This window comes from Amaranthus tricolor, chromosome 1, assembly GCF_026212465.1.
Source record: "Amaranthus tricolor cultivar Red isolate AtriRed21 chromosome 1, ASM2621246v1, whole genome shotgun sequence".
Classification (NCBI taxonomy): domain Eukaryota; kingdom Viridiplantae; phylum Streptophyta; class Magnoliopsida; order Caryophyllales; family Amaranthaceae; genus Amaranthus; species Amaranthus tricolor.
The window spans coordinates 12,495,636-12,783,993 of NC_080047.1; the positions used below are offsets into that span (position 1 = coordinate 12,495,636).

At 32.5% G+C, this 288,358-nt stretch overlaps 24 protein-coding genes and 1 pseudogene across 39 annotated transcripts; 15 read left to right on the forward strand and 10 right to left on the reverse strand.

Moving 5' to 3' along the window:
- Positions 1–776: 776 nt before the first annotated feature.
- LOC130822548 (GDSL esterase/lipase At5g22810) lies at positions 777–4,572 on the forward strand. Its single transcript, XM_057687668.1, has 5 exons — positions 777–1,045; positions 1,573–1,703; positions 2,302–2,535; positions 3,201–3,456; positions 4,153–4,572. The coding sequence occupies exons 1-5, from the start codon at positions 799–801 to the stop codon at positions 4,344–4,346; spliced, it is 1,062 nt and encodes a 353-aa protein (XP_057543651.1). The 5' UTR covers positions 777–798; the 3' UTR covers positions 4,347–4,572.
- An 834-nt stretch (positions 4,573–5,406) lies between these two features.
- LOC130811663 (uncharacterized) lies at positions 5,407–29,133 on the forward strand. 4 transcript variants are annotated; one of them, XM_057677918.1, is made up of 11 exons: positions 5,407–5,723; positions 6,382–6,744; positions 7,158–7,223; positions 7,328–7,467; positions 9,059–9,185; positions 11,796–11,947; positions 20,967–21,102; positions 21,787–21,871; positions 24,790–25,061; positions 25,472–25,630; positions 25,939–28,028. In XM_057677918.1, exons 1-11 carry the CDS (start codon positions 5,553–5,555, stop codon positions 25,942–25,944), a joined length of 1,677 nt encoding a protein of 558 aa, XP_057533901.1. In that variant the 5' UTR covers positions 5,407–5,552; the 3' UTR covers positions 25,945–28,028. The 4 variants fall into 4 exon arrangements, with proteins under 4 accessions (XP_057533901.1, XP_057533900.1, XP_057533899.1 ...); XM_057677917.1 differs by lacking the exon at positions 25,939–28,028 and adding an exon at positions 28,060–29,133 and having other exon boundaries at positions 5,408–5,723; XM_057677916.1 differs by lacking the exon at positions 25,939–28,028 and adding an exon at positions 28,178–29,133 and having other exon boundaries at positions 5,408–5,723.
- A 280-nt stretch (positions 29,134–29,413) lies between these two features.
- On the reverse strand, positions 29,414–30,881 carry LOC130811709 (uncharacterized). Its single transcript, XM_057677920.1, has 3 exons — positions 30,428–30,881; positions 30,296–30,351; positions 29,414–30,032 (listed from the first exon to the last, which is right to left on the reverse strand). The coding sequence occupies exons 1-3, from the start codon at positions 30,693–30,695 to the stop codon at positions 29,925–29,927; spliced, it is 432 nt and encodes a 143-aa protein (XP_057533903.1). The 5' UTR covers positions 30,696–30,881; the 3' UTR covers positions 29,414–29,924.
- Positions 30,882–32,391: 1,510 nt separating this feature from the next.
- LOC130820104 (magnesium transporter MRS2-11, chloroplastic) lies at positions 32,392–41,816 on the forward strand. 2 transcript variants are annotated; one of them, XM_057685367.1, is made up of 13 exons: positions 32,392–32,925; positions 33,065–33,137; positions 34,952–35,022; positions 36,053–36,138; positions 36,258–36,348; positions 37,009–37,077; positions 37,363–37,443; positions 37,535–37,700; positions 37,776–37,821; positions 39,194–39,274; positions 40,364–40,446; positions 40,540–40,583; positions 41,251–41,816. In XM_057685367.1, exons 1-13 carry the CDS (start codon positions 32,539–32,541, stop codon positions 41,344–41,346), a joined length of 1,374 nt encoding a protein of 457 aa, XP_057541350.1. In that variant the 5' UTR covers positions 32,392–32,538; the 3' UTR covers positions 41,347–41,816. The 2 variants fall into 2 exon arrangements, with proteins under 2 accessions (XP_057541350.1, XP_057541352.1); XM_057685369.1 differs by having other exon boundaries at positions 32,413–32,925; positions 37,779–37,821.
- A 2,426-nt stretch (positions 41,817–44,242) lies between these two features.
- Positions 44,243–51,655, forward strand: LOC130797142 (protein argonaute 5-like; annotated as a pseudogene).
- Positions 51,656–52,570: 915 nt separating this feature from the next.
- On the reverse strand, positions 52,571–58,437 carry LOC130820224 (aspartic proteinase 36). Its single transcript, XM_057685512.1, has 10 exons — positions 57,935–58,437; positions 56,652–56,781; positions 56,076–56,326; positions 55,163–55,390; positions 54,604–54,766; positions 54,162–54,235; positions 53,957–54,053; positions 53,678–53,744; positions 53,508–53,579; positions 52,571–53,123 (listed from the first exon to the last, which is right to left on the reverse strand). Exons 1-10 carry the CDS (start codon positions 58,171–58,173, stop codon positions 52,966–52,968), a joined length of 1,479 nt encoding a protein of 492 aa, XP_057541495.1. The 5' UTR covers positions 58,174–58,437; the 3' UTR covers positions 52,571–52,965.
- Positions 58,438–72,718: 14,281 nt separating this feature from the next.
- LOC130818387 (uncharacterized) lies at positions 72,719–84,149 on the forward strand. Of its 2 annotated transcripts, none has more exons than XM_057684561.1 (7): positions 72,719–73,005; positions 73,104–73,144; positions 73,247–73,315; positions 73,501–73,689; positions 80,791–80,862; positions 83,425–83,603; positions 83,691–84,149. In XM_057684561.1, the coding sequence occupies exons 3-7, from the start codon at positions 73,262–73,264 to the stop codon at positions 83,806–83,808; spliced, it is 612 nt and encodes a 203-aa protein (XP_057540544.1). In that variant the 5' UTR covers positions 72,719–73,005; positions 73,104–73,144; positions 73,247–73,261; the 3' UTR covers positions 83,809–84,149. The 2 variants fall into 2 exon arrangements, with proteins under 2 accessions (XP_057540544.1, XP_057540538.1); XM_057684555.1 differs by having other exon boundaries at positions 73,252–73,315.
- Positions 84,150–95,459: 11,310 nt separating this feature from the next.
- LOC130796839 (probable sugar phosphate/phosphate translocator At1g06470) lies at positions 95,460–111,837 on the reverse strand. 2 transcript variants are annotated; one of them, XM_057659242.1, is made up of 12 exons: positions 110,758–111,837; positions 109,742–109,911; positions 108,162–108,247; positions 107,980–108,029; positions 104,357–104,424; positions 104,004–104,104; positions 103,794–103,806; positions 102,932–103,116; positions 102,736–102,822; positions 99,938–100,032; positions 98,757–98,888; positions 95,468–96,082 (listed from the first exon to the last, which is right to left on the reverse strand). In XM_057659242.1, exons 1-11 carry the CDS (start codon positions 110,967–110,969, stop codon positions 98,777–98,779), a joined length of 1,179 nt encoding a protein of 392 aa, XP_057515225.1. In that variant the 5' UTR covers positions 110,970–111,837; the 3' UTR covers positions 95,468–96,082; positions 98,757–98,776. The 2 variants fall into 2 exon arrangements, with proteins under 2 accessions (XP_057515233.1, XP_057515225.1); XM_057659250.1 differs by lacking the exon at positions 110,758–111,837 and having other exon boundaries at positions 95,460–96,082; positions 108,162–108,267; positions 109,742–109,900.
- Positions 111,838–112,291: 454 nt separating this feature from the next.
- LOC130796852 (uncharacterized) lies at positions 112,292–115,663 on the forward strand. The gene is made up of 6 exons (XM_057659264.1): positions 112,292–112,667; positions 114,222–114,341; positions 114,418–114,688; positions 114,934–115,048; positions 115,146–115,310; positions 115,397–115,663. The coding sequence occupies exons 1-6, from the start codon at positions 112,560–112,562 to the stop codon at positions 115,431–115,433; spliced, it is 816 nt and encodes a 271-aa protein (XP_057515247.1). The 5' UTR covers positions 112,292–112,559; the 3' UTR covers positions 115,434–115,663.
- A 3,127-nt stretch (positions 115,664–118,790) lies between these two features.
- Positions 118,791–125,082, forward strand: LOC130819525 (glutamyl-tRNA(Gln) amidotransferase subunit A, chloroplastic/mitochondrial). Its single transcript, XM_057685326.1, has 10 exons — positions 118,791–119,532; positions 120,584–120,895; positions 121,535–121,714; positions 121,800–121,894; positions 122,108–122,183; positions 122,274–122,351; positions 123,417–123,510; positions 123,607–123,656; positions 124,167–124,280; positions 124,626–125,082. Exons 1-10 carry the CDS (start codon positions 118,954–118,956, stop codon positions 124,716–124,718), a joined length of 1,671 nt encoding a protein of 556 aa, XP_057541309.1. The 5' UTR covers positions 118,791–118,953; the 3' UTR covers positions 124,719–125,082.
- A 926-nt stretch (positions 125,083–126,008) lies between these two features.
- On the forward strand, positions 126,009–126,617 carry LOC130797209 (uncharacterized). Its single transcript, XM_057659742.1, has one exon. It carries the CDS (start codon positions 126,009–126,011, stop codon positions 126,615–126,617), a length of 609 nt encoding a protein of 202 aa, XP_057515725.1.
- A 3,731-nt stretch (positions 126,618–130,348) lies between these two features.
- Positions 130,349–135,664, reverse strand: LOC130823456 (uncharacterized). 2 transcript variants are annotated; one of them, XR_009046586.1, is made up of 10 exons: positions 135,521–135,664; positions 135,291–135,435; positions 134,657–134,875; positions 134,434–134,571; positions 134,003–134,081; positions 133,844–133,915; positions 133,680–133,752; positions 132,136–132,198; positions 131,810–132,055; positions 130,349–131,024 (listed from the first exon to the last, which is right to left on the reverse strand). XR_009046586.1 is itself a non-coding variant. In XM_057688076.1 (9 exons), exons 3-9 carry the CDS (start codon positions 134,858–134,860, stop codon positions 131,992–131,994), a joined length of 693 nt encoding a protein of 230 aa, XP_057544059.1. In that variant the 5' UTR covers positions 134,861–134,875; positions 135,291–135,435; positions 135,521–135,664; the 3' UTR covers positions 131,664–131,991. The 2 variants fall into 2 exon arrangements, 1 of the variants encoding a protein (XP_057544059.1); XM_057688076.1 differs by lacking the exon at positions 130,349–131,024 and having other exon boundaries at positions 131,664–132,055.
- A 1,997-nt stretch (positions 135,665–137,661) lies between these two features.
- Positions 137,662–150,962, forward strand: LOC130820410 (ubiquinone biosynthesis O-methyltransferase, mitochondrial). Of its 2 annotated transcripts, XM_057685774.1 has the most exons (9): positions 137,662–137,974; positions 138,639–138,728; positions 139,002–139,080; positions 141,195–141,272; positions 143,467–143,515; positions 143,894–143,943; positions 145,339–145,488; positions 150,459–150,539; positions 150,635–150,962. In XM_057685774.1, the coding sequence occupies exons 1-9, from the start codon at positions 137,709–137,711 to the stop codon at positions 150,740–150,742; spliced, it is 951 nt and encodes a 316-aa protein (XP_057541757.1). In that variant the 5' UTR covers positions 137,662–137,708; the 3' UTR covers positions 150,743–150,962. The 2 variants fall into 2 exon arrangements, with proteins under 2 accessions (XP_057541757.1, XP_057541763.1); XM_057685780.1 differs by lacking the exons at positions 150,459–150,539; positions 150,635–150,962 and adding an exon at positions 147,358–150,437.
- Positions 150,963–152,253: 1,291 nt separating this feature from the next.
- On the forward strand, positions 152,254–152,878 carry LOC130814243 (egg cell-secreted protein 1.4-like). Its single transcript, XM_057680326.1, has one exon. The coding sequence runs from the start codon at positions 152,333–152,335 to the stop codon at positions 152,750–152,752; it is 420 nt and encodes a 139-aa protein (XP_057536309.1). The 5' UTR covers positions 152,254–152,332; the 3' UTR covers positions 152,753–152,878.
- LOC130814229 (serine/threonine-protein phosphatase 5) lies at positions 152,810–167,310 on the reverse strand. 3 transcript variants are annotated; one of them, XR_009042345.1, is made up of 14 exons: positions 166,934–167,310; positions 165,374–165,519; positions 164,540–164,709; positions 164,214–164,285; positions 163,088–163,238; positions 160,015–160,123; positions 159,732–159,849; positions 158,081–158,228; positions 157,558–157,806; positions 156,696–156,821; positions 156,509–156,609; positions 155,380–155,454; positions 154,736–155,270; positions 152,810–152,840 (listed from the first exon to the last, which is right to left on the reverse strand). XR_009042345.1 is itself a non-coding variant. In XM_057680311.1 (14 exons), the coding sequence occupies exons 2-14, from the start codon at positions 165,450–165,452 to the stop codon at positions 155,211–155,213; spliced, it is 1,614 nt and encodes a 537-aa protein (XP_057536294.1). In that variant the 5' UTR covers positions 165,453–165,519; positions 166,934–167,194; the 3' UTR covers positions 154,286–155,210. The 3 variants fall into 3 exon arrangements, 2 of the variants coding, with proteins under 2 accessions (XP_057536294.1, XP_057536300.1); XM_057680311.1 differs by lacking the exon at positions 152,810–152,840 and adding an exon at positions 162,339–162,494 and having other exon boundaries at positions 154,286–155,270; positions 166,934–167,194; XM_057680317.1 differs by lacking the exon at positions 152,810–152,840 and having other exon boundaries at positions 154,310–155,270; positions 166,934–167,190.
- Positions 167,311–169,656: 2,346 nt separating this feature from the next.
- Positions 169,657–170,364, reverse strand: LOC130797277 (protein ALP1-like). Its single transcript, XM_057659862.1, has 2 exons — positions 170,232–170,364; positions 169,657–170,141 (listed from the first exon to the last, which is right to left on the reverse strand). Exons 1-2 carry the CDS (start codon positions 170,362–170,364, stop codon positions 169,657–169,659), a joined length of 618 nt encoding a protein of 205 aa, XP_057515845.1.
- An 8,740-nt stretch (positions 170,365–179,104) lies between these two features.
- Positions 179,105–180,989, reverse strand: LOC130820662 (cyclin-dependent kinases regulatory subunit 1-like). The gene is made up of 4 exons (XM_057686121.1): positions 180,812–180,989; positions 180,587–180,656; positions 180,441–180,501; positions 179,105–179,513 (listed from the first exon to the last, which is right to left on the reverse strand). The coding sequence occupies exons 2-4, from the start codon at positions 180,637–180,639 to the stop codon at positions 179,361–179,363; spliced, it is 267 nt and encodes an 88-aa protein (XP_057542104.1). The 5' UTR covers positions 180,640–180,656; positions 180,812–180,989; the 3' UTR covers positions 179,105–179,360.
- A 4,712-nt stretch (positions 180,990–185,701) lies between these two features.
- LOC130820839 (uncharacterized protein At1g08160-like) lies at positions 185,702–186,619 on the reverse strand. Its single transcript, XM_057686381.1, has one exon. It carries the CDS (start codon positions 186,535–186,537, stop codon positions 185,941–185,943), a length of 597 nt encoding a protein of 198 aa, XP_057542364.1. The 5' UTR covers positions 186,538–186,619; the 3' UTR covers positions 185,702–185,940.
- An 18,900-nt stretch (positions 186,620–205,519) lies between these two features.
- On the reverse strand, positions 205,520–206,189 carry LOC130823279 (NDR1/HIN1-like protein 6). The gene has a single exon (XM_057687904.1). It carries the CDS (start codon positions 206,149–206,151, stop codon positions 205,561–205,563), a length of 591 nt encoding a protein of 196 aa, XP_057543887.1. The 5' UTR covers positions 206,152–206,189; the 3' UTR covers positions 205,520–205,560.
- Positions 206,190–212,234: 6,045 nt separating this feature from the next.
- LOC130797449 (uncharacterized protein At1g08160-like) lies at positions 212,235–212,807 on the forward strand. Its single transcript, XM_057660062.1, has one exon. It carries the CDS (start codon positions 212,235–212,237, stop codon positions 212,805–212,807), a length of 573 nt encoding a protein of 190 aa, XP_057516045.1.
- An 11,667-nt stretch (positions 212,808–224,474) lies between these two features.
- Positions 224,475–226,174, forward strand: LOC130797526 (uncharacterized). Its single transcript, XM_057660166.1, has 5 exons — positions 224,475–224,818; positions 224,969–225,263; positions 225,384–225,460; positions 225,521–225,932; positions 226,076–226,174. Exons 1-5 carry the CDS (start codon positions 224,475–224,477, stop codon positions 226,172–226,174), a joined length of 1,227 nt encoding a protein of 408 aa, XP_057516149.1.
- A 293-nt stretch (positions 226,175–226,467) lies between these two features.
- Positions 226,468–230,333, reverse strand: LOC130824081 (uncharacterized). 6 transcript variants are annotated; one of them, XR_009046676.1, is made up of 3 exons: positions 229,031–230,325; positions 228,873–228,920; positions 226,951–227,666 (listed from the first exon to the last, which is right to left on the reverse strand). XR_009046676.1 is itself a non-coding variant. In XM_057688966.1 (2 exons), exon 2 carries the CDS (start codon positions 227,662–227,664, stop codon positions 227,227–227,229), a length of 438 nt encoding a protein of 145 aa, XP_057544949.1. In that variant the 5' UTR covers positions 227,665–227,666; positions 229,031–230,320; the 3' UTR covers positions 226,983–227,226. The 6 variants fall into 6 exon arrangements, 1 of the variants encoding a protein (XP_057544949.1); XR_009046677.1 differs by lacking the exon at positions 228,873–228,920 and having other exon boundaries at positions 226,468–227,623; positions 229,031–230,333; XR_009046672.1 differs by having other exon boundaries at positions 226,468–228,920; positions 229,031–230,333.
- Positions 230,334–233,491: 3,158 nt separating this feature from the next.
- Positions 233,492–234,622, forward strand: LOC130821732 (uncharacterized protein At1g08160-like). The gene has a single exon (XM_057687519.1). The coding sequence runs from the start codon at positions 233,903–233,905 to the stop codon at positions 234,461–234,463; it is 561 nt and encodes a 186-aa protein (XP_057543502.1). The 5' UTR covers positions 233,492–233,902; the 3' UTR covers positions 234,464–234,622.
- A 23,709-nt stretch (positions 234,623–258,331) lies between these two features.
- Positions 258,332–267,498, forward strand: LOC130815649 (uncharacterized). The gene is made up of 8 exons (XM_057682141.1): positions 258,332–258,635; positions 259,132–260,116; positions 260,267–260,385; positions 263,807–264,757; positions 265,014–265,317; positions 266,558–266,723; positions 266,832–266,937; positions 267,019–267,498. Exons 2-8 carry the CDS (start codon positions 259,331–259,333, stop codon positions 267,134–267,136), a joined length of 2,550 nt encoding a protein of 849 aa, XP_057538124.1. The 5' UTR covers positions 258,332–258,635; positions 259,132–259,330; the 3' UTR covers positions 267,137–267,498.
- Positions 267,499–273,824: 6,326 nt separating this feature from the next.
- Positions 273,825–285,795, forward strand: LOC130815665 (serine carboxypeptidase-like 51). Its single transcript, XM_057682156.1, has 13 exons — positions 273,825–274,265; positions 274,521–274,615; positions 274,747–274,854; positions 275,317–275,557; positions 277,195–277,238; positions 277,691–277,758; positions 277,852–277,957; positions 278,527–278,744; positions 279,472–279,541; positions 281,098–281,148; positions 281,685–281,737; positions 282,066–282,198; positions 285,456–285,795. Exons 1-13 carry the CDS (start codon positions 274,127–274,129, stop codon positions 285,522–285,524), a joined length of 1,395 nt encoding a protein of 464 aa, XP_057538139.1. The 5' UTR covers positions 273,825–274,126; the 3' UTR covers positions 285,525–285,795.
- Positions 285,796–288,358: the final 2,563 nt, after the last annotated feature.

The window sequence follows — 288,358 nt, forward strand, 5'->3', positions numbered from 1 at the left end:
TTACTCCAAACTTTGCCCCAAATTTGCACCAAAATTAGTGGCATATAATATTGAGTTTTGATTTTCATATTACATGTGGATTATCTAGTTTGGCAACTCAAGCTACAGAAATAATTTACCAAATAAGTATATACAAAAAAAAAAGGACTTTTATATATATATATATATATATATATATATATATATATATATATATATATATATATATATATATATATATATATATATATATATATATATATATATATATATATATCACAATAGTACCTCTTGCCTATCAAATTTGATTTATAAGTAGGTTTTAATGGTATTATAAGTGGAGTTATATCCAAAAATAGTAATAAGACAAACTCGATGAGACAGACTGAATTAGTATAAAAAGCAAAATCAAATAGACGGAGGGGATATTTTTGTACCGCACACGCGATTAGAGGTTTTCAAAATACACCGGTAGTAACCAAATTCGATTTGACCCGACATAAAAAATAAATTAACAATTATGTAAAAATCAACATGAATACAAAATCACCCATTAAAATGACTGAAAATCGACTTTATGACCTGAATGAACACAAAGAAATAACCAAACTTAATTTATTCACGTAAGTTAAAACATCAGGTAGCTTGATCTTCAATACTATTAAAAGCTGGAAATGTGTAGATTTCTTAAACATTATAGTATAATTTCTTAATTTACCAACTAAATTAATTATAATACCATTCCAAATACTATTTAAGTGTCTACATTTTCCCAAAAATACCAAAAAATTAGAAATAAATCAGGTAAAAACGGAGAAAATGAATTGTTCTGTTGCATATTATTATTATTATTTCCTTGTAATAATTTTAGTTATTAGTAAATCAGTAAATGGACAACCAGTTGTACCAGCATTGTTTATATTTGGAGATTCAATAGTTGATGTGGGTAATAACAATAATCTTCATACAATTGTCAAGTCCAATTTCAATCCTTATGGTAGAGATTTTTTATATCATCAGCCTACTGGAAGATTTTGTAATGGCAAACTTGCTACTGACTTCACTGGTATCCGTTTTTCTTTATTTCTCCCTCTTATATTATTTTTATATTATTTCTCCATTATGAATATGAGTTGTCGTCTTTCATTCCTTCCTAGAGCCTGAGTATAATTTTTATGAGCGGAATACACTGGGTATGTGATGATGATATATTCTAACACCCCTCGAGCACGAGAGCCCTTTGGGCTTTGGGCAGCTCTTCTCGTACCCGGTGTTAGATATTTCATTTGAAATGAATGTCCAATGAAGTTTCAACTCATAAACATTTATTCATGCTAGCTACTGAGACTAAAAATTTATGGTTGAAATGAAAATTTTAACGAAATAAACTTTTATTTTCTAAATAAATACATACATATCTTAAAAGTTAAGACTACAACTATAAACTAAAACTTTTGTTTTCTAATCGACTTAATTTTCATAAATCACAATATTAAAAGTAATTTTATATAGATCTATACATATTCAATACATGATGCACATTTATTCTTTCAAATTAATTTTAATATTGTTGGTGGGCCAATGAAAAAACAGCTGAGACAATAGGATTCACTTCATATCAACCAGCATATCTCAACAAGGAAGCCACAGGGAAAAACCTATTAATTGGAGCCAATTTTGCCTCTGCTTCTTCAGGCTATCATGATAGTACTCCTAAGATATATGTAAGTGTGTGCATTCTTTTAAAATAGAATAATTGCGATTTTAAAATTTAAAATTTTTGTGAATTATAGTTTTAATATTTTTACGTAAACTACAGCCACTAAAATAATAATGTCTATAATATTTATGCCAAATTATAAAATTCCAACCACTTAATCCAAATTTCGACCACTTAAATGGTCGAAATTCTGTGATTTAGTCTGAATGTTGTACACGTTGATACTTTAGTAGCTGTAATCGCAAAAACAGAACTTGAACAATGTAATTCCAAAATGCCTAAACTTTAAGTTTATAATTCATATATAATTATTTAAAATAAAATAAAAATTTTCATCATAATTTATATAAAATAAAAGCGAGTTATAACCTTAAAGTTTAGGTGTTTTGCAAATTACAGCATTAACACCAAAGTATAATGCCTATGACGTTCAGGACAAATCACGGGATTCCGACCATTTTTGTTAAATATTGATTCTTCAATGATCGTAATTTTAAAAAAAATGTTATAATTGACAAAAAAGTGTAAACTTTTTATTCAAAATAAAAATACAAAATGTAATTTTGTACTCAATACTTATGTTTGTTGATTGTTGTTTGAAGAACACACTTTCATTAAGTAAGCAGCTGGAGTTCTACATGGAATACCAAAAAAAATTAGAGTTAATTGCAGGAAAAACCAATGCAACATCAATAATTACAGAGGCAGTTTATCTGATTAGCGCTGGAAGCAGTGATTTCCTCCAAAATTATTACATCAATCCTCTTCTTTACAAACTTTACTCTCTTGAAGAATTCTCTAATGTTCTTGTCCAACAATTTGCTGAATTCGTTCGTGTACGTTACTACTTTAGTCTTCACTTTGTTTTTTTCTTTTTGTTTTTTAACTTAGTATTTACGCCACTCTAAACATCAATATCTCTAATAATCTATTTCCTCCATTTCAATTTATTTGTTATACTTTAACCAGAGTTTTTTGGTCAAGATATTAAAGTATATAATATATTTTGAGGCCTCAATCATCAGTTTAAGCTTTTGGTTAATAACGAGCTTATGTATTGACGATATAAATAGGGAATTTAGGCTTGAGTTTTCCTCGGTTGTGGCTTGTGTTAAACTGAAAATCTTATAATTATCGAATCGTATAAAATATAATATAGAAAATAATAGTCAAATTGGTTTTCAAATGCATAAAGTGATAAGTATTCAGCCTATTATATATTAATATTGTAAATTCTCTCCTAACGATATCAGTTGACATTGTTAGAATATATAATTTATTCTGGGGGCCTCAACCATTAACTTAAGTTTTTGAGTGAATTAGTTATTTGATATGGTATCAGAGCCAACGTGATAAGAGGTCACGGGTTTGAATCTCAATTGTCTCTCATTTAAAGTGTAATATTCAGTGCCAAATATATATGAGAAGGGTTTGTGCTGCATGCCTAAAAATTTCCTGTGGGAGGGGATGAATAATGAGATTTTTTTGTTTTTGGGTGTAGAAATTATATTGGCTTGGTGCAAGAAAAGTAGGAGTGACATCTCTACCACCATTGGGTTGCTTACCGGCTGCAATCACTATATTTGGAGAAGACAGCAATGAGTGTGTAGAACACATAAACAAAGATGCAATTACGTTCAATAATATGCTTAATTATACTGCAAATGAGCTGCAGACTCAACTTTCTAATCTTACTCTTGTGGTCTTTGACATCTACCAACCACTATATGATATAGTCACTAAGCCTCAAGATAATGGTATGCAATGCCTAACTCTCTTATACTCAATAATAATATACTAATTCAACAACAAAAAGACATGTTTGATGAAGAGGCTAAAGATTCATAGTTCTTATGTTTCTAATGATGATATATCATATTAAAGTCACTTATTAAATCATGTAGACATTTTATTTATGTAAAGCTGCACTTGATATTTGCTACAGTAATCAATCGAAAACAATTGTTTTGTTATTATTATCAAAGATAAGATTGTTTATATCACACCCTTTTGCCCTCATAAGTGGCAAGTTAGTTCAAATTGTCCATACAAAATAATAAAAGCCTTAATCAAACAATATAAGATCAGCTACCTGACTTCCTTTATGTTGAAAATACTTCACATGTGAAAGATACTACAGTACTAAAATAGTGAGTTTTAGACTTGCATATAATATTTGGTAAATAATCCTCCTAACACCATATGGTTTTGGAAAAGAGTGAACCTCATCAATTGCGTAATCCTTTGAACACCATATGTGTTCTTAAGATAACATTGAAGTGATTACCCGTGAGCTTGTAGGCCCGAGCCCATGAGTTCCCTTAAGTGTCTCTACACGAGTGGGTTACAGAGTAATTATATAACGAATTATCACGGCATAATATGAGACACAAGTTTGCTTTGAAAAGATTTTGTAATATTGGGTTTGGTTTGATGATTTATTTATAAAACAGGGTTTGTAGAGGCAAGGAAGGCATGTTGTGGAACAGGATTGGTAGAGACATCATACTTGTGCAATTCAAAGTCACCAGGAACATGCAATAATGCATCTGAGTATGTATTTTGGGATGGTTTTCACCCATCTGAAGCCACCAACAGAATTTTGTCTGATGATCTCACTGCAGCTGCTATTTCCCTCATCTCTTAGATTGCTACATACTTCTACTATATTACTATTTCATATTTGCCTGAAATTTATTTTTCCATTTAATATTAATTGTAGATAATTAAGTATCTTGTATTTCATTATGCTGCTTGCACAAGTGTAACATTGATGTATTTGATTATTTGTTGGGAGAGGCTTGCACCAATTTATGGTGCAACTATATTGTATTCTAATATTATTTATGCCACATTTGGTTATTACTCTGAAATCATGGTAATAGAAATGAGTTTTAATATTAATTTTATGAATATAATTTGTTATTTTTATGATCATGAATTTCTTTTTCAAATATACTTTTTTTTACAATTTTCCGTTACCATTTAATAACACTTTCAAATTTTGACATACACTAAAGGTATATACTCCTACTTGACATACCCTATCTCTGACTTAACATACCCTAAACACCTATTTGATATACTCTAATTACCTACTTAGCATACCATAAACTCCTAATTAACACACCCTAAGCTCCTACTTAACACACCTTGAATACCTACTTGACATATCCTAACTACACAGTATTACTAGTATTTAACATGCCATAAAATCTACTTTACATATCATAACAATTATGAGAAATTACATAAAATTATACGTGCGATTGCATTTCAATTGTTTTTGGATGTAATTTTGAGATGTAAAATAATATCAAATTCGTGCAAATTTTAGATATAAATATAAAAGCGGTTTAGAGCCGTTTTAAAAAGTAGTTTTGCGTAAGAAAAAAAAAATTATTTTGAAATCTAAAATAGTTTGTTTATAACAAATTTTTCTTTTTTTTAAACAGTAATAATTTTTCTTTTTATTTTTAAAAATAGAAAATAGACTAAATTTTTTGAGAAGTGTCTCTCAAAAAAACTCTTTCTCTCGCCACAAGTCTATGAAAAAACCATCAGAGCTACCTTTTCATTTAGCTTTAAAATCCGCATTTTCAACTGATTGAAAAAATAATTTACTAAACACATTTTTCAATTTTTGACCGATAAAACAAAAAAATAAAATAAAAAAAAATCAACACAAACCCAAAAGTCATTGTTTAGTAAAACAGGTGTCATTTAATTTCCCTCCATTCTTGGTTGACATCTTTTTCCGGTCTGCACTACTCTTCAAAACACAAAATTTAGCGAGTTTCCCATTCTCACAACTCACAAGCTTGCGACTAAGATTCACCTTCAAACTCCATTGATGGAAGAAGATCGAGAAATGGCACCCATGAAGTCATCTCCGGTAATAAATTCCCGTCAATCGCCGCAACAACATCGAGAGGATGAAGTTCAAGTTGATGATGCAGAACAACAAACAGGAGAAGAACTTCTTGCATGCTCAACTCATCATCCTTGTGCTCCTGCTGACGAGGTTTTCTTTTCAGTTCTCTCACTTTTCTCGTATGTTCACTAAACTTTCAGTTAGGGTTTACTTTATCGTAATATGCTGTGAACTTGTTTGCTCTATTTTTTCGCTTCGTTTCACGTATTGGTTGCATTTTCTGTAATTAATGGCTGCCATGCTCTATTTTTAAATGGTTTGGACTTGATCTTCTTATGCTTTTAAGAAATAAACTTATAGTTACTTATTTTATAAACGAAGTTTGAACAATTCAAGTCTTCATGTGTCCATCAATGTAAAATTGGTTGTTTCTCTTGTTCGATTTCTAAGTTGCTCGCTATTGGAAATTGTGTCCACTCTGCAGGCATTGGCGGGGTGGCATGTTGTTATTTTTGTCGGATTTTTCTGTGTTTTGAATGTTGAGATTTAAAATCAAAATGTAAGAATGAGGAGAAGCAAAGACAACTAGTGATGCCTAGAGAAAGCAATTTGTTATGGTGTTCATTCACAAGATACATAGGATTGCTTTTGTTGTTTAGTTAATCAAGAATTTTCATTCTCTTTTTATGCAGCTTCCGCACCTAATTTAGTTAGTAATTGGTTGTATTAGATTTCTTTTTTGGTTGTCTAGTGTTTGTAAACTTGTAAAGCATCTTGTCACTCTAATACCTCTGTGATTTTTCACCAGGTATTTGACATCCAAACAACTATTGATCCTAGTTATATAATTTCCCTGATACGCAAACTTGTCCCTATTGATGAAAGACAATGTGACGACCTTCAAAGACTTTCTGAAGGGAACAACCGTCAAAGTAAAGAAAATGATCAGATGGTAAATGGTACTTTCTCGCCAAAGACAAATGGTAGTCCGAATAAAAATGGCAATAGAGAGACAATGCGGCCTGTTGGTCTTGAACATTCTTCAGTTTCAGCTGGGACAGATTATAAACACTCTGATCCTCCTAAAAAGTTGGCCAGAGAAGAGGCGTGGGAAGATAGTGGTTGTATTTTGTGGGACCTTGCTGCTAATAAGGAACATGCAGAATTAATGGTACAATATTTTGTTCTTCAAATTCGTGTGATACTTTTTGTTCTCTTTGATTTTTTTTGGTTCAATTGAGATTAAATTTGGGCCACGTATGTGCAAGAAATGGTAGTAGACTTGATAAGATAAAGAAGAGGGAAGGGATGCTACTAGATATCCCGTGGAAGATGTAGAGGAAGGTTTTTGAGGGGTATCAAGTGAAAGTGAAATTTGAAATTTGATGGCAACAGATTGTATTTGTACAATTGTGAAAATTGTTTCTCAAGGCAAACTAGTTTATAGCAGTCAATACTGAATCTTCCTTGTAGTGTTGAGTATAGATCCCATATGTCTCACAAACTTCTCTTTTGCAAGCATATCACTTTCAGGAATCATAAATATTTTAATGAATAAAAACAACTATATGATTTTTTTTTCAGGTTCAGAACCTTGTGCTTGAAGTCCTTTTGGCCAATCTTATAACATCTGATTCTGTCCGTATTAGTGTAAGTGTTCTGTTCTTGTTGGCTTATATACTCACAATCATGAAGTGATTGCTAATTTTTGTCACAAGATCAATAAATTTAAGTGGCAAAATATCATACTGCAGGAGATTAGCCTTGGAATTTTAGGCAACCTTGCCTGCCATGAGGCTCTCATGAATCAGTTTACCACCACAAATACACTGCTGGAGACACTTGTAGATCAAGTGTTCTCAAATGATGCCCTTTGCCTTTGTGAAGTCTTCCGGTACGTTGAGATAATCAACTCCTCATCCCCGGTATTACTTTGTTGTAATGTAGCACTTCTGCATCGGAATAACCTTTGTCGATGCCTGTGTAATAGAGCATCGAGTACCATATTCCATCTTCAATTTAAAGCCTACATAATGTATTGTATATTATTGCTCGTGAGTCATGAGATTCGTGACCCTAGTGCAAAAATGTGGTAATACTTGAGATCACGGAAGGCCGGAAGCAACACAACGATGTGGTGGACGGGAGTGATATAGTTAACATAGTGCCAAAAACCGGCCCAAAACATTAGGTATTCTCAATACGGCCGAAATGCTGTTATTTTACACCTTTACAGCACAGTGAATATTTTTTTTGGCAACCTTTAACAATGCACTATGATTGTGACTTTTACTTATAATTTTTTGTTTCTTATATTGTGTTGCTTCTATTTGATCCCATTATGCAAGGTATTGAATAGAAACATGTTGTTTTTGGATTTTGGACTTTGTTAGCGTCGTTGTGTAGCTTCTGGACATCTATCATTAGCAATCCCTCAGGTTTTGAGGGATTGCAAGATTTGAGTCTAGGATCATTGGAATCTCAATCAATGAAAAATGTTTGTCATTTTTGGATATTGAGTAAACAAGATCTTACCTTAGTTTTTAAAAGTGCATCAGAGGTTTGTCTAGACCATGGAAAAAATTGCGGTCGCGGATGCATTTGTGGAAACGGTCGTGGTGTCGCATAAAATGGTTGTAAAGAGTAATGACACGAATCGCGGCCGATGTGGTGTGATTTTTGAAAAAAAAAACACATAAGGGGAGTTTTGAACTTATAATTGCATTTTTGTTGTTGAACTACTATTATTATGCAATAATATGCTCTATTATAATTGCTATATTTGAGGTTCTTTTAGTGTATGATTAATTAACTCATTAGTTATTAGTTAACGGTCATGGTGATAGTTAACGAGGTGATGTGGTCTTCGAAGAGCCAAATATCAGCCGAATGTTGAAATATTCTTTGAAACTCCGTTAATTGCTTTTTTAAACACCTTTAGGATGGAGGTAGTATCAATTTAGATATTTAGTAGATTTGAAAACATATTCAACTCGGTCGAAGCCTTGTTTTCGATGTTAGGTGCCCCACCCTTCTGCGCCTCTCATTGGTGCAGGCATAGGATTTCAATTTGCAATTCCTTAGAAAATTTATCTATAAATTTGAGATACTGAGATCCATTGTAAGCTACTATAGTTCATTTTATGCCATCATGCTTACTATCCCTATTGAAGTCCATGCCTTATATTGTAGGCATTATGGATGTCAAAGGCTTAAAGCTACTAAAACAATTAGTGAAAATTTTTGATTCATCTATTCATGTTATGACCACCATCAAAATGTGCAATGTAGTATTTACAAAATGTCCATCTGCACGTCTTACTTTGTGAACTCACACTACTAATTATCTATGTGATTTCTTGGCTTAGAGGTGTTGTTTCATTCATGTCAATTCTTATTTTGGTGGACTCTAATGTTGTATGAGAGGCTCAAACATCAAAGTGACATTACGCTTGAACACTTAAATTTACTGCTAATTCATGTAGGTTGCTAACTTTGGGTCTTCAAGGATGCCAACGCGCTATGTGGGCTAGAGCATTGCAGTCAGACCAGATCTTAAGTCGTGTGCTTTGGATCACAGAGAATACCTTAAACCCAACTCTTGTTGAGAAGGTGTGCGACGTCTCTTTCCTCGTTTCCTGAATAGAGATTTGTTGGTTGAAAATTTTTATGGTAATCAAGTATGCTCCATTATTTCTCTTAGTTACCATGCTTTGAATTGAATCTTAAAAATAATTGTTATCTGTCAGAATTATTCTTACTTTGCAAAGAAAAACTGTTTTCTAAGTTGAGCAGAATCAGGGAACAAAAAAGAGCAAATATGTGTTTAAGAACCTGTTAAAAGCAAGTTGCCTTTTGCTGCATCATGTGTGTTGACTTTTGACATGCGGTCTATAATCAATAATTTAGGATTATTAGCGTACAATTGATTTGAATTTGAGCTCTTGGATGTTGCGGTTTCATTTCAATTTTCCATGCTCTTTTATTGGGATAGGGGATGGCTGATGAAGAGATAAGTGAATGAGTGGTTGCATTACTGAATGGTACTTATGAAAGAAGAGAAAATAATGGTTTCAAACAAGCTTGCTATTATGTGCTTTGTAAGAAAATTTTCCACGGTAAATAAATTTTTATGAAGGACCTGTGGAATCAATTCTTTTGCAAGTTCCTCAACTATTGTAGGCACATGATTGATGGGGTTGGAATCTGGAAGGGAATCCCTTTCATCCTCCCAATTATTTGCTCCTCTATGAAATATTTTTATCGTTTTGAAGTAGAATGTCTCACAAACGTTTTTTCTCGTAGAGCATTTAAGCATTTTTCTTGGTTTTAATGTAATACTCAACCATTTCCCTGGACTTCCAACATAATGCTCTATAGGATTTGAGCATTATTGAATGGTTTAAGTGTAGTAAACAACACTCATCCCATGTTATTAAGTTTTTAATCAAGACATCATGATAAAAGTTAAGTGCCAAATTTAGATTGCAGGGAGGATCTTGATGGTAGTAGACTAGTATTACGATCCTAAATTTGAATTTACTTTTGAATGGTAGGATCTTAACATGGCTATAAGATTGAACAATCCAAATCAACATTCCATTACTCTAGTGCCATTAAGTGACTCTTACAGTCCTATTTAGGACCCAATTACGGTTTAGAGGGTGAGTAGTCTTATATAATAACAAAGTGATTGTTTTTTATTGAATCTTGATAGGAAACAGCATCAGCAACTTCGCGTTGATAAAAAATGTACTATCACTAATGGTCCATTTTATAAGTCTATTATAATTGAAAACCTACTTATAGTAATTTGAATGGGCGCAACTTAATCTTATATGTTATATTTTAAAAGTAATTATTTCTACTCATATTTTTAATCGAATCATCATTACAACTTAGAAATTTTAATAACTAAAACACTTACGCTGGTTGGTTTTTTGTTTGGTGTATTTTCTTCTCACAACTTGAAAAATGATGTTATAGAAAATTTATTTTACTATTTTAAACATCTAAAATGAACAAATATAAATAATAACCATTATTTCCAACATATTTAAAGCATAAATGTAGGATCTTACAATTCTAATGATTCTATCTTACCTTCCTCATCAATCCTTGGGATCGGACAATTAATAATCTCTAAAGCATCCATTTACATAAAGGAGAACAGTAGAGTGAGACAGGGAATAGATGTAATGGCTGATGGGGAAAAGGGTAATGCCATGCTTTCAATTCTGAATAAATCAAGTAAAAGAGGAAATGAGAAAACTAACCTGCTTATACTTTTTTCAGTTTAAGGAGGTACTGAATTGAGCAAGTAAGTCTTGCCTAATGCAAAGTGTGGATTGTGTTTCTCTGACCATGCCAACGTTGTGGTGTTTATTGTGCTACCTTGCTTTGATTTTCCGGTACACATATGCTGGCAATTAGCCGCCTATTTTGGATTTTTTGCCTTTATCTCCGGTTCTTATGAGCTTCCATTGATCACCTCTATTATATAAATTTTTGTGCTTAATTGAATCAGTGAGCAATCTGTAAATTCTAAAGCTGTTGGTCTATAGGTTTTATAAAGTAAACGAGCATATATTTATTACCTTAAACATCAAAAAATGCTCTCATCTGTACAGAGCTGTTTTCCTCTTCCCAAAAAAGTCCAAAACAAAGGCGAATAGGGGGAATTGCAGAAGCACTTTCCTGCCTATTACACTTTTCTTCATTTGATAATGAAGTATATTCTCTTAATTATTGCCATCATGTGTGCTTTAAGCTGTTAATTTGATGTCATGATGTGCAAGCTTTTCTATAGTGGGAGTTTTAGACTTTTAGTTTTTCTTTTGTCTTGTACAAAAGTTGGACACTGTAAGAAGGGAACATATTCATTATGTTGTCTGAATTCTGAGACAAGAGAAAAATATTGCTAAAGGTTACCGCTTACCACTGGCTAAATGATTTTCCTTTAACTCTATTCTGGCCAAAGTTCCTCGAATGATTCTCTATATAAGAACAAAAGGGACAGGATTTTGTTTTGTTTTTGCTGTTTTGCATGAGTGCATTTCTCTCTTTTAAGTTCACAAAGCAGTAATGCACTTTTTAAGATTATTACTTTGATAAGAGAACCATTGCTGGTATTTGCGTCATTATTTCCTTGAACATAGTACTAAAATCATCCTGATTGAACTAGGAATAATTTCTTCTGCTCTTTGCCACTGCCTTGAACAGATTTCTGGGTTCTTTTTAGCTATTATGGAAAACCAACACGAAGTGGCTCCTATTCTTTTTCCAACTCTCATAAAATTGGGGCTACCAGAGCTTTTGGTTAATCTCCTGGCTTTGGAAATGGGAAAAGTAACAACGGACAGAATGCTTGAAAGGTACTATTTCACGAGTTAGGTCAATCTCTGTAAAGATTCTAGTGAAAGTTCTAACACCCTGAGTGCTAGTAGCATTTTGTTCGTTCTGTTGTGGCTTATTTCTTTGTTTTACCTTAACCTTTACTGTGTTTTTGTAAAGAATCAAGCAGTATAGTTTTTCTGAAATTAACAATACACGAAAGAAAGCAGTATGATTGTTTGATTATGTATTGATGTAAGTATAAAGATAGTATACCCCACTTCGAGAGGAGGCTCTCTCCCAGATGAGCAAGCTCAATAACAACTTTTTTTGGATGCCTAATACAATGCATGCATCAGGTATTTAAACAGAACAAGAGTAACAACCTGTTGACATCACTTAACAAATTAATGACATCATAATACAGCCAAAATATTAATTAATTAATTCTTAGCTGCTCTCTTCCTTGCATATGTGAATAGGACCGGCGGTTTATTGGGCTGGCCCAGTTGAGTCCTTGCATCACCTCCACCCCAAAAAGCCACCTTGTCCTCAAGGTGAAAGTCAAAAAGCGAGTATCTAGTGAAGCATAGTCCTCCCAGGTGGCCTCAAATTCTGGGAGGCCCTTCCATTTGACAAGCACTTCCGCTGTTATAGCTCCTCCAATAGATGCATTACGAATCCCCAAAATCTCCTCTGGTTCAGCTACCATAATCATATCCTCGGTCAGCTGGGCAGGAATAGTAGGGTGTACTGGTGCAGAACCCACGGCTTTCTTGAGCTGGGAGATGTGGAATACCGGGTGTATCTTGGCTTCTGGAGGTAAGGATAACTTATAGGCAACCTTCCCGATTCTCTCCAATACTTCAAAGGGTCCGAAGTAACGAGACGCCAGCTTTTCATGTAGCTTAGTAACTACAGATTTTTGACGGTAGGGTTGCAATTTCAGAAACACCAAGTCCCCTACTGCAAACTCCATATCTCTCCTTTTAACATCAGCCTGGTGTTTCATAATTTGCTGAGCACAAAGTAAATGAGCCTTCAAATCATCGAGTATAGCATCCCGTTCTTGCAACTGCTCTTCGAGGGATGAATTTGCAGTGCTACCCTGTTCAAAACGAACCAAGGTGGGAGGGTCTCGCCCATATAGGGCTTTAAAAGGCGTACATGATATAGAGTTATGATGGGAAGTATTGTACCAGTATTCTGCCCAATCCAACCACTTACTCCAGCTCTTAGGTTTTTCCCCAATGAAACACCTGAGATAAGTTTCAAGCCCCTTGTTCACCACTTCGCTTTGCCCATCCGTTTGTGGGTGGTAAGATGTGCTCCTTTTTAAGTAAGTGCCTTGAAGGCGAAATAACCCCTGCCAAAAGTGACTCATAAAAATTTTATCGCGATCTGAGATGATAGTGGAAGGAAAGCCATGTAATCTGACCACCTCGTGAATGAACGCTGCTGCCACCCCTTGAGCCGTAAACGGATGCTTTAGAGGAATGAAGTGGGCATATTTAGTTAGGCGATCCACCACTACCAATATCGTGTCGTAACCTTGAGATTTTGGCAATTTCTCAATGAAGTCCATAGCCAAGTCTTCCCAAACCTGAGATGGGATGGGTAGTGGTTGCAGTAATCCCGCGGGACTAAGGGTTGAGTGTTTGTTGCGTTGGCAGACAATACAGGAGGACACGTATTTAGATACACCACGCCGCATCCCCGGCCAATACCATTCCCGAGCCAAACGCTGATAAGTTTTAAAATCTCCCGAATGACCACTTATGGCCGAATCATGATGCTCTGCCAATAATCTGGTGACCAAGTTCGAATCACTTGGAATGACCATCCTGCCTTTGTATTTAAGAGTCCCATGTTCCATACTATAGCCTTTAGGCACCAGTTCCCCTTGTTGAATGGTGTGAACCAATTGCTGAATAAATGGATCCGCGTGTATTTGCTGTTGGAATTCTTCCCATTTGATTCCGCCAGCTGAAATTAGAACGTTGCAATCTATATCGGAATATCCCTTACGGGACAACGCATCAGCCACCCTATTATGAGTCCCCGGCTTGTACTGAATTTCGAATTCATATCCCAATAGTTTACTCATCCATCTTTGATACTCCGATCCCACTTCCTTCTGAGCCATGAGAAACCTGAGACTTTGTTGATCCGTTCGTATAATGAATTTCCGTCCCAGAAGATACTGGCGCCATTTCATCACTGACAGGACAATTGCCATCAGCTCCTTTTCATATACTGATTTTTGCCGAGCTCGCTGCCCCAATACCTTGCTGAAGAAGGCTAAAGGATGATCTAATTGCATAAGTACTGCACCTACCCCAAACCCAGATGCATCTGCTTCAATAATGAACATTTGATTGAAATCTGGCATAGCCAGAACAGGAACCTGAGTCATAGCTTGTTTTAATGTTGTAAAGGCTTGGGTGGCCTCTTCACTCCATCCGAACTGGTCTTTCTTGAGTTGTGCAGTTAGAGGAGCTGCTATGGAGGCATAACCTTTCACAAATTTGCGATAATAGCCCGTTAAACCCAAAAATCCACGAAGTTCCCTAATGTTTGTAGGAATAGGCCACGAAGTAACTGCTGAGATTTTTGATTGATCTACCGCCACCCCGGCTTGTGAAATAACATGCCCCAGATACGCCACCTCCTTCTTCCCGATATCACATTTCTTCCAATTTGCGAAGAGCTGATGATTAGAGAGCAGCTCTAATACCTGTTGTAAATGCAGTCTGTGTGCCTCCCATGATTTGCTGTAAACCAATATATCATCGAAAAAAACCAATACAGACTTCCTTAAGTAAGGTCGGAACACTTCATTCATAACCGCTTGAAATGTGGCAGGAGCATTGGTTAAACCGAATGGCATAACCAAGAATTCATAGTGACCCTCGTGTGTACGGAAGGCGGTTTTGTGGATATCCTCGCGTCTCATTCGTATCTGATGATAACCGGATTTTAGATCAAGTTTACTGAACACCGTGGCCCCACTCAACTCATCCAGTAATTCATCTATGACCGGAATTGGGAACTTGTTTGGAACTGTTGCCTTGTTGAGTGCCCGATAATCCACACATAAACGCCACGACCCATCCTTTTTCTTCACCAACAAAACAGGACTGGAAAATGGGCTCTGTGACGGTCGAATTATTCCCGCTGTCAACATGTCTGTAATTAAAGTCTCTATTTCATTTTTTAGTCCCTGGGGATATCTGTAAGGTCGTAGGCTAATAGGATCGGTACCCTCCTTGAGTGCTATGGCATGATCATGGGTTCTCTTAGGAGGTAAACCCGAAGGCATGTTGAAAACGTGCTTAAACTCCTGCAAAACAGTATGTAGCACTGAAGGAATTTGCCCCATATCTAGCTCATCAAGTATCTGTTGATCACTTGACATTTGATTAAATTCTACTAAGTACCCACCACCCTCTTTCTGCAAGGTTCGTATCATGGCTTTTAATGAAATTTTAGTTCTCCCCAGTGAAGGATCTCCCTTAAGTGTTACATGTTCACTCCCCAGCTGAAATTTTAAGGTTTGGGTTTTCCAATTAGTCATTATGGTTCCCAATTTTTCAAGCCATTGAACCCCTAAACCAATATCAGAATTTCCCAAAGGAAGAGGGAGAAAATCCTCAATGACAGTCATACCTGGGAGTTGCAGATTCACTCCTTTACACAGCCCTGTACCCCGCACTGACTCCCCTGTTCCCAAAGAAACACCGAAGGATTTTGTCGGGGAAAGTGGAACGCCCAACGTTTCAACCACCTCTCTCGATATGAAGTTGTGAGTAGCCCCTGGATCAATCATCACTACTACTTCCTTGCCCAGTATATAGCCCAGCAGCTTAAGAGTGCGAGGGCTCGTGAAACCCATCACCGAATTGAAGGATATTTCGGGCTGTAACTCTTCCGCCATTTCTACATGCGCCATGTCCTCTGTTTGCCCCTCTGTATTTAATTCCGTTTCCTCTCCATATTCATCATCCTGCGAAATTAGCACGCTAAGCTCTTTTCGACGACACCTATGGCCAATAAACCATTTTTCGTCGCACCTAAAGCATAAACCCCTCTCTCTTATGTTGGACCTCCCGTTCCGTTAATCTCCTTATTTCTCCAGGTTTTTGGTTTATGTTTGTGGAAGTGAAGGTTTGACTTTGGGGTGTGATTTGATTCTGGGTAGCAGCGGGGAGACTCGTGGAGTATGAAGATGAGGGAAAGGTGTTTAGGGTCTTTGGGTTATATTTTGTAAAAAGGGTCGTATGGTTTTGGGCTGAATATTTGCGAGGAGGCCCAATTCTCAGTTTCTGTTCTACTTTTGCCGCCAAGTCCATTGCGTGGTCCAAAGTAATTGGGCCTAACAATCTTACCTCGGCCCGTATTTCCTCCTTAAGGCCATTTATAAATTGGCCCATGGCAATTTCTTCAGGTACACCTTCTAGAGGAGCCAAGAGTTCAATAAATCTTCTACGATACTCCTCCACTTCTCCTACCTGGCGGTTGTTCAGCCATTGCTCTTGGAGTGTGCCGGTGGAGGTAGATCGGAACTTCCTCAGAATTAATCCCTTCATTTCGCCCCAAGTAGTCATAGGATGACGCTTGTGCTCCCATTGATACCAAAATAGCGCGTCACCCTCCAGCGCCACCACCGCAGCCTCCAGCTTGTCCTCCTCTGAGAGCTTGATAAAACTTAAAGAAACATTCAGCACGGAGGATCCATCCATCTGGATTCTCACCATTAAAGGCGGGCATGTCCAGCCTCTTAAACCTCCAGTTAGCGCTGTTGCCGTGGTTCAAACCCATTCCCCTTTCTTCCTGAATACGAGATGGATTTGGCGAAACCCGATGTCGTGCCCTAGCATCTGATTCCCCTAACTCACCTTCGAGATGCGAGCGAAGGACTTTCAACGAGTCACGCATTTCTCGTTGGAAACGCTCCTGGTCCTCACGATTGTGCGCCACCTTCCCATCCAACTGCAGCGAAAAGACAGCTAGCTCTCGCCGGAGATGTTCAAGTAGCTGTTGTTGTTCGACGTGCGAATTAGCTAGGGCATTTGCGATCTCCTCAGCCGCGATTGAACGCATCTCTGTCATACCCTGTTCCAGTTGTTCGATTCTCTGCGTCACTGTTGATGGCGCCATCGTCACTGTTCCCTGATCGAACGATGCTCTGATACCAGGTTTGTAAAGAATCAAGCAGTATAGTTTTTCTGAAATTAACAATACACGAAAGAAAGCAGTATGATTGTTTGATTATGTATTGATGTAAGTATAAAGATAGTATACCCCACTTCGAGAGGAGGCTCTCTACCAGATGAGCAAGCTCAATAACAACTTTTTTTGGATGCCTAATACAATGCATGCATCAGGTATTTAAACAGAACAAGAGTAACAACCTGCTGACATCACTTAACAAATTAATGACATCACAATACAGCCAAAATATTAATTAATTAATTCTTAGCTGCTCTCTTCCTTGCATATGTGAATAGGACCGGCGGTTTATTGGGCTGGCCCAGTTGAGTCCTTGCAGTTTTCTTTGGTTTTCCATGCAAACTGCCATCTATACAACTATGGCCCTGTTCTCTTCATTTAACTTTTTACTGCACTGAAAATGTTTATGTAAAGAATACGTTTTTTTCCTTGAAGGATACTATATTTTACAGAATAAATCTGATTCAAAACTGATGTTTAGGACTAAAACAGAATTATACATATTGAAACTGATTTTTGATGATCAAAACTGATTTTACTTACTGAACTTGGTTTTAAATAATTGAAACTTAGTTTTGCATTTGCTGATTTTTACTTATTTTTACTCGATAGAACTACAGAAGTTTTAAGTCTTCAAGTGAGTAGAATCGGACCATGGTGATTTGATTATCAATCTATGTTCACTAGCTGTCCAGGATCTCCGGTGCTCAGTGATTACTAAGCAATTCAAACATAGGAGCCTTAAAACATGAAAATTAAAAATAAAAGAGAGAAAACAAGACAACATTGCCAAAGCCTTAATCCTAACAATATGGGGTCGACTACATGAGCTGAAACAAATCAAATGGAACATCTTGCTAACAAATCAACAAGACAACAATGCCAAATCCTTAATCCTTGCCCATTTCCCCGCACCTTTGCTGTGCCTTGGGAAATCATCTTGCCTTGGCTTCTCTGAGGTACTCGCTAGCACCTGCTGCCCCTAGGCACACCTGAGGCATTACCCAGTACTTCCTGATGAGAATTCGAATTTTCTCATCCCAGTTAGGCTTTAGTGTGACCGAAACTATTATTATTTATTATATATCACTCGAGCAGTGAACTCTTTGCTGTTCTAAACTGTTTAAATCCATGGTTGAATGAGGGCCAATATGGCTTGTTTGGTAGAAAAAGGTGATCACACTCATTTTCAGATCCCGGGTAAGAGACATGACATGTCTCTTTTTTTGCTCTCATTAAATTGTTTGGGCACTGGACATCCATATTATTGTTCATGGAGTAGACACTGAACTGAGTGAGTTTTTTTATTTAATTTTTGGTTAATCAATTCAGTCGAAAGCTGACTTGATAACTGATGGAAGTCTGAAGATGGGGCATCTATCTCAATTTTCACCTTTTAGATGTTTATTATCAAAGAGTATGACTGACCACTAGGGGTTTAGCCAAACAATCTCAAAATGTTGACTCACTAACACTATGTTTGTATAGAGAGAAATAGAGGGAAATAAAGGGAAGGGATTTAGAAGGATGGAGGATCTCTTATTTGGATAACAAAAAGGGAGGGGGAAGGATTTGGAGGGGAGAGATTTGGAGGGAAAACATGGACATATGTTGTTAAGAATACATTCTCTTCTAAAGTGGAAAGCGTTGAAGAGAAAACACTCATTTTCTTTCCTTTTACCTTCCCTTCTTTCCTTTTCTCTCCTAATTTGTTATCCAAACATAGTGTAAGTGAATGACCAAGCTTGATAAAACAGATTTAATCATTCAAATTGTAAACATCTGCGAACTTCGTTTTTTAGATGGTAGGATAAGGACACAAGTAATTTGAGTTAATCTCGTCAACATGATTATAGCCAAGAGGTCCTCTAAAATTCTGTTAGCGTATGTACACCTTAAACCCCCCTGCCGTGGCTCCTAACTAAAAAATTCCTTCTAAGAAAGAAAAGGAAAATAGTAAGAAATTAGCATAAAATTGTTGCATGACGATAAGAAAAAAGAATTGTTAATAACCATTTTATAAAATTTCAAATGCTGTCTTGTGGGCCCCATTAATTTATTTTTTTAATTTACAACCAGCTTTTATCTTAATTTCTTTGTAGCAGCATCACCTTGTAACTTTTTCCATCCGATCCTTGAGGTAGGTACCACTCATTATTCAGTGAATCATGACATTCTATGATCATGTGGGGTGAGCAACAGCTCCTCACCGCCTCATACTTGTTACTTATGGGTTGACAAGTCACACTTTGGGGAAGTTTTCTACAATCACTTTTGGCATTATTCACCAATCACTTTTAGTTTGCATTTTATTCTCAATCTATAAGTTAAAACATATTCAAGTGGAATCTTGTTTGATTTGTCTCAATGTAAATTTTATTAATTTTAATTTTTGTAATTAATCATGCACAATTGGAGATGTTAAATCGAATAAGCATTGGCAAGTGTGTAAAACTAAATGGTACATTTGATTAGAATAGGAGGGAATATAAATTAACCATAGAGCAAATGAAGAACAATATAGGGGGAAGGGAATTCACCATATAGAACATCTTTAAGATATTGTCTTCTGTCTCAAGCATACTAAATTATCAATGAGTGGGACACTCCATTTCATCCTCTTTCTGAATAACTCTAGTCTTTCCCTAATCTCCTACACAAGTAAGCGATCAATACCGAACAAATCCTCCAGTCCATCTTCCTACCTCTATCCCTATGGATTAAAAGCCAGTGTTGGAGACCAATCAACACTCTTAATCATGAAACTCATCCCCACCACCTTCGTTCCCATTTTCTATAATTTCCCTTTTATCTCTGGGATAAGTGTCAATTCTTTTGTCATTAACTTTTTCTAATAAATAATTAATTTGTATAATTTTGATATTATCGTTAAAGGTGATAATGTTGTTAAGGAAGCAAGATAAGCTAATTGTAACACTTATATTTTGTTAAGTTTTTGTCCACCTAAAAATAAAGATACTCTTGTATTTGATGTAACATTTTTCAGTCCGTTTCATTGTTGTGGTTTCCTCTTTGTTCTTATCTTCCTAAATTTTCTGATATTAGATGAGCAAGAAATCATTCCTTAATATAGTTTAAAACTCAGTTTTGGTTGCTATTTAAGTAACGTTCAGTAACATGGCTATTGGCTGATACACTTGTCATAACGCTGAATATTAATTCAGAGAATGAATATCCCTTATGACCTTTAAAAAGGTCTTTTTACACTTACATTGTGAGAAGTATCAGTTTGGTGTGTCAAAAAACCTTGAGGACTTGGCTGGTACAATACGATGTGGCCTTGTTTTATCACTATGGTCCTTACCTTCAAAATTAATAAAATGAATTTATAAGTTGATGTTTTTTAAACATATTTTGTGATGATTAACTTAGTATTTATGAGAAGATAGTTATCTAGGAGTGACATTTTTGTCTAGTAATGTACTCCTTTTGTCCTCAATCTGTCTAAATTGGATTTCGTTTCTTTTGAAAACATCAAACATGTAGGTGCATCAAGCTGCCAAAGAAGAGAGAGGTAGAGAAAGTTAAATGGAAAAAATAATGAATCGGAAAAAAGAGCAAAGTCATATGTAGATATAAAAAAGGCAACTGGGGAAAAATGATAAGGGCAGATTGAGTATGGAGTTCCATAAGAAATTTTCTTGGTGTACTCTGAATACACTTCCAAGTTAAAGGTTTTTAAAATGCATGTTATATCAACCCAGGAAGAGTTGACAATTAATTAGTGTGATAGAGGTTTTTATATCTTGTTTGTTGATCATATTAATGAATTGGGTTTTGGTTTTGTATTGTTTTCAATATTATTAGGTATCCAGCTCTTGATTCTGTTCTTCGTGCAATTGAAGCCCTTTCTGTCATGGATGATTATTCGGAAAGAATATGTTCAAATAAGGAAGTTCTTCAGATGGCTATGGAGCTAATCAAAATACCTGAAAAGCAGGAGGTTGTGATTGAAATTTTCTGTAAATATTTAAACAATATTCCTTGTATTCATTTACTATTTGGCACGGAATCTCTTAAGAGGTAGAGGTCCTTCTGTAAAGGTTCAATCAAGTGAACATCAGGAAATTTAACCTCACTTTGATTATGTTAGTGTATTTAAACATCATTTGTATGTTTTCTGATTTTTATCCTTTTTTTGTTTTGCTAGCTGATGTCAGCATTGAGGTTTTTCCTGATTTCAAAATCATGTAGTTGAAGATAGAAGTTGCTTGAAGAAATTCTAAATTCTAAATGGCTGATTCACCGTATTTGTTTAAGTAAATTAAGGCTTGAGCGGAGAGCTACTTGAAATAATTTACAAAGGACGCTGATCTAAATGTGTTTTTCAGCCCAGACAGTAGGCACCCATTACCTTTCAGCTTACATAATGTTGGAAATTATTTAACCCATTTTATGTTTCCCCCTCTTTATATTTTTAATTTCTTGCATACATTTTGGCTCTATGAAACGCCTGGAAACTTCAATTTTAGTTAGGCACAAATTATTGATTTATAGGGGTTGTACATGAATTCATTTATGCATTATAGATGATGGTTAGTGTTGATTTCAGCTTATTAGTCTTTAGAAAGTTGCTAAACCTTGCTCGTGCTTTTATTTTATTATTAACATTTGATGTCTAATGCAGATCTCCAGTTCATGTGTAACAGCAGCAATTTTGATAGCAAACCTTCTTGCTGATTCTCCTGATCTGGCATCCAAGTTGTCTGAAGGTGAATTTTCTTTCTTATTAAACCCTACCTTCCCATGTGGCTGTGTTTAGCCGCTGTACTATCTTGCCTTTTTTCATCCCAGTCCTCCACCTCTTTTGAAATGAAAGAAAGGAAAGTACTTGTCAAATTCCAATTAAAGAACTTATAGCTAGGTGGTTTAATCAAACTTCACAGAATCGAATTCATTATTGAAAGTATTTCTATGCTTAGGTCTGTTCAGAAAGAATTGTTTATGGGAGTAAGAGACTTTGGGGACAGGCGTAGAAATGGTATATGAAGCCTTACTGAATTGCTATCTTACTCAATTGATAGATTGTAACTTATCCTGTTCTGGAATCAAAGAAAAGAAAATTAACGTTTTTTATTTTGATTTGAAATACAATTTTTCTTCTCTCGGGGATGTTATCAACTGTATTTAGTTTAGGTGATGTGCGAGGAAGAAAAGAAAATCCAAAGTTTTTTTATTTTTGGAAAATTATCACTGATATCAAATAATCTCAATTGTCAACTGTTGGTTGTATTAGCTCAACTTTCTCAGAATAGTCCGAGCTACCTATGACCTAAACAACTGGCTACTTATTGAGTCTGTTAACTCCCATTCTGCCTACAGCACGGCAGCAACCATCGCCAAACTACACCTCAACAGCTCTATCCCCTATGCAACCAACATTCCAGAAATCCTTCATCCTCTGATTCTCGCTCCTAAATGACTCCATTATTTCCATTACATTACAAGGATCCCGATACAGCTCTTTAAGGATAAAATCATAAGAGAAATTGTAAAAACATCCATCCCAAATTGAGAAGTATCAGTGAGCAAAAGAGGTGTGTGGAGGATGATCTCAATTGAAGAGTCATTCATGTTGTCAAATATCTGTCATGATTTACAGAATGCAATTGTAACTGGCGAATGGTAACTTCCAGGCCAAAGGATTTGGACTTTAAATAAACTAAGATAAAATCTGATGATGATAAATTAGGATGTTCCATTTGAAATTCTGTTCTCTGGGAAATGTTTCAAATTGGTGGTGAGAACTTGGATGATCAAAGCTAAATGGAGACGTACCACTTCAATTAGTAGTACATAGGGGACTTTAAAACATGTGTTTGTATCTTCATGTTGCTGTGTGGCACTCAATTTACATAATTAGAGAACTGCCTTTGACTAGATAGTTTGTTTTATTATATCAGTATATCGCACATTGAAAACATGAACATCCATTAGTTCTACCCCTCCATAAATCAGGTGCTTTTTCTTTGTTGTTGATGGCCAGAAGAAGAGTAAAGGAATTAAGGAGTGAAGATATGCATGTTGGGTTATGAGCTGAGTTAGGCAAGCTTGGTTTGAGGAAGGGAAGGAGAAAGGTGGAATGAAATAAAGGAAAAAGAAAAAACCTTATATCAGTAAAGTTGGGACATGTCAGTTTAACTGTTTTAACAAGCTAATGAACATGTGAGACTGTTTCTAGAAGGTATACTATTTTGGGCATGCTAGTGGCAAATCTAAGAATTTGAAGGAGGTTTACCATAAAATATCTCAGATTAATATAATACATATATGGTAACATAATTACCAACTTAATAGTTATTAAATCACTCCCTAAAAAAGAAAGAACTATCAAACACATGAACAAAACTGTGACCCATTGGGGAAAAAAATTAAAATTTAAAAAAAAATTGATAAAATAAAATAAATTTGCAGCTCGGAAGATTTGAAACCTTGACCTCTTACAAAATGTGTTGTGAACTTACCAACTAAGCTGCCATCAATTGTAATTTTTTTTACTCGATGTAAATGTATGTATAATTTCCAAAAACACGAGTAGCACTTGCTACTCCTTGCTCCAATATAGACTAGCCAATGGTTATTAGATTAATGATTTAGGGCATAATGAAAGTCAAACTATAGAAATGGGCTGGCTGTAAAGGAGAAGTGGTGATTGAAGGGTGTGCAATGCTTTTAGAGGAGGTCGGTATATGGTGGTGAGATAAAAGTGGGAATGTGGCGCATTTTGGGGTGGTGGGTAAATTTTGCCTCATAATGAGGACAGTAGTTCCTCTCATCTCTTCGTTTTCCGTGTACCACCATTAATTGATCGCCTTCCCCATTTCATCTCATTATAAATAGCTCCATTTCCATTCTTTTCTTCGTTTGAGTTTTTATTACCCTCTGAATCTAATGTATTACCCCCAATCCAAGCCTTCCCTTCAATTGAAATTACATGGAATTATTTGTTGTTTTTTTACATGATATATCTGCTTCACCCTTACTTGAACAAGAAATTCATTAATTTGTTTCGAATACCAAACTATTTAGTAGTATTAGGCTGTGATTGGTAGGGAGGCTAATCATGTTCTAGGAAATCTAATTTTCCCATTTCTTTCATTTCATTCCTAAACAGGTGAAACTAAAATTCTTAGTTTGAGTTTTTTGAGTCTGGAAAATAATAACCTTCGAAGGAGTACCACATATTGCTGTTAACCTTTACCTTTACCTTCCTTTATTTGGGTTTTTTTCCACTTTTGTCCCTTACTTCCATTCCATTTCTTTTTCTCTAATATCTGGCATGAACCAAAACAAAGAAAAATGAAGTTTGAATACTGACTTCAGTTGAAAGATACTCGCATTTCATTGCCATGTAACATCATGTGCAACTTCACATAAATAAAAATTGTCAATGATTTACTGAGCTATGATTAATATAGTTTGTTGTAATCCTAAACCAAAGAACTATAAATTGTTGGCTTCATTGAAAATGGACAGGGTTACAATTGAAAGATAACTTACTGTTGAAAGTTAGAAACTTTAATTCAGTCAGTTTCCTTTGAGTAAACACAGCCTGCCTTAAAAGTGTTTTCAGAAAACAGTTTGTCCATTGTTTCTCCATTCACATGACATATTTGTTCTGCATGTTCAGATTTCCTTTTGTTGCAGTCTCTCCTTGATCTGTTTCCTTTTACTTCGGAAGATTTTGAGGCAAGATATGCATTATGGAGTTTAGTGGGCAGGCTTCTGTTTCATATTCAAGAAGCAGAGATGTTACCTTCAAAACTCAACCAATTTGTATGGATACTTGTAAACCACTCAGATATAATAGAAGATGCTCTCCTTGAGAGTGAGTGGGGTAGATCCCTTGAACATGATACTACAACGATAACGGAAGCAAAGCGTGGCTCCAAAACAGTTGCTGTATCCTTCATATGCATATGCCTTTTCCCGGCATAATAAGGTGATATTTACACATTATGTTTACTTACAAAAGCAGCAATAACAATATACCGTGCCCCAATACTTCTAAAGTGACTCTTGCCTGGGCGGAGTAATGGGGTTTTAATGTATGCAATCTTACCATTGTAAAAACAAGGATGTTATCTTCTATTGACCCTTGATTGCAAACATTAGCCTTGATTGCAAACATTAGCTACGGCTTTGTGCTTATGATGAGCCGTTTTACTCTATACATTATCATCTTAACCGAAGAATTATAAATCTTTGGGTCTATTGTGAAATGGGCATATGTTTACTTATCTGAGTGTAAACAGAAAATTTCTAAGCCAAAATGTTGCTCAAGAAAATTGTTGTCTTCCTTAATGGATTAGATCAAATGTATTGTCAAAATTCTGAATCAGTGGAATTCGGTGAAGGATAAGGTCTTTGAAGAAAGCTGTGATGCTGATAAAGATCCTACAGGGAAACTTATCGTCGATGATAGGGATGTTCAACGACTACTTGACTGCTGTCTTACCCACACAAGCTTTGTAAGCACCTTATCATTCTTTCTTTTGTTCCTTTTCAAATTTCTTTTTTATAGGTCAAACACGTATTCACTTAAATTGGATTTTGTTTTACTTTAGCTTTTCATTTATTAAAGTGGATTTTGTTTAGAATTCCGATTAAGTAGCTTCTTTTCTGTAAAAGAGACTGTTAAATTTCTTGTGTTGATTGCATAGGTTAAATAGTTTTAACTCAAACAACAAATCACATTACAGACAATAGCACTTGTGAGTTGTGACTCACCTGTCTTTTTTCCCAAATTGGATATTGAGAATATTTTTTGTATATACAGGAGTAAAACCTGGCTAAGTATCCTTAACACTTCTTTGGAAGAACTGCTTCTGTTGTTTCTGGGTTTCCACAGTGGTTTAGGAAATTTCTGCAATATTCTATATTGATTTAGTTGTTTACTTTGGACCTACCGGTGCAACTTTGGATGCCAATGTTCCTCTGAAAGGAGGGGTCAACAACAACAACAATGTCGCCTTAATCCGAAATTATTGGGGTCGATTACATGAACCAATTTTTCAGTTCCAATGGTCGTCCACATAGATTATTCTTCTCCATTCAATTCCGATTTTCTACCATCTCAATTTGTAAGTCTAGATCCTTCATATCATTTTCTGCTCATGTCCTCCAAGTCATCTTTGGTCTTTCTTGCCACTTTTAAGTCTTTCGAGAAACAAAAGAAGACTTCCACCTCCAAGTTTAACTCAGACGTCGCTCGCTTCTTTTTGGGTGTGAAGTAGTGTCTAACCAAAATACCCAACAAGCATTAGCTCTCCCTGGAAAGGAGGTGATCCAGCCGCACCTTCCAGTACGGCTACCTTGTTACGACTTCACTCCAGTCACTAGCCCTGCCTTCGGCATCCCCCTCCTTGCGGTTAAGGTAACGACTTCGGGCATGGCCAGCTTACCGATTCCCTATTATCCCGTCTTTACACATGCCCTAACCATTTTAAATGATTTTCTTTCATCTTTTCTTCAAAATTTATTACTCTTTATTCCTAAACCCTTTCTCATATCTTCGTTTCAAATTTTATCCCTCAAGGTATGTGTACTCATCCATCGAAGGAGCATTCGCATTTGCGCTATTACTATCTTTCTACTACCTTCCTTTCTAAAATCCCAACATTTTGATCCATATAGCATTGTTGGTTTAATGGTCGTTCGATAAAACTTACCCTTTAACTTTAATGACACACCTCGATCACATGATATTCCATCTCTATTTTTGCCACTTTCACTTAATTCTATGAGTCACATCTCCTCACTACGAAATATTCCCTCTCTATTTTTGCCACCTTCACATAATATTTTGTTTGTGCTAAAGTTGCACTCCTTGTATTCTTTCTTGCTTCGACTTCACTTGAAACCTCATGAGTCCAACTCTTGTATCTATCATTCTAACTTAGCATTTACCTTCTCCCTTGTCTAATATACCAAGACAATGTCATCAGCAAACAATATGTATCAAAGTATGTCTCGTTCTATTGATCGAGTTATTTCATCTTAATTCGTCGCCTAAAAAAGAGGGTTACTGTCCAGTCTTGATTAAAGCCAATTGTGATTGGAAAATCTTCTTTCCCCCTCCACATATCCTAACATCTGTCTTTACTTCTCAATGTGTATCTTGCACTATATTAATGTATTTTTTTTATAATACCATTCTCATTGGCCACCAAAGTACTTCTCTTGATACCTTGTCATATGTTTTTCCAAATAATTGAAAAGGATGTGCAAGTCTCTTTTTGTAGCACTATAGTACTCCATCATTATAATTTTGGTAATCGGTATTAAATGATAGGAATGTTGATGAAAAGTATAATTTTGGTAGGAATATCTCTTGACAAGTTTAAGTTTAATGGTCATGGTGATACTCTTTCTACAATCTCATTTTCTTCACAAATTCATTCCAACGCATTACCATTTGAATATGTGATATTAGGTGGTAATGGAAAATTGTGAGGAAAAAAAACTTTTTTATGATCAAACTTTCATTAGCATGGGAATGACATCATACATATGAAATTTTACACTACAATTCATTTCATTCCCACCATTTATGACCGATTACCAAACGGGCTGAAAGGTTTTGAGATTTACGAAAATATTCATTCATTGCATCTGTCGTTTTACCTGCATACCCATGCATATGTATATTTTGTTCTATATTATTTTGTTGTAATTCGTTTAACTATCCTCATTATGATAAACTTTTACTTTCAAAATTCTCCCTATTTTCCTCTATTAAGCAATTCTAACCATTAGATTTGAGTAATGGACCTTCCATTACATTTTAAGTAATGAAGAGGATCCTAACTTCTACAATGGTGTGCCTATGTATGCAATGTGATTTAGCATGGGCAAAATTCTATGATGATTAACCGCATCCCGCAATTTGATTTGACAGAGTTGAATTTGAGTTGGAGCTGCCTATGAATTGAATGTTTTATGAAACTACAAACCGTGAAACTGGCCATGTTAGCAGTCTATTTTTTATGTTCGTTAATTATGCCATACTGATGCAGCACGTTAGGTCCTATTGATCCCCATGGGCATCGCCTACATCGTCGTGGAGCACACCGGTGAAACATTTTGCTGAAAAAGCATCTATTTTGGGCATTATGGCATAATACGAGACGGTTCATGCTGATGCATCCCAACTTTCACATTCCCAAGGTGCATGAAACACTGCTTCACTATCATTTTTCAAACTCTCTATTCATTAGAATGTGGGTTGAACCCATCATATTCCCTTGTTGAAACAACGTAGTTGGAGCTTACTTGCATGGAATGACTAGTGCATCAAAAAAATTGATGATGCAGGTTCAATATATATATATATATATATATATATATATATATATATATATATATATATGTTTGCCCCATACCGCCATGCTCCCTTATAAGTACGTACATTAAAAGTTAAATTAAATTTCGGAAAACATAGAGGGACAGAGGTAGTATTTGTTTAGTACCTCTCAATTATACATTTTGTACCTCTCAGCTATCCTTGTTTTATGTGACGAACATTGTTTTAAAACAGCTATGAAATTCTTCTATTTGGCAATTTTAGTAGAAATATACGAGTAAAATGTTATATAGATGCATCTTATATTTTGAGTAAGGTCTCTGATTCTTAGTAAATGAATAAAATCATAGCAAGGTATAATTTAAGTCAAGAGGGTATTGTGTTGCAAATGCTTAAGTACTGATTTTTGTCAAGTGATGTTCTAATTTAAATTATACTAAATTTTCATTAATATTCTCAATATTTTGTTTTAATTACCAAATGAGTTGTATAGGGATCAATTATAATCTTAAAGCGAGTAATTCTAACCTGCAAGTAATAAATTATAAACAATCCGTTATAACATTTTTAAGACATTGAGACCAACATATTGCGAAAAAAATTGAAATTGAGCCTATTGGAATATTCTTGTATGAGTAGTATCACCATAAGGGGATCTTAATTGAAAATGTTTCAACTTTCAAGGCATAAGCATACGGGCAAAATGCATTCACTTGGAGACTCTAATTATAAATGTCATCAATTAGTTTTCATGTATTTTGAGTATATAGTTTTATTTAATATTCTTTTAGAAACAAATTTGTTAAAGAGCATTATTGATGTATTTTTAAAATTTTAATTGTTCTTCAACTGATTTTTTATTAACCTTTAAACAAAATATTGAAAATACTTCATTAGTTTTGCACTTTCGTTTCCATTTTATCTAATACACTATTCAAGTTAAATGGTTCTCTTCGTTGTAACCTCCTCATAATGGAAAATTGATCTGCCTTATTTCCTATCTTTTTCAGACCTTGACTTATACAGGACTAGAGGTGTTCAACGGACCGGGGCGAGGCGGGTTAAAATTTAAAAGGGTGGGTCATGTTAAATGTTAAACGAAGCGGGGCAGGTTAAAACTCGTTTAAATTTGATCCACTTTGACCCTTTTTTAAAAGTTCATAAAATAGTTATTTATATATATTTTATGGCCCGTTGGGTCAACCCACTTATTTATATAATAATATCATTTAAAAATATAAAGTTGAACAGGAGTAATGGGGCAAGATGGATAGGCGGATAAAGTCTCATACTCAATTAATCCTCACCGACTCACTACTTGATAAACAGCTATCAATATTGACATACTTTTTACCAAACATATGCTTAAAAGGTAGCTTAAACAATTAGCATATCACTCAAAACGGCCAACAGTTTAACAGCCATTTTACAAAGGGACTCTTAAACTTCCTCCGGAATGTTCAATCTTCAACGGTAAGCTGGTAGAACATCCTGCAAGCTTCAATAATTTCAAAGTACCACATTGCTTCTCTATTAGGATGTGCTGAAAGATCCACTATCTTATGCACCTGATTGTCAACCATCAAATCTCAATCCACAAACAATTACGAGAACAAGTTATATTGGGTCTGCAAAATAGATGATCCCTTCTCTTTTGTTGTATACAATTAGAAATCAATGGGAATTTGAGCTCTATCTTCCAAGTAGCTAAAAGTCAAATCTAAAAAATTATCCAAAAGAGAATTCTATTGTTGATAAAAATAAAAGAAAAATAATTCAATTTGTCCAATAGTGAGAAATATTTAGAAAATAGAAAGCTGCAATGAAATACCTTAATCAAAGGAATTTCAGCATCAGCGTAAGCTCCAACAACCATCACGTACATTCCTTTGATGTTGAAATAGTTAAATTGATCAAAAAATCGAAAAAAATCAAAACCTAGATCTAAAAAAAAAAGGCGTACCAATAGACCAGTTATTTTGTTGTTGGAAATCTGGAGTGAGGAGCAATTCCACAAGGCCAGTGCCATCATCGAGAAGATATCGAGATCGGTAATCATCGCCGTCTTTATTGTCGTCATGATTGAGATCCGGAACGGAGATGAGAATACCTTGAAGCCAAGCGCGTTGGAAAAGAACGCCTTTGAAAGTGTAAGATGTTTGTGAAGGAGTTTGTATGGCTTCCTTCAATTGTTGGCACATCAGTTTTAATGCTCCTAATTTGTAATCCATTTTTCTCTCTTCCTCTTCTCCCCTCTTCTTTCTCTCTCTTCTTTCTCGGTTATTCAGTCACAGTATACGATGGATTTAGAAGGAAATCGGCGGCCTTTGTCCCCGCCAATTTTGAAACTTTTAAATTTTAATGGCGAAAAATAGGCTCGTGGGTTGGCTATCTTAAGTGCCTTCAATTCACTACTAACTTGTCATTTGTTTTTTTATACTATTTATTACTTAATTTTAATTTGTATTTTATTATTAATCTATAACTTAAAACATAATCAAATAGTATCTTGTTTGATTTGTCTCAATACAGGGATTATTTATATCAACTTTTCATAATTTTTAATTATGCACAATTAGAGATATTAAGGATTGAATAAGTACATTGGATAGAGTATATAAAGCAAATGGAAGGTTAGTAGTGAATTGGACGGAGTATTTTATTTTGAATTAATTGCAAATTACAATCTTTAAGTTGAAGGCTTTTGTGAAATATAATCTTAATGTTTATTTTTTTCGAATTACAGCCTTGGAAGTATTAAAGTGTACACCATTCGAGCCAAGTGATCGTTGACCAGCTCGCATGACCTTTGACCAGCCTAAATGACCATTGACCATTATGAATTACCTTTGACTTTCAAATTACCAATTGTACCCTTGTGTTTTAGAACTTTAACGTCATTTTTACTCATTATGACGATATTTTTTCGAAAAACGGACGTCTCGATTAACTCTTTGGAGTAACTATTTCGAAAATTCGGTCGAAACAAGTACAAATTTTTATTTTCCGATACGTAGATAGAAAAAGATATTTAACGTCGTTTTTACTCATCATAACGATATTTGTTCAAAAAAGTGACATTGCAATTACCCTTATGAATAACTTTATTGAAGTTGATATGCCGGGAGGTCACACAAGTACGGTCGTCGCACAACAGAAATTTTTCCATAGACATTTCAAGTCTTGGAGTAGGTAATTATAACATTTGTTGAAAAAATATTAAGGCTTAATGTAGGGTTTTTGACCTTAAAAGTCAAAAAGAACATTCTATCAGTTAAAATAGTTAAAAAATAAACAAAAGGCTTAAAGAATAAAATATTAGGCATGGAGTATAAGTTTTAAGCCTTAAAATGAGATTTTAAATCTTAAATTGTATTTTTAAAGACTTGAAGTTGATAGGTAAAAAAAAAGTTGATGGAAGTTGCATGGGTGCGGTCGAATTATAGTATTTGTTTTATAGGCATTTAAGTCTTGTGATTGACAACTTTACAATCAAAGAGTAGACATTTTGGCGAAGAAATATCAAGACTTGTAGTAAGGACTTTAAATCTTTGGAGTTTGAGTAAATATTTTAATCTTGAAAATTTGAATAAATATTTTAACTGTTAAAAAGTTATTAAAAAAACAAACTTATGCCTCGAAAAAAATATTAGTTTGAAGTAGAGATTTTATGTTTTAAAATAAACATTTTAAATCTTAAGATAAATATTTAAAAGCTTAAAGTTGATAAGTAAAAAAATTAATCTTATTATAGACCGGGCCGGATGTGGTCGCACAGATGCGCCGTTGAACCGGAGAATTTATGTTATACAAACATATACTTCATTCATACGCAAAGAGTTGTCTTGGCCCGTGGCCCGTGGGTGGCTGAGTGCAATGAAATGACGAAATACAATTGGAGCCACAAAGCAAGAACGTTATACCCCAATATTTGAATTAAATCTTTAAATATTACTCCTATTATCCATCACTACATTTTATCCGCAAAAAATCATCATATTAGATTCTTACTCTTACAACTTAAGCGTAATTTCACTCTTCTGTATATGATCTTTCTCTGATTCCAAAACCTCCATGTCTCCACCACCAACAATTACGCCATCATCAAACCTTTTTCTCCGACCTCCTTCTCTCTCCTCTCTCCTCTTCTCCGACCTTCTCCTACGTCCGCCATGCTCTCCGCCATCTTCGACACTCTCTCTCCACCGGAACTTCTACTTCGCACCTCTTCCTGCGATTGCTGTCAAGGTTGTGTCTAAATCAAGATGTTTTGCTGAATCTACAGCTGAAGATCAGCTTAGTGATTCTGAGGCTCGTGTTGCTGGAGACATTGATGTCGAGGAGAAAGATAAATCAAGTGATGTTAAAATTGATCATTTTTCGGTTAGTAATATTTCTAAGACGAACAATTCACCGTCTTCTGACTTGCTCTCGCTTGGAATTCCTGAACCTGTTTATCAGGTTTGCTCATTTTCCTGTGTTTGTTGCTTATAAAGTATCTAATTTTGGTTTACATGGAGTCCATTTGATGATATGAAACTTGGTATATGTCCGTCTTCGATTTCCATTTTTTTAACGTTTCTTATGTCGGATGATATAGGTGGTAGAGGTAAAGTCGGATGGAATGATATCTACTAAAAACATTAATAGAAGACATTTGCTTAAATCTAGTGGTGAGTTATTTAATATTTTTGTCGGAGTAATTAATTTAGGGTTTAATTTGCGATTATGCTGTTCTTTCACAATCTGTAATGTACGGCAACAATACATATGGATCATTGATGAAGAAATGGCATGCTCATATTGTGTCTGCTAACCATAAAAATTGAGAATTGTGGGATTACAACTTTCCCCAATCTCTTGATTTCTCTCTTTGGGGTAGGATTACCACGTATGGTAGTAGGGAGTTGATCATGTAAATTATGACTTAGTATGGAAACTCGTATCAATACGTATAAAAATATTATTTCTATGATGAGAAATGGTTGTGGAATTGAAGTATCTAAATTGTTTATTAATATTTGGAAATAGTAGAGTTAGCTTTTAGTATTTTTGGTATTAAACCAGTCTAAGAAATTAAATAAACCAATCGATTTTTAGTTAGATAGATTCTAACAAATGTAATTAACTCATTTTATTAAATCATCCTATGCGATAAAAATTTCTAGCTCATTGGTTTTTTTATAAATGGTAAACGTCCCTATAATAGTATCAATAGACCATGAATAAGGAGTACCAAAGGAGTACCAACTTAAATGGGTGTTTTCCTAGAAAATCCCTGATATGTTAAAAATCAAACTATAGGGGATTACAGGACAAAAAAAATTGGTAAATTAGTTAATAAACTAAAGTTGTTATTATTCTAGGAAAATACCCTAAGTTGGTATTATTCATGGTTAATCAATAGTTGGTATTATCGTAGGAAAATTAATAAAAAGTTGTATTATTCACGGTAATTTTTCCAATGGTATATCAACTAGACAATGATCGTCTGATAAATTCTCATTTGTAATGTTAGGCATTAGTCATTGTTACCTAATAAAGTTGTTCTATTAGGGAGACTCTTTTAAGGAAATGACATTTGAAATTTTTCAATGTTTTTATCAAATTGTATGTTTCCATCTGAAAACTACTAAAACCCTAGGAATAATCTCCTTTATTTAGATTATAGCGGGGTGAAGATTTAAAAATGATAAAATCTCACTCTAACTCTCTTACATCGTATCCCATTATTAATATTATCTTTAATAAAATATAACTTTGAATCCATTATTTGTTTAAAATTTTTTGTGTGTACCTATGCCCCTTCGAGACTTGATGTGAAGACTTATGTTGGATGTAATTTGGTCTTGAATTTTAATATAGAATATTAAAGCAAATTTTGGCATGCCCCTTAAATTCTACAATCTTCGAGCCTTAAAGTGCGAAGTTGAAGAGCAAAAATCCTCCCACCTAGCATGCCAATTTCTTAAACATAAAAGTATTTAAACTTGCAAAATATATAAAAACAATCAAGAAATATGGAACAATGATATATTGAGAATTGGTGGGATTACAACTTTGGTCAATCTCTTTAATTCCCTCTTTGGGATAGGATTAACTTACAATATTTGGTAGAAGGGAAGTGATGTTGTCTTTCGTGACTTATTCCTACCAAAATTCTAGAAGTAATCTCCTTTATATAGAGGGGTGAAAATTTAATAAGATAAAATTTCATTTTAACTCACTAAAATTCTGTCCTATTAATTAATAATTAATTCTATTAAAAGATAACTGACGCCATCAATTCTTAAAACTTTTTGTGTCTGCAGTGTCACCGTTTTATGTGGTTTTGAAGCATTGTGCAAAAAATCGCGAGTATAATCATATTTAAACTTTTTGACCTGAAATAAACATATCGTGATTGTGTCCAATACCACATATTTGTATTAGCACTATCAAGCTTTTGTTTCTTGTTTCACTTCCTTACCAATTCTTGTTATATCAGGTCTTCGTCCTCGTGATATTCGTAGTGTTGACCCATCTTTGTGGTTGACGAATTCAATGCCTTCGTTACTGGTACGTAAGATCTCTCTCAAGGTAGTGACATACTATAAAATTTTGTTGCTTGAGATTGATTTGTTTTTGAAATAATCCATCTTCCATTCAAATTATATGTAGACAGTTTACTATGTACAATATACAAAGCTGTAAATAGGACATGATAATCAGTAGTGAATGATCTTTGGCAGTACACCATGCTACATAGGGGTAGTAAAATGGATAAATTGCTGCAAATACCTATGTCATGTAATGACCCTTTGATATGACTTTAGTCAAATCTAATTACCCTGGTAAATCAAAAGTTGGGATTATGTTAAACCTTAAAAAAAATAATAAAAAAAAATAAAAAACTTTTCTATCACTGTAACAACCAAAAAATAAAATATCTTCGCTTCTTGGTTGTAGATGTGCTGCCTTCATTGTTCTTGGTTTACGGATCCTTCATTGTTGGAGCTGTTAAAAGTATAGAGTAGGATGGCTGCAGCTTACATGTTTCTTTTTCAAGCTTATGCTATTAAATTCACCGATTGCTTAAACCTTAAAGGGAACTTGAGTTACACATGTTTCAAATACTATATAAGAATTGTGACTCATTTTTTTTGGTTTAAGGGTTAGGTTGAGGTTTGAATAGTTCAGATGCATTAAGTCATTAAATAGTGTGAATGGAGTAAATTAGGTTAGAATGAGAATCTTATGGTTGACTATTAAAAGCATTCCATAACAGGAAGTGCTGCAGCGAAATTGAGACAGTCAAAAAGAAATATGTAACAACTAAATTGGGAGGGAGAGAGTAAAATCTTGATGTCATCTAGACTAGAGTAAGCAGTTTTTTCTAATATAATGTTATTCAATTGGCCTGTGTTTTCCGCTTTCCAGATTGTAATGCTTCAAGGTGGCTTGTACTTTTTCTTCATTAGTTTAGTTTTACTTCCTTACAATACCAAATTGCTTTTGTTGACTAGTTATACCCTTTTTGGTATTGAGTATCCAGCTTTTTTTCCTATGCCAAGTTTAATCTTCCATTTACATTCCTTGTTTGTCATAGGTTCGGGAGCATGCTATTCTACTGAACTTGGGCTCATTAAGGGCTATAGTGATGCAGGAACGCGTCCTCATATTTAACTACAATAGGTGGAAATTATGTTCTTTCTTTGTTATTTTTACGTTTCCAAGTTCCCTGTGAATTGCTTCCACAGCTCTCATGTTTTCAACTTTTACTTATCATGCTCTTTACTTGTTAATCATCTCAGGAGGGGAGGGAAAGATTTCATTGATTCATTATTGCCTCGTTTGAAGTCTGAAAATTCAAATGGAGTGCTGTCTATGCCGTTTGTGCTAGAGGTGAGTTTTCAAAACCCAGATTTTTGGCGATGTAGCCATACTGATAATAAGGCTTGCAGTTTTTGTATTATAGACTATATGCTGTTTACATAGAGCTGATCTCTAGAACATTATTTCCTTGGCCTCTTTAGCTAGCAATTCTTATTCTAGAACTTTGCTTCAAATTGTGAAATTACTGTGTTTCAGAATAAGTGATACATGGAGCCTGGGGGTAGAGGCACATATTTTTAGGGAGGTTGTTTTATAAAGCAAATGGCGATTCATTATAAGAGATAAATAATTGTGTGTGAAAATGGGCTTTTCTAATAAATTTATGTAAGGGGGATAGCTTTAGTTGTGCTCCCCAAAATTTTCCATTGAAGCAATGCATAGCAATCTTTTTGAAACGTCCCAAAATGGTATGCACATCATTTATTATGGAACAGAGGTAAAACTAGTACGTTGTAGATTTGGCTTCTTTTGTTGGTTATCCTAGGTTTCTAGTTTCTGCCTGGTTGACAACTTGACCTATGCTGCTTGATATTGCATTCTGTATATCTCCAAAATCCACACTGTTGAAAGTTTTAATGATACTCATGAATTCCCACTTTTGATTCCTTTGTCTCGCATCTCTTTCGTGTAACATTTTATCATTACAAACTTTGGATTAAAATTTTTTAGGTTGTTGAAGCTGCTTTGGTTTCAAGAATTCAGCGCTTGGAGCGAAGAATGATGGAAGTAGAACCTCGTGTGAGTATTGCAACATAGTGAGTATAGCTTTTGCATAATTCCATTCAATTTATTATAATAAGGCTTGCAATACCGATCTTTGAAGCAATTTTTGTCTCCTAATTGAATTTCCCCGTTTGGTTTGTCTTCACACTTAACTCCTGTGAGTGTGATGCCAATTAATCGTAAAATTTCTGCAATTAATCGTAAAATTTCTGAAATATTTATGATTTAGCAACCTTTTCTATGTTTCTTTGTTTTCACAAATTATTTGCAATAACAAAAGAAATCTTTGATGCACCCCAGGTTCAATCATTACTTGAGGTTCTCCCTAACCGATTAACGGGTGATATATTGGAACAACTTCGCACTAGCAAGCAAGCATTGGTATGCCTTATCATTATCTTGACAAACAAGCGTAATTTATGGGTCTGATTGACAAAGTTAAGCAACCTAAATCCCATTCTTTTTTGTCAAGGTTGAATTGGGATCTCGAGCTGGGGATCTAAGGCAGATGCTGCTTGATCTTTTGGAAGACACACAGGAAATACGCAGGATATGCATCATGGGAAGAAATTGCACAGTGAACAGAAATAACAACTTTGTAGAATGCTCTGTCCCTTTGGACAAAGAAATTGCAGAGGGTGAGTTAGAGAAGATTATATGCGATTAAAACATGGATCTTTAAGTGTGTTTCTAACACATTGTGTCTAATGTAGAAGAGGAGGAAGAAATTGAAATGCTTTTGGAAAATTATCTTCAGAGGTATCTGAACAAATCACTTGTTTTTCGTTTTTTGCTTCTGCTTAACATGGTAGGGTAGTTTCATCAAGAATTCTTATAGTCTGTGCTGCCAAAACTCATCTGCTTATTAATACAACATCAATAATGCCAAGTCAAAAAGATGTCAACTCCTTTGTATGTCTACAAATATTCTCTTCTACTCATTTCTATCAACTAATATATGCTCTTGCAAATTCGAGTTCTTCATATCTCTTTTCACTTTAATCCAAGTCCTATGTGGCGTCTCTAACGGGGGTCATTGCATTTTTATCTACTACTTATCGTCTTATATCCTCATTTTGAGTTTTCCTTCAAGATATGCCCGCACATGCCTCTTAGCATCTGCATTTCAGTCTTCTGCTACCCTCGTCTTCTGAATTTGATCATTCTTAAATGCCAGAATTCTGACCAAGATTAACAATTAGTCCTGTGAGATACATCGTGATTTATATTTCCATTGCTTTGGAAAATTGATCCAAGGTACTTGAAAATAAACACTTGTTGGAGTTTTTTTTACCTAATGCAATCGCAGCACATGCCTCTTAGCATCTGCATTTCAGTCTTCTGCTACCCTCGTCTTCTGAATTTGATCATTCTTAAATGCCAGAATTCTGACCAAGATTAACAATTAGTCCTGTGAGATACATCGTGATTTATATTTCCATTGCTTTGGCAAATTGATCCAAGATACTTGAAAATAAACACTTGTCGGAGTTTTTTTTACCTAATGCAATCGCAGCTTAATTTGGTTCCAAATCACCAAATCCACGCTCCATGTATTCAATTTTACTTCTGCTGTGTTTATATACGTTTGTGATTTCAGCTCTTTTTCCATAACTATAACTTGCCGTTTACCCTGGCTACAGTTTCATCTACTAGTACATAATCATATACAAACAGCATGAACCAAAATATCTTATCTCTCCTTGAGTAGAACGGGTAGTTTCATCTAGGTTTGACGGAAGTACATATGGACTCAAAGCAGATCTCCATTATAGGCCAATCAGGACAGGAAAAACCTCAAATAGTCTACCACATGTCCTAACATTTGTTTTAACCTTCCAGTACACATCCTGAACTATGTTGATGTACTTCTGAGGACTTTGTGATCAACTTATTGTGGCACTTCTCTCGGAACTTTAGTGGCCTTATGTGTGCATCTCATAGCCGATAGGTCAGTATGCTGGGGCCTTGTGAAATATCTAAAATGTTGTGTTGGCCTCAAGAGCAAAAGTTTTGACAATTTGAGATTTTGTTTGGTAGCTTCTGTATTGTGTTCTTTGTCTGATGAATGCTAATGTATGTGAGCTCAAATCTATTTATTTCCACTCATTCTTATTGCTTTCACTTGCAGGTGTGAATCCCTTCATGGTCAAGCTGAAAGGCTTCTTGATTCCGCCAAAGAGATGGAAGACTCAATTGCTGTAAATTTAAGGTCAGTTTACATATACTGTCAATACTACACCACAATTTGACAGGTTCAATTTGGACATCTGCTTTTTCTGGTTAACCCCATTGCTCTGGGAAGAACCAAATTGTTGAAGGCTTGAACTGTTACTTTTATGATTGCAACCTTTATGTCAAACCTCCTTATTCTATATGTCCTAACTTTGTATTGCCAATTCCCTATGTAGGAAGGGCCCCTATAAATATTCATCACATTGTATATTTGTCCCCTCCCCCAAAACAGACTTATTAGGCTTGTGCAGAATCAATCCTTGATGTTAAGTAGAGGTGTTCAACGGGGTGGGTTGACCCAGTGGGTCAATGATCGGGTCACATTTTAACGGGTCGGGTCATTAACGGCTCTTGGTGTAATGGGTTGGGTCGGATAATTATAGAAATTTGTTGCAAAAAAAATGTTGCCACTTTTTTTATATGATATTATTATATATGTAGGTGGGTCGACCCAAAGGGCTATAAAGTAAAATAAAAACAATATTATATGAACTTTTTTAAAACGGGTCAGTGGGTCGTGTTTAAACGGGCTTTGACCCGCCCTGACTCGTTTAAATTTGACATGATCCGCCCCGACCCAACCCATTTAAATTTTGACCCGATCTGGCCCGTTGAACACCTCTAATGATAAGTTTCAGGGCTACAATCATTCTCAAAATTGGAAATCTCATTAGTAAATCTCCTTATAGTTCCCACAAATTCTTGAGAGAGACGGTCTCTTTGAGAGACCATCTATAATTGAGCCGGCCTATTATATATTTTTTAAAATATTGTAATTAGGCATAAAGAATGATGTAAGTAGACATTTAAGATATTATAAGTAAGCATTAAGGATACGATAAGTAAGCATTAAAGATAATGTAAGTAGGCATTAAGAATACGGCAAGTAGGTATTAATTTTTAATGGGTTGGGCTTGAGATACGTCTCTCAAAGAGACTAACTCTCACCATCAAAACACTTTCTGTGTTTGTATTAATTTATCATGTTTTTATCATTTATTTATTTGCTCCAGATGATTTAGATCTTGTACCGAGCTCATGATCGAAATTTCCTCTCATGTTTTAGTTCCCGGAGACTTGAAGTAAGTAAAGTGGAGCTGCTCCTCCAAGTAGGTACCTTCTGTGTAGCTATTGGCGCTTTGGTTGCAGGTGCGAAAGAATAAAATTCTATTTTTCTTTCTTCGGGTATGTGGCGTTGCTTTGTTAAACTAACGGAAATAATGACATCTTTTTTGGCTCCAGGCATATTTGGCATGAATTTGAGGTCGTATCTTGAAGAGCATGTGGTACGTCTTTTGTTATGTATTGTTGTTTATGGAAAAGCCATCTGAATTTGTATAACTTGGTAGTTGGTACTTCTAAGGTTATCAAATAATTGAATTTTAGTAACTAAACAGTCCTACAAGTTAAGCTTTACCTCCCATTAAATGTGTCAATTGGTTGTTAGTTGTTGGCCTTTTTAGTATGCTTATTTGACCAGGTGAAAAGTGTTGACTAATTCAGTTGGCTAATAAGCCAACTAGAAAAGTCAGCTATTTAGGGAGATATTTGGTAAAATAAAGTATTGAATGTTAGCTATTTATTAGTGAAAAAGTGGGCAAACTAGTCAAAAATCAACAAAAGAAGCTAACTAAGTTGGCTTTTGGCTTTCGGCCCAAAAGCAAAAGCCAACTTTTCAGCTGACTAAAAGGCCAACCAAACACTTTTTTGCCTGATCAGCCAAAAATCAAAAGTCAATAAAAAGCTTCTTTTTCACCAACATTGGCGACAAAAAAGATGACAAAGCTTGTCGCCTAGCTATAGTGCACTTTTGTCGCCGATGTTGGCAGCAATGGCTTTTCTTTTGTCACCTAAGTTTTTTTCTTTTTCAATTGCTAAACACCATCTTATCATGTTGCACTTGTTTGATAAGGAGATAAACTGATAGTCTGCTTCCTTAATCTGTATATGCAGTTTGCATTTTGGTCCACAACCGCTGGAATCTTTGTTGGTATCATAGTCGGGTTTTTCCTTATGTATGCATATCTCAAGAAAAGGAAAATATTGTAGCTTGCTTGAACGGGAAATGTGTTATAGTGGTAACTTGGTGGTCTATACTCTATTGCTCCTCCTCCAGGACCGTGAACTCAAGCTCGATCCTTATCCCCTCCCCCACCCCCGCCCCCGCCCATCCAACTAGGTGCAAGTATTTTTCGACTAAGGAAGGTCAAGTGGATCCCCACTTTACCAATGTTAGACAGGGAAGAGTAAATGTGAAATGTGCATCCAGATTAATAAGCTCAGTGTTCAGCTGCCTCATTAAGATAGCTAACAGTAGCAGAGGTATGCCCGTATGGGGGAGGCTGTAAGTTGTAACAGTAGAGTACCTGTAAATTTGGGCCATATTATTCTTGAGACTGAGGTGAAAGTCTCATATATTTTTCATTTAACAACAATTGTTTCTAAAAGTGTTATGTTGACCTAATTTCTTGTTAGGGACGGTGAAATATTAAGCACTCTAAGGTCTAAAGGTTCAAAAATTTTATCCCTAACAACACCGAAGAACAATGGCAGAGGTGTTCTATGTAATGAAACAAACACTTTAATAAACTAGTAATGAAAAACAATAAGAAACAATGCAATAAACAAAGACACAAAGGATTTATGAGGTTCATCCAATGTGGGTTACGTTCTCGGTGGTAGTTAGCTTGCTTGTATTATGAGAATCTTCAATGGAGTTCTCAAGAACTCATACAATGGAAAATATTACACTTGGAGAAGAAGAGTAGAGAAAGAGAAGGGTTTGTGTTTGGCTTAGGGTTAGAATCAACATGGGAATGTGTGTAGAGACTTCTATTTATACATGTGTACGTATGGGAGTAAATGGGAAGAGCCCAACCCTAATAAAGATGTCGTAGCAGCTTATCGCAAAATGAGACAGAAGTTGCCTGCTCCTCGCTCGATCGGTCGAGCGAAATAGGGTTGGTCGAGCGGCTTGGTTTCTTGTTCGAGCAGAGGGCCTTGAAGCTATTGGATTGGTCGAGCCAAATGGAAGGCTGGTCGAGCAAGAGGTCAGAGACCTTCTGATTTGCGTGAAACCTGCTGCCTTGTATCATATTCATGTGGAGCCTCCTCAAACCCCATTCAAGCATAGCAAGCACATCACACACACATACATACACTATCAACCTCTTTACACTCCATTGGTGCACTCAAAGTCACACCAAACTCCAATAGATGATTTTGCAATTTGTCAATGAATTTATCCTTCGTTTTTTTCTTCTCAACAACTCTTATAGAAAATTCATATAAAAAGAGGAAAATTTGAAACAAATAAGTATTTTTGACAAAAGAAATAAAAAAATAAGTTTCGCTTAAATCTAATTCCAAAAATAAGCGTCTTCATGTACGAACCTAAGATCAGGTATGTTCACAACTGTTTGTTCGCAAGCTATTAATTGCAAATAAAAGAGAGACAATGTCATAATGCTAGATTAGACAAAAAATGAAAATCATGTTTGTTCGTAGTTAGTCATTGCGAACAAACATGGCTTCCATGTTTTTGTCCCATCTAACGTTATGACATTGTTTCCTTTTGTTTGCAGTTAATAATTGCGAACAAATAGTTGACCTTTTTGATCAATTTTTTGTTCGCTGTTAATAACTGAAAACATATCTGATCTTAGGCTCGAACATAGAGACATTTATTTTTCGAATTAAGTTTACCCGAATTTTTTTTTTAAATTACTTATTTATTTCAGATTTTCTAAAAAGAGAAGCAAAACTATTAGAAAAGGGGAAAACCAATCCTAATGGTAACTTTTTCGATCTCCAAAATGAAGTTTAGGATGAAAATTTATATTCTAACTATTCTTTAATATTTTTCACGTTTAGAATATTTGGGATAAATCCTAATAATAAGACCTAAGGGTTAAGATTTTTGAGTAATTATTGATGGAAATAAGTATTAATGTAGCTGTAATCGTTAAAAAGAGTAAAAGGGTTAAGTAAATAGAGGGGTTATAAGGTTATAAGATAGGCTAAGAAAAGAGAAAGAGTTTATAATGAGAGAATGTATATCACTTTTTATGTGGGGAGTAGGCTAAAAAATTCTTATAGCCTACAACAAGGTGGAAAATAGAACTAAATTTTCATGTAGCACATAAGAATCGAACTCTAGTTACAAAGGTAAAAAAGAAAGTTTTCATCCACTAGGCTAACTCAAGATTTTCTAATAATGTCATTAATTTAAAAAAATCTAGTAAATTTAGGAAGAAAAAAGCAATATATGTAATGTCCTTTTAGTAAACTGTATTAGACAAATGAAGTTAATTTTGTCCAACAAACATCTCCAAAAGAAACGATTTATAATGAAAATAAATTTATAAATCTTTATTTGGAAATATGAGAATAATGGGAGTAAAAAGTTAGATTTCTAATGGTGATAAAAAACTATGGGATGATTTATTATTGAGAAATCATCTCATGGTTTTTTCATGATCAAACCACGGGTGGATTCTACATATTTACAAAGTTATAAGTTTACTTTTAAATTAATTAATAAGTTATTATACAACAACTCTTTTGAGAGATCGTCTCTAAGAGACGATCCTTAAGCCCAAAAGCAGCAAAACCCATAATAATATTTTTTTTAAAAAGGAAAAACATAAAATAAGGAAAAAGGACTGGTTTATTGCACATAGTCACCAAGATAACCATTCGTTTTCCCATTCAATACATCACATAAAGTGTAGTTTTTATGATATGAAATATAGGTATTCTTCATATGAAATGTAGGTTTTTTTCATATGAAATGTAGAGTGTATGTATATGTAATGTAGGTATATATTAAATTAAATGTAGGTATATATCAAATTGAATCAATTGTTTATTTTACATGTGTTATTGTTGAATAACAGGATTCAACGATGACATTATGGAGAACAACACAAACTATGATATATCGATGGCAGAGTCTGGGAAAAAAATTACTGACCAAAGAGAAATCGATATTTTTGGTTTACTTGAAGGAGTTATATGTGGAACTATACAAGAGCTTGAACAATTATAGTTATCAACATGCAAGAGCGATAAGATTTAGTATATAAGATTTAGTATATAGACACAAAGAACAAGTAAAATAGGATAATAGAGAAATATGTAGTATGTAGTATGTAGTATTTGATACAACTTATTGAACTAATAATAGATACGATCTCATTTTGTATCAAGATTTTACATCGTTTGATCCAAGGTCAACTACTTTCTCATTACCGTTTCTAAGAAAAATCGTGTGATTTACAGTTTGTGTAAACAAGGTTGTCAACTCCACAAAAAAGATAAACCTACTGGAAGTAGCAGGACGTGGCGGTTACGATGGGAGTGGTAGAGGCAGAAGTGATTACGATTCCGGCGGTGGTAGAAGACGTGGTGTTTATTCCGGAGAATCTAGTAGAAGAGGCGGTGGAGGTGGCGGAGGATTCCGATCACCTAATGTAGGAATTTTGACGAAGGAGACATGGGATTTAGCGGCGGCGAGTGGTGGTACTACTGGTGCTTTAACTTTAACCAAAGAGATGGAGAAGTTGACGGTAACTGCGACTCCGACGTTTTCAAAGGTGTTGTTGCCTCCAAAAAGGCCTGGATTAGGAAACGTTGGTTTACGATGTGCCGTTACAGCGAATCATTTTCTCGTTGAACTTGCGGAGCGAGATTTTCATCATTATGATGTACGAGTGTATACATACATTCGTTTCCCTAGTCTATTTCTTCGTACTCTTTTCTTCTTTCATTTTGGAATTATTTTGGTGGTTTGTTGTCTTGTTGATTATGTACTATGTTTTATTCTTGCTTTTGTTTGTTTGTTTTTGTCAATGTATTTTTCTTTAAAAAGTGGCTCTGTTTGTGGTTGATGATGAATTTTTTCGAGTGTGTTTTCTTGAGATAGGCTACCAGATTTTGATCATCAATGATATATTTTGCTTTTTTTCTTTTAAATTTTTTCAAAAAATATGTTTCTTGAAAAAAATATTAAATGTTGAAATTTTAAAATAGTATCTCAAAGTTGAAATTCAACTACGAGGGTATGGTATATTCTTTGAATATAATTTCTGTAATGGATAACTGGTACCCTATAGTTTTGTGGGTTTTACACTGTTCGTCTGTTCCTACTATCAACATTTGTGTTTTTGCATTTATTATTACATCTGGTCTTTTTACAAATTCTTGACTCTTTTGTGGGTATTGGATCTGCCGTAAAATAATTGTACTACTTAATAAAACTGCATTTATTATATTTTGTTCCCAAGACTGTTACACTGTTAGCATTTCTGTATATTGTTATAAAGTTAATTGTAAAATTTGTTTTATATAAGCATTGTATTGAATATTGTTGATTTTGCTATGTCGGATAATCCCCTACACTACAAGCAATGGGAGAGAAAAATTCTTCCTTGTCCACTGGCCCAAGTTGGTAGTTGGTAAATCATTTTAGAGTGAGATTTAATATGATTGTCATTATTTTTGTTAGTGTGAAAACTTTGCTGTATGGAATTTCAGTGCTTGTGTATGGGTTGCCAATGTTTGCTCTAATTCAAGTCCTGGAGCATTTTGTTTAAAGTCTTTTTTGTAAGGGGGTCCATTTGAGTAGTTACTGTATATGGTTGCCAACATTTGCTCTGATTTAAGTCCCAGGGCATTTATACAAATTTTTTTGTAATGGGAGCCAATTGAGGGGTTACTGCAAAGTTGGTGTCCTGTTCTGGACGAGGATTTGGAAACTATGCTTAGTGTTTGTTGTGTCTTGTTGTGAGAAGAGATTTGATGGTCCAGTGTAGCTTTTTTTTTGCAGGTATTTCAGTTTCTTGCGGATCCAAGTGAATGACCTATTTCAAATCATTTTAAAATTTTTTCTAAACTGCATTTATGTTGGTTGGTTTGTAGTTACTAGTATTTGATTATAGATCATGCTAGACTATAGTAAAATGATTCTTTTAATGTGATCTTCTTATTTGTGTGAGGTTGATAATACGTTTGCTATCATGGGTCAAATTGAAACCATTTCTAGGGAAAAAAGCGGAGGGGAGCGGAAGTGAGGGAAGATTGTTCTGTTATTCTCCATATCTTTTTAATGTTGAAAGGATTTGTTTAGTGCAAAAATGTAGAGGAGCCCTCCCCTCCCCTTTCCTTATATATCGTGGTGAAATTTCACTTTGGAATTCCACTCTACTATCAAGAACACCATCTTTGTAGGCCTAATGTTTGGATTTTATCAGTTTTACATAATTGAAATTGTCCATAAAACCATATTCTGGTGAAATGAGAATTCCTCAAATTTTAAGATAGAAGGTAACTGTAATTTGTACGAGTTTGATTTGTGAAAGCTATTAGGACCCAGTCGTCTCCTTAACTTTGAATTTGATACTTGCTCTTATTGAAATTAGCACCATACTAATGGTGATTTTTTCTGATAGGTGTCAATTGACCCTGAAATTATCTCTAAAAAATTCAGCAGAGAGATCTTGAGTAAGCTTGTACAGGATCACAAGGCACATTTCGGGAAACGGATTCCGGCATATGATGGCAATAAAAGCCTCTATACTGCTGCGCCATTGCCTTTCACATCCAAGGAATTTTCTGTTGAAATTGAACTTGAAAGACGTGGAAAGATGTAATTCATTCTCTTATCTTGATTATCGATTTCTTTGGTGCTGAAATATATCAAGATTGGATAATCTTTGTTGTTGACTGATTATGCATTATGCTGCCAGGGAGGTTCAGAAATTTCAGGTGACCATCAAATTGGCTGCAACAATGGATACACATCATCTTAAAGAGTATCTTCATGGTGGAAACTCAGAGTCCCATTCAAGTGCTTGACATCGTCTTTCGTGCAACTAAGCCTCCAGAGTAATATCCCTGTAGTTCATAGTTACGAAATCCCAATAAATATCTGTAGGTTAATAGTTCTATTGTTGACTTAATTAACGACTTTCATTGCTGTATGTAGCTACTGGTAATCTACATGCAGATGTTATTTGTTTTGGTGCGTCTCAAATTTCTCTCCATGATTTCAGGTCAAGAAGGCATTGAAAGGTGTCACTGTGGAAGTGACTCACTGAGGCTACAGAAAATCCTACAAAGTTATTGGTGTGTCCAACGAACCAGCAAACCAACTGATATACGTTCTCAAGAATCACCTTTATTTTGTTTTTTTTATTTTGGCCTGAAATATTGAACTGCCTTATATTATTTTTCTGCTTTGTTGAATGGTTGTTTTTTCGATACATATTATGCTCTGTGCTCTTGTTGTTCGACATTTTGGTATATCTCCCCTAATCCCCTCCCCAAATCATTTCTTCATATTTTATCTTGGGGTGGAGGGTCAACCAAGAGTGAGTTTGTTTGCACATAAGTTTCATAGAAATTTTAAATTTTCAGGAAGTTGCTATTCAAAGATTTGTTTGTTTATCAAAACTATTAAGAAACATAGGAATTTAAAATTTTGTTTTTGAAATCATATGGTATTGAAATATGTTTTTTTATCAAACAAATAACTTAAAAGGATTTCCAAGATTTTAGTGAAGGAAATAAATTGTTAGGAATTAGAACTTTCCATGGGAATTTACTTTCTACAACCAAACGTCCTCATAGAATTATACAGGCCTCAAATTGAAATATTTTGGGGTGGAAGACCTTGGAGTTTGTCACAAGTTCATGGCTTAACTAATCTTTGGCTTTATGTTTAATCACTGGATATCATCTTTTTCTTGTTTATTGAAGGCACTGTTGATTGATTTGAACTGCTATGTTTGCAGGTTTTCACAAAATGGAACACAAGTATCTGTTTTTCAGTATTTCAAAGACAAGTACAAGATCACACTTCGATATTCTGATTTACCATGTATCCAAATTGGATAGCGCAAGAAGCCGACTTATATGCCTATGGAGGTCTTATTTCCCATGGTTTTATTGCTCCTTCTTTCTATATTTTGCTGTGTTATACAATATACACTGATATACTAAGGCGTTACAATGTTGCTCTTATAGGTCTGCTAAATTTCTCATAGCCAGAAATATTTGAAGAAGTTGAATGAGAAACAGGTGACTCAACTCCTTAGGGCAACATGTCAACGACCTCATGAAAGAGAGGAGAATATCAAGAAGGTAGACTTTACGAGAGTTCATTATAATTGGTCTTATATAATGTTTGTTATGTTTTTTCATGTATTTGCTTATGTTATCCATAAACTTTTTTATTTTGTTGAAAATTGTTTGAAGAAGGTAAAGGACAATAGATTCGGTGAAAATCAGATGGTCAAGCTGGAGTTTGGAATGAATGTGTCTGAAGTGTGTACAACTATTGATGCTAGAGTGTTGCCTCCGCCAATGTTATATAGGTTTTGTTGTTAAATTTGTTTGAACATTTATTATGGCTCAAATTTTTATGCTGACAAATTGATGCTTGTTCTATGAAGCTTAAGCATCACGCCAATGGGAAGGAACAAGAAGTGGCTCCAGGGGTTGGCCAGTGGAATATGATTGACAAGGTAAGTTTTTTACTAGTTTCTGATTTCTTTAGATCACAGTGACCATCAACGTTCTCAGTAGGTTATGTTTGCAGAAAATGTATATTGGTGCCACTGTAAATCGTTGGGCATTAGTAAGCTTTTCAGAGTTGGACCAAAGTCTGGTAATCCACTTCTGCAAAGATTTGGTTGCGATGTGTGGTAGCAAGGGAATGGTACATTTTCTTTATTGAGCAGAGTGTTCTGTTGCTTAGCCCCAAAATTGGATGAGAGCAATGTTCCCTCTTGTTAATTTGTGCATTCTATTGCTCTCAGGGTTTCAGTCCAAACCCGTGTATCCCTATATGCTTTGCTCAACCTGCTCAGATTGAGCAAACTCTCTAAGAAATATTTACCCAGGCTAGGAATTGGCTGCAGTTATTGATAATTATATTGCCAGATTCCACTGGATCGTATGGTGTGTGAATGTGTGATTTTATGGTTACCTTCAAGATTTGATATTGTGGATGTTTCTTTTGTTTTAATTATAATGTGTTTGGGCATGTAGGAACAATCAAAAGAATATGTGAAACAGAGTTGGGAATAGTTTCTCAATGTTGTCGGCCCAAGCAAGCTCTGAAGAACAGCAAGCAATATCTGGAAAATGTAGCTCTGAAAATCAATGTGAAGGTAATTATGGTAGTTATGAGTATAGTATATAATCACACTGATTGACATTCATTTATACACGTTCACGTAAATGTTAAAAATGTGTAGACTGGAGGAACAAATACCATCTTGAGTGATGCTTTGCAGAGTCATATACCTTTATTGACCGATCGCCCAACAATCATTTTTGGTGCTGATGTTACCCATGCCCAACCAGGAGAGGATTCTAGCGCCTCAATTGCAGCGGTATAAAATTTGTCTTATGTCTTCAATGTTTTTTATTTTCGTTTACTCCTTGTTCATTTTGTCCATTCTTGATGGAGCCAAAAATATAGTTCTTTGATTCAGATTATAACGAACTATAGTAAATGACTCATTAAATCATGTGCAAGCACTTTAATTTTTGTGTTGTAGTGGATGTTGTTTGCTACCTAGGGTCAAATAAAAACAACCTCTTTGTTTTTACATGCATAAAGCTTCATGAATTTGACTTCCCAAATCCGACCTAGGTGGGAACTACTAATGGCATTGGGGATAGTGGAATGTTGTTTCTACTCTTGTGACTTGTTGCTCATCAACGCTGAATATTGTTATCCATGAGTGTTGTGCAGGTAGTTGCTTCAATGGACTGGCCGGTTGTGACAAAATATAAGGGACTTGTTTCATCCCAGGGTCATCGGGAAGAAATCATCCAAGATTTATACACAGTTGAACAACCCGAGAAGGGAAGGATACATAGTGGGATGATAAAGTAATTTACAAATTAGTTCTGAGTTTTGCCACATTAGTTATTCAGGATCTGAATTGTATGTTTTTGATTGGTTTCTTCTGCTTTTAGAGAATTGCTGATATCTTTCAAAAGATCAATTAGCAGAAAACCTAAAAGAATTATTTTTTTCATGTATAGTTGTTGCTTGAGATTTTAGCCGTGTCTTGTCATTTTTTATGTCTCCCTCATTCCCTGTTTTGTTGGGCAGAGATGGTGTTAGTGAAGGTCGATTCGCTCAGGTTCTTCTGCATGAGATAGATGCCATACGGAAGGTATGGACTATGGAATTTTATGTTGTAAATAGTTTATATGTGATATTTATGTTCATTTTCATTTTTTTATTTTTAAGGCGTGCATCCCTGGAAGACGGCTATTTACCACCCATAACCTTTGTGGTGGTGCAAAAAAGGCATCACACTCGCCTTTTCCCAGCTGATCAAATTCTAATGGACAAGAGTGGGAACATACTACCAGAGGTTTACTTTCTATTACTCATTGTCCAAATATATGCAAATCTGATAACTTAATATTTTTGTGTAATTATCTAATGTGAATCCTCACTGATTAGTGATGAGATTGGCCACATTTTCCAGGCTTATGTTACTTGATATCCTCGTAGTGACATGTGCTCTATTATGTTCTTTGTCGTAGGTACTGTGGTTGATACTAAAATTTGTCATCCATCAGAATTTGACTTTTATCTGTGCAGTCATGCTGGAATACAGGTAATGTGTTCAGATAGGTATAGTTTCCTTACAGTGCTGCTTCAATTATTCTTGTGCAATGCAATTTAATTGTGTCAATAAGTTTCATTATCAGGTTATCCAATATCCATCTTGTAGCTTCTTAAAATTTGTGAATTGGCGTGTGCAGGGAACAAGCCGTCCAACACACTATCATGTTCTGTTTGATGAAAATAATTTCACAGCAGACTTGCTCCAACTCTTAACTAATAGTTTGTGTTATACGTAAGTAAACACATCTTTACTACTTGTCAAGGATCTTTCTCTGAAATTGCACGGTTTTTGTTTACTGAACTTGGATGTCTGATTCTGTTTCAGGTTTTCAAGATGCACTCGCTCAGTTACCGTCGGTAAGTCTTTGATCAGAGTTGTTTTCCAAGTGTTGCATCCTTGGTTGTTTTATAATGTGCAGTCCCTCCAGCTTATTACGCCCACCTGGCTGCATTCCGTGCTCGATACTATGTAGAAGGATGACAATGTCAGACAGTGGTTCAGCAGCTACTGGTGGAAAGGAACTAACTAAAGACAGTAAAGAACAGGTTGCTACTCACCCACAGATCAAGGAAAATGTAGAGTCTCCACTTAAATTCTTAATCTAATCCTAATGTTTTTGATGAGATATATCGTAGAAGTACTCTTATAACTTGATTATGGAACTATACCTAACCTTTTTCCAATGGTCACTTTGGGTTCTCTATCTTCCTCATTTCCTCTGAAATTATACCTCAAATATTGTTTTTCCAAATAGTTGGGATTATTCACATATAGGATAATTTTTCCTTAAAAATATAGTTAAATGAGTAGATCAAGGTTGTACTCCTAGCTAGACTTATGTAAACAATTGAGCGAACATGTTTCGAGTCGGGTAATTTTAAGTCGAGTTATTTTCTGGTTGGGTCATCTTAGAGTCTAGTTGATTCGGAGTTAATCGAGTTCGAGTCGAACCAATTAATTAATAGTTAAAAAAAGTTCTTATAAAAATAGACTTACAAAAATTAATTAGAAAATATATTATGTTTCCTAAAAAAATGACGTGGAATTAAAAATTGACAAAATTAGAAAATGGGTTAGCACATTAAGCTTAGACCTTTTTTCACTCTTACAGGGCTTACATGTCAAAATTTTTGTGTTGTGATTCGATAATTTTCTATCAAATTTCAAATCAATGTGTATATCGTACTCCTAGCATTTCCTAGCTAGAGATTGTCGACGGAAAGTATCACTCAATTGAAACGAAGAATAAAGATAAGAAACAACATACAATACTTAGTTCGGGTGGGAGAGGTGTCCCTCCTCCCAAACTTTTTTCTTTCATATAATGTTTATATAATAACGCCTTTACAAATTGCATAAAAATAGTAAATAGGTCAACAACTCAAACCTTTTGCCACCTTATTTTTTAACCTAAGTTTATAATTTAAATTTTACCCAATCATTATTTCACTCGATTTTTGCTACTATAGTTGCTTGAATACTGTTCAAAGTACAACCCCTCTATACTTGTTGAATTCAATGCCTACACCATTAATTAAAACAAAAGTAAAAATAATACACTAAAACAAATCTATTAAAATTTAAATCTTAAATACGCAGAAACTGAAAATAAATACTGAGATAAAAAAAATTAGTGCGTTAAATCACAACTGCATTAATATCGACAATCTATTGTTACTTACAAATTCCCTTTACAATATTCATATTACTCCCTTCATCCTCGTAAGTTTGTTATCTGATATTTTCCTCACAATATATCATTATCGATAGCAAATCACAAGGACGGAGGGAAAATCTGCATGTACAAAACTATGAACGTCTCCTCGGTACACTAAAAAAATGTACTACCTACAATCCTTCAATAATTTTATAAATAGATAAAAATAAAAGTAACAAAAAAGGAAATTCTAACTCTCCAATGTATAAGCTAAAACTAAATCAGGCCTGCCATTTGCTACAAATAAAGGCAAACTAGGAAGTATATTGGTATGAACTTGCATCTTGGATGTCACATATATAACAAAGAGGCCAGCATCATCGACACCGCGACGAGTATTTTCATGCACGGAGGATTCGTTGATGAAATGCTGCCACTCAGCTGTCCTGTGTTCACGTACGTATTTGTATTCGAGCCCGTGCTTGTTGATACATTTACAGACTGAGAACCTGACAACACAAACGTATACGTGCCTTAGTAACTACAATTCGAATGCCAAAATGAAAACTATATCAACCCTTTTGTTGAAGTTAATTCGAACCCTGATCCATGAAAGACTACAGGTAAATGCTCATCGTTTTTGATGGGTTTTGAGTAGAAACCCCTGATCTATGTGGACCACGGGTAAACACTAATAGTTTTTTTGGGGAGGATTTTTAGTAGAAAGCCCTGATCTATGCAGACCACAGGTCAAAACTAATTGTTTTTTTGGGATTTAGAGTAGAGAGCCCTGATCTATGTAGACCATGGGCGAATACTCATCGTTTATGTTATAGAGATACATAATACAAGTTTAAGGCCACAAAAGGAGGTGAAATTTAGTATCCACTTACAATCATAGTTGACCCATCCAATCCGTTGATTCGCCAAATCATATACAACTGCTTTATCTTTCAAAACAAGATCTGCAAAAATTTTGTAAAATTCGGAACGAATGAGACACTGCAGGAGTTTTTTAAGCCGATTACAACAACCAAGACTTCTTTTTTTAGTAAAAGCTTACCTCCTAATATCGTCATTCCCTGTCCATCCATTTTCTGGAACCCCATGCACCAAACCGCAGCTCCTGCCTGTCAACGAGTTCAACCACTTCTGTCAAACGTCAAGTGGAAGGAAGCACAAACATACAACTATGTTGAACCAAATATATATTTTCAGCATTTAGAGACAATTCATTAATACTAGACCGTTTTACTCGGCTAAATTATTCTTAAATGTTGAATCACTGCTAATAACTCGGACACTATGTTCTCTGCAGCAGATGGGGTTAGAGAAAACTTACAATGGAGTTCTGCTCGAGTAGATAGTCTTGCGGTCTGAGAACCATAGAAGCGCCCCCAGCAAAATTTAGGCTTACTAGAGGGAATATCTCATCGACACTGGAATTACAAGAAAGTAGATCTATTATAGGGAAATATTGTATTATACTAGAGTATAGTTTTTCCACTAAAAAAAGACAGACAAATAAACAGAAACAGAAATCAAACCTTGACGTTATCAGATAGCACGAGTTTCCCCTAGATAACAAGGGTTGAACAGACCGAGAAACGGCTGCTGAGATCTGTCAAAATAGATGTAAAAAAATTAAATACCTCTCTTTAGTTTTTCATAATATCACGCAAATAAAAATGTTTCATGTTATGTATCGAACACCCAAATAGAACTAACTACACCCGATTAGAGGTGTTCAAAATAGATCTGATGACGCGAAATTTACCCGACTTTGTAAATTTGACTTGACTCCAAAAATGATTTACAAACAGTATGGACACAAAACCCGATTTCAAATCGACCAGAAACACCAAACCCGAAATCGACCCGATGACCCGAATGAACACCTCTACCCCCGATTCATTATAATAAGATAAATTTAGCAGTTGAAAGTCATTAACATGAATCAATTTCGTATCTAAGTAACCCATTACTCACCGCATTAACGAACGGAGTATATGCTTCTTCTGAAAGATATGCCAAGGTTGTTCCAGAATCAATGATTGTTCCAGCATTAGAGGAAGTAGTAAATACGGAAGAATCAATGGGCAGCTTTTGACCATTAACAGATATGCTCTGCAGATTCAAATTGTAGTGTGGCCTGCCAATTTGAATTAAGTAAAGTGATTAAAAAGCTAATCCTATAACAATTTAAATATGAGTTTTATGTGACAACTCAAAATTGAATGACTATGACCATAAAAATGGAGTATGTTTTAACAAAGATTGCTAGTTTAGGTTATTAATTTATAAAATTTGGTGAAATAACAAATGGGTTTCTGACTAATTCTACGTAGAGAGGTGTTTATTCCGGTTATCGGATTAATTTCGAGTCAGGTGTTTTAGGTCGGATTGAAATCGGGTCTCGTTTCTATGTTAGTCTTTACATCAAATTGGGTTCAGTTAAAAAAAAGAAAGGGTCTGTTTTGAACACTAGCGTAGTTAAATAGAAAAAAGAAAGGCGGTTTCTAACACTATAAGGAAGAAAGGAGCATACATTGATGGTACAAGAGGAGTGTACACCATGCCAGGCTCGACGATACTACCAAGAACCAATATTCCACCACCATTATCATCCCCCCTTAAACAATGAGAGAATGCTGCAGGTGCTATTCCTTGCGACGACAACTGCGTCACAACAGACATTGCCTGCTGACCAAAGCCAAAAATCCCATCAACTGCTCGATCAGTTTTGGTCAAGTCCCCAGTTTGAGCCACACTACAACTGTTCCACAGATTTCAAAATGAAAACAAGTTAATTATTGATTCAACATTAACCACAATCAATACTCCCTATGTCCCCAGTAGAGAATCTACACCCGCGCCTACCTAGACCCTGGCCAGTGTCATTTGATTAAAAGTCTTGAAATGTTTAATTTTGCAACACAAAAAAAATGGTAGCCGAATTAGTTCAGCATGCAGGTGATTGTTCGGCCCAACGCCCTCATCCGTCCCAAAGATTTGTTCATATGAGTCATTATTTTAATCAAACAAGAATACAATTTTGGGACATAGGGAAACCTCAATATTGCTATCATAGTCCTATAAGCAGGGGCGAATCTAGGAAACTTCTTTTACCTGGGCCAATATTATATGACCTTTCATTGTGTGAGAGAAAATAAATAAAAATCCATGAATAAATTCTATATTAAAATCTAAAAATTAGATTCATATAAATTAAAATCCAATCTCATTCAATACTTTCATAATATCGACCACTAAACATCAGTTTAACATACTATTTTATTTTTCATGACCTAGGCTGTGGCCCATGCCAGCCCAGGTCTAGATAAGCCCCTGACTATAAGCGATATATTGTATACATAGGCTTGTAATTTTTGTTTGTTTATTAGCTAGCTAGGAAAAGAATTCAAGAAACATAAAACTTTAGAGAAATTCTTGATGCTCACCCAAAGGTAACTTTAGCTGAATTGTTAGATGATTGAGTATTTCCAATAATGGTTTCGAGATGCAACAAATCGGATACATAGTAACCCTGAGTTCCACTCCCATCACCATATTGGAACTGGTAAGCACAATTGTTCGAGTTGTCACATATAGCGTCAGCGTATTGAGCTCCCACACTACACTGTTTATCGTTGCAGCCGATTACTGAAGCCGATGATGAACTTGTTGGGTTGAAAACATTGAGTTGGATGTCCTGTTAAAAGTTATATGTTATACTACGTAAAAAGACAGCTCAATGCACAAAATATCCCACATAGCAGTGTTGTTCTTTGACAATTTTTGGGTCCTAAGCAAAAAAATAAAAAAAGTTCTTAAATGTGTAAATATAATTAAAGAACTATTGTTTAATAATATGGTTTAATTCAATTTGGGCTCATCGTGAGCTAGACACTGAGCAATTGCACCTTAAAACTACCCTAGGAATGACCCTGCCACAGAGCGACGGTTTAGGAAAGCTCAATGGAAAAGAAGGAAGATCACAAATGAAGTAAAATTTTTTTTAAAAAAAGTGAATATACTTGAAGGCCAGTAGTTTCAGGACAACCAGAGCAGCCCTTGCAACCAACCCATAAAACATCACTTCCTGTATCAATCTGTACATTGAATTCTTGGGCAGGAGTTCCTAGTTCCACCTTTGTATAGTATAACCTAAACCAAAAATAAAAAGTTCATAACTACACAAATTAGTAAGTTAATAAGGCCAGTAGTTTCAGTTTAACTATAATTGCTACATTTTGACATTTTACGCTATTCAACGTATTCTTTAGATTATTTGTATACTAAAATATACAAATTTAAAAATTATAAAAAATTAATATTATAAAAGCATAGGAATCCACATGGAATGGGCAAGTTTGCCGCTTATTTTTTCAGTGTGGCCAAGTAGCTTTTTAATTTGATTTGATAGAAATTAGAAAATGGGTCATACCAAACAAAGGGGTCAAATTCAAATTTAATTTTATAAAATAAGGACGTTTTAACATAATTGTATACTAGTATTGTTGTAAGAATACTACAATAAAATTGGTTTAATGGTTTCGAAAATATGATATTGTTATGTTTTTTTAATTTTTATTTTTTGACTTTGACCATAATCATTTTATAAAGTTTGAGAAATATAAAAGTTGGTAAAAATTGATTTCTTAAAATCATAGCATAGTGGAACCTAGTCATACGAGATTACTCCAGAAAATCAAAAGGAACACCAACAAAGAAAAGTTAAATCAATTAAAAAAAACAAAATTTATTCAACAAAATTTTTTTTAAAAAAAATCCTACACTATAGCCACATAATTCATACTCCCCTTAATTTTTATATTCGATTTTTAATATATTGAGTTATACATAATTAAAAATTATAAAAAATTAATATTAATAATCTTTACATAAATAAATCAAATAAATAAATCAAATAAGATTCTTATTTCAAATGTGTCTCAAAAAATAAAATGAAACAATATGAGGGAATAATTTATATCAAAATAAAACAATCATCAAAAGTTGGCAGACACCAATAAAAAATAATAATTGAAAAAAGTTTGATATTTACTGTAGTCTTTAATATCAATGAAATAGAGCAAAAACTTCTACATTAAGCAAAAGTTCCATCTTTTTGAAACCGTCATTAAAAAATTAAAATAAAATTTAAAAACCCAGATTAATTTCCAAAAAACCCACTTCACAAGATCAATCAAATATATAAATTAACAAAAATTCTCAAATAAACCAAAATTTTGAAGCACAAAATTTTTAAAAAAAAAATAAAAATTGCAGAACTGGGAATGGGATCAGTAAAACATACCCAACTCGGTAGGGATTAAAGGTACCAGAAACTGGAAAATCAACAACTCCAATCGACTGTAAATTACGGCCGTGTCGAGCTTTATCATGAGCTCTGAGTTGCCTCAGGTCAACTCGGTCCTTTAAAGGAATGGCTCGGTGAAGAGTCATAGTCTTCGGAAATCCGGTAATACCGACGGAAACTTGTAAAACGACGCCGGAGAAGATTGCCCAGATGAATAAAATTGTATTTAATTTCATTTTATTTAATTATTATTATTTTTTTTTGTAAGTAGAAAAAAGTTCACCAAAAACAGAACAAAAAACAGAGGAAAGAGAAAAATGAGAAGAAAAAGAATTAAGGAATAAAGTAGTTTGGGAATGTAAGAATGAACAAATTGAATATTAAATTATGATGAAAGGTTGGACGAAAGCATGTTCAGTAGAAGTATGGTTTAGAAAGAGAATGTTAGAGAGAGAAAGACAAAGGAAGAAGAAGAAAAGCCACCGACTGGTAATAAAACTGAAACAAAGAAGGTTTGGATTACGTTTCCATTTATATGTTGTTCTCTCTCATACACGGCTTTTACTTTTTATAACTAATTTTAAGAAAAAAAGTTTGAATTGTACTTTCTATATTTTCAATTATTTTGCGTTATTATTTTAAATTGTATTGGAATCTTGTGAGAGATTTTTATATAAATGATGTAAAATAAATAGAATAAATTGTCATATTTTAAAAAAAATTCTGTAAATAATCTAAATTTTTGTTAATTTTTCTATGATAAATTGAATTTTTTATTAATCATAATAAATTATACCAACTTATGAAGATTTTTTATATTACAAATTTTTGTTTTACCATTAATTTACCTTTGTTTTTTGTCACATAATTTGGTAATAGATATAAAAAAACATTCTCTAATCTGATATTATTTATACTTAATTAAAAGTTAATGTGATTATACAGAATTACTAAAAAGTAGTATTAGTCATAGTAATTTAATCTATTTCAAATTAGAGAAACTTATTAGAGTAAAATAAAAGGGAAAAGTCAATTTACATTCCTCCTCATCAAAAAAGAAAAAGTAAAAATAAAAATAAAAATAAAAATGATACTATATCTTGAGTTGTGATTTAATGGAAAATCCAAAATTTAATGTAATAAAATAGTTATATATTTCAAATTTTATAATAATTTATAATTTACTAGTATTTGATATCATTTTATGTATTCCTATTCTTATTTAATTAGGAACGACCTATGTTGTGAAATGTCATAATTTGAGGATGCAGTCCCTTGCAGTTTCCTCTAACTACCGTATAATCAAACCCATGTGCTTAAAATATTTTCTTTGATGATAATAATGTTTATGCAAAAGAAGATGGCTATAGCTAATCCTAAGGAGCAAGGGCTATTACTAGTCCTAATTCTTAAAGTTATATATATTTTGTTCTAGAATTTAATGTGTCTAATTATATTCTAATTATTTATATGTGAAAATTATGCAAAATTATTATTTATAGGAAGTTAATATCTTGAAAATATGCATGATACAATTAAAATCAGAAATTTATTTAATTATATTTTTTTCTTACATATTAAGCCACAATATGTAAAATGAACTTGAACAATGAATAGTACTAATAATCGTAATATAGCAAGTATTTCAGAACAGTGAATACTACTTAAACTTTTTATAACAAAGTTATAAAAAAAAATAGAAAATGACAATAGAATCTAGAAGAATTTAGTTTTATCTCAGATTTAAACATATATCACTTTTTCTAAGTAAAGCCCTAAATTTAATTCTTATTGCCTTCATCTTCGAGCTTTCCCTTTTCCAAGTATAATTTATAGGTAAATATGTGAAATGAATTTTACTAAAGTTAGAGAATGTACCATTTTATCTTAAGAAGAATTTGAATTCAATTCTTGCTGGCTATCCATCTACTCGTCTTTTAATCATATCTTTTTTTCCACCTATAATTTAATTTATGTGTATACTATAGAATTAATGGAGTAGTTCTTAATTTTCTAAGGATTAAATCCTAAAATCCTAAAAAAAAAAAATCGAAATATGAATATTAACTAGTAATTAGTAGAAGTAATTAGTAATTAATAAATAGCAAACATAGCAAAAGATTTTCTACGCAAAATGGCGTTCGTTGACCAAACTCAACGAAGTTTCGAACTTGTTGGGTCATGTGTTGCTGTCAATGAGGTAGCCCACACCTAAGCACATAATTTTCTTCTGCTTATTTAAAATTTTTATTATTATTGTTATTATTCGTGTGAACTATATATAAGATTTATTTTACTTTTTTACGTATTTTAAAGTAAATTTTAAGCTTTAATATCTCATTGTATGTATAATAAAAAATTGTAAAAATTATATATTAAAATTCTTTGCATCAAGATAAATCTAACAAGATCTCATATAAATATATTTTGTCTTGAATATATACTTCAAAAATCAAATTTAAATTTTTTTCTCATAAAATGAAAAAAATTTAAAATGAACAAACAAAAAGTAACGAAGGATAAGAGCATTAGTCCTCTCTTGCTTACCATTCTTTATGGTTATGTTAACTATTACTAATCTTGTGAAACTTATGTTGACTGCTTTAGATTTTTTATAATTCACATGACTAACTTAACTTAAGCTGCTTAATTAACTAAATGAATTGATATATAATTAATTATTTTGAATTCTCAATAATATTGTTTCTATTAAGGCGTCTAGTTCACCCGATGCTTAAAGATTTATTTGATTTTTACTGATTTAAACTGATTTTTATTAATTTTTTCTACCTAATTGTAATAGATTTTTATTTATTGAAATTAATTTTTACTGATTGAAACTAATTTTTACTAATTGTGACTAATTTTTAGTTATAAATTACTACTGAGTTGTATTGATTAAAACTGATTTTTTTATAGTAACTGATTTTTTACTAATTGTAAGTTTATAGCTGATATTTATCGATTGTTACAAAAATTTAATAATGACTATATCACTTTACTAGAAATATTTTATTTGATAATGATAATATGTATTGATATTCCTTTAAAATTTGTGTTTATATGAAATTTTATACCAACATACTTAGCACGATTTTCTATAATAATATTTCATAGATTATATTAAAACTTCCCTTTAAATACTATTTTCCTCGGTACATAAAAATCAAAAATTTTAAAGTGTTGATTTTATTTATATATATATAAATATAATCTTTAATAATAGTGTTTCGAATTGAGGGTCTTGTTGATGGTAAACATAATCTCATATTATATGGATATGATCTCCCATTTTATATTCATATTTAGACATAATCTCATATCATATGGATATGATCACCCATTTTATATTCATATTTAGACATTAATTACATAGTTTTTATGAGTAAAATATACCGACTACAATAATGAATGATGATGAATCTTCACTAAAATACTAACTATTTTACTGGCTTATTAATTTTAAAAATTATTGTATTCCTAATTTAAGTATCAAATTCATAGCAGACAACAGTTATTATTTTTTCAACGTATATTTTTTTTTTCCTAACTTCGAACTTTCCTTTTCTGCGCAACTCTTTTTTTTTTTTTTTGCCAATTTTTTCTCTATTTGTTGGGTGATGATTTGGAATTATAATTAAAAATATTAATTAATGTATTTATGGATATTAGTATGTTTCAGTTCGTATGTTCACGCAATCTTGATTGGTCAATGTTTTAAACACGACAATGTCAAGCACCCTAGAAAATTCTAGAATCATACTTGATACTCTATATGAAATCTTCGACATATTTTAATTATATATATAATATACTGATCAACAAAAATCATTTTTATAAGTAAAAATCAGTTACAATTAATATAAATAAGTTGTAATAATTTGGTTTGTAACTAAAAGTATATTTGAGAAATTCCACTTTGTAATTCAAATTTTAGATTTTTTTACAAATGTTTTTCTAAATTTACGTGGTGACCTTGAGATTTCAATTTTTTTTATATTAGACAAAATATTAAGTTTTTGGTTAAATTAAGTATTTATTTTGACTGAATTTCAAAATATGGGGTTAATTAGAGTGATCACGACGTTTGTTTTTTGAAAAATATGTCATTATGTTAGGTAAAAACAGTGTAAAGGTTTATCTACCACGTGAAAAAAGTCAAAAATTCAGAATTATCACATAAAATTTCCCAATATGTTTTGATCCGTAAAAATCAGTTTTATCCATAAAATCAATAATAAATAGTAAAAATCAGTTTCACTCAAAAAATATTAGTTAAATCGGTAAAAATTATATTAACTAAACAACTTCCTAATACAACATAAAATGGTGATTAGATGCATTTGCACTTCAGAGGAAAACGACCGTGTTCAATTTCAAATGCCAAACACTAGTCAACCACGATCTTCAAACTATTTGTTTCTACCATTACACAAATTATTTTTTTAAAGAAAAAAGAAATGCAACGGAGAGGTGTACTGTAATATGTACAGGTCAACTACCATAATGGAACAATAGTACTTACACGTAGATTATTCTACTTTTCTGAATTCAACACATTTGCGGCCGCCCCGCTGTCCCGACTCCTCCTAACTAAACCTTCTAGATCCTCATCCATTGTTCTAGACAGTAACATCCAAGAATCAAATTCACTGAGAGCACAATTATAACAAATATAATGCGATAAAAAAACATTAAAAAATTATAACTATATATAAAAAATTAATATTTTCAATTCAACTCTAAAAATAATATTCTATATTCTATACTACATTATTAATCTCACTATACTCTAACTAATTTTTAAACAATATGAGTTTGAAGTTGATATTTTTTATCTCATTGGTTAAAATCCCGAGTAACAAATGTTTCACCACCACCTTGTCCCCCTACTTCATTTTTAAACAAATAGCAAGGTAAACAATATACTGCATTATTAATCTCACTATACTCTAACCAATTTGGATATAAATCATACCATTTAGGATTAAACTTTCGTATTTTTCCTCCTACATGTTTGTAGAAAGCTTTCAAGCTTAGGCTGAAAAGGACCTTTCAAAAGGTAGACTCTTCGTATTTTGTTTTTATCATTTGAATGATAGTTTGAAACTTTTTGTCTTTTTACGGGGTCTCTTTTGAGTGTGTTCGGATCAATTTTAATACGCTTAGCACAACTATCAACTATTTCAGAGATATTTGTGTCATTAGCTTCTCCCCCTTCTTGTTGGGAAGAGTAGGGTTCTTGTGTTAACTTTTTTTGAAGTATTTTTCCATGACACTTGAAGTTTGATCTCTACATATTAAATAATTAAAATATCACCAACACAAATTAATTAAACTATCTTTACATATTAAATTGTAATTGGTTAAAAAATCACACATTTTTTTTTAAAATTTGATTATCATCTAAATAATAATATTCAAATAAAAAAGAAAAATCAAGAACTTTTAAAATCTAACCATAGCACAGAGGGTTTGTTTCAAATTACCGAAATAATATATAATCAATGATAATTAATTTTAATTGCAATTTATTTATGCATAGAAAGCTCATACCTTGAAATTAGGTAAATAACAACTCACAACTAGAAACCAATCTTGTGTAATAACAATCCACAAAGTATAAGGCGTGAGACGTCGGCAATGAGGAGGAGGAAATGGTGTGTGGAATCTGGTGGATTGGCGGCTGCGGTTGTCGTGGTGGTTGGTAGGTAGCCGCAAATTACGGGTCTGAAGGAGAAGAAGATTATGAGATTTATTTTCAAAATTGGTTCAATTGACCCCTATTAATTACAAACTTTTTTACAACATTTCAGTGCCCTCACGTACGAACGCAGGATCCAACTGAGTTCGCCCCTGGTTCTAGAAGTAAAAACTCTAGTCATTCTTCATATTCCACCTAATTACTACTTTTATCCGTTTCTATCTAATCTAGTATATTCTCGTATATTTACTGGAATTAAGGATAGTTAAATATTTAAATATTTGAAATATTTTTTTATTGAATAATTTTGTAATTAATTGTTATTTTTTTAAATTTTATAATGCATTTTAAATTTTTTAAATGTATTCAATAGTTAAATTGAGTTAATTGTTTCAGCGAAGAAATTGAGTCAACTAAATCCAAGAAGGAAGGGGTTGTTTGTCTAAATGGATCCTGCTATGGAAGGGTCCGAATTACTTGAATCAGGTTCGGCTGCTGACCTGCAAAACGAACAGAGTTACTTGTCTGGAGGCGGTTTTCCGGAAAGCCCCTCCGACGCTCAAGTCAGTGGTCGGAAATATGAAGCAAAAAGTGAATACAGGTAGTTGAGAGACAGGAAAAACATACCATAAATGATAATAAATTAGAGTATTTATAGGCAATAAATGACTTTGGTTGACTGATCAAGGAGCATTTTAGTGATTCTACCCCTTGAAGTGGGCTTTTTAGAGGCTTTGACCGACTTTCAAGACCTTTGGGCCCTTTGAACTGGCCCATCAAATTGGGGCTAGTTGACCCAATAACAATAATCAAAACATATATGTTAATATTTTATAATTTAAAAACAAAATATCAGAATTTGAAAAAACTAAATATGTATTCCTCTCTCTCTTTTTTAATGTTTTTCCCATTTTTAATATTTTACTTTAAGGAGAGAGAAGCTTTACTATGATTTTTGAGAGAGATATAAAAGATATAATGTATCAATGTGAGATTTGGTTAAAATTATCTTAATCTAACTCATTATCATACAATTTTTAAAATTTATATGATGCGTAATTAGAAATATTGAGGCTAAAAAATTAGTTTTTAAAAACTGCATAAAAAAAACGGAAACAAACAAAAAAAAAAGAACAGTAGTAATATATTAAAGTAACAATTTATTAAAATAACACCATTTCACTAGTTTCGGTAAGTGCTAAGTAGATGTTAAAAATGGACAAATCCGGATCTGAAAATTTAGATATCTAATTTTGCTAATAGTAGAAATAATGATTTGGTTTCGTTATAGTTCGTATCCGAATAATTTGGGTCGGATTATTATAGAATTTTTAATAATTTAAAAGAAAAATTAATATTAATGATCTAATTTTTAACAATTCACTATGAATAATCTCAAATTTAAATTATTTTTTAATAAATCATCCATTGCTTTTAGTTTACAATCAACATATTAATAGAGTATGTTAATACAAACTAAGGGTAAATGTTGAATTATTATAAAATAAAATATTATATTAATACAAAAATAAGGATACAGGTTAAATTATTATAAAATAAAAAATTAAATTATAAATATAATTTTTTCATAATTTAAATCTATAGTGCCAACTGCCAATTACTTCAAAAAATATATGATCATGTTTCATAAAAGCCTAATATTGATGCTCCGCCGACATAAAAAAAGAACCATCCAAAAGCATGAGTAAAATCAGCCTACTTAATTTGGATTAAAAAAAGTATTCCCTCTGTTATTTTTTATCTTCCACTTTCGGTTTTCACACATATTAAGGAAGATAGAATCTTTGGGTTGTAGTGTGTATTATTTTAATTAAATAGTAATGTGAAGTAATGATTGTATTGGAAGTATGAGGTTGTAGTGAGTATTATTTTAATTAAATAGTAGTGTGAAGTAATGATTGTATTGAAAGTATGAGAGAAAAAATATTTATAAATAAAAGAAAAGGGGTACATTAAAAGAAAAGGGGGGTTTTAAGGGGTAAAAATGGGATAAAAACTTTCTAAAAATAGAAAGTATTCTAAAATGGAAGAACTTTTATAACTACCCATTATAATAATATGGAAGATAAAAAAGAATATAGGGAATATTTTAGAACATTTTTTCAGGAGTGGAATGGTTAAGGTCCAAAAGTGTAGTGCAAAATTTTGAAGGAACTTTTAATGCTCACACAATTTGAAGAATTGTGATACCGTGGAGAAAAAAAGTTATGGCATTGCACAAAACCATAACATATTATCATTTACCAAATAAAGAATAATTTTTAAAAAGCTAATTTAACCAAAAAGACTAAAAAGTAACTTCCTCTATTTAATATAATTTGTATCTAATTTTTATTTTTAGGTGTTTTACTAACTTTTTTGTTATAAAGATCTTTATAATTTTCTTTTAACTTTACACACAAATTTAACTAATCTTTTAATCTCATCTACTTATTTATTGAACTCACTTGGTACACCAACTATCAATCAGTATCAATTATTATTTACTCTCTTTATTCTTCTCAATTTGTATCAAAATCTATTTTAGATTGTTTCACTCTGCATTATTTTCTTATTTGGAATTTGATCCACCATCTTTTTTAAATTCATCCAAAATATTTCAACTCTTCATAGATAATAGTCTTCTTTCAAACCACTCTTGCAAATCAAATTGGATAAAGGGAGTATTTTTTTTGAAATATTTTTAACCATTCACGAATTAGTTTATACTCCCTCTATTCCTAAATGATCTTCATATTTGTCATTTTGAGTTGTTCCATTTGTTGTTTCCTAAAAAATCTTTTTGTTTATATCAAAAATGTAACAGACTCAAAATTCTTAATCTTAATCTTCTGATTAATTATTTCGAATTTTCAATTCAAATTTCTAATCCTTTGGTTATCCATTTCAAACCATCTTTAATTCCTAAACTTTTTTCCGATTTTGTAATTTCTTTCAAATATTAAACTTTAAAATATTATTTTGTTTTAAATTTTTTTATAAGCACTAAATTATTATTTTATTATTTTATAGTACGAAAAGTAAATTTAATTATTATATTTACGATTTTGTAAAACGTTATGTTTTATGTTTCCTTCCTTAAACTAACATTACTACTTATTATTTTAACCTTATAACTTTGATTTAATTATTTTATACCTAAAAATGAGTCGTATTTTTATTATTAACTTTAAGTATAGTTTTAATCAAAATTTTCTAACTAAACTATCATATTTTTATGATCAAACTTACCTATTATTTTAAAGTATGTTCACTTGTACATACTAGAACAAAAATTTAATGAACCAAAATCCTTTCTGCTTAACTCATGACTTTCATTACTTATACAAGCTAACTTTCTTCTACACTTCGATCTCTTATACACCCACTTACACATTCCAACTCTTACAAGTTTACTTCCACACTCCAACTTTTACACATACACTTATATACTCCAAATCACTTACACAAGTTAACCTTCTTCCATACTCCAAACATTCTTATTCATACAGCTTATGAACTAGAAATTGACCAAAACCCATTATAAATACCCCCTTTCCCATGAGAACACTTCCACCTCCATCATCAAATCTTTCTAACATTTTTTCTTATATTTTCTCTTCACTAAAATCTTACTAACTTAATACCTTTATTATTAGTTGAAGAAATTCAAGAAGATGGAGCTTAGAACACTCTTTATTTAGCTTAAATCATCGTCATCTTAGAGCATTATTGGGTTATTACTTTGGGCACTTAATGTATCATTATTTTTGGATTTTGAATTTATTTATTTTGGGAGCTTAGAAAATCATCAATATTTTGGGATTTTGGATTAATTATCTTTGGAGCATTATTATCTATCTTAGAGGGTCTTATTTCTTATTATAGTCGATAACTCTTCATGTAAAGTGTATTCACTAGTACCTCATAGTTTTGATACAATGCATATTATCACAATGAACACTAATGTCCTAAAGCAAATAGCATATAAGGGTTAGTTACTGCGTGTACGTACCTGTAAGCGTCATTGCACGACCAAAAGTTACAAAAGTCACCCAACTAAGATTCTAATTTCCTCTCATGAACTGAAAACCTATACAAGTTAGGAATAGAACTAATAAATCCCCTTAACTACTTTGTCGAACCAACTAAATACCAAAGTAACCACTATCACCAATTCAACATGAGTTTTTCGATTACTCTAGCACATACACAACTCATTCAATACAAGTCAAAATCATTAACTCAACACAACATAAGTCTTTTCATCAATTTAAAAGTAAAATTATATCTGAATCGTTCCTTTTCATCAACTAATTTTGAGTATATTGGTTCGTGTTACTAAAAAATAACTAATCACAACTAAGTCTTTTAATTTTTAATATAATACTAATATAATGATAAGGCAAATCTTAGAGTTATCAAATTTTGATATCATTTGTTACATTCTCCAAGCTAGAGAGAACTATAACCAAAACAACATAACGAGTAACTTTGGCAACCCTCGATGATAAGTTGACATTATGCTCTTGGCTTTACTAAAATTATGCATGTATAACTTTATTGACGACCTACTAAGAGTACTTGCAATTCACAACAATCAAGTCACAACAATTTGCAGCTATTACTCCCAATTAACAACCAATACCCTTACATATATCAGGTGTCATATTGTTGTGCTTGTTGATCAGTGATGAACTTGATCAGTGTTGATCCTATGAATCATGGTATGGTTATGAGTATTAACCAAATGAACTTACTTAAGTGTTAAGGTTATCGAATTGTATAAGTGGCAGTAACGTACTTCTGTCAGGATTGAAAATGTTATCTTAATGACTTAAAAGTATGGAACTGTAAAAGAATATAGTAAAAATATACTGTGGTGTCAATTAATTATAAGTTCGTACTTAAATTATTATTTTGTAAATGTATCGTATAATTTATGTATTTTGAGCTAGATAGGAAGGTATGCTTGGCGTTAAGCGCTGATCGATTCAATTGGCTGTTATCCATATCATGGATGACAGCATTTTGTAGGATTTAGTTTTAGGTTTCGAATCAGGCCGCAGTATTTACTATTTATCAAGAACTTAGCTGCTTTTATTGATGACTTGATGATGATGTATTTTTTTTTCATTTTGAGCAAACAATATTTCTTATCAGATGTAATATTTTACTTTTATTATAAACAGTTTCAGTTTTTATAATTTAAATTTTTTAACAGTTCGACAATTTGAGACTTCCGCAATATTTTTGTATTAAACATTATTATTAAATGTGCATTAATTATGTATCGAGATTGTCGCTCCTGTTACAAAAAATTTCGGACATAATTAACCTAATTTACTCCTAATTTTGATTAATAAAATATACTATTGAAGAAATGACTTGAGACTCAAGCACACTATCATTAAAAATTTTCCCGCCTTTATTCTATTATTGACAAGGAAACATTTGATGTTTGACTTGATATTTAGGGAAACAATCAACTCATTAAAACATGTAATATTTGTTGATTGACTATGATTATGTGATGATCTATTTCTTATATAAACCATAAGAACAATATACATATAAATTTTTATTTTAACTTATATAATAATAAATCACCGTCATACAATGAATAAGCTAACTATTATAGTTGAAGACTTTTTTAATTTTTATTTGTCTCAATTATCAATATATAATATATTATTTATTCACTTTTATCATGATAATATCAATCAATAATCAATAAAATATACTAATGAAAGAATGATTTGAGACCTGTGTCATACTGTCATTAAAAATTTTCCCGCCTTTTTTCTATTATTGACAGGAAAACTTTTGATATTTGACATGATATTTAGGGAAACAATTAACTCATTAAAACATGTAATATATGTTGATTGACTATAATTATATAAGATGATCTATTGAAATACTATATTTTCTTATGTAACCAAACAAATAATATGCATGTAAATCCTTATTTTAACTTAAATAATAAATCATCATCGTATCATGTAATGAATAAGCCAGCTTAGTTGGCTATTTTTTCATCTAAATCCTTCCTCCTATCATCATAGTGGAAGACTTTTAAATTTGATTTGTCTCAATTATCAATAATATCATAACAATACAAAGAATATAATAATTAAGTTTGTGTTGTAAATGAATTAATTTTATAAAATAATATTACTATTCAACTAGTAAATATTTATAGCATCCGTGTTTTACACGAGAATCTTTCTGATACTTTATTAATGTTTTTGATTTCTAGGTATTTAATTTCCACTAACTTTATCGTAACATTTTTAAATGTCTTCGCATGCTCCTCACAAACTTTATTTAAATATTTTTTAAATAATTGCGTCTATTAACTTAATTTTTAATATTTTTAATGTCTCTATTAACTTTATTATTCAATAAAGTAATATATTTACAACCTAAAAAATTTAAAATTTTTCTTAATTTCTATGAATATAGAACAGAGAAAATAGTAATTTTTCTTAAATAAAGAGTAGGAAATAAACATGTGCCACTACCACTATTAATAAAAGTTTAAAAACTAAACACCCCATTTTTTTGTGCAACCTAAGAATTATTTGGAAATATATGATCCACAATACAAAAGTAAAATTGTAAAGTATTTCTTCTGAACCACAAAACTAACTTTAAAAAAAGCGCAATGTTTTGCATTGTTATTATATTACGACAAGAAATATGGAGTAACTTTTTATTTCTAAACTTGGCTAAGTATTTAGTTATGTTGATGCTTACTATATTACTCCTTCGCCTCACTTTTTTATAATTCATTTTTATTTTTCATCATAATCTACACTTATTTTTTTAATTTTTGATTACATATTTATGTACATTTCATCTCATTCATATATTCATCATAGTTTCACAAAAATATTATTTTATCTACTCTTTTTAATTTTCTCAAGCCACTGAAAAAGTAATATTTTTTTCATGAATAAAGGAAATTATATATTATTAATAGCTATCGTTTAAAATATAGCTATTATGAAAACAAATAATAATATATGCTAGTATATCTTGTTATTAGGAGGCAAGATCAAAATTTTGAACTAGGGGGCCAAATAGTCAATATATCAGCAAATTATTAATTTAATATAAAACTAGTTAAACTATAAATTTAAAATCATGTAAACTAAAATGATAGCAAAGAAACTTATTTTCAACACATGAAGTTGATGCTTTTCTATTATTACCTTTTGAAAAAAAAATCTAGTATTTATATTTATGATATAGAAAGAACAATAACGTTATAATATAAATTTATTAGCTTAATTAGGATTAAATTCTTTCACCTTATTAGACTGGAAATTAAAATGCATATTATTCATAAATTTTTATATGAGATGGATTCAATATGAGATGCGGTTTGTATATGAGTAAAATAGTTTAATAATACAAATTAGCATCTGAACTTCTTATTTTAAAAGTATTTCATTAAAAGAAGATTTTTAATTATTATTATTATTGGGTGCAATGGTGGAGTATGCACCAAAAAGTAAAACACAATATTTTCTTTAAGAAAAACCCGAAAAGCAAGGATGAAATTAGAAAGAGTGTCTTGAAGAAAAACAAATAAGAGTAGTGCAAAGTCACCAATAATTCATGCATCACTAAATACTTAGTCTATAAGAAATTGGGAATTGGGAATTGTACTTACACTCACTTTATTGTTTAGGCAATTGCTATGCTTAATATAGCCATCATCCCTACATAATGAGCACATCCAATTTGGTTTATAATTAAGTAATCACACCATGGAATAAATATACACCCATTTATAATTGAATCAATACTTTTTATTATGAGAATTTTTAGAGAGGTGTTGCAATTATTAAGATGTACAAGAAATATAACTCATGAGAATAATTTTTTTAATAAATTATGTTAGTGCATATATTATAAATAAAATTGTTTCATATCAATTTTTAGTTAAATTTGTAATGCAAGGTATTAAAAAAATGATCGATATTGAAATAAGGAAGTTGTAAATGATGATATGTTTGTATTGTGAGGTAGCTGAATAGTAGATGTCCGATCAATGAGATATTCGAACCACGCTTTGTTCGTCCTGTAACACAAATGCACCTAATCAAGGGTGGGGTTGTGTCCCGATTGACCTTTTACGCTCAAGTCAGGTTAAGGAGCTTGTATAATGGAAGACGTACGTGAGTAAGAGAAAATGTCAGGCTTAGTTAACGTGTTTAGATCATGCTAGTTTAAAGAGATAAATAAAAAGATGTAAAGAGACAAACAATAATGATAATAATGACAAAATGATTACTCCGTCAAATTAAAAAGATATTTTATATGGAATAGTGAAAAGGAAAATCTGAGATTTAAATGTGATGAGGTGACAACTTTTGATTGCTTAGAAAATGGTGGACTTTCATGGGACTAAAACGACTTTATGACTTGAATGAACTTTTTTTGTGGACTTTTTGTCATTATCAGCCATTTTGAGTTTATGAATAAATTTAGCCCATTACATTTGATCAACCCCATGCACACAGAATGGTAAAGGAAAAAACTATTGTGGGAGGATGTCGGGATTTATGCAAAATTGTACTACCTGGTGCACTGATTTCTACAAATATTGAAATGTTTACCGAATCAACGATTCAAATGATTAGTGTCAAGTAATGACACACAATTTTAGAGATATATCTTTTACATAGGGATTGAGTCTGAATGAACAACTTAAGTGGTGTCCAAATGAACAAAACTCAATTTGATGACTGATTTTTGATGTGTGTTCATGCTAGGTTGAAGCCCCATGAAACTGATTATGGTTGTTCATAATCCTAATGATATTAAGAACATTATGAAATTAATCGCCTTAAGTCTCAACCTTAATTACCTCATCTCAAGATATTAGAAATTTCTAATAGAATTTTCCTTTTCATTTTCAAGTGGTCGTCATACACCATTATTTCCTAGTTTTCAAAACCATCAAAAGCAAAAAGTTTTTTCTCTAATTTTCTAGAATAACAAGTCACAAGTTAAAAGTTAAAAGTCAAAAGCCAAAAGCTATCAGAAAAAAACTATCAGTCTACCAAACATCCCCATGCTCCAATGTGTTTCCCTTGTTCATGAAACAGTTGCTGCCGAAAAACCCAGGACCCAGGACCCAGGACCCAGGACCCAGTACCAAAAAAAGGCAGGAGTGAAAGCGATGCACAAGATGTGGAGGCTGAAACGATTTGCAGATCAAGCTTCCATTGCTAGAACTTCTATTCTATGCTATCACAAACGATTTTCCAATGTCAATTCTTTCTCATTTTCCCCCTTTTCTCATCCTTCGCAGTCTACATCTGTCCGATTTCTAGACTTCTATCAGGTCTCTTCTCTCAGATGAATTCTTATTCAATTTTCGATTTAGATTTACTTTGTAATTTCAATCATTTGTAAATAATTGATTTAAATATATGGTTTCAGCTCGGGAGTAAAGATGCCATTGAGAAAGAACGTGCTCGACTGTATGTATCTATTTTTCCCTTTTTAATGCTTTTGTTTCATACCCATTTCCAGATTTTGATGATCTTGCGTTTTGAGTTTTTGTTTTTCTTAATTGAATTTAGGACAGTAAAGATGAGATGAGTAGAGGATATTTTGCTGATATGTCTGATCTTAAAAAACATGGCGGCAAGGTAATCACTTCAATTGTTGATTTTGTTGAGTATTTTTCTAGGGTTTTTGATTTCCCCTTGTTTTTGATCAGCTCAAAATATTCAAGTTTCATATGTAGTAGTTGTATATTTTTTGGTCGCTCGCAAAATGCAATATGAGTTCTGTGTGATTTAAGTTTTTGAGGTTTTGTTATGAATCTGGGTAGATTGCCATGGCGAATAAGAATCTAATTCCTGTGGCTGTAGCGGCGAAGTTTCCTACTCTGGAAGTTAGTTACTCAGACGGTACACTTCTTAAGCTGCCTCTTGGGTCAGATGGCAATGTGGTTGATCCCAACAAGTTGGATGTTCCTGAGGCAACTTTGCTTTCTCTTTCGTTTCGTGCAAGTTCTCAGGTTTGCTTATCATCATATTTTTCTGTATGAATGCTTTTTGTGTAACTTGTCTTTATGATGCTTTTGTTCGATGCGGTTGAGACACCTTGGCTATACGAGAACCACTTAATGACATATTATTGAAAGCGTTAAATTAGTGTATATTAGCCATATATGATGAAGTTTTTGCTATTAAACAACTTGCTTGTAGTTTGAAGACTAGGTAGAAGGGTGTCAATGATGATTATATTGACTCAATAAGCCAAGAGTTTCAGATGTTTTAGAGATAAGCTGATTTGGCTTTACATTGATGGTGTATTACTTGAAATTGAAATTGGCTGAGAACAAATGTTGAGTTTAATAGGTCGTCTACTTTACATTGCCTTAATCGATCTTCCTAGTTTCATGAAATAAAAGGATTAAGACCTCACAATAGAAAATAATGATGTGAATTTAACCGCAAGCGCACAGTGTACGTGTAGCTGCGGGTCGAACACGAGGAAGCGAGTTAATAGATTTGTTCAGTTTATGACCACAAGATACGGACAGACAATATATTTGGTTTGAAAATCTAACACTACCATGAGCAATAATTAAAATGATGCAAATAAAACTAGTAAATAAAGCAAAGATAATAATTGATATGAAGATAACGATAGTAAAGCAGATCTAGGATGTCAGGAATCGCCTAATTCTGAAATGGAAATTAATTACCCTCATAATTGTATGAAATTGAATCTTTGACATGATTGAAAGTGATCTAATTAATCTCAAGCTTTTGCTCTATCGATCAACGTCGTTTCAAGACCTTACTAATATTAATCCTCAAACTTCTGTTTGTTGGTTAAACTAGTATGAATTTAACTTAAATATACCCCAATCCTAAGTTAATCCTAATCTCAAACTTCCGTTTAATGAAAAGGTTAACAAAGATATTTAAACTAAGGTTCATTAAGCATAGATTTAATCATAGACCCTAATTTCACACAATTAATCAATCAAAAGATCATTTCATGCTTCAAATTAGGGTCAATCCCTCGGTCCTAGAATAGAAATCTACTCACTAGACATAATGATGAACATGAATTTCACAATTTATTTAAAATCCTAATTAAGATGCTAAACATAATGAAAATAAGCAATTAAAAGACAACATAAAGACAACATAAAGAAACTTACTAATTGGAATATGAACAAACTATGAATTGCATCCAATTAAGTAGAAGTAACCATGGAAGAACATTAAAAACTGAATATCTTTTCTAAGAACCCAAAAAACTAAGAAAATTTGAAAATTAAGACATAAGGGAGAGATAAAACTAAAAAGTAACTACCACTATTTATACTAAGGTCTACTTTGGGTAAAATTCCCAAAAAAAAACTGAAATTAAATAAAATAAAACATTAAAATGGCATGGATAACTGCTGGCATTGCTGATCCAGGAACTGACAACGAGTCGTTGCCATTACAGGCGGCTCATCGCTGCTTCAAAGGAACATACTATCTTTTCCAGTGAGTGGCGACAAGTTGTCGCCCATAGGTTGAGTAAAAGCAGCGATTCGCCGCTATCTTCTGATCTTTAATGTTGCACACAGTGACTTGCGACGAGTCGTCGCCTCATGGTCAGGTAAAAACGACGACTCGTTGCTTTCTTCTGACTTGTGAGGCTCGCTGTTTTACTGGCGGTGAGTCGTGTCCCTTTGAGTTCTCCTTTACTTAGAATGTTTTTGTGACTCTTTATCATTCTTCAACTTATAAGACACCATTTTTCTTCTTTCCATAGTGCCCTGCAATAGTATAAGCCACAAATCTTGTGCAAACATGCTTAATAATCATCAAAATTAATCCATTTACTCACAAATAATCGAATCATCATAAGTTAGAGTAAATGAGCTAAAAACGATCCTAAACCACCTCTAATCTTCAAGAAAGGAGTATAAAAATAAGCACAATAAGTGCAAATAATTGCACTTATCAAATAAGAAGGCAAAAAAACCAAGAAAAACAAAGCACAACAATGGAGGAACAAAACAAACCAATCAAAAGACTATACAAGCAAGAACACAAGATTTAATGGTACTTGGATACCTCTCCTCAAATAGGGTTATTACTAACTATTCAACAATTCATTAAAGAAATGTCACTTACAAACAAAAAAAACTCGCTCTCTAGAGCTCAAATTTTAATCCTCTAGTGGATTCTTTAACTTTAATACATGAAAGAATCACTTGGGCTCTCCAAAACCCTATTTTTTCTCTATGTTTAGCCACCACACAACTCTAATGCTTCACTTGGCCTCTCAAGTAGCTCACGAAATCTGCATAGGAATAGCCCTCTAAAGGACAATACATGTCTAATACTCCTTCGTTTTCTTTGAGTTTGCACCATATAACTCAAATATGTGAAAGTTATTTGAGTAATATGGTTCAAACCCAAAGGGACATGGTGTGCATTATGCTGCCCGAAATGATCCTTGATTAGAGCTTAAAGTATGATACTTTATCTCTAATATCACCAAGAACAAAAGCATGAGTTTGCTTGATGAGACAAATTACTCTATCAATGAAAATAGCAATGCATAGAGAAAATTAAATGCAATAAAGAACAAAGACAAAGATTTATTAGGTTCACCCAACTTGAGCTTCGTCCTCGGTGGTGTGTAATTTCTTTGATTAGAAACAATGTCACATTTTCGCTAGTCGTATGTCTCGATTCGAGATTCGCTCAAAATGGACCAAAATTCGCCCAAAACCAACCAAAATTCGCTTTTTTCGATTCGCAAATCGCAGAGAGATCAGGAATCATGTGACACTGATTAGAAAAACAATGGAGTTTAAAAAAATCTTACAATGAGTAATAATACTAGAGAAGAAGAGAAGAAGAAGTGGGCTATTTGTTTAGGCTTAGGAGTTAGAATGATTACGCATTTACAATGAGTGTATGAGCTTTCTATATATAAGGACTGATCTCTCTTAAAGATTGACATAGGAAAAGCCACGGGATAAATGAACATCAAAACCTCGCATTCAGAGCAAGACAAGAACATGACAGAAAAAGTGCTCGTTCGAGCATTACTCATGCTTATTTGAGTACCACAATTTTTCCATTCACTGTTCAGACAGAGTGCTCGTTCGAGTAGCTATGAAGCTTGTTTGAGCTCTATACTCTTCAATGTCTTTGATTATTTGCTTTTGCAAGTTTGATTTTGATTAGCTGCCTCGTTCATGACAAGTGTCTTTCTTCTGGTGCCTTGTTTGGGCACTTTGGACAACAGCTAACTCTTACTCTTCCTAATTAAGACTATTGATCACACAACATTTTTCGCACCTTCAAAGCTCTTATAAACACTCATCATGCATTAACATACATTTAAACACTCTTGATGGTGCACCCCAGTCACCATAACTTTAACAATATTTACCTTGACTTGAGTTCACCCAAGTCAAAACATTTTCCAACACACTTCATCTAACAAGAAAAAAACTTAATCGTCAAAAACTAACACACCAAACATGCCCTAATGGGCAGCACATCAGGCAAGGAGCTAAACCAACCAAGTTCATACACAATGTGAACTTGTTGGTGGGCAATGGCTTCATCATCATGTCGACCGGGTTATCGTTGGTATCAATCTTCACCAAACCCAATCTCTTGTGCTTAACCTCATCTCGAATAAAATTAAACTTAATATCGATGTGTTTGGTTCTTATATGGAACATTTTGATTTCTCGCCAAGTGAGTTGCACTTTGACTAACACAATGAACATTCACTAAACTCATCTTATTGCACATCTCACCAATTAGACCTTCAAGCCATTTTGCGTTTTTGAATGATTCGGCAATGGCTATTGTACTCTACTTCGGTAGTTGATATGATGGTCACATCTTGGATCGATGATTGCCAATTTACCGCCGAACCACCCATAATAAAAAAAACCCTGAAGTAGACTTTCTAGCATCCAAATCACCTCTATAATTGGAGTCACAAAACCCGATTAGCCCGCTTGAAGCTCTCCCATACTTGAGACACATTTGAAGTACATTTCAAATACCTTAATAACCACTTCATTGCTTCCCAATGTGCCTTACCCGGATTAAACATGTATCTACTCACCAAACTAACGACATGAGCAATGTCGGGCCTATAACACAACATATCATACATGACACTACCAACAACGCAAGTGCAAGGAATGCTCACCATTTGTTCTTTCTCTTCCTTTGTTTGTGGAAACAACTTTTTGGACAATTTGAAATGAGAAGTAAGAGGAATTGACGCACTTTTAGTATCAACCATGGAGAAGTGCTGCACAACTTTTCAATATACCTCCTTTGACTAAGGTACAAGAAACCTTTTGCTCTATCTCTCAAGATCTCCATTCCAAGTATCTTCTTGGCTTTACCAAGATCCTTTATACCAAACTCTCTTGAATGAAACTCTTTCAAGCTCTCCACCTCAAACAAATCACTACATGTAACTAGCATATCATGAACATATAAGAGAAAATACAACAATGAATCGTTATCAAGTTGACACACTCCCATATTTGGGGTGTGAAATTATGGGCTGAACTTCTTTCGATTTTATGAATGAAAAAAAAAATCATTCTGACAAAAGTACTACAATCATGTTCCCAACATATATTGGTTGGGTAAAGAAAAGAGCAAAATCAGCTCCCTCAATTGACAAGTCATCTCATAGTAGCAGGCTTTCATGATGTTTGTCTTCTTCTCAATTGATAGGGGGTTCCCAAAAAATAGTACAACTTAACCAGTGGACAAAAAGTAGATTCAGTAGCATGTAAGGGAAAAGTATGAGCATTTGGGTGGGTGGGTCCCCATATGACCCTTTGAATTATTGGACTAAGGAGATAAAATAGTCGTGGCTTCATCTTTTTACTCTTAACTAATCCACACCATTTCCAACCATTAATGAGCAATAAGGAATCCTTTCTAAAATTTCTTTGTCATGATTCATACATCTCACAACCCATAACCCTCTCAATGAAAATCAAGCTTCGTGATTTTATCGGACCAAGTTAATCAAAAACTGGCTGCTCAATTGGAAGACAATTGAACCACCGAAATGCAAACTAAAGGAACTCAAGAGTCAAGAACGTGTGCTTCCATATGTTTTGAAACAGGTTCTCAGTCATCTTCTTCCCTATAAACCTAGCCCTTGAAGTTCAATTACCACCTCCTTATGCCCTTCTTTCTTCCCTTTTAATTAGGTGATCTTCCATGACCGATCTTCTCGGTCCACAGTAGCCGTTTTCTCCTCCGGTCATCAATCCCTTCAACGAAAATCCCAGGTCCTTTACTGGGACCTCTTGATTTTCTCACTATATTTTCCGGTGGCCTCCCGTAATCAACTAAAAACATCCATGGTTGTCGTTGCCTTTTCCGACCAATCCTGTCTCCGATGAATTTTCCTCGTCTACCCCATGAACCGCAACATACAAAGCCATCTCCATGATTTCTTTCTCCTGTTCACACAGACTGTGTCAAGCACCTCCTCCATTTCTTGGCAAGTGCTCTACATCTAAGTCCACCGGATTTTCGCCACCCTCCATGATGTTGCTTTTCTTCTTTTGTCTTCTCCCTTTTCTCTTGTTTTTTCTTTTGAAACCCTAATTTCTTCCACTTTTTTGATTTTTCCGGTTAATACATGACCACTTATGTTGAAGATTTTCTCACTTTTATCCTTAATCTCTTCTTTAAACCCTAACTCTTCACCAATGACGTTTTCTTTGAGACATGGAATTGGTTCTTTGTATTCTGTCTCCTTGAACGGAACATTCCAAGATTTGGAATCTTGAAACATTATCTTAACACTTTCTTTCCTATTACTATACTCTACAATGTCTTTCCTTATTTGCTTGCGCAATGCAATAGTCAAATTGTTATATTGCTTCAGTAATTCATAATAGTCTTCTGTGCTACTTACAATTGCATTTGCTGAACCAAACATTTGTCTAACTCAGATTTTAGTACTGGTCTCCGAGGACCGATTGGCTCTGATACATGTTGCAACACACCCAAATTTGGGTGTGTTTGGTGCATGAAACAGAAGCAATAATGGAGCAAAACAGACAGAACACAAGAATATAAGAACTGATGTTAGTGATGTAGCTTCGAGTGCCACAAAAACTCCACAAAGAACTATCTCTTTATTTCCACAAAATGTCTAATCTCTTATTTATTACATCCAAGAGTATTTATACTAACAAGCTGTATAATTAACTAATTAGTAAATTATCTTAAATACCCTTTTAACTAATATATCACATTTTTCATAAACATACTAGCATAAGAACTTTTTGTGAAGTCATGTGTGATCATTAAACCATCAGTGGCCTTATAAATCCCAGTTTGCATCAAGATTGCTTTCATTTTGACCTACCACAAGTTAATTTTACACTTCTATCGAACTTCTCAGTGTCTAATTTCATTGTAGACATATTTCACCAATTTTGCACTCCCAAATACAACGAAAACAACTTGGCTTTGATACCCAATTGAAATGATCCTAGATTAGAGCCTAAAGTATGAATTATGATACTTTATCTCTAATATCACCAAGAACAAAGGTATGAAGTTCCTTGATGAGACAAATTACTCTATCAATGAAAGTAACAATGCATATAGGAAGTGAAATGGAATAAAGAACAAAGACAAAGATTACGAGGTTTAGCCAACATTGGGCTACGTTCTCGGTGGTGTGTAGTTTCCTTGATTAGTAGTCAATCGTGGCCAAAGTCTCTTAAAAAATTGTGAACTTTGTTGTCTTGTGCAAAAATACACTTCCAGTCATGGTTGCGGTTGTCTCGACGCAAAAATCTTTACAATAAGATTGCAATACGGTGATGCGGGTGATTTTTTGCTGTATACTCATAGATTGGTGCCTGATAAGGATCCATCTATTTGGATGGTCTGCACTCTGGCAGTTCATTGGTTTCATCATCAATGTTTTGGCCGGAAGATTTGCAATAAACCTTTTCTTGTTCTCTATCTTGGAGTTTTAACATTTGTAAAGTTGACGTTTCGAGTTTGCTATGTAATTTGTTTTACATGAGGCTATCTAAGTAGTTGTGTTCTGACTTTTTGATGCTCTTTTACAGGCTATGAATGAATCTTGGAGCAAACCGTTCCTTAATACTTTCAGTGATTCCAAAAACATCCATCTCTATGAGGTATTTATGTTAGAAATAGAACTTTATTTATGCAGAATGGTCTCCCACTCTATGCATGGTTGTGTTATCATTTATCAATTTGAGTTGTGTGGTCGAGTCTTAGCTGTTGCTAGAATATGTATCACAAATTTTGAATATAATGCTACTTTCTGAGGGGTTTACAAAACATGAATATATTTCATGTCCATTCATTGTGAAATCGGTTACATTTCTTTAGCACATACTACATCCTTGTTTCTTCCTCAAGTGTTTGTGTTATTTTACACAGCGAGTGGTATGATGGGATTGGATGCATATTGGATTTTTATTTTTAGGGCTTCTTTCATCGACCTAGTATAATCAACATTTATCTTTTTGGGTACTTTGTTAACTCCGTCAATGTGTAAGCTTTTGGAGTAATCAAGATTTGTTCCTTGTTTGAGTGTGAATTTTTATAGTGTTTGGCTCTTATGCAATCTCAAGCACTGATCTAGGTTATTTAAACAATGAAAGTCTTTTCTGGGAAAGAGCGCAATTGGGAGAAAGCAAACTGTCAGCTTGTTTGCCTTGCTGTTTCGGTAATTTGTTCTTATACTCTTATGGTTTCTGTTTGTACATGGAGAGTAGTGAGCAATAACAAGAGTTTTAAAGCCATGCCCCATAATCCATAATATCTTGGATCTAAGGATTTCTATTGTAGGTATGCCAAAGTGGGACGAGCATTTGCGTAATTCGGTCATTGAGCTTTCTTGAGTTCACATTTATTTTATAAAGTTTACTTTCTACACTACAAAATAGCTTGCTTTCAAGTAGTTACCCTTGAACATATTGGGTCTGGTTTTGTTTGGCTATTAAAGCTGATTGACTAGACAGGGTAATGAGGAAAGCCTTGACTCATGATTTGATTCTTAAAGGCTCAAGTAAATATCGAGGACTGAGTGTTCAAAACCTATTATATCTTATATCTTCAAATTGGAGCTGGCTTGTCATTAACTGAAATTTCGAGTCTTACACAACTTTTTGAAGTAAATTAGTCAAAACCTAGTATGATATTGCCCATGTTTACTTCTCGACACATATAATGTATTTCTTGGGATTACCCTTCTTTGTTATTGCCCACCAAAGTATTATTCTAGGCACCTTGTCGTATGTTTTTATTTCAAGTCAATAAAAACTATGTGCAAGTTTCCTTTTTTAGCCCTATTGTAAGCCATCATTTGTCTCATAAGATGAATTGCTTCTATTGTAGATCTCCCTAGAATAAATCCAAATTCGTTCTTTGATATGTTGGTACATCTCTAATTTTATACATATCTATCACTCTTTCCCATAACTTTATATGCGTATATGAGTTGTATTCTTCGATACTTGGAGCAATCTTGGACATCTCCCTTATTATTGTAAATGGGCACTAGATTACTTCTCCGGTCATTGGGCATCTCGTTTTCCTTCCAAATCTTGTTGAATAGATCAGTTAGCCAAGTTATTCCAATTGTCCTTAGGCATCTATTTACGTTAATAAGTATACCATCTGGTCCAACCATGGAATAAAAACTCCTCCGTTACGTTACGTAACGCCCGTTATATAACCTGTTTGAAAGTTGTCGCGACGTTAAATCTTGTTATATAAAGGTGCATGAAATTTCACGGTCAAAACGCCGCGTTGACCGTTATATAACGTGTAACGCCTGTTATTTTACCGTTGTAACAATATTTCATCGTTACAATGTTATCTGTCTTTCATTAAAATATTAGTACCCATTAATTTTAATTATTACGATTACTTATAGTTACTCATAGTTTTAGTTGATAAACAATATAATTAACTAATAACTAATAAATGAATTAATTATACACTAAAAGAATCTCAAATATTGAAACTATAATAGATAGTTGCATATTATTGCATAATAATCGTAGTTCAACAACAGACATGCAATTATAAGTTTAAAACCCCTTATGTGATTTTTTTCCAAAAATCACACCGCATCAACCGCAATTCACGTTATTTCTCCGTTATAGCCATTTTTCGGGACAGCGCGACCGTTTCCACAAACGCATCAGCGACCGCGATTTTTTTTCCATGGGTCCAACTGCTTTCTTTAGCTTCATTTTCTTCAATGCCCCCTCCATCTTTGATTTTTGTATTCGCATAAATTCTCTATCTTCATCTAAGGGAGTGATTGTTGTGTTCCTTGCAAAATTTTCTTATTCTCCATTAAATAGCTCATCAAAGTACTCACCTACATCGATCCTTAATGTTTTTGTCCTAAACTAGAATGTTCTTTTCCTTGATCTTTAATACACTTTATTACACCTATGTCATTAGTTTTTGCTTGCCTCCTCTTTGTCGTCCTATAAATATATTTTTCTCCTTTAGAATCTAGTTTAGGACAAGGTGCATGAATATAGAAAATGCTGAAGTCGGTTAGTGACATAATTCTTGTTAAAATCAAATTGCAAAGTTGTAAACACAAATCTCTCATTGAAACATATGCTTCTTTTCATTCAAAGTATTATTATGATGTATTGCTCATTCTTTATCTACAATGAACTTTAAAATACAAGTTGAAATCCATTCAGGTATCTTTAGTTGACTCATGGTTTCTGTCACTAAGTCCCGTTAAGCGGATCTTGCTTCGAATGATGAAGCAATCAAATCCATCCGAGAATTCAGGTGCTTTGCAAAGGCGGTTTGTCTATTCATTTGGTGATCACTATTACTTCAGAAAGGAACTTCAGATATTGAACCTTTTGACTGGGTACGAGAATCTTTGTCTTCTCTTAGTACCCGCATTCGAATATCCTTTTCGTCAATACATTAGTCTCAAAAACTGTATTTTTAACAGGTACGTTTTCTTGCTGGACAAATTTGGTAGAATAAGATGGCAAGGTTTTGGAGCAGCAACGGAAGAGGAGTTATCCTCACTACTTTCATGCACATCCAATTTACTTGAGGAGAAATAAGGTCCCCAAGTAGTCGATCTTGCATCGTGCAAAGTTTGTGTAACATTATTTTTACTGTTGAGTCATTATAGGCCTATGGTCGGAACGTGACGAATTTTCAAGATTCTAGTACGGTACCCTTAATTGGTTTATGATTAATTCCAAGAGGAGTTTTGATAGCACAAGCCACACATTTTTGATGATAAATAAGTGATGATTGATACAGTTGATCGTACTTGTATCCCAAGATAGTTGGACTAACCAGTTTTTATATCATATTCTTAGTTTACATGAAACAAACCTAGGCCTTTTGGACCATTTGATGATAGGTTTATTCAGTCGACCTCAGATATGTTCAGCTCTGCTCTGCTCTACTCTACTTCTTGATTGCATTTGTTTTCAATTTTGTGTATCGAGTTGAGTCTTGGTTGCTCAAATCTTGTTCCTATGGTTGTATTCAAACCGCTTACTCGTTTGTCTTGGAGCTGAGCGCTCTCTGTGTGTGAGGCTAGAATCAGAAAAATCTTGTCTCAAATCATTGGTTAGCCTTGGCTTATGATGGTCTTGAATGTCGTTTGAAGTTAGCCGAGTCCTTGGTCGGCTGGTCCTTGTTGAATCAAAAATTGGTTCCTCGTCATAGTAGCAAGCACCTCCAATTTTTTCGTATGCGATAAACGAATTTGGTGATGATGTTAATGTTGATTATGTTATTGCCTTATTGAATTTGTGTGATTTTTAGGAGATCACTCACTGATTTTGTTTGCTTATGAAGAATATAGTTGCCTTATGTTGCCTTTCGCAATTGTATATGAATATGAAGTATGAAATTATATCAAAAAAAAAGAAGCTATGAAATTAACTTTTCACTTTTTTATTATGTAATCTATAATCAAAATAATGGAATGAATAGCGTGAAAACAAAATAATATGGCAGCTTTTTTCAATCAGATGAAGTATTTGGTTAACTAAAAGTACTCATAATGATCGATTTTGTTTTATTCTTAATGTTCGCATTCTCAATTATTGATAGAGGATAGTGGCTGAAAATTACAAAGGGTTGTTTGATAATATGAATTGTTTGATAAATTTAGCTTATTTAGGTGTAAATATGGAATCATTAAATGTTAGGAAAAATTATCTAGAATAATTCAACATAATCTTGATTTTCCTACAATATTTCCATCTTTTAATTAACTATGGATAATTTTAACTTTGAAGGGTATTTTTCTAGAGTAAATCTGGTAATCGAATGACATTCTATAGCAAGTTTTGTTTTTTTTTTAAAAAAGATAAATTAACATAAAATGTCGAAAAAATACTAAAAAATGTTTTAAAAAATTTGATGATTTTTTTTATTTTTAAAAATTTTATATATAAATTTTTAAAATTTTTCTCTAATTTTAAATTAATCTTCAGTTTACTATTTTAGTGAATTACCTATTATAGCAGGTCATCAGGTTACCCAAATTTACTATAAACAAATACCCCTAAAGTTGGGATTATTTATGGTTAATCAATAAGTGAGATTATTATAAGAAAATCATGAAAAGGTTGGATTATTCTAGGTAATTTTTCCTAAATATTAATATTTGGTAAATTAATTGATTGAGACAATTTGAAGTTATAAATAATTTAATTAACAACAATCACTCCCTTAGATGAAGATAGAGAATTTATGCGAATACAAAAATCAAAGATGGAGGGGGCATTGAAGAAAATGAAGTTAAAGAAAGTGGTTGGACCCATGGAAAAAAATCACGGTCGCTGATGTGTTTGCGAAAACGGTCGCGCTATCGCTAAAAACGACTATAACGGAGAAATAACGTGAATTGCGGTTGATGCGGTGTGATTTTTGGAAAAAAAAAAATAACATAAGGGGTTTTGAACTTATAATTGCATGTTTGTTGTTGAACTACGATTATTATGCAATAATATGCAACTATCTATTATAGTTTCAATATTTGAGATTCTTTTAGTGTATAATTAATTCATTTATTAGTTATTAGTTAATTATATTGTTTATCAACTAAAACTATGAGTAACTATAAGTAATCGTAATAATTAAAATTAATGGGTATTAATATTTTAATGAGAGATAGATAACATTGTAACGATGAAATATTGTTACAACGGTAAAATAACAGGCGTTACACGTTATATAACGGTCAACGCGGCGTTTTGACCGTGAAATTTCATGCACCTTTATATAACAAGATTTAACGTCGCGACAACTTTCAAACAGGTTATATAACGGGCGTTACGTAACGTAACGGAGGAGTTTTTATTCCATGGTTGGACCAGATGGTATACTTATTAACGTAAATAGATGCCTAAGGACAATTGGAATAACTTGGCTAACTGATCTATTCAACAAGATTTGGAGGGAAAACGAGATGCCCAATGACTGGAGAAGTACTCTAGTGCCCATTTACAATAATAAGGGAGATGTCCAAGATTGCTCCAAGTATCGAAGAATACAACTCATATACGCATATAAAGTTATGGGAAAGAGTGATAGATATGTATAAAATTAGAGATGAAACAACATATCAAAGAACGAATTTGGATTTATTCTAGGGAGATCTACAATAGAAGCAATTCATCTTATGAGACAAATGATGGCTTACAATAGGCTAAAAAAGGAAACTTGCACATAATTTTTATTGACTTGAAATAAAAACATACGACTAGGTGCCTAGAATAATACTTTGGTGGGCAATAACAAAGAAGGGTAATCCCAAAAAATACATTATATGTATCGGGAAGTAGACATGGGCAATATCATACTAGGCTTTAAAACTCTTGTTATTGCTCACTACTCTCCATGTACAAACAGAAACCATAAAAGTATAAGAACAAATTTCCGAAACAGCAAGGCAAACAAGCTGACAGTTTGCTTTCTCCCAGTTGCGCTCTTTCCCAGAAAAGACTTTCATTGTTTAAATAACATAGATCAGTGCTTGAGATTGCATAAGAGCCAAACACTGTAAAAATTCACACTCAAACAAGGAACAAATCTTGATTACTCCAAAAGCTTACACATTGACGGAGTTAACAAAGTACCCAAAAAGATAAATGTTGATTATAGTAGGTCGATGAAAGAAGCCCTAAAAATGAAAATCCAATATGCATCCAATCCCATCATACCACTCGCTGTGTAAAATAACACAAACACTTGAGGAAGAAACAAGGATGTAGTATGTGCTAAAGAAATGTAACCGATTTCACAATGAATGTACATGAAATATATTCATGTTTTGTAAACCCCTCAGAAAGTAGCATTATATTCAAAATTTGTGATACATATTCTAGCAACAGCTAAGACTCGACCACACAGCTCAAATTGATAAATGATAACACAACCATGCATAGAGTGGGAGACCATTCTGCATAAATAAAGTTCTATTTCTAACATAAATACCTCATAGAGATGGATGTTTTCGGAATCACTGAAAGTATTAAGAAACGGTTCGCTCCAAGATTCATTCATAGCCTGTATGTAAAAGAGCATCAAAAAGTCAGAACACAACTACTTAGACAGCCCCATGCAAAACAAATTACATAGCAAACTCGAAACGTCAACTCTACAAATGTTAAAACTCCAAGATAGAGAACAAAAAAAAGTCAGAACACAAATGTTCTTTGTGGAGTTTTTGTGGCACTCGAAGCTACATCACTAACATCAGTTCTTATATTCTTTTGTGTTTTGTCTGTTTTCCTCCATTATTGCTTCTACTTCATGCACCAAACACACCCAAATTTGGGTGTGTTGCAACATGTATCAGACCCAAGCGGTCCTCGGAGACCGGTACTGAAATCCGAGTCAGACAAAATGTTTGGTTCAGCAAATGCAATTGTAAGTAGCACAGAAGACTATTATGAATTACTGAAGCAATATAACAATTTGACTATTGCATTGCACAAGCAAATAAGGAAAGACATTGAAGAGTATAGTGCTCGAACAAGCTTCATAGCTACTCGAACGAGCACTCAGTCTGAACAGTGAATGGAAAAATTGTGGTGCTCAAATAAGCATGACTAATGCTCGAACGAGCACTTTCTCTGTCATGTTCTTGTTTTGCTCTGAATGCGGGTCTTGATGTTCATTTATCCCGTGGCTTTTCCTATGTCAATCTTTAAGAGAGATCAGTCCATATATATAGAAAGCTCATACACTCATTGTAAATGCGTAATCATTCTAACTCCTAAGCCTAAACAAATAGCCCACTTCTCTTCTTCTCTAGTATTATTACTCATTGTAAGAGTTTTTTGAATTCCATTGTTTTTCTAATCTGTGTCACATGATTCCTGATCTCTCTGCGATTCGCGAATTGAAAAAAGCAAATTTTGGTTGGTTTTGGGCGAATTTTGGTCCATTTTGAGCGAATCTCGAATCGAGACATACGAATTAACTAGCGAAAATGTGACATTGTTTCTAATCAAAGAAATTACACACCACCGAGGACGAAGCTCAAGTTGGGTGAACCTAGTAAATCTTTGTCTTTGTTCTTTATTGCATTTAATTTCCTCTATGCATTACTATTTTCATTGATAGAGTAATTTGTCTCATTAAGCAACTTCATGCTTTTGTTCTTGGTGATATTAGAGATAAAGTATCATGCTTTAAGCTCTAATCTAGGATCATTTCTGGCAACATAATACACACCATGCCCCTTTGGGTTTGAACCATATTACTCAAATAACTTTCACATATTTGAGTCATATGGTGCAAACTCAAAGAAAACGAAGAAGTATTAGACATGCATTGTCCTTTAAAGGGCTATTTCTATGCAAATTTCGTGAGCTACTTAAGAGGCCAAGTGAAGCATTAGAGTTGTGTGGTGGCTAAACATAGAGAAAAAATAGGGTTTTGGAGAGCCTAAGTGAGTCTTTCATGTATTAAAGTTAAAAAATCCATTAGAGGAGTAAAATTTGAGCTCTAGAGAGTGAGTTTTTTTGTTTGTAAGTGACATTTCTTTAATGAATTGTTGAATAGTTAGTAATAATTCTATTTGAGGAGAGGTATTCAAGTACATTAAATCTTGTGTTCTTGCTTGTTTAGTCTTTTGATTGGTTTGTTTTGTTCCTCCGTTGTTGTGCTTTGTTTTTCTTGTTTTTTTCTGCCTTCTTATTTGATAAGTGCAATTATTTGCACTTATTGTGCTTATTTTTATACTCCTTTCTTGAAGATTAGAGGTGGTTTAGGATCATTTTTAGCTCATTTACTCTAATTTATGATGATTCGATTATTTGTGAGTAAACGGGTTAATTTTGATGATTATTAAGCATGTTTGCACAAGATTTGTGGCTTATACTATTGCAAGGCACTATGGGAAGAAGAAAAATGATGTCTTATAAGTTGAAGAATGATAAAGAGTCACAAAACATTCTAAGTAAAGGAGAACTCAAAGGGACACGACTCGTCGCCAGTAAAACAGCGAGCCTCACAAGTCAGAAGAAAGCAACGAGTCGTCGTTTTTACCCGACCATGAGGCGAAGACTCGTTGCAAGTCACTGTGTGCAACATTAAAGATCAGAAGATAGCGGCGACTCGCTACTTTTACTCAACCTATGGGCGACGACTTGTCGCCACTCACTGGAAAAGATAGTATGTTCCTTTGAAGCAGCGACGAGCCGCCTCTAATGGCAATGACTCGTTGCCAGTTCCTAGATCAGCAATGCCAGCGGTTATCCATGCCATTTTAATGTTTTATTTTATTTAATTTCAGTTATTTTTGGGATTTTTACCCAAAATAGACCTTAGTATAAATAGTGGTAGTTACTTTTTAGTTTTATCTCTCCCTTATGTCTTAATTTTCAAATTTTCTCTTAGTTTTTTGGGTTCTTAGAAAAGATGTTCAGTTTTTAATGTTCTTCCATGGTTACTTCTACTTAATTGGATGCAATTCATAGTTTATTCATATTCCAATTAGTAAGTTTCTTTATGTTGTCTTTTAATTGCTTATTTTCATTATGTTTAGCACCTTAATTAGGTTTTTATATAAATTGTGAATTTCATGTTCATCATTATGTTTAGTGAGTAGATTTCTCTTTTAGGATTGAGGGATTGACCTTAATTTGAAGCATGAAATGATTTTTTGATTGATTAATTGTGTGAAATTAGGGTCTATGATTAAACCTATGCTTAATGAACCTTAGTTTAAATATCTTTGTTAAACTTTTCATTAAATGGAAGTTTGAGATTAGGATTAACTTAGGATTGGGGTATATTTAAGTTAAATTCATACTAGTTTAACCAACAAACAGAAGTTTGAGGATTAATATTAGTAAGGTCTTGAAACGATATTGATCATTAGAGCAAAAATTTGAGATTAATTAGATCACTTTTAATCATGTCAAAGATTCAATTTCATACAATTATGAGAATAATTAATTTCCATGTCAGAATTAGGCGATTCCTGACATCCTAGATTTGCTTTACTATCGTTATCTTCATATCAATTATTATCTTTGATTTATTTACTAGTTTTATTTGCATCATTTTAATTATTGCTCATAGTAGTGTTAGATTTTCAAACCATTGTCTGTCTGTATCTTGTGGTCATAAACTGAATGAATCTATTAACTCGCTTCCTCGTGTTCAACCCACAGCTACACGTACACTGTGCGCTTGCGGTTAAAATATAATTTCAAATCATTATTTTCTATAGTGAGGTCTTCATCCTTTTATTTCATGAAACTAGGAAGATCGATTAAGGCAATGTAAAGTAGACGACCTATTAAACTCAACATTTGTTCTCAACCAATTTCAATTTCAAGTAATACACCATCAATGTAAAGCCAAATCAGCTAATCTCTAAAACATCTGAAACTCTTGGCTTATTGAGTCAATATAATCATCATTGACACCCTTCTACCTAGTCTTCAAATTACAAGCAAGTTGTTTAATAGCAAAAACTTCATCATATATGGCTAATATACACTAATTTAACGGTTTCAATAATATGTCATTAAGTGGTTCTCGCATAGCCAAGGTGTCTCAACCGCATCGAACAGAAGCATCATAAAGACAAGTTACACAAAAAGCATTCATACAGAAAAATATGATGATAAGCAAACCTGAGAACTTGCACGAAACGAAAGAGAAAGCAAAGTTGCCTCAGGAATATCCAACTTGTTGGGATGAACCACATTGCCATCTGACCCAAGAGGCAGCTTAAGAAGTGTACCGTCTGAGTAACTAACTTCCAGAGTAGGAAACTTCGTCGCTACAGCCACAGGAATTAGATTCTTATTGGGGATGATCCGTGCGTCAATAGCAGAGTCGGGATGCCTGGTGTATATGGTCTCCGTGTCGGACACCGGAACGCAAAGACTTAAGAAATAATCAAATTGTTTACTTATGTTATTCATCCATCTCGTTGGTGATCCTCCTTGACTTAGGTCTCCCTAGTCCACGAATGTGATCTGGATCGTGTATCACCTCAACACCGGTGTATTGAGGCCATGACCTCATATCAATCAACGGCAAGAATATGGATTCATATGTATTCACATAGCTCTAGGTCGTGTAGCAAGAGTCCACAAAACGCTCATACGATAAGTGTCGTTTAATACAAACGGCAAGAACATGAGAACAAGGTAGTGATATATGGAGGGTTTTTGTTACAAGCGCATTTCATCTCTCATATCCATACTTTGTATTTTACCATCCTTGGCGGATCCTCTATTACCATGTCTAGTCTTAACTTGAAAAAGGCCTCATCTGTAGTCATATGCGACGATGTCATGGTAGTTTTCCTTCTCAGTGTTACGGCCGATAATTCTAGTGGCGTGTGAAGTGTACTTACTTCCCCCAATTAGCTATGCATTTGCATTCTCGCGTCTTTTAACAAATTAATCATTAACACGATAGAAGGTGAACTCAACAAGAGTAGTTATGGGCAAGAAACATACTCCCTTCTTCACGTTATTGAATACTTCGGCTAAGTTGGTATTAGTAACACCATACCTATACCCTCCATCATGACATATTGACCATTTGACGGTTGAAGTTACTTAACAAATGCCGCAAGCAAAACCTATGATGGGCATTCGGAGGTTGCCATTCCGGCTCCTCCATGGTTGCCGGAATGCCCGCATGTCTATCGAAAATAACACATAAACTTGGACTATGCATACATGCTTACTAACACACGCCATAAACCAAGACCACGCGGCTATGCATTCTTTCTCGACCAAAGCAAAGGTAAGCGGGAAGATTCCCTTGTTCCCATCTTGAGCAATCGCAGTTAACTACGTATGGTGATACTTACCATATAAATGTGTTCCGTCAAAGGCAAAAAGGGGTTTGCAATACTTGAACCCCTCAATACTACGTTTAAAAGCCCAGAACACACGTTAGAAAGTTCTAATACTAGGACGGACGTACACACCAACATCATTATCTTCCTTAAAGAACCACTCAACTACAGTCCCGGGGTTAGAAACTTGCAATGCTTTCAAGAAGCGTGGAAGAAGAGGAAAAGAATTTTCCCATGTACCATAGATGGAGAGAAGGGCTTGCTGTTTAGCACACCATGCCCGCTTATAGGTCACTTCGACACCAAATTGGTCTTTCACCATTTGTCGCACCATAGAGACCTTAATTGATGGGTCTTCAGCAACACAATTTCTAATGAATTGTTAATCACGGAAGATGTCAAATGAATGTGTCCAGCTGACACATTTTCAGTACTTAATACACAACCCCCATGCTTCCCTTTATATGTAACAATCTCTCATGAAGGTGAATAGGAGCTCTTCCTAGCCCTAAGCCTCTAAGCACACCCTCTCTTACACTTCAAGGTGAGCACGGTTTGATTTGAAGTCTCAGTTCGGTACTTAACGTTCCTACGAATATGATACAATCTAACAGCATCCAACAACGCATCCTTGTTATCAAACATCATACCCTTTTGAAACTCTCCTTCATCGGTGTAGGTTGTATCACAATCCCAAGACCTCCAAGAGTTGTCCTCAATGTGTTCGTCTACAGGGGGAACTAGTGCATAAGGAGTAGGAGCAATGATTGTTGGAATGTTGCCTAAGCTCATGTCATTAGCTAGAGCCTCCTCGTCAACACCCACATCGTCCTCAGAAGGAGCTTCTACGAATTCATTACACTCACTATTAACATCACCCCAAGGCTCATTTGTATCTTCTAAGTTAAAAGTATCATCAAAAGGAGAAGAGGAAGATGGCATAATGGGATTTTGGATTTCTTGGGTAGGGAAGGGGGTATGAGAAGGAGCAGAAGAAGTTGCATTCAGAAATGCATTTGTTTCTACAACATTGACATCTTGATTCCTTAAGGGTACCTCTTCTACATATAACTCTAAAGAAGGAGTAGAGGTAGACTTTGAGTACTCCCACATTGCATCTATAGCCTCCTCATCCTCAACCGGAAAATCTAACAAATCTCCACTCATATTGTACTTAAAACTTACATTAACAGTACTTCTTGTAGTGTCAATGCCAATCTTAGAGCATATCATCCATGTTTGAGTTGCATGCAAACAGTTTACGTCTTCCCCCAACATATTTAACATTGTCACTACTTGATCGAATTGAACCATTCCAAAAGCATACAACAGTCACACGAAATGAAGCCATTTCTACAACAATACGTACAAAATCAACATCACCATCAAGTTCATAAATATATACTACATAACAACATTGATTAAATTTAGGTTTTGCATTCAAACATTCTCTAAATTAAACTCAAATTTAGGGTTCGCATTCAAACATTCTCTACATTAAACTAAAACATTTTCTACATTAAATTCATGAACAAGCAACCTCAATATGAAGATCATGGCAAATAACAAGTACGTTTGACATATTCATAGAGTGTAAGTGTAAAATGACCACCATAAATCACATACATTTTAAAATCAACAAGAACTAAAAAATTTATAATAAAAACGTACCTTAATAGGCTGTAGATCAACAAGAAGTACTAAATTGCAAGTTTAAGAACCTGCATTTATGTGAAAGTTCATGAATATTTTGTGAACCCTAATTTTCGAAAATGGAAAAAAACACAAAAAATAGTACCTTAAGTGAACGTAGGAAGATGACAGAACTAATTAGTAGTACAAACTTGAAATTTGATGAGATTAATTGAAGGATTGAAGTTGATTTTAATGGTGAAAAGAAGAGGGAGATCTCGTAGGTTACAAACTTGGAATGAGGAAATAAATTGAAAATGAGGAAGAAGGAAAGCTGGAAAATTTAACTCGCCTTAACTCGCTGTTAGTAATAGCGACATATGAGTTGATCAGTCAACTCCTTAAGTCGCTATTACTAACAGCGAATTGACCCTTTACTAATTTTTTGACTATTTGCTTACATTCGCTGTTAGTAAGAGCGACTTTACACCAAGCCGAGGTATGAATGTACGGACGCTTATTTTGGGAATAAAGTTTTCACAAAGCTTGTTTTTGGAATATAGTTGTTAAATAATCTTATTTTTTTCAAATTTTCTAGGAAGGGCATTTTTGTTTTGTTTTTTATTTTTCTTTTTTTTTTAACAAAATGACCTACAATTGTAGGTAACTAATAGGTTTAAGTTTGCTAGTGGAAAATAACCTTCTTAGTTATATTATTCATAATTAATCAATAATTCGTATTATTATAGGTAAATTCAATGAAATGTTGTACTATTTACGATAATTTTTCCTATTTATTAATATAACTTATAATTTTAAAATATTGTAAATATTTATTTTTGATTTTGATATATTTATATATTAAAACGATATAATATGACTATGACTATAATTATATGAAAACAGAAATAAAAATAATTAAGCAATGAATATGTTATATGTACATATCCAATACTGATTCTATAATTTATTACTCGTAGTACAATGAATATGTACATACGCTCTAGATTAGCTTTTGAATCTGATACTCTCACCTCTACCATCCTTAGTGGTATGCAATAAAATTTTATTGCTCTATCAATGCTACTTTAATGTAAACTTTCAAAATAATTTGATGATGAACAATGAAAATAATCCATTACTCAAGATATTAGGATTGATTTGATAGAAAAAATGGTGAAGATTCGGGGAGAAATAGCTAGGGTTTGTATTTTGGGAGAAAAAATAAATTAGCTCTTGCCATAAATTGAAAGGGATAAGTTTGGATTTTTTTATAGCTCAGGAGTGAAAACTTACAGATGTTAAACGTTTTTTATCAAAAAAAGTCATGGAATTTTTATTTGGTAAACCTTGAGGTTATCATATGAATTTTAAAAAGTTTGTCTACTGCGTGTAAAACCCAATACGTTATCACATGGAATTTTCATTAGAATTTTTTCAAAAATTTTAATTATTTTTTCCTTTTTATAAAAAATTTTTTACCATAAAAATGCATCAATATACTCTTTTTAGGGCTACAACAAAGAAAAATTGACTCAAAATACAAAATTTAAAATAATAAAGCCATTGAACAAAAAAGGTTGAAAAAAAGGGGTCAAAACGTTCTAATTTGGATTCAAAACAGATTTAACCTAATTTTTTGCAATTTTTGTATCAAGTCATTTTTGGGTTATAGGTTGAAATCTTCATGTTGAGACCTCTAATTTCCGATTGAATTTCAGATATAGTCAAAACTCAAGTTCAATTCTCATTTTGAAAGAATATTTCTCTTTTCACTAACTATACCAGTGTTTAGTCAGGTTCAAATATGATAATTTGGATCAAGTAGTTTTCATATTGATGTGTGCTTCTTCAAGCCATGATTGATCAAAATACTTCATAATACAACTCTAGGTCTCTCAGTTGATCCGCCAACACTGAACTAAGGCCGTGTATTTGCTTATGCAATTGAACTGTAGAAATCCACAGACAGAATGTTACACTATTTATTTGAATTTGTTGGTTACAATATTTAACAAATAAAATTAACGCCATTGATGTACAGAAGTTTGCTATATTACATCTCATCTCACCTATTTAAAAAAGCCGGTTGAATTTTGATGTCTTTAACAGTACATACAATCTAATGACTGGTATAACGGGTACACAGGGCAAAAACAATACAGCAAGCAGCTCGATATAATGCTTCGGACAGTTGCTGCAACTTTTAGGCTGACGGCATGAGAAGGTATGTCCAATTCGAAAAATGAATCGACTCAACTGTATCTCCCACCTAAACATGTAAGGTTTTGCCAACAGTACAGGAAGGTGGACGAAAAATTATGTGGTATACATACAGGATGTTTGATGCTCTTTTTACACGTTAACTCTAAGCCAAATGAGATTTCCCTTGACGAATACTGCAAAGCAAGCCCAGATTTAGCAAGTTTACGATAATAAGCAAAGCGTCAACATTCCATAACTTACTTCAAGAAAACAAATCCCATCTGCTTTTCGTCCTAAATTAATTTATTTTGATTGTGTTAACATTTATACTTAGCATATGCAGATAATATAAATTTGAAGAAAGTGTAAATACAACACAGCAGAACCAAGATATAACCCAAAGACTCGAACAACATGCCATTACAGCACCATCTCAATGCCAACTGGTATGGGAGCTCCCGGATGTAGGCAGCCTTATCCATGTAATAACAGATAAGTTTCCGATTGACCCTTGATTGCAAACAACATATGCAACTTTAAATTAATAAGAAACGCAAATTATCTAATGAGTCATTTTCCTGTAGTACATCAATATGAAACCAAACACATAAATCCTTGGTTCCATTAGGAATAGACATAAATGTAGATTATATGTAGGAAAATAGCAAATACCATCAGCAAAAAGTATGCTCACTGCTCAGTATTCCGAAAAGATATGCACCCAGAACTCAACATAGATCTGAAATATTTCACTCAAGATATGCATCCAACACTCAAAATAAATCAGATACGTTAGTATTTCACTCGGTCAAGAATCAAGATATGCATTCAGCAAAACATGGATGTACATTTGACTTTTAAGGAAGTATTTCACTATTCTGGCCAGAAGGCACCAAGCTACTATAAAAGGAATTTTGGTAGCTGAAAATGGTCCATGTAGTGGTAGCTACTATTTTACATGGGAGGAACCGAAAATTTTCAATGAAATCTCTCTCTTTGCACACATCGACAAGGATGCATACAGAACTTCAATTGGATTATCAGAATGATATTTATAGGATCATATGCAGCTCCTTTCATAAATAATTTATTTAGTGGTCAATAAATAACAAATCGAAATATAGAAGGTAGCCCTAAGTTATTCATGAAAAGTGCTAGTCAAAAGAAAGCAGAGATTTTGTTGTTTAGATCAACTGAAATTGGATGTAAAGAATTCAAGTCACAAATATACATAGGCTGCTTCATCTTATTTTACTTTGTGAACAGATTTAAACTAGTTAAAAAAGAAGATATGCTCAAATTTGTTCAATTATTTCCCAAAATGAAGTCATATATGATCAATGTCCAATCAAAAGACCTTTAGTTGGATCTTCACGACTTTCGTCTTCAAAACAGTCACTTGTTAGTTCAAAATGCAGTTAATTAATTCCAAACTTAGAACTAGAAGATCTTACTTAAGTCTCCAATAGACTCATTTCAATAATTGGGTTTTGTTTAATTGGACATGTACATTTTTTAGGTAAGGTCCCGAGTTCGATCCTCTCTGTCCCCTAGCCCCTCGTTCCCTCAACCTGCCTTGTATTCCGAATATACATAAACTAATTAGGTAGTCATTAACAAACAAAAATGATTAATATGTCCAGGAGGGAAGGCTTTTTATTTCCTCTTTAGTTCTTACTTGGTCTGTTCTAAAAGTATATGCAACATTTGATGTATGTATGCAAATTACAGCTATACAAAAACTAATGTGTTTTCAAATTCAATTGCAAGTGGGAGAAAGAAGATGGTGCGCAACAAATAAAGTACAAAAATAGGTAATGATGTACCCAAAGTCCAAAACCTGTACATAAAAAGAAAAGCATTGCATTTTAAAGAAATTCGACAGAAGGGAAGTGTTGCATTTTTGAAGCAACAGAGGGAAGTGTATCGAACTAAAAGCTCAGGATTCTAGCCTCCTAGACAATCAGAGAAATACCACATAATGATTGCACATATTCCTTTAAATGTTAGAACTCTGAAACAAAGTAAAAGAAACAGAAAAAAGTCTGATTGCAAAAGAAACTAGAGGATCTGGATACTGGAAATTTACCCCATCAACCTCAAATTTACCCCCCAAAATCTCAATAATATTATGCACTTAACTGAAGGTTTCTTGATAGATGACAAATAGACACAGCATTGGTGTGTAAAAGACTGTAAATTATGAGCGTTTCAAGTAGTTCGATTTAGAAACTACAGCAATGCAACTGATACTTGGTTTTCCCTTACCCCGTCACCGTACCGCCCAAGAAATAAAAAATAAAGGGAAATAACTCCACTAACACATGAACAGCTGCAAGGTTACCAACTCCAAACCTCATACATGAGCTCACAAGAACTACAGCAGAAGCCGTTAGGTCCAATATTTAGAATGTATTGTAGGGTGGAAACAATTAGCTTCCAGAAAACAAAGGAGACATGCAAGGAAACAAGTTTGCAAAGTTAGTCACTACTTCCATTATAGCAAATTATGAGATGTAAAAGAGAGAACTGCTCTTAAATGAGATTTGAATATCAAAAGCAATTCCGCATTCCAACTATGTATTGATTGCCACCTCACGGAAAGATAAGAATGCCCATTTCAGAAGCCTGATACTTCTATTGTACACACAAGAATTCACAATATCAGATGCATATAGACAACTAAACATTTCTTAAACAATGAGGTTGCTACATAAAAGATAAAAACAGCCATATATAAAGGAAGAGAATTGTTGTTACAATAACTACCAAAAAAAAAAAATCAGAAACCTTTGAGTTTTTTCTTAGGAATGGAGACTGGAGAGTGAATCAAGAATAAAGTTCAACCACATTGATACATATACATACCTTGTAAAACAGGAATATTTTCATATGTGATCATCAGCCTCTTCAAGAATGACATATTTTGCGGGGATATTAGTTGCAACTGACCGATTCCTGGCATTTTCATTGACTTGAACCTCCTGAATCTTCTGGTATCTATTAAAAAGAAAAACACAATGTTTTTGGCAAATAGAGATGTAGAAATTTTAAAAAGGAAAAAGCTAGACATCCTATCTCATGTAGTATGTTAAACATATTCTCATTCTTCTACTGGAGTTATCAGAGCATTAATACATTACATCCAATTAACTCAAGTAAGTATTTACTGGCTATACTTCATATCTTGCTAGTCTGATGAATGAAAATTACATATCATAACTACATAATCATCTTAATGTGACAAGAAATTACTTCATAGTGAGACACAACAACATTTCATTGCTCCAATGTCATTAAGTGGCTCCCACCTAGGGTGAGGTTTGGGGGCCTGATGTATACAACCTTACCCTTGTTATACACTTGTTAGTGATAATAAAGAGGTTGATTAAGAATGACCCCTAGAAGTAAACATGATCTGAAACTTCACATAAATAAGAAGTGCACATAATTTAATAAGTCATTTATCTTGGCCCATTATAATCCAAAATAAAAGACCTATAAATCTTTGGTTCTATCGAAATAAGTGACGTATTACTTCATAGTGAGAAAAAGATAAAAAAAATAAAAAATAAAAAAATAAAAAAAAAACTGTTGTGGATCAGTAGTTACAAGCTTGGTGGGCCACTGTTGCAGACAGAATGAGTTATGCCACTTAACTAGAAGCTTCTGTAGGATTTCATATATAACTAAACAACATGACCCCAATGCCAAGTGCCTCCAACCAGCCTAGTGAGGTTTGGGGGTCGAATTTATATAGCCTTACCCTTGTAATAACAAATAGGTTATTTTTTTATTGACTCTTGATCATTTGCAAATTCATATATATTAGTAGCACAAACAATTTAATGAGTAATTTTACTATAATCTAATATAATATGAAACCAAATTTTAAATATTTGGCTCCAACGGGAATGCATATTATCATATTAGTGGGAAAAAGATTAGGAATGTCTAGTTCAAATAATACCAAAGATGTGACAATCACTAAAGAAACCAAAAATCAATAATTGCAGCAAGCCAAACAGAAACATATTGGTTATACTTACTTGAACCAATTGAATAAACTGACGCCAACCATAATTATTAGAAGACCAACCCCTTTCGACCACGTAAATTCATCATGGAAGTAGAAGACAGCAACCTGAATGCAGTTAATTGGAAATCAGTCAACAATCATCACCTTTTTAATGAAATCCAAACTTCTGATTCATTGGTTCAAAATTAAAACCACTACTATGACCAAAAAGGATACATATTTATGAAAAGAACAAATAAACTATTACTATTCTACGTGATATGCAGGACAGATAAAATGTATCCATTGCAGAACCGTGCAACCAGGCCTTTCATCAACTTCATGAATCAACTAAAAAGCTAAACTAGAAGACAAACAAAAAACATACATCAGGATCAGATAACAGCAACAATCATAACATATCAGCTTTCTTTCCTGCTGCTTGTCGTATTTTAGCATTAAGCAGTAAGTTAGTAACATCAGAATAGTAACTTCCAAAATGAGGATCTCATATCAATCAAGACATGCTACACTCATTTCTTCCTGGCATTAGGTAATGTGATCAGACAGCTTGATGGTTCTTATGAATAAATGTTCTTGCTAAGAGAAATATACATAACTAGTACTGGATAACCTATCATTTACAGCTACCCCTTTTACAGTTTTCAGAAAGTTATTGTTACCTAGGAGAAACACTAGAAAACAGAAGGGAAAATACCCTTAAATAACTGGAACAACAGTTGACATGAACTGAAAGCTTTGATACTTACTACCTAGTTCTGAGTATTTTTTTTAGATACTGCACTTCACCCAATAAGCTCTCACAGAGGTAGTGTTACAACTAAAAAAACATAGGAAGCATCAGAATAAACATTTAACTTCTCAATTGCAATAAGAAATGGTAGGTCAGATTGTGCGACTTCTTGTATAGATTCTGAACCAAAAGCCATCTATAAGTAAGAGTATAGTTACCAAAACACCCCATCCTTTAACCACAAAAGACCCTAACTTTACATTATATGCCTACTTATTTTGTAATATGACTTAATTATATCACCTAATTAATCTAACTATTAAAAACCTTATTAAACCCTTCCTGAGCACCCCTCCAGCAATTTTCTCACTGCCACCCCTAAACCCCACCATGCATCCACCCCAAACAGTATGTACTCTGAATCTCTGAATTGGTTTCCAGAATTTTCTTACCAATTTTCACCATGTCTTGCTTACAATTCACACATATCCTTGTTTTCCCTTACACTGGTAAACCTGATGTGCTTCTTCATTGGATTGAAATTTGAATTACGCAGATGCTTCTCATACAATGGTTTGTAACTTGTAAGTCTTAGTTTTCAAGTTTTAGTAATTATTCTTACAGTTGTATAGTAGTACAATTTGACTGGAAAGGATGCATGGAATATATATGATGAAATTTCATACTGACAAGAATCCACTTCATGCAAGTCTAACTGGTGGTTCTGACACTGCAGAGAGGAGCTTTGAGTGGTAGCTATAGTCTAGACTACATCAGGGGAGGCTAGCGATGGCTTGCAGACAGCAGTAGTGGTGGCACTGTTGACAGGAGAGAAATCATGAGAAAGAAATTGCACGAGTGAACGAGTAAGGGAGGGAGAACTGTTATAAGCTTGATTGCCATACTCCAGGGGAGGTGTAATTGGTTTCTTGTCATAAGCTAATTTCAAAGTTAGGGGTGTTTCTGGCAGCAGCAGCAGCAGCAATGTTTGTATAGGTTAATGACGAGGTTGAGTTGGAGGAGTCAGAGAGAAAGGAAGGTCTGCAAAAGTCAATTAGTCAGGCTAGGTTTAGGTTCACTATAGATTGGATGAAAATATAAGGCTGGCTTTGAGTGTACACTATAGAACTTGGGGTGTTTTATTATAATCAGTTGAGTTGACAACATTAAAACTTGGTTTTTAAAGGCTGTGAACTTGGAACACAAGCACATGCAATAAAAAACATATTTTGTGACAAGACTTAGGAGCAAATAGATTTTAGGACCTTCCCTGAATGTTCCAAAAGTAAAAACCTTATCTCATCCCCATGAGACTCATGGCCTAAGTAATAAACATAAAAGAGAGGGAAATCAGTCAAAGGAAGCATACTATAGTATGATATCGATTTCCTGGAAAACTTTTGGCCAAGTAACAACACCTTGAGAGTAGTGTTCAATCTTGATAAAGCCAAAATATTTATAATTCTTCGGTTTCAAATATAGGGCAAAAATGTAGTATCGGTTGCGATCGTGGTAATGAAACCGTGACAGGGTAATGGGAGTGATACGGTTATTGTAGCACCTAAATATCAATCGAAAGAATGAGATATCCCTTGGTACAACCCAAAAAGTGGTTTTTTACACCTTTACAACACGGGAAATATTGATTTACTTTTTTAAAAAAAAACTTTACAACTGACCGATCCAATGCGAAGCAACCTTATTTTTGCTCTATGGTTTCAGGTTATAATGGACTATAATAAAATGGCTCATGAGATTATGTGCACTTCTATTCATGTGAAAAGATAAATGATGTTTGCTATAAATGGTCAATAGGAAACTACCTCTTTGTTTATACAAGGGTAAGGTTGTACACATATAACTCCAAACACCACCTAGGTGGGAGCTACTTAATTGCATTGGAGTAGCCGAATACTATTGTACCAACATTTTGAGAACAGGCAAAATCAGAAGGAAGAGGTAAGTAGATGAAATCTAAATTAACAGTGAAGGAAATGATGAAAGCAAGCATAAAATTAAGAATTATGGCATTACATGATTAATTTTATGCAAAGAATATAAGGAAATGTTCATACAATTATGGTAACAGCCTCCTTAACAATTCCTGCTATTGTGACCGTTACTGCACTCGTTACTGAGATTAGGATATACTCCGTTAGTACCTGAATTGGAAAAGGGGGAATAAAAGCTATTAGAACACACCATATGATCCACTTTCGTAAGGGCCTCAATAGAAGCAAAAGCATGGCAAAATTAGTGGCCACAAGTTACCATGAAAAAGGCCAGAAAACCTCCAAAAAGCATGAGCAAACAGCTTCTTGTGATATGCCAGGAGCTGTTAAAATATTTATTCTGAGGAAACTCATCCCATGGGTCCAGCAGAAGAGACATTAAACCAGTCACCAGCGCCATGATTGGGGTCACATAGCTCATGAAGGTAAGCGGGTTCTTCAACCCTGAAACCGCAAGCAGGAAGCAATATGAGAGAGTTTTACATTTCAAGATTCAAATTAAGTGTCAATTGTCTAGATTCCAAAACATACTAAATATTAGAAAGTAATGTTGAAAAATAAAATTTCTTAACAAAAACTAATACATTTTTTTGTTTGAACAGAAAAAGTACTAAAATAATTTTATATTACAATTCAATTAAAAAATTACTTTGGTAATGAATTGATGGGTCTACTGGTCATATTTCTATCTTCTCCAATCGTGATAGTTGTATGACTCCCATTAATCAAGTTGTTTTTAGTTATAACCAGATTTTATTATATTATAAAAAAGGCGGAACAAGTTTGCTAAAAACTTATTGATAAAATATATTCGCTGTGTATAAAGTACAAAGTAATCAGCTCGAGGCCATGAAAATGTTCAAGACGGCTATGGCCTTAGTGTTCAAGACCTATTTCTATCTCTACTTGCAAGTTGCAACTATAACTCTAGTGGCCAAATGAAAGAGATTACAGATTATATAATTCACTATTTCATAATGAACTATGACCGTCATGCATAAACTAATTCGTGTTAATTTCACATAATATTTCCAACTCTGATGAATACTAAATTAAATGCATTATTATATGATTATTATTTTTCTATTCTTTATGATTCAGCAACATAATAAGGTACTCACCATAGGATTCTTTCTTCAGCACACAATTTTGTTCACAGCAAATATGGTCACAATGCAGATCATCCAAGGCCGGAGACACAAGAGTTAGCATTAAGAAAACCAAGAAACACAAGCATCAAACTAACTTGCTCATTTATAAACTATCTCGTTCACAGCCCTAGCTTCAACATAGCATAAAACTAGAGAAATTAGGCATAAGACTCGTAATACCTGCAGAAGAATTTGTGTCATACACCACCGGAATCCAGACATAACAGAAGCAAGCATAACAAAGATAAATCCCCAAATCTCAAATTCTGTATCCTTCGCAACTGCAAGTCAAAAGTAATATGCGACTGTCAAAAGTAATCTGTTATTTTCTATTCTATTACCAATAAGCCAGAGACAAAAACACAACAGAGATAAGGCTACAATTCTCAATTCATTAAATCCACAAGAGGTGTGTCTCTTAGCACTTGTTTCTTGAATTAGATTCCTCCACTGTTACAAGACCTTATTTACATCCATATTCACAAACAAATTAAGAAAAAAAATAGTAGATTTGCACAGCGGCTTGCACTTACCAGTTAACAGAATTCCAAAAGAGATGACTAGAATGATTCCAAAAAGTTTTAAACTTGGAGACTCCAACCTAAAGCAACCAAGAAATAAAAACAGTAAAAATCATACTGAAATAGAGCAGGCTATAAGCAAGTGGGCCAAATAAGCTCATCGAATATAGAGTTCTATATATTGGGTGATCGTGGGAAAAAAAAAATGCCATTGAAGCTATAAACAAGAGAATGTTACTAGTGGTAAATACCAAAACTTGCTGACAATTGTTGATTAACATTTAAAAAACAAAAGTTGCAGACTCTCCAATTAAAATGTTGCCCCACATAGTAAGTGAACATCTGTGTCACATGGAGCAATATGAGGACTGGTAATTTCTTGGATTTATCCAATATGAAGAGATAAATAATTCAAAATTCAAAAACCATATTGTTCGTTCGATAATCATATGCATATTTGATTCACCTTTTAGTAAGATACGACCAGTATGGGATAGGATATCTAGACAATAGGTTGAGGATGAATAATCCTTAAAACCATGAGTCTGGTTTAATAAGATAAAAAGTCATAGCTTTCTCCTCTCTTTTTACTCCCAACGAAATCACTTACTCTCTCCCTCTTCTTCCCATTTCCTTTTATTCTTCACTGAGAAATTAGCAAAAGCATAGTGCAAAACCAAGGCCGCATCGCATCGCATCGGCTATGCTGTAAAAAAACAAACTGATATTCTCCCGTTGTAAAGGTGTAAAGCTGTGTATTGGCTGTATCAAGGGATATCTCAATTCTTATGCTTTCAGCCAATATTTAGGCATTCAGAGAACCACATGTAACCGCATCACTCCCATTACCGCTTCATCGTTTCGTACCTCAATCGCAACAATAACCGCAATTTTTGAAATATGAGCAAACAGATTTCAAGTCCTAACTGCATCAGAAAAACCAGGATTTTTCGAGGTAGTATACCACAGTAGTACTGAACTGCAGAAGCAGCAGCACTATTACCTTTCATCTAACGTGTGTAAATTAGAGCCTTTTTATTTGACGATTAACAAAATTTTAAACAAATATGCAAGGGAGGTAATGGGAAGGAGGAGGGGCAAGGCAATTTAGGTGAGGAAGAGAAGGCAAGAAGCAGCAGGCAGTAAAAGGTGCCAGCCTGCCTGTTAACGGCTGTGATCAAGATGTTTGAGTTTAGTTTTTACATTATAATCTATATCTGATTCCATGGTTTGGGTTTTCAATTTGAGTATGGATTTCGGTTCAAGAATTACCACCCCCTAAGAAATGGTAACTCCATACTCGAGTTTCTAGAGAGTATCTATATTCCATCTCAAATTCCATTTTTAGTGAAAATTCTGAAACAAATATCAACTAAATTTGAAGTATGCCATATCAGTACCAGATAGCTTTCTTATATAGCTAACCAAAAGCATCAGAGCTGCCCTTTTACAATTTATATGAAGTGAGTGTCAGCTATCAACTCTCAAGGCATTGCTTGGAATGGGAGTAAATATTTGAAGTGGAAATCATGTTAAAACTAAAAAATTTAGAGGTGGTGGAGACAAGATAGTAAGGGCATCGCAAAGGGAAAGAAATGATCTTAATGTGAAGAAGGAAGGGTATTAAACCTATTTTGCGCCGGAGAGAGAGGTGGGAAATATATATATAATGGGGGAAATACTTGTATCCTTCCTGCTTCATCACATGACCATTTCTACCCCTTTGCAACACCTATGCTCTTTTGCTTCCACCTTCAATATTGTAATCTTTTTATTTTAACTTTACTTTTCCCTTAAATATTTACTCCTCGTCTCATGCCCTTATCCTTACTCCGTATTGTGGGATCTAAAAAATTAGATCTAGAACCCTAGTACTAACTGATGAGCAACAAAGCCTCAAGCCCTCAACCATTTTTTCCTTTCCATCCACTAACCTAAGACAATGTAATCCCACACTTAAATTTAAAAAGCCCTAGGGCCTAGACCACTTAATAGCATTGGGGGTTGAAATGTTGTTGCATTTTTGTTGTAGGTCCTAGACATATCCCTAATGAGGTTGTACCATAGAGACAAAACAACCCCGCACAGTGTCATATGATTCACATTCGTTAATCTCCCCACGAATCGCAAATCGAGAAAAGCAAAATATGGTCGATTTTGGGCTATTGTTAAACAACTTTGAGCGAATCCCGAATTCAAAAGGCGAATTAGCTGGCGAATTATGTTACGTCCACCCCGCATCATATCATATAACCCGAGTTGTATAAGTTTTCAAATTTACCAAGATAATCCTTCTAACATAGTAAATGCAAAAATTTTTGCATTTTGGTTGTTCATGGGACAACACGTGGTTTCGGTCGATATTTAGCGGTACGACAAATGCATCACCAACTTAGCACATCATTGAGATTGCTACACCAAATGCGTCCCAAAATCAGACTTTTGCACTATGCATCCCACACTTCCACAACTAGATTTTCCCAAAAAATATTCATTTGAGGCTCCTCAGTTCAATTGGCCCACAAACAAATAACATGTTTTAAAACTTAAAGCTTCAATAACCCAAATGGCAACTTCTGAATATCAATAATATTTAGCAATATTCTTATCAGACACATATCTTCATAGAGGCCTAAAGGGGATCGGCCACCTTCAAAATTCTTGTAATGTTATATAAACAAAACAAGTTGTATAGTTTTTTAACTAGAGGTTGATCTTGAGTGCTTTCCCTTTAACCTTTGTGACAAAGGTTCGATTCTCAAGCATTACCCCGAATCAAAATAAGAAGAAAAAAAATGTTACTTAGGGGTTAAGAGTATAGTTTTTAAACTAGAGGCTGATCTTGACCTCCTAGTTAATTGTTTAAATAACTTTGGCCCCTTCTAACTTATAGCTCCGCCGATTCACATATTATTTATCCCTATATAAAAAACGAAAACCACCTAATAGGTCTCACTTACTATCTTTTCCAATAAAATACTATTTTGGCCTCCAAAGCTTTAGCTTATATCAGATAAAAAAAATCATTAGTTAATTAGTATACCAATCTAAAATCCTTCACGAAACACATAAACCATTAACCTTAATTAAATTGAATTTATACATAATAAATCATAAATAATTAATTTTTAAGATATCTTAAATATTAACGCCATGATTTTAAGTTTCCAAAACCAAAGAAAATGTTCAAACAACAATTTTTAACTAGTTGAACAAGCAAACTTATCAAAACTTAATCTAAAGCCTCCATAAACTTTTAATATTAGTATCATCTCCAAATAAACCTAAGAAAACATATAATTGATACGACACATTATAAACTATTCCCTCAATAGATCCCATTGGTCAAATTTCAGGGTTGATAGAAGTAGAACTAACAATGTTCTATCTTCTAATGTTAATTACGCAAATTTTTTTTGTTATGCTAAATAAGACTCCTCTAGCTGAGATAGATGTACATTTACAATTACAAAAGGCATTATCTTGACGATTTTAAAATATTTATGAGAAATAGTTTTATATTCCCCAACATATAACATAGAATGATAGAGATTTACAAAGACATAATGAGAAAAGTAGCAAGAATCATTCTGGGAATAGAGGGAACTAGGAAAAGGAGGAAAGATAGTGTATACCTGAAAGCAAACGCAAAGAGAAGAAGAAATATTGGAGACGTAGATTTACACTGCAAAAATAAGGGCATATTCAAAAGATAATAATAAAGGTAAACTTTTTAGTCAAGAGACGGTAACACAGAAGCATGCTTCAAAGGAAAACCCTAACTCACAAGCATAAAGTTCTAGTGTAAGAAACAGACCATAGTGGCAAATGTAACAGAGATGAAAACAAGTGATACATTGCTCAAGTTAATATCCAGTGCCGTTGCAAGAGCTGTAGGACAAACTGTGAAAGGCAAAGGCCATCTGTAGTTATTAGATAAGCCAAATAGTCAAATATTAACATAAATATTTTTTAGCAAGGCAACATTTAATGATGTCATTGTATCATATTAAGTCATCATCAAAGAAACTCAGAATGAAAGACACTTTAAAAGACAAATGGAACAAGTCACACTTTTTGGCAATAGATCACATTAATGGGAATTTTTTTAAGCAATATAGATAGAATCAATTCCAAGTTCCAACCATACTAGTTTAGCTCATAAAAGATCTAATTATGAGCAACTAACAAAAATCACTACCATGAAAAAATTGCACCAAAAATAATTATATATTGAATTGGCTCCAAGTCCAACCTTCATATTCTAAATTATCTTCTCATTAGGAAAACTCAAATTGGCAACAACGATCTTAAAGCAACAATGATTTAACCCTTAAATATCTATTATCTTGCATGTATAAAGTCATGATCTAAACAGATTAAGAATTATTTGACGATGAAAATTCAAAAGAAAATCTAACAAATATAAATGATTTGATACAAGATTTTGAGCAACCAAATTACTATCCACGTAATTTATTTATATCCTCCAACACTACCTTGTATTCTTTTAAGGTGACAAGGAAATGGGAGATAAAGGAGACACAAGATGGTTAATGACTTAATGGTTAACTATGATTACAAGGGTTCAAAATGCAAAGAAAGAATGTGGAATATGTGCTAAGACAATGTGGTGTGCTTGGGATGTTTGCAAGGGAGGTAGGTAGATGGGAAACAATTTTAATGTACAAAATGAGGAAAGAGTGGAGATTGAGAAGAAGATTAGCGAAAATAAAAAACTAATAAAGGCTACAATAATCCAGGGGAAATTAAGAGTTAAAGCTTCCAAACTATCAATAAGTGCTCATATTTTTTCATAACACTAAAAGAGTTGAGTAAGGGAAATTTAAGTAGATTAACACATGTTTAGGAATGCACTTACATAAAACAAAATATAAGGATAAAATCATCTTACAAAATCACTGAAGTTCTAGCTTCCATAAACCTTTTAACTTGTCTTTTTCTTTCTATAAGTAACCTTAACCCATTACTTCCAAAAGCACTAGCAATGAAAGGAAATGCATACAAGTTTACATTTAAAATTTTGGCAAACCTAGCAAGAATTGTGATTTTGAGGAAGGGATATCAATCATTAAAAATGTATTACACAAACGACAAAGATCAAAGTCCTCGAAATACAAAATAACCCTAAACATAACCATAAGGTAAGATGCCTTTGTAGAAACATATATGATAGCTCTTGACATCTTCAAAAATCTAGTTTAAAGATAAATTAAAATAATTTTTGCTTTCCTTTACTTCACGAACATGAGGGAAAATCTTTAAATAATTTTTTGAAATATAACCAACATTGTAATGTCCTATAAGAATATAATTGAATCAGAAATCAAAGAAACTCTTTGCAAAACATAAGCCCATTTAAGGTAATTGGCATACCTTTGGCAAAGTAATCCCTCCATGTCATTTGTTCACCTTTGTGAAATCTTTCATACCAAATCCAAGTAATAGTTTTAGATAAAATAGCTTGCATGGAAAAGTGAAATGAGTTCATCAACAAGGGAGCCGGGAACTTTCCCATGTGATCCCCTAACAAGGATTTATTATACCTATAGCAGAAAATTACACAAATATTAAGAAGAAGCATTTCAATATGCATCAGAAAAACAAAATAATTTCAACCATGGAAAAGAAAACTACAAGAGAAACAAATTGCTTGAAATATTCTACGACTAGTTTACAAAGTTCAAAGCATAATATAAAGAGAATAAGGCGATCTACAAATAAGGAGCAACTACACTTAGGTTTCACACAAGCATAACTCCTTTTTCCTTTGATTGGGAGCCTCCTAAAAGCGAGAGAGGAATAGCAACCTATCTCAGTTGCCACACAATTAGATCATATACTTACTCCACAAGATGGGCTCTAAATTCATCATAAAACCTTAAATTCTCACAGCACATAAGCACAGTCTGTTGAAAACATCACACGTAACATTGCTATTTCTCCAATTCAAGTAGCCTCATTAGTTCTATGCTACTAAACTAGGATATACCCATCCCTAAATACATGGTGCCATACAATTATACAAAATAGCCAATATAGACTAGATAACCAACTCATGATTTTAATTCATCATGTAGCTTTAAAACTCCACAAGGATTCATTTTCTATTAAATCTCAGCCCCAAAACTTTCAACGTTCTTTAATTGACATAGTTATATAGGTTTGGCACAGCATAAATATTCATTCTCACTACGAATTATATATCCAACAGGCAACAACGTACACACTTAGTTTGCACCGGATTCACATCACCATTGACCTTTTCGATTCATTTTCAATCCTTAACCATTAATCAACTCAAAAATAAACTCCTAATTCAGATTTTGAATCAAACTAGAGCTAGTAATCCCAATATCAATAGAGAAACACTGAGAAAAAATATTACTTACAGCGTTAAAAACAAGCTGAAAGTATACCAAACGCATATGAAAAACAAAGTCTTCAAAACATTAGCGGCTGAAACTTCACTAGTATCATCCACAACACTCGGAACCCTATCTTCTTTAAAATCTCTAACTTCAACATCGAACGGAACATAACTCTCATTGCCATTATTATCATGATCATGATCATCTTTACTGAAATCACCGTGTTTATCCATTCCAATTGCTCGTTAATTCTGCAACTGAAATGGAAACTCAAAATTGTCGCCTTACTTTCCTTATTCTTTTTCTTATTCTATTAATTGAATTTGAGTCTGTAAAAACTGATTCAATCGCAACAGTTGAAGAAGGAGAAATCGGGACTGAGAAATGAGCAGTTTAAGAACTCATTGTTCTCTGCTTAACGCATTGGATGATGATGATTCGTTGAATTTCATCTCTTTCCATCAATACACCAAATTTTGAAGCTGGATTATGGAAATGTCGAATTTGCAGATCAATGAGAAAGAAGTTGACGATCGGATCTACGAAAAGGAGGGATTTTGTGTTCGGTCGACGTCAGATGGGTTCAAGTTGCCGTTTGCTTTATTTGGTATGGTCGTTAGCCTCTTGGCCCTTTACGTAGTTTAAAATCAACGTTCTTTACTTTCACAAATTGTGAAAATTTGAAATCTACCAACTTTTTTTAAAAAAAAAATCTTGTTTGATAAGACAAATAGAAGAGTTCATCGAATTAGTCTATTAAGTTAGATAGTTTACTTGCTTATAAACCCCATACCATACCAATTGCATATATAATCGACGTGGGACAAGTCTTCCCTCTCACCATCACCTTGCACCCCCTCCCCCATAGTGGCCACCCCTTCCCCCACACCACCAAATTTTCCCCTCTCCTCGCTTCTAACTTTCACATCCTCTTCACCTTTCAATTTTTGTGACAATCACAAACTTCAAAAGATTCAAACGATAAAGTTAAAGGGTGGTCTTGGTTTGAGGGTATTATGGGTTCGAGGTTGGATCGGGGTTCAAAGGTGGATTTGGTTTAAGGGTGGTGGTCAAAGTAGGGCAATGGGGGAGTGGTGGGGTGGGGGAGGGAGGAGGATGGGTTTTTATTTATCTTAATTTTTTTTCCTAAGTTGACTTGTTTTACAAGTTTCGGATTATTTTGTTTTGTTAGAGTAAAACATTTTCATTAATTGAAGTTATTCATAATTGATCAATAATTGTTATTATGATAGGAAATAAATTGAAAAATTCTATTATTCACGTTAATTTTTCCTTAAAAATATTCAAGCAAACTCATCCATCTTTTTCCAAATTCGAACTCAAACATATTATTTCCAAATCTCTCTCCTTGTAACTTAATATTTTGATTCTTACTCACATTCATATATAACAATTATGATTATCCTTAGGTTTTTCGGCAAGTTTTTTTTGAGAGCAATTTATTATAAAACAGACCTATATAATTGAGATTTTATTTGCTTGGTTAGCTTAGGTGAGAGAACACCTTGACATATTCCTTAAAAGTATCTTCCCCTTGTCTTTTCCACATAAACATTATCCACAAAAATGTTAGATAATTGTATTAGTATGGAGTGTGGACCAAATGAAAAAAGGACAAAGAAATCTTAGCTTGGCTAGCTGCCCTAAAACCCCATTAGAAAAATATCTTTGATCTCACAAGCAAATATCCTCCCTCATCAATCGTCATATAGAATATAGGTGTACATTTTCTCCTCTCAATACTCAAAAAACTAGACAGATTTTCACTCTTCTTTAATCCAACTGTTTAAAGAGTGTCAAGAATGGAAAGCCAAGTTATAAGGCGTAGGATCGACACCATTTCTGGTCATCTTGCTGTTGGGATCATCACTGAAGATGTCACTGCACCCAATTCCCATTTATTTCCTTTGGTAATTCTTTTTTTGGTCATTAATTCACAGTTTCTTGTAAAATTATACTCCGTTCGTCTCTTAGAGTTTGCAGAGTTTACACCGTACAACCACCTAAAAAACCCTTGGTGCAAACGCAAAGGGACAGACTATGCAATCCTTTGTTCTTTTGCTAATTTGGTGACTTTCTCTGTTTTAAACTACTTGTAATATCTTGATTTGTGATTTGTTTTTTAATCTTATAAGATAAAATATTAATATAATCAATTGATTTGTGTGATATAGAAATTATTAATATTAAATATTTATAATTTTTTATTGTTAGAGATATTAAGAATTAGAATTAGGGATATTGGATTACTTGAAAAGTTGAAAAGTTAAATGTTGTGAGGATTGAGGGAGGAAGTATGAATGACTTGCAGCTTTTTAGGATTGATCTTGATTTGATAGTATACTGAATTGGAAGTGTGATATCACTAGTTTAAATTTGTTTGTGAAGTAGATGATGATAGGTTATCTAATGGAAGTTGTCTAAAATAGACCCGATAAACTGAAATCGAGTATGAATCGACTAGCAGTACTCCGTATTAAAAATATCAAAAACCGAAGTCTCCAAAACCCGCTTGAAGACCCGACATCTCTATTTGTGGCTATATGGAATGACCCTTCACGCTTTGTATGATAAATTTTTCAAAAAATCAATAATGATGTTCTAAAGAAATTACCTTTTCTATTGTAGTAATGGTTAATTTATTTTGGCCAAAAAGTTGGCTAACTTTGATATAAATGATGTATTGCCAATAATTTGAAACTAAAGTATTTGGCTTGGCCTGTGACTCCCAAGCAGTCATGCTTACCATTGTTTGAAATTGGTTGCATTTGGAGGCCATTCTTCACCTCATATCATTTTAGTTGTTGTAGGAAGCCAATTCGTACCTAGAGGTGTTTATTCAGATTATCGGGTCAATTTCAAATTAGGTGTTTCGAGTCGGTTCAAGGACGGGTCTTGTGTCCATGTTGCTTTTTACATAAGTATAAATTTATTTTTAAGTCGGGTTAAATTAGGTTCGATTGTAAGTTTGGATAAATGTCTAGTATTTAGGTCTGTTTTGAACGCTTCTAGTCTCACCTACTTGAATAAGAGTAATAATGTGTTTGATGACAATCCCATAAGATAAGTAGATGTCCTTAAAAACCTAATGAAACCACCACCACCGTCATCATCATCCCAATGAGTCCCACCCAAGGCAGGGTCTAGGAAGGGTGGGAAAAACGACATACCAATACCCTCATCACGAGGAGGTCGCGATCAAAGGAGCCCCTTCAATATTGGAACATTAAGCAGTCTGACATAAAAAACTCAAATAACTGCATACTGCAACACTGAAACTTCCTAGTAAATTCTAAAAAAGTAGTATTAAACAGCAATCCTAAAGATCTTATTTACCAATCTAAACTTCTAGTTTGCAAGGAACTTCTTAGTAGTGTATCAGATTTCTTGTTTGTCGATGACGTTTTCTCATTATAACAATATACGAATTAACATGAACGAAAAATCGATCTGTAATTTTCCAGAACTGCAGCAGCAATCCATGCACTTCATTACGAAGGCTCGATAACAGAATGCACTATGGACGCCAATCATCCGCCTCACAAGGCTATTTTATGAGGCAGGCTATCAATCCTGTAGAACAGGTACTTATTGTGTGTCAGATCAACTAATTTTTATCAATTATATAATTAACTTCTTTGTGCACATAATTTACTGCAGGGAAACCCGGTTACCAGACCTGCAGTATGTTCTGCAAAACGCGTAAATGAAGCAAAGGGTATTGCATCCGAGCCACCATTATATTCTCGCCCTGGCTCAACCGAGCCACTCTTTTCCAGACCCGTTGAGGAGGAATCATACTGTTCTTATATTGGTTCAACTGAATCGTTCGAGCAATATAAGGTATTACCTACATCAGAGTGTCCGACGGTTTCCATACTGCAAGAGAAGCAAGTCACTTCCACAAGAAACATATTTTCTTCTCAAAATGGTATGCAATTTGTGGAAAATATATCCTTAAGACCTAAATATTTAGAAGCATTTCTAGTTGTGGGATAAGTGCGAGATTTTGCCTTGTCCTCTCCTTGGAGGGGACAGGTATGATCTGTCCGCTACCCTCCTTTCACAGACCCTGACTTGTGTGGGATACTGGGTTGATGATTCTGACTCTAATCAGTACGTTTTTAGAACCTATCTTATGATGTTATACTGATTTGAATGCCCTACTTATCACAGGAAGTCAATGGTTGCCAAGGATAAACGTTGTTGAATCAAGAACTAGCCATGTAATCACGGTAGAACTTCCTGGAGTCAAGATAAACGATATTAGAGTGGAGATCGATGACAAAAAGTACGACGCGATCAAATACTCTTATTTGTTATTAGTCCTTAGCTTGTCAAATTTTCCTTTAATTATACAATTTCTTATATTTTTCGTGTTCTTGTAGCTTAATTGTGAGAGGAAAACGCACGATGAAATGGTGGAGAAGCTCGGGTTGTGGGAATGATTCTAGCACGACCTACCACAGGCAGGAGATTTCGCAAGGACCTTACCGACTCATGTGGCCACTGCCAACCGGTGTAAACAAGAACTCTGTATCCGCGGAGCTTGTGTAAGTTTGTCTTTGATTTACGCGACTAAAAGGCGAGCAAGCATATAGTTTCTTATACAATTTTTTGATATGTTTTCATTGTGCAGGGAGGGAATACTTCATATCACGATCCCAAAACTTTGAGCCTATGATTCAGAAGCGAGGATATGATGATTGCAATTCGTTCGTATGCGAGTCGAGAGGATTCCATAGACACGTATTATTAGTATATACATATGAGAAACGCGGAGAATATCAAGTATGAAATTGTGTACCCTTTGTTATATAGTCTCATGTTTTTATACGTTAATCAAAAGATACGAACAAAGTCGAGTGCTATGTACCTTTGCTATATATTTCCCGGTTTACTTGCATTTTTACACACTCTTAACTGAGCTATGATATTATATAGAAGAACTTGGTAAGAGTATCTTCTAGTAGTTGCGTTCACTGGCGGTGTTAGAGTGTCTAACATAATATCGTGGGGTCTCAATCGACTCAGCCAAAAGTTTAAGCTGATGGTTGAGGCCCCAAAATATCGACTATATACTCTAGTAGTCGGTATTAATTTATGTTTGTCACAATGTGAATTTATAGTCCTTTGTGCTTACCAACCTGTCATGGTAATGAATTTGAGTATTTTTCATGGGAAGACTGGAATTGGTAATATAATGGCTCAGTAATGATACGATTTCCCTTGAAACGTACTTGGTAGTGTTAGTTGTTATTGTTTCAACAGGTTATAAAAATATAAACGGTAATGGTACTTGGTAGGCATCAACTTATAGAAGTACTTTCTCCGTTCATTATAATTGGTACATGTAACTTTTTACGCAATTTAGTATTTTATTTTAATTATTTATATATTAAACTATCTACATTTAAAAATTATAAAAAGTTAATATTATGAAAGTATGCGATTAAACAATTCAAACAAGATCCCACTTAACTATACTTTTTTTTACACATTAGCCGCAATACATAAAATAAGCTTAAGATGAATAGTGTCAAAAACTGTTATGTGGCGGGTATTTTAGAACGGAGAAAGTATTAATTTAAGACCAACTCCTGTATGAAACTGTTACATGACGAGATGTTCGCACTGGCTGGACTATGAGACCAAATTAGAAAAAAAAAAAAAAAAAAAAAAAAAAAAAAAAAAAAAAAGTTTTTTAATATCCAAAAGTGTTGACGAACATTGGAAAATTAAAAACAAATACTTTTAAGTTAAAAGTAGATGTTAAAGTAATTAAGTTAGCTCCATTTAGGATGGTCTTAAATAAGAATGTGACTTTACTTTTTTAGCTTAGCATTTTTTAGTAAGAGAGATTGTTTGATTGAACTAAAAGCTATCAATGAGCGATCGACCCAATTTCAATGAGGAAATTTTGAAATAGATAAGCTTTTTATAAAAATCAATGTTAAAATGTGTATCTTGAAACTATTTCTCAAAATAAGTTTAGTTTCTTTTTGTTGGAGTCTCTAGAAAGAGTTTGCTCTTTGTTATTAAGATAAATTAAGCATAATTTAGTCAAAAAACGTCAACAAAACATTTCAAGAAAGTCAATAAAATATTTGCTCATTGTTAGTAACAACGAGTAAGTAAAATTAACCAGTAAATCTTATATGAGATTGTCTCATAATAAGACGTGCCATGCAATCTACCAATTTCTCTATTGATCGTACTTCCTCCGTTTATTAAAGTTGTTCCCATAAGAAATATTTACGGTTATTAAGAAAAAAGAATCTTTTACATGACAAATATATTATTTTATTGAATAATAAATTTAATAGAGGAAAAGCGATAATCATAAGTTTTAAAAAATAAAATTAGTAAAATAATATGAGGACCACAACTATTAAAAAACATTAAAGTTAGTGGGAAACATGTGGAGACCATAAGCAATATAAAATGTTAAAATGATGTTAATGAAAAATATGTGGGGACCACAACATTATTAAAATTATTAAAATGAGGATGAACAAGGTTAATTATGTTCAAAATTTATGATATAAATATAAAGATTAGGGAACAGCAAATAAAACAACTTAAAATGAAAAATGGGAAGAATTTTAAGAAGCGGAGGGAGTAACTTGTAAGGCCCTGTTTAGTTCAAGTGATTACATATTTTTTTAAGGTGACTAAACAGGGCCTAATTGATCACTTTAGAAGTTGTAAATGATCATTTTAAGAATATGCAAAATGATCAATATAAAACTACAAGTGCTTACTTTAAGGTTATAATTGATCACTTAAAGATTGTAAGTAATTGTGTCTATAAGTGATAACTTTAAAATTATAATTAATCACTTAAGTGATTACTTTAAGACTATAAATGTATATTTGGTTTACTCAATAAAGATAGTCGTAGCGTGAGACTGTGTAATTTGAGAATTTTTGAAAACTAATTAGATTTAGACTGATTTCAGGCACAATAACATATGTATTCAAACAGAGCTCATAACACAAATAGACGAACATTATGAAAATGAATATCCTCGAAGGGTCAAACACATAATAGAACATATAACAACCCCTTAGAGACTCTACCTCCGAACATATGCAAAGCGAGCACATGATGATGTAGGATGGATGAAGATGAGTAGAAGAGACCCCGCCTCTGGACAAGCAAAACGAGTACATGAAGAGGTGTTCGGAGCTGGATCATGAACCTGATGCAAAGCAAGATGCAATTTCTTTTTATCAAACACTCTCTTATCTGTATTCAAGCAGAACCTAAGGCGGCAATAGTAGAGGCCGAAATCACAATAATATCCTTTGTAAATTTGGGCAAAAAAAATTTCAAAGACTTTTCCCGCCACCATTTTAATATGTTTAAGGTCTCTTAGAAAATCACAAAATGATACGCTAAATAATACCCACAACAGTTTCTAAGGAGTTGAAGAAGAAGTAAAAAATTATCTTGACAATTTAAAAAAATTGCAAAATACAAGAAGAAATTGAGTGAGACGCACTAAGACGCTAGCACAGTCTCTTATCTGTTTCGATATCTGATTTTAAACTAATTGTTTATTAAATTCTCTAATTGACAATCGGTTTATTATTATTATTATTATTATTATTATTATTACTATTATTATTATGTACTATGTTAATGGTCCAGCTTGTGTTGTAAATAAGATGTAGCCTTGCGAGTTAAGCTTCACTAATTCTCTCTCGTGGAGGGCACATTCTGTTACAAGGTGATGCCGTTCTTCGCTCAAAAGAATTCTGAAGGCCTCTCTTCCCCTTTTTGTCTTTTTAATAGTTGCAAGAGCGTCTTTCTTGAATCGATAGACTTTTTGGCTGCATTATCCTTTATGAGTATGGATTGTCATCTTTTATCTCTCTCCATAACTTATAATAAATTTTACAACTGTCATAATTTTTACGAGTGGAATACAACATCTAGTATGATAATGATAATGATAATGATAATGATAATGATAATAATGATGATCCACATTCCATACCTCAATGTCAACAAAGCCAAAAATCCCATCTCCCCAATGGCTAAAAGCCTAAAACCCAAACAAAAACTTGACTACAACTTATAAAGTACTCCTACAAGTCTATCTATTTTCCTCTTTAAGGGTAGTAAACGATAACAATCCTTGAATCCCTAACCTCTCAGTCCGCCATAGCTGTGAAGGAATAGATAAAATGCTCACCACTGCAAATCACCATCACAGAACCTTCTTTCTTCATCGTTCTCCTTATTTCATTCTCTCTTCTAAACCCATTCATACTTTCACTCCCAAATGTCTTTCTTCTCAAACTCTTTCGCAATCTCATCACAATCAACAACAACCCATCAATCCATCTTCCAAACCCACTTCTCAAATCCTCTCAATTCGCCATTCGCTGTTGACCCGTCAACTCACTGCTGTCGAAATCGCTGAGTCTTACTTGACTCGCCTCAAACTCGTTGAACCTAAACTCAGGAGCTTCTTACATGTAGCTGATGAAGAGAGTGTTTTGAGGAATGCTAAGGAGATTGATGAAAAGATTGAGAGAAATGAGGATGTGGGTTTGTTGGCTGGTGTTTTGGTTGGTGTTAAAGATAATATTTGTACGGCTGATATGCCTTCTACTGCTGGTTCGAAGATTCTAGAAGGGTATAGACCGCCGTATGATGCAACTGCTGTAAAGAAAGTGAGAGAGTTGGGAGGTATTGTTGTTGGGAAGACTAATATGGATGAATTTGGAATGGGTAGTACTACTGAAGGCTCAGCTTTTCAGGTTTGATTTATGGTTTTTTTGTTTAATTTTGGTTTTCAAAGATCGAATATTTTTTGTTTATGTTTATCATATAATGTTATGATCATGTGTGACATTTGATTGAAATGGTCTATAATCTATATGAATACTTTCCTTCAATTCTGACTTCGTATTAGTCTGCCTTCTCAGACCCTGCTTTGGGCAGGATTCATTAGGAGGATGATGATGATGATGATGATTCATTTGATAGCAAGACGGAGCAAAAATACACAACAAATTTTTTAGGTCATGTTAAATATTTTACAAATTTTGAGCTTGAGCCTAAAAATGAGTAACTAAACTAAAGGAAAATGTAAACTAATATTTGAGGCTTTAATTTAGGTGGCCTTGTGCAGTGGAGGACCTTGCACTATCCATAATACACACCCTTGGATGAATATGTTGTGAAAGATGGCAGATTGCAACTGTTATGAATTGAATAGGGGGAAAATGTGTTTGTAGAAATCTGTAAATTATAAATTAAGCTACATTTCTGAACGTTTAGTTTTATGAAGCAAGGCAAGGAGATAGATGATGTATTGAGAGAAAGAAAGGGAAGAAATTAAGTTAGAATTAGGAATATGTAAGGCCTTCCATTTGATATTCCTTGAAAAAATCTTTAACCTTTGTTTCCCTCTTAGAGACAAACAAAATTTCGACACTTTTGTACTGAAAAATTGTGTTTTCCATCTTGAAATTCGAAGGGACTTCGAGGCAGCATAGCTCACTTGTGATAGTGTTAGTATTCATCCTTTCAGTAATGTGTGATCAATTTGCACTGAATGTTTGCACAAGTGTTAGTATATAGAGGATGTCAAAGTTTTGTGATTCAGATTGTTATATAACACATTTACTCGTTTACTCTGGAAATCTTTTCAAAGTAATTGGAATTTATTTTGTAAACCAAAATGTTGTAATCTAAATGGTGTGAACCGCGACATTAGTCTCATTTAGCCTATTTAGGCTTGTTTTTTAAAATTTCTCTATGATGATTGGGTTGGTTTACTCAGGTCCTGCATCTGTTCATCCATAGGTGACTGCAAATCCTTGGGATGAGTCATGTGTTCCAGGTGGATCATCTGGCGGCTCAGCTGCGGCTGTTTCTGCAAGGCAGTGTGTGGTGTCTCTGGGAAGTGACACCGGTGGAAGTGTCAGACAGCCTGCATCGTTTTGCGGAGTTGTAGGATTGAAGCCAACGTATGGTCGTGTTTCAAGATATGGGCTTGTGGCTTATGCATCATCCTTGGATGTTATCGGATGTTTTGGTACTTCCGTTGCTGATGCTGGAATTCTTCTTCACGCAATTGCTGGACATGATAGATATGATTCAACTAGCAGTATGCGAGTAAGGATCCATTATTCATTTTATTCTGTAAACAAAGAGTTATAAGTTCTTTCTGAACAGTTTTTTTGACTAAAGCTTCCTATGCAAAAATAACGATCTGATAAAGAAGAGAAGATTCTAAATATCTGATTCTTATGTAATGAACTTTTAGGTTGGATACAAAAATGTCATTCTCCACATGCATCTTATGGCATAATAGTGAGTTTGGATCACTGTCATATGATTCACTAATCTTCTTGCGAATAAAAAAAACCGAATTATGGTCAGTTTTGGGCTATTTTAGGATCATTTTGAGTGAATCGCGAATTCAAAAAGCGAATTAACTAGTGGATTATGTTACACCGGTTTGGATTAATTGTTTAAAATGAACTAATGGCATTTTTCTTTGTGCATGGTTCATGTTTATGGGCATTAAGGTAATGAAATAAAATATTCGTTCATGCTTAGTGCAAATATATTACGGAATCAAAATAACTTTATAATAATCCATTGCTCTCTTTATATAACTTTTGATCTATGTTTGTATAGTTGGACTCTTTTATGCAGCCTAGCAATTAATGTTTGAACTTTTGAATAGTTTTTATACAATTATGTGGAAGATGTATTGAATTCTGAGCTTCGGCTTAATGTACTTCCCAGGAAGTTCCAGAATTCACATCTCAGCTTACTTCATTGGATATGCTGGAGTCTAGGCCTCTCCAAGGACTCAGAGTTGGTATAATCCGTGAGACTCTTGAGGGTGGTGTTGATGAAAATGTAGTATCCTCAATTCGTGCAGCTGCATCGCATCTAGAATACCTCGGCTGCAGTGTGACCGAAGTACTTCTCTTATTCAGAATTTTGTTTATTTGGTGATTTAATTGGCTGCTTCAGTTGAAAAACTTTCTTGTTTTCCGATTTCTAGGTTTCACTGCCTTCTTTCTCCACAGGGCTTCCAGCATACTATGTGCTTGCTTCTTCAGAGTCATCATCCAACTTATCACGTTATGATGGCATCAGGTGAGCTATTCTGTTGATTGTGTCCATTATTTCACGATTGTATTTGAAGGAGCTGGTTTATGATGTGCAGTTTTATTGAAATAATGAGTATTTATAGACTGCAAAAAACTACTCTTTTAATGTTCTGGCCTTCTGGGAATTTCCTTTTTCGTTGAAGTTTCAATAGTTTTATTTACTAGCATGGACAGTGATGCTACAAATTCTTGTCTGTAGGTATGGCAATCAGGTAACTGCAGAGGAGTTGACATATGTATATGGAGGTTCCCGAGCTAGCGGGTTGGGTGCTGAGGTATGTTTAAGCTGAATTGCCAAAAGGATATTATAAGCATCAAGACCAGTGCTTAATGATGATCTGCAATCACCTCTTTTATTTTTGTAGGTGAAAAGAAGAATATTGATGGGAACATATGCTCTTTCTGCTGGTTACTATGATGCATACTACAAACGTGCGCAACAGGTATATTTGTCTTGCTTCTTTGTTTCTATTTTTACTAAAATCCTATTGTTTTGTATATTATTCCTCCCCTTCTTGCTGTTATCTTCAAATATATGTTTCAGTCTGGGTTTTCCTAAAAAATTACTACACATTTCCCTACCAATTAACATTATGCGAAATGTGGCTTACGTTTTTGCTTTTTGGGCTGAAGATCTTATTTGCTTACTGTTATTAAAGGGTAGTGATTTGCCAACTTCCTAAGAATTCCAAAATGTTGTAATATGATTTGCCAATGCTGCACCACATAAGAATTCTCTGTAAATTTTACGAGCTATTTGGTTACTGTTATTACAGGTTATTGATGGAAGTGAGTTTTAGTGTTAATTTTAATGAAATTTGCTTTGTAATTCCCATGGAAACAAAGCTTTTATCCTCACAATGTTTCATTTCTACCTTAAAACAACTTCTTGAGCGGTAATGAATAGGAATGAATTTTGTGAAGAAAAAGAAATGATTAGAGTAGGGAATGCATGATCATTAAAGCTTGTGAAATAATTTCCTAGCCACATTACATAATATTTTAATTACTATTCCCACCATTTAATAACAACAACGAAATGGGCCGTTAGTACTTATGCCTTCATGTGATTTCACACTCTAAAGCAATTAGGTTGGTTGTCCTCAATCACTACTGTAGATGCTAGTTTTCTCCGTCATAGTATCACATAATTCGCTAATATCATTGCGAATTAAAAAAGTGAATTTTGGTCGGTTTTGGGCAATTTTTGGGCAAATTTGAGTGAATCGCAAATTCAAAAAGCGAATTAGCTTTCGAATTATGTTACACTGCTCCGTCACAAAGACATTGTTTGGAGCTGTGTGGCTATAGTTCCTGTGGGTAATCATCATAGGACTTATATTTGGATGTATTGGCTCCTGCTGGATACACTTTTTCGAACGACACAGATCAAAACCCACTCATTATTCCAAGCACTTGCAGTCTTAGCAGTTGCATAATCTTTTACGTGAATACTCAAGTCCCTTTAAATATTCAAGACAAATTTTAAGATATTTATCTTTTTCCAGGTAAGAACTGTGGTACAAAAAAGCTTCAAAGCTGCACTGGATGAAAACGACATTCTTATTTCACCTGCTGCACCATCTACTGCTTATAAAATTGGTATGTGCTCAGTGCTTTGGCATTTTGTTTAGTCTCCTTAATAGTTGGTTATGTTTTTGTTGAAAATTTTGCCTTTTGCTTTGCTGACATCCACAGGTGAAAAGAAGAATGATCCATTGGCTATGTATGCTGGTGACATTATGACAGTAAGCCGAAGTTCCCAATACTTATTTATTTTTTCCCGTTATAATTTGAGTTTCATAGCATGCATCATTATTTCATTGTAAAAAAACTATATTACAGAGCTGAGTTTGGGGGCTGTTTGATTGTTTTTTTTTTTCTTATTTTGTTCAACAGCATTTTATTACCCCAATGCCAATGCCATTAAGTGACTCGCACCAAGATGGGGTTTGGGGAGATCGAGTGTATGCAAACTTACATTTGTAAGTGATGACAAAGTGGTTGTTTCTGGTTAACCCTTGATAACAAACATCATAACCAACTTCACATAAATAAGAAGCGTACATGATTCAATGGGCGCCATTGTAATAGCCCATTATAATCCACAGCCAAAAAATTGTAAATCTTCAGCCCTTCGAAATAAGGGACATTTTTTTTATTTGCGTGCCTATGTTTTCTTAAGATTAAGCTAATTAACAAGCAAATGCAGATGCTGATGTTTTGTATACATTTAATTTTTTGGCAAATTGTCTCAGGTCAATGTGAACTTGGCCGGTTTACCAGCTTTGACCTTGCCTTGTGGTTTTGCCGAAGGTGGCCCTGGCAGTCTTCCTGTTGGTCTACAGATGATAGGTGCTGCATTTGATGAGGTACAGACCTGAACCTTCAGTAATTTAGGAGTCAGGCATTTTGTTCAATTGTCTGATGTAATATGGGCCGGGTTGGATAAGGGCCCTTTAAACTTAATATGGGCTTTAAATAAGCCCAGCCCGGCCCTTTTTGACTAAAAATTATTTTAATCCCAATTTATCAATTTATAATAATTAAATTGAAAAATATTAACAATCCCCAGGCTCAAAATGAGGGTCCGGCCCATTAAACACCCCTAGATGTGGAAGAGATGTAATCCATTGACTCGCTCAATATCTTCTGTCATTTTGTGTCATTGAAATGCTTTTCCACCTGTAGTCATCGATTGTAAATATATGCTGCAGGAGAAATTGCTTAGGATTGGACATACTTTTGAGCACACACTCGAAGGTCACAGTTTTGTCCCCCCAATCGTAACGAATGGTTCTACATCGTAAGTCGTAAACTTACTGTTTAAATGAGGCCTGATCATGTGGATCGTTGCCAGCATTTCAAGAAGACATTGCAGAGTTTGCTTTTGGGAACTTACAAGAGCAGACGACTGTTATGTAGTAGGCAGAACCACCGAAAAAATGAGGGTTTCTAATGCCTTAACCAAGGATATAGAAGATTGACCTGCGTTTTTGCGGGTTCCCTAGATACCTGTTGTAGCAGCCAATTGTTAAATCATCTTCCTTCTATGATTGTTTGTTACTTCTAATTGGATGAAAACATTTCAGTCAATAGGTTAGCAGTTTTGGTTGTTTAATATGATCTTTGAATTAGTATAAATAAATTCAGTAAAATTGAGTTTGGTGGTCATGATTGATTTCTTTCAAGCTCATGCAACCGCTGTTCTTGACCCAATTCTGAAACTATATTGCTACTCGATTCTTCAGATCAACAAACCCTTAAAAATCGCCAAACACTTTGAGAAAATTTGAAATGAATAAGCTTATTATCAAACAAAATATCCAAAATAAGCTTCGAAAAATTTTAATTCTCAAAATAAGCGTCTTCATATCCGAGTTTTATTTTTTTGTCCTTTTCAACTTTATGACGTTATTTCTCTTTTGTTTGCAATTGGTAATAACGAACGAAGTTTTTTTTTCCAGTTTCCTTGTTCGTTATTAGTAGCAGGGAATATACTTGACCTCAGGCTCGTACAAAGAGGCACTTATTTTGAGAATTAAAATTTCTCGAAGCTTATTTTAAGTATTTTCTTTATAATAAGTTTATTTTGTTGATAAATTCACACTTTATAAATCAAGTTTATCCTCATGGTCATCAACGTTGTAAATCAAGTTTCAAGATCGAGTAATGGATTACTATATTATTCCCTATTCTTTTCAATTTACATTACTTTTTATTTTTATGTCCCATTAATTTTACATTTGACAATAGTGACACTCACTTTTATAATCTATACATTTTTGTCTTATTTTTTAACTTAATTTTCTTTTCATTAATTTTTACCGAAAAACAATGGATCGGCCATTAGCCAATAGGTTCCATCTTTAAGCTTGTTCACATCCATGGAAATGCTTTACTACCAGAAATTGGTCAGAAAACACCCAAAAAAACCAATTACCAATTCAACAATCTTCAAAGTCAACCAAAATACTCCCAGTTTCTGACAGTAGTTCATACCATTACTTCGATTTCATAAATACTTTATAAATCATAATCATGTATGAACAATTCAATCATCATCGAACAATTCAAAAAAGAAAACACCACAAAACAAAATGACTCATTTCCTTTTCATCCTGTTCCTCTCTCTCGCCGCTTCTACCACCGCCGACTATTTCCGAGACTCAACCGGGAAACCGGTGGTAAACGGCGGAAGTTATGGTATGATCCGCGACATGATGGCTCCGGACGAAGGTCCAATAACATGGGGAATATCAAACCATACGCGATCATCATGTCCGCTTAACGTAATCCAAAGTCATTACGATATGATGCCAGATGCTCCAAACAACATTCCTTATACATCGATTACCTTTCGTTCTCCTTTGAATTCGAAATTCATTCCTGTTGGTGCGCCCATTGATATATACTTCAATACCAGAAATTCTCCTTGCAAAAAATCATTAAAATGGTCCGTAAAACCAGCAAAGGCAGCAAAATCGTTCAATTTGGTTGCAGGTGACAAGAATCCTCGCTACAAGGGTTCATTCAAAGTTGTTATTCCCAAAAATAGGAATGATTATGTGTATAGGTTGATGTATTGTTTCAAAATCAACTCTTGTTTAGAAGTGGGTAATTCAGATTCCTTTTACAATTGGGAAGTTTTAGGCATCACTTTTGAACCTAAGAAAAATAATTTTTGGGCTTTTGACTTTGTTGTGTAAGTGCATGCAAGTACAAACATGATAAATGAAACTTGAATAAATAAATTTATAATATATTCTTTTTTTTAGGTTGGTTTTCGAATAAAATTAAATTGAAGTATTATAGTCTGTTTACAAATAAACTTTAAATAAAATTTTATTTTTTTACTTTTATTTCAGTTATTCGTATCATTTTAAACAAACTCAAAAATTCTTCTTAATAGCAAAGAAAAAATATTTAATGACATTTTTTGTCTATTAATTTAAGATTTAATTTATACGTGCATTGCACATGACTTAAAAAACATAATAAAAACCCTTACATATACACTTAACCCTAATTAACCCGGTCAAATTTACCCTATTTAACCCTATTTAATGTTTATATTATTTTAAGTATTAAAATTATGTATATTTTAATTAACTAACAAACTACATACATAAGTAAATTATTGTGATTATTCATACATAATTAAACTACATACATATACAAAAGTAAACTATATACATAATTAATTAACAAACTAACATACATATTAAGTAAATAAAATACACATATATCAAAATAATTAACAAACTAATTATAACATCAACTTGAAAAAAATGTAAAACTTAAAAATCAAACAACTTAAAGAACTTAAATTAAGAACTTGAAGAACTTAAGTTTTAACAAACTAATTATAACATCAAATATATAAACACATAAAAATATCAAACAAAATTAAAATGAAAATTATACTTCGTGGGTTTAGATATGTGTATCTACAATTGGGTTGTGTAACCTATACAATGTAAAACAAAATCAAAATTAGTATAAAAAAACTAAGCCCTAAAACACAATGAATCTTGAACACTTAAATGAGCTTTAAAAAATTATACCTTAAAGAAGAACAAGAACTAAGTCTTAATTTCGTGGGTTGAACAAGTACAAGAACAAGAACAAGAACTTGATGTTTGTGGGTTTGAGAGCTTAAAGAAAGACAACAATGGGAGAAGAACGAAGAAGCAATTGTAATGTTCGTGGGTTTTAGAAGGATTTTAGAAGCAACTGTATGAAGAGAAGAAGATGAAGAATGAAGAAGCAGTATGTTCGTGGGTTTTAGAAGGGTTTTTATTAACGTTGTAATGAAACTGCAGCATATGATTCGTAACAATTGAACTTTTTTCCACTAGTAATACCAGTTTTTTAGCAGAAACATTTGGCTGAAGATTATTTTTAAAAAATGTATATTATTAATAAAATAATGTCAAAGTTTGCAACAAAAATCAAAGAATGCAACTACTAGAAAAAGTTTGCATAATTTTATATATTAATATTAATATTCAACGAAACTTATCTCCTTGGTTTAAGAAATAGAAACAAAATATGAGTTGAGGTTTACTTGAAGCAATCAAATGTTTTGTCATCAATTAATGGAAATTATTTTAAGCTAACTCGTTTCTTCTTAAGCTTGTTTACATCTAATGAAATATATATATTTTTTATCATAAGTTGGTCAAAAAAATACTTTAAAAATCCCATACAATTTCCCCATGAATACACAAGAAATGAATGCTTAAAAGTCAACCAAACTACTGCTAGCCTAGCTAGTTGCTCACAGTTGGATACTTTATCAATGAAATTTGCCTCATTTTTTTTAGTTTGTTATTAGGTTTTTTTAAATTTGCCCTATTTTTAATTTTTGGTCATGAGTCATACTTTTTATTAAATTTTCTTTTACATTTTTAACTAAATTTTTTATCTCATCCAAACATCCATCTATTTCTTCCACTATTTCATAAATATTACTTTATCAATTTTTTTTATTTCCCGACTAATTGTCATTGTTGCAAAATTGATGTAGGGAAGGGAGTAAATGTTAATCATATTATCTAACTAGTGTTAAATCCGTATTACTCTCTGTTCTTTTTTGTTTTTTCCATATATTTTTAAATTGTTTTCAAAGTAATTTTTTAACCTCGAAATCTCTAATTACGCATCATAAAAAAATTATAAAATTATTTGATAAAAAAATATACATTTAGATAAATTTAATGAGATCTCACATGAATATTTTATCTTTTCTATATCTTTCAAAAACTTTAGTTTAATTTTTCTTTAGTTAGAATGAAATACTTAATGAGAAGAACATAGAACATAGGGAGTATATTATAAAATATAAGAAATCAAAAATTATCTTACTTATATTATTAACTAATAATAAATAAATTTTCAAACGATAAATAAATTCTTAAAAAATATTTATTAAAGAGTGATTCGGTATATTCTAGACAAACACCTCAAAAAATTAAAATTTTTTCATTATTGTGGTGGTATTTTCTTAGACAAATTTTTGTACTACTTTACCAATAACCTCAAACTTAATTTTAAATATATTAGTCATTGACTTTATATGTCAATCACTATAAAATTATTCTTTATATACGCGTAATTCATAAATCATATTCCTTTCATTCCAACAATATTTTATACGAATAATTTATATAACATAAATCATACTCCTTTCATTTTAACAATATTTATTTGCCAATCACTATAAAATTAAATTATCCTTTATATGATTAATTATGTATTTTATTATTATAAATACATGACATCAATCAAGTGTATAGATGTAACACCTTTGAATCAATTTGTCTATAAAAACCTAACTCTTAACCCAATTCTCAAAACAACATAACACTTTCAAACAACAAAACACAAAACAAAATGACTCCTTCCATTCCGACACCACCAATCACCCTTTCCTTCATCTTATTCCTCTCCCTCACCTATTCCACCACCGTCGCTGCCGACTATTTCCGGGACACATCCGGGTTGTAAACGGCGGGAGTTATGGCATGATCCGCGACATGATGGCGCCCGACGAGGGTCCCATAACATGGGGAACATCAAATGACTCATCAAAATCATGTCCCATATATGTAATCCAAAGTCATTATGATATGATGGCAGATAATACAAACAATATTCCTTCCACAACAATTACCTTTAAATCTCCTTTAAAATCTAAGTTCATTTCTCTTGGTGAACCCATTGAGATATACTTTAATACTAAAGAATCCCCATGTAAAAATACCTTAAAATGGTCTGTAAAAAGAGCAGAAAAGCCTGATCTTAATGCATATTATTTGGTTGCTGGTGATGATAATACTAGTAATAATAAGGGATATTTTAAAGTTGTTGATTCTATAACTGGAAGTTTTGATTATGTGTATAGGTTGATGTATTGTTTTGATGATAAATCATGCTTAGAAGTTGGTAATTCCAACTCTTTTTCTAGTTGGGAATTTATGGGTGTTACTAGTGATCCTATGAAGATCAACTTTTGGGTTCTTGACTTTACAGTCTCTAAAGCTTCATCTTAGTACATCTCTTATGTACATATGCTGCATGTGGATAAGTTTTGCATTCAGGCAATGGATATATATAGTGTGAATAAGATCTACTATATAGTCATAGTCATAGACATCAACCCAGTATCTAATATAAGTCGTGGTCCAAATCCTGGAGGAAGGAAGATAGCGGACAGACCATATTACATGTATATATATTTCCATACTACTCTCTCACTCAATTAGTGACATTTTAAATTTCGATGCGAGAATTTATATATTTAGTGTTCACTTATTCTTTGTTTTGTTTGTATAAGAGGTTCAATCTTGTATACTTGTTCACTACATCATGTGATTTGTACTTGTTTGTATAAAGCCTTTGTTGTTGGTGTGTCTTTCACTTCACACTTATATGTTTGTGTTATTTTATTTATTAAAGTCAAAATTTTTCTTAGATCAGTTCGAGTATTGCTAAATTGCTACAATTAATTGCGAGTAATATTTCTATTGTGATTCGTTACCAGTGATCTTTGGAAGGTAACAAATAAAGGATGATTAGATGACTTGAACTTACGGACATAGATAAGAAAGCTTTACCAAATAATGAGGATTGGAAATACTAGGTTTTAAACCCTAATCAATACTATGACAAAAGAAAACTTAAACCTACTTAACTAACACATATATTAGTATCTCTAGATAAATAATTTAACATAAAACTTAAATACAGTCAATTGACGTCATTGCAAAGCCTTATACCTGCCCCCTTATCATCACACCATTCATCTGCTCTTTGTTCACCATGCTTGAATTTACTTCCCCCATTATCCCAAATCCTAAAATCCTTGATTAGAAAAACCCTAATCCCTTAGATCACTCAGTATGTAGTGCATGAAGGTGCATGAAGAAGAAACATGGGCTCTTTCAAATTCATATTGTCTGGATTAGTTGATTAAAGGATCATCATCATCAATATCATCAAACCCAGTGTATTCTGCCCATAGAAAACTATGGTCAGGGTCTGGAGAGGGAAGGATAGCGACAACTCATACCCATAAAAGAGAGCGCGGTCAAGATTCTCTCGAGAAGTTTCTGCCATAGACATGATTCATAACAATTATTTGAAATAGAAAAAGGCAGCACATGTTGAACTGAGAAATCACATGTTAATGGATTCTAAATTTCTAATTGGAGACTAGATCATATAACCAAAGGAGATTAATGCATGAATCTAGAGCATTGAACAGTTAAACAATCCATTCATGGGACAAATGTTTAATATAGTGCAGTAATAAGTAAACAAGATTGAGCTATTTCATTCCCTGTTTAATGGAGATGACTGAAGGAGATCATGTGTTGCTGCTACATGACCTTTAATAAAAAGAGGGCCAAAATATTGTGAATTAATTGTGTTTAAAATAAACATAAAATTAAAAAAAAAGAATAAAAAGTTAAAAACCACATGTGCTGCCACGTAAACTCCCACATACGCGAGTCGCCACATAGTCATATTATCAAAAACCTTATTTTTCATGTCACCAACGGCCCTAAAGTTCAACCCAACGCTTGCAATATGCAAAGTTCAACCCCATGAGTGTAAAAAAAAATACAATCTCCACATTAACCTCTCTTTCTCTCCTAAATAAACAAGGTAACTTCCCTTGTTATTCCATTTCCTCCGTACCATTCCCTTCCCTCCCCTTCTTTTCCTTTACTTTGCCTACAAAAATATAATCAAAACACAGAATTCATTTTTTGTGACTCCACAAATAGAACACTAAGAAGTTGATCAATCAAGAGCACCTTAACTTATGGAGCTTATCATTCTTGATAAAAAGATAAGAACAGGGTATTGTTTTAAAAAATATAGTACTTACAATACTGGATATACAGCTAAGCCACATATCACAAGCAGGTGGCTCAAACTCAGGTTTAGCAATTGGCAGTGAATAGTGAGATACTCTTCGAACGCTGATACTTGGCTTCATCCTCAACGTACTTATATTTACAATTGCTTTCCTCATAACCCATAAATCATTATCTATTCCCATCGAATTGCTTAATTGGTAAATTTTGAATAAGAACCGATGCTTTTCCCTCGATCAATTTGAGGTCCCGGAATACTACAAGCACATGGAGACAAGATCAGGACTCGGGAGTACTACAGGAAACATGACAGAAGACTCAGGTATAAGATTTATACCTGTTACTTCGCTGCTGCTGTACACCTATTTTCCTTATAGCTGCCCGGTTTCTCATCTCTGGGCTGTTAGAGAAGCATAAAAAATAAGTTTTTATTTTGGTTTGTTCAGGTTGAGCATGCCAGTCACGAATGAGACAAAACAATTAGCAAACGGATACCCAAAAGCTTATTGGGCATCCGCTCAGTTTTTAAATATTTGATCAGACATGTTGTCCTGAAGTGTTGGTGAATATACCTAGATAGCTCTGCTAAATTGAGTTCGAAAAGCTCAGACATTTCTTTACTATGTCTACTAGATAATGCCCGCGCGATGCACGGTTTTATTAAATTTTCCAACATATATGTAACATTTAAGAAATTAAAAATTTAAGAAATAAATTTTTTACATCATAGTTATATCTCATTACATATATTGTTTGTTTTGTATCATACTTTGTATTGTGCGTGCAGATCATTGTGAAAATTTAGTTCATGACAAAAAAATAAAGACAAAAAATTTGATTATATATTTAATATAATTATACTTATACTTCTATTTGTTTATTTTGAATAAAAGCGCAAATAGTTCATACATGAAGTATACAATGCAAAATCATGAGTATTTTTAATAGAAAAATAACATAACAATTTATGCTAACAAAAACAAATATTACATTAATTTATATAAAGTATTACAACTATTAATAACACACTTTAAAATCAAATTTAACATAAATATTTATGTAAAATTATTTATAAAAATTTTTTTTAAAAAATAATTTGTTTGTCATAAAAAATAATAAATGATTTGCATAAAGATTGTCATAACCTAAATCATATAAGAATTAAGCATTGCATTTAGGTAACCAATAGTATAAATAAAAATTTCTAATAAAAGTATATTATCTTTTAACCATCTCAAAATATCCAATACACTTAAATAATACTCATTTAATGAATAAAATTGATAAGATTTTATAAATATTTGAAAAAACTAAAATAAATATATGATTTTCTAATACATTAAATGATGTAACCTAAAAATATAAAATCAATCAATATAATCAATCAATATGAATAATATTATAGTCATAGTTAGAAAGTTATAAAATCAAAAATAAAAATATTAACCATAATAACAATGACATCATCATTGAGTTTTGGAGGGAAAATTTTTATTAAGATTGTGACACGTAAGCTATATTAAATAGTCATGATGTCAGTGTGTTTTGTTTTAGTAATAGTTATAGATAATGCAATAAAATTGAGAAATATGAAAAGAAAACAAATACAATCCCTGAGTATCAATCCTCTTTACTAGTCGCAAACCCAGAGGAATTGTACTTAGAAGGTGATTATGGACATCATTACATAAGTTATTGATATAAGAAGGTAAACACCAACACATGTTTAAACAAAATTTGGCATTATTCAGAGAAAATCAGTGGAAGTTGGAAGCTTCTTGTTTAATCTTCCTGATAATGACAAAGGTATTTTTAAGATAATTTTTTGATAAGGCCGACTAGTGATATAGGACGGAAAAACATTCAATTTTTCGGGCATACCTTTTAAACAATTCAATTTTCGCCTTCTTCATTATGCTGCTCTTGACATTGGCAAAGCTCGATTCTCCAAATCCTAGACATGAACATCAAATATGATAACTAATGAGGACAAAGCAAAGAACTTAGAGTGTGAGAATTGTAAATGATTAAAAAAGTGAAGATACCTCCACCAAAAGCTCGTTTCTTGGATGATGGTGGAACCTTTGCACATATCTGGATTTGACGACTTTGCTTACCTACAGTCAAATAAATGAATAAACTGAATTTACACCTCCATATAAACTATATGAGAAAAAGGACATGATTGAGCATAAAAGACTTACGGGCATTTTCATTCTTGAAAGACTGTGCTAGTCGCTCTAGTGATTTTTTCTGAGCTTCATCCTGATCCTTTAATTTCGCCTGCATGTGAAAAGCGTCATTTAGAATAGCACAGTAAACAAGGGACTTTTCAAGCAATTAAGCTAATCACCAGAATCGTCTTGAATATGTTGGCACTGAGCATATTTTCAATAACGAGTTTAAATTTTTAATGAAAAATGGTTGAAATAATAATTGTTCTTTTAAATGCTTCAATGATTATAGCATTTCATTTTTAGCAAGACAATTGATATTAGAATATATCAAATATATAGTCAAACCCCTGTGTTGATAACGCTAGTTGCTTCTCACTTATGACTGAGCCTTTACCAAAAGGGAAGCCAAACATAATAAGAGATAATAGAAGCACATCAAGATGTATAATATTAAATACCTGATACAACTGTCTCCAGCTATATTTCACCTTAAATTTTCTCATTCTTTCCATTACCACTTCTATGCTCTTAGCACCAAATTTATCCCCATAAAATTTCTTCCATAATTTATCAGTGACTGGACTTAGATCTCTCTCCTACAGCAATATCAAAATGATAGAAAATGTAAGCCCTGATAAGAAAAAAAGACACAAGAGATCAAGATAAAATTTGCCATCTTACATCTGTAGCATTCTCAATATGCATCAATTGATCCACTGTACAATGGGGTAAAATACGATCAAGAAGATGTGAATCTGTAGCACCAACATTGCCTATGTACCGAATGTTATCTATCGCAATCTGAACACATAAATCAACCAAAGATGGAGCTGTCCCCTTCCCTGCTTTCTTTTTGTTGGAGAAGTGTATGTACCCTGATCTCATATCTGCTTAATCTTGCTGTATTGAAACAACGAAGAGACAAGCAGTCAGAAAAAAGGCCGGAATGTAAAACTTGAAGACACTAAAATCTTAATCTGATTTGATCATAATCAATTTAACAATCGAATAAATTCATTATAATCGTCTTAGTTTACTGTTTTAGCTTTGCCCCTCCCAGAATTTTACGAAGTTTCGCCTCTGCATTCCCCAAAACCTTAAAAATTGTTACCAGCCATAGAAAAACTCCATGAGTACTGATACGGGAAACAATCGTCCGGAAATTCTATCAAATATATACAGATCTGCTTCGAAATTATAAAGAGCGCAAATTTTATAGCAGCAAACAATTCACAAAAAAACAGTGAATAAATTATCAGAGTTAAGCGCAAAACAAGGAAGATGAATTGAGAAAGAAAGAGGAAGGGATTCTTGCCTTGGCGAACGGAGGTCAGATGTTTCTGCAGTAGTGTGATTGTGTGAGGAGAACGAATGGATCCACAAAGTTTCGACTTTCGATTTTCGACTTTCCACTTCTGGAATGGAATCAACAACTTTTATGCTGGAATTGAATGATTTCCCTAATAACAACACAAAACTGAAAACCCTAACCGGAAATTCTTAATCGATCAACAATGGCTGAATAATGAAATTGAAAACCCTAACCTGAAATTCCTAATCGATCAACAACAGCGGAATGATGAAATTGAAGGATGAAAATGTAAATGAACAAATTAAGAAACCAATCTGCATACTGCAGCCAATTGGACAATAAATAAGATCGTATCAAAGCATCAAAAAAGAAAACTATCCCGAATAATCCTATAATAATCTATCTATTTATTAACTATAAATAATCCTAATGTTACAGTATTTGCTAAGAGTAAATTTAGATAATCCGATAACCTGACATAATAGGTAAATTCAATTCACCTAAAAAGTAATCTGAAAATTAATTTAAAATTAGAGATTTTTTTTTAAATATTTTTTAAACATTTTTTTAGTATTTTTTAAACATTTATAGAGATTTTATTTTTATTTTTTTTAAATAAAACTTGCTATTAACAAGTCATCCGGTTATAGGGTGTACTTTAGGAAAATACCCCTCAAAATTAGGATTATTCATATTAATTAATAGGTGTGATTATTATAGGAAAACCACGAAAAGATTGGATTATTCTATGTTATTTTTCCAAAATTTTAAATAATTGAACATTTGCATTTATTTTGTTGCGAATGGGCCATCGAAAAAACAAACCGGCTATTTTAGATTAGTGCTTGTTGCTACATTCAACATGTCATCCTCCTCCTTTGTAAGCTTGCTCCATGGAGTAATATCTTATTCAAGCCAAAATTTTAGAGAGCGATAAATAAATTTTCACATCTTTAATTTAGTGAAAATCTTAACAATTTTAAAAGGTATAAACTCTAATTCCTTTTCTTCTCGAATTGTTGGTTTAATTTTCAGAAATTATGTGAAATATGAGCATGATTTCGAATCAAAATTGCAAAGAGCGAAAAAGATTCCAGGTGGGTGAGAAATTAGAAATGAAGAGGAAGAGGTAGATGAAGATTTTAATAAGGTCAAAAAGGTTTTTTAATTAGAAAAATAAAAAGGTGTTTGAATGAGATAAAAGGAAAAGAGATTTATCAATTTTAACCAGTTCGTTGCAACAAAGGTCCATTCGCAATAAAAGGTATAAAAGGTTGGATTAATTTAAAAGTTTTCAAAATATTGGATTATTAGTAAAGAATGAGCAATTTGTTGAATTATTAATAATTTTTTAGAAAATTACTGAAACTAAAAAGCAAAGAACTAACCTGAACAAGAGCAGAGAAACAAAAAGGTCGAGGAAAAATGAAGACGAAGTAAATGAGGTTGATATAATTTTTTGATGCGCGATTTTATACCAAAATAATGATAAACCTAAACTATAATGATTATTTACTTATTTATTCAAAAGGACAAAATAAATAAATAATATTAAAATAAATAAAATAAGACAAAGATAAAATAAAATCTTAAAAGTCCTATAAAATGGGACACATTTATTAAATTTTTATATAACCGTTATTTTTTACATATTTATTTATCACTGTTTATTTTTAATTTGTATTTTATTCTTAAACTACATGTCAAAATACAGTTAATTAGAATCTTGTTTGATTTATTTCAATTTAAATTTTATTAATATTATTTTTTTATAATTTTTAATTATGCACAATAAAAAATATTTGAGATTGAATTAGTGTTTTGGAATACACAAATTATTGTGAAAGACGACCTCTTTGAGAGATCATCTCTAATTGGGCCGGCCCAATATATATTTTTTAAAATATTGTTTAGGCATTAAGAATGTTGTAAGTAGACATTTAAGATATTGAAAGTAGGCATTAAGGATACGATAAGTAAACATTAAGGATAATGTAAGTAGACATTAATCTTTAATGGATAAAACTTGAGACATGTTTTTCAAAGAGACGCTATTTCTAGAAACTATCTATCTAAAATATTTAGAATTGAAAGAGTACATTGGATAAAAAGTAATTAAATGGACATTTAGTATGAATGGGAGGTAATAATATACTTTTTCTATTTTCATGGGCAACTTTATACCAAAATACTTTCTCTGTTGTTTTATGCTTGTTATATGTAACTTTTTACGTCATTTGATATATTATTTTGATAATTTATAATTTAAATTATACCCACCTAAAACTTATTAAAATTAATATTATGAAAATATATGATTAATAGAAGATTCTAATAAGATTCCAATTAATTATATTTTTTTTCATACACGAAAATTGTATACCCTCTGAGCGCTCCACTAGAATTCAAACCCCATTAACAATGGCGGCGAGGCTCTTAGCTCGATTACGCCATCAACTCTTAAACTCTCGCCGCGATATTCTCGAACCACTTTCATCGACGCCATCACACTTTCGGCGTTTTTCCGATGTCGCTCAATCTCTTCCAGAAAATCCGTCTTCCTCTGACGAAAAATTCTCAGCATTTCCAAATCAGGGTAATTCCACCATGAATGGAGCTAAATCTTCAATCAACTCGTCCTTGAATGAGGCCGAGCTTGCCAAGTTCTCTGCTATTGCTGAAACCTGGTGCGTTTACAGATATCTGATTTTAACCATTAATGTTTATCTTGGACATGTAAAATTTACATTTTTATGTATCACGTCTTTCATTTTGAGATCTACGGTTTCAATTTTTTTTCTCATTTATTCAAGATTGAGTCATAGTACATCAAATTATGGATTTTGGATTTTATGTAGCACTTATTTATTGTTTGGTGCTATGCTTGATGTTTTTTGGCTGACTAATTCAATTGGTTACTAATGTTTTATCTATTTTCAATATGCATTATCAGACTTTGTATTAATACCAAGATTTATCATCTGTATACAATGAACGACGTTTTGTGGAGAATATAAGATGATTAAGTTGCGTTTGAGTGTGCAAGTCGTCCGCCTATTTCGTCTTTATAATTTCGTGAAGGTAGGGGGTTGTGGAATATCCATGATCTTATGATTTGTAATTTGTTATTGTAAGGATAAAGTTGCTTATATTCCACCAATCGTTCATTTAGGCAGACAGGGTAATGAACTTATTTTTTATTGTGTGAACAATCCCTTACCATGTGATTCATCTGGAAAAGATTTTTATTTCATAAAATTTGTAATCTTATCAAGTTGTCACAATTGAGATTGATTTTTAAATCATTTTGGTATGTTAAAGATGATATTATATATTCCATGCTCTGTTTAGGTGGGATGCAGAAGGACCATTTAAACCATTGCATGCCTTAAACCCCACAAGGCTTGCCTTCATACGATCCACACTGTGCCACCATTTCAGGTTAATTTTTTTTGACATGCCGTTTTTTCTTTCTTCTATTGTCATACCCCCTGTTAATCTCCTTGCACAATAAGTATTCAAAATTCCTGGAGTTCTGTTGGATGATTGGGGGAAATAGTAAAATAGGGTAAAAAATGGAAACAAAGCATTGTAGAGTTCCTGGATGATGTTTTTCTAAAATGGTCAAAGTATACAATCATTTTTCCGTTGTGTCAATTGAAGAAGAGGTTAAGTTGGGCTCCATTTTTTTTGTGTGTTTTTTACTTTATACAGAAAGGATCCAGAAAGTCCTAGGCCATTTGAAGGGTTGAAATTTGTTGATGTTGGCTGCGGAGGAGGAATATTATCAGAGGTATGCTAATTTTAGTACTGTGCTTGTTCTTTTTCTTATGCGGCTACTACAAGTTTGGTCATCGTTTGTTCTTTTATTATAGTTATAGGAATTTGATGCTTCAATTTGAGTGAATTTTGAGGCCTTGTGGGTGTGCCCTGGGACTTAAAGTAGAGTTTAAGATAAGCAGTTTACTTCAGCCCTTGAAAATGTTTGGTACTGCTTAAATGATGGTACATGAAAATAATGTTAGTTTGACAGTTCATATTACATCTGGATGATCTCTAAGTCGGCTTCTGTTCTTGGATAGGTGAATGCTTACAAGATTTAAAACATGTGCATCACCTAATAAACTCTAGTGTGTAGAAGGTATGGTGGGTGTTTAGAGAAAGGAAAACTTTTCTTGTTGAAGCTAAGATGAAGAGAGATGATCATCTTACGAGAAAAGAGACTGAGAAACCCAAATATGAGAGTAAGAAGGGCGCCTTTGATAAAAAGTGTTTTGTAGTTTTATTTGATGTTTCTAGGTTCTTCATGTGTTGTAAAACCTACTCTTTCATTACTTTAAGAAAATTCGTTATATATATATGCTGCTGAGGTCTAGGCGGACATCCACTACATTGAGTTTATTACCTTTCAGTCTTGCACATAAAATTCATAGATGTATACTAAAAGGCATTGTGGCTAATATTCTCCTTCCACATAGGTAGTAGGTATCATTTGGCTACAGTTCTCAATCCTCATCTTCTAATCACCAAAAGAAGTGTATTATGTTGGTTGCTACCATCAAGGAAGCAAGACAAAGGCCTTTATCAAGACAAGAATTTATTTAATATTATTGTAGTTGAAGGGAAATAAAAATAAAAAGAAAGAAAAACTACCTCTGTAGTTCCCCCATAGCATGACATATGTTACTATCCTCCTTTTTTCATTCGTCCATCAACCTAAAGTTATCTTCTAGGGGAACCATCTTGCTGTTACTTATCTCTTTGCATCAGTTCAGCCGCTTTATTTTTTGCTCTCTAGCCTGTACACTTCTCTTGCTAGTTTTCTTCCTTTTCTTTTCAATTTTTATATTCTCTCGTTTTTCTTTAAACTTTCTCGGGAAAGGCAATAACTTATTAACATAGATGTCATCAAATTTTATTTTCTAAAAATAGTGTATGATGGTTTCGTGTTCGCCATTTTACTTTCTTGAAAAATACTGCCATCAAAACATTGCACAAATATCCCGACTATCTTGAGCACCTAATGTTGGAACGCTTGGGCGTCTCATGGCTTCTTGAAAACAACATTTGATTATCCCAATTGCCATTTGTGGCTCCGACCTAGGTGGGGTTTGGGAGGTCATAGAAAGGTTGTTTCCGATCGACCCTTTGTAGTAAATATCATTTGCAACTTCGCAAAATAAAATGTGTACTTGAATTAATTAACCATTTTAATACAGTTATATATAATTCAAAGCAAGAAAACAATAAAATTTTGGCGCTATGCATCCTTAAATAAAGTATTGGTGCCTCGTGACTCCTTAAATAAATTCAATTTAGATCAGATACTGTCGCAAACGAGACAAATTCTTCTTAGACCCATATGGGGCAGAATTGAAGATGGTGTTGCAAAATAAGTCGCTCGAGAAGGAGTGTAATTACAAGAAGCAGTCCTAGACTCCACTCTTTATTTTATAGTCACCTATTCATTTCTTGGGAATAAAGGGAATATAAAATATCATACGTCATTTTTGTCTATACTAAATCTTTTTAGCGTTTATTTAAATTATTAAGTGTGGCTTTAACCTACAAATGCAATTTTTTACTCAAGTTTTCTTAATGTATGATATCGATTAATAGAAGAGGTGATAGTCTTAAGTTGATACTTGATACATTATACTGAAAGAAAAAGGAAACTTGCCTTCTTCCTTTCCGAGAAAATAAAATTTCCTTTGCAATAACGCAAAAAATATAAGTCTATATGCAACAACCTGGGTGTCACTTGGATAGAAATTTAAAATTTTATTTTGCATTATTTTTTAGTAATGCCTTTTTATTAGATATTCATCATAAATGGAGTGAGATGTTATCTTCTAGTGGTTATTTATCATTTTTAATGTTCAAGTAATAACTCTTGTCTTTAAACAGCCTTTGGCACGAATGGGAGCTACAGTGACTGGAATTGACGCAGTGGATAAGAATATCACAATTGCTGGTCTTCATGCTGTATCTACTCTCATTTTGACTCAGTTTAAACTTGTACAGAGTTGTGCTGGAATATTGATTTTTTTGCTTGCAATTCGTGAAATTATGCCATTGACTCCATTTGTATCCACTTTTGTTTTCTTTGTGCCTTAGGTTGCTCTCTGTGTGATCATGATGTAGTTGACTTTGTGCATGCAGTCTCTTGATTGTTAGCCATTTACCATATTATTCTTATTGACTCAGGTTGGATTGTTTAAGTATTATTTCATGTTTTAAGGTGCTATTCTTAATTCTGATTGTCCGACTTGTCATCTTTTGGTGGTAAACCATGCAAGGTGCTAGAACGTGAGTTTTAGTGTTTAGCTGTATGATGGTCATAATTGTTTGTATGAAATTTCCATCATATACTAATAAATGAGTCTATTTGAAATTGAATTTATATTTGTGGTTGTCTCAGATATGTACATTTTTAGTGTAATACATAAAAATGGACTAAAAATGGTTTTGTTATCCTCTTTGGTGTGAAGAATATTAGGCTTTTTACACTACTTGGAGACTAGAGGAAAGGAAAAGTCTGTTGAAGGTGGTTAAGGAAAAAGGCACGTCTAATGTTGCTTTTTTCTATCTTTTATATTTGTTTCTGTGTGCATTCTTCATAGGTTAACATTAAAATGAATGCAAGTTTGATAAACATGCAATCGAGGGGAATGGCAGGAATCACGTCTATACTTTAATCAAAAGCAAGCCATTAAATAATCTTGTTCTAAAACACCTCATAAATGCCTACTTGCACTCTAGTATATATTCAATATATTTAATTGTTGATTTATCGATTTACCAACTATTTGATGCCACCCCGCTATGCATAAAGATAAAAAGAGAAGAATGAAATAAGTCTTCCTAACTCTAACTATGAAAACATAGACACAAACATTAAGAAATGGGCACTTCGAAATAATAAGATGTACACTCTAAATCTCTGTTCTACATGATTTGTGATATTGAACTTATTAAATATTCATTCTAGGTGAAAGATTTTATTTCTTAGGAGCTTTTCTTTTCATTATTCATAAGCTATTTAGGAAGTGTAAAAGAAGTTGTTCCACACAGTGTAATCAGATACTTAAGAAAGGAACTACTCTATACAAAATGATAATTCCTTTGCCATACTCTCCAATCTCGTACAATACTTAATACTTCTAATAGCTCTTTAAGCTTCTCTTGCTCAATCCTGCGAGTTTCAGATCTATAGGAAAGGGTTTTTTTTAAGAAGATTGATCCTCATTGTGAAAGAAGGTAACTTTCACAGTTCAACTTTGTAAGTAGGGAGGTGAAATTGAAATTGACAAATTATCGATATTAAGAAATGCAACTTCACCATTGAAGGTCTTTTTCAACTTTTTAAATTCTTGTTTTTTCCATTGAAGTAAAGAAAATAAGAAGCGCAAAATGCAAATGTGAATGCTCCAATGTGATAAAATAAAAGAGACGATCATTAACTAATGTTTTGGAAAATTTCAAGGTTGTAAATTTGTTTTTTTTCTTATCATTGTTTTGAATTTTGATGGTTTTATTAGATTTTACATTTTCATTTCTTGGGGCCGTATTTTTTAGCTCATGCTTTGGGCTCTAAAAATGTTTTAGACTGTGTGTTTTCCTTCCATTCCTTTCCATGTTGGAAGGATTTGTTTTGTACAAAATGTAAAGAAGTTCTCTCCTCCCTGACGCTCCTCTTTTGGTATCAAAACAAAGGAATACCATCCCTCAATTTTTCTCTCCTTTCATTTCCTCGTTTTCCTTCCATAAAACATAACACTAGTGTCCATGATGTATAACTGCAAAATTAGTTCTAACCATGAGTAACTATGTTTTTAGGTTAAGGTCTTGTGTTGTTGTTGTATGATAGTTGTGCCAATTTAGCAAAGATTCTTTATATGCTAATTTATTTTGTCTAGGATTGACTATTTATGCAGTTGTATATACCTTTTTAAATTTTAAAAGGAATGTAGGCTACTTGTTATCGTTCAAATTTGATCAGAAATATGTTTGAGTTAAGAGCTGGCAATTAGTCTAAGAGTCTATCTCAATGAACATGTTTGCTACAGAAATGACTGAAAGGATGCAGTTTTACATGTGCCAGTCAATGTTTCTTACAATCTTGATCTCTGCTCTAGTAAATTTCTTGTTTCTTTATTTGACACTTTACTCTATGCAGGAGTCTGATCCTGTCACTTCGTCTATTGAATATCTTTGTACAACAGCTGGTATGTCTGAATCTTTCCTAGGTGCTTATTAGATCACTCATTTATTTAGTAAGGCATATTGTCATCCCATACCTTTTCTTCTATTCTACTTGTCTCCTTTTGTTTCTTCATTAGGGGAACACATCATTTTAGTGGTTTTTGGGCATTTTCTGATTGCTTTGGTAGTTTTAGTTTGGACTCTGGAGTTGCTTATAGCTAATGATATCTATATCTATGTGTACCAAAATTTTATTCTGCTTGTATTTTATTCATCTTAACTTTTCTTAAAAACATTCTAGTTTACCTTTTATATTGATATTTAGCTTATGTTAACTTGCTCAGTTTCAGAAGTTTTTTGCTTATTTGTAATGTGAAATTCACAGAAACTTTGTCTGACAGAAAAGTTGGTTGAAGAACAGAGAAAATTTGATGCAGTGCTTGCCTTAGAGGTAGTCCATAAATTCATTGTTGCTTTATAATGGCGTATACTATGTATTTCAATTTTATTTTTGTTGAATTTCTTTCTAAGATTTTATATCGCTAAGGTCATTATTTTCCACATCTATCTCTATTAGTATTTAAATAGTATACTAGGTCCTAAGTCAATAGTCATTTCTGTGGAGGTTAAATATGTCCAAAATGTATGATGTTTTTATGAAAAAGTCACGTTTGCAAAATATTTATCTTTTCTTTGTTGGTTAAAATTATTGATCATTTAGGTTTTATATGACTTGAAGGATGTTTTTAATTATATTGCCATGTGATTTACTTAATATGCTTTGAGGTTTTGTAGCTAAGAGAAGAAATCAGGTAGTTGAAATTAATGTTGAATCCCTTTTTGTTCCCACAGTTTGAGAAAGTAAACTTGTTTTCCATTTTGTCTGTTTCTTTTTATGATTTTAGAAAGTTTGTGGCTTTAATTGTTGTTTTCCTATTGATTTGACATGGTATATGCAGCTCAAAATAGAACATAGCTGGTCTAACATAAAAAATACTTTTTTGGTGGGAAATTTAATTGTCTTTGAAGTTTGCACACATATGTAATCATCCATTCAACCTGGCATAAAGATTTATAGAGATACAGAAGATAGCAAGAGTAGGTTAAACAATTATAAATACATGCGAAGTTGTGGTCTAAAAAAAATTATAAATACTTGTAAACCTGATGTCTGCTGATATTTGATAAACATATGGAATCCTTTGATACACTAGAAATGATATGTACTTCCTACATCTAAAATTATAGACACAGAATGTAATAGTAGTTACTCACATTACTTTTGAGTTTGCTCTTCTCCTTCACCATGTGAGCTTTTTACATGCATGGGAAAAAATCAAAGAAACAGACGGAGCACATTTCTTATGATAGAAATAAAGATGCTTTATTTCCCAACATATGTGCTATATTGAGTGATGGTCCAAGGGTGTGAGGTCAACTATTGCGAGTTTGCAACTAATATCTGTGTGATATCATCGTGACACTAATGATAGAATTGATACGAGTTTACATTTATGTATGAGGGTTCTAGACATCTGGTTCTTATTGAGAAAGCTAATGTAATTTCCCCGTCTTCCCATAGTTATATTCTAGAAGAGTGACAATATGTCTAGGGAAAAGAAAGCTAGCCTCAGTATGGGCCTTGTTTTCGGATTTGAGGAACGAGGAATGCATGACTTTGGAGTTGGATGCTATAGATCTAGGCACCTTATAGACTATAATTGTTGATGACTTGGTGTAGAAAAACATTTCTCAAAGGTTGAACGCTTTAGCTATTTCTGCCCAGTATTCCAAAAGACGTTTTTTTGCCAAGTTTTCTGGCTCTAATTTAATCCTATATCTGTAGGTGATTGAGCATGTGGCAGATCCCACTGAATTTTGCAAGTCGTTAGCAGCGTTGACTGTTCCTAATGGAGCTACTGTGATTTCAACAATTAATCGCACTATGAGAGCTTATGCTACTGCCATTGTTGCTGCAGAATACATTCTTCATTGGGTATGATTCTACTGCCTATAGGTTAAACTGATTTTTGGTGATTTTGACAATCACCATATATGCACAAGATGTATGTTCATGTTTCCCCTTAGTGTACCTTTTTTTGTTCAATTCTTATCCGTCCCCCCTCCCCCACCCCCTTAAATTTCTCCATGCTCCCCCACTATTCACATGAGAGAGTTTAATTATCTTGCTGCTGGTGCTTAAATATATAACAACAACAACACACCATTACCCCAATGCTATCAAGTGGTGCTCACCCAGGTTGGCTTTGGAGTTAGATAGTGCGCAACCTTATTCTTGTTAGTGAAAAGAAAAAGGTTGTTTCCAATTAACCTTTGATAGAAAATATTATTTGCAACGTCACATAAATAAGATGTGCACATGATTCAATGAGCATTTAATTACAGGATGTCTGCAACCTCAAAGCATGATTGTAAGCAAGTAAAATAGAGATTTAAAATGCACTTATTTTCGTACCAATCATTTTATTCTCTTCATTGTAACATATTGCTTTTCAAAACCAACATTGTCTTTAATTCCACTTACAAATTCAGGAATTGCTTATGCGACTTTAGCTTAGGCATATGCCAAAATTGACCTTTGCAAATACTTTAGCTGATTGTGTTTGTAATTTTTTCTCCATGTAACATTACTGCTAAGTGCTATCACGTGTTTGATGCAAGATCAACAAATGGGTAAATTTCTACTGTTTACAATAAACTTCCAAACAAAATTGACAAGATCAAATCTTCTTCGACTTATTAGATTCGGAATGCTGCTGCAATTTGATCCCATTGCAAGTTTTGGGACTTGTCCCATATTGGTTGTATCTTAGTTTTAAAAAGTATGCCTCCAACATAGGTTTTAAAATAATCGTGTTTCTTAGTCTAGGCTCAGCACATGCTTTTGTGTTGTTTTTGCACCTTTATCACCTTTTTACATTTGGGGATTTTTTTTTTCTGTTTGGAAAAAACGTTTTAATCATCTACCATAGAACAAATAAATTGAAAGAGGTTTTTTTATATTTTTTTGAAAAAAACTTAATAATTTATTGATAAAAATATCATACGACATCTACAGTAGACTAACAATCGATCAAATAAATAACAATTTTAATCAAACAAATTTCTATGTAGAAAAAGTCACGATCATTATAAAGGAGATTTAACACTAAAGTCTTCCTTCTATTACATCGTTGTTTAATACAACCTCCTCCTATGGGGTCTTTAGATCTGGTGTGGCTTTGAAATAAAGATAAGTTTGATACTATTGACTGTATTAGCAGAACTGACACCCGTGATTACGCCATATACCTTTTTACTATCGAATTGATAATAAGACTTCAAACTTTCACCATGAGAGACTTTAAAACCCAATATATGAGTAGATCGGATCCAATAAATAGATTGAATAACTCTATAATATCAAGAAAATGGATTTTATTTGTAACTAAAAATGAAAAAGAAGTAAAAATAAAGAGATTGGGGGTTTAACATCAACCAAAAGGTTGATAGTAGCCTTAAAGTCAACAATGAAGGCTAGGTTTTTTGCGAGAAAAAAAGGGAGAGAGAAGAGAGGCTAGGGCTTTGGACAATTGAAAGAGAGTTATGTCTTTTTAAAGAGACAAAGAAAAAAAAAGGATTTGATATGCTTAGCAGGTTCAGAGCAAAGATTTTGGAAAATTGGACCGTTCATTATATTAAAAATAAACTTTGTTCCATTTCAAGAAAAATAATTCAAGATAAAATATAGTGTAATAATTAAATCAATTATATATAAAAAGTTCACAAACAAATCATTTAAAAAGTATTGCTCAGAACCAGGCTTGAATAACACCATTAAATATTTGAGGCTTCTTATTTCTAGGGTCTCTAGGCGGTCTGCTACCCCAAATGCCCATAGAACCGACCCTGATGCTTAGAGTCATGAAACTTAGCAGACTTCTCTTCTAGCGCCTCCAGCCCTCCACCACTAGGTACCTTTTTCATTTTATATTCTATTTTAACTTGTTTTTTGTGGATTCTTCTTTTCTTTTCTCTTTCTAGCTTCTTCATATCTTTTCTTTGCTTCTTTTAGTTTCTTCAAGTTTCTTGTTTGTCTTTCATTTGTATTTTTCTTTCTTCTGGTTTTTTGTCTTTCAAACGTCCCTTTCTTCGATCTTTTTTCTTTCTTGTTATGAAGTAATATTTCTTTTACTGTTATTGTTTTTCTCCTTAGATGTTTTGTTTTGTCTTTTCTGGATTCTTCAATTTCACCCTCTTCTTCGATGACATGTAATAACATTTACATAAAGAACAATTTTGAATGTTGATTTTAGTACCTTTTGTATCATTTTACACTAAGTGGTTTAGCGCAATGATGACAAATATTTTGGATCATTAATGCATTTATAATTTGAATGTAGGTTTTAGTACCTTTTTTGTCATTTTGCACTAAGTGGTTTAGCGGAATGATGACAAATATTTTGGATCATTAATGTATCTATAATAATATGAGCATTATATTATTTTAGTATCAAATGTACTTTAGAACTATTAAATAAGCTTTTGGTCGAAAAAGTGTGCCTCGCCTACGAAAATTTCGTGTTTTCACCTTGCACCGAGGTTCACGATCCTTCGGCGCCTCGGTGTTCTCACCTATTTAAACTAAGTGCTGCATGCGCAATAAATGAGAGGTTTCATAATCAGATGGGCTCTCACCTATTAGATAAATCTTTTGGGATGAGGTTTGGTCTATAACAGGGGTATTGAAGCTAACTTGAAGTGGTTGCTTATAGAAAGGTGGACTGGAACGAGGACGTTGGGTCTTATGAGGGGTAGGTTGTATTGGTTTTAATCGGACTTGTCCACATAGATTCCATGTGAAACTAATGAGATTTTATAGATCAAATTAGCTCTCACCTAATAAGACTAGTTTTTTGGGGATGAACTCTTCTGTTTTGTCGATAAAAAGTACATTGTGCAAGCTTACAAGTGAAATTCCGGAAGATGGTCAATAAACTAATGGCAATCTTAAATATTAAAACGTTATACTCTTGAGAAAAAGCTGTAGCACTTGTAAAAAACCTGTTCTACCCCATGAACACGAGCCTTGGATAGCCTTGGTGTACCTGACATCCTAAACCTCCTTAATCCTCCACTTTCTAAAATCACAAGGCAAAACCAAATCCATCTCCTTCATTTTGTTTCAATTATCCTATCAAGATAGTCCTACACAAAACCTGCAGCAATTACAAGCCAATTGCGTCAAGCAAATAATTATTCGAATTATAGTCAGAAGTAGATGCTCAATAACATGACAATCATATGAAGAGAGCAGTGGTGTTGAGAGAGAGTGCAGCATATGATGTTTGATAATTTACAGTACTAGAATAAGATCGCAATGTCCTAGATATCATTTCTATGATGGTAAGTAGTATGTGCAAGTGCTTCATAAGATTGAGTAAAGAAAAACAACATTCAGAGGAAGCACAGCCTCGGGCTCGATCATACCAAGCGATTTCACTTAACTTAGTTGAGCGGGCTACAGGGGTGCAATTTGTCAATGTCGTGGCTTTACGCTCGACCAAGCGGTTTCATTAGCTAAGCGGGGTTCCAAACAAATTTTGTTTGGAAAATTGCGTCTGCTTGATGAAAGAATGCATGATCTAATCTAATCAACACATGTCTCTAAACATTTAACTTATTGGGACTTCTTAAGGGGTTTCGGACGCTGTAAATAGAGGATGATGGGCACAATTCAAAGATGAAAATCAGAATTTCTCTCATACAGATTTTTACAAAAGGACTTTGCAAACCTTTTTGTGGTCCATGTTTGTTATTATCACCTTCATATTCATTTTGTTCATCTTCAAGATTGCAAGTGCTTTGTACATCATGTGATGATAGTTGATCTTGATTGATTTTAAAGCACCTTGTGAAGGAAAATATTACTTCACGAAAGTTTGAATAATTCCTTTTCCTTGGATCAAGAAAACAGGCTATGTGGCCAAATCTTTACGTTATTACTATTACTACATTATTTCTGCAATTTGTTTGTGATCAAGCGTTGATAATCAAGGGAAGACAATCGAGAATTTCGTCGGTGTTGGTGCTATCTACAATCTCATAGTTATGTGCTAAATTTAATACTCCCTCTTATTGGGGCAATTCACTGAAAATGTCTCATTTCTATTTTTGTTATTCTTTTTTACCCTTTTACCCTTACTATAACAACACAATAACACATAAATATCAATGTCCTTTATGGAAAAAGAGAGTTTTCCACCCACTTTTAAGTGTACACCACCCCTGCTTGGTTTTGGTGCAAAACCCAAATGCCCCATTCTCTATGAATAGGAGGGAGTATATATCATACGAAGAGTGGAATAGTGACTAGCAAGGACTGAGAAAAATGATAATGTGGGTGGTCTATCAATTGGGTGTGTGTGTGACAGTGTCAGGGAGACAGCGGCTGGTAATGTAGAACCTGGTAGCAGTGGCACTACTTTAGGTGTTCTTGCCTTTTGTTTTTTCCTTTATTCTCTCTTCCTCTTTGCGTGACCACAAGTGAGGACTGAGAAAAATGAAACTGGCTTTTTTAGATAGTTGTCCTCTTATAGTAACAAACGTTGTATTTACTGGAATCGATTCTAATATACAGTTATTCCTGTTTTTAACTTTTTTAAAATTAAATTTCCACCTAAATTACCGATTGTTGGATCTTTTAATAGCTCTCTTCTTCTGTTAATTGCTTGTTCTCTATACATGGAATCGATTCTAATATACAGTTATTCCGGTTTTTAACTTTTTTAAAATTAAATTTCCACCTGAATCTGATTGTTGGATCTTTTAATAGCTCTGTTCTTCTGTTAATTGCTTGTTCTCTATACATATGATGGTAATTGGTATGATGCAGCCATACACTCTAACACTAATATTGTTTGAACCTTTCTGCATATATCGACTTATACTTGTTCTGTTGTCTAGCTTCCAAAAGGCACACATGAATGGTCAAAGTTTATTACCCCCGAGGAACTTGTCTTGATCCTTAAACGAGCTTCTGTTACCGTAAGCTATGCATATCTATTGATTAAATTTTCTGCTTAATTCCCCTTAGTCCCAAAACCTAACTATCTGTGGCGATCCTGATAAACTTATTCCAGGTCCAAGAAATGGCTGGTTTTGTGTACAATCCGTTGTCTGGAAAATGGCGTCTATCTGACGACACAAGTGTAAATTTTATTGCATTTGGTGTCAAAAGTTCTAGTTAATAACATGGTAGAAGTATTATGTTAATGTACTAAGCTAGTGAATTTTATTTATTGCCTCTAATGTTATTCGTCAATCCGAGTCTTTCATATTGATGATGAGAAAGTAGTCCACACGAAGTTTGTTCAACTTCAATGTCGTATAAGTGGAATCTTTTACGGAAATTAGTTCATTGTATAAGCTGGAATCTTTTTTTAATTCAATTCCAATATTCTTGAGAAACATATACAATTTTAGTAACATGGATCCATGCTACATATCAATAAATCGCTGGTTCAAATAACTTAGCACAAGTCGTTATACCTCGAGCTGTGTAAAATGGACTAGACTCGAATTTTATTTTGCAACCCAACTGTAACTCGATAACTATTAAGTAGTCTAAACCTAAACAATATTTAACTAACCCCAATTTGGACGATTAAAATTGACATGAATACAATTTATTCTATTAAGTTTGTTATATTTTATTTTTTATATAAATATTTTTGATGATAAAATGGCAAATTCAATAAAGCGAAGAGAGTAGAAAAGTAATAAAATAGTTAAACAAAAAACTAAGTACTCGAGTTGAATTGACTAAATACTTGAGTTGAACTAATAATTGTTGCCCTTAACCAAATTATAACCGACTCATTTATTAATTGGTCAAGAGTAAGACTTACAATTTCTGATAAAATTAAAAATGGAAAAATTGTAAAAGTGAAAATATAACCCATCACTTGAACAATTTTGATTAAATCATCTTATTGGAATTTACCTTTGAATTAAAAAGAAATGGAATGTTGTGGTGAAAATATAACCTATAGTATTGGTCATTAGAGTAATAAAATGTTATAATTGTTGCCACATTTAATTTAACTTTATTAAAAGATAAGTGACCTACTTGTACTCTTTTATCAAGTATTCCAAAACTATATTTTTATAATTTTGTTTAGTAATTTTTCAATTTTATAATCGTTACTCCTTCATTCCCTTCAATATATCCCACCTTCTAATTTAGTCGTCAGTCCACTATTTTGGGATGTGATCTCATCTCTTTAACACTTCTTTACTCAATATATATGCTCTCTTTTATTTGTAAAACGACTCTACCACTTTAACCCTCTCAATTCAACTTCTTAATCCCCGTATCACTCCCAACGTACCAATTCTTCACTTCATCTTAACTTCCTACCTCTTCAATTCTTCCTTCCCAATTATCTAAATCTAAATCTAGAAAAAGTTAAAAATACTTAAACCTAAGGAATAGGTTTCCTCATTTATGTCATTCATCTTCACTTCCCCCCTCTTCAATTCTTCCCTAAAGATTGTAAAGTTTAAGCAATCAAATCAAAGCTAAATGTAAATTAAGAAGTAACAACCGTCATAATCACAATTAAGTATAATAATAATAATAATAATCTTACTGAACTCTGTAACAGACAAACAAAAATTAAGCCAGAAAGCCAATCATCTCCTCACAATTTACTACCTATTAACCTCTCATCTTCCAACCCAACCCCCTTGGCCTCTATATAAATCAATCAACAAACTCAATTCCATCATCCATCATCTACACTTCTCTCATTCAATCAATCAAATCCTTATAATACATGATGGGCATCAATTACTGCATTTTTGTGCTCTTAGTCATAGCATTCCTGATGCATAATGCTCCTACAGCAGCAAGAAACCTCTGTATTTCTACTGATAATGATACTAATTCGAGTGTCTTAGACCTCGCGACAAGATTGCAAGCACGTAGTACCAACGATACTAATACGACTGATTGTTGGACTGCCTTGTCGAATCTGAGAACATGCTCAAATGAGATTGTTGGGTTCTTCCTGAATGGATATACTGAAATCGATGCTCCATGCTGTGACGCCATTGAAGTAATCGTCCACCATTGTTTGCCATCTATGCTAAGCGTGCTTGGTTATAGTGTCGAAGAAGGGAACTTGCTTGCTGCCTATTGCTCCAAGATTTCTGCAACACTTGAATCTAAATCTACTAATGACATTCACGGATAAACCATTACCCATCTTGCTTTCTACTTTGTTTGATTTCTTGTTATGTTTTTTTCCTTGTTTGTTCTGTTATCTGTTAGTATGATCACATCTGAATCTGAATAAAATTGTGACTGTTAGATTCCTTGTTTTGAGGATACTTTTTTTTAGTGTATGATTGTTTAATTGAGCCTTATCTTCACATATGAATGCAGTAATGAATCAGCAAAAAAACACTTCAATTAAAGGCAGGGTAAATAATTCAGACAATAATATAGGCTATGAGTATATGACTTATGACTTATATGAGTCTATAGACTATGATTGTTCATACAGTTATATGACAGTTTCACCGAGAAATACGTCTTATACATAGGTTAATAAACTCCTTATTTGAGGTCATCTTAGTGAGAGACGGTCTCTTACAAAAATAGCTATTGTTCAAATAGCTCTCCATGGTTTAGGAAAAACTTTGCATTTCACTTGTACATGTTTTACATGTGAAACATGTGCATTAATATTCAACAAAAATCTCCTGTTATACATTGTATACTCTTAAGATTTAGGGCCAAAGATTTACACATATTTGAAAGAAAGGGAAGGGAAGGAAGTGGAGGGGAGAAGGAAGTGGAGGGGAGGGAAATGTTTCTTTTAAATGTTAAAATGATTTGTTTTTTAGAGTTCATTTTCCAATTCCATTTCCTTCATTTTCCTCCCTTCCTGTTTTGGTATTTAGACGAGCCAAATGCAATCCCTCTATTTCCAAGACTTTTCTTTCCCTCCATTTAAGATGACTTATTAAATCACATGCACTAGATGAATGAATTTAGATCCCGGTATATACACTTTATCAGTTAAAATATAGAAAAATTATTAGCAATTACATTAAATTAATTAGCAAACTAAAAGACATTATTATAATCAAAGTTCAAGTTGATAATACTTTCATCAACTTGTAAATTATCCTCACATATCACAATTTGTTGATCATCAAACTGTTGCATCACATTGTCAATAATAAAACCTTCAAAATATAATCACAATCAATTGAAAATTTAATCAAACGAATATCAATATCACTTAAAATATAGAAAGTTAAAATCGACATTCATAATAAAATACGTTAGTTAAATGATAGTATTGTTTGAATATAATACTGCATCAAATTCATTTATTTTTGAGAGTTTTTGTTTCAATTGAATAATTCAACCTATTTAGCAAACTCTAGGTTTCCAATCAGTAGATTTTATCGCGATTTGGATTTTGTGTTTTGACGGAATGGGATGTTCTATTTTAAATCAGGTAAGATGATGTATTTATCGTGCGTTATTATGGATTTTTTAAAATCTAAGTTGGGCTGAAAATTAGGCTACTCGAATAAGTATGCCGGTTGCACAAGAGAACGGCTGAAAAGCTTATAAACTCTATGTATAAGAGACAATCTCAATAGGAACTACAAAGTATATGTAAAACTCTCCCCTTGTCAAAAAAATATTCAAGTTTCATACTCCCTCCGAATCAATTTAGATGTCCCATTTGCTTGGGCACGGTTATTAAGAATGGTGTAGGGTCCATTAAAAAGAGTAAGTAGCGAAGGGTAAGTAGTAAAAGGTAGTTGAGTAAGTAAGATATATGAAGGTATATATGTAATTACTTGTGTGAATTAAGGATATTTAGGTAAAAAAAGATTGACAAAAATAAAAATGGGACAACTAAAAAGACTTTGCCAAATAAGGAAATGGAACAACTAAATTGATTCGGAGGGAGTATTAGTTAATATTTATTCTTATAACTCAACACCTCTAACAATATTACTAATCACGGTGGACAGTGCGGGTAGAATGGCACACGAGACGCCCTGGCACAACCCATCTAAAAGATGACACGACATTGAATGTGGCATGACTTAACATGTCAGGCCTTAACACAACACAACTTGACACAAGACGCAATAGGACAACCAAGCACGACATGATTTCCATGTTAATTTTAATAATCACAACTTACAGGTATGACAAAGGCCGAAAAAGCAAGGTCGTGTAGGCAAACGGACCCGCATAAAAGGTAATCTTAAACGGGTTCGCAATGGAGCGAAATCATAGTCAGAGACACAAAAAACTGTCTGCTTGGTTTCTGCAACTTGGCTCCAAAAATACTTTCATTGATGCACAAATCCAAAGAATATATTGAAGCATCGTTTGCCTGGAAATTATTTTTGAAGACATTTTGGAACAATCAATAATATCTGAAAAAAAACACTATAATAAATTATAAAAAGAAAAAGAAAAAGAAAGGCCACAGTTTTACATGGCACTAATAACTAATTCACCACAACATGTAGGGTGAGTAATCTGGAACCAAAAATGTAGAAGAGATAGGAGTTCAACCCAGAAAAGTGGTTCCTGTATCACGCTTTTCACACTGTTTTTCGCTCGAATGTTGTACACAATAATGTAGCTAAACTTCACCATGTCTCCGATAATCATGAAAACATTCTAAGGAAGTTGTTGGCATATGCCATCGGTTTGACATCAGGGTGAGACTGCAATAATACAAGAAACAACATATTTCAAAATCGCAGGGATGAGAATGGAATTGTGTACTTAGCACAAGCAGGACATATCAGCAGAAAATGGAGAAAAGCTACTTACTACGGCAGAAAATGTAACAATGTTTGGCTTTAACTCTGGGGCTTCAAACCGGATCAACGCACCCTTGTTGCCCATCTACAAAGATGACAACGATCAGTGAAAAACTAGTAAATTTCATCTATAGCCCAAACTGTAGCAAATCCAGACCATATTACAGCAATAATACATTACTCTAGTGCCACCATGGGGTTCCCGCCTAAGCGAGGGTTTTTTTATTGGGGGGAGAGGGGGGAGCGGATATACGCAACCCTTCCCCTTGTAAAAACCACATTTGCTTCCGTTTGAAGCTTGATTGCAAACATCATCTACAGTGTCATAGAATCAGAAACACACATGTTTTACAAGTTTTACTAAGCCAGCTTATAAAGCAAAACGTATCCTTTGAACTTTATCATGCTTGAAATTGGGCAAGGAAGAAATAAAGTAAAACTAAGTATATTATGGTACTCAGAGGTGGGAAACAAAGGAAGAATGCTGTTGCAAAGGGGAAAATTTGTTTTGATGTGAGGGAGGGAGGGGTCAATTCCCTAATTTCAGGGGTAAATATAGAGGGGATATATACACCCCCTTCTCCCAAACACACAAAAAAAGGGGGAAATAATCATACATCTCCATCTTCATCATTCTACATCCATTTCAATTCTTATAACTTCATCTCTTCTTACTTTTACCTTATTAGTTTGACTTTATTGAAAATACTAATCAACTCCCCTATACAGCATGCCTTTAGAGAAGAATTCACTTGCATATGCAATAAAATAACAAACTGATAAAAATAGCAAAATTTTAAAACAGAAAAATAGAGCGAGATCAACAAATCATGACATCCAAATTGAAATATTTGGATCATTATGGACTATATTAAAATTTGATCTCTAAAATGTGATTTTCAAACTCACATGCTAAAAAATAAGGGCTCATTAAAATATGTGCGATTCTTATCTATGTGAAGCAAATGAAGCTTGAAAGTTATGGTCAACTGGAAACATACCCTTCGTTATAACTGGAAACATACCCTTCATTATTCATGTGAAGCAAATGAAGCACACACCACAATTGACATCAATTGCTTTAACAATTCGAAAATAACTTTTAAGAGCTTCGTGCAAGTGAAAAATGAGCGAGTTACCTGATCACAATAGTTTGGTGCAGAAAAAACCGTAATCAGTTTTCCATCATGCTCGATTTCGTACCCTTCGTCTTTCACTTCATGGGATCGCACTACTAAATCTGGAAGAGTTAACATGACCACAGATTTAAGACATATATTCAGTCATATTTTCACAAAAATAACATTGAAATCAAAATCTATGTACCTAAATTGTTGTCCTGCAGAAACCTTTCTGTGACATCGGGACCAAACGAAAGTCCAACACCACGTTTACTGGGACCCCTTCCAGGTAAGTGTTGCGGATCACTCCACAATACTTCACACATCAATCCTGTAATTCCCAAAAATAGAAAATTCATGTACAGGAATCCCATGACACGCATAGCATCAGAAATCACAACAAACCTACAGCTTTTTCCCTTTTTAGGAAGATAGCCTTCAGTTCATATGTTATTGGGAATCTAAATCCCTTCATTGGTGGAGTCAATGTTCAATTCAAAGGCATCTCCCCTGCTTATATATTTCTACAAGACAAACTCAACTCAACGAGGAAATAACTAAGGAAACAAATTTAAAATATAGATAATAAATGTTTTTAAAATGTCATGTTTCTCCATATAGGACAGAGTTTATGAATAAGTTCTCACAGTTCACTCTCTTGTCTATCCCAGCCCTCCCAAGAAAAAGTGAATTGTTCAGTGAGTTTTCTTATATTTTCATGTAACATGATCTAAAAGCTAAAATCAAGAATCAGATAAGAACATACAAAATAATGTAATTGAACAGTTTGTACAATGAGAAAATATTGGTCATCTAAAAGCTAGATGGATACTCAGTCCCTTGCTCCCACATCAAAAGCACAGAAAACATAGAAACGGAAGACATCACAATAGATTCATAAAGTTGAATTCTCATCATAGCATCTCAAGAAAATATCTGAAGTGCATATTCAATTTATAAGCTTTCATGGTCAACTTGAGATTTCAATGAGTACAAGACAACGCAAATAAAAAAAAAAGAAAAAAAAAGCAGATGTCATTGGGAACAAAATACCCCCATGTCGTTACCTTCTTCGGGAGGTTCGCAAAATCGATCAATTGCTCTAATGTCAGAAAGCTTTACACCGTCTACACTGAAAAGACCACCATGGACTACAAATACCTTCTCATTTATGACATGCGCCAGAGGTAAACAACAAAAGACTTCGGCAAAAAGCTCAACAAATGTGTCATTCAGCTTGGACTTGACTTCCCCCTCGAATCCATATATTTTATTCATACTCCTGCTCTCGTGATTACCTCTAGATAGATACATAGCTGGCATGTAAAAGGAAAGCAAGTCAATGGAGAAACAGCATCATTACCTTCTAGTCAGATTGCCAAGATATAAAGCAAACATAATAACATGTTCTAGAGTGTAAACTAAGAACAAAATTTTGAGGTCAGACTTACTGCTAGTGTTATAGCAAGCACTAATCAGGAACTGAACACAGGACAAACAATTCTGACCATGGATGAAGAATAACAATCGAAAACACTCCTCACAATTCACAAATAAGAAAAAGATGTCAAAAAGGTCATGAGGATTTACCTGAAGGGCACATGCACTTAAATGCAAAAAGTGTTAGAATAACCTCTAGGGAGAAGGAACCTCTATCCACAAAGTCACCATTAAATAAATATGGATTGTCTTCTGAAGGGAGCCCATTGAGCTCAAATATATGTATAAGATCATAAAACTGCAAGATATAGAAAAATATTTCAATTACGGTGATACAAGGGAAGCAAATACCATAATGTACCAAAATAAATCCACATCAGAGATTGTGAAAAATCAAGTAGAGTAACAACTAATGGGGAACAATTAGTATGCATATTGAGAATTTCTTTGGGATCAATAATCCGAAATAGTGGGGAGATTGATGAAGAAAATAATGCATCAAATTCAAGCTAGAAGGCTTAAATGGAGAGCAGTCATCGGGGTGCTATGTGATAGGAATTTCCCACCTAGATTAGACAGTAAATTGTACCGAGTTGTAATTTGACCCATCTTGTTTTATAGGAAAGTGTTGTTCGATTAAAAAATATATGGGTATAAGATGGATGAAGCAGAGATACAATTCTTAGGGTGGAGTGCGGACACACAAGAATGGAAAAAATTAGGAACCAAGTTTTGAGAGAGAGAGAGAGGGTAGAAGTTGTAGATTGAGATTATCATGTGCAAAGGAAGTCCATCGGCGCACCTATGATAAGGTTGGAAAGCATCACGGTTGATTGAAAGATATGTCGTGGTAGGCATACAAAAATGTGTGAGGAGCAAATTACAAATGACATAAGCGAGTTGCACCTCTTTAAGGACTTAAACTAGTTCGACATGTCCTATTTGTGTCGGAGACCAAGGATAGTCACCTAAGCCTATACTTATGTCATATATGCGTTGTATATTGTTCTAGCCTTTATGAATGTTTTTATATTTCTTTGATCAAAGTTATTAGCCTTAATTTTGATTTTGCATCGCCTTGTCTTGTTTTTGGTTGTCTTGTCTTGTTTTGCTTTCCTTTGTAGATGTTTCTTAAGTAGAGAGACTCTTTAGTTGCATCCTCCTTCATGGATAGGGTTTGTTGTCTTCCATCCCTCTCCAAACCCTATCATAGTTTCTATAAGTGGGATACATTGGTTATGATAAGATTATGGGTTCTTAGATTCTTGAAATCTTTTGAGCTCCGTAAAATATAAGATTTTATGACTCAATAGCATAAATTAAGTGTTAGATTTCCATATTTCAGATACTTTAAGAAGCAAAGTCATAGTGCATATTCTTCTTAAGGATAACAAGCAATTTAGGGTGAGGAACATAGATTAGAATTTAAATATTTGTGTAAGTAGTATTTTCATGAAAACAACAATGTCTAGCAGTAAGAGGTAAATGGATAGGAAATTAAGCCATGGTAGATAAAAGCAAGCCATCAAAATTATGTTGGAGTGGTCACAAAGAAAATGCCACAGACGTCAAGAGTAAAAGAAGAAAAAAGAGAAACAAAAAAAAAAAAAAAAGAAAAGAAATTTGTTAATTTTAGTCAATACAGTTTTAGTTAAAAAAAACCTTGCATCAAATGGTAAACTGGTTTAGTCACACTGATAACATGAGGATCAATTTCCCTCCAATAAGATTAGAAGAAAACCTTTTAGATGTCATCATTACCATCCATAAGAAATATTAGAAGGTAGTTGCCAGAAATTACCTGACCATGTACATCACCACACACAGTAAAATGCTTGTCATCTGGAACAGTTATATCAACAAGAGAAGGCAAGGCACGAAGCAATTCCCTAGTTTGCAAGACTATCTGGAATGCATATCTTAATAACAAGAAAAAAATCCATTAAAAGTTCTATACAAAACAAAACAAAAAAACTGCTCAATGTCTTTTACAAAATTTTTTATCATCTCTTTCAGAAGAAATAAAATAAATAAAGGAAAAATAAAAAACCTGTAAGACTATCATATTAGCATCTTAAATATACCTCTTATGCAAACATTTCTGATTTTTGAAATCCTCCATCATTTTCTTGACAAACTCCAATGTTACTGTATCTCCCTCTATCCTAGCCCCAGAATATTGTGGTTCAACCTCTGAGACAATCAAAATTAACGCATCATATATTATATGTCCAAAAGAGATAAACAATGATAAGTTCAATATTTAATTTCCTGATCTAGATTCTAGATTCAACTAGTGAAACTGCAGCCAATGCAACCAAAAATGGTCAGCCATAAACAGTATTGTGTAAAGATTGGAATTACACGAGTAAATTCATAAGCCTCTTCCTAGTTCTAATTCAAGGTTACTAATTTACCATCGCCCCTAAGAATAGTAGGTTGGAACAAGCGGATTTTAGGCAATTTAAGTACAATTTAGGTGCATTGTGAATCCAGAGTTTCATGCAAATAATTAGGTCACAAAGATTCAAAATACCATTATATGTGTGCATATGTTGTGTAGGTTTTAAGAGTAGAAAAGCTTTTAGAACATATATATAAGTGAAAAGGATGAGCAATAGAAGGAAAAAAAAAACCTTTGATCCCCTAAACACATAAATAGCATGAACTCTCATTCTGGGCTATAAATTACTAGTAGAAATAAAAATGGGCTATAAATTATTTTGGCAAGAGGTGTTCATTCGGATCATCAGGTCGATTTCGGGTCTCGTGTTTTGGGTCGGTTCAAAATCGAGTCTTGTGTCCACAATACATTGATTTTACATAATTTTAAATGTATTTAGAAGTCGTATCAAGTTGAGTTCGGCTACAAGGTCAGATCATACACCTCTATTTTTGGCACACAAAGTAAATAAAAGATTTGCTTCATCGGCAAAGAAATATCAAAATCAAAGAGGCCCACTATTGTAAAACCTAGTATTAAAAGAAAAGAAGGCGTCAATCCTAGAATATCAGATGGAAGAGAAAAGAAGAGAAAAAAAGAGAAGCAACCCTAGAAAAATCAAGAAGAGAAGTAAAAAGGCCAAAAACGAAGAAGACATAGGAAGAGAAGTAAAAAGATATAGTATCCAAAGAATAAAGAAGAAGAACCCACACTAACGTAGAAAATGGAGGAAGATAAAAGAAAAGAAAAGAAAAAGTACCAAGTGTGGTGAAGGCATTCGGAGAGAAGTTTATTGCAAGCAAATCCATATTTTTCGCTTTTCTCTATTTCTCTCTTTGAAACAAGAGCAAATCCTTTTTTTATCCTCTCTCATCAAAGAAAACGTGACTCCTTTCTCTATATTTCTATATTGTTATCACATGATGTTTGATACAAAAAGTTCAAAAACAACATCTTTGTTATTATTAACAAACGTAAGGTTGCATACATCCCACCTACCGAAACCCACCTAAGTGAGAACCATTAATGGCATTTGTTTAATGGAACAACATAAAGAAAAAATGACATTCAGTTGACACAAACTCTTTTGAAAATAAGAATGAAGACAAAATACCTATATATACATACACAAAAGTCTTGAATTAATGAATTGAAGAGTTGAGTATTTGGCGTCTAGTTGTCTTGTTTTGACTTTTATGGGTGAAAAGTAAATTTAGCTTAGTTCTTTTCTTCATTCAAAATTCAATTTCATAAAATAGATTTATTTGCATGTACTAAGTCGTGTGGTAAAAGATGAAAATTTGAATTTCGGAGTTTGCATGTCATTTACTTAATACCATTATTGGCTTAAATAGATGAACTCCTTTCGTCGAAACTGTTATGCAATCTCAGATTGGATCAGGACATCTAGATATAGAACTAGAAGTGCCCAACATCAAGTAAGAATCAAAAAACATTTCCAGCCTATGTTACTCAGCCTCTTCATTTTGCTTCTCATACCCCGTTTCCGACCTCTGATGCTCGGACATTGGTATGGCACTTAGATGCTTCATTTTAGGCGTAAAAATTGAATATTTAGATGTATCCGACACTTGGACATGTACCAGTATCTATTATTAGTGCCCGAGTTCAAGTAACATTGCTTCCAACTATTAAGGGGAGGCTGCATTCATAGCTTTTAAGGAGTTAAAGTCTGGCAGAGACTCGATCAGTTTAGAGTGGTCTAGAGAATAAAAAGATATATAAGACGCCAAAAGAATGGATGAAATGCTTAGCCAGGCAGCAGTTCTTATTAGAAAGTCTTTGCTGGTTCTAATAGAAAGTCCTCAAAAGTCTTTAGCTTCTAACCTCCTAGTTTCACCCACGATTCCAAGAACAGCTTGCACACAGAACCTCAATGGAATTAACATTTTAAATTAAGAATAAATCAATAGCTAAGGGGTTGTCCAAATAATGAGACCATACGTGCCAAAGGGAAAACAATGACCATGATAGATGCTGCCAAAGTCATAATTGCTAACACAGCTCCAACTGACATAAACTTTGAAGCCATCAACGCAGCAGCCAGAATCACTGCCCCAGCAGCAGACAACAAAATTGAACGGCTGGTCATTCTTGCCACTGCCACAAGAATACCACCATAACTTGAGAGAGACTACAATGTTTTACTTTTTCCCAAAAATATATATTGATATCATTTCAACCCGTTCATTATATCGTTAACATTCTGCCACCTCACAACACCACAATTCAATTATTCCTTTATTTTATAAAGAACCACCATTTAGTTCTTAACAGTACATGTTACAGTAAAGGGATGCCAATAACTGCCTGAATGGTAATTTCAATATTTAGCAAATAAGACAAATCATGAACATTAAATGCAAAAATATTATCACAAAATTATCCCACATAAGATAAGCACCAAAGTTGATTTTTTCCATTTGTAATTCTTGAATTATAACACATTTTTCACATGAAAAGATCTTTCAATTGCATAGATTAAAAATTTTAAGAGATTCGGATACTTAACAAACCAAGAATATGTACATAGATCTTTGGAGATGCTTTTATCGATAAAATCAGGAAATTGACAAACATCCACACAAAAAAATCGACATACACCTATGATACCGTAACGGCACTACTTTAATATGGTACTAAAGTAAAGCATTAAAAATGAAATCAATCACGATACTTGTAAAGGGGATTACCAATAGAATGAAAGTCAATTGATTCAGCAATAGATCGCCTTTCAGCCTCCGGAACAGCAATAGCCTCCTCAAATTTTAGCTTCATCACAGCCTTTTCACATTCTTTCAATTTCTTCGCAGCATCAGGATCATTCGGGCATAATCTTTTTACCTGAATCAACAAATATATACAATATATATTTCATATGAAACCACTCAGAAAAGAAGCAACCAAGAAGTATGTTCAACCATCAAGCTTCCTTGGACAGTGAAAGTGTTTGCTACTGATTTCAAAACATTCAGCATGTAAGAAAAAAATAAAAGAAGATAAATAGGGCTATTTACCCAAAACATTACAGTAAAAGGGACCCTAAGAAGAAAGGATAGCAGACCAACAAAAGATGCCATAAACAAATCCCAACTTCAATTGACGTAATGCCTAAAATGGATGAAAATTTGTAAGCACTAAATATGAAAAAATCGGATTTTACAGATTAGTACGCGGGATAAGGATTAGGAATTGGTGTTAATAATTCATAATTTCATTGCAATCCCTTTTTCCATGTATGCGGATAATGAGACAACAATATTACTATAATACCCCTTCTCAAATAGTTTACTATAGCAGATGAAAGAGAAAATGTGAGGAATGGCATCATTAAATAAATGACGGATTTTTTTTACATATGTAGTTGAATTTTAACAACCCCCCACAAAAAAGGTATCATTTCATGGGGGCTAAATGATCCCCATCTCCAATCCACTTCCCAATCCTTGATAGCAACAGTGAGAATTGGTGTTTAAAAATTCGTAATTTTATTGCAATCCCTTTTTTTTATGTATGCGAATAATGAGACAACAATATTACTATTACACCCCTTCTCAAATAGTTTAGTACGGCAGACGAAAGAGAAAAATGTGAGGAGGGGATAGAGTTGCAAATGATCCTCATCTCCAATCTACTTCCCAATCCGTAAAAGCAAATGAGAGAATTCAACCATATTAGTATTATAGCTCCCATTTGCGGGAATACATTCAAGAGTGATAGAGTTGCAGAGCTAAAAAAATATTATAGACGCAAAAGCAAAAGGCATTGACAAATGGAAGCAATACTCTCGATGAAGCTACCGAGTTCAAAACCAATTACCTGTTGAAAATCCTTAAGAGCCTCTTTGAACTTTCCCATTGCAAGCAAAGCTGCCCCTCTCCTATAATAACCCTGTTTTGCACCAGCACGAAAAAATTGGCAATGCAATTAAAATAAGAGGACAACTAATATTATGAGTTGTATCTTCATAGAAAAAATAAAATTATCAACATTCAATGATCCAAACTAACAACGTGAAAGCCTTAATTTCAATATCAATATTCATGATCAATATGAGAAAACAATGGAAATTGAAATAAATATTTGAAAATACAACAAAAAAATAAGGATCTCCAAAGTGAAAATTGGAATTCAAAGCATCATGCCTTTGAGTACTTGGAATCAATTTCAATAGCCTTTGTTGCATCATGTATAGCACTTCCATATTCTTCCAATTTGGTGTGCGCAAATGCCCGATTTGCCCAGTAAACAGCATTTTGATTGTTTAGTTCAATTGCTTGAGAGTACAAATCAATAGCTTGAGAATATTTGTGATCTGAAAATGTAGAGTCGCATTATTAACGAGAAAGAACAAAGCAACACAGCCTGAGAAGTATCCCCTCAAGATTTCAGAATGCATTACAAAACAATTCAGGGGTATAAGCAAAAGCAAACGACGTTTAACTAATTAAAATGGATTCAATATATCCAAATTTGGCAACTATGGGTGTATATCGGAGAAAGTGTCTGACTTTTCTATATTAAATTGTATAGAAGATAAAAACTATCAAGGCTATCCACACAAACTTTTAAACTACTCGTATGGCCCATTGGTTGTCATTATCGGTATTAAATGGTGGAAATTGTAATAGAAAGATAGCGCAATTTAGTTGGAAAATCTCTTGATGAATTTAGTGGTTATGCTTGTTTCACTTCAATCATCTTATTTTTTTCACAAAATTCATTCTAATACATTATCACTTGAAGACGTAGTGTTTGGTGGTACTAGAATATTTTGAATAAAAAACTTTTTTTATGATCAAAATTTTATTACCATGGAAATAACATGGTACATTTCATGAAAACTTTACACTACGAATCATTCCCATTGCGACCATTTAGTACCAACAGCCAAATGCGCCGTTAAGGTAAGCATTACCATTTACCATGTTATACGAAATTCAGTATCTTAAGCAATTTATAACACTAAAAAACAGTACCTTTAAAAGCTTCATTAGCCAAACACTTGAGTTCTTCAGCACGCGATGCTATTGAACTTTCAGATTCCATAGTGGGCATAGAAATAAGAAATGCACTTAGTCTAAAGCTGTTCAGCAGGCAGCTCCCATACAGCTGCTTACTAGAACTGTCAACAAAAATAAAGTCAAAAGCAATAAAATTAAAAGTGTATACGTTTAAAGCAAAGTAGAATTTGCAAGTATGAAAAGAAGCATCCAACAAAATTAATATGCCTAATTCATAAAGGGGTGAAATAATCAGTATCAACACATAATTATCTGTATTCAGATGATCAGATCAGACAAATACAATTTAAGAAAGGAAGGAGGGACAAGAGGTAACATTAATAGTGGTATGCAGAAAGTTTAAACATGTTATCACAAAAACATTTTACATTTTATACGTAAAATTCTTTCACATTTCTTTATACTTTGTGTCTTCCTACAACCACTTAGTTCAAACACTCCAAGGCCCTAGACATTTTTATTACTATAAATTGGAAAGATTGCTAGTCCCTCCAATGCATAGCGTAAAAACAGTGTCACAACGCATTGCGTCGGCTGCGTTACAATGGTTTTCAAAAAAAAAAAAAAACCGATATTATTAGATCATTATAGTTCTTTGTCAATTCATTCTGAATTGAACCAAAGATTTATATTTTTTGATTTGTGATTATAAATTTATAATGGACTAGAGTATAATGCCTCTTCGAAACCTGTGTGATTTATATTTATGTGAACGTTGTTTGCTATCAAGGGTAAATAGGAGTTATTATAATGAGATGATGAAATGCTATATTTTATGATCATTATCATACTATTTCATTAAGGGTTATAATATAAGTAGTTGTAAGGCCTGTTAATAAGTTGGGAAATTATATATGTAGTTGTAAGGTTATATAAGCATTAACTAAACATACAGCTTTATTAAGTTGGGAAATTATTATGTGGTCAGGCTGTAAAAATCACTAATTATATTAAACGAGCATGTGCATTAAGTAGGGAAATTATCAAGAATCGGGGCTTCTTTCGGTTGGAGCAAGAATCACTATCCTCGGGTAAGGTCCTAGGTTAGATTTTCGCCTAGCCCTCCCTTCCCTCAACCTATGGCTGTAATAAGAAAATGGAAAATTATCACCAAATCACAAGACAATTGGTATAATTAATAATTCATATTTCTATTTTTAACTCCTTATCCATACTACTTCCATTTTCCTTTTTATCAAACATGCGGAATATCAAATTGAACCACACCATCCAATAGTCAAAAGAGATTAAAAAATTGACCAAAAAACTGCAGGCATTTAGCTTAAACACAAGAGCAAAAATCATGGGGAAATATCACAAAGCTAAGTTTGATATTCTACTCCAAGAAGATCTAGATTTCTTTGACAAACATTTCATCCAGAGTCCTGACCCATGAGATGAAGAGCAAAAAAGAAGTGCTCAAAATACAATAATACAGAATAAGAAAACAATCAAGAACAAAAGAATTCGATTGAGAAACAAAATTTTAAAAAAAAATCTAGAAAGAATGCTTACAGAGATGATAAGAAACGGATTCACCAAAGCAAAAAAGGCAGAGGAAGATTTCAAAGGAGGATAAATGAGTGCGGACTGAGGCTTAGGAATTGGGAGGGAAATATGAACCGAACCCTAATTAAGGAGGTTTTTAGCAGGAATGCTTGAAAATGCTAAACTGGAAGTGGTTGTTGGGAGAAGGAAACCGCGGTTTTGGGTAACCCAGAATGCACGTACCCACCCGGATCACTAGTAAGTTCAAAAGGCGGCTACCTGATCCTCAATTACGGGGTAACCTATTTAGAGTTGGGCATCGGGCAATGGGCATAGGCAGGACCTGCACATGGGTGGCACCATGGGTATTGGGCATCGCTTGATATGACACGGTCCCTTTGAATCCGTCTCACAGTGAGATGAGTTCATACAAAAGGTCTATTATACTAAAAGTTTCTATAATTGAGCTATTTATATCAAGTATGGGGCATGTTTCACGGTGAAACCATCCTATACAGCAATTTGTGTATAACTAAGATTTTTGATTTTTTTTCAAGATAAGTGATATTCTCAGTGTTATATAGAATTAGTCGTAAGTATAAATAGACCGGAAAATGAGATAAAGCAATAAAAGTATGGAGTAAATTTTATGGAGAAGTGGGAGAAATATTTATACGAGATATCAAAGTAATTTAAATGTGTGGATAGGATTAAAGAAAAAGTGTGGTCATGGGTAAAAATGAAAATAGGGAATATACTAGTCCGTTTGGATTGAGTATAAATATTTAAGGTGGTAAATAAAAGTCAAAATATGAAAACAAAGTTAGTTAAATAAATGATTAAAGAAATTTAATTGTTGAAGAGGTGAAAGAACTCGATACAAAGTAATGAAAAATGGATGACTTAACAATTAGGGGGCGTTTGGTTCAAGCAAGGGAAACGGAATAGAAACAACAAAGGGAAACTAGGAGAAAGGAAAGGAAAAACACAGGATTCCCCAATTTGTTTGGTTCGTGTCAGAAAGGGAATTGAATTAACTACGATTCCGTTTGTTGTAGTTTGGTTCAAAACAAGGAATCATATTTTTTTCCAGCCTTTTCCTTTCATCCTAACATATACTTCGTATAATTTGTATTACACATGCCACTATTGATTCAAAGCAAAGATAAATTTCAACACACAAATTTGAGCCATAATATTTGTCATAATAGAAATACTTGTCGAAAACATGGTCTTACATAATGTTTAGTCAAGCCTACATTCATCCAAAATATAGTCTTACATAATATTATGTACTCCGTACAAAGTAGCAACCTAAACCCAAAATATTACATAGGCTGCTTGCAATCTAGCATTTCTAGACATGAACCCAAAAAAACCAAGTCAATTTAACCTCCATTTCTAGACATGAACCCAAAAAAATCCAAGTCAACTTACCCATAATATATACCCATGCCAACTAACCCATTGTCATAATGTCAACTAACCCAAAATATTACAAAGCTAGGACAATTAACCTGAACTACCCATATTAGTTGAAGTCAGAAGACCTTGAACATACTCATTCTTCAAGGCCGAAGGGCAATTGAAGAAGACAATCAACTTGTGCGGTTGAGCAATGAGGATGTTGGCTGCCTCCAAAGCTTGGGTAGGTAATATGCCATCCAATTGAAGTATTTCACCTAACACTTTGTTGTTCTTATCGGTCATCTCTTGCTCACGATCATCAGCACGAACCCAAACATTAGCCATGGTAGAAAGATGATTGTTCATCTCTTTCATGAAAAGTTGCAAGCATGCCTCTGGATTATTCTCACCTGACTTTGTAGCACCCTTCTTTTTAGTTTTCTCCCTTTTGAGCTTCTTAGATGGAGGGGCAAATTCAATTGTTTGTGTCGAACCAATATCATCTTCCTCCGAGTCAATATCAACTTTCACGTTAGCACTGTCCTCTTTTTCTATGTTAATAACAGCTTCCTAAAAACCCTCAGCAGGCTTCCCAGTTGCATAATCCTCGCCATATATCTCCATCATGACATTTAGATGAGGGAAAGCTACGCCATACAAGTTCTTGCAAGAAGGGTGAGTCTGAAAATAAAAAAATACCAAGAAAAGTCACTGCATAGTGCTGGGAAAAAACAGAATAAGTGAGGAGAAAAAATTTACCATGCAGAAGTCATCATACACAGATCGCTCAACAGATATTATGTGCCTCTCATCATCCCATTTGAAGCCTTTGTACCCAACATCAAAAGAATTGCCCTAAATTTTCCCACAAAAGTCTTGAGCCTGGAATCAATGTGAGGTGAAGCTTTAAGCCCACAACCCGGCATTGCTTTTCCAATCAACTCTTCCAAGCGAACCATGTAACCATTTCTAAATTCATTCTCACATTTCCAATCTGGATCAACAGATAACTCATGAAGTGCTTGAACTAGAGCTTTGTCCTCCTCACCACTCCAAAATCTTTTATGCCGACCTCGTCCACCCATGTTGTTGTTGCCAGTAGTAACTCCAGCACTACCACTACTTTCCTCCATCCTATTATAATGCTCAATTTCAATAAAATATTAAAAAGATATTAGAAAACAGAAAACATAATTAATGTCAGAATAACATATTAATATGAGAATTCATGTCTACATCTTAGTTCATTTGTAACACAGTAGTACAAACATTAAAAAAATACAGCAACTAAAACATCGAAGGAACTATTGCATCTACAACAATACAAACATCAAAGTCACATATCATTGATCATCCCGTTGTCGTCGAGCTCGCCAATTTTTGAACATAGTTTGAACCATTCCATTTCTGAAATTTGTCCATGGATCAGAAACATTAATAGAAGTTATATACTCAACTCCTAAGTCATCATCATCTTCACTAACATCAAGCTCTTCATCATCATCCGAAATATCCTCATAAATCGATCCTGGTGGCATATATTTTTTAATTAAATTATGAAGTAAACAGCAAGCTAGGACAATTCGGCCTTGAGTTTGCAAACTAAACCATGATGGACTCCTAAGAATACCCCATCTCCCTTTCAATAATTCAAAGCACCTTTCAATCACATTTCTAGCACTTGCGTGTCTTAAGTTGAAGTACTCTTCTGCACTTCGTGGTTGTCGGTTGCCGTTCCTCCATTCTCTAAGGTGATAAAGTTGTCCTCTATGTGGTGTAAGAAATCCTTCTCCATTAGTATATCCACCATCACATAAATAATAACAACCTTTGAAACATGAAAATAAGTTTATATCACACACTTAAAATTTTAGATTTTGAAGTATTCTGTGGAAAAAAAACAGTTTTAATTAGTTACCTCTTGGCACTTTTAACCCATTAGGCCTAGAAATAGCATCTCGAAGTACTCGACCATCAAGCGCTGAACCCTCCCAACCAGGTAGTACATATATAAATTCTAACTCAGGTGAACACACTCTTAAAACATTCATGGCAAGGCTACCTTTTCAAGTTCGATATTTTGATCGATCCTTACTAGGTGGTACTGTCACATTAATCATCGTGCCATCAAGTGCACTTAAACAATTCTACAACAACAACATAAATTAGTTTCCTCAATGACACTATATCTTTAAACTAGATTGTATGTATGTTACCTTGAAATACTTCCACTTATCGTCTTCGCAATCTTCAGTTATTGGAGAAGGTTTCTTAAGTAACACATCATGTAATTTTAGAATGGCCGTTAAACACAAATGAAATTGTCTACCAACGGTTTCTCCACTTCTGTAAAAGTAAGAACTAACGCCTCTATTTTTCTTATGGTGAGATATTGTGTATAAGAATATTGCAACAATCTCCTCCACAGTCATATTTCTAGAGTCACTCAAGCCTCCAATATCTCTAACCAACTCACAAATTTACTAAAAGCAAATCGATTCATACGAAGATGGCTTCTACACAAAACATCACTATAACTTATTATTCGATTTAAATTAATCATTCTCAGTTTTCTTCGACTCCTTTTGTTTCTTTCCAAAAGACTCGAGTTGTTCAATGTATTACTCATGGAATACCACATCAAATAGACCAAATTAACCACAATAATCATGTCTATTAAAAATTGAAATAACTTCAAATCTCTTCTCCTCAAAGTACAACCAATACGAGCCATTTCTGTACATATTTATAGCACATATTAGACATAGTCATAACAACCTGTCAATCAATAGCACTTGGAATGAATAACAACATATTAGAAGTAAATTAAAATAGCACTAAACATGGCCAAACCAATAAAATGAAATTAACAAAGAAGCAGTAGAAAGAAGCTACAAACAAAGTTGTTGATAAACACCAAATACAAGCAGTAGTAACAAATTGAGAAAACATACATTTGAATTTTTTTAACAAAAAAGAATCAAAAACCACGTATACTATAAAATTCCCACAACATAATACGGAGTACAAAAAATAATTGGCAAATTAGAGGATTTTTTTAAAAAAATTGAAATTTTTAAATGAAAATCAATTTCAAACAGTGACACAAACACACTCAAAAAATAAGAGGAAATTGGGAAAAAAGAAGAAGATACAAACAAAATATATAAATGCCCACAAAATCTAGAAATTAAAATCGAAATTATGAACTATAAAGAAAAAGTAGATATACCTAGAGAGTTGCAAATCAAACTAGAAAATGTCGTCCGAGAATATGATATTCGACCATTAAAAAGACAACAAGTATGTCAAAAAAAGGCCATTACATAAAAGAACCACATGAAAATGGAGAAAAATAAGCACAGAAGATGATGAAAGGGAGAAATTCCAGAAGATCTTACCGGAAAATCGCTGGAGATCTGATGAAAGAGATGAACCTATAGGGATGCAAACGGGGCGGGGCGGGGCGGGTATTGGCGTTACCATCCCCATCCCCATCTGGTAAATCAATCCCCATCCCCATCCCCATCCCCGCGGCGGGTATAATTTTTTTCCCCGTCCCCGCCCCGATGGGTTTGTACCTAATACCATCCCCATCCCCGCTTAATACTCATCTGTGTCACATATTTATTTTCAAATCCCCATCTAATCATCACTTAATATCGCCTAACTCTACACAACTCGTAATGAATATAAACAAATTTTATTGAGAAAAAAGGATAAAAAATAGACAAAACATGATTATAAACCTTACTCTAAAAAACATGATCTTAGACCTTAAAAGAAATATAAAAACGGGGTTTTTAAAGTTTTTAAAAAAATTTGAAAATAATTCAAGGTTTTCAGAAATTTGAAAAATAATTTAGGGTATTCCAATTCTCAAAATTTGTACATTTCGTTAGGCGGGGTGGGGCGGGGATGGGGCGGGTATCACCTAAAACCCATCCCCATCCCCATCCCCGCGGTGGGTATGAATTTTATACCCGTACCCGCCCCATGACCCATCAAACCGGGACCCATCCCCGCCCCGCCTGCATCCCTATGAACCTAAGGCTAGGTTTCAGAGTACAACTGAAAATGAAGAGAGAGAAGTGGGTAGCTGAGTGAATATGTGGTAAAGAGGGAAATAGAAGAATTGTAATCCCAAGGGGGGTGGGGGGGAATTGTAAAACAGCTGTTTTGGGGAACTGAAAAAAGAAAAATAGGGAAAGGAAAATGTCAAAATGAAAAAACAAATGACAACTAAGGGAAACATGGGTATTATTACCTTTCCCTTTGTTAATTCCTGAGAACCAAACACGCCCTTAGTTCTTTCATTTTGAGTATAAATTTAGCCAAGGGAAGGGTAAGGGTATTCTTTTCCTCCAAATATCCTTCTTTTTGTTCATCTCTTTTAGTTTATCTCATTATACCTCTTTTCCAATTATTTTCCATTAGTTTGACTTTTTTATCTCCTTAAATATTTACGCTCAATCCAAGCGATCCATTACGTGGGACTAAAAAGGAAAATAGGACTATAAAGAGTAAGTCACTTAACGAGACAAAATACAACTCCTCACGAAATTTTGATATTTTGAGTTTTTTATTTACACTATAAAAAATGTTGAAACTGTAACCAGAAAACTCCAACCACCTAGACTTGGTCGTCATGTGTGATTAGTTGGGTGACCAGACATTAGGTGGTTGCAAGTGGCAACAAGTTTCTGACCTGCGACTACCCTTTATTTTTGATTTTTTGATCAAATAAAGTTTTTTCTTTTAGTGTTAGTTGTTGACTGATAGTCAATTAGTTGCAAATGGCAACTATTTTTGGTTAGATGACTTTTGGCCAGATGACGACCACCCTTTACTTATTATTATTTTTATTGAATTAAGTTTTGACTTTTAATATTAGTTGTTAACTAAAATTCAAAATAAAGGACTTTTTTCCTCCAACAATTTAATATAATTCGATTAATAATATACTAATACGAATAATAAGATACTAGTACAATTCTACCACTATTTAGCTACCGTCAATATCTTATTCATTTTATGAAGTGTAATATTTATTTCAGCGTTATTAACGAATGCAATTTTCGGGATAAGTGGCAACTCTATATTGACTTGGCTGATTTAGCAACTTCTCAATATTTTGCAAATACATCAAATGTACAACCTTTATTTTTTTTTTCGTTGATTAATGACATTAATAAGTGCAATTATTTGAACTTGACATTTACTCCTTTTTGGTATTATATATGGACTTTCTTATATATTTTTAAGTTATGTTTGATTAATTTCATCCTTGTTGATCATTTTCTTGTGTTATGAGGTGAAAAATAGGAATTTTTATGCTAATTATTAGAAAAATTGAGTGATAAGAGGGTGAAAGATAGAAAAAAGAGCTTAAGATCCCTAACTTAAGTTCTTAAATTGAAAGTTCTTAAATTTAAATTTATGTTTCAAACATGTTTCGATTTATAATTGCATGTTTAGGGTTTATTAATATGTCTAATGAGTATATTTCATATCTGTGTAGATGGAGTGATATCAATTTAATTGTGGACTAAAAATAATGAGGTATAATTATGGATCTATGATTAAATTAGTACAAATCAATTTTGCAATTAAAGTTCTCCTAATCAACAAAAATGGAGTGTAAGATGAGGAGTAATTTAGATTTAGGGAGTGATTTGCTTAATTGGGGTTGAAAAATAAAAAAATTTCAACTTTGGTATTCCTTAAAACTTAATTTTCAAAATGGTGTTTATATAGTTAAATAGTTTTACTAAGCTATATTTTTATTCCAAACCTACAAGAAGATAATATTGTTTTGTCAAGCAAATATATGCGTTAAATAAATTCAAAAAAATCCCACAAGTCTTACAAAAGAGCCAAATGTCCAAAAGATACTCTACATACAACCAAAAATCTCAATCAAGTCGAAAATTCAAAATCAATAAAGATATTTGTAGAAACTACTATCCTTGGCTTGCAAATTGGTTGAGGTTGTCATAGAACTTGTGTGACTTTATCATGACTAAAGCCAAAAAGACATATCAAACCAAGCAAAAACTCACATTTACCATTACCAAATTCAACGGATATTCTCTAAAGAAAAATATAACAATTTAACAACTATGGAATGTGCAAAACTATCTCTAAATGAAGATAGCATTATCCTTGTGATCTTTTGTTAAAAAAATGTTAACTTTGGTAAAAAAAAAATTTTAAATAAAAAGTAGCAATTTGATGTGAATAATAAGCTTTGATGAAGTGCAGTAACAAATTGATGTGATTGCTACCATTTTTTCGTTTACTATCAATCACAATAAACTATGAGTGCATCAAAAATGGATAATAAACTGTAGTCCGTTTAGTAACTATATATTGATGAATTGCTTAACAAAGTCAATTGATAAATTGACTAACAAAGTAAATATCAACATAGAACAATAATATTCTTGTTGCCAAATTGACTAACAAATTAAACATCAACATAACATATTTTAATCTTCTTATTGAAATAACATAGTAACATCAACTGTTTATTGTAGAGCCGAAAGACAAATTTGTGATTATACAAGTCACTCAATAACATTCTTATTCATAGAGATCAACAATATAAGATAATAAATACAAGATAAATAACAATATGACTACAATTTATTAAGTTAATTGTTAGGATAGGATTTCCAAACCAAATATTTTAACTTAGTAAAACTCCTTACCTAAAAACACACTATTTTGGAACTTAAATTTTAGAGAACACCAAAGTTGAAAATTTTTTTATTTTCCAACACTCCTTAAGCAAATCATTCAGATTTAGGATGAAATTAAATTATTTGCTTATTAGCTTAATAAAAAAAAAACCATGTAATATAGTTAACTTACTCCTTAAATCCTACATAATTTATTATTATTATTGGAATAGACCATTTGCCACAAATATAATTTTTATGCAAATCAAGAAAATAGAGAAAATAAATTAAAAAGTATATTTATGGAAAAGCGGGGAAATATGTGAATATATAAGATCAAAAATTAAGTTAAATGTGTAGATGTAATTAAAGAAAAATAATAAATTATGGCCCAAAAAAGAAAATAAAGCAAAATTCATGCGACAAACTTAATGTAGAAAAATTGTGCAAACCATAAGGTACAAAATAGTATTTGGTATAAAAATTACTTTTCTTACGCAATTATAAATAAGCACAAATTATCATCATGATTTCCCTATAAAATACGCTCTTTATTAATTAATTAAATATATCATTTAACATATTATAAAGATATGAGCTCATCTCATTAATGAATTAATCATCATTACATTAATCACTTGTCTCGCTAGTCGGTCATTTTTTGATATTTTTAATTTCTCACTCTTTTTATTTTCGTCTAATTTAAAAATTCCTATATCTAACTTAAGCGTCCAAAGTGCGTTCATTTACATCTCCCTTTAGAAAGTATTTCACTATCTTGTGTGTTACAACTCTAGTACACATGTAGACATCCACCATTCAAACTATCTCTCTGGCTTAGGACATTAGTCTAATTATTTATAATTTTTTAATATATATTTCTTTCGTTCTTTAATGTTTTTTTCATTTAAAATATTTTACTGTAAAGAGAGAAAATTTTAATTAATATTTTTGAAACATATTTAAAAAATAAAAATATATTTATTTGAGATCTCGTTAGATTCGTTTTAATATATTTTTTATTATTATGTTTTATAATTTTTTTATTATATGTATTTAGAGATATTAAGGTTTAAAATTTGTATTAAAAACTGTGTAAAAAGTAAATGAAAAGAAAAAAACAAACAGAGGCTTTATAATCCTTCTAATAAATATTTCTAACAGTTCCTTTATTATAAAGTCTAATTAAGTTTCATTCAAAACAAAAAAAATTATATGGAGTAATTGAATCATCATTAATAGTTTATTTTAATTGATATCTTCATCAAAAAAACAATAATATCAAAATTTTAATTTAATTTGTAATCATATGAGTGGCAATTCTAGCCGCATGTAAGTGAAACAAAATGCCACGCATTTTAACAAAACACACGTGTTAAGGTGGAGTACAATTATCTCCTTTTACAATGTGATCTATCAGCTATACTATTTTTATATATTTATTTATATATAGACTTGATTTATAGTATTTTAATATGCATTTTTCTAAAAATATTAATTATTTTAATAATTATACGTCTCAAGTAAAAATATTGTATTACTATATTATTTATTATTACTTTTCATTTTCTCTTCTAAACTATTTTATATGGTACGGCAGGTAATGGACTGATGGTGGTGCCATAAGAGAAGTTGAATAATATTGGAGGGTTTAAGGAGGATCCTGGACATGTTACTACTAAGGGTGAACCTATGGAGGGGTACAAAGGGTCACACTTGTAGACACATTGTTGTCGAAAAACTGCTTAAAAATTTACGATATGTTTGGTGATCGGTGTTAAACAGTGGTCGAAAATTATAATAAAAAAATTAGTATAATTTTAGTTAGAATATATCTTGATAAATTTAATACTCTTACGTATACTCCATTTCTCTTTTACATATTAAAGTTAAAATAATACTAGAATGTCGGAAAACTTAATTGTATTAATTGGATACATTATATTTTATTTGTAGTACTCCTATATAAGTTTAAATATAAAAAATACATCAAAATAATAATAGAATTAATATCATCCTCCCTACTAATAATAAGATGTACTAAATATTTAGATTATCAACGATTAGGAAAATATCAATGTTAATAGTAGAAAATTATCTTTAATGATATTTTAATAGAAATTATAATCTCTAATATGTCCCGCAAGTCGGACGTTCATAAGGTGAATAAAGACTTGAATACTATTTTCAATAAACAATGAGTATAAATGGATGAAAATTTTTTTGTTTGTTTTTCTTATATTGTATGAAAAGAAAGAGGAGTGTGGGTTGAGATTTTTTTAATAAAACATAATAACAATCTTTGCAATTTGATTAAGAATATATTTTTATAGTATTTACGATATCTGTTTATGATAAGTGCAATTATTTATTATTATTATTATTTTTATGCTCCTTTTTTAGGTGTTTAGTGATGTTTTAGGGTCGTTTTTAGCTTATTCGTCCCAAATTGGTGGTCCATGATTTGTGGGAAGATGAGTTAATCATGACAAATTCGAGTCGTTTTGTGGTTTTTGTGGCTAATTATGTGTACAGGACTCAAAGAAAGAATCGAGCCTTTGAATTTATCGAACTTCGCGAAGCAAAGATCAAATAGTTAAGTTTTGCAACTGATTCCCCTCCAGAACACAAAACCGAGTCGTCTGAGGAGTGCCTCTAAGCCTCAACGACTCGGCGGCAATGAAAAAAAAAGGGGGATTAAACTTTCCAGTGATAAAAGTCGACTCGGCTTTGGGGAAGATAAGAGAACCGCCGACTCGACAGTGAGTAAAGCAAAAGAGCTGATTTTCCAGAAGCTAAAGCCGACTTGGCATATGGGTACAGAAGTGGACCGCCAATCAATTTTTCCATAAGCAAAAGCCGAGTCGGCGTCTGGTGCCTTTTTGGGACAGCCGACTCGACGGCAAGTCCTTTCCATCCCGGTTCATTTGCAGCGTGTTTTTCCTCCGGTTTTCTCATAAGGATTTAGGTTAAACTTCTTAATTAGCATAAATAGTCCCTTAATTGCTGATTAGGGTTTTCCTCCTCTTCCATCTTGCTTTTACTCTATTTTATTAGTTTTGCTCTTTAATTCTTTCTTTAGTTTTAGCTTTTTCATGAAGTTTGCCATTAATCTTCCTTGAAGGATTATAAGTTTTTTTTAGTCTTTTAATTTCCTTTGCATTTTAATTCCTTCTATTAGTTTTAATCCTTTATTAGTGACCCTTAATTATTATCATCAATCTTCCTTTAATAAAAACTAGTTTTGTTCTTCATTTATTGTTCTTTGAATTAATTGTTGTATTCTTTGGTATTTATTTATTGCTTCTTTTGAATTTGTGATTATTAACATATTCATCCATGTCTAGTATCATCCTAGGGTTTGTGTTTATTGCTTTTACCATGATTAGCTTGTAGATCCATTTTTTAGGGTTAGGGTTTGAACCTACAAGTCAAGTATGATTTGATTATTGAAAGTGTCTATGAAATTAGGATTTAAGTGATTAAATTGTGCTAATAACCCTAAATTAAACATGCTTTGTCAGACTAGTTAATAGAACTAACTTGTGAGATTAGGATCGACTTTGCTTTAAGGTAAATTTTTTAGTTAAATTCTTATTAATTCGTTCAACAAAACTAACATGTGAGAATTAAATTAATAGGGTCTAAATCTAATAGTTAATCGACAGAGCAAGAGTTTCAGATTAACAAAATCGTGTTTAACCACGTGATTAATCCGACATTTCATAGAAGCTAATGAGAATTTGATCATACAAGACTTTAGGAGATTCCTGACACCCTAGATCTCTTCGTCATGTAACTTTAATCCACATTTCTTATCGCATTTGTAGTTTGATAGATAAACAACCAACCAAACATTTTTCTCTTCGAGCAATGTAATTATTATGTTAATGATATTATAATGTAAATTATTATCTTTAATATAAAAATCTTAATTTTCTTTTTACGAAATTAATATAATGTCCATGTATATTTCTATTTACCTATTTTAATCAACTCAACTTATATTTTCTCTAAAAAAATTTGACTCCCATACAATAATGCCCAAAAACCAAGTACAATTATTTTTTGGAACTACTTCCAACATGAGGGGCAACAACAAAAGCCATCAAAAGAGGTAAACACCAACTAGTAACACATCATTCACAAACGAGAACTACAAGTAGAAAAACATACATATCATCAGTTTACTACCAATTTCATAGAACATAGTCCATAGTACAAAATACCAGATGCTACCAATAATCTCACAAGTCACAATACCTAAATTACTTAAAATTAGGAGATGTTATACCAACAGAAGTGCACTAGGCTTCATTTCTAGAGTTTTAGAAACGACCTGTAGCACTAGTAGAAACTTCTTTTCACTTGGCCATGATGCCTTGAGCTTGATTCTCTTGCTGTTGCTGCTGGAAGTTAAGTGGCCTCCTGAACAGCATAATGTGTGGCTCTGGGCGGTGGATGGCGTAATGCACCCAACCACGGCTCTGTTGAACTCCAATTGCCCGCCATTCATTCTGGAAGACACCCATTTCATTCACAATTATACATCCATTTGAAACAACGTAGAAAAACACAAGCAACTTAAAAGAACACATTTTTCAATCCATTTAATAGGAAAATAATTAAGATTGAACACATTCCTATTACCATTCACATAGCACCGATTCATTCAAATGCCATCCTTTTCCTAATGAAGGGTTTTGATTAAGAACCAATTCAACCAAAAGCTTAATCTAATGGTTAAAAACTCATGACATGTTTTATACTCGCTCCCTCACCAAGAGTCATTTGCACTAAAAATGTAGATGCAACACATGCCGTCCTCATATATAATGCTAAATATTCCACTTGAAAAGCTTATTGAGGCTTTCAAAATATGTCATTACTCTAACCGTTCACCTAATTGAACAAATGTGAATATGGTATCAATTTCATTCCATTCTTTCTCTAATTAACTGTAGTGGATATTAATTTCATTTTATCAAGCATGGCCTTAGTACGTTAACCTATCCAACAAGGAACGAACAAAACAGCAACATGGTAACAATTCAGAATCATTTAAACCTATCAAATTTATCAGAAAATGTACATCATTGCATCTAGTAATTGGCAGTTTTAATAATCCAATAGTTCAACAGTAATGGACTTCCTAACATTTGAACCAGTAAAAATCAATGTTAAATAACTGATTGTTTGCAATTAGATAAGAGACTTGAATACAAAAATACTAAAACTATATGCCAAACATCGTCAATAATTCGAAAAAAATTACATGAATAATCATCCGGGTTTGAAAGTGCCACTAATAATTTCAAATCCAAAATTCGAATCAAAAAATACATGTCGATCAGTTAATCAAACTTGCGATGAAAGAACAGGACAAAAAATAATCGAAAAAATTTAAAGAAAATAACTCAAAATAAAAATTGAAATCCACAAACCTCAGAAAGAAGGCGATTTTTGGGAAGAAGTTTAGCAACTTCAGCTGGAAGAACGACATGCCTGATAATACAAAACATAACAAATAAATTGATTCACAATTTCAGAAACCCTAATCCGAACCCTCAAAAGATAAAAAAGAACAAACCTGTACTCGTAGATATCGTCGAAATACTTTTCAGAGTACTGAATCTGACCCATTTTGTTCTAAAATCAAACTGTTTTTGTACGATCAAACAACAGACATAAACCAAATCAGATATCGATAATCAAGAAAACGTAAAATCAATCATGAAGTAAGTAAAGCAGAAATCCGATTCAAATCAAATATCAAAATTAGAGAAACGTTTGAATAGGGAGAAGGAAGCAATACCAAGAGAAATGTAGAGAGAGAAAATGAATGAGGGAGTGGAGTGGATCGGATGGGAAACAGAGAAAGGAGGAAATGGAAAGGAATAAATGGGATGATTTTTCTAGAACTTGAGGGCGGTTTTGTGTTTTTGTTTCAGGATTTGAAATTTGAATACGATACACACCCGCTTATTCTCACTTGAACCCCGTCTTCTATGTGACCGTTTCACCGTAAGATGGGTTCTTATAAACGGCTTGATATTAATAAACATTAAAAAAAATTAACAATTAAACTCACATAGTCCCATGTATACTATTCTTTAATTATTTAAATTTTTTTAATTAAAATGCCTTATTCTGACTCTTAAATATGCATACTTTAAACAATCGGGCCCTAAAAGTACCTTTATTTACGTAAGTGAAACATACTTAAAATAGGTTCTATACAGACCTTAAATGAGTCTTTATTTTTATTTTTTTCCTTCAACTATGACACATACTATAGATTTATAAAAGTCATTAATATGATTATAGTTGACAAAAATAAGTAATGAAATTATTAGATATTTCGCTAAATTTAACCAGATTATTATACAGACTTAGCCCATTTAAGCTTGTTTGTTTATTGTTTGAGCTCGGATTAACTCATTTTTATTAGAGTAACACTAAACCTAGAAAATAATTGAAACATTCTTATTATTCCAAAGATCCATAAACACATCAATTACGACATGAAAAGTGTAAAATAAATGCATACATCAAGTACCACTTTTTTAGGAGGTACTTCGGTTCGATTTTTGGGGCCTTCCTCTCAGCCTAAAGTGTGCCCAAGAGAAATGTTGTCCTACTCCTCTTCAGAAAATTTGTTGTGAGACTGTAATTTCTATGCGACCAAAAAAAAAAGATCCAATCTACTTATTTAAAAATTTAAATATATGTTTTAAGCGAATTCTTAAATATCCATTTTAATACTTAAAATATCAATTTTAATATTTAAATTGTCAATTCTAATTTCTAAGCATTAACCTTAATAAAGGTCAACCAATAATTTTAAATTTTTTTTTTATATAGCAGTATAATTTTTTTCAATCAAAATTTAAGATTTAAATGGTTAAATTCAAGATAACGTCGAAATTAGTCTTTTAAGCCTTTAATTTGTTTTTTTTAACTCTTGATGTTGGAAATTATTTTTAAAAAAATATAATACCACATTTTAGAATTAAAACCAAATCGACTTACGTTTTTAAATTGATCTTTTAAGTCTAAGATTTGGTCATGTAAGTCTTGAATTTAATGTTTTAAGTCTTCAATTTAGTATAAAAGTACCACAAAAACTTGGACGAGTCCGGCCCAATTCGCACGTGTAACAACATTTTAATTTTCTGGACATTTATTAATTTTGAAAATTGATACTTTTAAGGTCAAAATTGATACCTTCAATATCAAAATTGAAAAATGCCCAGAAAATAAAAAAAATACCTAGGTTGTTACATGCGTGAATTAGGCCGACCCAAATTGACGGTCTCATTATGAAATCGTCTTGTCCAAGACCAGCTGTTAAAGTATTTAAAAAATTTGAAAACAATTGAGCCGCAGACCATTTGGCCAATATATAAGTGGTAGCACCCATGCAACCGTCGCTAGAGCCTATAGCGATGTTTGGGTCAAGTTTAGTAGGCCGCCCCAACAAATAATACATACAATGGCGTTGTAAGTTCTTCTCATTGTATTAATATAATACTCTCTCCAATTTACATTAATTGTTCCATTTAGTATTGAAACAAATAAACAATTTTAAATATCTCTAATTGTGCATAATTAAAAATTATAAAAATTTAATATTAAAAAAGTGTGATACCCCAAATTTGGCTTTAAAAAAGATTGATAGACTACTCATATCAACAAAGTGTATCTTCTTTTTATGGGAGTTCATTTGCTAAGAACTCCATAGTTAAGCGTGCTTGGTGGGGAGCAATCTTAGGATGGATGACCTATTGGGAAGTTTTTTCCTAGGTGCGCACGAGTGAGGCCAAAGTGTTCTGAAAAAACTTGTGTTGGTTTGTGGGGCCAGTCTACAGTCTCCATGAGCAATCACCAACCGTCCGTTGGGCCAGAGTGTTACAAATGGTATCAGAGCGACCCTACGACCATGGCTGATTGTGTGTTCGGTGCACCTAGCGGGGACAAAAGATCTTGAAACTACGATCCAACGAGGACGTTGCATTCTTAAATGGGGGTGAGTGTGATTCCCCAGATTTGGCTTTAAAAAAGATTGATAGACTACTCATATGCATCTTCTTTTCATGGGAGCTCATTTGCTATGAATTCCACAATTAAGCGTAGGGATGGTCATGGGCGGGTCTGCAGCGGGTCTGGCCAGACCCGGACCTGAACCGTTTTATTTTTTATGGATCCAGACCCGGATCCGGACCCTTAGGGTCCAAAATTTCCAGACCCAGACTTAGACCCTACGGATCTGACGGGTCTAGAGTCCTTAATGGGTCTTATACAAAGCCTCTTTAATTTGTCAAAATTGTACCTTTTGCGAGTCTTTTTGTATTTTTGTAAGCAATTTATTATCGTATTACAAACACTTGTTCGAGTCCATAAAATTCAAATACAAAATAATTACTAAAACGTAAAAACACTTGTCTAAATACATAATTAAAAATCAAATATTAAAGACTAAATGAGAAACATAATGAATCAAGTGAATGAGAAAAAAATTAGGGACTTAGGGTTACTGGATTGAGAATGAGAACTTGAGAAGGCAATCAAGTGAATTAAGTAATCAACTGATCAAGGGCCCATGACATTATATTATTATATATTAATAATAAAAAAATTAATATTAGAATTTAAAATCAGAAATTCATAATATAAAATTTAAAAGTTTTGGGTCCGGGTCTTCACCTTAGGACCCGGACCCAGACCCGTCAAATATTTTTTGGATCCAGATCCGACCCGGATCCGGTCTAAAAAATTTAGACCCAGACCCTTAAAAAAGGGGCGGGTCCGGAGCGGGTCCAACAGGGTCCTGGACCCATGTCCATCCCTAGTTAAGGGTGCTTGCTGGGGAGCAATCTTAGGATGGGTGACCTCCTGCGAAGTTTTCCTAGGTGCGCATGAGTGAGGCCAAAGTGTGCTGGAAAGACTTGTGTCGGTCTGTGGGGCCGGTCTACAGTCTCCATATGTAGTTACCAGCCGTCCGTTGGACCGGGATGTTACAAAAATTCACATTGAGACGAATCAAACAAGATTCCACTTGACTATATTTTGACGTCTAAATTAAGAATAAAATACAAATTAAGAGTGGTCGATGAATAGTGTCAAAAAAATAGATGCCACAATTGATGTGAATTGGAGGAGTATATATTCACAAATTCTTGTATGAGACAGTCTCACCGTGAGACATGCCTCATACTTGGATTAAATAACCCAATAATAGAAACCTTTAGCTTATAGACTTTTTGTTTTGAGGCCGTCTCACCATGAGACAGTCTCATACAAGACGGGTCGTATACAGTTTACCCATCCATGTACTACAATTTGTTGCTTATAAATTTCATCTTCTCATTATTCCCTTTTGTCTCTGACTCAACATCATTCTTCATTTTAAGCTATCCCTTTTATTTTACATTATTTATTTTTAAAATTGAATTCACTTTTTTTAATTTCATTCATAAAATTCAATCTTTCTTCATTTATTACAAAATCAAAGTAACGAAGAATTATGTGTATCTGGTTTTTAGTGTTGACTAGTTAGGATATTTAGCTGGTGGAACTATCTATTATTAAAATGGGATCCTTAATATATAATAAAATAACTCTTATGTCATTTTACGCACTTCTTTTATTTGTTGTACTACACACAATACTACATAATACCCATTCTTTTTTCTTATTTTTAGACCCCCATACTATACTTGTGCTTAGGGATGGTAATGGGTACTAGACCCGACCCGGATCCGTGGATCCGTATCCGTTTTCACGGATCTGGGTCCTAAAAATATAGACCCGTCGGATCCGGGTCGGATACGGATCCTGTTTAATTTCACGGGTCCGGGTCCGGGTATGGGAAAAATACCCAGATTCGGACCCGCGGATCTAAAGGACCCGTTTTTTTAATTTTTTTTTTTTTTATATCAATATCATTATTCAATACTCATTAACCCTACTCCCTATCTCTGATTTCAGTTTCAAAAATTTCAACTTTTTTGAACCGCAGCAGTAAGAACCCTACGTTCTCTTCTTCTCCAGTGCCGCAGCAGCCATCCTCTCCAGACTCCAAGTCTCCCTCGCTCCCTCTGCTCTGCATCGACCCTCGAATCCAGACACTCAGCTCAGCCTCCATACAGACAGCGGCCCAGCAGCAGCAGCCTGCTGCTCTACGCCCAGCAGGTTTCGAAATTCCAAACCTAGTTTTTTTTTTTCTACATTACTTTTGATTTATGTTGAGTAGTAGATATATGTCTAATGTTGAGTTTAGTGGTTGATTTATTTAAGTTTGGTGCTTGATTTATGTTGATTTATGTGGAGTTCAATGGTAAATTTTGATTTATGTTGATGTATTTGAGTTGTATAATGTTTTTTATGGTGATTCATTGTAAAATTATATATATTATTAACATTAGTCTATTAAATATCGCTTTAATTGCAATCTAAACATATTTAAAAAAAAAAAAATAAAACTGGACCCGTTTTGGACCCGGATCCGGTACTGGATCCGGATCTGGGTCTTGTAAAATTGGACCCGCGGATCCGGGTCCGGATCTGGATCCTGCTCTTGAAAACGGATCCGAATCCGGGTCCACCTGGACCCGACCCGGATCCGACCCGTTGCCATCCCTACTTGTGCTATAACTCACTCACGACTCAAAGATATAAAGAAACATGAACTTAAAACAAGTATTGAAGAACAAATCACCACAAAAGTACAAATTCATCAAATGTGCTTACATTTCCTTACATCAAACAAAAGTTTTTACACATGACATAAAAAGATGTTCATCTTACAAACCTCCACTCAATTCTTTCAGAAAAAGAAACAAAAAAACATGAAAACAAACAAAACACACAAACTAAACAATAGGAGAATCAAAGAATATTAATCGATCAACAAACAACAAAAAACAAAATGATCAAAGACCCTTAGATATCCACATCACAATTTGTCTTCTGAAACCTCTTATCATTAGAGAAATTTATAACAACCGGAGAACACAAAATCTTAACCTTATAATGTCTTGATTTCCAAATCCCAACCTTAACTCTCATTCTAGCATTAATCTTGATATCCAAATCAACCTGTCCACCATTTCTTTCGTTCTTCAAATGCTTAACTTGATCGCTTGACAATGTCACATCCTTAGCAGAATTTTGAAACTCGAGTGTTGTGACATTCCTCTTAGGCTGAAAAAACGGGGCTATACTCCCTGATGCAACATCTTGGCCTCGATAAGTTACTATGACATCCATTTTGTCATAGTAAATCGAGGCCTTATGGTTAGGATTAAAAGTCCATATACCGAAATAAAATGTTGATTTAAATTGCCCGTCATTGGTTAAATTGTAGTCACGTATGTACCCTTCAACAATCGAGTATTGAAGATTCTTAGGCTTGATCGCGAGCCATGTTATGAGGATGGCTAGACCAACGATCACAATCAATGCGAGACAAATGATCGCAATTAGTTTACATGGATTATTTTTTTGAGGAGTTGTAGAAGGGTTTCTAGGACCAGCCATTTTATTTGGTATATGCGCAGAGGATTAGGAATTTAGGATAGAATGTAAATTATGTAATGAAATCAATTGGTAAAATGCATGATATTTGGTGTGTTTTTATACATAGAGCTTGCTTCTTACTTGGTGTTTACTATAAATTTATGAAATTGGGTAATGTTTGTATCACTTTTTGCTTTCTTAACTTTTGCTTTATGATTTCTTGAATGTAACTCAAGTTATCTTCACTTAGATTCTATCCCAATATATCTCATTATGTAGAAATTAATTAGTTAATTAAAGATGATTTTGAGAAATAAGCTTAGAGTAATTAATTTAAATTATGTTTCTTTTTGTATTAAAAATGAGTATATAAATTGTGCTTTGCTTCTAACAATGTGCTTAGTTCAGCTGGCATACCATTTTTGGATTATAGAAAGAAAAAAAGGGATGTAGTCACAGATTGAGAAAAAGAAATGGATTTCCTTCCCTTCCTGTCACTGCCTTTGCCTCCACGATATTCCCTTCCTGTCACTGCCTCCCTTCGAGTTAGTATAACAAGGGCAAAGCTACATTGGGGCCGGGGGTGGCCCAACCCCTTGTCGAAAACGCGATCCTTTGTATTTTTTACTTTGGTACCCTTACTAATATATATAATGTATAGTTTAAAGAGTGTAAAAATATAATACAAATTACTTATATTTCAATGGTTGGCGTAACACATTTGTAACATAAGGTTAAAGGATCAAATTCTAATTTAAACTATTACTTTTTTAATGAATTAATAAATTTATAAATATTATAATGCATTAATTTTTATCTTTTAAAATTTTACATTTATTCTTTTTAATGCGTATTTGTATTTTTGCTATTTTAATTTTAATAGTGTTTTTTTAAAGACTTACTAAGCGAATACATTGAATCATTATCATCTGGTTTCTTTTTCAAAAGGAATAATTATATGGAAGCTTCAACTCCATTTGTTGAATATAATTTTTGCTATTATTTGAGTTCATTTCAATCTACATAGTTTTAGAATTTTCATAGTTTGACCAGTTTTTATATAGTAAACAATTTTCTGGGAATTTATCAATTTTGACCTTAAAAGTATCAATTCTGAAAATTAATACCTTTAAGATCAAAATTGAAAAATGCCCATAAAATGAAAAAAATGCCCAGGTTGTTACACGCGTGAATTGGGCCGGCCTAAATTGATAGTATCATTATGAGGCCGTCTCGTCCAAGACCAGTTGTTGTATTAAAGTGATCACTTATAATTTTAAAGTGATCAATCTCAAATATATGCTAATTATATGGATCCATTTTATGGTGAGACGGTCTCATACAAGATAAGATGAAATTTCTATTAGTCTAATCTAAGGCCTAAATATATACCAAAAACTCTATTGTGAGACGGCCTAAGCCGTGCAACTGGTCCAAGCCTAATAATTTTTTTAAAATTTTGACATACTAATTTCAAGACTTAAAAGGACTATTTCAAGACTTAAAAAGCCAATTTCAATACTTAAACGGTCAATTTTAAAGTATTTAATATCAATTTTAATGTTTGAGTCATCTACTTTAAAGTTAAAATAAGAATTTTTAGAATTGTAATTGGTCTTTTAAATCTTTAAATTAGTTTTTTAAGTATTGGAATTAACCTTTTAAGTCTTGAAATTGTCAAATTTAATAACTTAAAATGTCAATTTTAAATCCTAGAAAAATTGGTCTCTTAAGTCTTCAAATTGGTGTTTTAACTCTGAAAATTGACATTTTTATTTGTGGAATGTATATATATATATATATATATATATATATATATATATATATATATATATATATATATATATATATATATATATATATATGTATATATATATGTATATATATATATATATATATGTATATATGTATATATATATATATATGTATATATATATATATATATATATATATATATATATATATATATATATATGTATATATATATATATGTATATATATATATATGTATATATATATATATATGTATATATATATATATATATGTATATATATATATATATATATATATATATATATATATATATATATGTATATATATATATATATATATATATATATGTATATATATATATATATGTATATATATATATATATATGTATATATATATATATATGTATATATATGTATATATATGTATATATATGTATATATATATATATATGTATATATATATATATATATATATATATATATATATATATATATATATGTATATATATATATATATATGTATATATATATATATATATGTATATATATATATATATATGTATATATATATATATATGTATATATATATATATATATATATATATATGTATATATATATATATATATATGTATATATATATATATATGTATATATATATATATATATATATATATATATATATATATATATATATATATATATATATATATATATATATATATATATATATATATATATATATATATATATATATATATATATATATATATATATATATATATATATATAGGGGAGGGATACAATGAGAGGGGGTTGAAAATGAGAAGGGTAATAAGGACTCTACACCCTTGATTTCACAAAAATAAAAAAAATCTATGGTCATGCTTAAGCCAAAAACACATAATTGTAAAAGTAACTATGTTACACAGAAAAGTAACTATGAAATAATTTTTAAAATATTCTTAATTTATAACATAGTATCATTTTTGGTATATATAGTAACAAAACAAAATCAAACAAAAATCCTTCTCCTTCTTCTCATTTTAAAATCCTTCTTATTTGATTATATATATATATATATATATATATATATATATATATATATATATATATATATATATATATATATATATATATATATATATATATAAAATTGGGTCGGCCTAATAAAACACGTCTTACAAGTGATACAGTCTCACCTAAGATTTTGTGTAATTCTAAAGGGTTTTTTAAAAAATGGGTTTTGAGTATCCATGTGTCCGAATTCGGGTATTTTTTTGAGACCTGGATTCAGATCTGTCATTTTAAATTGGATCCAATCCGACTCAGATCCGTCGGGTCCAAAATTTTAAGACCCAGACTCTTAAAAATGAATCCGGATCTACGGATTCGGGCCGAGTTCAGGATCCATTGCCATCCCTAGAAACAACACAAGAAGCATAAAAAGATGAGAGGAGATAAAAGGCTTGCAACTTGCAAGCACATATTAGACTCAGTGTTTATTCGGGTTTTCATGTTACCTTAAAATTGGTTTTTGTGTCGATATTGGCTTTTACGTAGTTTTAAATTAATTTTGAAGTCGACTAAAAGTTTGAGTTCTGTTACAAGGCGAAGTAAATGTTAGTCGTTGGATTTGTTTTGAACATCTCTAGTCTCAGTCATTTAGCTGCATTCTTTTTGGCATGGAGATAAAAAAATTAGGTATAATGAGTTAAAATTGTGGGTTTTATATAAATAAAAGATAAAATATATAGAGTAAAAATGCTAGAATCATATTTAAAAACAAATAGAGAAAATTCATTAGGACGAATTAAAATGAAAAAAAAGGTATCTTTTGTTTAGGGAGCAAGTATTTTAAAGGATTGAGCTAGTCTTTTCCTAGGAGAACATGAATCCTACCAAATTACTACGAATTAAAAAGTGAGTAAACTAAATGATTCTGAAAATGATTGTTGTCCATCATGCATTCTCATATTCTTAACCAACTTCTTTTTCTTCATTAGTCTAACCATATTACTCTTCTCTTGGATGTTCCTCCTTCCAAAATGGCTGGTCATTACCGTCAAAGAAGCTTTAATTTGATTGACGACTACACCATGATTGCCACCTGCTCCTGTCTGATTTTAAAGAACAATTAATTAAGATTTTAATCTCCTGATTAGTTGTTAATTAGATGATTTTTGCTAGTGGAGGTCTTAATTTAATTCCTTGCCAGTTATGCAGTAAGATCTTTGGATGGAGATGCTGATGATTCCTACAAAACACACCAAAGGGGTTTGAAAGGCCTGGAATTCTTTTCCGGGGCCTACTCCGACGCCCAAGTAAGTACAGATCAATATATGGATTGCCTAATAGGTCCTTCGAGGTGCACAGTGGCAACCATGTGGATAACTGCTTAGGGCTTGTTTAGACGTGAGGTCTTTTTGTAATAAATTATCACGACAAATGTCGATTAAATCTTTTGTAAATATTTGTTCCGTTGCTCTGAAAATCAATGTGAAATTCTGATATTCAGTTAAGATCGTTTGTATTTAATCACTTTGGATTCTTTTTTTCTTTTCTTTCTCTCTAAGAAATTAGTTACTTCATTTATGGCACTTTGGTGAGTATTTATAGCTGATGATTGTGAAACAAACATTCCTTTTCCGACCCCTAAAGGCATTCTCTGCATGCGCCACTCTTCCTTTTTAGACATGTCAATCCCTTAATCACAATCGAATACTTTATTTGTCCTTTATGGCGTTTCTAATTTCTCCTTTTAACACGTGTCTCATTTCATAAAAGTGATGGTTTAATGAAGGACATGTGTCCTTACATGCACGTGAGCTTCTCATGCTCTAACCTTTTAAGCCTGTATACAAAATCCTTTAATAACCTTTCCAGATAATTATTCCCAGATAACTAATTATTAACACGAAATCTTCCCAGATTCAGGCAGATTTGATTTCCTTTGACTATCTTTTTATCATAATAACCTTCAAATTAATATTTTACACACACAATTTGCCCCCCAGACCTATAAATTCTTCCTCAAGAATTTGTGGGTCTGTCTTCAAAATTGGTTTTTAGCAACATAACTTTACTTGTTCAAAATTCTTATAATCTCCAAGCAAATTTTTCCTCATTATTCTTTCGCCTTCAACATTATATATAGGTATTTACCGGAATTGACCTTCTGGGACATTTGGATAAAACTCATAAAATTCTGGCTACATATACTTTTTGGGAACATATGTAATATCCCTTTTTCTGGAAAGTGCTTAAAATTCTCTTTATCGGTTTTTCTGGGTATTTCCTTTTTGGTGAAACTTGTTGAACACACCTTACTTGCCACAGTACCCTTTCATCATCTCAACTTGGCTGTACTAACATAATGCCCATCCAATCACTGTTCCCTACTCCTACTAATTTCAACATTTGGCGGTTTTATCTCAACGATTGATCTTTCCACTTCCAATTTTAACGTCTCTTGATTTATTGATCTTTTTTACCATTTAATTTTTTTCAATGATTATCTAGCTATATATATTCTAAGATATGCATTTTCACATCCCTTACGTTTTCTGAATCTTCATTAACTCTCAAACATTCTTTGAATATTTTTCTTCTGCGATTAATTCCTCTCAAACCCTAATTCTCTTTAAACTTTCTTTCTTCTCATTTTCACAATGGTTGCTGCTAAAACTACCCTGAACGAAATCAAACATGATTTTGGAAAAGAACTTACCGAGGAACCAGTTGCTGAGTTCCCATTATATGCACATCCAGAGGCCTTACCCTATCAACCTCCCAAGGATTGGGTCATGAAGCCCAAGGGTTGGATACATTTACGTTGGACATATCCTATTATTTCCCCGTCTGTAGAGGGTCTTAAAGGCACTGCTTTTACACCATATGATTTTGATGCCCAAGCTGATATGATGAAAAGATTGATGACTACTTCTCTGGATTCTAATACCTTTAAATTGCTAGTAGAGGGTAGGGCACAATTTGTCTTGGAAGACTACCGCCATATCAAGGACAAGGGATATTGGTGCAGGATTGGTCAAGAGGGCATGATGGCCCATGAATATATTGTGTCTGAAGATAATGAAGAAGACATCTTCATCTCAGTTTGCATCTACCATTTTTCCTTTGGGCTTCGTTTTCCTCTACACCCCTTCTTTTCTCAAATTCTTTACCATTTTCAACTTTCTCTCAATCAACTTCTTCCTCAGGCAACGAGGAAGATTCTGTCATTTATATGGATCTGTGAGTACTTGAAGTTGCCCATGACTCTCAGATTATTCAAGAGTCTATTCAAATTGGATGACTCAAAAAATAAACCTTTCATCACCTTCTCTTCCATCAATGGGTGTATGGTTGTTTACCCAGAACTGAATGACCTTTAAAATTACAAGGGCAAAATTATTTGGGTTAGGGTACCCAATTCCTCTGGCCATCCTTTTAGATTCATGCCTCCAGTTTTTTGGAGCAAATATAATGCTAGGGACACCTACAGCCTTGATGAGGTTTTGCACTTCTCCAGAAGGGAGAGGCATGCCTTCTTTTACTTTGTTAGACCTAAAGATAAGAATCTGCCAACTGGGTGGATCCCCCATGTGGCAGTAATTCAACAGGACTTGTGTGTTTGTCCTTAGTAAATATGTCTGCCTGCACCACTCCTGGTAAAATTTCATTCTTTCCCCCTAAGTTTATTGGGTTTTTTTTTTAAAAATTTTTTTTTACTAATATTTCAATTTTCTTCCCAAAACTTGCAGGAGATTTAGTTCCTTGGAGGATCCTGGGAATATTTCCACAAGGGAAATATTTGAGGCCTGTTTCCAAGTCTCCATGAGCCAATAATACGGTGAACAACCACCTTTACAGGTTGTGCACCAAATCACCTCCGGCCCCCATTCACAATTATATGCAGCGAAGGATGGCTGTCTATTATTTTGACAAGGGCTCCACAAGATGCCCCCAGATGGAGGAGGAACGATATCTACCCAGATGGTACTTCATTTTATATTATATCAGGGCAGGTCCTTTTCCTCTTGCCAAGAAAGAATATGGGGACCCTTTAAAGTTTGAAGACCCTCATTTGAGTGTCTTCACTGCCCCAAAACCCTTCATTGGTGGGGGTTCAAAGAAAGGTAAATCTAAGGGCTCTTCAACTGTGGCTGGACTTGAACAAGCGAGCTCTTCTATGATTTCTGTCAAAGGGAAGAGGAGTCTGAAAAAGAAGAAAGACACTGAGGTTTCTTCTTTCAGGAACTGGGAAGGTAAAGTTATACCCCTTGATGTTTCTCCAATGGCTTACCTAACTCCTGGAGCTCACAGGTTGTTGTGTTGCTCCCAGGTTCTGCTCTAGGTTGTTATTTTCTTTTTACTTGTGTTTCATTTGTTGTGACATTTCAAACCGATATCTAACCCTTTATTTTCAACAGCTTCTGTCAATATTGCAACAGTTGAAGTTGCTTCTTCTGGGAAGGTTCCACTCGAACCTGTCCCTGAGGAGGTGGTGGAGGAATCTGAGACCAATCCTGAGTCTCAATTAGACAATCAGGTTGAGGTTGAGGAAGTGAACTCTACATCTCCTCCTCCTTCTCCCAGTTTATCGAATCTTTTCATTTCCCTAGCAGATGATGCTGTGTATAAGTACCTTCAGGGAGCTGGTACAGGTATTATCATCTGGCTTTATTCTTTTTGAATTTTTATTTCTGATTGTTACTTTTAATATTTCCTCATTTGTATCATTATCTAATCAATTATGAAACAACCAGCTTCCCCAGAGGGTGATGAAGTAACTGAAGCAGTTACTGAACCTTCTGTTCCGGTGACTGAGATGATGCCAGTCCCAGAAGAGGTTTCTGTGGATCCTATTCCTACTCCTGCCCCCCAAGCAGAAGTTATTACTGTGGATATTTCAGTTACTGATTCTGGGATGGCAGATGTACAAACCAGTCTCCCAGTCATTCAGGCTGAAGGAGACTGTTGATGAAAATCCTTCCCATGATCTTCAATAAGTCATGAAGAGTGGATCTGGAACTGAAGATATCAACCTTACCTCCCAAGTCTTAAATCTGGTAGGGGAGGTTGAAAACATTATTGGAATGGTTCCTACTGAAGGTAAACATCCTTTCATTTACTTTTAATCTTTCTTTTCATTTCTTATAACATTATTTTTTCTTCATAGGACGCCTAATTCCTCGCAAGAGGGCTGGTGAAGTCCCTCACCCAGAAGAGCCTCCTGCCATTAGGCAGAGAGTAGATGAAAAGATCACCTCTCAACAATCTGGGTCATTTGACTTTATGAACAGTGTTGATAGGTTCCTGGAAGGTCCTCATCATGATTTTTATGAGGTATCCATCCATTAACATCTACCTTGATCTTTCTTTCTTCTGGCTTTATTCAATTAACATCAGTTTTCTATGTACAGTTGATTGATTCCAGATCTTCTGAGTTGGGGACTCTGATGAAGAAAACATATCAATTTGATCTCCAGAACCTTCGCCAGAAGACTTAATCTCAGAAAACTGAGATCAACACTCTTCAAGCTGAGTTGGTGCGAACTAGAGCCAGAAATTTGGAGTTAGAGTCTGAGTTATCTTCTCAGCAAAATGAAGCCAGCAACTGGAAGAACAGATGCCAAACTTTGGATGAACAATTTAAATCCCAGGCTGAGTTGACTGCTGTTAAGGAAGCCAGAAACCTGGATCTGAGTCTAAAGATAACCCAGGCTAATGTAAAAATGAGCGATTTTAACGTCAAATTTATGGAGCTCAAAGACAAATATAACAGCCTGCAGACTGATCATATCTCCCAATCTAACTATGTCCTGGAGCTTCAATCTACAATTGCTGAAGGTATTGAGGAATCTGGCCAACTTCACAAAGATTTGAAGAAGGTTCAAGATACCTTAGCTCCATAGAACAAGTATCTGCTAAAAAGGATGGGGAAATATTGCATCTAAGGTCTCAACTTTCAGATTCCGGGCAGCTGGTTAAAACTCAAAGAACCTGCCTGGAAGTTACTGAAGACGATAAGAACCGGCTGAGGAGGTAGATCACGGAATTGGAAGCAAGTGTGGCCAAGCTCGAAACTGATAAAAAACATATCAAGGCCCAGGAGAGAAAGAAAGCAACTGAATTCGTCCAGGCTCAATTTCAATCTCAACTGGCTGTTGATAGGGCGAGGATCAAGGAGGGTTCTATTTGGCACGCAATGAATGCAGTTTTTATTGCCTACCCAGACCTGGAATGGTCCAAGATAGCTCCTTTCCTTGTTCTTCAAACTCCAGTAGCAAGTTGCATTCCAACCCTAAGGGCTCAGTACATTGCTAAATCTGGCCAGGGAACTAGTAATTCTACTCCTTCTGGCTTAAAGATTCCTTCAGCCAGCAAATCATGATTTTTCTTTATATATACTTTTTCCTTTTATCTCTGGAAACCTCAAGAAATTTTGTATAGTTATAATTCTTCAGAATCTTGTAATTATTTACCACTCTTATTGAAAAGTTTTACTTTCTTTATGTTTTTACCTTTTCTGGATAGATTTAACCTTTAATATCTTGAAATGTATCTGAATTAATAAAAACTTGCCTGACTTTGAAGAAGTATCTGAGTCATGTAATTCATACTTGACTTTTTCTTCTTGCATGCTTTTCTTGCCAGATAATTTTCAATAAAAACTTGTAAAAATTAGGATCTTTACTCAAATGTTATATTTTTTTTCCATTATCCATATCTTATTCCCCTCAACTTTAAAGTATTTTCATTCATGAAACATACTTAAAAGTTTTTGCTTTCTGGGGAGTTTCATCTTTTTCATTCTCATGTTTGATATCTTCTTCAAACACTTTCTGGGTTCCTTAGTTATGGTGAACCAGGGCTTCCCCATGACTCAGCTGGGTTCCTTAGTCATAAAACCAGGGGTTTCCCACTAGTCACCTTTTGAACTCAGCTAGGTATCTTAACTGTAAAAGTCAATGTTTACCCACTGGCTCGTTTTTCTACCATTATACTTTTCTTTTACACAGAATATTGCAAATCTTTTTTCTCAGAAACTTATTAAGTGTATTGAATCTGGCTAATACTTTATAAAAGAATTATTATAAGAATTCATTAAAGTCTATACATAATACCTTTTCAACATTCTGATATTCCATTCATGTCTAAGTTGCTCACCATTTGATGTTCTCAACTTATAAGTTCCATTGCCACAATCTACTGACACAATGTAGGGGCCTTCCCATTTTTCTGACAACTTTCCATGCTCATGCTTTTGAGTTGCCTTAGCATTTCTGAGAATCAAGTCCCCTACTTGAAAAGATCTGTGTTTAACTTTTCTATTATAAAATTTGGCAATCCTGTTTTGGTATGTAGCCATTTTCCATGCTGCATTTTCTCTAAGTTCAGCGATTAGTTTTAGATCTAGAAGCCTTGATTCTTGATTTTCCATTGGATCCAGATGTTTTAATCTTACTGTCTGTACTCCAATCTCAACTAGCAAGAGTGCTTATGAACCATAAACAAGCTTGACAGGTGTTTGGCTAGTTGCCTCCTTCACAGTTGTTCGTAAAGACCATAGTACATCGTAGATTTCATCAATCCATTTTGCTTTTACATCTTCCAGCTTCTTCTGGAGCCCATACAGAATTGTTTATTGGTTGCTTCAGCTTGTCCATTACATTGAGGATTGCAAACAAATGAGTAGGCCACTGCAATTTTGAAATCTTCCAAATATTTTCTCAGTGTTGCACAATCAAACTGGGTTCCATTATCAACAGTTAAGACTCTGGGAAGCCCAAATCTGGTGATGATATTCTGCCACATGAATTTTTCTACTTTTCTAGAAGTGATTGTTGCAAGTGACTCTGCCTCTACCCATTTTGTAAAATAATCAATTGCAACAATCAAAAACTTTTTTCCTCCAGCTGCTATTTTAAATGGTCCCAGCAGGTCTAAGCCCCATTGAGCAAATGGAACTAGATTGTGAATATACTTCAACTCAGATGCTTGTTGAATAATATTTGGTGCAAATTTCTGACACTTCTCACACTTCTGGACCAAGTTTCTGGCATCTTCTGTTGCTGTGGGCCAATAATAACCAATTCCGAAAGCTTTGTGAGCCAAAGCCTTGGTTCCCAGATGCTGACCACAACATCCTTCATGGACTTCTTATAAGATGTAATCAGCTTCTGATGGTGTCACACATTTCAGCAGAGGACCATTCTTTGCCTTTTTATATAATTCCCCATCTACCATACAAAATTGTAGTGACTTCATTTTCATCTTTCTGGCAAGAACTAGATCTGCTGGAAGTTCTCCACTTTCTTTGTATTGGATGAGATCTTTCATCCAATTTGGGAGATCTCTGTTTCTAATATTAAAGATAGATGTGGCGTCTTCATGGATTGAACTTACTGGTTTAACTTCTACTAACCTTTTTAAATTCTGCGTATTGGAACTTCCTAATTTAGAAAGTGCATCAGCTTGCTCGTTTTGTAATCTGGGTCTTTCAACATGAACAGCTTCAAACCAGGAGATCAATTCTTGAGCTTTCTTCAAGTATTTTTGCATAGTAACATCTCTGGCCTCATACTCCCCTTTAATCTGATTCACAACTAGCTGTGAATCGGTTTTAAGATTAATCCTTCTGGCTTCCAGGGCTTTGCACAATTGTAACCCAGCAATGACAGCCTCATATTCAGCTTCATTGTTGGTAGCTTTAAATTGAAATTTCAAAGCGTATTCAATAACTTTACCTTCTGGGGTGATTAATACCAATCCGGCCCCTGCACCAACAAGTCTTGATGACCCATCGATTAATAATTGCCGGATAGGTTCTTACTTTCATCTTGTGTTCCCCATTCAGCAAAAATATCCGCCAATGCTTGACCCTTTATAGCTCTTCTAGGTTGAATTTGTACTCCGAGACCATTAAGTTCAACAACCCATGTTGCCAGTCTTCCGGATCTTTCTATTTTCACCATACTTTTCTCTAATGGTAGGTTTGTTAAGACTACCACCGGGTGAGCATCGAAATAAGGCCTTAATTTTCTGGTAGCTACTATTACAACAAACACTGCTTTTTCAATCATGGAATATCTTGTTTCAGCATCCAACAACATTTTACTTACAAAGTAAATTGGATATTGAATTTTATTTTCTTCCCTGATCAACACTGCACTCAATGTGTGCTGTGTTGATGATATGTACAAGTATAATATTTCTCCAGTAACGGGTCTTGCCAGAGTTGGTAGACTGTGAAGGTGTTCTTTTAACTCCTTAAATGCCTGACTCTGAAGTTCACCCTAATCAAAGCTTTTTATTACCTTTCAAAACTGTGGAAAATCGCATGATTCTCTCTGCTGATTTGGAGATGAATCTGGAAAGAGCTGCCATCCTCCCTGTTAATTGCATAATTTCATGCTTATTCCTAGGTTCTGCCAGATCAATGATTGCTTGAACCTTTTCTGGATTGGCATCGATACCTCTTTGGCTGACTAAGTAGCCCAATAAACTGTCCAGACTTTATCCCAAATACACACTTTTTGGGATTAAGTCTCATCTTATATATTCTCATATTATCAAATGTTTCTTGCAAATCTACAACCATTTCTTTTTCTGTTTTACTTTTTACAAATTGAATCATCTACATACACTTCTAAATTTCTACCCCTCTGATTTTGAAAATTTTATCCATTACCCTTTGGTAGTTTGCCCCAACATTCATTAAACCAAAAGGCATCATCGTATAATTGAACACCCCTGCTGAGCATATAAATGTCGTTTTCTTTTTGTCAGCAAGGTCCATAATTATCTGATAATAGCCAGAAAAGGCATCCATACATGATAAAAGAGCATATCCAACAGTTGAATCAACTAGCTGGTCTATTCTAGGTAAAGGATAACAATCTTTAGGGCAGCATCTATTTAAACTGGAAAAATCTATACACATTCTCCACTTCCCAGGTTGTGGCTTTTTTACCAAACCAACATTAGCCAGCCATTCTAGGTAGAGACATTCCTCAATGAAACCAGCATCTAACAGCTTTTGAACTTCTTCAATGATTTTATCTTCTTCAAAACCGAAGTTTCTTTTCTTCTGTTTAATAGGCTTGAGTCCTTCATGGACACTTATTTTATGAGTGACTATCTTAGGGTCAATACCTGGCATGTCTGCTGCAGAATATGCAAAGAGATCAGCATTTTGACGAAGAACTTGAATTAAATGGAGGCGAACCTAAGGATCCAGATTCCCCCCAATCCTCACGGTTTCATCTGTTCCTTCAATCAATGCAACCTCTTCAATCATCTGGTGATCAATCTCCATCTGTGGAGTACTCTTCTTTACATTTTCATCCTCAGATGGCTTGGGATCTATTTCAACAATTTTCTGAGTCCCAGATCCAAATAAAGAAGCAACTAATTTCAATCTTTTATCAGGCTGACTGCTTTCATAATTTTTTATGGGCACCATATTAGCTTTTGGCACCCTCTCTTTTCCTTTCCGTTTTTGTGGCTTAGCACTTACTTTATTTACAAAATTGCAAGACCTCGCCATTTTTTGATTTTCTCTGGCTCTCCCTACCCTTCCATCTTTTCCTACAAAGAGTAAGGTTTGATGGTGTGTAGAGGGAATACCAGTTATTGCTACAGTGAACTTCCTCCATAGAATATAGTTGTATCTAGTAGGAGTATTAATAATATAAAATTCCTGGGGAACCATTATGGTGACCCCCTGTGTATCAGTGAAAGTAACTGGCAGAGTGATTGTCATCTAAATCCATTTGATCCCAGCAGGATTTATAGATGACATTAATTTCAGCACCACTATCCAACAAAACTCTATGTACAGATTGATCAGCAATGTCTACAACCATCAACAGGGGATCTGAGTGGGGATAGGATATCCCTCTGCAATCCTCCCTAGTAAAGGTCATATCTGGCAGTTTTGGTGTTTCAGCCTGCTCTGTGATTTCCATCAGCTCTAATCTGGGAGCTGTTGCTGCTCTCAAGGGTGCTTCATTATCAAATATCTTAGACTTCTGAAATATCACAAAAATTTCTTTCTTCTTCTTTGGGGCTTGCTCCCGTTCCCCTCTGGCTTGTCCAGATCTACTTTTAGCTTGTCTTTTGCCGAAAAGTTTTATCTTGTCTGTATTGTTGGAAGTATCCTCTTTAAATCAAATCTTCAATATTGTTCATCAAAGACTTACAATGTTCTGTCCAGTGACCTGAACATTCATGAAATTTGCAGTAAGCGTTTGGGTTCTTGCCAACAACTTTCTTCTGGACAGGCCTCTGCCATCTGGTATCCTTTTTATGTACATTAAAGATTTTGGCCCTAGAATCTTTTAAGCGTGTATAATTCAAATAATTATTGAGTCCGAGGACATCAAAATCCTCAGTCCTGACCAGCTTTTTTCCCCTATCATGTCTTTCAGCTGGCTTCCTGCTGCCCTTCTTTGGGGTTTTCCCTTTATGCTCCATTGTCCCTGTTATGGATTTAAAATCTTCGACATCTACATGGGAACTAGGCATATTCTCTGACTTCCTTCATTGTCTTCAAATAAGTCCAATGGTTGCTGAACTTCAGAGCCTCACTTTCAGGCTTATTAGAGTTAAGGCCTTGTCTGAAAGCGAAGGTCAAGATGTTTTCTTCAGGGTTCAGCACCTACAAACTTTCTTTGTCGAACCTGGATACGTAATTCCTCAGAGATTCATCTTTTCCCTGTCGTATGCTCATCATTTCAATGTATTGCTTAAATCTGGCAGTCCTTGATGAGAAATGACTCTTGAACTTTTTAGCAAGTTCATCAAATAAGGAAATCAAGCCATCTGGGAGGCTCTGAGCCCATTTCTATCCTGTATCAGTTAAGGTTAGAATGAAATTTTTGCACCAACTGGCATTTGTGTGACTATCCATGTCCATCTCATTATTGAAGGCTGTCAGATGGGCATTTGGATATGTCTCCCCTTTATAAGTCAGATGAGCAGGAAATTTCACCCTTTTCACAGGTGAGGAAGCAATTCTGGGATGAATGGTGTCTTCCCAGAAAACCTTATTTTCTGGTTCTCTGGAATCTTGGGGGGTAAACCTAAATAAGAGGATTTCCCCTTCAAGGAATGAGTATTTGGCTGTATGCTCTCAACAACCTGTAATGATTCTCCTTCACCTTCACGAATTTTTAAAGGTGATAGTGAATGAGCTTTTCCAAGCCTGCTCATGGCAGACAATCTTTTTGTTGTCACTGACTCCCTCGTTATAGGCTGGGAATCAGTTTGTCGATAGACTGTCTCAGTCCATCCCTTTTTGATGTGTGTTCCTAACTGGGACAATGCTCTAGGGTTCGAAGGGGTCCTGTACCAGGCATATCTTCTGCACGGCACAGACTCACCTTCGTCTTCCCTGTGAATATTTCTATTCCTGTCAAAACCTAATTGGCCTGATTCTACCTGAGTATGAGGAGTTATATAAGATTCATCCTCCTCTTCCAGATACCGTTCATTGGAGATCTGCTCCCTTTGATTAGGGTTAGCATCTCCTGTTGTCCCCGTTCTGACAGCATCTGCAACTGCTGCTGCCAGCTGGGCTATTGCATCACCAGTGAGAGTAAATTGAGGTTGAACATCCCCAACTTGTTGTTTTATTGGTGACTCCTTATGTGCCTGGGACATTGACACACTCGGTTGTTCTCTGTTAGAGCTCAATGATTGTCTCATAGATCTTCATCAACGATTCTTCGAGCAGCATTCCTAAACCTCTTCCTTTGAGATCTAGTTCTTTTGGACTAGTTAGAATTTTGACTTCGGTTTTCTGAGTTGCTTGTCATCTTCATCTTTCTAAAAAAATTCTTACAGTAACTTTTAGCAAAGAAAGAAAAAGCGGCCCTCCTTCTAGCCCAAATTGTTCCTGTCTGATTTTAAAGAACAATTAACTAAGATTTTAATCTCCTGATTAGTTGTTAATTAGATGATTTTTGTTGGTGGAGGTCTTAATTTAATTCCTTGCCAGTTATGCAGTAAGATCTTTGGATGAAGATGCTGATGATTCCTACAAAACACACCAAAGGGGTTAGAAAGGCCAGGAATTCTTTTCCGAGGGCTTACTCCGACGCCCAAGTTAGTACATATCAATATATGGATTGCCTAACAGATCCTTCGAGGTGCACAATGGCAACCAGGTGGATAACTACTTAGGTCTTGTTTAGACGTGAGGTCTTTTTGTAATAAATTATCACGACAAATGTCAATTAAATCTTTTCTAAATATTTGTTCCGTTGCTCTGAAAATCAATGTGAAATTCTGATATTCAGTTAAGATCGTTTGTATTTAATCACTTTGGATTCTTTTTTTCTTTTCTTTCTCTCTAAGAAATTAGTTACCTCATTTATGGCGCTTTGGTGAGTATTTATAGCTGATGATTGTGGAACAAACATTCCTTTTTCGACCCCTAAAGACATTCTCTGCATGCACCACTCTTCCTTTTTAGACGTGTCAATCCCTTAATCACAATCGAATACTTTATTTGTCCTTTGTGACGTTTTTAATTTCTCCTTTGAGCACGTGTCCCATTTCATAAAAGTGATGCTTTAATGAAGGACAAGTGTCCTCACATGCACGTGAGCTTCTCATGCTCTAACCTTCTAAGCCTGTATACAAAATCCTTTAATAACCTTGCCAGATAATTATTCCCAGATAACTACTTAGTAACACGAAATCTTCCCAGATTCAAGCAGGTTTGATTTCCTTTGACTGTCTTTTTATCATAATAACCTTCAAATTAATAGTTTACACACACACCACCCACAACCACCTTAACGCGACCTTTAATTTTGTGGTAAGTACATAATCTTAACACTAATTAGCACTAAGCTTGGTTAGTATTATGGTTGTTTGAGAGAGATGGTGTTCAAATTTGTTGGTTAAGAGGTTTATCTTTGCTATCTAACTATTCTTGTAGTAAGACCACTCTAATGACTTGGTCTGCATTAAGAGGATTATCTACAAAAAAACACGAGATGGCTACGAGTCCATTCCATAGCCATCACCCATATGACGACAGGATGGAGACGGAATGGACCTATAGCTATATTTCGCATCACTAAATGCAAATTTCGTAGTCATCCCGTCGCCATTTATTGCGTCAGATTATGATTCCGTCGCCATATCCTGACCTTCATTTTACATTCTAATATTATTATTTATGATTAATATTTTAATATTATTAATTAATTTATTATTAGTATTTTAATATTAATTAATAAGAACTAAGAGTTTATAATTTAAATTTTAGGTTTTATTTTAATTAAAATAACAATAAATATATAAAAATGCATCAAACTAAGATAACAAAATAAAATATATACGACAAAAAATATACAAACAATAAACTAATTATATTAATATAAAAAATAGTAACAAATGTAATACAAAAGATTTAAAATACTAAATTTACATATAAATTGTTTTAAATAAAATTTACAACAATCTAATTTATTGAAGGTGTAAGTGAAAAAAATGAATGTGAAAGATTTATAAACCCAAGTTCCCTCCTTCTGCGAATTTGAATTTTGACAAAATATTAATGGCGACGGGATGGAGCGGAAAATGCCCGTAGCCAAGTTTGGAGACAGAATGGTGACGGAATGAAGACAGAAAATGCCTGCAGCCAACTTTGGAGGCAGAATGGCTATGGGATGGAAACGGAAAATGTCCGTAGCCAATCTTGGCGACGGGACTTTCCTGTCTCCATCCCATAGCCAAGCTCGGCGACAAATTGTCTCAATATAAGTTTGTTTTTGTAGTGGAGGAACTGCTCCGATGCTCAGGTCAGTAGGTATAAAGGATGAGTACTTAGGAAGCCCAAACCAATTGCGTTGTTGCCTTAACTTGGAGGAGGTTGACTAAAGGTTTATTTATGGCATGAGGTTTTAAGAAATACAATAGTAAATACACGAAGAGTTAATGTTAATTTACCAATGATTTAGAGCAATAAGTTCAGTTGGCTCGAAATTACTTAAGAGAAAGTGAACATGGGGATAATTTATACCTCATGATTGGCTTGGAACAATATAACCCTAATCATGTTAAGGAATGTCTCTTTTAATCCTTGTATTTACCAATGTTAACATGTGCTCTGCAATCTTTCACCTTTTTTCTCACTTTACGCTCATAATCAGCTACACCTATTAACATACACCCTCTCATTGGCTATGCAATGGAGCATTAATTACAAAGCCTTTAACCCATTTTGTTGAAACTTCTATACCTAATCGGTAAAACCATGTCTTTGCCATATCACACAAGGAGACACGACAATGTAGTTTTGTTGTTCTTGTTGTCATACATTTAATGTTATGCTATTTGAAAAGATTTTAGAGAGATCTACAAGCTAAGTGCAGAGGATCATAATTTTAAACCTAAAATCCTAATTTAGACACACAAATATATAAATAATTCATTTAATATGGAAGTTGAGAGTCAGTCATATAGAGTTAGTGCTAATATTACGCAAATTCGAGGAAAATGGTGAAATTAATTTATTCTAAAAGCAATATTTTTTATTTAAATGCTAAGTTTTTTTAATTACGATATACCTAGTTATATTCATACTTAATAGTACCTACCTAACTTATAAATCGATTGCAAATTTGCAATATATCTTTAGTTAGGCTAGAAAAATAGTTCTGATCATGCATAGATTACTATATATGTCGTCATATATCATAATTAATCGGTTTGTGGAAACGAAGGCTGCAGGCTCAGCAGGTACAATTTTACTTTTCATGAAGTACTTACTACACTCTTACTTTTTAATTCCCGTCACAGTATTAATAAATTTCTAATTAATAATAGATTTATAAATCACTACAATAATAATAATTAAATTAAAAAAATTAAAAAAAATAAATTAAAATCACAAAATTCTCACCCTTTTAAATCCTACCACATAAGAGTGATTTATTAACTTTACAAATCACTGTTATTTAATAAGACTTCCTCGTCACAATATTGACTAGATTAATTTATAAATTATCTTATTTACGTATATGATATTTCTATTTCATATTTTATAAACTCTTACACATTTATTATTATTTAATAATAATAACTATGATATTTTATAATTAATGTATCATTTTCTTAATATCTATATTTAGTACTGTTAAGCCTGTTAAAAAATAAAAAAACAAAATCTTACCAGAAACAATTATATTCATGAATTCATAAACTAAATAATAAAAAAATGTGAACAAGATCATAAAAGTAACAAAATTTAAGCATCATCGTTATAAACACGTACACTGCATCCTATGCTTCGAAAATTATGATTCAATTTATTGTTAGGAGCGGACGCTTCAATAGTTTGTTCACTTATATTCACAATTGCGTGCTTACAATTAACCTCCAAATTATTGGAATTTAAAGTGGCCGTCATAAAAACATCAAAATCAATGTACCCGGACTCAGTTTCAAACCGAATATTAGAACCAGGAGATTCCTTAAGTTTCACGTTAAGTGCGACGACCTCAGATCGTAACAAAGTTACATTCCTTTTTCTTTGCGAAAACTTATCCAAGGCATCTTCGGCCAACCTTTGTTTATTTTTAAATATATTAACTCGAACTCGCGAGTACTTGAGCTTCATTTTGTGGTTCGGGTTATTAGCCCGAATCACCAAATCAAAGAACGCCGTAAAATGATTGTCGGATGTTAGGTTGAATCCGGTCACGGAGGCGTGGTCGAGGGTGAATGTCGGGTTTTTGGGTTGGACTACGGCGTAATAGATGATTATGGGTAAGCCTACCAAGATGAACATGATGATTAAACTACCAATACACCATGTTAAACAAGATTTGTAAGACATTTCTATGTATCAATTGATTTTTGTACGGAGAAAAAGGATTTTGTTGAGTGAATTTAATTAAAAAGGAGTTTATTTATACGATTTGTTTATGATTATCCCTTTGGTGGAATTTAACATGAAAATTCTAGGAAATGAGAATTAATAATGTGTGAATGATGGTTCAAAGTCAACATGTAAATTGTAGATACTTTATTTGTTGACAAATTGTAGTCACTTTCATTTATTAGTTTATAGATTATTTTTTTAAATTATATATTAGGCTGAAGAAATGGAAGGACTATATTTTCATCACATTTTACATAAGTAGTATTTGTTCTTCGATTAAGATAAAATACAATTTTTTAATTTTATTTCTTTTTTATTTAAGGATAAGCTAAGCAATCCTTAAGACAAGAGACAAGAGCTGAAAAAATTAAGTCAATTTTTATTTGGTGAAAATAATGTCACTATCACAAGTGTAAATAAGATAACACATAATCACAAGAGTAATCCAATATTCTCTTATTTGATTTGTTTTAGAAATCAAATATAATTGAGTATATCCAAGAGTTTCTTCGAATTTTCATTCATGACCAAAACAAAATTATTTAATTAAATTACAAGTAGTGTATTTTATGACTTATGGGCACAACTATACAAAAAGTTGGAATTAGTCAATTGTTACTATATTATATTCTTGGCGAAGAAGTTTTTGGAATTATTATTTTTATACTGATTTGGTTCATCTGAATTTGCATTATATGACTAAAAAATCTAATAAATATAAATAAATATATGATGTTTCCTCAGAAGAACTAAGAAAATATTTAACAAACTTTCCCTTGAGTCTAATTTATTTTGTAATTTAATTAGTCATCGTGTAGGATATTTAAGTATGGAAAAGTAAATGAACTAATACTAAAAAGAGAACAACATATGTTATTGACTATAATATATTTTGAAAGTTTGTCCCATTTGTTTTATCACATAGTTATCCAAGTATATTTAAGTCTTAGTCTCTATAAATATGTCTTAAAAAATAGTAAAAATAAAAGTTAATTATAAAAATTATCTACATCAAGAGAATCTAGAGGATCTCTACTAAATATATTTCAACTCCTATGTTGGCTATGTATCGTAAAAATTATAAAAATGTCTCCTTACTTAAAATATTCTAAAAATGTCGAACTTTGAGAATTGAAGGGGGCATCTTAATATAATGTGATGGCAAGTGTATATACTTTTTCTGATTCAAATGAGTTGAGGCATTAGAAATATGACAGTATTTATTCATTGCCCTTAATTTGTGATTAATTTTTTAATCTATAGGTTAAAACATAGTCAAATAGTTAGTTTGATTCTAAGTTATTAATATCAAATTTTAAATTTTTTTAATATATCACTAGTGGAAAAACCTTTATTTGCTGCGGTTTTTGGGCCATAATATGCTGCGGTTTTGGCCCGCAGCAATAGTGATAGCAGCAAATAACCTATTTTAAATGCTGCGATTTTAAACCGCAGCAAAAAAAATTAACTATTTGCTGCGGGCTTCTTAAAAAACCGCAGCAAATAAGCATTATTTGCTGCGGTTTTAAAAAGCCTGCAGCAAATAAGTGTCTATTAAACGAAAAAAAAAATTTTTTTTTTTTGCTTTTTTCGTTTAATAGTATTAAATAATCCAATAATGTACGATGTAATAAACAATAATTAATCCACTGATAATCACCAATAATCTCTTGGTAAACTCTCGATCGTATATATAATATAATATAATAATATGTACATATACAAATTAAAGTCCTAATAAATCCAAAGTGAATAGTGGATTCGAGTTGAGAATTTTTGTCCTTCAAATAAACATCGACGTGGCAAACTATCAATCTGCAAATCCAGCGAAACACAAATGCATTAAACCATTTCAAAAACATAATTAATTAACATCCTAGAAGTACATTAAAATACCAACTTAATCCTAAAAATAGAAAATGAATAATATATTATTTTATAAGTAATGTATATAAATCTCATTTCATTTTGAGGTTCTTTAAATCTTTACAGTTTCTTAGCCGATCGTCGATAAGCAAAAGCCACTATCCTACTTCCAAATTTCTACTTCACACACATAATAAAGCAAAGCAGGTTTAATACCAGCAAAAATTATCATCACTAAATAAAGATTGATATATAATTAAATTACATGATTATAATCTTACATGATGTCGTGTACAAGAACAAACCCATTGAACCATTGATACCACATACATAAGTAATTATTCACATTCAAATATACAACTACATATATACATAAGTAAATTATTCACATTCAATCTACCCTAAAAATCCTAATTAATTAAAATTATTCACATTCAAATATTCATGTACATACATAAGTAAATTATTCACATTCAAATATAAAATACATACCTTGATAATGAGATATGATAATTTTGTTTCCAGAATAAGATTATGTAACCTACAATGAAAAAAAAAATCAAAATTAGTATAAAAAAAGACTAAATTCTTATTAAAACACAATGACTTGAAAAAGAACAAGACCAGCCATAATTTCGTGGCTTTGAAGGAAAAGCAACAATGGTGGGTTTTAGAACTTAAACAAAGATGGAGAAGGAAATTCATGCAATGGGCGGTTATTGAAGCAACAAATTTCAACAACACAGGAGTTTGAAGAATTTAAACAAAGTCGTGGGGTTTGGAAGATGATGAACGAAATGAAGAGAAAACACAGTGGAGTCGTATGATTTGAAAAACTTGAAAAACTTGAAGAGATTTTTCTTGGGTTTTTGAAGAAATTTTCTGAAATTCATAAGCTTGAAGAAGAAGACAGTCGTCGTCGTAGGATTTTGAAGAAAGTTATTTTAGGGTTTTAAGCAATTGAACGTCAAAACGCGTTTTTATATTTTTTGAACTGGCTATTTGTTGCAGGCTTCTTAAAAAACCGCAGCAAATAAGCATTATTTGCTGCGGTTCTAAGAAGCCCGCAGCAAATAAGTATTAAAAAAATAATAAATAAATAAATAAATAAATTTTATTTTTATAACTTATTTGCTGCGGTTTCATTAAAACCGCATCAAATAATGCTTATTATTTTTTTTTTCCGTTTAATAAGCACTTATTTGTTGCGGGCTTAATAAAACCGCAGCAAATAATGCTTATTTGCTGCGGGCATCATGAAAACCGTAGCATTTGTATTATATATTATTTTTTCTTTTTTTTTTGCTATTTAATGCTGCGTATAAGGAAAACCGCAGCAAATGACACGCAACAAATGATGTTTTTTCCACTAGTGTACATAGTAATTAAATATATTAATGATTGAATAAGTGAATTAGACTATAGAAAAAGTCAAACGTTGTAAGTATTTTGAAATGGAAAATGTACAAATTAATGTGTCTACAATAATATCCTATTTGCATTTTTTTTAGGGCTTGTGTAGTTATCACATACTTGTTAAATTAGATTAAATAAACTGATATATAAACATACTTGAATCAATAGAATTATACAAGCAAAAAAATAGTAGGAGTATAATGATCGTATGAATACAAAGTTAATTAATCACTTATGTTAAAAATAAGAGGACCATGATCCCCTAACCTTATCAGCGGATAAAACTCCCACATCTAACTACAATGAGTCTCAAGACGACATAATTTATGTAAAATTTTTTAATTTTCTTTAAGATTGTGACATCAATTTCAAAATTTAAAATGTCAATTTTAATACTTAAAAGACTAATTTTAATACTAAAAAATCAATTTTAAAATTATAAACATCAATTTTAAGGTTTGAGTCATCCTATTCTAAAGTTTAAATGAGAATTTTAAGCCTGAAAATTAGTATTTTTAAGTTTTAAAATTGGTATTTTAAGTTTTACAATCATGTAAAAAACAATATGGAAAAACCCGATTTCATACCAACCCGATATACCTAACCCAAAATAAAACCGATGGCCCGAATAATTGAGGAGAATCACATAATTAATTAATTTGGTTAAGTATACTAAAGCAAAGATAACTTTTTTCACTACAAAAACAGTCTATGCAGCATCTCCATTAAACAGTAAATAGTTGAAAATTTTTGACTGAATTTCCTACCATCTTCATTTAGTCGAAATTTTCGACCAAATTCCTACTAAATTTATGCTCGTTGGAAATTTCAACTAAAATTTCTATTGTACCACTTGTCGGTCTAAATATTTCCGACTAAATTTTCTACTAACTGCACATCATATCAAAAAATATCTAGACTTTAAAATACTTTTGACTGGTAGTCGCAATTTGGTCGCTATTTAGTCCGTATTTCAATATGTTTTTGGAGGGAATTTTCCCGCCCCTCAGTTTTCATCTATAAATAATAAATCACATTAACTTTAACATCACATATATCATTCTAAAAAGTATCAAAATTTCTCATTTTATTGAAAAAAAAAAATCAAAATTACAAATATTTGTCATTTTATTTATACACTAATTTTTGTCTCCTTAATAAATTAGTTGATAATTTATTTTATGTTATTCATGTTAGATTATTTTAGTAAAAATGTGTTATTAATTTTTTTATTTATGTTATTTATGTTCGATAGTTTATACATTATTTTTTTTTCACATAATATGCATTAATTTTATTTATTTTATTTATGTTAGATTATTTTATTTTTTTAAAAAGCAAAAATATAACTAACGACTATTTTTTCTACTAATTAGCGACTTTTTTCATTCATAATTACCGACCGAAAACAGTTGGTAATTAGTAGGACAAACAGTCAGTATTAGGTAAACTGTTCTTATGATGAACAATTTTATGACTATTTTTGAGGATAATATTTTTTAAATAATTAAGTATTTCTGCAGAATAAATTTATAAAAGAGTAGTATTGGTGGTTGGTCATTTGTAACTGACGAATTTCAAAAGAATAATAAAGTTTTGATACGTAACTAATTAAAAATCAGAAAAAATTAATAAGTCATAAAAATCGCTCGACCAAGCAAGGGTTGTCCCCTAGTTGAGTGGGCATCATGTACACATGTGCGAGTAAAAGAAATTTTGTTGATTCTCATACAAAGAGGTTAACAAGGTAAGTGGTCCTTGAAATGTCTAGGGAGATGGGACTTTAGTCCTTTAGTTGAGGTTGACTTTTATTCTATCGTAAATATTTACTTTCAATACAAACACGCTTTATTTCTTTTATTTTTAACCATTATTATATTATATTCTAACATAGGCTAGTTGTTGTATACGTGTATTAATGTTGTGATTGTGCATATCTTATTAATTCCTACTTATTTTCCATTGTTTCAAGAGTCAAGACCTATTATTAATCGTACGGTCCTTTTAAGTGAGTTATCAACAACAAGTTCTAATTTCCAATTCTCAAACCAACAAAATTCTCGGCAACTTATACGGATATTTAAATGTCGGTTAATACTTTGCTGCGCTTATAAGTCGGGATTGGATCTTAACGGGTATTAAATAATATGTTGCATACCAACGTTAAAATATATTTCTTTTCCTAATAAACAATAAACAATAAACTGTCACAATTATTATATATTACACAAAGATTAGGAAACTATTAGATATTTAAATATAAAAGACAGCAATGAAAATATCTATATAAAATAAAGTTATAGCCAAAGAGACAGACTAAAAAACTGTTGCAATCACTTAGGTTATCAGATTGATTTTATATCACATATTTTAGATCGGTTTAAAATTAAATCTTGTATTCATATTGATTTTTACATAATTTTAAAATTATTTGGATGTCGGATCAATTTGAATTCAGTTGGAAAGTTAAATAAATATCAAATCATCATATTATTTTTAAACCTCAAACTTTCTCCTTTTGAACCAATTTTTAATCTAGCGTTTTTGCAGGCACGTAGTAGTGTCAGTCGACCGCGTCTTGTTCATTTCTTAAGAGCTGCGTTGACATTACATTAATAACTCTTTCTTTCATACTCTTCCCATATCACTTTCTTCCAAAATCACTCAAATCAACAAGCAAATTTCACTCTTTCTAACATGCTCTTTACAAGATTATACACAAAAAATCAACATATAATGATTATTGATCACAAAAAATGTCTAGAAAAGTTTGTTTTATAATCATTTTAGTAAACATTATTCTCTTAGGAGGTGCAGCCGTTTTCATCGCTTGGTATTCCGATCATATGGTGTTCCCTTCAATCACGGTCGAGCAAGGCGCGATTAATGCGTACAATTTCACGTCTGATAATCGGCTCAATGCTACATTCATCTTCGTAGTCCACTCGAAAAATCGAGATCCAAAATACACGATCGAATATAATCAAGTTGTGGTGTCGGTGTATCATGTTAATGGGTATAGTTTAACGTACGAGAAAGAGAGTCCATACGTCGAGCACCATGGGAATGGTACGTTTTTTACGGCTCATCCTGTGGCACACAACGTGGTGATCAATGACACGAACGTGGCTGATATGATACGAAACGAGACGATGGGCGGACATTTGGATTTGGAAGTAAGAGTTAGGGCTAAAGTTAAATTTGAGGTTAGAAGATGGAAGCATAGACATTATCTTATCAAGGCAATTTGTACTCCCGTTATAGTTAATTTTACAACGTGGAAGACATCTAGTAAAACATATTGTTATGTAGATAGTTTTCAAACATGAAATGTTATTGCAATTCATTTGAACACTTCAAGTTATCTCATGCCGGCTTTAATACCATGTTAAAGAATCAACTCAATCAAAAGTTTAAGTTGATGGTTAAGGTCTCAAGATATCTTATATAATTCCAACACAATTAGTTGTTAGGCTATACATTCTGAAATACTCGCAACTGATAATGACATTTTATATGAAAATACGTAATTATCAGTTACATGTAACTGAAAGTACTTACAATTACTTTGTAAATTATTTTGGTGTTAAGTTTACGTTTGACATTTTGCTTTGGACGGCTTCATTAATTAATAAGATCAGAGTTTAATTATTTTTTATTTTTAAAGTGTAATTAATAGGAAATGACAATGAAAGCGCCGTGTTTATATTAAACATGATTTATATACTCCAAAAGCCACCACTATTGGTGCCTCTATGTTGATGATAATTGGTACGGATGAGTTGACCATGCTTAAGATCGCTTATAAATGAGTACATTAATTGGGCTTATTATTTATTCTCTAAGCCTATTTTATATATTGTGACTCATGTATAAGTAAAAAAACATAAGAAAGTAAAATTTTGTTTGAATCATCTAATCGTATTTTTTTATAATATTGATTTTTTATAAATTTTAGTTATGTATGATTTAATATATAAAGGATCAAAATAATACATTAAATTGCGTAAAAGATAAATATAATAAGTATAATATGTTAAGAGTTCAAATGATGATAAGTAGGGGTAGCATGAAAAGTATGTTGCTAGTAATTGTTTTAAAAGAGTATTTTTTTTTTTCGAAAATTTTATGTTACATTCTTTTCAAGTTCTTTTGTCACTATTTATCTTGGCAAACCTACTAATTAAGAAACTGCACCAAATTACATTTGGAAATTTATTTCAATGTTCAATTTAATTTATCCTGTAATAAAAATGGTTCAAGCTGTTCTTGTAAAAATAAATTCTAGTTAGGAACATGCTTCTGTAAAGAAATATGTACCAAAGAGTAGTCAATAATAGAGGTGGAGCAAAAATTAACAAACTCTCTAATAGCTGTGTACATTATAAAAATTATGGTATTCTTTTATCATTTTGTATCTTTAAACACTTAACATATATATATTGGACTCCTAATTTTTTAGGGATCTGTACGGTCAAACATGTTGAACATGTAATATGTGCAAATATTTGCACTTATTTATATCATTTTATACTCCTTAATGATGGTCGTTGTTAGTAATTTCGTGCTTATTTTAAAGATTTATGCTACTTTACTCGTTTTGGTTATTCCTATTGATTTTGAGTGGTTTTGATTGTTTTAAGCATAATTCTCATAGTTATAACGATGACGGAGTTTGCTAAGGAGATTTTAGCTCGGATGAAGATGTTCATCAAAGAAAATGAGCAAAAGAGTGAAAGAGTGTTTATAATGCAAAAGTATTGAGGTGAAATTTGATATATACCAAATAATTTTGTGTGCCAAGTTTCGCGCAAATCAAACCAAGTTTGAGCTACTTTATGCGCAAAAGTGCCAAAAACGCTTTAATAAACGCATAAAATCGCAACTTAACACGTAATTTCTAGCATACGACAATGATTTTCAATTCTCACCAATTCAACACAATAATATATACCAAATAATGTTGTGTGCCAAGTTTTGTACAAAACAAACCAAGTTTGAGCTACTTTATGCGCAAAAGTGCCAAAAACGCTTAAACCGCATAAAATCGCAACTTAACACGTAATTTCTAGCATATGACTATGATTTTCAATTCTAACCACTTCAACACAATAATATATACCAAATAATGTTGTGTGCCATGTTTCGTGCAAATCAAACCAAGTTTAAGCTAATCAACAATACCAAACCAAGAAACAACAAAAGAGGGCAGTTAAGGACAGCAGCCTACCTGCTGACCAGCCTACCTTGCCGCGTGGTTTGAGCCTTAACCAAGGATACCTGGAGCCAAACAACCATGGAAACGTGATCTCCATACATGGACCAAGCCATCAAAGCCCAAGAACCATGAATGTGGTGCACACAGCTTACTAGGATACGAGCGCAAAGTGGGCCAGTAACTGATCAGTACTGATCAGTGCCCAAGCTAAGTGTTTGGTTTTTAATTTTTGTTTTAAGAGGCATATTGTATAGCACGTGATGTTTATATCTATTAGCTAGCTAGAAACCTATAAAGTGCCAAAAACGCTTAAAAACCCTTAAAATCACAACTTAACACGTAATTTCTAGCATACGACAATGATTTTCAAAATTCTAACCAATTCAACACAATAATATATACCAAATAATGTTGTGTGCCAAGTTTCGTGCAAAAAAACAGAGTTTGAGCTACTTTATGCTCAAAAGTGCCAAAAACGCTTTAAAACGCATAAAATCGCAACTTAACACCTAATTTCTAGCATACGACAATGATTTCAATTCTAACCACTTCAAAACAATAATATATACCAAATAGTGTTGTGTGCCAAGTTTCGTGCAAAACAAACCAAGTTTGAGCTACTTTATGCGCAAAAGTGCCAAAAACGCTTAAAAACACATAAAAACGAATTTGTGTACCTTTATTGCTGTCCATTTTGGAAATGTGGCTCTGGATGTAGATCCCATTTGTCCATGCACTTTTTTCATTATGCTGAAACGCATAGGAAAAGTAATACTATATATATATATATATATATATATATATATATATATATATATATATATATATATATATATATATATATATATATATATATATATATATATATATATATATATATATATATATATATATATATATATATATATATATATATATATATATATATATATATATATACACTACTTAATTAAATCAAATTGGTAAAAGTAAAATTAATATTTATATATATTAACAACATATAAAAACAATAAAAATAAAATCACATTCATAAACTTGGACAACTAATTAACATACATATCAACAACTCATTCATATAACCATAAATAATTCTAATTAAACCTAATTTACAAACTAGAAATAAATTATGATAAATTTAAAACTTAAAAACCACACACATTGATAAATAAAATGAAGAAATTACTTAAAAATATAACAAAACATGATATATATGATAAATTTAAAACTTAAAAACAACAATATACACTTTCATATATAAAGTATGACAAATTTAAACCTACTTTAAAAAATCAAAATGAAAAAAATACCTTGAATTTTCGTGGATTTTTCGTGGGTTTAAGAAGAGAAAACCACAATGTACGTGTACAGTATGTATGTTTCGTGGGTTTAAGAAGAGCAGTTTTAAGAAGTAGATGATGAAGAAGAGCAATAAGAAGAGCAAGAATGATGAAGAAGAACAAGAACAAAGATGATGATGAAGTAGATGATGAACAAAGATGATGAACAATGATGAAGAGCAATAAACGCAGTATGTTTCTGTTTGGAAGAGAAGTGCAACAGTCGTATATTATGAACAATGAAGAACTAAATTCAGAATGTACTGTATATGTTTTAATTTATTAACGTTATTGAATTATATTTGGCGGTTTGAGAGGAGACAAATGCTGCGGGCAAGGAAGACAACCGCAGCAATTGAGTAAAGAAGTGCATTATTTGCTGCGGGTGATAAAGAACCGGAGCAATTGGAAGATCTATTTGCTGCGGGCATGGATCGAACCGCAGCAATTGAAGCTGCACATGTGTATTTGCTGCGATCATGGCCTAAAACCACAGCAATTAATGGTTTTTTTAAAAGATGGAGAAAACTTCTCCTTATTATTCTCCACATAAATAGGCTTATGTTATGGGTTTAATTAAGAAAAACTAACTTACCTATTTTAGATAGATAACCGTGGTTTTTTTACTTGCAAATCAAGTTCCACTTACTCTTCCTTAATTTTAGGATTAAGGATGTAGTGGGTAGTTATTTCTTTTACTAGTTACGTGAACTCCTATATAAAAGGAGTCATTTTTCTTTAATAGGTTTTTTTGAGGTGTGTCCATACGTGAGATTAAAAAATAAACAAGAAATTTTTTTGCTTTAAAAATTGTCAATTAACTTAAAATATTTTCTTGTGTAACTCATTAATTTCATTCTTAGGAATTTGCCCTTTGTAAAAGGTTTTTAAGAAAAATGTTGTAACTAGACTTAGGAAAGTCCAGGGGAGAAGAGAGAAGCTTCATGTGAAGTAAGAGAAGGAGAAAGAGAAGAAGAAAAAGAAAGAGAAGGAGGAGGAGAAGGAGAAAAGGAAGTTGGCTTAGTTTTGTTTGTTTTTTTTATGTAATCGTAACTAATTGTCTAAAACATAGTAGAGAATTTGAAATCCCGGGGGGTCGTGGTTTTTTCTTGTATTTAGGCCTAGAAGGTTTACACGTAAAGATTGTGTTGTCTCTTTCTACTTTTGCTCATCAAGTTTAAGTTTTAATTCCGCAAAAACAGGGCAAAAACACTTAAACTTATCAAACAACAATTCACCCCCTCTCTTGTTGTCTCTAATCGTCTCTAACCGTTTCTACACTCATTAATGTAAGGTTTGCGACATTGGAAACTAGACTTTAAGAGCTTTCCAACGGTATATTATATGCCCAATTCTGACAACTGAGCAAGAAAAATGACGACCGTTTGAAGTTTACTAAAATTGTCAGACAAAAACGTCGACTCGGCTTGCTTGTCCTAGATGTGAACGCCGACAAGGCTTTTTCTTCTGGATTCCGGACATCGTTTTTTTGTCACTTTAATTGTGTACTATTTTATTTTATCTTTATTTTAATTAACTTCTTAGGGTTTATTTAGTGGTTAATGAGGAGCATTTAGGTTAAGCCTCCTTTTGAGGAGCATAAGGAGGGAGACTATGACCCTTTTCTCCTTCTTCCTCTTTCATCTCCCTCTCCATTTGAACACCATTTTAATTCTTATAAGCTTTTAATTTCTTGTCTTTGATTTACTTTTTCATTAATAGTTTGATCTTTCTTTATCAATGATCAAATCATTTAATAAAATTAGTATTGTTCTTCCTATTTTTGTCTCTTGGATCTTTAATTGTGTGTTTCATAGTTTCATTATTGTTTTTCCTTGCAAATTTCATTATTATCATCTTTTATCATGCTTAATTTCATTCTAGGATTTGTGTTCATTGTTTCCACCATAAATAGGGTTTGAACCTATAATTCAAGTATGATTTGATTATTGAATGTGTCTATGAAATTAGGATTAAAGTGATTGAATTGTGCCAATAACCCTAAATCAAATATGCTTTGTTGGACTAGTCAATAGAACTAGCATGTGAGATTAGGATCAACTTTGCTTTAGGGTAAATTTTAATTAAATTCTTATTAATTCATTCAATAGAACTAGTGTGTGAAAATTGAATTAGTAGGGTCTAAGTCTAATAGTTAATCAACAGAGCGAGAGTTTGAGATTAACAAGATCATGTTTAACCATGTAATTAATCTGACACTTCATAGACATTAATGGGAATTTGATCATACAAGACTTTAGGGGATCCCCGACACCCTAGATCTCTTTATCATATAGTTTAATCCATATTTCTTATTGCATTTGTAGTTTGTTAGAAAACAACCAACCAAACATTTTTCTCTTTGAGTAATATAATTAATCAAAATTAGCAAGTTTCTTGTCCTAAATTTCTTGTATTCAACCCGCATCTACACGTACACCATGCACTTGCGGTTAAAGAAAATTTGAACATCAACATGCTCATAATTTTCTATGATAGTTAATAAGTGAACGGCATACAAAAAGGATCATATTATGAATGATGGAGGAACGCATGTTAGTTTGAGAAAGAAATAAAAAAAAACTTGTGATATCTAGTGAGGGAGAACATCTCATATTTAAATAGTGAGTGTTCCTATCATATGTTAAGAGGAACATATGAAGTATCCACTTTAGATGCTTATGATCGAAGAATTGTAGCCGATCAATCCCAACATGAATACATGGAACCATTCCACAGTATGGTTGGTATGATATATTTCTTCTATCTTTTTAATGTCGAATATAAAAAGCGCATTTGAATTTCAATAAAGGAACTTCAATGCCTTATATCCTGAAGGGACATTCAAAGGAACAACTCAAATTTGTATGATGAATGTTTCTGGGTATGTTACAGAATGTATATACTGAGGAATTACGCTTTCTACACTAAGATATTAACGTAATATAACTTTTTCTAATAAAGGTAATTTTACTTTTTTTTTTTTTGCTTATTAAATCGATGTTATACATATATACGTTGAAAATTTCGATGTTTATGAGGAACAACTTTTAAGATTTTCAAAATTCTATTTTTTCTTTTCATCTCTTTGAACTTAATTTTTTTTAATTATCTTAAAAATTAGGTTAAGTTTGTAGGGTATGGGAGTTTGTGTAAGTTTCATCTTGATTATACTTTATAAAATTAGAATTATTGTTTAAAATTTCAAGAAGAATTTTCTTGTTAGTCGTGTGTGTTTATGTCTTTATATTTTGTGTAGTTGATAAATGTTGTGAATGGGCTCTGACAATGGTGAAGAAACAATAACAAAAACAAGTGCAAAGAAAACAACAAAAACAGAACACAACAATGGAAGAAGCAAAACACACAAGAAATATGAGGTATATATGGATACCTCCTCCTCAAAACAAGTATCTTATCATTAATATACTCAACAATACATTAATGACTCACCTTTTCGATCCTTGAGAACACTCTCTCAAGATAAAGATGGAATATTTAACTCAATTTCACACAAACATGCAAATACAAAGAGGAAGAACTTTTATGGTGTGAACCCTAATTTTACTCTCTTGTATATGCCTCACAGTGCCCTATTAATGTTCAAAGACTCCTTATATATCCCTAAAACATATTAGACAAACCTAGGACAAAAGGCTTAAAAGCCCAAAAAAACGAACATAAAACAGAAGGCTTCTATTTTCGTGGTTGTATCGCGCTCGACCCGAGCAGCTGGCACTCGACCTTTCCAGCCATTATCCAAAATCCACTGATCTACTGCTGCCTATCTGCTCGACTGAGCCACACACGCTCGGACAGTCGAGCAGTCTTCACAGTTCACTGATCTTCGTGTCTTGGCTTCATTAAGACACCCCAAATTATCATCATCAATCACTTCATTGATTGACCCAAAACATAAGCTCCCATACTTCTTTGCACTCACAACTTCGTTCTCAAACGTGCAAGCCAAAGAGTAAGCAACGAGGTGATCGAACTCACCTCCATCAAGGTGAGATTTGGAGCTTGACTCAACAATCTCCCCCTCAAGCCCAAATCTCTCATCATCTTCAAATGTCACCTTCTTGGGTGGCTTGCAACCATCATCAATGTGGCCTAGGCAACCACCTTCAACTTGTAACACATATAAGTTGCTTTCACTCCTTCTCCCTCTAATGAGCACCATGCTCCCCTTATTGACCTTCAACAACCCACCACTAGCTTTGAAGGTGCATCCCTTCGACTCCAATCTACTAAGTAATATGAGGTTCCTCTCAAGTTTAGGAACATACCTCACACCACCTAGCCTTCTCTTGACACCATCATGTGTCACAATCACAACCTCTCCAATACCTTCCACCTTCACCTTTTCATCATCAGGCAAAGTGACAAGGCCACCATCACAATAGCTAAGCTTAGCAAATTTGTCTTTCTCACAACAAATATGGAATGAGCAACCAGAGTCAATTCCTTACTACGAGTCACTCCCACATCAACAAGAAGCGCACCATCATAGTCATCATCATCCAAAAAGCCTAGAGCAGCACTCCTACTACTTTCTCCATCTCTTCTACCAACCTTCAAGTCCTTCATCTTCTTGAGGTCTTCCTTCATCTCCTTGCACATTATTTGAGTGTGCCCCTTCTTCTTACAATAGTAACACTCCTTGTTACTATAGTCATTTCTCCTTTGAGACTTCCCTCTTGCTTGATAACCCTTCTTTTGCTCTCCCTCTTGAGCCCTCAATTAATAGTACCTCACTACTCCCCTTCTTGTCTTCCCCATCATGTCTCTCCATGAACCTATCATTCTCCCTCAATGCCGCTAATGCTTGATCGAGTGTGATAGATTCCCTCCCAAGGAGCAACGTTTGAACTATATTCTTATAGCTCTTAGGAAGTGAAGCCAATAGTAGTAGGGCTTTCTCCTCATCGGAAAGCTTCTCATCAGCATTCAACAATCGGCACACCAATTGATTAAATGTGTTGATGTGATCTTGCATACTTGTATCATCCTCCTTCATGATTTGACACAACTTCCATCTCAAGCATAATTTATAGGTAAGAGACTTCGAAGCATACTCCTTTTGAAGTTTCTCCAACAACACACCGGGGTCGGTCTCTATCAAGTAGTTATACTTGATTTCGGGTGCAATGGCAAGCCTAATGGTGCTCGCCGCCTTCTTGTTCATGGCCACCCACTTTCCTTCATCCATTGTTGTGAGCTTGCTCTTCTAAAGAGCATCATCAATCCCTTCTTGCACTAACAAGTCCTCTATGGTGCTTCTTCACACCGAGCCATACACGCTCGGACAGTTGAGCAGTCTTCCCAGTCCACTGATCTTCGTGTCTTGGCTTCATTAAGACACCCCAAATCATCACCATCAATCACTTCATTAATTGACCCAAAACATAAGCTCACATACTTCTTCGCACTCACAACTTCGTTCTCAAATGTGCAAGCCAAAGAGTAAGCAACGAGGTGATCGAACTCACCTCCATCAAGGTGAGATTTGAAGTTTGACTCAATAATAAATTTTCATTAAAAAGTTTATTTACCTTATATTTTAGTATGTTATATTTATATACATGAGCATAATGGAGAACAAAGACATTATTATGTGACCTACAAATGCATGTTATGAAACGTGAAAGGTTTGCTAAATGGAACTCATTTATTGGTTAAAGAAAAATGATATGGCATTTGATCTTAACGAATATTTCAACCATTAAAATATCTTTGACTAGTATTTATTTATAGTTAGATTGAGTAAATTAGAGAATATTTTGCATAATATATTGTTGACAATTTTCAATATTACGGAGTTAATTTATACATATTACTTTCAAAATGGAGTGTTTTTACTGCATAATATCTTTGACTTTATTTTTTTAATATCATATGTTTATATATATCGATGCTAAAAAAACCGTATATTGTACGATTTTCTACACTAGTTCAAGTTAAAAGTAGACTTTTCCATTAGATATGAATATACAAGGGGATTGAACAAACACTTAAGAACTTGGAAATTAACCATCATAAACAATTTGATAATTCAAGTTAATTAATATTTGGTGAAACCTTTCACAAAGTATATATAATTTATAATTCACATTTTAAATTAATTGTTAAGTATCAATGAAAACTTTATAATGTGTTATGTGAATTCAAGCGTCAATATCATTACACGTGCTTTTAATGTATGAATTCAATTATTTACTGAAACTTGATTTGATATCACTTAAGCATCAAATTTTCCTATACCCTAGGAAAAAGTTGTGTCCAGTTGGGTATTCAAAATATTTTGAATAAATGGAAATTCATTTTTCATTTTTTTTGTGTTTTTTTTACTAATGGCTACTTGTATTGATACATCTCTCGGTAAGACGACATCATACAAGACTTATGCACTTTAAGGTTTTGTGTTGTAAAAGACATATGCACTTGCCTAAGAATATTAGAGATCTTCTAATTGAATCTTGGATGCTATAAATCATGGAAATCCTAAGTTACCAAAGAAACAATGGATAAATTCTTGATAACCCTGATTGTGTTGACCGGGATACAGTTAGTTCCCTTAAAAACAATGGAGGTCTTGGCATTATGAAATTTGATCTTTTGAATATAACTGGTATCAGTATGTTGTATTGTAGGGTTGAGAATGATAAGGAAGCTTTTTGGTTAAAATGGGCATATATGGTTGCTATATTAAAATTGTTTACTGGGGTCAAGTCTGTTAGAAATGTTAAATAATTAAATGAATTTTTTGTATGTTTTTTAAAGTATTATATCTCCTCTCTACATTGGATACAGAGTGAATCATGTGATGTTTACGACCCGGATATTAAATAGTGTGAATCATAATGAAAATTTAGAGTAATTTTGATGAGTATGTTAACAAATTTGATTGTCATAGTTATTTTACTTCAATCATCTCATTATATTCTTCACAAAAATATTTTCAATTCGTTACCATATAAAAATTTGATATTAGTTTGTAATAAAAAATTCTGAAAAAAAAACTTTTATAATCAAAGTATTATTACCATGGAATGACATAGTAAAATTCATAAAAATTTATACTAAAAATCATTTTCATTTACCACCATTGAGATCGTACAACTAAACATGTCATTAGTGTAATTCTCTAAGTTGTCATCAAGAAGAAAAAAGATTTTAAAGCATTGACTATAATCGCATCAACAAAATGCAACTTTTTAATTAGTAGGAAGTCATTTGTCACTTAAAAAAACATGGGGATTTTCGACAGAAAAGGACGGAGCTTTTCAACTATTGTTTATCGACAGAAAAAGATTTTAAAGCATTAAAGTTTGTTTTTCGACGGTTTGTTGTGTAGAAAAACATACTCTTTTTCACGCTTTTACTCGTTGGAAACATTTCGTCTTATCATGTTTGAAGTACTTGTTAATTGCTTTGTGACACTTAAAAGCGTCGAAAATATTAATAATATCAACTCTTTAAGCGTATAAAAACTAGTAGTTTGGATGTGCAATTAACATAAATGTTAAACACAAAAAAATTATTGATCAAAAAAACAAGAATTACATCTTCAAAAATAACTTGCACATCACCATAGTCATAAGGCTGAGCGACTGGAGAATTTTGAGACTATATAAAGTATGTCCATTGATCTTCCGCAACCTACATCAACACTAGCCAAGGGCTGTCCAGAAAGATCCAAGGACGTTGGCATCATTGGACTCGCCAACCCTACTGATAGAGCATAACCATTTCTTCCATGTATCTAATTCTGTTTTAAAATAAATAATTCAACTTATGCTAAAGAAATATTCTATTTCATCTGTTTTAAAATAGAGAAAATTCTAACAAACTACCTATTCTATACATGAATTTGCAAAAAACTACCTTTTCTAATTTTTTTTTGCAAAAAACTACCTTATGTAATGCTTTTGTTTGCAAAAGACTACCTCTTAACGGATATGAGAGTTTGACCGTTCAAATTAACGTTTGACTCTCACGTGTGACGCACGTGACCCATTAATATTTGAATCTTCTTCATTGCTGCTTTTCAATTCAGTACTGTTCTTCGTTGTTCTTCGCTGCTGCTCTTCGAAAGATCCATACCTGTCCTCTTCTTCTTCCAAAAAATCGATTCTCAAAGTTCTTGAATTCCCTCCCTTCTTCCTTGAAACATCTTCCAGCTGAAGCATCTAACCTTTAAAGGTATGTAGTACTACTCAATTAAGTTTTTGTTCTTCATTATTGTATTTTATTTTGTCTTTAATTTCGCTCCCTTCTTCCTTTGGCTGCTGTTATTTTCGGATTTAATTTCCTCTTTTTATCTTGTAATTTGTTAATTGATTATTGTTGTGTGAGAATAATGTATAATGGTTCCTAAAATTAGATAAATCAGTAAAATGAAGAAATTGAAAATCTGGAAAAAAGGAAGTTCTTCGAAAATGCAGCATTCTGAGTTGGCAAATGAGTTGGTCAATGTTAGGACAGATGAGGTGGAGCTTGAAAGAAATGATGTGGCACATGAGGTTATGGATGACCTGGAAAGAGCAAATATAGTTGTTGATGTTGGGGAAATGGGACCACCAAACACATATACGGGTTATAAAGAATGTTTAAGTGTTAACCCTAGATCTAAAACAAATAACTCAGATGCTATTTCAACCCTAAAGCTTACACCAATTGAGAGAGGTTTAACCCTACAGCAACAACTTTCTGATTTTGAGGATAGTAGTGATGATGATTACAGTTGCGGTCATGAGGATGAATATGAGCATGATTCTGATTTGTTTGCAGAAAATGTAGTTTATGGTCTCGATGATGTGTTTATAGGTGATGATGAAATTAGATTGTTAGTAGATAAGGAGGTTGATGAGGAAAACAATAGAGACATATACGTTAATGATGATGAACTGGAGTATGATGATGTTGATTTGAGTGCATTGAATGTTGATGATGAAGGTATAGCAAGCTATCCTACATTCAATCCTGAGGTTGATTTTAAGGGTAAGATCAATTTGTCTTTAGGCCTTAAGTTTCCTTCTACATATGTCTTTAGAAAAGCGTTAAGGTACCATGCTATTGAATGTGGTTACAATTATTATTACCTGCATAATGGTAGAAATAGAATAACTGTGTATTGCTACAATAGATGCGATTGCGTGAAATCGAAAGCTAGAATTGTGAACTGTGTTTGTGGGAAGGATAAGAAGTGTTGTTTTAAGGTTCATGCTGTGAAGTTGAAAGATGAGGAGACACTTCAAATAAGGAGTTATTTTCCCGAGCACACTTGTGGTCACCAACACCAAAATAACAAAGTAACTGCTTTGTATTTAGCTGAGAAATACATTCAGGATTGGAGGGAAAATCCAAATTGGGAATTAAAGGCATTTAAGAAACGGGTAAACAGGGAGTTAGGTTGTGAAGTGAAGTACTCTAAGTGTTACATGGCTAAAAGAATTGCAAAGAAAATGTTAGTTGGTGATGCTAGTGAAGAGTATAGCAGGGTGTGGGATTATGCGGAAGCAATAAGGAGGTTTAACCCTGGAAGCACTGCAATCGTGAAATGCATCGGAATAGACACACCTCCACCCTTGTTTCAAAGGATGTACATATGTTTGCCAGCATGTAAGGAGGGTTTTGTTGCTGGCTGTAGGCCTATTATATGTGTTGATGGTGCACATTTGAAGGGACAATTCCCTGGGGTTTTGCTTACCGCTGTAGGTAAGGATGGGAACAATAACATCTTCCCCGTTGCATGGGCTGTCGTCGAAACAGAAAACGTAGAAACTTGGACTTGGTTTCTAAATCTCCTTGTAGAAGACCTAAAGTCGGTTAGTTCATCAAGTAGTTGGGTACAAGCAGGATGTGAAGATTTTACGTTCATGAGCGATAGGCAAAAGGTATGATCGTAATTACTTGGTTTCAATAATTTGTTTGAATTGTAACTAATATTCTAACCCTAATACTAATGTGTTGACAATGTAGGGTTTGATTGAAGCTTTGAACGCAGTGGTTCCTGAATACTAATGTGTTGACAATGTAGGGTTTGATTGAAGCTTTGAACGCAGTGGTTCCTGAAGCCGAAATTAGGTTCATGTATAGTGGATCAACAAAGTCAAATATAGAGCTGTATTTGAATTGAGAATGTAATTTGTTTCTTTGAATTTAATGTGCTGAATTAATGTAAGACAAATATTTTGTACTGTTTTGAACAAGCATGGTAAGACATATATTGTGGATCAACAAGCATGTACTTCACTGTGTTTTGAGAAGTAGCCTATCATTCTTCAACTAGCTGTAGAAGGATGTTCAGATCAGAGTTGATTCAGTAAGAATGAGTTGATTCAAATGGCTAATGAATGAGTTGATTCAAATGGCTAATGAATGAGTTGAATCAGTATATGCTGTATAATAGTTGAATCATTACATGCTATATGTGTTGTGCTGTGTTGTATGTATGTATCAAAGCAACAAAAGGTTAAGTTGCTGAATGATTAAGATCATTTTGTTTAACATCATTGTTCATGCTCAATGTTGATGCTGTATGTTGATGAATGTCTTTATGTCTGATCAAGTATAATAACTGTATCAATGTTGCTGCTGTATGTTTAAGATCATTTTGTTTAAAGAAGTCTGGTTGTGTTAAGCATGTAATGAAAACCAGCTGTATCAATGTAAGCATGTAATGAAAACCAGCATGTATCAATGTAAGCATGTATTGAAAACCAGCATGTATCAATGTAAGCAAAGTGTTGAATGAAAACATTCAGCATGAACAAACAGCAAAGTGCAAAGTGCAAAGTATTGAGTATGACAGCAACTTGCTGAATGCTTGGATACAGCTACTAGCCTTATCAAACATTCATTAGCTTATCAAACATTCCAAAACAAACAACATTCCAAAACCAAAACAAACAGCAACCACAGCAAACAGAAAAACAACCCAGCAAACACCAAACATACAGCTACTAGTCAAACACAGCAAAGACACAGCAAAGAGCAAACACACCAAATAGCCAAAAACAACAAATAGCAAACAGCAAACACAATACACATTACATAAACACAAGTGTATTTACAGTTCCTGCAAAAGAAATTAAATTGAAAAAATAAAAGCTTAATTCATTGAATCATCATGATCAATTTACAATACCCAAATCACTGTTACAATTAATCTTAAATAGGTCCTAAACTTCAAATACTAGCGTTGATTAATACAAGAAACAGTAACAAAAAACAAACGAAAAACCCTAATACAAAGCTTGTAAACTGATTTCCATGCTTCCTCTCATTCATCCATTTCTTCTTAATCCTTTTAATTTCTGAAATTGCTTGTTCCTTTTCATGTTCCAAGCAACAAACCTTTGATGTCAAAATCTTGATTTCGGTTGCCAATTGTCGCTTCTCCTCCACAAGCTTGTTCGTCACTTCTCTTTGCCAAACAGCCATTTCAGGATGATCAACCCATTTAAACTTTTTGCATTCCCTCCAATTTGTATCAGGATCATAAAAAACGCAAGTCTTAAACCTTCTTCCTGGATTTTCCTTGGTCCATGAAACCCTCCTTGCAAAGGGAACTCCACACCCACATCTTTCAGGTATCGAGTTTTGCGTTGAAGAAGAAGAAGACATTACTGATTAATTTAGGGTTTTTCGAAGAGGAAGGAGAGAAAATTAGGGTTTTTTCGAAGAAGAGGAATGAAATGGGAAGAAGAACAGTACTGAATTGAAAAGCAGCAATGAAGAAGGTTCAAATATTAATGGGTCACGTGCGTCACACGTGAGAGTCAAACGTTAATTTGAACGGTCAAACTCTCATATCCGTTAAGAGGTAGTCTTTTGCAAACAAAAGCATTACATAAGGTAGTTTTTTGCAAATTCATGTATAGAATAGGTAGTTTGTTAGAATTTTCTCTTTAAAATAATTGCAAGTGATAGAGTAATACAGACATGTGTGAGAAGATGTGACTATTAGTTGCAGATATAATGAAACGAATAAAGTCTGTTAGTCTGTGACAAGAGTTGAGTCATTCTTGCATAAACTACTAATCTACTTAAGGGTTTTGAACCACAGTCACAGATATGAAAGATCTGAGTAAAAACTTAAAATCTCAACAGACAATAAAAATAAATAACTCTTTCACCAGAAAGACAAAAACATTTAACCAGGTCAAAGAGAGACTTGGGGACGTGGATTTTATTATGAGAAATGCTAAAATATTAATTGTATCATTGACATCTAAATCACATTCATAGTAACTTTGCAATCAGGAAGAAAATCTAACTGTAATACTTAATATTTTTGGATAACATATTAAGTAAGAAAGGAAAGACGGTATACCATACCCTTTCAAAGAAGGTTGCGAAGAAAGACCGTAAAAAAAACCAATAGCAATGAACAATATAAGGAGACAGCCGTAGGCTTAAGTTGAACATCCTAAATCATTGTGTTTTGTCTTCTTTATTTTTTGCACTTATAGTTTAAAGATTAAAAAACACATTTAAAAACATTATGAGATGTTTAGGATCCTGACAATTTTATTCCAGAGATCCTAACAAAAGCCAAATTATAATTGACTAAGTCCTCTAAGAGAACTTTCAAAACTACATTATTTATGTGTTTTCAGTTATATATTATGCAAAGCTTGTTTAAGAATATAAATTTCATTATGGCCTTTTGTGTAATGACCCGATTCATCCATTTTGTTGAATTGGGTACGGTAGACGGATAGTTTAAGTGTCTTTTATTATCAATATTAAAAACATAGTGAAAAATACATACAAGCATAAGAAAATAGAAAAAGAAGTGAATGAAATAGATTATCTGCTCCAAAGCTTACTGTTTTTGGTATCTATTTCAAGTGACTTTGAATCAGTAGCCAAAGACCCTAAATTCAAGTGACAAATAACCCAAATCAACTTATGTGAAGTATTATATTGTCTGAAAGACACTTTGAAATTCTCTGCCAACAACTTATGTGAAGTATAATATACTTACTATTAAAGAAAAGACAGAGGCAGCAGCTCCTCGCAACAGCAGCTGCACAGCAGCTCCTTGCAATAACAGCTCCTCCCAACAACTACACAACGACAGCCCGTAGCAGCTCCTCGCAAAAGCTATTACACATCGATAGCCCGCAACAACTCCTCACAACAGCAGTAGCACATCAAGAAGATAAGTAATAGCAACAACAATAATATATTCTTTCTGACACATACAACAAAATAAGCAGCAAAAATCAGAACAGACTTAACCATTGATTAAATTACTATTAGTCCAGTAAAGTTTAAAAAACAATTTTACGTAGGATCGAAATCAACTGGTGGGATCAGATCGTAGGATCGAATCATAGGATCGGACAATTCTACATATTTTGAAGAAATAGCAAGTTTTATAATGACTATGTTTATTTTTTTATCATTTTCCATATAAAAGAGCACTTAAAACACTTACACACTTCCTAATTGATCAGAATCTATGCCTCCTAAAAAGGATTTTAAAACCTATTCACTAGAAAATATCTGAAAGTGTTGGAACGAGCCAAGATCAGATATCTTACAATACTCATTTCTAAGAAAGAATCAAATTAATCCTTTCACAAAATCATAGTCTACTACTTAGTATCTATATTTAATAAGGTAGCAATTCAAAAAATCACTAACGTATACTATCTGACAGTAAGTCTAACTGGAAATTCGAACAAAACAAAATAGTAGAAAGCATTCGTACAAAAACAAAGGCTGACTGGAAATTAAGAATTCGAACAAAAGAAAATCAAAGAACATGAATAAAGAAAATGAAATGAATAACATGAAAAGAAAACGAAATCAAAATCAGATTAGGGTTGAAGAACATGAAAAGAAAAGAAAAGAAAAAATGAGAAAGAAAAAAAAGAAATAATAAAGAACCTGGAAGTAATGGAATGACGTGCGAGTGAGCAACCAGCCATAGCAAAAAGCATCAATCAGATTAGAATGGAAAACTGATACCACATGCAACTTCATATTCCTCAGAACAGAGGAAGACCTGGGAGAATTTGCCATTGTTGTTGTTGATTGACCCTAATTTTCCTTAACAAAACCCTAATTTTCAAAGATAACTAAGAGAGGAGGAGAACACGCGATAAGAAATCTGCAGACTGGGGAAGATGAAACAGATTCTACATCGTGAATTCGTCGATGGGATGAAACAGGTTCAAGAGTGAAATGAACAGAAGATGTCCAACAGAATTAGGGTTGTGAGGGAAATGGGTGGCGCTTTTTTTTATCTCTGAATTTCTAAATTCGTTTTTTAATTTTAAAAGGAGGGAAATATAACCGGTCAATGTTTTGGTAATTTAGATGCTTTTTCTAGTTTTTCTTCGACACTTTTAACCGTCAAAAATAAACTGTGGAAAAACATCGTATTTTTTTAGACAGTTGCTTATGCGTCTAAATATAAGGGTCTAAAAACTTCTTATTTTGTTGTTGTGTGTCTAGATTCGAAAATTAAACATTACTGTTGTGAACGTCTAAGGATAGTTGACTTTTTGAGACATTCTTAAGATGCGCTCAAGTGAGGACATAATACATCGAAAATGACTTAGCTGGTATATAAGACTAATCTACAACCTTCATAGACAACGTGGATCGAGCGAATTTAGGGTGATACACTTAGGTCGCACAAAACATAGCTTGTTCAAGTAACATCTCTAAGCTTTTTTATGAACCATTAAAGGTCAAATTTTTATCTCCATCTCCATTCTACAAGACCTAAGACTTACGCTATCAAATTGGATGTGAATTATGGTGGTTTCCAAACGACTTGTTGTATAGGTACCTAATTCATTGGCATTTTTAGTCAACTTCCATAATGAGGGCGAGTTTTGACTCTAGTTATTAGCTAACAAGTTAGAAAATTATGGCCATGAACCGAAATTGTGATGAAATTATTAACCTAAAAAATGTTGTGGATATTAATTAAGTTTATCTACACAAAGAATGTTAACATAAAGTGATGACCAAAAATTCAATCTTTTCACATGATTTTAATATTCTCCTCTTAAAAAATTATAAAGAATCATATTAGCGATATAATTTTATATGATAAAGTTAACAGTTCGAAGCTTTCTAATGAGCTCTGAATCGATGCTAGGTAAGGGATGTAGGAATATGTTTTCTGGTTTTTGGGTGGTAAGATTGAATCTTTAAAGGTAAATTTCAAAAATTTTAATACCTTGGTTCCTCGGACCGTCGGAGACTACTCATGAGACTGTAGACTGGCCCCATAAACCAAGATAAGTCTTTCCAGCGCACTTTGGCATCACTCGTGTGCACCCAAGAAAACTTCCCAGGTTGTCATCCATCCTAAGATTTCTCCCCACCAAACACGCTTAATTGTGGAGTTCTTAGCAAATAGGCTCCCGTGAAAAGAAGATGCACCTTGTTGATATGAGTAGTATATCAAATCTTTTTTTAAAGCTAAATCTGGGGTATCACACTCACCCCCGCTTAGGAATACAACGTCCTCGTTGGACCATAGTTTCAGGAACTTTTCCCTCACTAGGTGCACTGAAAACATAATCAGCCACGGTCGCAGGGTTGCTCTGACACCATTTGTAACACCCCGGCCCCTCGGGCCGCCGATGACTACTTATGAAAACAGTAGACTGGCCCCATAGACCAAAACAAGCCTTTCCAGCGCACTTTGCCCTCACTCATGCGCACCTGAGAAAACTTCCCAGAAAGTCATCCATCGTAAGATTTCTCCCCACCAACACGCTTAACTGTGGAGTTCTAAGCAAATGAGCTCCCATGAAAAGAAAATGCTCTTTATTGATATGACTAATGTATCAAATCTTTTTTTAAAGCTAAATTTAAGAGCATTTAGTTCTTCGATCTTGAATTTGTTTTTTAAATTATTCCTTGATTTTTTTTCTCTATAGATTTTTTTTCTCTATAAATTTTTTTAATTGCTTAAAGTCAAATTTTATTGATAATGTCACACACACACACACGCGCGCGCGCGCGCACACGCACGCACACACACACACACACACACACACACACACACACACACACACACACACACACACACACACACACACACACACACACACACACACACACACACACACACACACACACACATAAAATAAAATTCTAAAATCTAACCACATGAAAAACAATTAAATCAACTTAATAACTAGCTAAAGTTGGGAAATGAGACCTTAAGGGGGTCTTCATGCGTTTCTATGATGTACGCCCAATTTGATAGAAAGATTGGGTCTTGCTTGATCTTGGATTGGACTGGAATCCTTATAGGCAAAAATTTAACTAACGTGGATTTGCATGAATGGCGCCAGTTGAAGCTTTATGAGTCCAATAAAATGAATAAAGCCTTAATCTCAAAAGATTGAGGATTTAAGAACACAAATGTAGGGATCTTGTTCTTATTGTACATGTCCCATGAAGATTGTGTCTTGTTCTTATTTGACCAATTTGATGAAAATCTCATAGTTAGGGGTCTCTAAAACAAATCAAACCTCAAAACAAGATAAACCTCGATCTTCTTTTTGGGGACAAACATTTGTTAATATAACACCCACTTATGAAATAGGGCATTACTTAGTGAAAGCCCCATTGATCAATGTTGTAGCTTGTTCGAGCACGAACGAGCACACCTCCAAAGACAAAGATTATAGCTATTGTCTAATGTTGTTATAAAGTGCTCAAATGAGCACAAAAGATATTAAAACGGCTGCTCCTATACTTGAACGAGCATCTTGTGTGCTTGAACGAGCACGACTCTTCTAAGCTTGCATTTTGTTTGTTCTTGCTTTGTCTTTCCAAGTACTTGGACACTTAACATAAAGTTTATATATCCCACTATAATATAGTACTTTAGGGATATCTTGATATGTTCTAGCTAAATATTTCAATGAACTATATATAATATAATCAATAAAGGTAAAAGAATAAAAACCAGAAAACTATTTAATGTGTTTTTGAATGATATAATAGTAACTTATTATTTTTTAATTGATTTGTTTCAAAATTTTCAAAATGATTATATTATGTGCAGATTTCAAAATAAGAAATCTTAGCATAGACAATTTCTTTAATTAAAATGTTGTTCAATTTAATTTTTTTAGTGATATTAATTATGTTTTTTTATGAATCCGCTCTTATAATTAAGATTTTTATAATTAAAACTCGTAAACTTATAAGTAGTAGGTGTCAAAATTGACACAATTAAAATTTACTTCCTAATATACAATTTTGGACTTATACTCACTAGTCATGTGAGTCTCCAAGTTTAACTAGATCTCACCAATAATAATACACACAAACCCTAAATAAAATATTATGTTCATTTTCTATTCCCAAGCTCATGTTCCTTCAATCATGTGAAAAACTAACAAACTTTCCTATGACCAATTCAAATGCTTCCTTTCTATGCTTTTGCATTTGAGTTGACAATTAACTTATACTAAAAACCCAAGTTTCCACACATTTTCATAACCATTTCCTCTTAATCTTTTTTTCTCCTTCATCTTCATTTATATACTAATTCCACCACTAAAGCATCATGCCATTATCTAAACAACGATAATACAAGTTTGATTTTCGCTATTTGCGAAAAGATTAATTTCTTTTATTTTTTTATCTGTAGAGATTCTCTTGCGAGCAGAAACTCGAGGTCTTCATTCGGATCATTGAGTTGGTTTCGGGTCAGTTTAAAATTCGGATTTTGTGTCTGTATTGGTTTTTACATAATTGTAAACCCATTTTTAAATTGGGTCAAATCGAATTTGGTTACAAGATCAGGTGAATATCGAATTATCGGATCTGTTTTAAAGAACTCTAGCAGAAACAAAAGGTAACAAATATGGCAAAATCAATGATTATGTGTTCTGTCATAGCCTTTCTAATTTTAGGAGGTGTAGCAGTTTTCATTGCCTGGTTAGCAGATAAGATGAAATCACCTACATTCTCTCTTGATCAAGCCGAAATCAACGGCTACAATTTCACTACAAATAATCAATTCAACGCTAATTTCACCTTAGTCGTCCGATCTCACAATCGTGATCCTAAGTACAGGATTGACTACAATGTTATCGTTGTCTCAGTGTACCATAGTGGATTCACCTTAGCTTATGATACATTGGGCCCGTATACCCAATCTCATGGAGATGATATTATTTTTACAGCACAGCCCATAGCCCGAAAAGTTAAAATCTTGGACCCGGGTATGGTTGGAAGTATTAAGAATGAGACACGGGCCGGACAGTTGGGTTTTGAAGTTCGGGTTCGGGCTGCGGTTAGATATGAGGTTAAAAGGTGGAAGCATAAGAAATATATTTTGAGGATTATTTGTACGCCTGTGTTAATTAGTTTAGCTTCTGGGAAGACTTCTCAAAGCATAAAATGTGAAGTGGATCGTTTTTGATATGTTGTAAAAACAAATATTATTTGTTTTGATTTTATTTCATTAAAAAAATGTATTATTTAATTTAATTCATGTGCTATGATTAATTGATTTGTAATTTATTTAGTAGAATATATAGTTGTACCATGTTAACAAAGAGAGTTGTGTTAATATGTATTATTTCCCTCTATTCAACCTAAGTTTTTTTTGTTTGACTGAGCACATACACCAATTTATCAGTATATATTTAAAAACTATAAAAATTTAATATTAATAATTTTTGTAATGATGGATAAAAAAATCTAATATAACTATGTTATAGCTTATAATTAAATAAATATAATTTAAAAATGATTATGAATTAAAAGTTTAAAAGGATATTTATATGGAATAACAGGTAGTATTTTCTATTTTAATAAGAATTGGACTTTGTTATGCGTTGATTATCAATGACGTGTTAGAAATTTTTAAAATGTGTTTAATTTAGTAAACGGATGTTGACTAACATTTAATGTCAATGATATCAGACCTACTATGCTTTGACATATGGAGATTTGTATGGTTACATGGAGTTGTTAGGAGATAATCTAGGTGAATAACACTGATTAGTAATATCGACAAATTATTTTTATGTGGATGAATTTGATGGTTTAGGAATTTTAGGATTTTAATTTATCTTTTTTATTTTGTTTACTTTATTGGTATTTATTTTTGTCTTTTGTGGTGATTTACAAATCATGGTGATTGATCAGGAATTTTTGGAGTTGTTAGTACTGATACATATGTACTTCCTCCACTCCACTATATTTACTACATTTGACTTTTTATACAATCCAATACTTTATTCTGATCATTTATATATTAAACTATACACATCTAAAAATTATAAAATGTTAATATTATGAAAATATAAGATTAGACGATTCAAACAAAATCCCAATTGACTATATTTTTTTTTACACATTAGCCTTAATATTCAAAATAACCTTGAATAATAAATAGTGTTAATAACCGCAATATAGCGAGTTTTTCAGAACGGAGAAAATATTAATGTATTAATATAATTTTTAAATAATGATGCAATTATACATTATCATCCATTATTATAGAAATGATAAGGTACATTTCAAAAAAAAAAATCATACTATAATTTACAAAAGTACAAATTATTTATATTACCTATTTAGTATCAATTATGAAAATGGGCTCTAATAGGTTTAGTAGGCCGGGTAATAAAAGAGAGTATAGGCTTCCTTATTGATATTAACATAGTCCCTTCGTTTATAAACGGTGTTAGGGCAATAGGATTTATGCGTATGGATACAAACAACAACAGAGAACTATTAAATATGACAATTTCTAAATGCCAATGGTGAATCATTCATCTTTCTAGACTAGCATATATGAGATCAATTCGATATCATAAATTATTATAATATTAAATTTTAATGGATTAGATTTAACTTTTAATAAATTGAGTCCAAAAGACTTCTCTCAAAAAAATAATTTCTTAAAAGACTGGGTAATTTAATATATGTGAGCGTACCGTAAGTGTTGATATAATCAATCTCACTATAAATGACAATTAATAGATTGGTAGACCACGGTACACTTTGAAGTGTTCAGTCTCATATAGATTAATCACGTTATGCATCATAGATTGTGATTTCTAGATAATTTATACATATATTATTATACTTTATACATGTGATTTGAGACATAGTTATCAAGTTAAAATTTTAATTGAAACTTCAACAAGTATATCATAAACGAATTAACCAATTCAACTAAAAGGTTAAACTTATGGTTGAGGCCTCAAAATATGTTATAGACTCTAAAACGTCCCCTCATACGAGAGCCCTTTAGACTAGATGTGTAGATGCAACACAATCCCTCTTCATACCTAACGTTAAATATTTCACTTTAAATGAGGGGTGGTTTAGATTCGAACCCATAGTTTCTTGTCATGGTGGCTTCTAATATCATGTCAAAAAACCAATTCAACCAAAAATTTAAATGATAATTGAGACCTTCAAAAATATATTATATACTCTAACATGTACATCTGTATAATCGTTTATAAAATCAATACGTTAATGGCGTCGAACCTTGAACGATTTACCTCGTGTACATGCTTAGCTTAGAATACAGATAGTATATTCTTTGGAGATTACTTGAAAGCAAAGCATGTACGTTTGGTGCAAACTCAAACATCACTATTGATTTGGATTGATTCAGGCGACCAATTGGAATCGCTGAATTGTTATTATAATTATACAAGATATATAATATGAGACGATCAAAGACTAACAAATATTTATAACACTTATAGGCTATATCTTAATATCAACAACTTCTACTATCTATTTTATCTTATACACTTTAACAAATTTTACGTCATTTAATATTTGTGAGCAGCTTACTTTGGGATTATGTTTGGTCCCACATATTGCACATATCTAAAACTAGGCTCGACAAAATTCAATTTAAACCAAATTCGAAATAAGTGAGTTTAGGTTGAAACTTTTAACCTAATTAACTAAATGGATTGACCGGATCTGATATATTTATAATTAAATGGGCTAGGTTAGAGTCAAAATTTGTAATCTGAAACAAACATATATAACCCATTTAATTAAACAAGTTAATTTCTAGTCAAATCAATAAGTATAACAAGAACTTAATCATTGAATTTGTTCTTATTTTTCATAGTAAATATAAAATGAAAAACTTATAAACGAAAAGCTTAAAATATAATATAGACCTAAAAAAAAGGATGTCAATATTGAAACACTAAAATGAAAACAAAAAAAAACTCTAAATATTTTAAGTGGGTCAAAATCAGGTCAAAATTGTAATATTCGGGAAAATAATTAAACAAATTAGGTTTGAATTAAGAGTACTATTTAAAAATATTTATATATAACTCAAACCCAAATCCAATTTAACCTGGTCTGCTAGACAAACATACCCAAAATCCTGAGCAATATATCATATAATATCTTAATATTTAGAATTGTTCATGAACTTCACGACATGCATTTATTCATAAATTAATACAAACATATAAATTATGTCCAACTCCAAGTTCAAACATTTCAGAAATAAAATCAACCTGTTGGAAAACAAAAATGGATAAAACATGCCTATGTATTTGTTTGTTTTTCCTAATATTTGTAGTAATTCCTATAGGAATTTTTCTAGTATTTCGGCTAGTAATTTTCCCTACAAGATTTTCAGTGTCCGTGGAAGAAGCCTTGATCGACGTCTTCCATATAACAAATGATGGACGTATGAATTTGGCTTTAAATTTGGGCATAATTTCATATGATCCATCATTAAAAAATCATATTTATCAAGATTTGATGATTTCTATACTCCAAGAGAAGCAAATCCTCAAAGAAAAATTTTACAAGAATGTAAATGTTTCTCGGACAAGGAACGTCCACGAGGCTCGAATGAGATTCCGGTTAGTAGCCTCGTATGTCGTGCTCGAGGAATCGGTCGAGCAAAAGTTGAGATCGGAGAGTAAGAATGGGGTGGTTAAGCTTGGTGTTGATATGAGAGGGAGGTTAAATGTGTATGATCATGTTAAGGTAAATTGTAGGGATGTTGTGGTTAATATTGTTTCAAATTCTACTATTTATCATGGTAATACTAAATTTAAAAGAAAAAAGTGTTATGTTGAAAGACATGGTAATTTGTATATTGATGATAGTAATTAATTATTAAAAAGTTTCACAAATCTTAAATGAGATGATTTTATGGTGAGACCATTTTTAATGGGTTGGTCCGTATATATTTAATGTGTAAAAATGATCACTTACAGTTTTAAAGCGATTAATTAGAGAAATAAACTATTATATGAGTTTATCTCATGGTTAAACGATCAAACAGGCTCTGAAAAAATTTTTGTTAGAGCTTTGTTACTTTGGTCATTTTCTTGTTTTTAAGTTTTTAGCCCAACATAGTTTTTCTTAGTGTATTTACTTACTTTGTTTTTGTATTTGTCCTTTTGCATAGGACCCCATTTATTCACTATTTATGGCTGTTTAATCTCAGTCGTACTTAATTTAGATGTAAAAAATTAAAATAGTGCATTGTACAGTTAGAAAATATGAGATGATGCAACTAAAAATGAATTTTATAAGTATTTTGTTTATTTTTGCATAAATTTCAAGAATAAGTCAGTCAGTAGATATAAATTAAAGTTTTTAAGTTAGAGAATTTTGTAGGAACTAAATAAATGTAAATTCAAAGGAACTAAATAAATGTGAACCACGAATACTTGTGGTGAAAAAAAAAAAGAGTTGGTAAAACAATTTGAAGAAGAAAAATGGGTATGCAACCATAAACAATTCGGAAGGAATTCAGGATTGAACTTAGAAGCTGGGTTGTCATGATTTTGAGAAAATCAAATCGTTCATTTCTTGCTCTCCACCAAAAACTATTTTTCATTTATTATTTAGCTAGTATCTTGAAAGACCGTCTCTTTAATAGACGTATTTTAAATTTAACCCATTAAAGATTAATGCCTACTTACCGCATTCTTAATGTCTACTTATATTATCTTTAATGACTACTTATTGTATCCTTAATGTCTACTTTCAATATTTTAAATATCTACTTACATTATTATTAATGTCTACTTATAATTTTTTAAAAAATATATAATATGTCAGTTCAATTAGAGAAATTCTTGTGTTATTATATTTCTTAGTTGTTTGGGCTGGCTTATTCATACTTGGCTAGCCTATTCATAGTATACACATTCCGGCTGAATATAATCGCCTCTAAAATACTATTATTTTCTTTAACACTAATTCTTATATACGATTGTCTTAAAAATACCATTTTTATTCGGATGGTCCATGTATATTTAGTGTATTAAAATGGATCACTTGCAAAATTAAAGTGATCAATTAGATAATAAGTTAATTATATGGGTCAGTTTCATTGTGAGAGAGTCTTATACACGACGAATTGTTTATAATTATGTACATTTAAAGATATATAGTAATAAAATGCATTGTATAGCATAAAAAAGTAATTCATATCATTTCTAATCTCCACTTTTCAATATTTTTTGAAAACTAAAAAATCATTTAAATGAATTATTTTTCATGCTTTTTAGTTTTTAAAGTCATTATATTCCTAATAAATTCGACTAATTTATTATTCATTAAATGACATATATCATATTACTTTGAAAATAAAAAAATTTAAAACTTCAGTAATACTGAATAGGCCCTTAGCTATTAAAAACAAGCGGAGGATACCAGATAAAAGACGGTAGAGATTAGGAATAGTGATGATTCAGGTCCAACGAGACTCGAATTTAGAACCTTTTAACTTTTGTTGGACCAATACCTGGGCCCTTAGGTTTTAATATTTTAGATCCAGACTTAGATCAATTGGATACGAGGGATCTAGGGCCCTAAATGATTCTTAATTAAAATTATTAATTCTTAAACATTTTGTACATATTAAAGCTTTTATTAGTATTAACATGTTTATACGCTGTATATAAGTCTAAATTGAGTCATAACAAATATTAAAATAGATTCACAATGAATTTAAATTTGATTTTGTTTGTGTACTAGATTAGATTTAAATCGGGTCTGATAGGTCTGAGACAGATTTAGTGGGTCTAGATCTTAAGCGAGTCCAGAGAGGGTTGGAGTCTAAAAACCCTAAATTCGAATCTATTTATTTTTCAGATCTGATCCAAACTCGGACAAATTATTTAGTCTGAAGACTCGAAACGTAAAGCAAGGACGAGTTTGACGTAGGTCGCAGGTTCTATAAGATCTTGTACCTATAACCATGGCATACTGATAACAATTATTTCTTCATCGTCTCTTAGAAATCTAGAAAAATATCTTTTTTCTTCATCTAGGGATATATTTTCTTTTATTTTGATAACAATTATTTAGCGCATAGGGGAGAAATTTGGGAGCAAGGGATTAAAGAGAATATTTCTCGTTAATCTATTTACTAACTAAATATATTCAAAGGTTATTTGGAAGGAAAATAGTGAGGGTGTTTATTAGGCCATGATAATTCGTCACATAATTTCGCTGTGGTTTATTCTTGTGGACACGGGACATCAGTGGGCTCGGGCTACAAACCCACAAGTCAAGAGCGTTGAGTACTTGCACATTGCACATGCACTTGGTGAGGTTCATTGTTTCTCAAAACTTTATGGTAATAGGAAGATTAGCTCACCCAATATATATGCAAGTCAACTATCCACTATTTTATCGATGTGGGATCTTGTCTCACATATGAATATTTTCAATAGTGTTTGGAAAACGACTGATAGTTGGTAATTGATAGCTGATTATAGTGGCTGATTTAGCCAGCTTATTTTATTAACTGGTTTCACCACCTGATTTTGAACTCGCTACTATAAGTAGCTTGTTCAAAAATAGCTTATTCATATCAATAAGTTGTTTCTTAGTTCACCAAATAAGCATTAGTTAACTTGACCACCCAACCCTCTACTTATATCAAAATAAGCTAAAATTACTTAATTATAAGCTGATGTGCCAAACAGCCCCATTGATTATGAGAATTGTGCTACATGTTTTTAGGTCATCACGTTGAGAGACAATCTTTCACAAGAGTAGCTGCTCTTTGAGGTTAGGATCGAAACTACCTAGGAAAATTAATCTGATCCAACTGACTATAAACCCTATTAATATTGAAAGATGTAACATAAAATATAAAAAAAAAATAGTATTCAAGTTGATTCAGTGTAAATGTAAAGGTGTGTATTCGACTCATTCTATAATAATATCCTAGGTTTGCACCTATCCATTTGGAAGTTATGATGAAGTAAGATTAAGAAACTACTTGAGTTGAGATCTAGTCAAGATTCACTTCACATAAGAAAAGCCAAATGTTCTTATTTTGTTGATAGTAGCACATTACAAGCATTCATCATATTTTTTAAATATATGACTAGAGTTAGATATTTTTGGGACTTTTATCTATAGAATTTAAAGATAATTGCATATGTATAACAAAAGTTGATAAATAGACACTTGTATTTTAAGGACTAGTGAACTTTTTGGAAATTAGAAATTAAACGACAAAATGACAATAATCTCTTAGCTTTTATCAAATTTAAGTGATCTTCCTTCTCAATTTACAATAGGGGGCCAGAACTTGAAAGTCTTAGATGAAAGCAATGTCTTGTCTATGCTTTCAAAAATCTTGAAATTTTTCTTTAAATGTATATTTCAAGGAACCATATAAAGTTAAATTAGCAATTATTAATTTAGTGTAGCTATATATTTTTATATATTTGGCCCCATTTTCTTTACACAACCTCTTTTAGGTGCTTTATTTCAAATTTGATACTTATTTTTTTTAGAACCCAAATGTTAATAAATGCCCCAGGTGTTCATTAATAAGAATAATTAATTTTTATTTATAATCTATTTATTTTGTACACTTAGTTATTAACATTTTAATAGGATGAGTTAATTTTAAGTTGTTTTTACAAATAGCTCAAATTAAAGGATAAAAAAATTAATAATAATAACTCTAATAGTAGTCATATATATTTGTACAACTTATATCGTAGGACATGTATAATTTTTTGTATGATAACTTGTTATAGTAAGAATTATTTGTAGAACCTAATCCTTTGAATTATATTATATTTTATATCGTTCATACTCCTTTTTGGTGATGTATTTAATTAGATGTTTTAGCATATTTGGTTGTGTTAAAGTTATTTCATTTTCATTTATGATTTTGCGATTTTATTATGTTTTTGTGGTGGAAATTAGGATTTATATTGACTATTAGAATGTGTTGAAAATACTTCACATGTGAGACAAGATTCCACATCGATTAAATAGTAGGTTGTTGACTTGCATATATAGTGGGTGAGCTAATCTTCCTACTACCATATGGTTTTGGGAAATAATGAACCTCACCAAGTGTATGTGCAAGTCAACGCTCTTGACTCGTGGATTTGTAGGCTCAAGCCCACGGGTCTCCCGTGTCCACACAAGTGGGCCACGGTGAAAATTATGTGACGAATTGTCACGACCTAATAGAATAATAGAGTGATAAGAGGATAAAAGATCGGTTATTGATATGAATAAGTTGTTTTTTAACAAGCTGCTCATAACAACGAGTTCAAAATCAGTTGGTCAAATCAGTCACTATAATCAGCTATATATCATCTATTAGTAATTAGTCGTTTTCCAAACATCCTCATATTGGTCAACAATCTACGCAACAAGCCTTTTACAATTGGCGCAATCGTTCACTTCAATATCAACATCAATTAGATAAATTTTTTTATTAGCATTCATCAAATTAGGATTCATATTAAGCTTACAAGAAATCTTATTCATATTTACATCAACCCTAGATATCACTCCTTTATAATTATTCGTTCCTCTTTTAAAATGTCGATCAATAAAAGAAAAGTCACTAAAGAAAATGTAGCTCTGATTTGGTGAATTTTATGAATTTGTGTTCTTTATTATTTTTATTATTATTTTACTTATTCTCATGTTTTGTGTTTTATATTTATTAGTATAAAAATTCGTGCAATGCACGAATTTCTTTTTATAAAATTTTATATTAATATGTAATTAAAACACAAATATGTAATTATATTCACCAATATCTACGCTAATTTTATCGCAAAATCATCTCTTTGAGATTAACAAAATTCTCACCAATATGTGCCAATGTGTCAGATATCACTTCAAATATATGTGGCAAATAATCATAATTTTTATAACTGATATATGGCAGAATTTTATTGCCATAAAATTCAATTCATTTGAGACTTCAATATAAAAACTAAAATTAGCAAATCATTTAGCATGCTTACCATTTATTCACTCCATTAAAAGTTTTTTGGTATACTTGACATGATTCTAGTTTGGAAATATATTATTCAATTACTTAATAAAAATAAAAATTGATTTTTTGTTGTTTAATTTTTATTCAATCAATTAAAAAAATCAAATTAATGTATCAGTTAAATAATACAATTTTCTTATTTAAACATGTATCAATTAAAAATTTATTGCAAATTAATTACACAATTTTCTTATTTAACGCATCAGTTAATGATGAATTCACAGACTCTAATGAAACTGCTTAGTCAGCATACTGGTCCAATCAAATTCATCCAATCGTCAAAATTATTATATTGATCATTTTGCTTCCAACTTTATTAAAATATATAAGACTATAGAATTAGAATCTGCCATCCATCTAGTCTTTAAAATTGCTTTCACCAAATTTTTTCCTCATTGGAGAACCAACATTAGGGTAATTTATCTTTAAGGAGAATATTTGGATCAAAGATAAGTGGAACCTCCAAAGATCATATACTCCATCAAACCCCATGAGTTTAATCTTTCAACAATCCTATTTTGGTTTATCTGTTGGATTCGTAATATTTCTATTTTGAGTAATGTCCTCACAACTTTCTTTAATTCTGATACATATATTTTTTTCTCACTTTTAATCGTATTTACACAATTTAATTATGCCTACCATTTTCTTAATATTTGTGCAAATATTGTGTGATGTATATTCGGAACAAAGGGAGTAATACATTTCTTTTTTGAATCATTTTTTTCTACAATTATAATAAATTAGATTTTTTTTACAAAAGGGAGATCCTAATTGTTTTCATTTTTGTATTTCCTAACTTTTAAAGAATGACTTAATTATTTTTGCTCTATAGATCTGATTTTTACGACATGTATTTTATGTTGTAGGTCAGAAAAATATGATCTATGCAAGTTAACATCTTTCATTGCATACTTATTATATAAAGTAGCTATAAAAAGCCAATATGATGTGCTATAAAAAACATTTGATTACGAAAAATGAAAAAAAAAAAACTATTGTCATAAAATCTAACTGTACCTTGAAATCGATAGTTTTGATCTATTTTTTGAAAGTTTGTCAATTGTTTCTTAAAAGTTTGTCGTAAAATTTGTATATGGATCATTCATTATAAACATAATTAATTTTATAATAATTAAAGAAAATTTATTTGGGATTTATTGTGGAGATTTTTACTTATTATGATTTGATTTTAAAACGTTGATATTAGATTACTTAAATCCAACCCAATTATTAATAATTTGATTTAAAAATTATTTAAACCGCATATTAACTACAGAAAAATAATCAAACTCAAAATCAACATAATTAACTAGAATTTTAGTAGTATATGGGAGTCTATGGCATTATTAATCTTCCTTCCTAGGATACCCTTAAATGCACCCTCAAGTCCAAACACATGTAACCAAAACATTTGACATAATCTGCAATAGAGATAACAAGCAATGAATTTTCAATGATAATCCTATTGCAATGATCAAATTATATACCTCCCAATTATACATTATCCATAGAGTATAAATGGCAATAGCCAATAAAATATAATGCGTGTGGATCTCTCTTAGACAAAATCCAAGAGAAGAATGCCAAAGAGAGTTTCCATTGTTTTCAACGACCCTTATAACTAGAGATGTTCAAAACAGATTTGACGATTTGGTATGTTTTCAATCTTAATTAAATCCCATTTGACTCGACTTTAAAATAAATTTAAAATTATGTAAAAATCAATGTGAATACAAGACACGAATTGGAACCAACCCGAAATATGTGACCCGAAATCAACTCGATGACCCAAATGAACAATTCTACTTATATCTAAAGTTGTACATTAGGGTGTTCAAGTGAGTTTCACGTATGATATCTCAAATCAGATTAATTTTGATTCCTATATCATGTATGTATGTAAGTAAATATCTTGATAATCTTATTTGATGTTTATGTACATATTTTTTAAGATCTGATCAAGTCAAGTCATACTCAATGTTGATTAATCAGGTCAATTTTGGACAAGGTGAAGCAAGGGCCTTATTAACTTTTGGATGTGTAGAAAATTAAGGCTTTTCTTCGATCATTAATGGTAAAATAGAGACCAAAATCCAATGTTGGTAGGTTTTGAACCCCTAATCAACAATATCACAATAAGACACGTCATCAACTGAATTATGCTTGACCGATAAACTATAACGACCTTGTTAATATATGAGGCCCTTGTTTTCCGGAGGGTTCTAAACGGTCGCCAGTTGGACGTCTTAAATGGGCCTAAAATCGCACTTGATTTTAGATAGTTGTAACCAAAAACGACAAATCCACATGCATTAGGGGTCCCAAACCCATACAAGAAAAGAATGGTAAAAGGCTAAAAAGGTATGTAGATCATTAGATTGTGGTGGTGCCAATAGCCATATGCCATTGCTCTAATGTGAAGCATCTTGATCTAAGAAAGAGTCATAGGCCACATCTTGAAGCAAATACCTTTTTTGGCTTTATACGCCTTGTCAGTTTTGTTTAGCAAAAGGCAAGCTGTGAAGTTGATGTCATTCTTAAAGGAAATAAAAAAGATGATTAACTCTAAAGAACAAAAAGAAAACTATCAAATTTATGGGAATGAAAGAATAAGAATAGATGGGTCTTTTACCAAACATTTCACACTAAGTGTTTGAGTGTTTAGTGATATGGACTTTTGCTCTTTTTTTGTTTATTGATTACATTTTTTAATTATTGGGTTGATTTTATGATTTGGCTTACACATGGGGGTCTACTTATATTCAATATAATATTGATAATTTTTTCATTATGATTTTTTTTTTCATTTCCGTCCCACCAAATTTGCTCTATATGCATTTGTTGAAAAAACCAAGTAAAATATGTAAATCGATATTTATAAAAAAGGTGATAAAAATAGGTGAGGATTTAAAAAAAATCAAATAATGTCGACAATATTTAATAAAAATGTGCTTAATGAGATTCAAACTTAGGTCAATGTTGTCATATAATATTTTGGAAAAATTGTCCTGAATTGTCAAACCTATTGGCCATTATTTGCTAATAGTCTCACCTTTTGAAACTTTATAAATAATTCAACGTTTGCATACCTTTTGTTGCATATGGACCTTAGTTACAAAAGACTGGTTACAACTAGTAAATCCCTTTTCCTTTTAACTTATTCAAACAATACCTTTAAGTTTCTAATTATAAAATCACTTTGACCCTCATTAAGTCTCCATCTACCTCTTCCTCTTTATTTCGGACACGAATAAAAAATTCTCACCAGACCGGGACCTTTTTTCACCCTTTGGAACTTTGCTTCAAAACCATGCTCTCATTTCACATAATTTATGGAAATTGAACCAATACTTCGTCATACCATTTAATATTATTAAGATTTTTATTAAATTAAAGATGTGAAAGTTTTTTTTCTTTGTCTAAAATTTTGAAGTTGAATATGGTATTATTCTATAGAAGCAAGTTTATCAAGGAGGACGATGACCTGTTGAATTTAACGACTAGTAGTAATCTGGAATAGGCGATTTGTTTTTTGGAGGGTCAATTCACAACAAAATGAAGGCAAAGGTTGAATTATTTTAAACAATTTTTCCCAGTACTTTTTCCTATTAACATTATCGGTTGAGTATAGAATATCCGTCCCCGGGTAGAACTATATGAAAGAGATAAAAATGCACATTAATTATGTAGATAAAAATATTAAAAAAATATATATATATGTCATAACCAAAAATAGAAATCGGTAAAAATTGATAGGACGGACAAATTTAATGAGAAAGTACAAAGGGGAGTATATTTTAATCGCTTAAAAATAATGTCCTGGGCGGCAATTATATTGCTTTTTGAAAGGGATTAAGGAATAGGGACTTGGGAGGTTAACAAGATAGGTTGAAGTAAGTACTATTGTATTTTACTTTAGATCATTGACTTTGAACTTGAACAGAGAACAATCCAGCTTTCAGATTGTTGTTTTGTATGACCATGGTTCGTATAAATTATACCCATCACTCCAGTTAATTCAAATAATCAATCGTGATAATTGTTTTGACTAGAAGTGTTCATTCGGGTGATCTGATCGGTTTCGGACATGGACCATTCAGTTTGGTTGAATTTTGGATCGGTTATTTTTCAGAAGCGTGTTACATCAGGTCACATTCGGGTCGGGTCGGTTAGTCACGGTTCGGTTGAAGATCAGTTATTCGAGCTATCGGGTTTGCATTGGTTCGGTGTCGGTTGAAGTTTGAGTGGATTGATAATCGATCTCGGGTTGTTATCGGTTAATAATTGGTTTAGTTTTATCGGGTACAGATCGGGTCCGGGTATTTTTTTCAAGTAGAATTCGGCTACGAGTTACTAAATACTATCGATCGAGTCAATGTCACATTAAGTTGCTAGTCATTTTTTAATTCATGACAAGATTCTCTTTACTTAAGGGAAATAGTTAAAATGCAAATCAATTAAATTATTATTTTGTTACTTTTACTTGTTTGATTGTAAATTAAAATTAAAGTTCTATCATTTGTCATCTAATTTGATTAAAAATAGTTTAATAAACATTGACCATTGATTATTAACTCTAAATATATAAACCATGTATTTTAAAAAGTTAATTTATGAAAATTTATCACGTTATTAGATTAACTAATAAGATAATTGAATATGAGTTGATCATACTTTTATGTTAGAAATCGGTTCAGGTTTACAACAGTTCGATTAAAAATTGATTCGGGTTAGTCGGTTGTAGTCGGGTCGAGTTCAGTTTTGAACATGATACGAGTCGGAGATGACTCTGTTCGGTCATTATTAGGTTCGGGTAATCTCGGTTAACGGTTATATGCCGGTTATAAAAATCGGTCACATTTCAGGTACAGTTTTCCATTTTCGGTTGTCAATCGATTCGATTGCAACTTCGGTTCGGATAATATCGGTTCAATAAGCCTAAAAAAGAAACATATTTTCGGGTTAAATAACTTTCGATTTCGAATCGGATCACATTTAAACAGCTTTACGACAAGACTTGTATTATTTTTTATGTTTGCAAAAGTTGGTCTAGACCGTAAAATAATTAGACCAAACAACAATAAGCGATTTGGTCCAATTGCATCTCATATTTGATGTATCTTATTCCTTTTGTAGTTTGCATTTTGGTCTAAGTTTTGGAATTTTAAACCAATAAACTATAGACGGTATTTTTTTTTAATGTTTTGGTTTTAAATCATGAAGTATATTGTAAGCCGTATTGTTTAGCTAATATTAATAAATGACTAGAAATAATAACATCAATAAAAAAGCACAAGTTATTATATCATACGGATTTCTAAAGTTATTGTTTTTCATTTTCCATTAATATAACAAGCGGATGGAAATCTTTTTTCTTTAATCTTCCTCTCCAATATCATCAGACTTATTTTAGACACCTACGGATTGAGAGATGAAACTCCACCCACAACTTGTCATCAAGATAAAGTCTCGTGTGCACTAATTAATCAACATTATTTTATTATTATTTTATTATGCATCAACCTTAAAAAATTATTATTATAGTTATCATCATACTCAGTACAATTATAATAGTATTTTAAGTATTTTTACTTGATAAGTACAATCACTATGAAATACTTCCTCCGTTCCATAATACCCGCTATATTTTCTATTTTTGGCAACTTCATATTACTTACTACATTTCCGTTTTTAGTAATAAAACAATCATTTAAAGTTCTACCTACCCCTATTTTTATCCTACTCTATACTTTATACTCTATAATAAAATACTATACTATACTCTATAAAGTAACCTAACAACCTATTTTTTCTTTTTCTTTTTCAATTAACAATAATAAAATACTATACTCTATAAAGTAAACAATCAGCTACAGTGTAGGTCAATTACTTTTCTTAATTCTCGTGCCCATGCAAATGTAGCGATTAAAACGAAACGGAGAAAGTATTTGCTATTATTTAATCGGTGCACCCTAAAGTAACAAGAATTAAGTCTACATACAAGACTTTTAATGTCATCAAAGTCATGTCAATTACAGAATCTTCTTTATCATGGAATACTATTCTAACACGTGTTTGATAGTTGGGTTGTTGGATATTGTTGATTGTTAGATGTTGGCTAATTCAGTTGACTTATTTGACTTATTAATAACATTGGCTTTTTTATTGTTACATATCTTTCTATTAGAGATAATGTGAGCTAACAAAATATAAATTAATGAAATAGTTATATTATATTATATTTTTATTTTTCAATTAAAAACCAATTTTTCTACCAGTATAATAAAACAGTGTCCTTTGAATACTGTCCAGCTAGCAAATATGAAGGTATAATTTTGATTGAAAAAAGAGACTAATGCAAGTTTTGATTTGAAAAAAGAGACTAATGCAAGTTTTGATTGAAACGAACACATAGAAAAAAGTAAGAAATATATTTATAGTATACACTCCTCTTGTCAAAATATTGAAAGTATTATTGCTTTAAAAAATCAAATCTACTACACTTATTTACTAGTATGTACTACTTTTTTTATTTCTATTTGATGTTCTCATAAAATATATTCATAAAAATTAAAAAGTTTAGATATTTTATACAATAGATATATTATTCTATTGAATAATAAAGTTAACGAAAAAAAATAGGAGTTATAAGTATTAAAACGTATTTAAAATAAAGATATTGTAATAAATATGAAGCCACAAATATTATAAAATTGTTAAATAAAGTTTGTGAGAAATATATGAAGACCTTAATTATTATAAGAGATTTTTTTTTGAAACCATAAAGTTAATAAAGAATATATGGAAACCATAAACATAAAAAAATATTAATATTAGGATGAGTAAGACTAATTAATTATGTCAAAAAAATGAGATATAAATAGAAATTTTTTTGGAAAATAACAAATAACAGAGGAATTATTAAGTAATACTTCCTACATTACATTGAAAATGTCCTATTTACTTTGACACTATTCACTTATTACTCTTAATTTGTATTTTATTTTTAATCAATAAACTAAACATAGTCAAGTGAGATCTTGTTTGATTTATCTCAATAAAAAAATTATTAATATCCACTTTTTATAATATTTCGTTATGTATAATAAAAGACATTAAACAGTGAATAAGTGCATTGGATAGCGTCAAAAAGTAAATGTGAGATTTTCAGTTAAATGAAAGTAATATCAAATTCGAAAATTGAATCTTATTTCAGTTAAAGAGTAAATATCACTTTTTCAAAAAGTCATAAGTTCCATTCTTACATAGCTTTGAGTACTTTCCCTTAAAACATAATCATAATAAAAAAATAATTTAAAAAAAATAATGTCAAAGACAATCTAAGACATCAACTAAATAACAATTCATCCAATTTATAGACACGTTTCCGCATTACCCCTCCATGACATGTTCCTATCATAACAAGAAGTCTAGAACCACTGACTCATAGAAGTATATCATTTATTTATGAAAATTCTCATATCCTTTATTTTCCTATGAATTCATCATAGATAATCATTTTTCAAAATAGTATACTTTGTAGCTAAAAATACTTTCACAAATAATTAAAGAATCAATAAACACTATTAGAGATATTAGTACTTAATATATGTCTTGGCAAACATGCCAACTGAAATAAGACAAGGTCATTGAAATGGAGAGAGTATTATACAATTGACTTAATAGTTGACTTAACAGCTAATGATTTCAACTAAAATAGACTAAATGAGAATTGTTAAATACCCAATATTTCAAAATAAAGAAGTTTATTGTTGGAGCTTTAGTAGTATTTTATAAGATTGCATCATCACATTTCACAACTAAGTTATTTGTCAAAACTTATTCCAATAAAATAATATAAAAATAAATAAAAAATGATTTAAAATGTTACTTTGAGTACATGCCACAAAAGAATGTAATGATAATCCCCTAATTGATATTAAATCTAGCAATCTAGCATAAGTTAATCATGAGATTCAAAATAATAAGTAAGAAAATTTTGTTAAGGGTTATATGACCAATGACATTGTCTAGTCCTTAAAAGGAAGTCATGGTAAAGATCTAAGAAACACCAACTTTTTAAGGACTTGTAGCAAAAAAAATGTTGTTTGGCCATGTATGTCGGTAGTTGTCTGCTCCCTTTACATATATAAATATTAGTAAAAGGAATTGGATAAGGAAATATTATTTATTGTAAGTAGTATTTTGAATTATGTAATTGTTTTTGTAGGCACCAAACATGCATATCATCATGCACATACACTCCTTTCCGAAAGTATGTATCGGCTTCCAATACGTCTACATTGCCTGGATTTGATGCTTTTGTGGGTTTAGGCCCCCATTCAATTATGGTACGTACATATCGAGAAACAGATCTTGTCTTAATTAGACTAAATTTTATTTTTTTAGATAAGATTTTAGGCTCAATTCTCATTTAATTTTTCTAGTCTCTCTGTTTACTTTATAATTATAATAATAAAAATTACTAAATACTTGGATAGTCTAAAAGCTAGAAATCAATAGGTACTTCTCGACACCTTAAAAGTGCATAAAAGGTGTTGGACTGTATGTTCAAGTTGGATGATCTAGTCCTAGACTTTGTACTTGGTAGATCGCAAGTTGTATTGATTGGAAGTCGTTGGTTAAGGGGGAGATAAAGGCCTAGATAGTTGTACCTTTCTTTAACCCAATAACTAAACACTTTGCTAAGCATAGAAGTCAGGGGCAGATTCAAAAGAAAAAAAATAAATGAAACATAAAATACATTTAACAATGAAAAAATTACTTTTAATGTTATATAAAGAAATTGTCTAAGTCGAATTTTCATATTTTGAAAATGGCGTATAATATCATCATTTATCAAATTTTAAAACAAATCACATACAAAGTAAAATAAAACTAATAACCGTGAATCCAAAGGAAACAAGGAGGAAAGTGTGGGAACCAAATTTAAAACAATCACGATGAATCACAAACAATAGATAAATTACAGAACTTATCTATTCCCCCCATGTAGTCCATTGCTTGTCGTCAAGCAAAGAAGACAAGATATCTCCATCGTGAAATTCCATGAAATCATAGCACACAAGATTAAGAATCATTCCAAGAGCATAACTGATGGACATGGTTGCAATGAGAAGTTGTTTGCCAAAAAAAAAAAATCAAAAACCCGACCAAAATTTTAGAAAGTAGAAAAGCATGATTATGTTTTTAAACTCAAGATTCCATTGATTTGAAGCGACAACATGAGGTTCTCAGACTAGTTTCCAAATGGATCCATACAAGCTAAACAACAACTAAACCGAGTCGAATCACCTATACCAATCACGAAGAAGCGAGTAAATCTCGCTTTATTATAATAGTGCATTCTGGAATATGTTCATGCTTAGTGTGTTTTGGGGTTTTGCACATCACATAATCTATATATCTCAATGTAATGTGAGCTTCTAGAAAAAAGGCACTTTCGTGTTTCGCACCTCGTACCCAAAGTCTAAAGAGTCAAGTACTTTACTTATGTGGACGGATCAACCTACAAGGAGAAGTTCATAAAATGAAAGAGAGACGATAACTACTATAACTACAAAAGGGGTAGCACAAAATGAGCAAGTCCAACCGAACAAGCCTAGATATCTCATAAAGCCACACAACTTGGCATCTCAACTCTAATATGCACAATGTATTTGTTGTACACTTTTTGGATTTCCCCTTTTTTCTTTTTTTTTTTTTGACTTTTCTCCCCTTTTTTCTTTTTGTTTTTTCTAGGGTCTAGGGTTTGATGGGTCTAGGATCTTTAATGGGTCTAAAAAAATCTCTTTGATTTGTCACATTTAAACCATTTATAAGTCATTAACGTATTTTACAAATATTTAATACTAATTATACATCCATAGCATCGTCCATATACGCTTAAATTCTATTACAAATAATAGTTCGAGTCTATGAAATTCAATTACAAAGTAATTACTAAAAACATTTATCCAAATCATAGTCCAATTTGCATAAAACTAAATATATTATATGCATATAAATAGAAAATAAATTAACGTTAATAGTTATTAATTATTATATATATAAATAGAATATAAATGGGATATTGGGGTGGAGACAGAAGTCAATACAATAGAAAAAAGTCACAATACTCACAAAATAGTAAGACAATTTAATAATTATAAGAGTCCGGGTCCGGGTCTATGGGGCAGGTCCAAGGTCCAGACCTGCCAATTATTTTTTGGATCCATATGCGACCCGGATCCGATGGATCTCAAAAAAATAAGACCCAGACTCTTAAAAAAGAGTGGGTTTGGGGCGGGTCCAACAGAGTCCTGGATGTTAAGTGTAATCCAACATTTCACCATTCTTACCACATTCAAGATTCTCTAGTGTACTACAAAAGGGTTTGTATGAGGTGAAAAACAAAAGAGTAAAGTAATTAAGAAATTAAGGATAGGATTACAGGGGTTGTGAAAGAAACTGGAATAGGTTTATGCTCAATCCACAAATCAATTCATGCAAAACTTGAGACCCTAAATCATGCCTAGTGTGCTACACTTGGTCAATATCAAAAAGCAAGCATATCGATCAATGGGAAAGGCTCGATCATAACTCACATGGGTCAAATTGTGTTTACTCAACCTCTAAGGCGACACCACAAACCAAGTGCACTAGGTGTTTCCTAAGGAGGGTCGCTTAGAATCCAGCTTATGCCAAATCAAAGGAATGAAGCTAGAAGTCCAAAAGTGGCATCCATGCTCAAGAATTAGACAAGCCTTTGTCCCGGGGTTTAAAAAGCAAGTTCCAAAATAAAGACAACATACATGTATATCATCAAGCCATGAATCAAGAAATCATTCAAGGGTATGAAGACATGACAAACTAGAAAGGGTGGCGTAGGGTAAAGAATAATAAGCCATGACAAATCAAGCCAAGCAACCAAGCCATCCAAACTTTCCAAAAATACTAGACACAACCCAAAAGCATGAAAACTAGAAAAAGAGATTTTTTGTTGGGTTGCCTCCCAACAAACGCTTCTTTAAAGTCATTAGTTAGATATTTTTTTAATTAAATAGTAAGTAAAACTTTGTAGAAGTTTATCAAACTCGATAAAAGCGGAGATCAAGACATAGCAAATCAAGAAATGAAATGCAAAGTAGATAATAAAAGGCAAGAAGCATAAAAATGGCTAATCATTACGAGCTTAAATGCCAAAGAAAAAGCAAACAAACGAAAAAGAAAGAGAATGAGTTGATATGTTAAGAGTCAAGACATTGGAAACCACTGGTCACGTGACCAGCCGAGGGCAAGGGAACACAAGCATCAACATGGAGCTTGGGTGGTGGAGAGCATATCAAAGTAACCAAGAGACATAGAGCAAGACTCAACAACAAACACACAAGAATTAAATTATGTACTTGAGACTTATCAACAATATAAGCATAAATCTCTAAGTCACAAAGATCATACAAGGAATTATAATGCATAAAAATAGGAGACCCATCAATGCGAGGCACACAAGGCACCTCGTGAGTGAAAGCCAAATCTTTGGGCAACAATACCTTACTATACGTCAATCTCCCCACCCTCATAGGTGGAGGGTAAAACTCTTACTTGATGAGGTGTTTGCAAGATTCAACCTTTGTTAATCTCTTGCATCCAATTTCGTTCATTGAGCAAGAATCGAACTTTCCTAAATTCAACCCTCGCTGGTATCTCAAAGATGATCCTAATGACCTTTTTGCAATGAAGGGGGCATACTATCTTTCAAGTCTCCGTTCAAACCCATATCAACCATATTCCTTCATTATCAAATCATCAATAAGAGTGGAGCTAACTCCAATCCTAAAATACTACTCACTACTTATAATTATAATACTACTCAAAAGCAATATAACCATTATTATGAACATAAATTGCAGCATAAGATAACAAATAAACATGAATAAGGCAAGCTTAAGCAATATTGGTGAAATATACAAATAAGCATAAAAAGGGAAAATACCAAGATAAAACTACTATTATATGGTAAGAGATTATACATACTTTGGGAGCTATTGATTGAATTTTCAAAAGCCTAAATAAATTAACAATTAAAAATTATGTAACTTACATGTAATTAAAAATTTAATACTAATATGTTTAAGAACTTAAATAGAGTTTTTCTATCAAAAAAATAAATAGAAATAATAAAAATTAGAAAACTAAATATTCGGATAGTTTCACTAAAACTCCGATTTATATTCAGTTTAAACTGCATATTCAATCTAAAGTATTTGGTTAAAAATTGGATATTCAATCTGTAGTATCCTATTTTTCAAAATTAGATAAATTATTCGAATTTTTAAGCCAAATACCAAATATTCCAAAGCAAATAAAAATTTTGTATGAAAATGGTGCATACTATTTTAGTGTATACCAACCCAATAATAGTAAGTATTTCCAATGATTGTACTTGTCAAGTAAAATACTTACTATTTGGAATACCTATTAAGAGTTGTGCACATTAAAATAGTGTAAGAACTTAGTTCGTACAAGATTTTCTTATTATGTACACCCCTATTATAATCGTTTTTGCCTTTTAATTTTACAATTCATTCCTGAAACTTAAGGTTTTATTTTCATTAAATTTTACAATGTTGATTCCTCAAAATTATAAGATGGAGTATAATATAACTCATTTGAAAAAAAAAATAAAAATCTCTTGTAAGTATAGAGTATTTCATACTCCAACAACTCAAAATTTTGCCTTTATAATTTTTTATGTGTCATAATAACCAAAGTACACCTCTATCATAAGATTTGGTTTTACACCATTTGTTACATTTTACAACATACTTCTATATCAATGATGTAAGATGAATTATATTCTCATAATGATATTTAAGAAAATACCATTTAATCATAGGATATTATTAAGAATTCAAATAAGGTAAATAAAATTATTAAAATTTCAATCTAATCAGATTGCAAAATAGTAATATTGTGAAACATTTAAGTATAAACACATTTAATAATAATCAAATCTATTATATTAAACAGTTTATATTATTGATTAGGATACCAATATACCATATAATATTATTATAATCACATATATAATACTTTCGATATGGTGTAGTTGAAAAGTAAAATAAAAAACTTTCACGTAATCTAGAAAGTTCAAGAAGCTCTCAATGTGTAATTTCAAAATTTACTTCATGTCAACCAAAATCTTAGATAATTAGAAAACAAAAATTTGTTTTTCTAAAAATATGCACCCTAAAGAAATGGAGTAGAGAAGTTTCACCTAACACCTACACAATTACACAATCATGTATAAAAATATTTGTTGATTGTTGGCTGTTTATTAGAAGAAAAATCAAAAATTAATATGAAAAAAAGATTATTATGAGAACTTTTTTGATTTTGACTTAAAAGCTAGTTTTAAGCTATCTTAAAAGCTATTTACCAAATATCTTTGTTGACTGTTTGACTAAATTAAAAGACAAAATCAACTAAAAAGTCAACAAAAAAATTCATTCCTAAATACCCCAACATTTTTAATGCATAATTTTTTACTCATCTACATGCTACAATCATTGAACCAAATATAACTGAACAAAGAAGTGAATCGAATCTTATCAATATTAGAGTGATTATCACTTTTTTTAGATAAGATATTCTTATCTAGACGTTGTAATTAAGAAGCTCCATTGACCATAATCCTACCGTTGTATTCAAGTTAAAAATTGAATATGAAATTTTTTCTAATTTGGAGTAAATATCACTTTTTAAATAAAGATCTTATACAACTTTTTTTTTTTTGCCCTTTTATGCAATAATAAATTTATTAAAAAATTTAAAAGCAAAATGGGAGCTATTTTATTTTAGACATTTTAAACGAAATTAACTCCACCATTTCGCTCCATACACGTGTCATTGGCTTGGATTTTCCTCTACAGCTAATTTGTAATTACTAATTACTCCCTTTCTAAATATATTCTTCCTTTAATTTAGCTGTTACACTCTTATATCTCTAATGCCATGTATTTGATGATGGTCAAACATTTTCTCCAACTAGTAGAGTTACTATATTTATCACACATTCAAATATTAAATATATTTATCTATCTCAAATATTAAATATATTTATCTATAATACTTCAAATAAACTATTATCGTTATCATATATTGTTCAATTTAACTAAATAATTTATTTACAATTTTAAATAATATAATAAAAATATAGACGAGATCAATTCATAAAAATATATCAATAATATATCAATATTATTACAATAAAGGTGAAAGTAATAAGATTTGAATGCAATTTTGTTGATATAACATATTTTAAATTAAATATTGTGTGCATTGAATGTAAACATAAATTTATTGTGTACGAACACTAAAATTATTTTATTTTCCATTATAGTTACGTTTTATTATTATCGTTATCTAAATTTATTATCAAAATTACTAATTTTTTCTTATTATAATAACTCTTATTTTTGCGATAAAATTTATATATACTTTGCTGTCAATTGTTTATTTATATTTATTTGTTGTAAAAATAATCCATCTAACTGAAGTTATTCTTAATAGGACTACATTAATTAACAATCATATTATTAAACATGTATAATAATAATAATAATAATATCATAGACATAGAGTAATTGATACATGGATATATATTTTTAATAATACAGAGTAAACTTAAAAATTAATAAAACTAAATGAAAATCAAACTTAAAATCATTCTTGAAAATCACATATACTTCTTTTGATTTAAATAAAAAACAAGTAAATAACAATGACATATTTTTATTTTTTAACAAATAAGAGCATTTTTTTTTTGAATAAGAGTATGGTGGAGCTAATTGTGCATTAATTGTGGCCCTAATAAATACCAATATAAATTTCTGGTGAACATAAATTTCTAATTATTTAATAATTTACAAAACAAATAAAAAGTAAATAAATAAATTAAATATACTCCATAATAAATAAATGTTAATACCCACCACTCTTCCTCCTCCCTGTCTTCTTTCTCTCTCCCTTCAACTTCTCTCACTAGACTCGTTCTTTCTCTCTCTTTGTCTGTATTTTCTGTTACTTTCTCGACAGCTTACTTAGGGTTCTCATTTTTTAATTCATGCTTTTTTATTTCACTTTTGGGGATTCAAATTCAAAGCACAAAAAAAATAAAGATTTCTTCTTCTTCACAAATACTTGCTACATTTCCAACGTTACTTTCTCTCTCTATCTCTTTCTGCTTCTCTCTTTGCTTTGAAGTTTCTACGAAGAAGACTCTTCCAAGGTTTTATTTTAATTTATTATTATTATTTTTTTACCTGTTCTTGTTGTGCATTCACGATCTAACGTTTCGTTTTCGCTACCATTTCAATTTCATTATTTAATTTAAAAAAATTTGAATTGTTTATATCTATGTAGATGGGTTTTTCTTTATTCCCTTCCTCTTTTTTCTCTTGAATAATTTGGGTTTTTGGTGTTTTCAATTGCCCAAATTCTGAATTTCTATTTCTGGATTGTTTTTCTGTTGTTGGGTTTGCTTTTGTGAGGTCCCAGAAAATGGGGTTGTTGAGATTTACATCTTCAATTTTGAATTCTTGTTGAATTGTTTCTGGAGAGACTACGGTCAATTCGAGGAAATTTTGTCAAAATTTGATGTTGTATAGCATTTATTGAAAATTGAAATTAATTTGTGTATATATGGTAAATTGAATTCATAATAAATTCTGGGTTATGTTGACTAATTATATTCAAATTGTGGGTGTGCAAATTTTTCTCTGCAGATCCAATGATCTGGTCATATGAAACAAAAAACGATAGCGTGGCTCGAGTTTTTGATTATGGCGTACGCTGCTCGTGATGATTTTGATGTTACAAGGTTAATTTATAGGTCATAAAGGAAGTTAAGATGATTAATTCTTGTTGAATTGAGGCAATTTTTTGAATTTTTGAGGATTTTTGAGTTGACAAATTGATATAGAAATGGCTATAGCGGGTTTGCACAATGTTCCTGTGATTGATTCTAATATTTTGAGGGAGTCTCAATCATCATCATCGGGTCGTGTCGGAAATCAAGGAAGTGTTAGCACCCGCGCATCCTCAATCCGGCAGATGTGGCTGGAACTTGAAGATGAATGCGTGGTGAATCGGGTCCGGGAACGAGGAAGGATAAGGTTGTTACAGCAAGATAGAAATGGGGGATTGTCTAATTATCAGGAAGGAGATAACAGGGGAGGTTTGGAGGATTCGAGTGAGAGCGAAAATGGGTCTGTGATCAATTCTGAGAGTCTAATGGGAAATTTGAATGAGCAAGATGATCATCAGAGTTTAACATCTGAGCAATCTATAGATTTTGGGCAAGTTGAAAGAGAACGAGTTAGGAGAATTTTTCAGGAATGGAAGAATAATGGTGGAGCTTCTCAGGGAGGGAATGTTCCCCATCGAAATCGAGGTTCAAGGGCTCAGTGGCTTGGTGAGAATGAGCGTGAAAGGGTTCGAGTCGTACGAGAATGGATTCAGACGAATAGTCAGTCAAGAGATGATCAAGGTTCTGAAGTTGGTTCTCAGATTGAACAAGTCCGTGATGGACAAGTTGTTGATGTTAATGAAGGTCAAGCCGAGAATGGTCGAAGGCGGATTCGTAGGCTATGTGGGAGGCAGGCGCTGCTCGATTTATTGGCCAAGAAGGAGCAAGAACGGCGCGAAGAACTTCAGGGTTTGGAGATGACTCATCCTGTTAGTCGTTTTGCTCATCGAAATCGAATTCAGGTGAGGATTGCACAAAACAGTTGTATTTATGGTCATAATTTGAAGGAAATGTGGTTTATGTATTCGATTTCAGTCTTTTGAGATTAATGTTTTTGCGTTGTTGTGAATGAAATGATGGTTGATCAATGCTATTGTTCTATTGTTTTGCAGTCATTACTTAGAATCCGGTGTTTTCAGAACATGCGATCAGCTGAGTTGCAGAGTCCCCGTTCTACTGCAGAAAGCGAACTGGGATTGCTTAGGCAACGGCAAACTGTGTCTGGTTTGAGGTATATTTGTCATCCCTGAAAGATTTTTCCATTGCAGAATTTATTGCTTAGGAGCTGGGTGTTAAGTAAAATCCTCTGAGTTTGATAATATTGATTCTATATTACTTTTAATCAAGTGTTTCATCATCATCGTCATCATACCATGTATATTGCGCTTATATAGTTATGATCATGGTTTGGGGAGGGGAATTAAAGACTGCAGACCATACCCTTATTAAGGGGATAAGTATGTTGTGGCCAGTAAGACCTCTTCAGCTTGAGGAAGACTTACAAATTAAGACAAAAGATGCAAAAGACGCAGAATACATCATAGACAAGATCACAAGACAAATAACAAGGCAAAACAAGATAATAATAAAGACTACTAACAAACTAAAGAAATATAAATAAAAATCATAATAATCATGACTAAGATAATCAAGTGTTTTTGTTCTTTAATTCTATAATAATTTACTAATGTGTTATAACTTTTAAGTCATACTTATTGCTACTTTATTGGTTGATTTGTAAGGAGTAATGTTTACTTGTTGAGATATTCATATCTCATAAATAATACTCCACTTTTTTCATGTTTTTACTTGCAATACTATTCAAAACACACTTGGGTATATGCATATTTTGACTGATTTAACTCATATTATATATAATTAAAAATTATAAAATTTAATTTATTGAAATTATATATTGAGACAAATCTAATATGATCCTACATGATTTTTTTTTGTCTAAGATAATAACTAAATGAAGAATCTTAAAATTAAGATTTTAAAGAGTGTGAAAGTCGGTGTTGCAACTACAAAGAAACAAGCAAAGTTTTTTTTTTAAAGTTTTTTAATTTCGAAAAGAAAAATAAATAATTTAAAATGTATTAATTTATAAATATTCATGTCTATTGGCTCTCTTTTTTAATAAATTAAAGTTTATTCAAAACTTGCTGTAAAATTTAAGACAATAATATACATTAAACAACATAATCTAGATCCATTTTAAGGTCCTAGATTTGATGGGTCTGATTTTTGTTTAAAGAAAAAGTAAAAAGTTTGTATTTAAGACTTATGAGATTCGATCCACAAGCATCCCTAGTTACATATTGCTTATTGAAATCTGCTACATCTCTTGATCTCGTGGAACCACATAAGCCATTTATTTTAGACAGTAGTATGAGTCCCTAGGGGTCTTCAAAGAAAGGCGACTCGAAGACACCTAGATCTTAAATGGCGGGTCAAGTTTAAATAAAAAATGCTCACGTGTACCTGATATGACCTGATAACTTTTTCAAATTGCATTTTTTTACTTTCCCTATTGCCCAACTTCGATTTTCTGTCTCTATGGTTCTCGTAAATTTGTTTATTTCCTTAGTTGGAACCAATTAGAAACCCAAGAAGTAAAAGCATCATTGCTAAATATTTAAAAAGAATACAACTTCCGGAAAGTTCATTATCCTTTTAATGTATGATGACTGTTTCTGAGTTCAGAGTAATACAATTTATAATACAGCTTTCTATCATCATTTGTATATTGCAAAAACCCGCTAGATTACTCAATATTGTTTTAATCTTAATGACACATAACTTAAAATGTATCGAACATCACAGCAGTCGAGTCCACAAGTTTGAGGACATCATGCACCAATATTGTGATAATTACACTCTTCCTGCCAACAATAATCCAACTTATTCCTTGTGGCATTAATTGTGCTAGGCAATACTTTATAAAACGTATGTTTCATGTTAATCAGATACTCGATCTTAGCCCGAACTACTCAAGTCAATCTTTTAATCTTATCATCAAGCACCCAAATAAATTGTGGTCGGACACGGTCGCCAAATTATGTACCCGCCTATCCGGGTACCTCCGATTATGAACACTTTCACTCCTTCTGCTCCTTGAATTTGCGATGACAACTACTTAAAATCTCTCATTTTGATTTCCAAGCTGTACTAAATTCAAAGGGACAAAGGAATAGTTTCTTAAAATCCGATGTGAACTTTTAGGTGAGGAGATTTTGGCAATTAGGAATCATACATTTGTGTGCATTTATTTCTATTTTGGCAATCAAAATGACTAATTTTACATTTTGGTTTTTTGTATCCATCATTCTCCTTGAGCGCCTTTGAATACCTTCACTTGATCCTGAATATCTCTAATTATACATTGACAAAAAAAAGACTGCAATGCATCGCATTGTCTAGATGTAAAAAAACTCACATCATTGAACATATTAAAGGATATCGTATACTTTTGATTGATATTTAGGCGTTATGATAGCCACATCACTTTGGTACCAAATCACAATTCCACGATCGCGACCATTACCACATTTTTGCATTATTATATGACAAATAAATACGATCCAATTACACGACAAGTTTAGTTGAGAAATACTCCTTATGTCTCTTTCAATTAGCACCATTTGCATTTTGGGTAAAAATTATTGGAAAAGGGAATTAAGTTAGAAAATAAGACAAAAAATAAGTAAATGATAGAATGAGTGGTTAGGATAGAGAGCGTGGATAAGTTTGTTAATGAGATTGAAATGTTATTACCAAAAAAGAAAAGGGTGCAAAATTAGTGGGACATACTAAAATGGAAGGTGGTTTCCGTTGAGAGGGGCAAAGGGAGTAATGCCTAATAAGCCAATGTTGCAAGTAAAAACTGGAAATATACAACTTCTCAAAACCGATGCCCTAAAGTATCATGAAGACTATTATTTCTTTCATGAAATTCCAATATGAAAGAACAAAAAAAAAAAATACACTGAGAATGAAAACTACTCTAGGTCTATTAGAATAAAACAACTTTTAACAGCACCCAAGTGTGAAACAGATCTACTTCGAGCACGCTACTTTGTAGTTGTTGATGTACTTGTGTTGAACTATAACCAAGGTTTCCATTTTATGATTCACTAATTGAGACTTATAGAGTTCTCTGCATCAGTAAAAAACAGTATATGGTCCTATCAAACAAATACCATATAATTAAATGGCCCTTGTTCTGCAAAATTTGTGCAGTAATCTCAACCTCTATCAAAATTTCTACTGCCTTATTTGCACCAAGTGATTGTAGAATTTCTTTCTGGATTTCATGTTGTAGGAGTATTGGTTCCATGAAGAATAATGATTTAGAAATTCTTTACCGCAAAAGCTACTCATGGCTACAAATTTATCTATTAGCTAATCTCTATTGTAGAAACATACATAATATGAGCAAAAGCACAAAGCTTTTGGAAGAATCAAAAGAAAAAGCACAGAACTTTAGGATGAACTCCTGGTAGATAGAGATATGTTTCCTTGAGTGAAAGTTTATACATCATTTGCCTTATAATGTTTGTTATTAATGAACTGAATCAGGCATTTTTGAATATTTTCTGTGTAGCTATATTTTCGTTTCCACTAGTGTTCTAATTCTGTGGGACCTGCAGGGGAGGCTTTCTCTCCAGATTGGACAACAATGTTCAGGTTCATGCAAGCGACCTCTCCAGTGGTTCTTCTGATAACAATGCACATAGATATAGAGATGATCAAACCCAGGATAACAGCACAAATGAGGTCATTGATGTCGCTCATGGACAAAGGGATAATGCTAACGAGGACCTTGGTCAAAATGAGCTTGCAAATGAGGTCCTTAATGCTGACCATGCACAACATGATCCTGAGAATGAGGTTCTTGATGATACTTGTGAAGAAAGTGTTCTTGAAAGAAATTTTGATGTTGGTCCATCTACAAATGTAAATCAACAAAGAAAAATTTCCAGTGGATGCACTAGTTCACAACAAGTGGAAGAGAGATTGGACCTTGCTTCTGACGGGGAAAGATCCGAAACTGTTAATAGTGAGCCACCGAACGGTTCTTCAGACGAGGTTTACTTACCAATGAATTCTCAAGAACCTTCAAGAAGTGGAAGTGGGGAATTTAGTGATCTGACAGAAATTCATGAAATGTCCCATAATTTTGACACCCGCAGTGAAATTAACACTGATAATCAATTAGATGATGATATCAATGCATCTGAAGATGTTAACGGCCAAGAACCCAGTATCCCGGTTGAGGATTGGTCCCAACAGATGTCCATGTTTGACGAAAGCAGATGGCAAGGTAGCGTTCTATCAAACCAGTGGAGTGCTGATCAGGTTGAAACAGATAGACAACACTGGCATGGTGTAGATGGAGAAGAATCTCAAACTGCTCTAGAAAGTGAAGTCGGAGAGCAAAATGATGCACAAGACTACTGGCATGAAAATGGTTCTCTGGAGACACCAACAGATTGGTTAGGAGTGCCTTCCAGTTCAGGAGTGACTGGTAGACTCGATACTTATTATTTCTCGGATGATGATAATGTGTATCACATGGAGCTCCGAGAACTTGTAAATAGGTATTGCCCATGTTTTTTTGGTTTAATTTTGATTTGTTTTGTTAATGCAGTAGTTCAAACCAGTGTAAAATAATTCGCTAACTAATTCGCTTTTTGAATTCTCGATTCGTTCAAATTTGCCCAAGAATAGCCCAAAACCATCCATATTTTGCGAAAATATTAGCAAATCATGGGACACTGGTTCAAACTATACTTGTGTTATTTTCTTGTGTTATGATGTGTACTTTTGTAATCATTGTAAGTGTCATGTTTGCAGAAGAACAGTTTCAAGTCTTCTTCATAGTGATTTTCGTGAGAGTCTGGACCAATTGATACAATCATACGTGGAGAGGCAAACCCATGCTCCTGATGATTGGGAGTTACATGAAATGTCTCTTCCTCCTTTCCCAGCACAGAATCAAATTCATCGAGGTACAGAGCACACTGAGGAGTTGGGATCTGAAGACAATCTTGCTGATCAAAGTCGGCAAACACTGCCTAGACCACCACCTCTCCCTCAGGCGCATTGGGGACATCATGCTAATCGGTCGTTCCGTGAATCACGACAACGTCCTGGAACTGTAAGTAAATTAACTTATTTGTTGTATATGTTATGCAGTGTTTGCGTTAGTTTAGAAACGTTTATTATTATTTGCGTTGTTTCTTTTGGAGCTCAGGAGCAGAGAGCTCTTAGGATTGTTCTTTGAGTGGCTAGCAAGTGTTGTCTGGCTGTTAGATTTTCATTTAACTTTTGACACAATGTTCTTTCCTTCATTATTTTTAGAACTAGGTGATTCTATAGTTACTTGATTAAATAAAATGGAAAATTCTTGTTTCATCCAGCTTAAGTTTTTAAGGGTTTGAAAATGAGTTTAAGCTTGTCATATTGCAAGATCACTCTTATTTTTAAGGGTTTCCATTGCTAATCTGTTTCCGTTACAATACTGACTTTATCATTCAGTTGCTTTTTGTTATCTAGGACTAGTAAGTATATTTGAATGTTGTGAAAAAGTTGTTTCTTCAGTAGTAGCATTGGCGAAGCTACATGGAGGGCTGGGGGAGGCTTGGCCCCCCTTGCCAAAAATGTAATTCTTTGTATTTTTTGGTTTTGGCCCCCTTACAAATATGATATGAAGTAGTTGAAAGAGTGTAAAAATGTAACAAAAATTACTATTAACACATTTATAATTTAAGGTTAAGGGATCAAACCCTAATTTAAATTATTATTTTTTTTATAGACAAATAAATTTATATTATAATGTCATTACTCGTTATTTATAATAATTTCACATTCATCCTTTTGAGGGTGTGTATATTTTTGCTATCTTAATTTTAAAATATAGTGGTTTTTGTCGACTTACTAGGCAAATATATGGACTCAAAAACACTTGGTCCTTTTCAAAAGGGATAATTGTAGGAAAGCTTTAACTCCATTTGTAAAATATAATATTTGCTATTATTCAAGTTCATTTTAGTCTAATAATTTTAAAATTTTTATAGTTTAACTAGTATTTATATAGTAAATAATCTTCTGGTTTTCGACAATATGGCCCCCCTAAATGTAAAATCCTGGCTTCGCCTCTTTGTAGCAGGTATTGTGATACCTCAATGTACCTCTATTTGAGCCAATTGATGGACTAGGATTGAAATTACCCAGTTATTAAGTCTATTGAAATTTCACTTCATATCTTAATTAGGGGGGTTGGGTAGTCTTGGCACAATGTCACTTTTGCTTCGTGATTCTCAACGCTTGATATCATTGGCTTGTCAAATAAGCTATCAGTTTCTTTGACACTCACAATTCTAGTTTTTTCGGCGCAGGAATGGGAGATCATAAATGATTTGAGGATTGACATGGCTAAGCTGCAGCAACGATTGAACAACATGCAGAGAATGCTGGAAGCCTGCATGGACATGCAACTTGAACTGCAACGATCTGTTAGACAGGAGGTTTCCGCAGCTTTGAACCGATCCGCCAGTCCATCAGGTAAGCTATTGTGCTGCATCTTTTCCCATATTTTTAGAATTCTTCGGTTGTCGATTTTCAGTACAAAGTTGTTTCTGAATGCTCTCTATCTTGTCTTCTCTTGAACAGACTTGTTAGCGAACACAATCCCTAAAGACAGTTCCAAATGGGATTGCGTAAGGAAAGGCATATGCTGTATATGTTCTAGCACCAACATCGACTCTTTATTGTACAGGTAAAGAAATCACTTTCAATCAAAACTATGATCATATATTCGTTCTTTGTTCGTACTGCTCATTCGATCGCTATTTTGCAGATGTGGGCACATGTGCACATGTACAAAATGCGCGGATCTATTAGTACAAGGGAACGGAAACTGTCCGATGTGTCAGGCGCCAGTTATGGAGGTGATCCGAGCTTATTTTATACAATAGAATGACTAAAGTGGAGGACGAGAGTTGGTAGTTTACGCCAACATAATCTCATTTCGGTTTTTTTGAGGCAGTTTCTTGGTGCTCATCCTCCTAATTTACACACAATCGAAATTCTTTCCCTTTTCGATAAAATTTTCTTTGTAAATCCTGAAAAACTGAGATAGAAAATAGCCTCTATTTAAAAGGAAAGGAAACAAAACCCAGATAAGCAAATGGGTTCAGTTATATTTGTATCTATGTTGAGCTTACAAGAAGCTACTGGAAGGAGTGATGTTTAGCTTTGTATCTGGAATTGGATGAATGTACATATAATTTGGAGTATGCTCATAATTTATATCACAAATTTCTCATTATTAAACTAATACTGGTAATTGTTGCATCTTTGAACTTTTTGTGTTCTTTTGGTTTTTCTCCCCTTTTTTTGAAATGGTAGATAGTAATTAATAGGAATTATAAAGGAGTTTTAAATAATTAAAATCTTTTAATTTATAACTAATAATTCTTTCTTTAAAAGCAACTTTTTTGAATTCGAGATACCAAAAGAAATATCTGACAAGGTAGAACAATCTCCATAATTACGATAAGATGACATACTCATTTTGTGTATCATCAATAGGATTAAACATTTGAGAGTTTGGATGAATTCTGGAGTATAATATCTCGAGTTGGATTAATTTTAGGATATATCTCTAGGTAGAACGATCTTAACAATATGATTTGATTTTTTTATATGCGGGTTATTTCAAATGAGTTGAGTCATATTCGGTTTTAATTAATCCAGTTGAATTTGAACATCACTAGACCCAAAGTGCAATCTAAACAGCTAGACTGGTAGTTCGTGCAGACTCTTAAGTATGGACTTGTTTGACTGATTGTCTTTAGACTGAAAAAATGCGAATAAATGAAATACAAAAAATGGAAGCTTTTATCAAGAAAAAAGTTAAAAATAATTAAGTTGAAGGAATGATTAGGTAAATATATTATTATTATTATATAAAGAAATGTAATGTAATTAAACTAAATTATAATTATGTAAACTAATAGATGAAATTGCATTATGGAACATCGATCCTAATGCTAACCGTATGTGGCACGCTTTACAAGATTCAAGAGTCTATGACAAACAAAACTAGAGACTTCAGCTTTGCTCATTCCCTACAATCATATTAAAAAACACAAATTCTTGAATGAGTAGATTTATTGTAAGACATGTTTAATATATAATTATATAGTCTAATTAAAATTAATTATGAGAATATGTGCTTTTTATTTTGAAATCGTTTCATCAGAAGACGGTCTATTACATAATGATATATGCCATAACTATCTCCCATGTTAGCTGCTCATGAAGACTTAATGTCACACTTTTTTCTCAATGAGCATGTGAGAAGCCGTTTTTCAGTGAGACGATTTTAAAACAAGAAGTTAATATACTAATAATTGTATTTGTTGGGTTGTTTAGCACATGTATGGAGAGCGTTTCACATAAGAATTTGTGTTTCTTTATATGCAGGGCTCTATGGTTTCGGGGGTAATTATAACGGCTTTCCATTGGCCCTTTCCGGAGAGGTACGAATATGAATGGCATGTTACCTTTTCTCATTCGGAATCTGTTTAATAATGAGATAATACTATGTTGATGAAAATGAAACTATTACTTTTTGATAAAAGATATAGTCTTATTTTACATTAACTGTACCTCATAACTTAGGCAGATATATATCATCAAACACTAGCAATAGTTGCAAAGACATCAATATCATTATAAATCATTGACATCCCAAAATTGCATCCTATAATAAACGAGTCACTAGAGCTTATTGCTTCTATAAAAGATCATTTTAATTAGCATACATATTTTTTTATTTGCATAATTCTTTCAATCCTTGTGAACGATTCATAGCTCACTTGAAACCACTTATATAAGGGATATTCCTCGGTCTTACTCATTTGCAGAGTTTTTTTAACTAAGTTATGCAAAATAAGAGTGACAGAGAAATACTCGCGCTACAAAAAACTTTACACCTGCGACTATTAAGTAGCAATCAAATATCTTTGCTAGCCAATGGCGACCACATATGATCACAACTAGACAACGCTGGTTGCCTATAGCGACCTTCCATCTATCAGAAAAAAACAAGTCGCCTTTGGCGACCACCTAGCGACCACGAGGCAACTAAATTTTATATTTTCTTTTTTGTTTTGGATTTTTAAAAGAAAATTGAGGGAATATTCCCGCTCAAATGGTGACCGTCATCAGACGTTATATATGATAATATGAGCGGTCGCCAAATTGTTTTAAGATAAATGATACTAATACATAATTTTAACAATAATTTTGGTTGGTTTTTTTTGAGTTTATTTATCAGTTGAATTAGTGAATTATCTTTAATATTAGTCGATTAATATTATACTAATATGTTTAATTAGTACATTAATATACCTAATACTATATTAATACGAATACTACTAAACTAATATGACTAATATTAAACTAATATGACTAATAATATGCAAATATGATTAATTTTTTTAAATACTTCAATTGTTACACTAATACGACTAATATTACACTAATACAACTATTACTTTATTAATACGACTAATACTACACTAATACAACTAACATTATACTAATACAACTAATTTTAATTACAAATAGAACTAATAATATACTAATACGACTAGTATTGTACTAACACACCTACTATTACTCTAATACGACTAATACTTCACAAATGCGATTAATACTAAACAAATAATGCTACAGTTATATTAGTCAATTAATATTATACTAATATGCATAATAGTACAATAATATACTTAATACTTTACAAATACAACCAATAATAAACTAATACTCCCTCCTATTCCTCCCATTAGTCCCATTTGACATTTTACCAATTTTTAGATGGGTCAAATGGAACCACTTAAATAGGAGAGAGAATATAAATTAGTAAATTGTTAATGATTCCTTATTAAATTAATGATTCCCTCCAAAATTTGAATTTTGCCTCCTAATTTCAAAAAATTTGCCTTTTAAATCTGAAAATTAACATAAAAATTCTGAAAATTGAAAATAATTTTGAAAATACTGAAAATAGAAAATCTAATACAAGTCCTCATTAATACATTCATGAATTCATACATTTTATAGTTCACCATTGATTAAAATTAATGGTTCCAACAACGCAAAATAAAATTACATAAGGATCGACTACTTAATTTCCCCAAGCTTTTTCAACTCTTCAACAGCATCGGGATAGTCGTAGTCTTTGCTGATCATGTGATTGCGTATTTTTTTTCTTTCATCGACTTTAGTAAAAAATCAGTAAAATATCAAAACATAAACTAATGCATTAAAATTAGGCCATAAAATTAATGCCAAACAACCACATTTGTCAAATCCTTTTGTTTCATCAAGTATCCAAATGTCCAAAAATTCCAAAAACTGAAAATAGATTTACTGAGACGGAAGCATGAAAAAATGAAAATCCAAAATTGAAAACAGAAAACAGCAACTCATGATTGAAGTCATCAAAAGAAAAGGTGGTTTTGACTACCACATACCACACATGAACAAAACCAAACAAGCAAGAGAAGGAATATTACCAGATTATTTGTCGGTGGACAAAGTCTTGGTTTTTGATTCACTTCAACACTTGCTAACTAAGGTGAGCATTGAAATAATAATGAATTAGTCTGAATGATTGGGTTTCAAGGGGATGTTCAAGTCACTGAACCACAACTTCAAGTCACACAGGGCAGAATCAGCATGGACAACAACAACCAAACAACCAGCAGCACATAAAGTATCAAGGGAAGAATGCACATTTTGGACAGCAAGTAAGAGCCAACAACATAGCAATCAATCACACTTTTGGACAGTTTTTAGACAACTTTTGGATACATTTTGGGAAGCATTTGTTTCAAATTCAAACAACAAGCATAAAAATTAATGTTGTTTATTGTGAAACAATTGTATTGGAATTACACTTAAATTAAAACAGTGGTTGTTTAGTAGTTACTCTCAGGTTTAATTTTTTGTTCATCATTGAGTTAAAAGCCTTATTTATATGATCATTTGGTTTTGGTGGCCTCCAAGATCAAATTTGGCGGCAATACCAAGCCTCCTAAAATCAACAAATGCATAGAATAATGTTATGAATGTGGCCTAGAATATTTGCTCTCATATAAGTTCATTGGCCATGAATTCAATAATGCATCAATTCAAACAACAACCCAAAAATTCATTTCATCATTAGCCAAGAAAAAATATGCAATCAATGACCATAAACATACTTGTAAATGGACCAAGGCTATCAAGCCATTCTTCCTGCTCACAATCACTTTCAGCAAATACAACATCTATCGAGTTATACACATGGTTAGGATCGTCCGGTTCTGGAGTGTAGATATGTTCACCCTCAGAATTCAGTTCTCGACCCCAACGTGGATTAGTTTCAACGAAGAACAAACCCATAAAATCCAAGAACAAACCCGCAAAAACGAAGAACAAACCCACAAAATCGAAGAACAAACCCAAATTTTAAAGAACAAAGGCACAAAATAATCAAGAACAACCCCAAAACAAACCAAAAAATCGAGGAACATAAGAACATGAATATCATAAATTACTTACCCATAAAATCGAATTATCGAAGAACAAACTCAGATCTGAAAATACTCAGATTTTGAAGAACAAACCCATAAAATCCAAGAACAAACCCGCAAAAACGAAGAACAAACCCATAAAATCGAAGAACAAACCCTGATTTTGAAGAACAAAGGCACAAAATAATCAAGAACAAACCCAAAACAAACCAAAAAATCGAGGAACATAAGAACATGAATATCATAAATTACGTACCCACAAAATTGAATTATCGAAGAACAAACTCAGATCTGAAAATACTCAGATTTTGAAGAACAAACCCATAATGAAGGTATAATTGTAAAAAAGTGATGTGAGTAAGGGTAAAAGAGTAAAAAATATATACTAAAAATAGAAATGAGACTAATAGGATGATTTTACCATATTTAAAAATGGGACTAATGGGCTGAATAGGAGGGAGTATGACTTATATTAGACTAAAAACATCTACAAAGTGAGTAATTAAAGCTACAAGCTGTAACCCATTCTTTAAAAAAATCGTTTAACTTAAGAAATTTTTCGAAATTAGTGCAAAACTAGTTATCTCTAACATTTTAATGTTAAATTCACCTTTCATATTATTTTAATGTTGAAATTAAATTAATTGAGTAAAGAAATTAAAGTGAAGATAGGTAGAAATAAATAATAATAAATCTTAAAATTTCAATAAATATATAAAAACACAATAAAATGAAAACCTACAATTAATAGAACAAATCTATCTCAATAATACCAAGCATTATACAATTATAATAGTGATACTAATAATTTTAGAAACTCTAAAAAAAATTTGGTCCCGAGGCTGGCGGCCTACCTCTTCAACCTCCTTTCCCTCTCATATTTCAAGATTTAGACAATCTATACATTATTATCACACGTTAATAAATAATAAGTAATAAGTAATAAGTAAAGCCACCCAAAAACCTCACACTCAAACCCCACAAAACCATTTTTATTGAAAAACACTACAACTATTTACTTTCTTTCCTCCATTCTAGTCATTATTTATTCACCATTCAATTAATTCTCAACACTCATACCCCACACTAACCTTTTTATGGCAAAACAATTCCACCACACTAACCACACTACTCTTCTCTCATTTCATATTAAAGATTTCGTTTAAAATATTAAGATTAATATAAAAATATATTTAGGTAGATTCTTGTTAGATAAAAGTCAATATAAAGAATTTTAATATATACTAATACGTTCACGAATATTTATAAAATGTATTAATAAATTGCAAAATTGAGATGAATAAAAAAAAATATAACTGTTGAAATACTTAACATGTAAGAAAGATACCACATCATCAAAATGGTGAGTTGTGAACTTATGTATAATACTTGGTGAGTGATTCTCCTAATACCATATAGCTTTTATAAAGAGTGAACTTCATCAAGTGTATGCAAATCAATGCTTGTTACCTGTGGGTTTATGGGCCCAAGCCCACGAGTATCCACACAAGTGGGGGCATGAGGTGATTATTTAACTAATTGTCACGTTCTAACATGGTATCAGAGCAAATTATGGTTCTTCAATATGATGAGGCTCACATGTGACAGGGAACATTGGAAAATTTTCATATTTGAGCAAGATCACACATCACTAAAATAATGGTTGTGGACTTTTATGTAATGTCGAGTAATCCTTCTAATATCATACTCCCTTTGTTTCAGTGACTTTGTCCCATTTGTTTTTTTAGCACTATTTATAGTTTACTTTTAATTTGTATTTTATTTTTAATCTATATGTTAAAACATAGTCAAGTGAGATCTTGTTTGATTCGTCTCAACGTAAGAATTATTAATATCAACTTTTTATAATATTTAGTCATGCTATTAGAGATATGAAGACTTTAATATATGTCTTAATAATTGTGTCCAAATAAAGTGAAACAAAGTCATTAAAAAGTATAATTTAAAAAAAGAGTAAATCTCATCAAGTGTCTATATAAATTAATATTTATTATCCGTGAGATAATGGTCCCAAACCCACATTACCTTATGGGTGTGTGCATACAAGTTACCCCATAAGATAACAACCTAACACTAGCAAAACCGATTAATATTCAGATTCTTTCCTTCCCACAAATCATTATTTAGTCACGATTCCATTATTTTCCCATGTTAATCAAATCCCTACTTTCATGATTATCATTGAATCCACTCAATACTAATTGTATTTTTCAATAGAATATTATCTTTTTTGCTAGACTGTACACCCTGACAATTTTAACTTTTCAATCCTTAATTATATATATATATATATATATATATATATATAACTTAAAACAACCAATATTTTTTCATCTTTGATATAAAAAAATAAATATGGAAAAATACTCCGCTTTGAGTAAAACATTCCTGTTTCTTGCTACTCTGTTTTTTCTTCTCTTTAATGGCTGCCTTGCAGGAAAACATATGAAGAATGATGAATTAGAAGAATGGGGTTATGTTGAAGTTAGACCAAGTAAGTTTAATTTTGTCAAAAATTATCGAGCAATCAACCCTACCAAAAACTTAAACTGATGGTTGAGACCCTAAAATATATTATATATACTCTAACAACAATCATAGGTTAGTCAAGAACCGTTGTATCAGAATTCAATTCTCCGGCCTTACCGCCAAATGAAAAATAAATTTCCTTTTAAGTATTTATTTAAAATTAAAATTAGGTGTTGTTTGGTTTGGTCGTAATCTTGTTAATTTTCTGAATTCCTTGCAGAAGCACATATGTTTTGGTGGCTTTACAAAAGTCCCTACAGAGTAGACAATCCAATCAAGCCTTGGCCTATAATTCTATGGCTTCAAGGTGGTCCTGTAAGTAAAAAAATAAAAAATCTTAACTAAATTCAGTGATACATTATGTTTGTTGTAATTAAGTACATATTGTCATATTGGTTGTATGAATTGTGGACTTGAGATATTCATGATTTAATCAAAAAATGCAGGGAGCATCAAGCACAGGAATTGGAAATTTTCAAGAAGTGGGACCACTTGATACCAATTTAAAACCCAGAAATTCAACATGGTTGAAGAAAGCTGATCTCCTCTTTGTTGTAATATCTTCGTTCTTATCTTTTTATAATCATATGTTTGCCGGAATCTAAGTTTGAGATCAAAAGCTAAAAGTGTCGATGTAACACAAGCTATTTTTATACATTGTGTTAAATATTTCACATTATATAAAAGACAGTTGAGATTCAAACTCGTAACTTCTAGGCTTTGATATCATATTAAAGAACCAAATAGACCAAAAATTTAAGCTGATGGTTGAAGCTCAAGATATATTATATATGTAGTGTATTCATACTTTTAGTCTAAAGTACTCTTGTGTAAAAGGTGTATTAAAATATATAACATATTATAGGATCTTAATTATCAGTTTAAACTATTAATTAAGTTAATACCTTGACTCCACCAGCCCACTTGATACTAGTATTTTAGATTCGTCATTTATATTTTATAAGATTAAGGTACTAATTTGGATTATGTTTAATTTTGTTATTCTTAATAAAAAGGATAATCCAGTAGGAACAGGATTTAGTTATGTGGAAAATAAGAAATTGGTAGTGAAAAGTGACGAAGAAGCAGGAGAAGATCTGACAAGACTTCTAATAGAATTATTCAACAAGAACATCAAGTTGCAGAAGAGTCCATTGTATATTGTTGCGGAATCTTATGGGGGTAAATTTGCGGTTACTCTTGGATTGGCCGCCCATCAAGCCATTCAATCCGGCCAATTGAACCTAAAGCTTGGAGGTATTCTACTTTTCTATCATTACAAAATACTCTTGTCGAATCTGTCCCACGAAATTTATCTCACGTTTTATTTTAGTCGATTTCATTAAATTTGTTTGATTTCTATTATTGACTATAATTTATACATTTTTTTTAATTTTATAAATACATTTAAATTGCCCGCAACTAACGAGATGAATAACCCATATATGTGAATTTTTTATATTGAAGATTTAGTACAATTTTTTTTGATTTAGGATTAATTAGAGAATTAATGATGAGGCTAACCCAAAATTTTTAAATAATATATTAAATATAATAACAATATTTAATTCGGAAGTCACGTTGATTCTACAGCTCCTATGTAATAGGAATGAACACAATAATTATTCAAAAAATCTTGTTATGCACTTGGGTTATTGGGATATAAATAATTGACCCAATTGATAGATGGTATAATTGTCGATTCACGTGTACTTATGAATTTAATTTCTTTGATTACCAAAATTTAGATGATCGACGGGATGCACTAATAAGTAATAACTAAGTACTGTCTTTATTTGATATATATTTTACTTTTTACGCAAATAAATGCATAATTTTAATTATTTATATCTTAAACTATACTTAACAAAAAATTATAAAATATTGATATTATAAATGCATGTGATTAAATGTTATTTTTTTGAATATATTTTTTCTTACGCATAAATCATAAATAAAATAATTTTAAATGATGATTAGTCTAATGTAACAGATATTTTAAAAGGGATGAAATAATATCTATGATTTGGATGGCCACACAATCCCTCCCACCGATCATTACTTTCCCGTCTTTGAAAATAGAAGTGGGCCACTAATCCACTCCAGATAGTTGTTGTAAGTTGTAACCATAAATCCTGTACCATGGAAATTTGTTGGAGTGGGTGCTCTCTCCTCCACTCCTATAGTATCTTTTCATTTAAACATTAAAGAAAATTTAGAGAATAAAAATGATAAAACAAAAATTTTAAATACAAATAAGACAACTTTTTTTAAAGATATTCAGAAATGGGACAAGTTATATTAAAATGTAGTGGGTGCTCTAACTCAACATGAGCATAATTCAAAATAAGTGAGTTTGAGTTGAGATTTTTAACTTAATTAATTTAATGGGTCGATCCGACCTGATCTATTTATTAAATTTAATAGATTATGTTCAGGTTAAAATTTTAAACCTAAAACAAATATATTTAAACCCATTTAAATAAATGTCTTAATTCTGAATTAAATCAATAAGTATAACACAAACTTAATTTTAAACCTAAACGACTAAAAAAAATTTAAAAATTAAGAACTCAAATGATTATATCCATTCTGATCATATCGCCATTATTTATCCATTATTGGTAACAAGTATGACCTTGTATACACATATTATTACTTATCAAATTGGTATCCATTATTTCAATGTCATTGCCAAATGTTGAGTTATGATATTTACATACTAGTGTGTAACAAATGTTAATTTATAACAACTCTATTTAGTGAGTTTCATTTATTTCTATCCATATATTATAATATAACAAAGTTATATTTTATTTTATTATGTACAAAACTACATATACATAATATAATAAGATACATTATAATCCTTTCAATTTTTTTTCCAATTAAAGGAATCGCTCTTGGAGATACTTGGATTTCTCCTGAGGATTTTGTTGTAAGTAGTCCAATTCCATTCATTATATATATATATATATATATATATATATATATATATATATATATATATATATATATATATATATATACATACATACATACGAAGAGGATCAAGGGAAAAGGTCTTAAGTTGGTAAAAACGGTACAAATGGCAAATTAGAGTATTTTAGGGGTGACATATGTTATCTCAAAGGTGACATATTGTTAAAGGTATAACGCGTGTTTTAGCAAAAAAAAACTTAAAAGTTCAAGTATCCATGTTTAGGCCTAATTTTTGTTTTTCAAGCTAAAACACGCGTCACTCCTATTAGAAAATAGGTCATCCCAAAATAATATACATTACCCCGAAATTATTTATACCCTTTGTACCTAATTATTCGTTTTCACTTGATCCTAATAATATCATTTTTTAAATGCACTTTTAATAATACTTTGTGTTTACATGAACAGTTTTCATGGGGGCCTCTTTTGAAAGACGTATCAAGAATTGATGATATAGGATTTAAAAAGGCTAACAGGTAAATTAATTAATTAAGATATAATTAAAATGTTTACAATCTACAATAATTATCAACAAATTATATAGAAGTAATTTAGTAGTAATAAATCAGCTTAGCGGAGGAGATAAAGCAGAAGTTGGAGAATGGTCAATATGTGAATGCTACAACTACATGGAGTAATCTTGAGAGTGTTATTGCCTCCACCAGTAATTCTGTGGTTAGTGCGAAACTTTCTCTTCAATTTTATAGCCCCTATATCTATATGGCTATATTATATCGAACAGGCAGAGTAAAAATTGACATATTTATTGAAGGTCTTGTTCATTTTAAAAATTTATAATATTTTTTTAATAAATTAGTATCTTTAAACATTTAACATGAGTGCTATTTATTTTAATAGAGGCTCTTAATTTTTTAAGTGTCAAATATAGTCAAACATGTTGAACATGCTTAGATACTTCTCTGTCTGTATATAACATAAATCATTTCTTGTCAATAGCTATACTTTTAATTTTTACGGTATTAATACATTATATATGATATTTTCAGCTGGCCAAATAAGCCAACCCAAAAAAATTAATTATCAACAGCCAACAATCAATTACCAAACAACCATACATAAATACCGAGGGTAAAAATTGTAATGAGAAAATTGATTTATATGCAAGATCATAAGACTAAAGATAAAAACGAACTATCGTGTAAACGATGATTGAAATTGATGTTTTTAGTTGTAAATTAATAATATATATGTTCAAATATGAATTGTGTATGATGAAATTGTAGGATTTTTACAACTATTTACTGGATTCTTCTATGGACCCACTTGCAATAACAACAACAACAAATGAGGCAACTTCAAAAAAGCTAGCATTTGGCAGATATTCAAACTACCTTTCTTCTTTAACAAGTTTTAAACCTGACTCTGCTAATGGAGCTGATCTTACTTCTTTAATGGAAGGTCCTATCAGAAAGAAGCTCAAGATTATCCCTAGTGACGTCAGGTGAGCCTACTTTTCTTTTTTTTTTTCTTGCTTTTTTATACTATTTATTATTATTGTCCCCTTTTCTTATTTAGTAAATTCACCTTCATCGTTATATTTTCATTTTAAATCATAGATTTTTTTACCAAATTGTCCTCATAAAATATTGTAATTACAAAAATGTCATAAGTGATAGATATAATGAGTTAAAATTTGGAGGGCATATGATGTCTCAACTTGATACCACTTTATGTGGTCCTCTCTATTTCTTAATTTTTGTATCTAAACCAAAAAAAAACAATTATAGAGAATCAGAAGGAGTATTATTTTTACTAAATTTTCATTCTCATGTCATTGAACCACACAAACCAAAAGTTTAAACCATTGAATGAGGCTTCAGGATATTTTATATATAGTCTAATATGTCCCTTCATACGAGAGAACTTTTTGGATTATAAGTGTACGTGGATGTATCATGTAGTACAAACCCTTCTCAAATCTTGAGTTAAATATTGGGGTGAACATTTTATGATGTTGGCTTCGACATCACAATGTGAAAAAATCAACTCAACTAAAAATTTAAGTTGATTATTGAGGTTGAACGATATACTCTAATGAATAATAATAATCTCATAATATGATTATATACTCTAACGAATAATAATCTCATAATATGAAATTAACTTTTCAATTTTATTACAAAGATAGAATAAAAGAAGTTCAAAGTTGTATTTAAATGAATGGATAGGTGGGGAGGCCAAAGTGATCTTGTTTTTACAGCACTTGAAGCTGATTTCATGAAGCCTTTGATTGCTAAGGTAATAATTTTTTTTTTAAATTATTTTCATTTTAATTAGGAGTTTATTGTTTCTTTATTTAGTTCTTATGAGATCTTGAGTTGTTCTCACTTAATAATCTTTTTTCATTAATACTCAACCTTTGCTTTATATTTGCTATTGAAAATGATAATTTTTTCCCATGTGTCACTTAAGTATAAGTGTGTATTATAAAACTTTTAACATAATTTAAGATAATTTTTACTATGAATTCGAATTCGAATTATCAATATGGGAAAATATTCAAGCACTAAGTCAATCAATATTTATAAAGTAACAAAAATTATTTACCACCAAAATACTTTATTTTGAAATCTCTTGTGAAACCAAACACTAAAAAGTTAAAATAATTATAATAAACTTATGTAAATAATGTTTCCTCTTAAAAATTAAACACCTCTTTATTTTCATAATCAAACTAGCACATATTCTTAAATATATTTAAATATTTTGACAATTTAATTTTGTTTTGTTTTTTATATTTGGATTACTTAAAATTAAATTAGTCCATATTTAATTTCAATTTGGAACCCTATTTTTACATATCTAGATTCTTTTGGTTACATGGTGAGAAGATGCTCACGTGCTTTAAAAAAAAAAAAAAAAAAAAAAAAAAAAAAAAAAAAAAGGTTGTAATTTGTACAATTCAACCTAAATTTCCTCTTTTAAGCTAGTAGTGTCCTTAAAACATGGTAACATTTCCAAAAATAAGTAGGCCAGCTAGAATATAGGGAGTTGAGCAGTATTGTCATTAGCAAATGTTGGTTTGTATTAATTAATTACTAAATTACTGAAGTGTAACATGTTTGCATAGGTGCTTGTAAATTTGCGAATGAGCAGTAAATCAATATGTTTGCTTGCGTTTGGCATTATATTTAGAGCAGTATATACTGAAATCTACACTCTATATGAAGCAACCAAGTTGTTAAAGTTGGGTTGGATTTATTGTCAATGTCAATATAATCTAAAAAATACGGGGTGTACACAATCATAAGTCAAGGATATATTATCTCAAAACCATATGACAATGGAAGGAAGGGTTTCAATGACTTATAAAGTGTATAATTTATCGATATAAGATAAACCATCTCAACATCCCACTCACATGCAAATCTCAGTTAATTTCACTTGTGGGTGTAATCAATTATAATAGGAACGCCATTCTTTTCTAACCTATTATTTAATTTTTAATTAAACCATCGGTTTTGATATCATGTTAAATTGGACTGGACTTATTGCTAATATCAACATATAATCTGAAAAATATAGGGTGCACACACCTAATAATTTAAGAAGACACCGCCCAAAAATCATATGCATGGCAATGAAAGAAAAAACACCAATAACTTATATATACTAAAGTGTGCTCACCATCAAATTCATCAAATATCGGATAAATTATCTCAACACCAATTTTGCTAGGTTAGATTAATAAGTTGTTTTGGATTGATCACTTTGTTTGTTTGTTCATCCAAATTTTGCTCATTAATTAATTACCTTTAGAACGCTAAATTAATATTTGTATAATTGGCATGCAGGTTGACGAGCTGCTTTCTAAAGGGATCAATATCACGATATACAACGGTCAAGTAAGTTATATATGAACATTAAAGTTATTTGACTTTTTAGAGATTTTATGTGAAAAAGGTGTTTAAAATAGATTTAAAGATTTGATATTTATCTGATCTAGTTACTGAATCAGACTTGACTCTATTTCAATATGAATTTAAAATTATATAAAAATTAATGTCGACACAAGATTCGGTTATAAACTGATTTGAATCATACGACTCGAAATCAATCCAATTACCCGAATGAATACCTCTAAGTGAAATAATATATAGGCAGTTTATTAGTCTTGTTGAATATTTATGTCATTCCTAAGATGGTGAATTTGGTCCAAAGTCTCCAAGATCAAGTGACACTAGAATATGGATAAACTTGTAGATTTCTACACTATTTTTTAAAAAAAAATAAAAATTTACCAGCTAAGTGATTATTCACCTCAATATCATTTATGCACATACATTTAATTATTCAATAATTAAATTAATTAATTAATTACTAACAATTTATATTAGATTCTAATAGTGTGTGTATTTGAAATTTGTTCTTTAAATGTTAGCTTGATCTCATATGCTCGACCAAAGGAACTCAAGCATGGGTGGAGAAGCTCAAGTAAGCCTTCTTATAAAGTAAAAATCTGGTACAAAATTATACCACATTAAAATAGTGTGCATCTTTTCACTGAAATAGTAGAATCAAATAATTTACATACATAGAAATAAATAAAATAATTAAGATTATCAATTGATATATGTACATTATTTCAGTGTGAAGTAAGTCAACTTAAAATTTACTATCACTTATAAAATCTTAATTTTTTTTTTCTAATCAACATGACATTAACTTAAAAGTTAAATAATTGATAAGTAATTATGTTTTAATTTCCTAATCAATTAATGCAATAATAATAAGCATAACACATGGATTTTGCAATATACAGGTGGGATGGTCTAAAAAGTTTCTTAAGTGAAAGTAGAACACCTATATATTGTGAAAAAGATGGACCCACAAAGGGATTCAAAAGGTCGTACAATAATTTGCATTTCTATTGGGTTCTTGGTGCTGGACACTTTGTAAGTTTTCCCTTATACTCACTTTTTTTTTTTTTTTTTTTTAGTATATTTATCATGAAAAATAAAAAGATAATAAATAAATTAAGTTTAGCCAATACTTGTTAATTAAATTCAACAGTTACTCATTTAAGTAAATAGATTATATATGTTGGTTTGATGGAATCGACCCATTTAATTAATTGTATTAAAAATTCCAACCTAAACCCAGTTATATTACGGGTTAGATTTAGGTTAATACGGGCATGCCGTAAAGGTGTCCAAAATAGACTGGATATTTACCCTAATATGAAACCGAACCCAACTTTAAAATAACTTTAAAATAATATAAAAATTATTGTGAACACACAATCTGATTTTAAACCGAGTCTAAAGCATCTGACCGGTGCACTTCTAAGACATTGGGTTGCACTGACAGCATGTTGGGACATCTATTCAATACTCCTAACTTATGTGGGACTACGGGAGTCAGGAAAAGATTACCTGGTTGACCAGTTGAGGTTTTTCTCCTTAGCTTGCAGAATACCAGCTGACGTTTAACATAACGTATGCATGAAATTCGCAGCAGGTTAACTGTCAAATTCACCCAACTTTATTGACCACTTTAATTCAGATAATTTAAAAGTCAAAGTTAATACTTGAATAGTTGAATGTATACCTAATATCTGCCTTGGTAAAATTTAGTGAAAAAAAAATTATATTAGAGAATAAGATAAAAGTAAGTGGATAATAAAATGAGTGATTAAGATGTATAGAGATAATAAATTTGTAAATAAATGAGACAAATTAATATAGAAAATTGTGTAAATTGAGAAAAACAAAGGAGTAACAACGAAGGAATTCATTGTGTTTGTCATGGTCTTAATGATCAATTACCCTTTCTTCTCTTTTAGGTCATACTGGTATTAACACTAAATATTTATAGGAGAAATACAAATCATACTATGAATACAAGGCTATTAGAGACTAAAATTAAGATAATATAATTATATCTATGGTAAGAAATAGGTGTAAATTTAAGTGATGAAAGATGAGGAATGAAGTAATTAGTCTCCGCAATTTAAGAGTAAATATTTACTCTAGTAGCATGGCGGGAAAATACTTCCTCCATTCTCCCTAAAATAAGATGACAATTTTTTCTTTTTTGGTCCTTTTTATACCACTTTACCATCTTTTTACACCGAATATGATGTATCCCACATGCCCATCAAGTTCTAACTAAGGATATAACCACCTCAAGAGATGTGCATCTCCCTCAAATGGAGATAAGGCCACATGAATCAATAATAATCAATTAAGTTTGAGTAATACTCAAACATTGAAGTAACTAGAGGTTTGATTAACATATCTATTAGTGTGAACCTTAGCCAAGACCACCTTACTTTTACTCTATAAGTAATGGTGTCTCTAATGTAATCCAACTTCACCTCTATGTGTTTCGTTCTCCTATTGTACGAGTTTTGATTCATAGTCAAGTGTATGCTACCATGACTATCACTAAAAAGAGTAGGCACACATCTCTTCTACAGGCTTCTATATAACCCTATGTTACTGCTATGTTCTTGGCTTTAGTAGTTAATGGATCTATTACCCGTTGTAATGTTGATTTTCAACTTATAGAAAACCTTCAAAGATAAAACACATATCCAAACTTGACTACCTCTCATCAAGATCTCCACACCACATAACCATACAAGCCATCACCGTTAGTAGCATGCTATATGCATATGCTAAATGTAGTAACCCTAAAAAACTTAAGGATCCACTTAACCACAAGTCAATGAGCCTTACCCGAATTTGACATGTATCTACTCACCACACTCACTTGAGGAAATGCTGAGTCGAATACAAATCATCACACACGTGATGCTCCTCACTGCATTAGCATATGGAACCAATGACATGTGATCATTGTGCTCTTTAGACCTAGGATAATCCATTTTTGATAACTTCATTTGCTATGCCATAGGAGTTGAGATGGGCTTTGCATTTGTCATTTAATCTTTTCCCAGCTATCCTTCTTCATCTCAAACTTAGTGACTCCCTTATTCGATCTCTTATCATGAAGAAATACTGACTTTTTAAAGTAACATCTCAACTTTTGATGACTCTTGATGCACTATGATTCCACAATGTATAGTCCTTGATCTTATCAATGCAACCCAAGAACAAACCCTTTTGGTATGAGGTTCGACTTTTCTATCATTCACATAAGCCTTCATCTTGGCTGCTTTTCAACAAAAAATGTAGAAAAGAATTACAAAATCGAAGAGCAATTGTACCAATTTGAAGATTCTAAACAAAGAATGTAGAAAAGCATTGTAAAACAAAGAATGACTGTCTCTGAAATCCTAAATATGAAATTCCACAATGACTTAGAATGAGTAGTTATATGTAATGTAAATAAAGGAAATCGTTTCTATTAATCACGTGTAAATCAGCAACTTAAGATAGAAAATAGACAAAAGCTAGAAGAAACTTGCGTGCAAAAACAGGGAACACGCTCGACCTGATCAAGTGAGTTTGCTCAAGTTGAGCAAGCAGCAGCTCGAGCTTACTGTGTCACATTTTGATTGATTATGACTAGTGCACGTACATTAAAAACGATGCTATATTAGAGTTCAAACAACGTGTTTCAAACTCCAATATCACCAAGATCGAGGGTATGAGGTTTTGTGATGAACAAATTACACTTTCAATGAAAACAATGTTTGTAAGAGAAAATAATGCAATAAAAATGACATAAAGATTTAACGAGGTTCGCCCAATTAAGGCTATGTCCTCCGATATGTAGTATCTCGCTTATATTATCACAAAGGAGTTTAAAGAACTCTCAAATGGAGAATTACAATAGAGAAGAGATTAGGCTACGTATACAGGCTTAGGGTATTTTTTGTGGATGTGTTTGATGAGCATATAAGACCTCTATTTATAGAGCTTATTACATTAATGAGTATTGCATACTTAATATAAGGGATTAACTCCATAATAAACAGCTCCAAAGAACACCAAAAGTCAAAAACCGAATCAAATGCTCGATCAAGGCAATGTTTCATTACTTGGATGCCTCGTACAAGAATTTTCACCCTTTAGTCTTTTCATTAAATATCATTCATCATGTCAACTTAATATCCATGTTTAGGACACCTATCAATACACTCTAACTTAATGCATTGAACACACTCTTAAATATGTATTCAGTCTTCTCATTTTCGTAATTTGATTAATTTTTTTATTATGCTAATTGTTGTATTTAATAGGTACCCTTTGAGCAGCCATGTGTTGCATTAAATATGGTGGGTGCCCTTACACAGTCGCCTGCTCCTTAGAAGATGCACCAACAAATTAAAGAACAACACTTGGGAAATGAAAATACTCTATACAATTAATGTGTAGTCTATATCATTATTTACTTTTATATTTTTATGTATTTTATGTATTTTATGAATGGAGGGAGAAAAAAGTAGAAAAATATAAATGTGCATATGTTGATTATCAACAGATGGTAGAAGAGAAAAGAAGAGGGTATTAGTACAAATAAAATTAATTAGAGTCTGTATTTTATTTGGTGAATTATTGAATGCCACATAATGTTTTCAATTTATCATTATAATTTCAAAAAAAAAAAAGTTATTTATTGTTGATGTTCTTTCAAGTAATAACAAAAGGGATCGAATAAGAAATTGCAAATATGTACTAGTATGTTGCAATTACTTAAAAGATGAGGGTCGGATATTAAAAGAAGTGTGTTCTAAGACATTTTTGACATTAATCTGAAATATATAATGGAAATAATAATTATGATTTAATATTTACTTGCTAAAGAATAACTTTTATAATTAGATCAATTAGATAAGACAATAACTAAAGTTTGTATTCCTAAAAATTCACACAAAAGTATATTGAATTGGTTCAAGTCTTCAAAATTATTAATAGACTAATTTATAATTAGGGCATTCTTATTCCTAAATTGATGTATCTAGGGGAAGGAAAACCCAATCATTGGTCCCATATATTAAAATCTAAAAGAGTGATGAATCGTTCGTATTTTCCGTACTGGCATACGTGGAATTAATTTGATATATGTGGACTAATTAGAAGGATTATAATTAAAGTTTTATGTTAATGGTCTTGTATACATTTTAAAGTAAGTTTTCCCTTTTGATCATCAAGACATTCAAAATAAATGAGACAATCGAAAATAAAAACTAGGTGCAACTTAGATGGGGCAGATGAAATTACTTAGAAAGTAAATCAAAAAAATATGGTAAATCAGACCAGATTGTTGTAGACTAGTCTGGTCTTGTGTTTTAAACTGTTTAATCTTGATTGAAAAATTTCTTGGTCGGACAAGACCAGACCAAGCCGAGTCATGTAAACCCAATCAATACTTAATAGTATTCCTGGGGTTTGCAACAATTTCTTTTTAAATTTGCATTATTATTTTTTTTTTTTATATTTCTATTTTTTGTCCTGACCCATGTATGCTCTTTTTTCAATTCTCATCTAGTATCACATAGTCACATCTTTCCCTATAGTCGGGCATTTGCACTGACATCTAGAGGTGTTTATTCGGATTATTGGATCGATTTCAAGTCTGTTTAAAATCAGGTCAATTCAAAATCGGATATTGTATTCATGTTACTTTTTACACAATTATAAATGCATTGTTGAAGTCGGGTCAAATTGAGTTCGGTTACAAGATCGGGTAAATATCATGTAACTTTTTTCGACATTTTATTTTAATTTATCTTTTTTTACAAAAAAATAAAACTTGCTATAGCAGGTCATCTAATTGCTTGAGTTTAGCCTAGGCAAATACCCCATAAAATCGAGGTTATTTAAGATTAATCAATAAGTGAGATTATTGTAGGAAAATCATGAAAAGATTGAATTACTCCTGGATAATTTTTCCTATTTATTAAAATAGCATAGGTTGATACATTAACTTGAATGGACGAGAGAACAAAGGGTGATACTACTTCCATTTCATAATAATTGTACCACTTCGACTTGGTACAAGACAAGTCTTAAAAAAAAATGATTGGTTGATAATATAGCTATTTATGAGCGGGCTACCTGTCAGACTCAACTCACCCGGCTAAAAAAATAGGCGAGTTTGGACAACGTTTTCTAAAAAAAATTTAAATTTGGACGGGTAATATCCATCCGCCAAGATAAATGGGCGATAGAGACACCAAAATAATACCCGCGAATATACCCGCTCATCTGCTTAATTTAATATATTAATTATTAAATAATTAATTCTATTGAATAATATAGTAATTTAGTAGTGTACTGTTTCGGGCTTTGGACATTGGAGTAATACAAAACCCATACGGCCCAACTTTAGTACCCATAGACTAATATACCCGGCTATATTTAATTACTTCTATGATTTTATACCCGTCCCAACTCTTATGTATTTGGTGTATTTTGGACAATATATTGTATTTTAATTGTTATAAAAACTTAATTTTATAATTTGTATTATATTTTAAAAATTTATGTAAGAAATTCCCTCCTATCCGCGGGTCCCGCCCGCTTTAAAAATGGGCAGATAGCAACAAAAAAATATAACTAAAAATAAAATTTATGAGATATGACTTTAACAAAAACTATGTTTTTAGGTGATCCTCACTCCACGATCCCCACGTGATAAAAAACCTGCAACATAAGAATACAAGAAAATAAGGAAAAAAAATCCCAAAATCAAGAAATTGAGTAATTCAAGCTCCATGCCGTAAAATAGTTAAGTTTGAAAACAATATAAGATAACAAAATACAATTTGAGTTGAAAGTAATTTTGCAAGATAATATAAAGCTGAGTTAAACATCAATTTATGAAAACAATATAATATCACATAAACCAATTAATTAATTAGATATTAATAATGACAACACATATATCTACTTCATCAAGACGTCGTCACTCCAAATAGTTCATCAAGCCCAGCAGAGTAATCTCAACTAATTCTAGTGTGCACACCCCTTTTACTTGGATCACAACAAATAGAAGGAAGAACAAACATCGTATCAGGTAGCAGAAATAATAATAACCTGTCGACAACTATACTAACCAATTAGGGCAAACTGTTCATTACTCTTATACTTGGATCACACCAAATATAAGAGCTTCATTTTCCTCGTGTTACAATTTACG

Coding starts and splice junctions, on each gene's coding strand:
- LOC130811709 (XM_057677920.1), bottom strand. CDS start 30,695: ATGGATTACAAATTAGGAGCATTAAAACTGATGTGCCAACAATTGAAG. Junction 30,352..30,427: donor ACAAAATAACTGGTCTATTG/GTACGCCTTTTT, acceptor TCAACATCAAAG/GAATGTACGTGATGGTTGTT. Junction 30,033..30,295: donor CTGAAATTCCTTTGATTAAG/GTATTTCATTGC, acceptor GTTGACAATCAG/GTGCATAAGATAGTGGATCT.
- LOC130822548 (XM_057687668.1), top strand. CDS start 799: ATGAATTGTTCTGTTGCATATTATTATTATTATTTCCTTGTAATAATT. Junction 1,046..1,572: donor ACTTGCTACTGACTTCACTG/GTATCCGTTTTT, acceptor ATGAAAAAACAG/CTGAGACAATAGGATTCACT. Junction 1,704..2,301: donor ATAGTACTCCTAAGATATAT/GTAAGTGTGTGC, acceptor TGTTGTTTGAAG/AACACACTTTCATTAAGTAA.
- LOC130815665 (XM_057682156.1), top strand. CDS start 274,127: ATGGAAAAATACTCCGCTTTGAGTAAAACATTCCTGTTTCTTGCTACT. Junction 277,759..277,851: donor GGATTTAAAAAGGCTAACAG/GTAAATTAATTA, acceptor GTAATAAATCAG/CTTAGCGGAGGAGATAAAGC. Junction 281,738..282,065: donor GCATGGGTGGAGAAGCTCAA/GTAAGCCTTCTT, acceptor TGCAATATACAG/GTGGGATGGTCTAAAAAGTT.
- LOC130820224 (XM_057685512.1), bottom strand. CDS start 58,173: ATGAAATTAAATACAATTTTATTCATCTGGGCAATCTTCTCCGGCGTC. Junction 56,782..57,934: donor TTTAATCCCTACCGAGTTGG/GTATGTTTTACT, acceptor TTTTTGGTTTAG/GTTATACTATACAAAGGTGG. Junction 54,236..54,603: donor ATACTCCGTTCGTTAATGCG/GTGAGTAATGGG, acceptor CTATTTTGACAG/ATCTCAGCAGCCGTTTCTCG.
- LOC130824081 (XM_057688966.1), bottom strand. CDS start 227,664: ATGTCTTCTTCTTCTTCAACGCAAAACTCGATACCTGAAAGATGTGGG.
- LOC130820410 (XM_057685774.1), top strand. CDS start 137,709: ATGGCGGCGAGGCTCTTAGCTCGATTACGCCATCAACTCTTAAACTCT. Junction 137,975..138,638: donor TCTGCTATTGCTGAAACCTG/GTGCGTTTACAG, acceptor TGCTCTGTTTAG/GTGGGATGCAGAAGGACCAT. Junction 141,273..143,466: donor CAATTGCTGGTCTTCATGCT/GTATCTACTCTC, acceptor TACTCTATGCAG/GAGTCTGATCCTGTCACTTC.
- LOC130819525 (XM_057685326.1), top strand. CDS start 118,954: ATGCTCACCACTGCAAATCACCATCACAGAACCTTCTTTCTTCATCGT. Junction 120,896..121,534: donor ATTCAACTAGCAGTATGCGA/GTAAGGATCCAT, acceptor TGTACTTCCCAG/GAAGTTCCAGAATTCACATC. Junction 123,511..123,606: donor ATCTACTGCTTATAAAATTG/GTATGTGCTCAG, acceptor TGACATCCACAG/GTGAAAAGAAGAATGATCCA.
- LOC130820839 (XM_057686381.1), bottom strand. CDS start 186,537: ATGGCTGGTCCTAGAAACCCTTCTACAACTCCTCAAAAAAATAATCCA.
- LOC130797209 (XM_057659742.1), top strand. CDS start 126,009: ATGACTCATTTCCTTTTCATCCTGTTCCTCTCTCTCGCCGCTTCTACC.
- LOC130796839 (XM_057659242.1), bottom strand. CDS start 110,969: ATGGATAAACACGGTGATTTCAGTAAAGATGATCATGATCATGATAAT. Junction 102,823..102,931: donor GTTTTCTGGCCTTTTTCATG/GTAACTTGTGGC, acceptor TTTCCAATTCAG/GTACTAACGGAGTATATCCT. Junction 100,033..102,735: donor AGGAGGCTGTTACCATAATT/GTATGAACATTT, acceptor AACTGCATTCAG/GTTGCTGTCTTCTACTTCCA.
- LOC130797449 (XM_057660062.1), top strand. CDS start 212,235: ATGTCTAGAAAAGTTTGTTTTATAATCATTTTAGTAAACATTATTCTC.
- LOC130820662 (XM_057686121.1), bottom strand. CDS start 180,639: ATGGGTCAGATTCAGTACTCTGAAAAGTATTTCGACGATATCTACGAG. Junction 180,502..180,586: donor GACGATATCTACGAGTACAG/GTTTGTTCTTTT, acceptor TTGTATTATCAG/GCATGTCGTTCTTCCAGCTG. Junction 179,514..180,440: donor AAAATCGCCTTCTTTCTGAG/GTTTGTGGATTT, acceptor GGTGTCTTCCAG/AATGAATGGCGGGCAATTGG.
- LOC130797526 (XM_057660166.1), top strand. CDS start 224,475: ATGCAGCATTCTGAGTTGGCAAATGAGTTGGTCAATGTTAGGACAGAT. Junction 225,461..225,520: donor GAGTTAGGTTGTGAAGTGAA/GTACTCTAAGTG, acceptor TGGTGATGCTAG/TGAAGAGTATAGCAGGGTGT. Junction 225,933..226,075: donor TCATGAGCGATAGGCAAAAG/GTATGATCGTAA, acceptor TTGACAATGTAG/GGTTTGATTGAAGCTTTGAA.
- LOC130814243 (XM_057680326.1), top strand. CDS start 152,333: ATGATGGGCATCAATTACTGCATTTTTGTGCTCTTAGTCATAGCATTC.
- LOC130821732 (XM_057687519.1), top strand. CDS start 233,903: ATGGCAAAATCAATGATTATGTGTTCTGTCATAGCCTTTCTAATTTTA.
- LOC130811663 (XM_057677916.1), top strand. CDS start 5,553: ATGGAAGAAGATCGAGAAATGGCACCCATGAAGTCATCTCCGGTAATA. Junction 5,724..6,381: donor CTTGTGCTCCTGCTGACGAG/GTTTTCTTTTCA, acceptor ATTTTTCACCAG/GTATTTGACATCCAAACAAC. Junction 11,948..20,966: donor ACGGACAGAATGCTTGAAAG/GTACTATTTCAC, acceptor CAATATTATTAG/GTATCCAGCTCTTGATTCTG.
- LOC130797277 (XM_057659862.1), bottom strand. CDS start 170,364: ATGAATGTTTTAAGAGTGTGTTCACCTGAGTTAGAATTTATATATGTA. Junction 170,142..170,231: donor TGGGTTAAAAGTGCCAAGAG/GTAACTAATTAA, acceptor CATGTTTCAAAG/GTTGTTATTATTTATGTGAT.
- LOC130820104 (XM_057685367.1), top strand. CDS start 32,539: ATGTCTCCACCACCAACAATTACGCCATCATCAAACCTTTTTCTCCGA. Junction 37,701..37,775: donor GGACAAAGAAATTGCAGAGG/GTGAGTTAGAGA, acceptor TGTCTAATGTAG/AAGAGGAGGAAGAAATTGAA. Junction 37,822..39,193: donor TTGGAAAATTATCTTCAGAG/GTATCTGAACAA, acceptor TTTCACTTGCAG/GTGTGAATCCCTTCATGGTC.
- LOC130818387 (XM_057684555.1), top strand. CDS start 72,733: ATGCTCCAATGTGTTTCCCTTGTTCATGAAACAGTTGCTGCCGAAAAA. Junction 73,006..73,103: donor GATTTCTAGACTTCTATCAG/GTCTCTTCTCTC, acceptor ATATGGTTTCAG/CTCGGGAGTAAAGATGCCAT. Junction 73,316..73,500: donor TTAAAAAACATGGCGGCAAG/GTAATCACTTCA, acceptor GAATCTGGGTAG/ATTGCCATGGCGAATAAGAA.
- LOC130823279 (XM_057687904.1), bottom strand. CDS start 206,151: ATGTCTTACAAATCTTGTTTAACATGGTGTATTGGTAGTTTAATCATC.
- LOC130796852 (XM_057659264.1), top strand. CDS start 112,560: ATGGAAAGCCAAGTTATAAGGCGTAGGATCGACACCATTTCTGGTCAT. Junction 115,049..115,145: donor GTGGAGATCGATGACAAAAA/GTACGACGCGAT, acceptor GTGTTCTTGTAG/CTTAATTGTGAGAGGAAAAC. Junction 115,311..115,396: donor TCTGTATCCGCGGAGCTTGT/GTAAGTTTGTCT, acceptor TTCATTGTGCAG/GGAGGGAATACTTCATATCA.
- LOC130815649 (XM_057682141.1), top strand. CDS start 259,331: ATGGCTATAGCGGGTTTGCACAATGTTCCTGTGATTGATTCTAATATT. Junction 260,117..260,266: donor CTCATCGAAATCGAATTCAG/GTGAGGATTGCA, acceptor ATTGTTTTGCAG/TCATTACTTAGAATCCGGTG. Junction 260,386..263,806: donor CAAACTGTGTCTGGTTTGAG/GTATATTTGTCA, acceptor TGGGACCTGCAG/GGGAGGCTTTCTCTCCAGAT.
- LOC130823456 (XM_057688076.1), bottom strand. CDS start 134,860: ATGAGATCAGGGTACATACACTTCTCCAACAAAAAGAAAGCAGGGAAG. Junction 134,572..134,656: donor ATATTGAGAATGCTACAGAT/GTAAGATGGCAA, acceptor ATATTGCTGTAG/GAGAGAGATCTAAGTCCAGT. Junction 133,753..133,843: donor GAAACGAGCTTTTGGTGGAG/GTATCTTCACTT, acceptor GTTCATGTCTAG/GATTTGGAGAATCGAGCTTT.
- LOC130814229 (XM_057680311.1), bottom strand. CDS start 165,452: ATGCCCACTATGGAATCTGAAAGTTCAATAGCATCGCGTGCTGAAGAA. Junction 164,710..165,373: donor GGCTAATGAAGCTTTTAAAG/GTACTGTTTTTT, acceptor CTACATTTTCAG/ATCACAAATATTCTCAAGCT. Junction 155,455..156,508: donor CACCAAACTATTGTGATCAG/GTAACTCGCTCA, acceptor TCATCTTTGTAG/ATGGGCAACAAGGGTGCGTT.